This window comes from Cricetulus griseus, chromosome 8 (genome assembly GCF_003668045.3).
Source record: "Cricetulus griseus strain 17A/GY chromosome 8, alternate assembly CriGri-PICRH-1.0, whole genome shotgun sequence".
In the NCBI taxonomy this organism is placed as follows: domain Eukaryota; kingdom Metazoa; phylum Chordata; class Mammalia; order Rodentia; family Cricetidae; genus Cricetulus; species Cricetulus griseus.
The window spans coordinates 21,609,268-21,885,112 of record NC_048601.1 but is presented as its reverse complement, the minus strand read 5'-3'; the positions used below and the strand labels follow the sequence as shown (position 1 = coordinate 21,885,112).

The window sequence follows — 275,845 nt, the reverse complement described above, 5'->3', positions numbered from 1 at the left end:
TTTAATGATTCACCCCCACCATGGAAGGCTTCACGCTCCCTGAGGAGCAGAAGAGGGATGGATGGGGGGTTAGTGTGGGGCATGGGAGGAGGGGAGGGAGAGGGAACTGGAATGTGTAAAATAAGATTGTTTCTCATTTAAATAAAAAAATCTAGAGAGAGGGCTGGAGAGATGGCTCAGCGGTTAAGAGCACTGACTGTTCTTCCAGAGGTCCTGAGTTCAATTCCCAGCAACCACATGGTGGCTCACAACCACCTTGAATGAGATCTAGTGCCCTCTGCTGGCATGCAGGCAGAAGACTGTATACATAATAAATAAATAAAAAAGAATCTAGAGAGAAAAAAAAGTTCCTTTGGAGTTGTTGGTCAGGGGAGTCCAGGTGATTCCCAGAACAATCCAGGATATTGCTGTTGCCCTTGGTTGCCTGTCAGATGCTGAAAGTAAGCCCCTGTTGCTGGAGACAACACACACAGGACACAGGACTTGGAAGATTCAAGTTGATCTGCTGTGAAAGCCCCTTCCTGAGGACTAGCTTGCTGTGCAAGCCACCAGCAGAGGGAAGCAATGAACAGTCCCACCCAGCTGCAATGCCTATGAACGACAATTACAACCAACATATCAGGCGACCCCTAAGGGTCCAATAGTGGCACTCATGTCCTGGTGATAACCAACATCTTTCTAACTGGACTTACGGCCTCCTCAACAGGAGGGAAATCATGCCTGGCACAGGAAACCTGCCTGACTCTCCCGGGCTAATGAAATCATGAACTTAGAGAAGAACCTCCTAGCACCACTCGGCTAAACCTGCCTATTTTCTAACAGTATTCTAAATACCTATCTTTATACCCACAGATAAATGTAGATCTCACCCCTCATCTAAGAAGCTTCTCTTTTAGGCAGATGGAGAGCAGTATAGAAAATCACAACTGGTCAAAGTACAGGGAACAACCAACTGATGGTGTAGCACCGGCCCCAACAGATGCATCTACAGTACAACTCCTGTACCTCAGGCTCAGGAAACATCATGGCAAAGGACACAGAAAGATTCTAAGAGGCAGAGAGCCGAGAAGACAGTCCCTCTGCTGTGAGACTGTGTCTCCGAGAAAAGACAGGGAAGCTACCCCCATAACACCTCAACAGCATGGCTGTCAAATAGGACATGAACAGTGGTAATGCCAATAGATATGCTACCATGAAATCTGGGGGGGGGGAGCTCACTTCTAGACAAGGAACTATAGGCAACAAATGAACACTGAGAGAGTCTTTCACAGGTTATCCAACACCAAGTGATCACCCTGAAATCATATGTACACAAGCAACACTAAATGGACTCAACAGGTCTTATTTGTATATATTTATGTGTATGTTTGTGTATGAATGTGTGTGTGTTTGTGTTGTGTGTGTGTAGAAATAATGATCAAAGAAAAAGAAAGCATCAATTAGAGAAGGAGTGGGGGTCATGGGAATTGTTGGAAGGGGGAAAGTGACCTAGTCCTATTTTAATTAAAATTAAAATTATATATAAGCTTATATATAGCTTAATTTAACTCTAAATTCAGACTTTGAAACTTATTTTCAAATTAATTTCAAGACACCTTGATTTTTTTTCCTTACTGTCTCTATTCTAATAGACTGTTCTATACCTTCTCAGGGTTTTAAGTAATTTGTCCCACTAAGCAGTATAGTTTGACCTTCTCAGGGAGGTTGAAGTCATTCGGTTTAAGAATTAGTTGGGGAGGGAATTGGGAGGCCTGCACACAGTGGCAGAGTGCTACTTGTCCAGCATGTGCAAGACCCTGGGTTTGATCTTTAACACCACAAATAAGTAAAAAAAATAATAGTGTCTGTCATGAGCAAAATGCTGTGTCTACCCATTCCTACACTGAAAACTCCAATCTGATCATACAAGTGGCTGGAGGCCTTGGGGAAGTAATTAGGCCATAGTGTTGAGTCTTGAATGGGACTCAATGCCAACAATGGTCAGAGTTCATCATCAGCTTAGAATCACGTGGGAGACAGGCCTCTAGGCTCATCTGTAGAGAATCATCTTTATTACAGTCACTGATGTGGAAAGACCCATCTCAGTTGTGGGCAGGACCATTCCCTGGTTAGGGGCTTCTGGAATGTATACAGTGGTGCAGTCAAGCTAAGCACTAACACTTGTGCATTAATTCATTGCTCTCTGCTCTTGACTGTGAGAACAAAGGGTCCAGCTCCCACAAGTTCTGGCTGCTGTAACTGACCTGCCATGATGGGCTGTGACTGAAAATTGGAACCAAATAAGCCATTTCTTTCTGGAGTTGACTTTGTCGGGGCATTTCACCACAGCCACAGGAAAAGGAACTAAAAGCTATACAGCTCTGGGAAGTAATAGGAAAGTTTGCCCTAACTCTTACTGCTTCCTTCCATGTGAGAACAGAGGGATGAACTAATCTACAAACCAGGAAGAGAGCCGTCACCAGATACTGGATCTGCTGGTGCCTAGATTTTAGACACCCTACCCTGTGGCAAATAAATGCTTATCGTATAAGTCACTCAGACTCTGGTACTCTGTTATAACAGCCCAAGCCAAGTGTCAAATTTTTAGTGATCTAACAAAATGCCTGAGATAATTATAAGACACTTTTGCTTCCAAAATATGACACCATGGAACAATTGTTTGTAGGCCATTGTTGTCATGCCAGGTGACAATGACAGGGAACACAAGGCTTAGCAAATTGCCCACCTCATGGCCAGGAAACAGGAAAAGGAAAGAGGTCAGGGACCCACAATCCCCTTTGACAGAACAACCCTAGTGACCTAAGAGCCTCTCACCTGGTCTCTCATTAGTTAGGTTCCATGACCTCTCAACAGTGACACTCTGGGACAAAGCTTTCAATCCAGAGGCCATAGAATCATTCAACATCCCAACTACAGTTCAGTGCCAGAAAACTCACTTGTCAGATGGGACAGCAGCACAGGAAAGCTCAGGGCTACACAACGTCAAGGTCATTCTTATTGGTGACCTCTTAGAACTTTCTCCTGGTGGAATGGCCTCCAGTTGAAGTGCATCGTGCATCATGACTCACAGTAGCCGGACATCTTTCACCCGGTGCTATATCTGGTCTCGGGATAGATGGGCTGATCCTGCACTCTGCAGAGCTCAGCAAACTTCCCTCTTATAATAGATTCTGTACACTCTTGGCATTTTGATAATCTACACCAGACTCTATTGTCCTGTCAACAGCCTCTTGTCAACTTCCTATTGCCTTAGCAAATGCCTGAGATAATCTACTGAAGGAGAACAGGTAGGACCGAGGAAGCTTAGTTGGTGAGGGTCAATGGGGTACTCTGGAAGTATAGTCATACTGCTGTCTGAAAGTTGTGTCATTGCTATGCCTTCTTTTGGACTTACTTTCCCTCTCCACAGTGCTATGGAAAAAAGAGAAGATGCTTCACAGTGACCTAGCAACAAATCAAAGGTATTCTCTGATTGGCTATCGTACCTGTTAACAGGCTCTTATCTGAGCCAGCCACATTGCAACCCACACTAAAAAGGAGGAAAATACCAACTGATGAGGGAGGTAGGAGGGGCTGGAGGAACTGGGATCATGTCTTAGAGCCTGGGAATTGAAAGAGAGGCTCCCTCATCCTTGTGGACTAGAAGGCACAGCCTGGAGACACAGGCTCCGTACTCTTTCTCTGACAGAGCCAGCTCCAGTATATCGCAGTCTCCATCCCCCTCATTCTACCCACTGTCTCTAAATTTAGAGCTTTGTCTGTCCTTTTCTTGTAGGATGAGGATATTTTAAGTACTCTCGGGATGATGTCGCAAGAGAGGCGATAACTCTAGCACCAGGGAGGCAGCTACAACAGCTCCTCCCTGCTGCCTGCCAGGGGCTTACCCATCACCCTCACACCTTCCTCCCTTTCTCATACCTTCCTCCCTCTCAGAAGGAAACTGGAGGGAGAGAGCCGTGAGCCTCTACAAGCTGCTGAGTAAAGTCGATGGAGGAAATTGTACCCATGGTGCAACTGTGTGGGCACCGGTCCATCCTCACACGGTATACTTACAGACAACCACAGGAAACACTCAAAGGTTTGAAAGATCTAAAGGATCCTCACACAGCCCAGTGGAACCCCACATTGTGACTGGCTTGGGAGTTTTAGTGAGTCCACTGCAGGGAGTCCCTGAAAAGCTGAAATCTGGAAGGAACTGGAGATCTTCCACAACTCCTCGAAGAACGGGAGCTGACTTGTTCTTGACTCTTCCCAACAAAGCCCCCAAGGTGAGGGCTGGTGGGTTGAGAATCCCTAAGTGTTACTGATCAGCCCCAAAGTGCAAGGTGGATGCATGCACACCTCCACTGAACTTGCACCCTCATGCCCTGTTGACACCAAGGCAGATTTCCAGGTCCCTGGTTTGGTAACATGAAGAAAGAAAGACACAGTTTGCACACCTGCCTCTATGGTGCAGCTTCCCAAGAACTCAGCTCTTCATCACGGATCAAGCTAATTGATCTTTACAATCAAGGGTGGACTTAGGAAGGAAAGAGCCTCCCACTGCAGGAGGGAAAATTGAGTGTGGCCAAGGGAAATGGGCTTGCCATTTCTAATTAAATTGGAAATAGGTGAAGTTGAAATACAGCCAAATCTGAGATCCTGGGGTTTTGCCAGATTCTGTAAGGGAGGCTGGGGAATGCTCCAGGAGATCTTGAGAAAGAAAAGAAAGACCCATTTGGACTCTTGCCTGCTGCCTTTTCCCTGGACCATTGACGTTGGCATCTTGCCTAATTCTATTCTATTCTCTCTCTCTCTCTCTCTCTCTCTCTCTCTCTCTCTCTCTTTCTCGTGTGTGTGTGTGTGTGTGTGTGTGTGTGTGTGTGTGTGTGTGTGTGTGAGAGAGAGAGAGAGAGAGAGAGAGAGAGAGAGAGAGAGAGAGGCCAGGCAAGAAGGCAATCGAGAGATCAGGAACAGGAATCCAGACATGTAATGGTACAGAAGTTACAAAGAATGAACTGAAAGTGAATGATGACTCCAAGGCCTGAGCCTCAGCCACAGCATAAGGGGCTCCAAAGCAAATAAAAATAAACATAATAGTAAGGCCTGGCTTCTGCTCTTCCGCATGGGAAGCCTCTGTCTCTGAGATCCAGGGTGATTGGGACCAGGAGGCTGACAAGAGAGGGAGGCTGGATGCACTACAAGTCATGACCATGGGCTTCAGACTCTCGTACTCTGTGGAGAGGTAAAGCTTTCAGTTCTTTCAGACTCTGGCCTTCACCTTGGGCCGCTGAGAGGTGACAGGAGTATGACAACACCCATGTGGTGTTGTCACAGATACTAACAACACCTTGGGGCATCTTCTGAGCCACCTTCCACCAGCTGGCTTCCCAGGCCAATGGGTCATCAGGGCAGCTCTCCTCTCTTCCCAGCAAGTCTTCTCTGAGTCTGAGGACCACCCGCCACTGCATGCATCATTTTCTGAGCCCTGGTGTGTGCCTGGCCCGACACGAGTTGCAGATGATACAGAGAGTCTATCTGATAGAAATATGTGTTTTAGCCTCCGAGGAACATGCTGTCATGGAGTGTGACCACAGGGCACCTGAACACAGATTTCTTAGAAGAGGCACCATTTGAATGGAGTCTTCTAAAATGAGTAGGGCTGGTAGGCAGCCCCAGGGGTAAAGAAGGACGTGATAGGCAGAAGGAACCAGTCATAGGCAAGAAAGGGCAGGGCTGCTCTAAGAAGTGCTGGGGGGGGGTGGCCTGCATTCGGGTGTGTAGGAGTAGTGGTGGCAAAGAAGCCAGAGAGGGAGAGGGGCTAAGAGGCTGCCAGGGTATCTGGGATTGACTCAACCAGCAACAGAAAGGAACATTCCAAATAAGAGAATGACATAGCTGGAACTGTGTGTTAGAAAGGCCACTAAGGCCCGGAGTTAAAGGTGGGCTGGAGTCGATCAAGACAGGGGAGCTGGGGACAGGTAGGAGGCTCTCAGGACAGGCCAGGTCAAAAGTCAAGAGCACAAATCAACAGCAGCAGCAGCAGCAGCCTGGCACATCTGGGGAAGCTGAAGAAACCAGGACAAGGCTCCGTCACCATTTGGACATAGGGATGGGTGAGAGAAAGGAATCTAGCTCTCTGACAGCTTTCTGGAATGGGCCACTGCATGCGAAGGCTAGGGAGAGGTACCATGACCACAGTTTGGGCAAAGGCTAAGTTTGAGGCAGAAGATGCCAGGCACTCATACCAACAGATAGGTGGAAATACCAGAAAGGAAAAAGGCCTGGGTGAGAGGCAGACATGTGGAGTCACCAACATGAAGCTGAGAGCTGGAACTGTGAGCCAGGCCCAGGGCACCTGGTCAAAGTGGGCAGAGAGGTGAATGGAGAACATCAGTAGATGAGAAAACTCCAGCTCCACCCCTGGATGCTACAAAGGACCAGGCAGAACTAGGGAAAGGCTAATACTCGAGATCACAGGCTCTTCAGAAAGGACCTAAGGTGTGGCTCCCTGGAATTGCTGCGGGCAGGGAGTGTCCACAGCAGCAGGGACAGTGCAGTTCAGTGTGAAGAGAGCTAAGTAAGGCCACTCAGTAGCCTCACTGGGGAATGTGGCAAAGCAGAGGTCCCTAGGGCCTGAGTCACAGATTGGTTGGCAAAAGCCAGAACCTTTTGTTGCAGGGAGCAGGACTGCCAACGCCATCCCTCAGACTCTCCAGCTGGGAGCCAATGTGCGATGAGCTCGGAGTGGGATGTTGAAAGTGATGGGGAGGGGCTGACAGGGTCCCCAGAGAGCACCGGGCATCTGCCCACGCTTCTGTGTCATTCTTATCCAGGACGCAGAGAGAAGAAGACAATGTGAGTTGCCGGCTCTGCATCTTATCTTCTCAGGAACCTGACAACCTCAGGATCCACACAGCCAGGGCACCACATGACAGCCAGTGCCCACAACCTGCCCAGGGACCTCAAGTGGCCCCTGAGATCAGAGAGCCCACAATCACACAGCATTGGCCAGACAGACAGCAGGCTAGAGCTTTTTTCTAGTTGTTTTATTTGAAAACCCTAGGGTGTGTCCCCTCCTTTACCACACCCTTCCCCTACCCTCACCCCAGGACATGACAATGCCACACACACGCACACATACAAGGCTGTGAGCTGCACACAGAAACACGGGAGCTGTGCTCACGACAACATTGAAAAAATATACACTATATATAATACACCCGGGGCCCCTACTCCTCCTCCTTCCCCACAACCTAGGCACAGGCAGGCCATGGAGAAAGGGACAGGGACTGTAGGACCTTGGGACTGCTCAGGCAGGAGAGGAAAGGAGGACAAGAGAGGGAGGAGACTGAGAAGAGGGAGGAGCAGGGATCCCCAGAGTGAAATGGAAATAGAGGTGAGGGGATCCTACGGGAAGCAGGGAGGCCCAACGGACAGGACAGACTCCCACCTCAACCACGGCTGTGATGTCCCCTCCCCACTACAGTGCATGGCTGACAGGCTGTGCCTCCTTAGGTGGGCTATGGGGCAGCCAGAGTCGTCCAGCCATTCTCCCAGCGCAGCCAGCTGGGGCAGATGCCTCAGGAGAATGCCAGGGGAAGAACAGCCCAAGGCCGGGGCAGGCTGGAGGAGGAGGGCAGCCCCTGTGGGGCCTGCTGGGGTTCTGAGATTGAAGGAGCACTCCATGTGAAGGGCTCTTTCTCCCCTTGGTCTCTCTTCCTCCCTGTCTTTCCTGGGTGCCTGTCTCCCCAGGGCAGGCCTCTCTCTAGGCAGGGCTGGAGCCTCAGTAGCGGTGTGGGGGGCTTTCAACGATGCGTCTCTCGTCGCTGCTGGGGAAGTCGGCTGCCTCTGAGTCACTGCTGTCCTCTTCCTCTTGCTGGCCACCAGCAACCCCTGCCACACTGGCCTGCTGGTTCTGGTAGGACTGGAGAGGACAAAAACAGAGAGAGCAAGAGCTCAACAGCCTACCAGAGCCTTGCCTTGAAGACGCGCATGCGCACACCATCATAGTGGGCATTCCCCAACTCCTCCCCAGTGTCACCCTTCCTCCTTCAGCAGCAGTACCCAAGAGCTGTCATCAGGCCCGAACCCTCATCAGGCGTATTTGCTGTAGACGTGCCCCGTCATTCCTCCAGGCCACTCACCTCCATGGGGTTCACGATAATGGTGAGAGCAGAGTCATCCCAGAAGAGGTCAGGGTCTTTCGGGTCAGTGGAAGCCCCTGAGGGTCCGCCAGTTCCTGAGACGCGGCGGTGAAGGGAGTGGATTCGCACTAGGCCCAGGATGACCATAAGCACCAGGAAGCCCACACACACCACAATGATGAGAGTCGCAGCACTGGGGACCACTGCAGGGACAGCAAGGAGTCAGCGGGGACACTGCACACATGGGAGATTTCGGCACAGGGGCTGTCGGGTGCTAAGGGAAGAGGTCCTGGAAAGAGAAGACCATCCGCCCTCACGGAGGTCTTGAGAAGTGACTAACTTGAGAAACTGGAAGAAAAACAGACCTCATCAGGAAGGGTCAACAGGAAGGAAGTGGGGAAAGGCTGCTCCAAAGGCCAAAGACACACAGACAGGAAGGGAGGTGTGCAAACAGAGGTGGGTGGTGTGGAGAAAGCCCCCAGCCCAGTGCTTCCTTGAGCAGCCATAATGTCCCTGAATAAATGACAAAGACTAGAAGCTGCCTATGTCTTTCTGCCTGGACCTTCCACCAGAACCGCCTATTTCCCAGAGGGAAAGAGAAGGGCAGCTGCAGGGGATGAGAAGAGAAACAGCTCTAGGCCTAGCCTGCTGACCAGAGGCGTTGCTGTCACCAAAGCTGGGGGCAGGTTCCAGTGACAAGGAATGGCCCCTTCACTTACCCACCTGGTCTGAGCTCACTCCTGCTCCGTGACACCTCCCTTCTCCTTGTAGGCTTGGGGTTCCTGGTCCTGCGGGGCTTCTGTTCCTCCCTATTCTCCCCGTGAGGCGTTCCTACTTCCACCCCTGTGCCCCCAACCCTGCTGCCCTGAAGCCTCATTCTGATGCCCAGGTTCAGGGGTGCGTGGACTCTCACCGGCAGTGAGAAGCACAAGGGCACGTGCACTCTCACATGGACCTTGGAGCTGATGGTGGAAAAGCAGGCATGCACGAACAGACACATGCCAATGAAGAGCAAGTGGGCCCACAGCTGGACAAACATCGCCATGCCCCACACCCGAGCCAGGCCTCTAGTTGCCCACACACCTGCCTGTACCATCCACCTAGCAGCCTGCTCACACAGCAGGGTTAATGGGATATGCATTAGTGCCTCTAGCACGGCACCAAAGAGCCTCATAGGCAGGGCCACCCAACTCCCTACCAGCTGGGCAAACCAAGCAACCCCCTGCAGGAAGACATAAGCACTACAGGCATGGGCTCCGAGGGCCACAGAACAAGCAGCTGTAACCACAGCCTGGGCCCCCTTCTGCACACACACAGAGAGCAGCCGGAGAAGCATAAGGAACCAAAGCAGGGGGACCACAACCCCCCGAGACAGCAAGTGGAGGAAGAGACCCCACAGACACACTCCCAAGCCCACAGCCCTCTTGGGCAGCTGGGTCACTGCCTGCCACATGGGTTCACACTTCTCTTCACACCCCAGACAGTCCTACTGCTGAGAATTTGTGTGTGTGTGTGTGTGTGTGTGTGTGTGTGTGTGTGTGTGTGTGTGTCCCAGACACTCCGAGACTAGCAGTCACACAAGCAAGCTGAACATATAAAGATCACATTGCAGCCCAGCCTCAAATTTACCTACATCCTAAAACTCACGCATTAAGAAACAAAACAACATAGAGGAGGCAGCATAAAAACCCCATACACCCAGATGCAGACCCCTCTTGCCAGCAGCCAAGCCTGTAAACAGCCACCACTCCAGGACCAACCAGGTAAATGGAGAATGCCTGCTCGGGCTGTCCTAGCCGCCACACACCTCCCTGAGGCCGCCCTGATGGCTCTCTGACAAGCTGGTTCACATCCTGACCTGACCCATGGCCCATTTGGGACCACTTGCCAAACAGAGCTAACTCTGCGGGGGTGGTGCCGGCAGGCTCACTAGGCACTGGCTCCAAGGCAAAGATGGGCCTGGTTGAATCAGCATTTCTCAATGCCTGGGCATGCGGAAGGAAGGGAAAAGGGGACAGAGCTTCTCTTTCTGTGCAAGTGCCCAAAAAATAGCCCCTCTCAGGTCACCAGGTCACTGGACAAGTCCAAGGAGTAATGACCCTGCTGGCAGATGGACCCTGTGGCCAAGCCCAGGCAATCCTACTTTCAGAGTGCAAGCCACAACAGGTGACCTAACACTAATGGGGAGCATATTAATGAACCCAAATCAGATGCATTGGTACCCCTGAGGCCCTGACATAATGAAGGAAATGACATTCCTTCATGTTGATCACCATGAACATGAAGTGACTTCAAAAAAGACAAAAATGCAAACACTCCAGCTGTAGGCCAGCAACTCTTTAGGATAAGGATTCATTAGGATAAGCCAGTAGGTTGGGAGAATTTTTAAATTAGCTACAGACTTCAAATCGCCCATTAGATCTTCGCATTAGATCTACACAGAGAACCCTGGCCTCGAGTGACCACTGCAGCCAACATTAAGGGGTGTTTAGCAAATGGGTTATGTGATCGGAGAGACACTGTTGAAAGCATTGTCTATAGCCCAGCATAACACACCCCCTTGGTGAAGAAAGGACCTCAGAAGAGATGTCCTTCTGTGCCCAGTCCCCACCCCGTGATTGCACGCTTCTTCAGTCTCCTTTTTCTGTTAGCTGCCTGCTCAGAGTTTTGACTGTGGCGCAGCTCTGCAACCCCACAGCAGCTCACAGTACACACTTTGCATGAACTGACATCAGTCCCTGGCTTCATCCATCGCATTCTCCTCCCTCCATTGTCCCTTCTTCCTTGCTTCCTTATTCTTTTCTCTTTAAAGTATTTTTGTTTGTTTTGTTCTATTTTTAGTTTCATGAGATGCCATATCACTTTCTTGCCCGGGCTGGACTTGAACTCCTGGGCTCAAGTACTCCTCCTGTCTCCACCCCAAGTAGCTGGAAATATAAGTACACAATGCTGTGCCAGGCTCATCTTATCCCTTCCGTCTTTTCTTTCTTTCAATCATTGACCCTGAGAGAATTAGTCATCTTTTTAGAAGGAATTCTCTTTTATTTTGCTTTTCTTTGTTGGTATTTCATTATACAGTATTCCACAAGGCTGTTTTCATGCAAGTCAACCCAATACCCCAATACTCTTTCCATTCCATCCCATCACTCAAATTCATCCCTTTGTTCCCTCGGACAACTTTAATTCTTCTCCCGTGTCATCATCATTTTCTTTTTAACACTATTTCTTTGCATGTTTCTCTGTGGTGTTTCGGGTACTTATAAAAATCTAAGAAGAGAAATGGTCCCCAAAGTTTTGCTGAGCAATGGAGTTACATGGGGATCTTTAAAGTTAAACACTAATACAGCTGACGAGATGGCTCAGCGGGTAAAGGCATTTGCCTTGCAAGTCTTGTGGCCTGAGTTCAATCCCTGGAAAGCACGTGAAGACAGAAGATGATACCTGGCTCCACAAAGTTGTCCTCTGACCTCTGACACATGTGCCCACATATACACTCCACACACACCCAAATACACAATAATAATTAATTAATTAGGATTAAGTAAAATTAAAAAAAATACTGATACCTGTCTTGAATCAATTTGGGGTGCCAATCACCAAGAGATTTTAGAGTTCCTCATACAACAGATGTGAGTCAGCGTTTGGGACAACAGCATCGTGTCTTCATCACCTTGTCTCACTCCTTAACTGCTCGAAAATGCTCACTGTATCATGCTTCTTCTGCCTGCCTGGGACCTCTTACTCTCCAGGATACAAGTACAAATTCCATATAAGTCTTGACCATTCTTATTCACCAGGTTTATGTGATCGGAGAGACGGTGTTGAAAGCATTATCTATAGCTTATAGACCATTCTTATTCACCAGCATCTCTTTTGTCCGATGCATTAGCCTCTGTCTGTGGAGGAGATGACAGAGCTACTCCTAGTGTCACCTACATGTACCTCTACTCTACAGCTCCTCCACCTCTGAGATGACAGAGCTACTTCTACCGCAGCTTTAGAGTAGTTCTGTTTCACGAAACCCTAATTCTGCAAAGCAGTGCTTGGACTTAGGAGGTGAAGGGGAGGGAACACCTTGGTGTCAGAATCGGTGTATGGAACAGGTTTGCTAAGTGTGGATGAAGTGTGTCACCGGGTGAACTCAAGCTATGTCACTCACAAATGGCCTCAGAAAAATGGTGAACTCTGTGTCCACTAGGGCCAAAATAAGGGAAGAGGCACAGGGTTGGTGGCCGCTGTCTATTGAAATCTCAGCAGGAAATGTGGCTGACCTGGATGCAAGTCACAAAAGGACATAGCACACAGGTATCAGAGCGAGCAGACCCTGGCAAAGCAGAGGGATGAGGGATGACAAACACTTCTGTGAAGCTAGCCAGGACAAGGAAGCTGGGCGCTCTGGGCAGAAGCCCTGGGCAGTTAGAACAAGGGCATCCCTCCTGGGACCTCAAACCAAAGACAGAAAGGACTGAGATCAGGGCTTGAGCCTACCCATGGGAGCAGAACCCAGTGTCCGGCCCAGTGAAAGGCTCATGAGGTGACCCAGTCAATGGAGCTCCTCGGGGAATTGCCTAAAGAGCCTGTGACCTTTTGTTGCTTTTCAAAATGACAGTCTGTGGCCTTTGGGGGTGATATTAATGCTTAAAACATTGACATGATCTCCAGCGTCAACCCTGATAAAAACATATAGTTAAGTTGGGTGACTTCACTGGGCCAAAAGCAAGGTATGTCTCAAAAGTGACAAGAATAAACAAATGCACCTCCAAAAAAACTCTGAAAATCATTTGAAAAGGGTTCCCAAAAGTCACTGTCAGCGATGTACCACCATGGTTCAGATTTTATAATCTGAAGAGTAAGTATCAGGTTACAAGATGGTGCGATTGTAGTTACTAAGATCTGAGAATGGAAGGTCTAAGATGGTTATGTAAGGTCTGAGGATAAAGGGCTTAAGTGATGATAAAGTGAGTTGAGACATTAAAAAGAATGAAATATGTTCCTGATTCCTCTATTTCTCATGCTACTGTTCATAGTCAGTTTGACAATATCACAGTACGGTCATAACTACTAGGTCAAGATTAAGATGCTTTTCATTGTCCTAAAAAAATATCTGTCAATTTTAAAATGTTAATGCTTTCAGCCAAGTTGCTTCTAACAAAATATGCTGCTAATGTGTCTAATACTTATGTTTCCACAAACTCTAAGGATTCTTGTAAGTTCCAGGGACCTGAATTGGATCCAAACAAACAGGTCTAAGAGGTGCCAGAGAGTTCCATACAGCCTGGGCTGCAATGAAACAAGCAGCTACCACAGGATGTGGCAGCACCCCAACCTTCTCAGGTCCCCCAAAGATGGTCAACGCCCCCCACGTCAGCAGGAAGCAGTCTTGAGAATTCGACGCCCTTATTCCTTAACCTGCCATGTCTAACTCCCCACCTTTTTAAATAATAAGTAGAGGTGGGAATGAAAGGTTCAGGCTTTAATACTGATTGGCAATATCTCTTTAAGAGACAGACCCTGCCCCCTGACAACAGTCAGGGCACGCACAGGAAAACGTGCTACGTCATCACCACGTCACCCGCCATGCATCACCGCCTGCCAAGGACTCTGGGCATGTGTGGACCCTCAGTGCGCAGGGCAGTCTTCCCTTTAAAAGTCCCAACTTCCCTGCTGCTCACTCTCTCTTTATCTTTACTCTCTCTCTCTGCTTCTGCTTTGCTCTCTCTTCTCCCACCTATGTGCTCTCTCTGCCTCTCTATGGTGACCGGCCATGGCGGTCAGCCATTACCCCTGTTCCTCTTCTCTCTTAGTCTCCCTACTCTGCAGGGCCTTATAATAAACTAGTCAACATGTCTCATCCGCCTCTTTTTCTCTTTTTCTTTATATCTAACTTAACAAAAACATAACGATGATGTCAACTCTATAAAATATAGACAGATAGAAGATACATACATAGATAGACAGACAGACAGACAGATGCATGAAACACAGTAGAAACATAACATGCCCTAGCAGGAGGTAGCCTCAATCTGACAGAGCAAGGTTGATTTTTCTTCTTTATACTCTGTTGTCTCCTTTCTTCTTTTATTTTTAATTTTGTAACTAAGCAACTCTTGGTATTAGAAAACAAAGGCTGAGCTGGGCATTGGTGGCGCATGCCTTTAATCCCAGAACTCGGGAGGCAGAGGCAGGCAGATCTCTGTGAGTTCGAGGCCAGCCTGGTCTCCAGAGCGAGTGCCAGGATAGGCTCCAAAGCTACACAGAGAAACCCTGTCTCGAAAAAACAAAAAAAAAAAAAAAAGAAAGAAAAGAAAAGAAAGAAAGAAAAAAAGAAAGAAAGAAAGGAAACAAACATTGACCATAACCAGTGAGCAAGTCTGCCCCAGCCAGACATTTGGCATGTGTTGATTTAGAAATATTCTTAGGATTTTACAGAGAACATACAATTACATGTTTAATAGTGCCTACTCTTTCCCACAGGATGGGGGTGGCTATTCTGTAATTCTTTCTTTGTATTGTATTCTTTTTATTTGTGTGTGTGTGTGTGTGTGTGTGTGTGTGTGTGTGTGTGTGTGTGTTAATGCATATCCACATATCCCAAGGTACATGTATGGAGGTCAGAGCCCAACTTGCAGGAATCAGTCTCTCTTTCTACTTTGTAGGTCCTAGGGATCAAACTCAAGCTATTAGGTTTGAGAGCAAGTGTCTTTACCCAATGAGCCATTTTGCCACCTCCCTCATTCTTGTGCTTTCTCTCTCTCTCTCCCTTTCTCTCTCTTTCTAATAGACAGATCTCACCACACAGCCTAGGCAGGCTTCCCTCCGGTCCGTCCCAGCCTCTTAAGTGCTGGCAAGGGAGGTGGGGGGACTGCACAGGTTATCCCACTGGCATCACTAAGGCAGGTACCACAGAGAGCAGAATCTACTGTCTCATCCTCCTCCCCTCCCAAGGATATAAAAATGGGGGTCATGTCACACTGTCATGCCCACTCAGCTTACTTACTGGAGTTCCGGTGGGAGCTGGCCAGGCTGTGTCCAGCCATCTCAGGAGGAGGCTGGTGACCTCGGTGCAAGAACTGCTGTGAGCTGAGCACATGGCTGGGGTGGGCCACCCGGTTCATGCTATGAAGGACGTTGACCTAGGGACAGGGAGGACTCTGTAGGTACAGCTGCTTCTCCCCAGGGCCCTTTCCACCACACTCCAAGCTCACTCAGTACAGCCCTCTCTAATGTGGGGTAGGGTTCATACCACACAATGTGTGTGGAGCTCAGAGGACAACTTGCAGGAGACAGTTCTCTCTGTCTGCCATGCAGTTTCTGAGGATCGCATTCAAACAGGCCTTTGGGCTTAGCAGTGAGCCATATCATCCATTCCCTATCACTGTGACTATCACCTCCTCCTCCTCCTCCTCCTCCTCCTCCTCCCCCTCCTCTTCCCCCTCCTCTTCCTCCTCCTCCATCTGTCATGGGTCTAGGAGTCTTGAGTGCAACAAAGTCCCTGTCCATCAAACAGCTATCTGAGGCCAATACATCCTGGCTGCTTGCCAGGAGCAGGTGACCTGGAAAGGAAAGGGATTCTCTGGATACCTCCACAATGAATTCGTTGCTGGAGTAGCGGCCATTCATCTCCGAACAGGAAAGCCTGAATTTCCTAGCATACAGGGCAGCTCCATGCCGGAGCTGATAACGAGCGTGCCTCAGGATCTCTTCATACACAGTGATGGTTTCCACCCCTGAGGAATAAGGAGACAAGCTCAGTGGAGAGGTCAGTGGAGGGAGGTTTAGGGCAGCATCCTGACTCAAGCTCCAACCAGCTGACAACACAATGGTTAGCTCCATTCCCTCAACAAAGGTATAAGCTGATGTCTAGGAGAAGAAACAAACTGATCTACAGGGTAGAGTAAGCAAAGCCACATCTGCTTCTCAGCCCTTCTTGTCTAGTCTTGTGGCTTCTGGGGCTCCCCAGGGATGAAAGAATCTAGATAGTTATAGAGGAAAAAGGCAAAGACGCCAGGTGGTAGTGGTGCACACCTTTAATCCCAGTGCTCAGGAGGCAGAGACAGGTGGATCTCTGTGAGTTCAAGGCCAGCTTGGTCTACAGAGGGAGTTCCAGGACAGGCTACAGAAAACCCCTGTCTTGAAAAAAAAAAAGGAAAAAGGCAAAGACATCATCCAAGGGAAGGAAGATAACAGACAGAAGGGACACAGCTTTGGTGAGGCCTAGAATGGAAAGGGACTTGTCCATTCCGCCTCCCAGACGCAGCTGCTCCCCACCGTTCACTGAGTCAGCGCTTAAAGCCGTGGTGGATGCAGGAAAGGACAGACACACACACCAAAGAGCTACAAGACTCCAAAGCTGCCTGGGGAAGACAGAGGCAGGAGAGAGAGACGGCAAAGACCTGAAGGGACATGGAAATAGGACCAGGAGAGGAGGGGAGCCAGGCTCTGGAGACAGAGAGAAGAGAGATGGGTTCAGAGACAGGTTTAGACCAAAGGGTCTTCCAGCTAAGAAGGAACAAAATGGCATTTGACCAGCATTCTGCGAAGGAGAAGCCATCTCACACACACACACACACACACACACACACACACACACACACACGCACGCACGCAGGCACACAAGCACAAGCACACATGCATGCATGCACACACACACACATACACACGCACGCACACACACAAGCACAAGCACATATGCATGCACGCACACACACACACACACACACACACACACACACACGCACACGCACACGCACACGCACACGCACACACACACACACACACACACACAGCAGACCCGAGGCCTCACTGACCAGCAATGGTGAGGTAGGCAGATGTGTTGGTGAGTTCCAGGCCTCGCTGCTGCAAGGATGCCATGTCCAAGAGCAGGCTTTCTCGCTCAGGGTCTAGGTCATCTCCCACCAGAGAAATTTCACAGCCGTCCAGGTTGTGTACAATCTCATCTGACATGCGTGTGTCTGTCACTGTGGGGAAGAGTCACGGTCTAGGTCAGAGCTGTGCCCACTGAGGTTCTAAGACCCAGCCACTGTCATTTCATTATGGTTACGCCTCCTCCCCACCCAGGGCCATTCCTTAAGGAAGTAAACATTGTTTCGAACACCAACATGCAACATTTCCTCATGCTTGTGGCTTCCCACAGGCTCTGGTTTTTAAGGGTGAGTTGTTCCCAGTCACACTGACACAAGAGAACGCCTTCCCATTCCATCCCCACAGTCACTCTAGTTACAGACATCCTTGTCCTCTGGACCATATCAGTCCTTGGGGCCGTCCCTACCTGTGCCCTGCCAGCTCTCATCTGCTTTGGCCTCCACCTGGTGAGAAATGGAGCAGGTGATCTGAAGGTCAGGGAACAAAGGGACCCCGTCGGGTCCCTCAAAGTCCACCGCTGGGCGGGCAAAATGAGCTGTGCCACTCAGAAGGATCTGGGGGGCATCAGGCTGAAGGACCACCACATAGCCTTCCACTTCAGGGATGGAGACGCAGGACTCTTCACTGAAGCACCTGTAAGAAGAGAGACAGCTTGTCACTCCCTTTAAAAGCATGATGGTGCACACCTCTGATCCCAGCACTTGGGAGACAGTCAGGTGGATCTCTGTGAGGCCAAGACCAGCCTGGTCTACAAGTTCTAGGTCAGCCAGAGCTACACAATGAGACTGTGTCTCAAGAAGAAGTCTAGAGCCTTTTAATACCTCTGAACCCCCACCCCTACATCAGAGACCAAGGGGAGGAGAGAAGGCAACGCCAACCTCCCTATGCCCAACCCCCCACAGCAAAGTCCTTCCTTGTATGGCATTGCTGTAGGAAAAGCGGAGAGTAAGACAGCTTCAGCCTGCAGGGTAATCATGTCATCAAGACTGTAAGCCACGGAATGTCTGCCACATTCTATCTTTTTTTTTTTTTAAAGATTTTATTTATTATGTATACAACATTCTGCTTCCATGTATATCTGCACACCAGAAGAGGGCACCAGATCTCATAACAGATGGTTGTGAGCCACCACGTGGTTGCTGGGAATTGAACTCAGGGCCTCTAGAAGAGCAGTCGGTGCTCTTAACCTCTGAGCCATCTCTCCAGCCCCTGCCACATTCTATCTTAACAAATAAAAATAAATGAAACGAACCTAACAAAAATGTGCAGACATTGAGATAGAGGCTTGCTATTTTGCAGCCTCTTTCTGCCTTGCTACCAAGCATGGTAACACAAGCCTGTAGTCCCAGCATTCAAGGAGCTGAGACAGGCAAGTACAAGGCCAACCTGGGCTAAGACTCTGTCTCAAAAAATAAAAATTTTAAAAAAATTAAGCATATACACATAGTTCTTTACCCAGTGAAAGTTACATGGGTTCAGTAAAATATGTGTCCCAAAATATCCAACACTAAGAGTGTTGGGGTATTTATCAATAATGTCTGTGTGTGTGTGTGTGTGTGTGTGTGTGTGTGTGTGTGTGTGTGTGTTCTATCTCCTTTAGTGGACATGTGCACAGAAGACTTGCTCAGCCAACCAACCGGCTATGCTCCCAGGCACTCTCCAGACCCAGCCCTTGCATAGCACCCTGACCCTCACAATCTCAAGCTCTGGCTAGCTAATGAAGCATTCTGTCATGTTACTTCCTTACAGCAGTGTTTCTGATAAGGATAAGATATCAAAGCTTGGAGCCATGAATGATAGTACCATCTCTAATTCAACACCAGCATTCAAGAGGCTGAGATAGGAGGATTGCTGAGTTCAAGGCTACACATTGGCATACCAAGACAGCCTTGGCTAGATAGAAAGACCCTGCATCTCCCCCCGCCCAAAAAGTATACGACACATATAGCTAGACACTAATTACCAAATAGAAGAATGCTACAATGGTGTAGTGTCATGCATTACATGTTTAGAACAACACTATACATCATGAACTTTTTAAAGATTCTTCAGTTTTGAGAATAGAAGTATCTTCTGTCTACTATATTGTTACTTAAAATAGATTAATATAGTAAATCAATAATCAATATTTTGTATCTCTGTAATTAATGGCTGTGATCACAGCATATTTATTCTCTACTCCAAACATATGATTCAATGTATTTTTAAAAAATCCTTGGTGTGGTAATATTTTGTTTGTGCTCTAACAAATACAGCTTGCCTGAAGATCAGAGGGCAGAGCTAGCCACTATCTAACTGTAGAGATCTGGAATTTTGTACAGACAGACAGGAAGCGAGATGGCTGGGTGGAGAGAGGTACCCCCTTATCTGACTCCAGGCTTTTATTATTAAGACCTACTAGAACTTGTGCTACACCTTGGCTCTTCCAGGATACTGTAGTTCAGTCCCAGTATGTCATGTTGGGTAACTCCACCTCCAGGGACACTGATGCCCCCTTCTGGTCTCCAACAGCACTTGCACACAGGAGCACATATACACATAACTAAAAGAGTTGAAAAAGTAGAATTTGAGGAACTTGGTAGTCTCTCAGTAAAAGAATAACATTCTATGTTTGTCATGATTGTGCACAGCTGTAATCCCAGCACTCAGGAGACAGAGGCTGGTAAGTCCCTGTGATTTCTTGGCCAACCTAGTCTACAAATCAAGATCCAAGCCAGCCGGTGCTACATGGTGAGTGAGGCTCTACATAAATGCCAAAATAAAATAAACAAATGTCAGGAAAGAGAAAAGGAAGGAAGAAAATACTGGGCCACAAACAAGCAGTATTTGCTATAGAGTCAAGTCTTCAACCAGAATCCAACTGCAGCCCATGTTTGAAGACCTGATTTGTACCAGGGAAATTTTCCCTCCCTGTCTCTCACCCTCTTCCTGTACCTTCCACCATGGGACAACAAAACAAGACAGCCTTTGACCAAACACCAGTGCCTCAGTCTTGGGCATCCCAGCTTCCAGAACTATGAAAAATAATTTTCACCATAGTACAATATAATAAGACAACCCTCACCAGACACCAGTCCCTCAGTCTTGGCATCCCAGCCTCCTGAACTAGGAGAAATAAACCTGTTTTCAAAAATCCCCCATTTTAGCTACTCCATTATACAACAAAGTAAGTCAGGAAACTGGGACCAGAGAAGCAGGGTGTTGCAATAACAACCATCAAAACTGTGAAAGCAGCTTTGGAACCAGGAAATGGGTTAGAGACTGAACAGTTTTGAAGGGAACTGGGAGGGGGCTGTGTTGCCATAATGGAGGATTAAGAAGATCCTATTGAGGACTCAGAAGAAACTACTTTGTTTTGTTTTGACGAGTTTCTCTCTGAGCCCATCGGTTGGTTCTACTGGATGGTCAGAGAGCTCGGAGGATCCACTGTCTCCCCCACTGCACCTCCCCCAACCATCTCATCACTGGGGTTACAGATGCACACCTGGCTGCTTCTTGTGAGTGCTGGGCATCTGAAATCAGGTCTCATGCTTGAGGGGTAGGCACCTGACCTACTGAGCCATCTCCCCAGTATGGAACTTCTCAGAGATGACTGAAGATGTCATAATCGGGATTTTGCTAGAGATATGGTCCATAAAGGCCATTCTGTTGAGGTCTAATGAGGAGAAGAAAGTGCAGAGTCTTTTGTGGAAACCAGAGTAAGGGCCATCCTTGTGCATACCGACAAGGGACTGAGCTGTGCTCTGTCCAAGTCTGACCATTTTTGGAAGCAGAACTTTCGATGAACAAGAAGAGCTGTCAGGGGCTGGAAAGCTGGTTTAGAGGTGAAAAGTGCTCCCAGCTCTGCCAAAGGATGCTAATTCGGTTCCCAGCGTGCACTTCAGCAGTGCATAACTGCCAGGGTCTCCAGCCCCAGGGGATCTGATGCCCTCTTCTGGACTCCACGGGCTCTCACAAGCACGGGCACAGACACGTGTGCACACATGCAGATACAAGACACTTTTTTAAAAGGATAGTTAGCAAAGAGACTCTAAGGCAAATATTGAAGGAGTTGCATGAGTACCTTTAGCTATAGGGTTATGATGAAAAGAAAACTAATTTAAGGATGGAATTAATAATTCAAAAGCAGACGACTTGTGGATTTGAAGGATTCCCAGCCTCCCAAGTAAGGAATGAACAAGCAGACAAGAACGCAGCTCAATGATCCTTTGACTAAGGGATCAGTGTGGACAGGAGGTGCTGTCTATCAATACATGGAAAAATAAAGGTGTTTCGGAGATCTTCAAGGCAGCCAGCCCCAGGGTGTGGAGAGAGATCAACGTTACTGGCCTGGGTCACTTTAGGTCTCTGCTCCCTGCATTCTGATACAGAGTCCCACCCGCACTCCTCCCCTCACCCCGCCCATAGTCCTGGTTCAGTCATCCCACGCTCTCGGATCACCTACAAGAGCACACGCAGGCTTTGGTAGTATCCATGTGGCGGATGGCAGAGAAGAGGGCATGGTTCATTTCACCTTGGTTTCAAACCATGTCACAGAAAGCCTCAAGAGTCATGAGGGCAGACAGTGTCAGGGCAATACTGAATGGAACAGTCAGTCCTCTAGAGCAATGAAGGCAAAGTCACCAGAGACCCCAGAGCTGCAGAGCGCCCAGCCCAGCAGGGGTCACCAATCTGGCAAAGCTACTGTAAGAGCTGTTACATAACTGATCCCAGCAAGTCATGGAAGGAGGGCTGTCCGATGCCTTCTGGCTGACCCTCATCCAGGGTCTAGGAGCAGCACATGGAGCGGGGGTTATTTGAAAGCTTTTGCTTTGTTTTGTTTTGTGACAGGAGCCTCACTGTAGCCCAGGGTGGCTTCAAACTCAGTGTGGCCAAGCATAACCTTAAACTCCTGACCCTCCTATCTCCACCTTCTGAGTGCTGGGACTGTATGTAAGTCATGCGACAGTTTGTGTTGTGCTGAGACTCAAATCCAGGACCAGCAAGTCTACCATCTAAGCTACATCTCTAACTCATTACTCTGAAATGTTAAGATTTGAAATTAGCACGGCTAGGGAGACAGTTCCACCAGCAAAGTATTCACCACGCAAGCATGAATCCCTGAGTTCAGATCTCCAGCACCCCATAAAAGCAGGCATGGTGACGCATGCCTGTACCCAAAGTACTGGGATGGCAGGGACAGGAGGATCCTTGAACTTACTAGCTAGCCAATCTAGACCAATCGGCACACTCCAGATTCAGTGAGACCTGTCCCGAAGGATAAGGTAGAAAGTGACGGAGAAGGACACCTGGTGTTCATCTCTGGCCTCCACTCAGGTGCACACACACGGTCACATAAAAGCAAGTGCGTGTACGCATACACAAAAGAGAAAATAAGACATAATGTTAGGTAAGTGTGGTGAGGCACACTTAAAACCCCAGCACTCAGGAGGCTGAAGCAGGAGGGACACAGGTTCAAGGCCAGCTTGAGCTGCATGATGAGGAGCTGTCAGTCCTGACCACTTGGAGTGTGCTTGGAGGCAGCTTTCTCTTTTCCCTTCATTCCTCTCCCTTTGGAATGGGCGTGTCTAAGCTTGGGTGCTCTTTTCATTGTTCTGGGCAAATGGCTAATCCACTCAGTCATGCTCAGGCAAAGAAGAGTCGCCCCAGGGTGTATCAGCCCTGGCATGGCACCTGGATCTCATCTGATAACTCTCAAGACTTTGGGTTTTTTGAACTGATACTGGGATGAGACAATACTGTCGGGGTGGAATAGACATGGTTAGGTCCAGCGGATTGCAGCCTCATAAATGGGATAGCACTGCCTAACAGACCCTTCCCTCTCCTGTTCATGTTCTTTCTCTGGATCCCTTCCTCTTCCTCCCTCCTCCCTTCCCCCCTTCCCAGTCTGCAAGGAGTCCCTAGCCAGATGCTGGCCACCAATCTTAGATTTCCCGGCCTCTAGAACTGTAAGAAAAACTAAATCTCTGTTCTTTCTAAACTACCCAGTTTCAGGCATTCTATTATAGTAACACAAAATAGACTAAAGCCAGGCATGGTGGTTGATGCCTGCGATCCCAGCCTGACTCGGGAAGCTGAGGCGGAAAGAGTGCTTGGGTTTAAGAACAGCTTGGGCAACGGAATAAGACTCTGTCTCAAAAACAACAACAAAAAGGATAAAAGGCTGATTCACCCTTCTCGAAAAAACAGTCTTGGCAAAGGGGTTGTGGTTCTGCAGGGCTAGGGACTCTGGTTTCTATGACTGTACTAGATGAAAGGATTTGGAGACAGGACTAAAGTCATCCGTGTTACCCAGCACACCTGGGTTGACTGCTGGAACTAACAGAAACAGCTGTGCCCTCAGCAGGTGTGATGGGCTCTGGAAAGTCATGACCTGCAAATGGCCCCAGCTGCCTAGGAACAGAGGCAGCAGACCTGAGCTGCACTCATGCTCCAGGGATCCGAACAGGAAGAGAAGGCTATACCAGCTTCAAAAGCCAAATGATTGATCTGGCATCATAAACATTCTGCGTGCACACAAACTTCACACTGCCAGCAAATATTGTCACCCCAGAATGAGTTGGAAAAAAATGGAGAAATAAAAGTGAAGATTCAGAAGAAGGAGAAATTCTTTTGGGGCAGGATAGTAATAGAGTATTTAAAAAAAAAATAGGAAGGTAGGAAGAATCAGGAAAATTAGCAATTGGGGTAGCTTTGAAAGGGTGAAGGACTTTGCACAGGTGGGAGTTAGAGCGAAGATGAAGAGCACACTTCAAGGAGTTACAGAGTGAGAGGCAATAAAGCCAGCTGCACCTGAGGCCTTGAATCAGTGATTAGATTAGCGTTTGGTCTGCAGTTTTATGGCACAGACCTCATGGTGTCTTTTTCATTAGAAAATGCTCTGGTTTGAGCTAGGCATGGTAGTGTATGCCTATAATTCCAGCCTGACATTGGAGGCTGAAACAGGAGGGTCTCAAGTTCAAAGCCAGGCTGCATTAAATGGCAGGATCGTGTATTTAAAAGAAGGAGGAAGAGAAGGCAAAGCAAAAACAAAAAGTCTGATTTAAGATCACTGGCCTGGTCTGCAGTAGGGGCAAAGTAGAATGAAATCAACTGATTAGGAAGGTAAGACAATAGAGCAGGGTAGAGTAAGGAGGGATTGGAGTTAAAGAGTTAAGTTACAGATGCCCAAGTTCAGGGACAGGTCCTGTGTGACTTGATAATTGATGGGGGGAGGGAGGTAATAAAGGACAAAGACAGAGATGAGTCAAAGATGACTCAGGGAACTCGAGCCTGAGTGACTTCAGGTCAGAGTTGCCATTAGAAAAGAAGTTAGAAGCACTGGCCCCTTTGGGCATGGGTTATTTAAAGCTAGTTATTTCAACATTGGCTCATCTAGGTTGAGGCTACAGCAAACAGGTATAAAGTCAAGAGCCACAGAGGGGACGAAGCTAGAGAAAAAAGATAGTGGCCATCTATCCAGGGGCTAATGTCAAGTAAGCAGCTCTCCAAGAAATACGTCTTTCTAAAGTTTAAATCATTTAATTCTGCCAATCCTGATGGTACAGGCCTATAATTTCAGCTACTAGAGAGGTTGTGCCAGGAAGACCACAAAGTCAAGGCCTGTATGAGCTGCAGAACAAGTTCACAGACATCCTTGTCAATTTAATAAGAACCTGTGTCTCAAAATAAAATGTGAAAACAGAGCCGGGGATCTATCTCAGTGATCGGGTGCTTGCCTATTATGCACAAGGCAAACAGGATGGGGCAACTTGCATTTAAGCACTGACCAAATAGTCGCATAAATCAGACTTTAAAGATCAGAAATCCAAACACTGGAAACAGGAAGCTGGGAAAAGCATACAGACAAAGAGAAGGATGTATCTCAAAGGACAGGGCTGATGGGCAGCTCTGTTTCTGCTGTGAGATGGACACACACACACACACTCACACACTCTCTCTCTCTCTCTCACACACACACACACACACAGACACACACACCTACCTCCAAATTTTTTCCTATGACTTCAGGGAAGTGAGGAGGACCAGCTACATAGTAGCCCAGAGGAGTATTAGCTTGAGTTGGAAAGACACTTGCCTACCATGCACAACAGCTAGGGCTTGGTCCCCAAATTCCACATAAGCTCATGTGGTGGCATGTGCCTACAACTACAGAACTTGAGAAGTACAAGCTGGAAGACAGAGAGACCAAGGCCATCCTCAGTTATACAGTGACTACACGAGACCCTAGAGAGACAGAACTAAAGGCAAGAAAGGAAGAAATCTCATTTTAAAAATGTCAAGGCCTCTTCCCTCTTCTGAAAAGGCCAAAATCAATTTCCAAGTCTAGGTCTGAATGAGGCAGCAAAGACATTGAGGCAAGCCCTTCTCGGATGCCCCTGCTAGAGTTCCACCCTTGGCCAAAACACAGCTCTCCCCTCTGACGTAGCTCCTGGGTACATGGACGGACTGAGGCAGCTTCTTGGTTCCTGAGAGATGAAAGTCCCTTAAGGATTATGACTAGAGGGATGGAGAGATGGCTCAGCGGTTAAGAGCATTGGCTGTGCTTCCAGAGGCCCCAGGTTCGAGTCACGGCAACCACATGGCACCTCAATACAGGTTGTTAACGCCAACTCTAAGGGATCTATCGATGCCCCCTTGTGGCCTCTGCCAGAACTGCACAAATGTAGTATGCAGACATACATGCAGGCAAAATACCCATACACATAAAAATAGATAATCCTTTACAAAAGAAATTCTGACTAGTACATAGTGAGAGTTCATACAGCTCTGATCCACAAGATATTCCATAGTCTGCAATCTTCAACTCCACGGTGTAACCTCAGGATGGCCCAGCAACCCCCTCCACAGGTCTAACTGGATCCTGGTAATTGTGCCCGGTTCCTACAGGCCTCAGGTCCCCCTCTCTCAAGATATCTGAAGTCAGATGCTTCGGGAAATGTATGGAGAAACTGAGGCAGAGAAGGGAGAACACATGAAACCTGACACTCCTAAATTGTGTGGTCCGCCCACTAGATGGCAGTAGCTCCTAAAACTGCCCTACAGACTACCACTAGGGACTGGTAACCCCTACAGAACAGGCATTCTGGCAAGCGATTGCTCCGGATTGTAGTATTTCGTTCATAACAATTCCACTGGCCAGGTTCTATTATCCCTCGAGCTGTATTTTAAAATACTTAATAAATACTTAAACCTTGAAATCCACATTTTTTCTGGTAAGGAATTCAAAAATCATGCCATTAGAATGCAAAGTCCAGCAAACTTTTCCTGTAAAAGAACCATAATCTCTCTCTTTTGGAGATATGCAATCCCTGTCCCAGCTGTCCCAGTGTCCTGGTGACCAGGACACTGTAAAAGCAGCCATGAACAGTAGGCAAACAAGCAGGGCTGTGTTCCACTAAAACTTCTCAGACTAGAGAGGGGCCAGATTTGGCTTGGGACCACTCGTAGCCTGGGTTCATCAGATTCATTTTGCAAGAACTTGGTGAAGTAAGATTAAAAATAGGCAAAAGCAAGGCAAAAGTGACCATTTGCCCAAGGTCATCCAAAGAATTAGTACCGAGTCAGAATTAATGCCAGGTGCCCCAGCTTCCAACCTCTCCGTCCCATTTTATAGATCAGCATAGAGAAGATCAGAAGCTCCCAAACCCTGGCAACACAGTTTCGCAGAGAGGAACAGATTGAGAAACCTGATTCTGGCCCTAGCTCTTCTATCAGCATGACCTTCAACAGGTCAGCTCTCTTCTCTCAGTGCTCAGAGAGGGCCATGAAACGAGGAAGGTGTGGCTAGATCTAGTGATGTCTTAAGACAAAGAGTGAGACTGACGCTGCCCTATGATTGGACCTCCCACCGGAAACTCACTTGACAGCGGTGGTGAGGCGCAGCGGCCTGACGCCGGGTGTGGCAAAGCGCAGAGTGTTCATGTAAGCCACATGCTGCAGGGCATGGTTGAAGGTCTCCACATCATCCCCCTCCAGGGTGAGCAGGGACTGCGAGGGGTTCACGTGGACCTGGGTCCCAGACACAGACATAGCTGAGAGCAACACCAGGAGGCCGGAGAGGAAAGGTGCAGAAGTGTGGGGGGGTCAAGGGGAGGGGCAAGGGCATGCCGGGAAAGAGAGGGAGTGGAAGGGTCTATACCTTCATGCCTTTGCCCAGGCTCTCGAAATCCCTATAGTCCAGCCCCTCCCGGCATGCATAGAGGCACTCGATGACCTCACGGCTCTCCAGGCGACCTGAGCGCACGCTGAAACCAGCCAGGTAGCCGTGGAAGTAGTGGTGGATCAGCAAGGGGTCTCCTAGGGCAGGAACACAGGAGCAGGCCAGGTGGTGAGAGGAGAAAAGAGGACAGGGGACAGGTGGGACGGAGGGTAGGGTGATAGAAAGGGGAAAGGAAGAACACACAGAGAGCTTGAGAAAGAAAATGAAAATATGGAAATAAAAGAGATGAGAGGTGAGAAGGAAGGGGGGCTGGGATGGACGACGAGGATAGAGAAGACCCGTGAGGCAAAAGGCAGGACGGAATTTTCGCCCAGCATGTGTGAGGCTCGGCGTTCCATCCCCTAGCAAGGAAGAAGAAAACTGAGAAGGGGAGGAGGAAAAATACCATGAGGAGGAAGGGGAGAGAGGGAGAGAAGGGGGAAACCACAGTCAAGAGGAACATTAGAAACCAACAGGAAATAAGGAGACTGAGAGAGGAAGTCTTTCCAGGGACATGCAGGGGCACCAGGATGAATGTGTGTGATCTCCACAGATGCCTGGACTGTCCCCTGCTGCTACCTGCTTTCTGTCATGTGGAAAGTCAGCAAGAGAAACCTTACTACATTCCATGAGCAGGGAAAAAAACAACACCCAGAATCCAGACAAGCTATGCCCGGTCTTCCTGCTCCAAGAACACCCTGCTTGACCCGGTTTAGAAACTCTACCATGGTGGCAAGTCAAGTTGAACCTAGAAAGGCTGGATTAGAACTCTGGTCTCCAGTTCTCATACGCGATGTACCTGGGGTTGTGTCTGTACTGTTGTCTCCTCCTTTTTCCTTTTCTCTGTTCTTCTCTTCTGGGAACCGAGAAGAAGAAAAAAAGTGGCAGTGAGCTGAGGGCTGTGACAAGAAGTTCTGTAAGTCCCCTCAGACCTCATAGGGTTTGCAGGCTCTCAGCAGAGTCCCAACCCCTCTTATGCCATGCTCCACTCTTGCAGGCCTCTGTTACAGATGACTCTATTGCTGAGGAGACAGGAATGTTCTGGTAAGATAAGTCCACAAATGGAAGACTAGCAGTCCTCTGAGAGATTCCTGTCCTCCTGCGAGGGAGAGGCTGTGGAAATTGTCATCTCTCTGAGGGAACGAAGTGAGAACTGGCTGGAGTTACACTGTAGAGTTATGGATGGAAATTCCACCAAGTTTACGTTACTGACCCACACCATGGGGGTGGGGGGTGGTACCAGAAGCAGAGGTCCCCTCTAGCTGAGATTATTCGGTGTAGTCTCCCTGCTCAGCTGTACAGACATGTAGGAGATGGCCTCTGCAGAGGGACAGGCCACCCTCGTCCTCACCTGCCCACCTCGCCCCAGCCCTAAGCCACTGAGACTTTACTGAGGAGGTCAGGGGACCCACCAGTCCAGCAGGCCCCAATCATGAGTGCAGGCTCCCTCCTGGGTGGGTGGATGAGACCATTGTCATGGATGAGAGCAGGGTCAAAGGAGATGCCATCAGTGTAGAGTGTGACCGTGGGGAACTCGAGGTTCAGGGCATAGTGGTGCCACTCGTCGTCACATACCTGGTGGTGCAAAGTGAGGGCAAGAACCCCTCAGTTACTTGCTTTCCAAGGAACTAGCCCCAGCCCTGATCCATGTCCTGGAGGCAAGACAGTCCTACACATCCCCAGTTTTACCAGCAGGGCTGCCTGCACACCCAGCTCAAGGAACAGCATCACTGTCCAAAGTCTGCAAGGCAGGCACCCTCATATAGAAAACTCCGTGAGTTAGGGGAACCTGTAAGACTACTACGGACAGAGCTAGACACTGGAGTACACCCTAAAGTCCAGCAACTCAGGAGGGCCAGACAGGAGGATCACTTGAGTCCAGGAATGAGAAGGCCAGCTGGGCAACACAACGAGCTCTTGTCTCAAAAAAGAAAATAATAACATCAACAAAACACCCACTATGCTGCAAATGAATTTTTCCAAAGATATTTGTGAATGTGATTTCAGGGTGGTTTCTAGCCCAGCAGGAACCTCCGGGACATCTATTGCTTCACTCTGCCATTTCTCCTAGAGTTGTCGAGAGGAGGGAATGGGCAGAGGAAGGGGTGGAGGTCTCTTCCATAGCTACTTCCCAGTGTTGGGATCCCGCAAGGCTCAGGCACAGGCTCTCTCCTCTCCTGCCCTGCATCCCCTTCCTAGGAGTATCCTAGTCTATTCAAAGGGCTGTTCCTCAGTCCACATTCACACTGGTAATACTGCCATGTCCATCTCCAGCCCAGAGCTCTCCCCGAATTCTGGGCTTTCCACTCAGATGCCTCAATGCCATCAAAAATTTAACACGAATGAGATGGAAGCCATTATGCTTCCCAGCTCCCCTCACATCCCATCCTCCACTCAAAGGGGCTTTCAGCTCAGGGCCAAGCAAAATGAACAGCTGTGGGTTTCTACTTAGGACTCGCCATCTCCACGGTCACACATCAGTGAGTTCCCAGGCCCTTTTGTGTGAAGTCACAGTAGTTCCATCTCTCAACTCACCTCCTCTTTTCTTCTTTGTACTGGACACAGAACCTAGGGCTTTGAGCTTCTGAGGCAAGCACTCTACCTCCAAGCATATCCCTGGTCTGGTCTTTTTCTTACTTTTTATTTCTTCTTCTTCTTCGGTTGGTTGGTTGGTTTGGGGTTTGTTTTTGTTTGTTTGTTTGAGATAGGGTCTCTAGGTAGCCTTGGCTGTTCTGGAACTCACTTTTTAGACCCGGATGTCCTCAAACTCATTGATAGCCACCTGCCTCTGCCTCTGGAGTGTTAGGATTAAAGGTGTGAGCCATGAGCCATCATGCCTGATGGTTTGGGTTTTTTGAATCAAAGTCTATTGTTGCCTGGGCTAGCCTCAACCTCACCAGAGCCTTGAACTTCTGACCCCCCTTGCAGGCACCATGACACATGGTTATATGTGGTGCTGGAGAATGAACCCAGAGCTGTTCCCAGTTCCCCTCACATCCCATTCTCCACACCCAAACCAACAGATGCTTTCCTCTCAGGGCCAAACAAAACTAACAGCTGTGGGTTTCTATGTAGGGCTCGCCATCTCTGGACTGCCATCATTAGTAGACAGGCACTCTCGGCCAACTGAGCTGTACCCGCAACAAACGATGGTGATGATGATGACAATGACGATGACGACAATGATGATAATATTTGAAAAACAAAAACAAAGTCTCACTAAATTGCCAGGGGAGTCTTGAACTTTCAATCCTCCTGCCTCAACCTCTGAGGTAGCTGGGATCTCTGACCTGTGCCACTAGGCCTGGCTTACTTCCACTCTTCTTCCTCATTAGCATAGTCCTCCCACAACTGCCCAAGTGACCATCTTGGAATATAACTCTGACCATGTCATAGACCTGCTTTAAGGCCTTCAGACAACAGCTTCCTAAAGCCACTGCCCATCTCTCCAAGCCCATCCTTCAGCCTTTCTTTTTACCTGTGTGCCCCAACCCCACTCGTCTCTTCCTTGCCTTAGATTTTGTAAAACTCCACCTCCACTAGAGGCTGGCTTAGGGGTCAAGGATAGACTTGGCACACACTGGGCTAGATCCCCAACTCTGCCAAAAAGAGGAGATGGGGAGAGAAACAGAAGGCAAGGGAGGGAAAAAGAAAAAGATAAAATAGCTTACCTACTCAACTAAAATATAAGCTAACTGAAATTGAGTATTTTAATTCCTATTATATTCATATTATTTAACTCCATTGTACCCCTAGAATCCATCTGTTGAAAAGGCAGTCACTTAATTGGTGTTCAATAGATGTTTTAAATAAATGAGGATAAAGAAAATTTTAAAGAGAAGGACTAGGGAGGCAACTCAGTGATAGAGCACTGCCCAAGCCTGGTATTCAGTCCCCAGCAACTCACTCTATCTATCTTTCTCTCCTGGCATGGTGAATAGGCCTATAATCCCAGCTCCTTGGGGGGCTGGGACAAAAGGATCACAAGTTCAAGGACCAGCCTTGAGTAAGTAAAAGGCCAACATGAGCAACTTAGTGAAACCTTGTCTCAGAATAAAAAGTTAAAAAGTGGGCGGAGGACATAGCAGCAAATGGCAAATCTCTGTTCAAATGTGCTACAAACAGCAAAAGCTTTTATAAACTGACCTCACTTATCTAGCTTGTAAGTTTTCCAGGCTCTTCCTTCTCTCCTATTTCCTGTGCTTTTTTCCCATTTGTCAATTACTCTTACGGGGTGTATAGGAAAGGTAGAAGACGGGAACTCAAATTGGTCCTCACTGGCCCTTGTAGCCAACTTGGAGAATGAATATAGGATATTCATATATGATATGTTGGCACAAACCTATAGTCCCAGCACCCAGGAGGTAGAGGCAGGAGGGTTGAAAGTTCAAGGCTAGCCTGAACTATAGGGTAAAGACCATCTCAAAAACCAGACTGCAACTTGGAAGTGTTGACTTAAGAAAGGATCTTAGTTCCCTTGTCTATTTTTAGTCATTCTTCCTTAGCATAGGCAAAAGACTGAAGATTAACATGTATAGAGTGGTTTTAAGTCTATACAGGTCTATTGTATAATTTGATAATACAACAACCTCAGGATGTGGGATTCTTTTTACCTTGTGAAAACTCTAAAGTTTAGCTTGGCATGGTGGCACACATCTGTAATCCAGGTACTTGGGAAGTGGATCCAGGAAGATCAGGAGTTCAAGGCCATTCTCTGCTATTTAGCAAATTCAAGATCAACATAGTCTACAAAGAGACTCTGTCTCAATAATAATAATAATAATAATAATAATAATAATAATAATAAAATACCATAAAGTGAAAAGTTACAAATTTTAAAAATATTAGCCAGGCCATGGTGGTGCATGCCTTTAAGCCCACCCAGCATGTGGGAGGCAGAGGCAGGAGGATCTCTGTGACTCTGAGGCCAGCCTAGTCTACAGACCTAGTTCTAGGACAGCCAAGGCTACACAAAGAAACCCTGTCTTGAAAAAATAAATTAACTAGTACTGAAAACCAACAGGCTTGCCAATCAACACTGAACCATAAGCTCTGAACTTGACCCCAGCATTGCTTGGTTTCCTGGTTACAACTAAGAATCAAGGACAGATACTGTTATACAGGTTATATGTGAGAAGAAAATAAAATAAAACAAGGGCCCAGATGGATGGCCAGGTTTAGTAGAGTTGCCCCTCCTTCCCTTCAATCCATGAATGCTTTTCTAGGCAGCAAACCTTGAGAAGACCAGACAACCTGGGGTAGACTAATCAGGTTGGAAGAGAGCCATTCAAAACAACCCCAGGAGTTCAGAAACCCCCTCCCTAAAAGTTAGCTCCACCCACCCAGCCCTCTCAGAGGCAGACAGGCCCCTGTCTCACCTGCTCCAGCTTCCAGAGGAACTTGACCGGACGGGCACTCTCAAGCAGTGGCCAGTAGAGGAAGGAGATTCTGCAGCCATGTACAGTCAGTGAGTAGTGAGAGAAGCCGTCCTCTAAGAGGGCAGAAAAGGGGACAGGGGTCAAACACAGGCCTGAGGCAAGAAAAGGTTCCAGGTGACAGCTGGGGAGGATGTCTCTTGTGAGGGCGTGTGGAGACAAAGCCAGTCAGCTCCTAGAGAAAGGATGGGTAAACCATTACCATGTGCAGTGGTGGGCCTTCGTGGGTGAAAAGACAGAACGGGGTGTATGGAGACTAACTTGGCAACTGCCAATGAAGATAATGTGGTCTGGGAGTCAGTCCCCCTGCACCTAGAGCAGGAACATCTCAACGTATCAACTCAGCAAGTCACAGAATTACAGGGGTGACAAATCCTGCCCATGAACTGGGCATGGTGGCATTTGCCATAGTCACAGTGAGGCAAGAGGACCTCTTGAGCCCAGGAGTTCTCAGTCAGCCTAAGCAACATGGCAAGACTCCATCTCTTTTTCTTAAGGTGGTGTGGGAAGTATAACGAGGCATTCCTGGAATCTCAGCACTCAGAAGCCTGATGCAGGAGGGCTGTGTTCAAGCTGAAGGCCAACCTGGGCTACGTAGCAAAACTGTCTATTTCAAAATACAAAGCAAAACGAGCATCGGCAACTTACAAATGAAAAGAAGGGCAATTTGTAAGTTTGAAGGACATTTGTCACAAAGGGGGACAAATGCAGGACAAGGAGCCAGTGTCCAACCTCAGGTTAGGGCCCCAAGGGGGGCTCACCATTCTGGACTGTGTTACACACGATGGTCTCTTCCTCCTTCTTCCCCTTGTTGGGAGTCACGCCATGTTTCATCCAGAAGGACAGGGTAAAGTGGTCACTAAGGCCATCCTGCGGCCCAGAGCCCAGCCCTGCTGGGCCACCCAGGGGAACTTGCACAGCTTGGGTGCCATTGAACCAGTAGATGAGGCTGCTGTCCTGGCTGTAGTGCACTGAGAGTCCCGCTGTCCAGTTGGCATTGGGGCCAGGCATGGGCAACAGGTCTACCTCCCCAGTAGCAGCGCCTGCAGAGGTGCCAACAGACACAAGTATCAGAGCTGAGACGCAGCAGGTGAGGAAATGGGAAGGAAGTAGAAAAAGGGGGGGGGGGACTGACAACCATTCACCACCTCTTGTAGCCTTTCAAAGACAAGAGGCTAGTTGTCTTTCTTCTAGAAATGTCTCTCATTAACTCAGCCCATTCACCAACTCTTCCTTGCTCCCAAATATTGTTCTGTGATGTCTCTAGTGTTGGGTCCAACAATGATGCATCTTTACCATCTTTCATCACCATCTACCTGCCCTTTGGGCCACCAAAGCTATCCCCAGGCCTCAACTCCCATATAAATACCTGTGAGGGCTTGAGGAGTCAACTTTCAGAAAGGGTACAGAGAAAATGAGGGATGCCTGGGAAGGGTCCTGGGCGAGTGGGGACACACGCACCACAGAGCTTCCGCAGTGCCCTTTCGGAGTAGTTGTCTCGGTCACAGCCCTTGGCCACATGGCTGGTCTGCAGCTCTATGGTGGCCTGGATGTTCCACAATGGTTCATCACAGGTCTCCAGGCGGATGCCAGGGAACAAAGCCAAACTCCCGGCGCCTGGGGCGTACTCAATCCTTTTGTTCCAGCCTGCACAGGTGAGACAGGAGGATAGAAGGCAGATGGTAAGGCAGGCCCTCCTGCCATGTGCACTGACTGTCTGCAGCTCCTAGGAAAATGGCCTGCCTGGAAATGCGCTTCCAGCACCAAGCCTACCTTCCACGGTCATCAGACGAGGTAAGGAAAAAAAAAAATGGGGAAAAAAAAGTGACAGGTGATTTTTTCAAGCAGGTCCCTGCCAAGCAAACTCACCTTGCCAGCTGGGCTTGCAGGTGGGCTTCACCTGTATCTCCACCTCCGCGTCATCCGCAGCCCGCTTCTTCCCACAGTCGTACGCTGTCACCGTGAACTTGTAGAGTTTCTCACCACTGTACTGCAGCTTCTCTGTGTTCTCAATGTTGCCTGAAGTATGAAACGGGAAGACAGACAGACAGGTCAGGTGCACTAGAGGAAGCCCAGGGAGGCACAGGAAGACCAAGAGAGGCAAGCATGAACTGGTGCACTGATCAGCAGAAGGTGGGAAGGAGATAGCTGGGAAGGAAAGGGCCCTCACTCACACAGGGCAAAGACGTTGGAACTGAAGGTCTGTGGGGAGAGGCAGGAGCAGAGAGCAATGCTCTGGGCCAGACATCAGGAGAGCAGAGGGTGCTGGGTAGCTAGAGACAGAAGACTCACCGTCATTGTCGATGAGGAAAGGAATGTTGGGTGTAAGAATCTCATAGTAGCAGATCTGGCTGTACTGAGGGGAGCAGTCGCCATCGATGGCTTCCACGCGTAAGATGCGGTCATACAGCTTCCCCTCTGTCACTGCAGCACGGTACAGACGCTCCACAAAGACCGGGGCAAACTCATTCACATCGTTGACGCGGACATGCACGGTTGCCCTGCACCCATAGGAACAGAATGGACACGCATGCGTTAGGCGGCTGCAAACGCTGAGCAAAATGCAATCAGGAATCCAGATGGGGACCGAGAGGAGGAGGGAGCCAGTCTACCCTTGAGACTGCTCGTGCCCACTCCAGCGGGCACAGTTAAACTGTGCTAAAGTCATAACCATTATAAAACCACACAGGGGAGAGGGCCCGACATGAGGAAGAAGGAACAAGCCCTAGAGAACTCCAGAATTGGTGATTTCTGTCCAAAGGCTGTATAGAATGAGGAAGAGGAGAATAAATAGGTTCTGCACACATCTGATCCCTTTCAGCTGTCCGTCCCTGCCTATCCACACATTTCATAACTTACACAGCTCTGAGTGTGGTTGGGGAACCCTCATTAGGATGTCAAGGTGAAGGGAATGGCAGAAAAATAGAAACTACATAAACCCGGCTGGTCCCTGACTTAATAAAGGTCAAATCTTACAGAAGAAATGAGAAAGATATAGACAAAAAAAAAAAAAAAAAAAAGTTAAAACCAGCCATCAAGGAAGTGGCATTTGACTGGAAGTCGTAAGTTGTCTGATAGATCTGAGTAGTTCATCTGCCTACATTGTATCTCAGCCATGAACCTTCCTGACTCACACACCTTCCCAAGCAAACAGAGCTACGTCTAGGATGATCACTCTGTGCCCTGCCACTAACCAAGAGCCAGGCCCCCAGACTCAGAGGCAAAGGTCTTGTCTCTTAAGTGGGAAGAAACTAAGTCACAAAGACCCTTCTAACCTCTGATGCCTCTCAGGAGCCTAGGATTCCTTATTACTGATCTGTCTCCCATGGCCAAGTGAGAAATGAGCTGGTGACAGATGGAGGTGTCTGAGAGCCAATCCTCTTCCATGCTATGTGACCATCCTTACCCTCCCTGGTCCCTCCCAGCTGTGTGTATACCACAAGCCTGATGTATGCTGTGTGCTGCAAATAGACCAGAGGGGGCGCTTGGAAGGGGTCTGGCTGTGTGTGGAATGTGCTTGTCTCTTCCTCATTGTCTTGCGGTCACCACAATGCCCCTGTGCTGTGCAGTAGATACAAAGGGACACGTTTTTTTATACAAACCACCTCTGGTAAGCTTCCTAGTAACACTCTGTCTCACAGACAAGGAGAAGCAAGACCATAAAGTCTGAGCACATTGTCCAACTAGCCTCCTGTATGCTTGTGATGTTGACCAGAGATCCCTAAACTCTATGAAGAGCAGGGGTGACATTCAGTCAGTATGACCAGGGACTAAGAGGGCCTTACTCTTACTATGCTAGAACAGACAATCATCAGTTGACACAGGAACAAAGGGGACATTATTACTCATTTTTGGTAGTAACTTTGCAATAGTAAATTTGGGTGTGGAGACATAGCCCTTTGGTAGAGGGCTTCCTCGGCACAAGTAAGGTTGTGGGTTCCATCCCCGGGTTCAGGTTGGTCTATCCTCTGCTAACCAGAGACTGAAGGGACTGAACTTGCCGGACTAAGCATCACAGTCTCTGAGAGACCATTGTTGAAGGAGGGAGAAGGGCTCCATAACAAACAGGCATGAGATAGGCTTCCCTCACTTGTGAGACTTCTTGGTGTTGGTGCCATCGGGCCCCTCGCCACAGTCATAAGCCTGGATGGTAAAGGTGTGTTCCTTCTGGGCCTCACAGTCCACCGGCTCCTTGGCCCGGATCAGCCCTTCACCTGTTGCCTTGTCCAGGATCACAGCCTCAAAGGGTACCCCAGACCCATGCAGCCGGAAGCCACAGATCTCACCTGGCAAGGCAGGAAGAGAAGACATGAGACTCCACGTGACCCAGAGCGTCTCCTTCCAGCCCTCAGCCTCCTCGCGTAGGCCACTGAGAGCCACATGCCCAGCTGCATGTCTCCTCCCAAACTCCAGCCCCTTGTATTGATGGCATGAAGCATCCTTGATCCCCAGCTAGCAGGTCTGAGGTCTGCAAAATCTACTGTGTTTGCTCCTGGATGCTCAACTCTGACATCCCTCGCTCCGTCTTCATTTTTCAGGGCAGCCCGTTGCCTTCTTGCACCTCCCTTTCTCCGATGTCTTCCCAGACCTGGGCCCCACTTTCCCCTTGCTCCCACTACCAGGACCTCCCATCCGTCTCTTGCCTTCCACTTTCCCACCCACTTTTCTCAACCCCCTCACCGTAGCCCCAGTTACCTGCATAGCGCAGCGGGGCATCTTTATCCAAGGCAAAGAGTGGTGGATTCAACAGGACAGTGTTGTCATTCTCCATGACAATGCCCTGGTACTCTGCCTCGATCCAGGGCTTGTGCTTGTTGGCTGGCCCCACCCCCAAAGAGAAGAGAGAAAGTACTTAGGAGCTGAACCTCCGCTCCCAGGATGCAGCTCTTGTTAAGCCTACACCCTAGATCAACACCCTTTCCCCGCCTTTGCCACCTTGCAAGGAGAAGTATGAGCCACAGAAGGTCTCAGAGGCTCTGTGGGAGATTATATAGCCTTCTGTATAACTGGATAGGCAGTTTCCATGGCAACGACCCTCCTTTGGGGAAGGGACCACTATCTCCCCCCTGGGGATCATGACTAGGGGTAGAGAATCTCATATAAGGTCTTTTTGTCTTGGCAAATGGGACTCAAGAAACAGTGGTGGCCCTTAGAAGGTCCTGAGAGGGGACAGGGATGAGTGAAGGGAGAGTTAAGACAGGGAAGAATATTGACCAGTTTCCTAGGGTCTCAGTGGTTTACCCTCCCCCCCCCCACACACACACACACCCCTACTGAATTTCAACCCTAATCCCTTCAGTCTATACTTCTCCAAGTCCGGCCCAGACTTCAGGCCACTCACCCAGAAAAGGAGAAAGGAAAGAAGAGAAGTATATAGGACAGTAGCAGGAGGGGGGGAGGGGGGAGGGGGCAGAGGAGCAAGGGTAGAGCAGAGAAATCAATGCCAAGTGACTGGACCCAGCAGAGCCAACATCCTCGGGGATTATGGAGCTGGCCTAGAAACACAGCAAATCCCTGCCTTACTTCCCATCCCCACACCCAAGAGAACGCAGTCATAACCAGCACATTTCTAGGTCCTCTCAAGACCTCCACACCCCACACTTCCTGAACCCTTTTACAGACCTGTGGCTGCATCCTAATTTTCACCTACCAGACTCTGTCAAATAGGATCTCTTCCCCAAGACCAACTCCTCTCAAGCTCTCGAGAGGCTACAGGGAAGGCACATATGTCTCTGCTACCTCATCCTAGAACCAACCTCCACCACTTGGTCTACCCATCCATGCCCCCAAAGCCGGACACAGAGAGGGGAGGATATGTCATCAGAGGGAAACTGAGTCACCAGAGTCCTCTCACTCCAGTATCTCATGACAAGCAAGAAATTCTGATTTCCATTCTTCACTCCTCTAACCACAGCCCAGCAAATGTCCTGGAAACCGCAGGCCTCACCATTTCATGATGGTCACCGCCATAGCACCCTTCCTTAATGGCCAAAGAGAAAGCCTCAGGATGGTACATGGAAAGCTAAGTAGGAAGGGACAGGAGGCTGGAGAGCCAGGAGGACCATTAAGGTAGGAGCTCCAGCCGGACATAGAAGACAACAGACAGAAGGGCCGCCAAGTACAGAGCCAGGCACCCTGCAACATTGTGTCTGAGCCCTCTCCCTGGCCCTCTTCTATGGCTGCCGCCTGTCCTGTGTCCATTCTTCTTCTCCCCTTCTTGGCTCACTGGCTCTTCCTTGGCTCCCTCCTCCCCTGCTTTTCACCGTTGCTGCTGATTTTCCTCCTTCCTTCCTTGCCTCTGCCTTTCTCCTTTCCCCGTCCCTTCTTCCCTTCCCACTCCTCAGCTCCCTTCGCACCTATTTCCTGGAGCACCCCACACCCCTTTCCAGCCTTTCTCCCTCCCCTCTGCCTACCTGAACCCTCTGCCCGTGACCCCACCCTCGCCCTCCCCCTGACAGTCTCACCCAGCTGAATTTATCTGCTGTCTGCCAGAGAGGGCAGCTGTGGTCACCCACCACCCAGCGGATGGATGCAGCGAGAAGGGTACGGATGCAGAGGAACACGAAGAAACATACGTGCTCAGAATTGCCGAGCTGCGGTACACAGTTTCTCCCCAGGAAGGGACGGAGACAACCAGATGGATCTGCCACACACCCTTGGTGTGCACACCCAGTGAAAACGAAGCTGAGGGAACGTCACCCTTGGGGCGCAAGTTCCTTTGAGACAGGAGGTGTCTACCAGCATGGAGGAGTTGGGGGAGGGGGGCAGAGAGACCCCAGGTGGGAATGGAGACCAAATACAAGCAGGATGCCGGGCAAACGCATGTAGAGACGGATCAGAGAGGAGGTGGTCCTTGGAAGTGAGATGGGTGAAGGGAACAGGTCTGAGAAGGATGGAAAGAGGTAACCAGAAAGGAAAGGACACCTGTCATGCGCCAGAGAGTCTCAACGTCTCCTTCCCTCCATGCCCCACGCTGCTCAGCCCGACGCCCCAGGTCAGAAGGCCCCCCATCCCTGTCTATCTCACCTTTGTTGCCAGAGCTGAGCTGGAGCAGGGAGGCCAGCAAGAGGGACAGCAGCAGGAGAGTCATGGTGTGGTGTGAAGCACGCCAGGCCAGCGTTCCTGTCCCCTGGGAGCCTCAAGCCTGCTAATGCCACCTTGGGGGTGGGGGGATGCGGAGATTCTGCAAGGAGAGGAGGACAGAATCAGAAAGGAGCCTGCTGACCACGCTGGTCCATACGGCGGAGGCGTGCAGACCCGCTGGGTGGCTGAGATGGGGGACTTGCGGCAGCTTCTCTTCGCTCTCAGCGTCCTCACTCTGGCTCTCTCTCGCTCGCTCTCACTCACTCCCACCCCATCCCCGCTACTGCAGGATGACATCAGCACAGCCAGGCAAGGATTGATGGGGCCGCTGGCCAATTGGAAGACTGGGGGCGCCAGGTGCTGCAAGGGGGGGTAGGGAACCAATGCGACTGGGGAGCAGGGGCGGGAGAATGTGTTAGGGCTTTTTCCCCTGGCTGCAGTTTGGAGAAGCAGAGAACTGTGGGGGCTAGAGAGGAAGCTTGAAAGCCATGGAGGGGGGGGGGGGGGGAGAAGATAAGGGGGACATCGGAAGACCTAGCCGAAAGCCCGGAGGTGGGGTGAGGACAGGAGACGTCAACAGACTTGAGGGTGGCCAAGAGAGGCAGTGCTCACGTCACCCCCCCACCCCCAATTCTGCATTAACCTCTTTTCACAGCCCGTTCCATCAGCTAGTCCCTGCTGCGTGCTTTCTGGGAACCAGGAGGCAAAACCTTCAGCATGAACACGAGAAATTTTAGCATTTCAGTTTCAGCCCAGGGCCCCCGTGGGAGCCAGAGGAGGGGCGACGAGATGAGGACGAGGGAGTACCTCCTGAACCCCTTTCTGCATAGTTCACCAGTATCTGGGATGTTAAGCTCTCTTTTTCCTACTGCTTACAGTCCCAGACTTCCCGAGCTTAAACCATGATGGAGCCGCCCTACAGCTTGTGAATCCAAAGACGGGGGTGCTGGCCAGTTTGGGAAACTAGTGGGCAGCTGGGGCCAGGCTGTACAATGATTTCAATAGCCCCCCAAGCTATTAGGATGGTGTGTCTTGATAAAGATTGACAGGTGATGGTATCCAGGACTCAGAATTGAGAGGGAAACCCAGGGTTTTACCACAGAGTGTAAAATCCTGAGCCCTCCCTTGCCTTCTCTTGAACTCACCACTCATGAGCTTCAGCTCCTCTCTTCCTCCCTCTCACAAGCCCTTGAAGACCAAGAACACGGGTTTAGGGACCACACTCAGCCAACTGTGAGGGGGCTGTGGTGGCCCTGGGTCCTGGCCTTTCTTAAATGCAGCTCCTCACCTCCTTCCCTCACACCTCTGAATAGCCTGAAATATCCCCTCACACCCTTACTCAAAGGCTAAAGGTAGAACTCCTAACTACTCCCCACACCACAGGGAGCCTCCAGAGGAAGCCCTCCCTCGGGGTTCCCAAACCTGGCAAAAATGGCGTGAAGGCCAAGACTGACACTCCAGAAGAAAGTTCAGGTTTTGAATGACTGACAGCTCCAAGGTCATTGCACAGAAGGGCATGACTTTGTCAGATCCCTGCCTCTCCTCAGGCTGCAGACACCAGACCAGAACTCATCACTTGGTGTATGTGGCAGGCGGGGGTGGGATGGGGGGGTGCCAGGGAAACCTCTCACTGCATGGAGGGCCAGCCCTGTTAAAGCCGGGTTAACGGAACCTTCCCACACCGTATGGAGGCTGATCTGGGGTCTGTAAGCCTCTCCTTCCAAACAGCACCCAGCCTGACCCTCAGTCTCTTCCCATCTACACTGAAAATAATGCCTCCCAACCTGTTCCAGAAGAACCTGAGGGTCCTCAGTAATGACCTCATCCTTTCAGACCCTTTGTACTCCCCTTCCTCCGGCCCCCTTCCTCCTCTATGTCCTGCTGAAAAGCCAGCACTGCCCCTTCATAGCCTTGTCATAGCCTTGACAGAGCTGTTGCAGGCAGCAAGCACCTAGCTAGCCAGCAGAGCCCTCAGTAAGACTCAACCCACACACACATCAGTGTGGCTCTGAGGAAGGCAGTATGGCTGAGGCCAGATAAGATCAAACACCAGCATAACCACATAGTGGGGAAGCCTCTTAGCTCCGTCTGGGCAGACAATATGAAATTCGAGAGTTTGAGGTCATGGGTGGATGAAAATGCCAGGTCCTGGAGGGCCTTCTGGAGTTTTGCCTGCTGTGGTGCGACCGGCTGCTGGGAGCTTTGAGGTGAGCTCAGATTCCACACCATGCCTCAGGACATGGAGGAAAATGGTGAAGGCAAGGAAGTCACTAGAATTATAGCACCCCTTCAGCTGGAGCACAAAGGGAGACATCAGCCATATCAGCTGAACTCAACTTGACCCAACAGGGACCAAGGGAGAGATTGTTGCAGAAGCCTTCATTGTCTCATTCACAATTATGGAATTGTCGAGCCATCCACACCACTGTAAGAGATGCTTCCTTGTCCATAACAGCCAGTGGCTGCATAGACCGTGAGCTTTCCACTGGGTTTGTAGTGGCTGCATGGAGCACGGACATCCTCAGGGTCTCCAGCAGCAGCATGGGCCATGGACCACAGATGTCAACCTGGCCTTAGGTAACAGCACAGGCCACACACATCAAGATGGCCTCTGGTGGCTGCATGGACCACAGATAAGAACATGGCTGTCAGCAGCATGATGGAGCACAGACCTCCACATGGCCTCTTGTGGGAGCATGGACAACAGACATCAACATGGCCTCTCATGGGAGCATGGACCTCTAACATTTCCTTCTGTTCTCCCATATCTACCAGTCACTAAGAACCTTTTTGATTTTTCACAAATGGTTATTATTTATCTATTTGCTTTTAGAGCAAAATGTCACGCAGCTATCTTAGTTGCATTTTCTGTTGCTTTGATGAAACACAATTCTCGTGAGGGAATAGTTTATTTGACTTACACTTCCATGTCCCTGTTCATTACTGAAGGTCAGAACAGGAAAGCCACAAGGCATGCACCTAGAGGCAGGAGCTGCTGATGCAGAGACCACAGAGAGATGATGTTTACTGTGTTGCTCCCATGCTCTGCCAGCCTGCCTCACCGAACCCAGGAAAACTGGTCCCACTCTCAATGGGCTGGGCCCTACCCCTTCAATCAGTAGTTAAGAAAATGCCTTCCAGGCCTGATGTGCGATGGCCTGTGTGCTGTGAATATGTTGCTTTTATTGGTTGATGAATAAAGCTGCTTTGGCCTATGGCAAGGCAGAATATAGCTAGGCAGGAAATCCAAGGAGAAATACAGGGAGAAGATGCCAGCAACTGCTGAGGAAGCAAGACATGTAGAAAATGAGGTAACACCATGGCCAGGAAGCAATATATAGATTAATGGAAATGTGTTCATTTAAATGTAAGAGCTAGCTAGTAATAAGCCCAAGCCATGGGCCAAGCAATTGTAATTAATATTAAGCCTCGGAGTGATTATAAGTGGCTGTGGTACTGACAGGCAGAACAGAAAGGCTCTAGCTACAAATAGTGTCCAAAGTGAGGCTCTTGAATTTCTATAAGGCCTATGTAAAGCTTTAAAAAAAAGGGGGGGGGGCTTCTAGACACACAATAATGGAGCCAAAAACAGTTGGTAGTTCATGTCTCTTATTGTGGGCCACGGTGCAGAACTGCATCCCCTGGCCGCAGCATGGCAGACTCCTGAAGTCTCTCACAGCCACAGTATAGAGGCTCCTCCCAGCCACTGCCTACAGGCTTGAGAGCTCAACTGAGGGTTGAAGAAGAGTCCAGCCACATGCTGTGTGGTGGCTTCCTGCAGCCTGTTCCATAAGCCACTGTCAAGAGGCTTCTCCTAGCTGCTATCTACAGGAAGTAAGCGTTGCCAACTTTGGCATGTCGGGAAGCCTAGTGGGGTGGAGCCAGCAGCCATCGATGCTTCTTTAGTCCTTAGCAGTTTAAAGCAATGATCAGAAAAAGATTACAGATACAAAATAAAGAGAGATCCAGACAAAAAGAAACCTCTAAACATGTCACAGTGTGTTTAAAAAAATGTGCAAAGGCTTGAGAGAGGAAAAAGGATAGAGACAGTCATAGATTAGAAAGAACAATCTAGCCGGGGCGTTGGTGGCGCACGCCTTTAATCCCAGCACTCGGGAGGCAGGGGCAGGCGGATCTCTGTGAGTTGGAGGCCAGCCTGGTCTCCAGAGTGAGTGCCAGGATAGGCTCCAAAGAAACCCTATCTCAAAAAGCAAAAAAAAAAAAAAAAAAAAAAAAAAAAAAAAAAAAAAAAAAAAATCTAGAAATAGAGTAATAAAAATTATAATAAGCCACATAAAGATGAAAAATACACAGAGTCTGGATTTTGTATGTTTTCTTTGAATTTATTGACTTAAGGAGCTAACTGATGAGAGACATTTGATTATTGGACTACTAAGTCAAACCAACATATATATTTTAAAGGTATCTTGACTTCTAAATTTAAGTCTAAAGATATGTTGCTTTGGAATGGATATGTTCTGCTTTTGTTTCCACAGACGATTAGAAGCTATGGTTTCCTTCCCAGGTTAATATGGTTTGGTTGAACAAGACCCCCTGAAAGGTCTCCAATGGGAACAATGGCACAGGTAATCCAACATCCACAGCAGTTTCAAGGATACTGGCTGAGATGGGCCTACCATACAAAATGCCCCAAACAGGACTTGGCTATTATCTCAAATTTTCTCAGGGATCCTAAAGACACTTCATCCACAGACAGCAGGAATCAGTTTGGAGAAAATGACGTCCACATTCCCAAGAGTTGGGAGATTATCGATGGTATTTGGGTATTTGGTAGGTTATGGATGTTTGCATATTTAGGAGAACATAGGAATATAAAATAAAAAGACAACTATTATTCTCATATATTTTGCACTGGCATGGATTTTGGTATAGTGCTACAAATTTAAAGTTAATTTTGTTATACTATATACATGTTTTTATTCTTGTTTAAAGAACTTTTATATTGATACAAATTTAAGGTCAATTTTGTTACACTATATGTATGTTTCTACTCTTGTTTAAGGTACTGTTTATGCAGCTCATATAAAATGTAATGTATAGCTAAGAAATATAAAATAATAGTCATCTATAATAGTCAAACTTACAGTCATGTTCATTTGATTTTCTAGATATGCAGAGATATATTTCAAATGGATAGATAATATTCAAACACTTTAAAGACCTACAGAATATAACATTTAAAATGTTTTAAGAACTTAGACTTTTCTGGACAGTGCGGCACACCTGCTCCTGACAGCACCAATTACTTCAAGAGGCTGATGGGCAGTGAAGAAGCTCCTTATGGAATTTGCTTTCAATGCGGCAAGACTAGCCATTTGGGCAAGAAACTGCTCTTGCCTGGACTGCTTGACTGTATGCTGTATAAACTGGACATGCAAGACCCACAGAAAAATGACTGCTGAACTTGCCAAAACAAGATGGGACAGTACTTCAGGGTTCCTGATTCATAGAAGAGTTTGTCAGACATTCTGCAGGACATAGAGAAAAATGACTGACAAACCACCAATATAAGTGGGACAGTTTCAAATTTTCTGCTTCACTGAGAAGTCTGCCAGACACTCTAAGCCTGTAGGCTGAAGATGGATACCCCAACATTACAGAAGAACTTTGGGTGGCTGTCCAGGCAGCCAGATATCTCTGTCATTTCTAGAGTTTTGGAAGTTGCTTCCAATGTACTTCCTGTTTACTTAGGTAATGTTATATCCTTCTGGGGTCTTTGATGGAGTTGAAGACTAGACAGTTATAATTAAAGTTTTCCTTAGTTATGATAAAAGATAAATTAGATATAAAACTTTAGGCTCACAAAGATAGGATAGATGATAGAGTGTTTTCTTTAATTTTGCCAAATATAAATAGACTAAATATTATAACTGTAATTCTTGCTTGATACCTGTTTTGTTATATGTAATTTTACAATGTTAAAGTTGAAACCTTCCTTTTTAATTAGAAAAGGAGAAATGATGTGGAATGTCTTTCTGTGTTCTGTGAATGTGTTGCTTTTATTAGTTGATATATAAAGCTGCTTTGGCCTACGGCAGGGTAGAAAATAGCTAGGTGGAAAATTCAAGCAGAGATACAGGAAGAAAGAAGGCAGAGTTGAGAGAAGACACCAGCAGCCGCTGAGGAAGCAAGACATGTAGAAAATGAGGTAACTCCATGGCCACATGGCAATACATAGATTAATAGAAATAGGTTAGTTTAAATGTAAGAGATCGCTAGTAATAAGCCTAAGCCATGGGCAAAACAATTATAATTTTAAAAGGAAGGAAGGGAAGGAGGGAGGGAGGGAGGGAGGGAGGGAGAGAGGGAGGAAGGAGGAGGGAGGGAGGGAGGGAGAGAGGAGGGAGGGAGGGAGAAGGGAGGAAGGAGGAAGGAAGGAAGGAAGGAAGGAAGGAAGGAAGGAAGAAAGAATAAAAGAAAGAAAGAGAAAATGCCAGGTACTTTCCCTTGGGGACAGGGTAGGTGAGCAGGTACCTTCTAACAACATGAGCTAGAACAGCAGCCCCTCCAGCCCAAGCCAGGGACAATGACCACCAAAGCAGGCCATGGGATCCACAAATAGCACTCTCTGGGACCAATAAGCTCCTGTGCTCCCCAACGCCTTCCTACTTCTTCCTTACCCCTCTTACTTTTTTTAATAGAAGAGTTCATTTAGTTTATCTTTTAATTTTTTAAATTTCTCCTTTTGATTATTTTTAATGTCGATGGATGTTTTACCTGCACATATCTGTGTACTGCATGACACCTGGTGCCTGAGGTCAGAAGGGGGTATCGGGTTCCCCCGGCACTGGAGTTACAGACAGTTATGAGCTGTCATGTGGGTGCTGGGAATTGAACTCGTGTCCTCTGGATGAGCAGAGTGCTCTTGACCTCTGAGCCATCTTTTCAGGCTCTTCCTTGCCCCTTCTCAACATCAGTCACAAGAACCAAAAGTACAGGCCAATGAGCAAACATCTGTTCATCCTGGAGCCTGTGACTCTAGGTCTCTGAGTCTGTCTTTGCCTCCTTAGCCACAGTTTCCTGCATTTTTCCCTTCCAAGTCTCCTTTGCAGACAGAGTCCCCTAGCAATCCTGACACCAGGGTCCCAGCTGGATGTTGCTCTTGGCTTCTTTCCTCTTGCCTGTACACTCTGGGCTAAGTCAACTGCACCCATGCGTCCCTCTGCCATCTGTAAACTGCCCTTGACATTTGTTCTCCAGCCACAGCCATCGCCAGAGCCCCAGAGTGATGTTTGCAATTGTCTGTAAAACGTTTCCATTTGTGTGCCCAAAGTCAAGTCAGAATTCATTGTCTCCCGGGGCCCAAAGCTCCTCCACTTCTATATTTACTGTGTCTACAGATGGCAGTCACCAGCCAGACCTTAGCCACACAGCTGTCCCTTGTCCCCTTACTGCCACGTCCCCTCCCCTCCCTACACCACATCCAGAGTAACTGGACTAACCAGCATGGTAGCTATTTGGCACGCAGTTAGCCCAAACGGAAATGTGCTAAGTGTAAAATACACACCACATTGTAAAATAGTATCAAAAGCATGCCCAGTTTTCTTATTGTCGAAAATTACAGTATTTTGAATAGTTTATATGAAACAAAACATATTCCTAAAATTAAATGTGCTTGTTTCTCTTCGGTCTTCTAATGGTTCTTCCTAGGATGTTTTACATGCGTGGCTTGCATTTATGACTCTCTACTTACCTCTATCGTATGGCACTCTGCTAAGTGTCTGCTGCTGTTTCTTCCTAACTGAGGCCCTTGTTTCTCACCTGCCCCAAACTGGTCCCCAGTCTTAATCCTCCCTTAGCCAGGCTGCTCAACCTGGAGCTGCAGGGCCTATCTAAAGAGTAAAAGTGGCCTGGCGTTGGTGGCACCCGCCTTTAATCCCAGCACTCGGGAGGCAGAGGCAGGCAGATCTCTGTGAGTTGGAGGCCAGCCTGGTCTCCAGAGCGAGTGCCAGGATAGGCTCCAAAGCTACACAGAGAAACCCTGTCTCAAAAAAACAAAAACAAAAAACAAACAAACAAAAAACAACAACAACAACAAAGAGTAAAAGTGACCATGTCCCTCCCTGCTTAAAGCACCCAGCGATGACTCCAGATCAAGGCCACTGAGTTAAGAGGGCACACCAGCTTCTCAATGTATCCCTATGACCTCCCAGGAGCATCTGCCTTCCTTCCTTCCTTCCGGCTTCTGTGCTTTTTTCTATCCTTGCTTGAAATTCCCCATTATGAGCCATGCCTAGTGACACGGACTTGTAATATCTGCAGGCTGGGGAAGGAGAATGGATCGCAAGTTCAAGGCCTGGCTAGGCTACAGAGTTCAGGGCCAGTCTGAACAACTTCGGCTGTTTCACAAAAACAAGAGAGCTGCAGTGGCTAGGAGGGTGTCTACTGGGGCTAGAAGGATGTCTCAGTTGGTAAAGCACTCACCTCAATAGCACAGGTTCTAAGTTTGAGTCCCAGGACCCACAGCAAAATGCTGACACGGTGGTATGTGCTTGCAATCTCAACATGGGAAAAGGTGGGACACGAGGATTCTTAAGGATCCCTAGGCAGCGGCTGGAGAGATGGCTCAGGGGTTAAGAGCACCGGCTGCTCTTCTAGAGGTCATGAGTTCAATTCCCAGCAACCACATTGGTGGCTCACAACCATCTGTTATGAGATCTGGTGCCCTCTTCTGGTGCACAGGCATACATGGAGGCAGAATGTTGTATAAATAATAAATAAATAAATAAATAGGATCCCTAGCCAGCCAGCCTATTTGTTATATAATTGGTAAGTTTCTTTGAGACAGTCTCAAAAAAGGTGAACAGCAACCGTGCACATGCGTGCACACACTCACATTTTAAAGAAGGGAAGGGATGTGGGTGTGCCTCAGTGTAGAGCACTCCCCTAGCGTGCACAGTGTTCTAGGTCCAAACTCTTATGCAAAACAGAAAAAGAAAAGAAGGAAGGGAGGGAGGGAGGGAGGGAGGGAGGGAGGGAGGGAGGGAGGGAGGGGCCCAACTTCTCCTCTCTCTAACTGAACTCCTGACTCTCTTGATCTGGCTCCTCCCTCCCTACTGCCATTCCCAGACTCTTGTAGGTATCAGATGCCTAAACACTGACCCTCCACAAGTTCAAGACTGAGCAAGCCTGTTCTCTGGGAGGCATCCACTAAGGTCTACTAGAATTGCAGGCTGGGAGGTAGGAGGATTGCTCTTTCATTTCCAAGGACTTGTCAACTGGCATTGAAACTCAGAAGGAGGGAGGAAAGACCAACATCTTTGACTCCCAGCTAACCTCTCTGTGCTTTGCAAAAGTCCCTCCAAAGCACCCAGCAATGTCTGCAGGACGTTGTCCCCAGCTTCACCCTCAATTACCCTGCTCCTCCTCTGCTCTCCCCAGGGTCGCTGTAGATAACTCAGCCCCCAAGTCTCAGGTCTTTAGGATTGGGGGAGGGGAGTCCTGTATCGGAGCATCTCTCAGAAGAAATGGGCTGAAGAAGTCACAGTGGCTTGGTGTCCTGGCTCCAATTTCTCCTTTATCCTGCCTTTCACTATAGATCCTAGTAACCTGGTGTTAGACCCCCGGAAAACTCAAGTATCCAGGGTCCCAGGCCACGTTCGCGGTCACCCCAATCACCAGGCGGATTCGAGAGCTTGCTGCAAACTGCACGAGGCTTTATTGTAATTTAACGAGCTAACCCCATGTTAGCTCGGGTCTTTCACCCACCCGCCATGGTGGATGGCTAGCAAAAAGACAGTTCGAAGCCGCTGCGTACAGATCTTTATAGGGCAGCATAAGGGGAGTGTCTAGGGGTACGCACAGGCTCACGATTGGTGTGCCTCCAGGCTTGGAGGGCTTGCCCTGTGTTGATTGGTCAACTGGTTGTTATGGCCCATAGGCCCTCCCAGGGTGGTTGCTACGCTTTGTGGGTCATTGCTGTGTGCTTGTCCGTAAAGCACACCCAGGGTCGTAAAGCATAGTGCCACCAGCTAACTTCTGATTGGTTCCTTGTCACGAGACAGGCATCTGACCTCTAAGTGACCAAGGCAAGTTTATGGCAAGCATGTGTTCGGCTGTTATGGCTGCCGAAAGGGGAGCAGGTCCCTTCAGTGTAGGTCAAGGCGCCTTCTGATTGGTTTAATGAAGAGCTGAATGGCCTTCACTATATGCAGGATTTCCAGGGAGATAAAGGAAGAGGAGATGTGTTGGGCCTAGTGGAACTTCCTGAGCCTGGCTAGAGTTTGGTGACCTGTCTCAGCAAAACTACCTCTGCCCAGCTACTGCTAACGTGGTGAAATATTATTTTCCCTTACACCTCACCCCATCCTGAGGTCCCCACCCACATTCTCAACCTTATATAAGAGCATGCCTGATGCAATAAAGAGAGACTCTGCTTCAACAAGTCTCCCAACTCAGTGTGGTTGTTCTCTCCAGTGACTAGGAGGGGAGTCTGAGTTGTCAACACTCACCATCCTGCTCAGTCCCAGGAAGAGACGGGCTGAACCAGCCCTTCCCCAGCCCTACCTGCCAGAGGACCCAGCAGAGATGAATCTAGGAACATGGAGACACCAACCAGACACGGACCAAGTTGAACAGACAGAAGGAATAAGAAGTTTTTAAAAAGCCACATGGCAGAGTATAGAGTAATAGAAGCAGTTTAATTTAAGTTATAAGAGCTAGTTGGGGACAAGCCTAAGCTGAAGGCCAAGCTTTCTCAGTTAAGGTCTCCATGTCATTGTTTGCAGGCCGGTGGTCCCACAAAGAAAAGTCCTCTACAGCCCTCATTTTCCAGGGAAACAGGAAGATTTGCAATATTGGTACAATCACCCACACTTCAAATGCCCCAGCAGCCATTTCCTGGAGAGTTAAATGGAAGTCAAGGACTTTGAAAAGGAGTGAACTACCACTGACCAGAACCTTTTCTCTCTCTATTTCCCCCTCATCTCTCATGTGTCTGTCACAGGAACTGACTGTGAGGGATGCAGTGTCCAAGCTGGCCTTCAAGAAGGTCTCCTAGCCAAGGACCCCTCAATGCAGATCTAGATTCAGCCCAGACCCTGCCAGGTCAGCATCTTACCTTGGACCACTGACTCTTTCTCAGTCCCTCCTCACCCCTCCCATGTTTAATCTGTAGCCTGTAGTCCCCAGACAGATACCTTTTTTATGTTTCACTGACCAACAGTGACCACCACCCCACTTCCAGGACAAGTTCTGATCCCAGGTGACAGAAGTAGACAGGGAAAAAATGATCACTCTCTGTTCTTTGCAGTGCATTTGGCCCCTGGCTCTCCTTCTAAGAAAGAACTGAGGTCTTGGGGGTCCATCGGTAGTGAAAATGCTATTGTGAGGGCCCTCTGGGAATCTGCGGCTGGGTTCAGGAGTTCAGTCAAAAGCATCTGGTACAATACCTTTTAGGTTTTTGATTTGTTTTGGGGTGCACAAGTGTGTGTGTGTGTGTGTGTCCATGAGGTCAGAGGGCAACTTTCAGGATTCAACTCTTTGTCTCTACCATGTGAGTCTGTGAGTCTCAGAGGGATCCAACTTGGTCCTCAGGCTTCTCCACTGAGCAGCAGTCTCACTGGGGCCCTGGCAGAGTCTGCTCATTTGTCTTCATTGCTCAGAAAATCTTATGTGCTCACCAGAACGAGATTCAAAGCCATGCTCACAGAGAACCACAAACTCACCTCATCCATAGCTGAGGACATGCATTCCCCACATGCTAGAACAGAGCACAGGGCTGGGCAAGACTTATACAGCCCTGGTGGAAGCCACAAGCCTCCTTGACCTCCACGCCTGTGTGGGAACCCATGGAGAAGCAAGGGGGCCTGAGAATAAGAGGAGGAGATGGCAGACACAGGGTTGGGGGACAGAGGCTGTGGAGGTGACAGTATGGAAAGGACCAGCAGGGACAACTGTAGAGACCCTCTGCTTACAAGCCAAGAAGGCTGGGGGTGGAGGCCAAGAGGGAGAGCTGCAGGCAAGGAAGCCTTGAGTTCCAGAGTCACCATCCTGGAAAGCAGCCAGAAAGGTGGAGCTGGTTCAGGAGCAGCCTCAGCCTCCTCTCTCCCTCCCTGAGAGGCCTTAGTTCTTTCAGAATAAGAGTCTGTGGATCAAGTGTCAGACAGAGAGGGGCTCAGTGTAAGAGTGAGACCAAGTAAGGTAGAGGGGCAAGGAGAGGGTGTTGGAAAGACCCTGGAAGCCAGGTATGGAAGTACACATCTCTGGCAAGAATTTTCTCCCTGCACGTAGGGGGAAGAATAGGCAACTTCTACCCACCTCCTCCTGAAGTCTCAACAGCAAGCCAAAGGATTGTCCACCAAAGGTCCCCCAAGGGAACTGATGAGTTGATTTGGCTTGCTTACTGGGGCATGAATGACTCCAGAGCACACACACTAGATGTCTACATCCAGCACGAATGATGCCTTTCCCAGAGCTGCATCCGTAGAGCTTTCTCCCACGAGTCCCTCCCAGCCGGTATACCCTAGCCGATCCTGAGACCTAGAAGGTCACATGTGATTGGGGCAAAATTGCACCCAGGTGGCTGGAAGGAGTGGTTGGATAATCTGGCGAGGGTCCACTGACTGTCTCCATGCATCCTTCTATGAAGGAATGTCTACAGTCAACAAGTCTAGTCATGGTGACCTGGTGCAAGCAGACACGACTGATCATATGAAGATGGCTGCTGTTTGCCTCAGAGGATAGCGCTGCATGATGATATCCAAAAATCTCAGCTTTGGGAAGACTGAGGGAAGAGGGAGACAAGTCTGGGGCCCTGTTAGGCTATATAGTTATATAGTGAGATCCAATCTTTGCTAGGGGTGGGGGGAATCCCTGTTGTCACCCAGTGAACACTCCTGCTTTGTCTTCCTCCAATAGTTAGGTGCCTCACTCATAAAAGAAAATTGTGTGTGGTGGGGGGAGCTCTGCCCAAGAATGAGACTTGGTCCTTCATTGATCCCAGAATGAATTTGGAAAAGAACTCAGAGTTGGACTGGACACCTTATCCAGACACCCTAAATGTCCTCAGCACAGTGGAAAGTGGAGTCCTCTTCTCAGAAACAGCTCTGTGAACCACTGGATCCCACCATGCCCCACCCCCGCTCACAGTACATAAGATGTTCCCTGTGTAGTCATCCATTGTCGAAGGAGCTGGAAGGCTCCATGGTGGCTGTCAGACCCAAGCCAAAGTGAGCTTAGTCCCTCAGAGAGCACCGTGACTCGGGGGTCCAGACCACCCACCCTGTAAGTCTGCACCCTCCTCTCAGTCATACCCCACCAAGACCCAGAATTCTCTAGCTCACCCAAAGAAGCTCAAACTCCCAGAGCGAGACTGAGCAGCTCCAGAAGCAACTTCAAGGAGTTAGGAGCCTCAAACCACCCAGATGCTGAAGGTGGAGTGCTATTCCAGTTGTGGGCAGCAGAGGGCGCAACTCTGCAACTCTAGTCCCCACACCTAGGATATACCACAGCCCACATATACACACACTCCCCCTTTCCAAACCCGCATACAGCCTCACAAGACAATGTCCCTCCTTCAAATCGACCCCCATTCATCCTTACAAGGAAGAGACAGTTGTCAGGGGGAATCAACATTCCAGTAAAGAAGAGGCAAGGGAAGGGCAAGGGCCAGATAGGGTGAGTCCCATCCCTGACGCTTCCTCAGCATGGAAACTGTGGAGTTCGCTTTGCTTGCTAGGTCTCAAAGCCAGTGATACCATCGGGAATCCTGGATGCTTACCTCCATAATCTATGGAGTGGCTACACTGATAAGCTGGGCCTCTGTCGCCAGACCTTGAGGCCAGGTTGTCTGACCAGGAGCTGAAATAGCAGCTATTGTCCTCCCCATCCTTGGGTCTCAGTCACCAGGACTGGCCAGGACCAGCTATGTGGGCATCTGTGTGTAGCTAGAGTTGCTTTTGTTTTTTTGTTTTTTGTTTTTTGTTTTTTCTCACCAGATCCTGCCACTGCTTTGCCCCAAATAAGCACACAAAGAGTTACATTAATTATAAAACAGTTGGTCGATGGCTAGGGCTTCTTATTGGCTAGCTCTGTATTTCTACACGGCCTTATCTTACCAGAGAACACCTGGCACATCCTATCCTCCCCTTCTCTCCATGGCGTCTCTCCTCAATCTCCCTCTGCCTGCCTCTCCCAGAATTCTCCTCGTCTCCTAGCCCCACCTATCTTCCTGCCTCTATTGGTCAAACAGTGTTTTATTCATCAACCAATAAGAGAAACATATATACAGAAGGATTTGCCCATCACCTGTGCAACAAATACTGTCCCCCTCACCAGGGACTACCTAGATCCCAAGGGGACAAAGTGGACTGGCGTTCCACACCAACCCTACAGTAAGAACAAGGGGCCTTCAGCAGATAATTGTGTGTGCCAGTCACTGGAGGATATACCCAGAATACTTCTTCTCCTAGAAGTCTGTGACTTTTCCTTGTACCATCAGTCAGCAATGTACTGGGAAGAGAATGTACATGAGAAAACGGTAGCTATTACTATTTGAATTTGCAATCACTAGAGCTCTCCAGAGTGGAAGCAAAGCATTGTATTCTACAGATAAGGACAAGGCATTAATCCCCAATTCTGCTGAGGTGTCACAGAGCACATAATCACGTCACTGTATAAATGACTGGTAAGTGGAGTTAGTCACCAGAGCTCCCTACCTGGGCTGTTCAGACAGGGAGCTTATCTAGGGTGAACTGGATGAAGGACCATTGTTGCTCCCTAGCCTGAGCCCCAAAGCCATAATCCCCACTACAGTCCACCCATGTGCCCAAGAAAGGCACTATGGAGTGGGGCGTGTACACTACTGAATGCCTTCTCCGCCCATTCTCGCCTTCCTGACAACTAAAGGGCCAGAGTCAGGGAGAGGAGCTGGCCTGCCCATGTGCTGCTCGCACAAAATCATCAGGCTTCAGCCCATACTCCACAGTAGACATGGGACAAAATCACATCTGCAGCCAAAGCCACAACTGGGCCCTGAGCCTCTGCAATCACCAGGTGCAGATTCAGCCCTTGTCCACGCTTTCTGTTCCCTGTCTCTTACCTTGGGGTACAGATCCAGAACAGTTGTTCTGCCCTAGAGTTCTCACATTTTTTCTCTTCACTGAGGACTCCTCTGCATCTACAGAACCACCCCCATCATCTTTCCACACTAGCCAGCTTCCAGCCCTCCCTCCCTCTATCCTTCTTGGTCTCTAAGCTTTGATGCCCTCCTATAATGGCAGGCAGAAGGTCCACACGAGTGGGTGCTGAACACTCTTCTTCTACAAAAATTCACACAGGCTGCACCATTCTCTCTGTCACACCTGTTTTCTCTGTGGGGAGTAGGGAACGCCTGAGTGAATGTGGATTGTTTACACGGACATGGCCAAATCAAGGACCCCATGGGAAATGGCAAAGCCTTCCTTCCTGGTCCTAGTGCAAATGCTGACATTGTGTGCAGAAAATGCTCACCATAGCTTTAATGTTTTCTTTCTAAGAGTTGCCATGGTCATGGTGTCTGTTCACAGCAACAAAAAAACCCTAACTAAGACAGAAGTTGGTACTAGGTACTGGGATATTGCTGTGATAGGCCTGACCATGCTTGTGTTTGGAGAAAGGTGGGCTTTGGTACTTTGGGTTAGGAAAGCAGTGGGATGCTTTAAGCATTGCTTAGTGGGTCACACTAGCAGGAGCATGGAAGACAATGGTGCTGACAAATGTCAAGAGGTTGGCTCAAGAGGTTTAAGAGAAGAATTTTAGTATGCTGCTTAGAAATCATTATTGTGGTATTTTGGTAAAGATGGTGGCTGTCTTTTGTCCAAAGAGTCTGTCTGAAGCTAAAGTGAAGAGTTTTGTATTAATTCCATTGGCAGAAGGAATCTCAAAACAGCCTAGTATAGACTCTGTCGTGTGGATATTAGTGGAAGCTCTAGTGAAGACGTATAATGAAAAAGAGCAAGCTGAGCAGGGTCAATTCCAAAATGTAAACTTTGAGGAGAAAATGAGCAACAGGAAGTGGAATGGAGCTAAGGTCTGTGTTCAAGGGGAGAAACAGATTGAGAAACGGAACATAGGGAGTGGTGACCTCAGAGAAAGACCCCACCCAGCTAAGTTTCCAACTTGTGGAAAGGGACTAAAGGAAAGCTTAGAGCCAGTATGGTGGGGCACACCTTTAATCCCAGCACTGGCGAGGCAGAGGCTGGTGGATCTCTGACTTTGAGGCCAGCCTGGTCTAGAAATCCAGTTTCAGGACCAACCAAGCTTAGGCAGTGAAGACCAGAAATCTGATGAAGATGTAATTGAATGAGGGGGCCATGTTCCAGCCCCAGTAAGCAGCAGAACTTAGCACCTTCAGCCACTTGGTTCTTGATTTAGAGCTAATGATGGAAAAAATGAGTTATGGGAGAAAGCCAGGCATGTGTCAGGGGTGTCCATGAATGGAGGCTTAGTAGAGAGGACATTGCATGAAGCTGTGAAGTTGAAGCCTGGATTGCCTTAGAAAACCCAAGCTGTGAGCGATGCCAGAGTTGTGGGTTACCTGCTGAGGAGAGCTGCTAACGGGGAGTGGAACCAACCCAAGAGAAAGAAGCGTATTGCAGTCAACAAAGCTGAATGAGTTTGGGGTCCTGAAGAGCATTTCAACATCAGACATGAAGATGCAGAGTTTGGAGTTTGCCTGGCTGGTTTTTGGTCTTGTTTTTGCTTCAGTATTTCTCCTCTACGCTCCCTTTCCTGTGTTTGGAATGGTAATGCATAGCCTGTGCCATCATGCGTTGGAAGTATGTGATCTGCTTTGGGATTTTAATTCTTGAAGAGGTCTAACTTAACATCAATGCAGCCATGACAGGCTGCAGACTAACAATACTAGGACCAGGCCTCACCCTTACAATAACCAGGAAAAACCACAGACTGTACCCTAGATGTTCCAGACCATTAAGAATAGCTTACCTAACTTGTAGATAGGTTGCCAATTTCCTTGCAGCAACACCAGTATCAATCAATGTTTGATAAGACTTCTGTTACCCCCCATTCCTGCCCAATCAGAAGTCCAACCCCCATCTGAATCCAGAATTCCTCTTCCCTCTCCCATCCTTTACTCCTTAAAAACCCTTCCATAGCTAAGCTAAATGCTCTCCCTGATCCAACCACTGTGTGGAAGCCGACAGAGAGCCCAAGCTCGAGCTTGCAATAAAGGCTCTTTGCCTTGACATACGAACTTAGACTCCTGGTGGTCTCTGGGGGCTCATGAAGTGGGCATAACAATTTTCCAGGGGATTACAGTTAAGAGAGTGCCTGAGTCTCAGAAGAGACTCCGGACTTTGAAACAAGTTTGAGACTGTGATAGACTATGGGGACTTTTGACGTTGGACTGAATGAGTTTTTGATATGGCTACAAGTCTTTGGGGGCCAGAGAGTAGAACGTGCTGGTTTGAAAGAAAATGCCCCCAAAAGGGAGTGCCACTATTAGGAGGTGTGGCCTTGTTAGAGGAAGTGTGTCACTGTGGGGGCGGGCTCTGAGGTCTTTTTCTCAAGCTTCACTCAGGGTGACAGTCAGTAGACTTCCTGCTGCCTTCTGATCAAGATGTAGTCAGCACCATGTCTGTCTGCATGCCGCCTTGCTCCTTATAATGATGACAATGGACTGAGCCTCTGAAACTGTGAGCCGACACCTCAATTAAATGTTTTCCTTCTAAGACCTGCCATGGTCAGGGTGTCTCTTCACAGCAATAAAAAACCCTAACTAAGACACCCTATCCCCTTAATTCAGCTATGTGCAATGACCTCACCTCCTGTTCGCCTGTGTAAAATAAACACACTGAGCTTCCCTGAAGTTGAGGCTTCCCCATCAGAAAGCCCAGTTCAGCCAGCCCCAGCTTTGTCTGTGTGTCTGTCCGTTCCCCCACTGCACCAGCCAGGTCAAGTCCTTGGAGCTGTGCTAGGACTGTGGCACCTCTGTTTGTGACATGTGTGGGTATGTCTGTGTCGTAGTATCCCAAAGGCTTGCTGCCAGCCAGCCTCTTTTCTCTCTCCTTTGTGTCCGTAACAATAACTATGGCTTCTTCAAGTGGCCCAGGCAGAGCTAAAAACATCCTTGGACAGGTCACTGTTGAGACCCCACCAGATGATCCTAGGCTAATCATGCCACTTCCCCATTTTGTCCTCTTCCGTTCTGCTGCCCACGACCGATCTGCTCCCTTGCCTTCTGCCTTCTGTTCCAGCCCCTCCCCTTGGGTTCCTCTCTCTCTCTTCCCAGCTATTTTAGGAAAATGCTTGCTCCATCCCCTTGACACAGCTGCAAGAAAGCTATCATCATCTTTAATGCAACAAAAACTTACCCTGTGGGTCTCCAGTGCAGAGAGAGCACACATGGGAGGGGCAGCTAGATGGCAAAGCCCCCCTCCGTGAAGTTGCACCCCCCCCACCACTGCACCCCACTCATTCCACGGAAGCACTTCTGAACAGCTCAAATGGGCATCGGGGACGGTCTGAAGGGTTTGCCAAAGTCATAAAGGTGGAAGGGGTAGAACAGAGAACTCTACAGCTCAATGGCTGAGGCCCAAACACAGCCTCACCCATGAGCTGGTATTTGTGAGGAAGGGAAGCCCCTCCGGGTGAGGAGCTACCCACATAGGCAATGTGTTTCAGAGCTTTGACTGAAGATCATTGCCGCAAGATGAAGGTCCACACAGAGTTGGATGTGGAAGGCTCGGGTTTAGGCTCTTCAGCAAGGAAACACGCTCCTTCAGACAGTCTTTTCACAAAGCTTCGGGACACATACTGTGGTTAGCCTCCACTAGGCTAGAAGGGCATTCTGCCCAAGGCTCCTCTAGCCTGCCCTGCCTCTTGCCTCTTCAGCAGCTCCTTGAGTCTTTTTACTCCCTTGCTATCCTCTCTAAACCCCACCCCCTCTTGTGTTTGATCTCCCGTGGGTCGTTTTGATCTTTCCAATGCTACTACTATGGAGGGAGAGGTGGAGAGCCCCTCCAAGGGCTAGAAATGATTCCTGACGTGTTCCCTTTGAAGGTCCCTTCACGCACCATCTCTTCCCACAATGCATCGGGCATGGTCTGGGTGAGAAATAAAACATAAAAGAAGTGAAATTGCGTCACTTCTGCAGCTAGGTTACTCTGGAAGTTCCCCCATCAGCTCCGGTTTTGGGGGCTTGCTCCCCTGGCTTGTGGCCTCCTCATGCTCTCACCACCATAGGCTAAACCACACTTCTGCACTTCCCCCACAGTAATGGACTGAATCCCTCTGAACCTTAAGAGCCAAAGTCAAGTTTTCCTCTGCTAAGTTGTTTTGGTCAAGCATTTTATCACCATGGTGATAAGAGTAAAAAGAACTCTGGCCTCTGACCTTGCTTTTATTCTATCTTCGGTCATTAATAATGACTCTCAAGTGTCTGTGGAGAGGGCTGTGCGGCAAGGAGCAGAGGCCTCATCCCACCCTGGCAGCAGACCTCCTGCCCAGTCAAGCTTTCAAGTACCCAGTGCCCTGACCATAGCTGAAGCCTCGAGAGACCCTGAGGCTAGACCGCCCCCTAACTGTCCTGACTCCAGACTCCAGCAACTGTACAAAATGATGCATGTTGTTTGTTTTAAACCAAGGGAAGGGACAATTTGTTACACCACAGACAGCTGATACTTGAATTCCATCACAAGTGACTCATTCTTAGCCTCAGTATTTACCAAATCGGCAAAAGAATGGGGTGGGGTGACTTGGGATGGTTAAAAACATGTCCAAACACAAAGGTTGTAGCCCTCTCTCTTCTCACAGCCCTCTCTTCCTCAATAGAATCGCAGACACCATCTTCTTTACAAGTCTAAGGAGACTTCACCCTCTCTAGGCACATGCTGCTGGCTAGAGCACTCACTTAGAATCTCATATGGAGCATGGCTACACCCGCATCACCGGCCTCCACCACCACCCTCAGATCCTGGGACCTCTACCCACCTACCATCTGCTCTGCCTCCCTCCACAGCAAGGTCAATGCTTGGTACGTCCGTCCCTGTTCTGGCTCACACCCACCCAAAGACACGGGTGGTACCTACATTCCAGGCCCTGCACTGGGTCCTGAGGATGCTGAAACCTACAGGACAAAGTCCTTCCCTCAAGGAGCTCCTTATAGGGAAAGACAGATGGGTGGACAGGTGGATGTCATACACTAGGGCATACTAGGATACATATATATATATATATATATATATATATATATATATATATATCCAATAAATACAGAGACAGTAATGTCACCCAGGTTTAGGAAGGCCTCCTAGAGGAGGCAACAAGGACAGAGGTAATAATAATGGTGGCTGAATGCTACTTGTCAAGTATTCTCCTTAAGAGCCCTGTCACGGGAGTTAGAAAGGTGGCTCTGCAGTTAAGGGCGCTCACTGTTCCTGCTGCTTTCAGAGGACCTGGGTTCGATTCCCAGTGCTCACATCAGATGATTTACAAGTGTCTGTAACTGCAGCTCCAGGAGACCCTGTGCTGTCACCCGCCCCCACACAAATACATAAATAAAAATAAAATAAATAAATATATGTAAAAGAGCCCAGTGCTGCACACCTGAGAGGTAGAGGCAGGAGTTCAATGAATTGCCTTTCTTTGTCTCCATTTTACAGTTAAGGAAACTAAGGAGCATGTTTCAATCGTTTACTGAGGTTATGTTTAAAATAAAAAGGAAATTTGGAATTTGAACCTAGGCAGGTTGGAGCTGACCACCTAAGCCTGGGTTTCTGTCTTACCATGTTGGGGGGGGGGTACAAATGTGGGGCGCATCACTGATCTCTACCCACTAGGTGGCAGTAGTACTCCCCCACTTTTTATTTATTTATTTATTTATTTATTTATTTATTTATCGCTAGAAATTGTCAAATATTCCCTAGGGAGCAATACTGTTCCAGACTGGGAACCACTGAGCTAACCATTTTTCTCTCTTACCTCCAGAAACTCGTAATGAAGCTTATTGCTCACCAAGGACCAGGCACCCTTCTAAACAACAGAAGTCATTAACTCATTTAATCTTCACAACAGCTCTCGAGAGCAAGCTTCTCTGCTCTGTGTTCTACAGAGGACATCCGTGGTGCGCGGAAACTGAACACATCGGAGACAGCCACAGAGCTCCTAAGTAGCGGTGCCTGGGTTTGAACCTGTTGAATGTGGCTTGCAGCCACCGTTTCAGGGCAGCGCGGTGCTGTTTCTGATCTCCTGTGCCGTGCATGCAATGGTCGGGTGAGGGGTGTCCGGCAAATGCGAGAAATAAAAAAATCCAGAGATTGATAGTGAGACTGTAACACATGAGCACAGCCAAACAGAGCAGAGCGAGGCTTGGGGAAAAAATGCGAAGAACCTGGTAGGGCAGGCAGATAGCTCAGAGAAAGGGCTCAGTCCTCGGAAAGAAAGCTCAGATGGGGAGGGTGTGATTTAGCTGCAGATAGGCCATGGCGGTGGGGAGGGTGGGCTTGAGAACTGAGACTCCTGGGACGGGATTTGGGGGTTTATTTGGACACTGTCGTGAGCATCCCTGACTTAAGTCGGTGACAGGAGGGTGGGACAGCATGCAGAACAAAACAAGTCGTCCGAGCCCCCCGTCTCTGATTCCCACACCTCTAATGTCGGTTCAGAAAAGAAACCCAGAATCACCGCCCGACCGACTCAGGCCTCCTCAGCCCCGATGCTGTCCTGGATTCCTCCTTCAACCCAGAAGCCCCAGAGTGTCCTGGCCCGGGGCAAGGCTTGGAAAGGAAAAGGCAAGCTGAGCTGGCTCAGTCGAATAAGGGCACTTGCTGCCAAACCTGATGACTTGGGTTTGATGTCAGAATCCACAGGATGGAAGGAGAGAGGCAACTCTCTCACCATGTCTTCTGACTTACACACACACACACACACACACACACACACACACACACACACACACACACACTGTTTCCCAAAAAGCAGGCTTGTGGGAAGGGCGAGCAGCCAGTACTGTCCCAGGCCCCTCCACCTAGGGTGTTCTGTGACCCCTTGCACTGGGCAGAGCTAGTAACCCCTTTCCCAAGGAAATCCACAGAAAACCGGGACCAGGAAAATCCAGGCCCTTTCTCCTGCCCATCCTCTCACAGAACGGCAGGTGGCAGCACCAACATGCTCTTCAAACTAAAGCCAACGATAAAAGCCAAAACTAACAAGTGTTGATGCCCTGCCTGCATTTACGCCCACGTGTGTCCTCTCTGCTTTCCCTTCATGCCCATGACCTTTGCCCGCCTCGGTTAATGAGAAACAGAAGCCAATGGACTTGGAAACAAAGTTAGAAGGTGAGAGGGACCATTGGGGCGAGGATATCAATTTGTTTTTAGACATATTCCTGGTCTCTGGAGCACACTGTCTTGACTCGCCCAGCTCTCCAAGGTTACACCTAAGGTTGAAAAGTCCCTCCGGACCAGAGCGATGGCTTAGACTTTGTCAAGAGCACTGGCTGCTTTTGCAGAGGAACGGGTTTGATCCCCAGCACCTACATGGTGGTTCACAACTCCAGTTCCATGGTGTCTGCCACCCTCTTCTGAGCTCTCTAGGTATCAGGCACACACGTGGTGCACACACACACATGTAGGCAAAACATCCATGCATATAAAGTAAATTTTTTAAAATCTTATTTCAAATTCTTTTTAAAAGTCCCTCCTTAGTGACAAGTATTGAAGATACCCAAGAGCCAGTGTGTCATGTCATCTTCAAGTTTCTTTACTTAGGAGACCACTGTGATGCCTCCCACCTGTGATCCCAGCACCTGAGTACTGAGGCAGGAGGATTACCATGAGTTTGAAGCTAGCCTGAACTCATCTAGTTTATAGACAGGACCGTTAATCACAGAAGTGCGTATTTTTCTGTTGGGGGGTGAAATATACTCATATATTTGGGGGTGGGGTGCACATATACCACAGAGCGAGTAGAGTGTGGCGGTCATGGATAACTCTCCACGGCCAGTTCTCACCTCCCCCCTTGTGGAAGCAGGGTCTCCCTTGCTGCTTTGGCTGCTGTGTGAGTGGGTGCTCCAGGCTAGCTGGCCCACCTCTTATCTCACTGTACAGACGCTGGGGTTACAGAGGGGTGCCGTGTGGATTCTGGATTGAACTTGGGTCAGCAGGCTTGTGCGGATAGTGCCTTTACTTGTGTAACCATCTCCCCACCCTCCTTTGGCTTTTTGAGCTCGAGTCTCCCTATGTAGCCCAGGCTGGCCTCAAACCCTCAAGCCTCCTGCCATGGCCTCCCGTGTACCGGGATTATAGATGTTTGTCACCACACCTTGTTCACAGTTGTAACTTTAAATACACTGGCTTTTCTGAAGTAAGTCAACATTGCAGAAATTTCACTTAAAAGGTTTTCTTTGTGCATAAGCTCTTACCCTGGTGCAGTTACTTTAATTTGTCTCCTGAGTGTTTACTGCATTTGTGAACATTTACCGTTTTATACTGTACAGGCATGAGCCCCCTGCCTGGCTTGCTTCCTCTATGCCAAGGATCTCAGAGTCATCTGTGCACAGGTCAGGTGTATCTTATGGTGTATCTTAGTGGCTGACTTTTGGATGAGGGAAAGGGCAGCAGAATAATGAGTTGGAATGAGATGATCAGCTGTCCCTCCCAGTTTTCCTGAAGCTGAGCCAACTGGAAGGCTTGTGTCCTGGGAGACCTGTCGGTCCCCAGCAAATCCTGGTGGTCCAATGGGTCATTGTGACAGTTCATCTTCGCTGTGAACTTGACTGGATTTAAGATGGTAGAAGGCTGTCTCCATTTGTTTTCCTGTTGCTGTGACAAATTTCCAAACAAAAGCAACTAAAAGGGAATGTATTCTGTCTCACAATTCCAGCGCACAGTCCGCCATGGTGAGGAAGTCAAGGCATCAGGGGCTTGAGGCAGCTGTGCCCATTACACCCACAATCAGGAGGCAGAACGAAGAAGTGCCATGATCCTTTCAAGCATTTCTCCTTTTTACACAGCCCAGAACCCAAGCCCAGGGAACAGTCCTGCCCACAGTCAAGATGGGCGACACACGCCTTTAATCCCAACACCCAGAAAGCAGAGGCAGGTGGATCTCTGTGAGTTCAAGGCCAGCCTGGTCTACACAGTGAGTTCGAGGACAGCCGGGGACATACAGTGAGACCCTATCTCAAAGTAAATAAAATAAATAAGTAGAGCTAAAAGATGGGTCTTCCCAGGTGAATTAATGCAATCAAGAAAATTCCTCATGGGGTGTTTCTTTCACGGGAAAGAAGTCTGATGTAATTCACACAAGCTGAGAGGGAGCGTAATTCATTGGACATGGTGAACAGCTCAAAGGAAAGCTGGCCAATACACTAACCTGGGAGTTCTCTCAGCATCCCTGGGATTGAACGGTTATATATATAATGTATATAATATAATACATATAATGACGTATCATAGACTTACCAGAAACATTCGGTAGTTCTTCCATGGGCTGGAAGGGCAAGAATCCCCTTGAGTTGAAGATGTCTGCCCCTCGCGGGCATTATTAAACAGCCTGGATCTACATAATCCCTTACAGGTGTGCCCAGGGGTTTGTCTCCTAGGTGATGCCCACAGAGATCTGCCTCTGGGAGCAAAGAAGAGGGAAGACCCACCCTGGATGTGGATGGCAGGACTGGGGGCCTGGACAGACGGGTAAAGTCCTTGCATTTCCCTGTCATCATTCTGGTTGGTACTACAGACCAGCCACTCCTGCCAGCAGGTCTGCCCTGCTCTTCCTGTAAACCGAACCCTTCCTACCACTAATTCATTGGTATCAGTCGTTAGTCGCAGTGCTGGAAGAGTCACTAATATGTTCCCTCTGCCAGAAACAAGCTCCTTGACTAACAAAGTTTGGGGCTCAGAAGTCCTCTTTAACTTGTATGTCATCACCCTTTTAGCTTTACGTCCGTCCCCACCCCAGACCCTGTCCCCTGCTGTTGTTAGGCAGCTCGTCTAAAACTTTATACCTTAAAAATTAGTGAGAATCCCAAAGAGTTTTTGCTTATGTAAGTTCTGTCCAGCTGGAAATTCCAGCGGAAGATTTTAAGACAAAAAAATATGCAACGTGCATTCCCTCGGATATCAGAGGATGAGTCACCTCTGTGCTCCACTGTGTGACCATGAGAAAATGAGAGAAAAGCAGAGAACATCTTGAGGTTTTGTGGAAACTATTTTGACCCAGAAAAAGGTTCTAAAGGTGAAAGACCCCTAAGGCTTCCCTGACAACACATGGAGAACACATGGTTCTCTCTTTGGAGAACCACTGAACAGCGATCTCATTGTACATCCTCAACCCCCAGTCTTCAAAGGTTACATCCATTTGGTCATTAACCACACAATACCGAGGTATGGTTTTGCCCTGGATGCTTATATGCATTTTAAAGATATTAAGAAGAAAAACTTGGGGCTGGAGAGATAGTTAAGAGTGCGGCTCCTAAGAGCATCCTCCATATCCCAGGAACCTCCAGCATCAGGGATCTGCTGCCCTCTTCTGGCCTCCACAGACATCTGCACACACACACACACACACACACACACACACACACACACACACACACCTATCTCTTTTTTTTAGGTGCACTTTACATTTACTTACAAAGTCACCATTTCTCTCTGTTCTTCCACTGGCTCATTGCCCTTCACCCTGAAGACACCCCTTCAGTTCCTCATGGTGCAGGTCTGCTGGTGACATTGTCTCCGTTCATCTGAGTCCTGGAAGATTCTGCTTGTCCTTTTTAGATGGAGTCTCAGTATCAACCGAGGCTGGCCTCGCACTCATGGTCCACCTGCCTCAGCCTCCTGAGGGTGTGGCTTACAGGCACCTATTACATCCCTTGCTCTTTCTGTGGCATCTTAAAGGTGTTGGTTCTGCTCTGTATTATTTCCGGGAAGAAAATCCTGACATAATAAAAAATTTCCTCCCTATGCAAAGGGTCCTTTTCCTTAGGCTACTTTCAGGGGACTTCATTCACTCATTCATTCATTCATTCATTTTTGGTCTTGAGGCTTGAACCCAGGGCGTGCACATATGAGGCAAGCTCTCTTCCCTACTCCTCCCTGGCTGCCTTCTGGATCTTTCCTTTATCTTTGCAGTTGACTCTTTTTAATTTTCAATTCTGCTTTGGGTTTACCGAACTTTTTGGATCTGAAAACACATCTCTCACTCAAGCTAGGAAAAGTTCAACCACAGTTTTTTTTTTTTTCTAGTTAACACATAAAACAATGGATTTCATTTATATCACTGACTTCGTTCATATTCACACCCCTCATTCCCACCTCTGCAGGCTCCCTTCGCTCCCTTCTGTTTTCATGCCCCCAGCTACTACTTCTTTAAGCTAAAGTCCTTCTTCCTGCGTCTGATTTATTTTGCTTAACATGATGGATGATCTCTAGCTCTGTTAATTTCCTAAAAATAGCATCTCCTCCTCTTCCTCCTCCTCCTTTCTGAATAAAATACCACTATGTGAGTATGTATGTCACATTTTCTTTATTGACCTGATTCCATGTCTTGGCTGATGTGTATAAAGCCTTGGTAAACATGCATGTGCCTGAGTCAATGGACATGCCAGAATTTCTTCCAATGACTCTTTTGCACGATTCTCTCCATCTCTGTTTGAAATTACAGGAACAGATACATCCAGAAGCCTTACGTTTCCAATGTTTTTCTGCTCATTTTAAGGAATGTTTCCTCTGTTCTTCAGGTAGGATTGTTGTTATTTCTGTTTTCAAGTCCACCGGCTTCTCCCTCTGCCTCTGTGTTGTTCTTTGATGCACCCACAGCTATTCTTTCATCTCCTTTCCTTTCCTTTCTTTTGTTTTGTTTTGCTTTGTTAAGATGGGTAGCTTTGGCTGATAGAACTCATTCATATGTAGGACAGGTTATCCTCAGATGCACAGAGATCTGCCTGCTTCTGCCTCGAAAGACTTAGGACTAAATGCATGCACTACCATTCGGCTTGCTTGCTTTTTGTTGTTTTTTGTTTGTTTGTTTGTTTGTTTGTTTTTTGGGGGTTGGGGTTTTATTGTTGTTGTTATTTTGGTTTGGTTTGGTTTCTTGAGACAGGGTCTTAAGCCTTTGTGTAACTGGGGGTGCTCTTGAATTCTTGAACTTCCTGCTTCTACCTCCCAAGTCTTGGGATTATTGTTATGTGCCACCATGACCATTTTTGTTGTTTTGTTTGTTTGTTTGTTTGTTTTTTGAAACAATGTCTCACTGTGTAACTCATGATCCTCCTGCCTGAGTTCCCTAAACTCTGGGATCACAAGCATACATCGGCACACGGGTCCGATTCTTACACTTCTTAAATGTCATTCTTTGGTACTAACATTTAAATGTAGCTATGGGGCTTTCTTTTGGGTGGTGTAAACGCACATTTCACAGCACAGCTTTACACAGAACACTAACGGCATGTTTCTTCATATTAAAGAAGGGTTTAAAACATACAGACTTTATATTAATATTCATACCGTATTCGGCCACTCCTAAATAGATACATTGCAGTTTGTTTAGAATTTGAAGGTTTCATAGAAAAAAATCAGAGGAGAAGTAAGCTTATATTACATAACTGGTGGAAAATAAATTCAAGAGACCATTAATATGGTCTCACGTGGCCTGAAGGATATGATTTATTTTCTGTGTCAAAAAAAAATCATCTGTTTGGAACTCCTGTGACTGCCAGGTCATAGAATCAGAGTTCTTCCTGACAGGGAGTTGCCAATCTCCTTATCTTGACAGGCAGGTCTATAGATAACAACTGTGCCTCGGCATTGTGGTCTGTGCCCGTAATTGCAGCACTTGGTGAGTCTGCCTTCATGTCCCCATGCTTCCCTCCATGATGATAATCTAGTAAAACTCTTAACTGTAAGCCAGCCCCAACTAAATGTTTTCCTTTATAAGAGTTAAGAGTTGTCATGGTCATGGCTAGAGAGATGGCTCAGCAGTTAAGAGCACTGGCTGCTTCTTCCAGAGGACCTGGGTTCAATTCTCAGCACCCACATGGCAGCTAACAACTGTCTGTAACTTCAGTTATAGGGAATCCAACACCCGCACACAGACATACAAGTAGGCAACACACCAATGTACACAAAATAAATTAATTAATTTTTAAAATTGTTGTTTAAAAATTGGTCATAGTGTCTCTTCACAGCAATTGAAACCCTAACTAAAACAGTCCCCACTTGGTGGAACTGTTCGGGAAGGACTGGGAGGTATGGTCTTGGTGAAGACTGCCATTGTTGTGGGCTATTTCATCACACTGTGACACTACAAGACTGTTAACGAAGTTAACCTTGAATCAGGGAGCAAGTCAACAACTATCTGACTGTAACTAGCCATAGAGATTTTTGGAGGACCCAGGTTATGACAGAGAGGCATAGGAAGGAGTAGGAAAGGGCTACAAAGATTCACAGGCTCTTTCAATCTGGAAAGTGTGGAGAGAGGGTCAACTGGTCCATTCTCCCTCACTGTCTTCACTGTCATTCTTTTGGTTTTGCTTTATTTGTTTTTTGAGGCAGGGTTTCTCTGGGTAGCTTTGTAGACCAGGCTGACCTTGAACTCACAGAGATCCACTTGCCTCTGCCTCCTGAGGCTTCCCCACTGTCTTGGTCTATTGGGGTTTTACCCCAATATCTGACTCCTGAGTTTTGTTGATAATAGAACAGTTTAGATTAAACACTTCCTGTCCCTGGTGGCAGGCTTTGAAATTTCAAAAGCTCATGCCATTCTCAGTTACCTCTCTCTGCCTTGAGGCTATGGCTCAAGACGTGAGCTCTCAGCTACTGCTCCACCACCAGACCTGCCTAACTGCCGCCACACTCCCCGCCATGAAGGTTATGGACTCAAACACTCTGAAACTGTAAGCTCCAACTTTCTTGGAGTTGCCTTCCCTATAGAAATATCAATAGAAAATTGATTCTGCATTAGAGAATCAATTAGGACAGACCCACACTAAAAATGGAGTTGGGACTTAGACTGTATGAAAAGGAGAAAGTTATCAGACACAAGCATTTGATGTTCTTTGCTTCCTGGTTATGGATACAATGTGATCCACTGCTTGGAGTCATTGCTGCCTTGACTTCCTTTTCATGAGGGACTGTTTCCTTGATCTATGAGCCTGTAAACCCTTTCCTCCTAAGTTGCTTTTGTTGGGGAATTTTAAAACAGGAAAATTAACTAAAATGGTTATATACCCAGCTCAAGGCCATCCTGGGTTGTATGACACCCTGTCCCAAAAAGGAAAAAATAAATAAACAAATAAGAACAATAGCAAAATCAAACTGTGTGCCATTCTTTCTAGTATCTGGGAAGACTTGATTTACCAAATGAGTCATTTATTCTAGGTCAGGTATATCCGAGTGTCATTGGTTGGTGGGTTTCCTCTGGAGAAACTGCTCATTTGGTTGTGGTGATGTTTATTGGTGGTGGAGACCCAGAACAATAGTAGGTGTGTCTTCTGTATAATTCTGGCTACTGTCAAAGTTTCAATGTCCTTATATATTGTCCCCACCTTTTCTCCTTATTGTAGGAGTATTTTCCTTTATATGTTCACTGTTTCCAACATCTGTGTCATTTTGAAAGATTGTCTCTGTGTCTTAATTCCTTCCTTCCTTCCTTTCCCCCTCCTCCTCCTCCTCCTCCTCCTTCTTCTCCTCCTCCTTCTTCTTCTCCTTCTTCTTCTTCTTCTTCTTCTTCTTCTTCTTCTTCTTCTTCTTCTTCTTCTTCTTCTTCTTCTTCTTCTTCTTCTTCTTCTTTTTTGAGACCAAGTTTCATTGTGTAGCCCTAGTAGTCTTGGATCTCACTTTGTAGACCAGGCTGGCCTCAAACTCACATAGATCCACCTACCTCTGCCTCCCAAATTCTGGCATTAAAGATGTGTGCCACCACTGCCTAGCTAATTTGGGCTTCTATTGCTGTGATGAAACACCATGACCATAAGCCACTTGGAGAAGAAAGGGTTCATTTTACTTAGACTTAGACTTAGACTTAGACTTAGACTTAGACTTAGACTTAGACTTAGACTTAGACTTACTTAGACTCCCACATCACAGTCCACCATCGAAGGAAGTCAGCACAGGAACTGATGCAGAGGCCATGGAGGAGCTGGGAGAGCCCACACCAGTCATCAGTCAAGGAAATATACCACAGACTTACCCACAGGCAGACCTTGTGAGGCATTTTTCCAGTTGAAGTTCTCTCTTCCAGAATGACTCTAGCTGCTGTCAAGTTGACACAGAACTAGCCAGCACGTTCTGTAAATTAACTTTTCTCACAAGCATGGTTTGTGTTTTTCTTTCCTGACATTTTGGGTAACTTTGGGTTATGTATTAGTTATTTCCTCATTGTTGTGCTAAAATGGCTGACGAAAGCAACTTAAAGAAATGTTAGTTTTGCTTGAAATAAAATAGTTTGCATTCCATCATGGTAGCGTGGTGAGGGAAAAGCCTCGGTGAGCGAGGGATGTAGTCTGGTTGATGAAGAACTTACTTGGCATGCACAAGGCTCTGAGTTCAGTCCCCAACACCACATACACTGAGCATGGTGGTGCACGCTTGTTAATTCTGGCACTTGGAAGGTGGAAATATAATAATCACAAGTTCAAGGTTGTCCTCAGCTTCCTAGAGTTTGAGGCCACCCTGGGCTCCGTGAGATCCTGCATACAAAAGTCAGTGAAGAGGCTCTGATGAAGTAATGTAGAATTCAGGGGAGACACAGCTCCCTTCCCCACAGCTCCAGAGCCCACATTGACCTATCTTTCCCACTTGGCCAAGTGTCACCATCCCACAGTGTCAGCTGTGAAAAGACTGTGCCTGAGTTGGTGCCACAATTACTCAGGCAGATCCCTCTGCTTCTCTTGGCCCTGCTAGAAAGTAATCTCCACATTCCTGTCTCGGCTGGCTGGAGAGGAGGCTCCAGAGCAGGGGAAGTGGTGACGAAAGCAGGATAGGAACCTGGCTGCTTGTCCCATACCACAGGGGCCTGTGGCCACCAGCTACACACACAGCCATCAGTCTCAAGTCCCTGGGGGTGTCCTCCCCTTTACCCAGATACAAACATTAGCCATAACATTGGGTGGGAGCAAATGGACCCTCATATTCAAAGGCAGATTCCCCACCCTAGGGACCAGCACATGGTGACCCTGAACCCCCATCTCTTTCCCCTCTTGGCTCCCTGTGTCTTTCCAACCAGCCTCCTCCCATCCTTCAAGTCCTGGCCGTGTAGAATGAGCATCCGTTCCAATGTCTCCCAGAATTCCTTCTGTTTTAAAAGTGAAAGTTCCCTATCCCAGGAAACCCCTCACTCCCTTTTAAATCATAACAGTGCATCCTGAAGTACCCCTGAGTCCCAGGCGGGACAGACTGTGGCCCTGACACCTGACCTGGAGTCTCCTTTTAAAGCCTTTTTTGCTTTTCCAGAAGATCTCCTGGGACATCCGGTCTGAGGGGCTAGCAGGGGCATTCAGGTCCCTCTATTAATGAATAACCGGAAGCTCAGGAGTAGAGTGCAGAGTGGCCTCAGAAGACTGTCAAGGACAGAAGGACAAGGCAAGCCATTGAAGAATTCCTCACCTTAACCAAGCTGTTTTCTTCCTGATAGATTGGTCATGGGCCAATGCCCTCCCTGTGATAGGAGCCACCTCTGGCTTCCCAGGAACTTTGCGACCCTAATAGAAGAGGAAACAGGTTTCAGTAGTCCCTGGGTTTTTCTCTGTGTAGCCCAGTCCCACTGGACCAGTTTCTCTCTGCCTACCAGGTTCTCTCAGCCACATATAACATAACTATTCAGAGACTTCATATATATTTGTAATTGTTTGGCTAATGGCTTAGGCTTATTACTGGCTAGCTCTCTCTCTCTCTTACAAATTAACCTTTTTCTACTAATCTGTGTAGCACCATGTGACTGTGACTTACTGGCGATACCCCGATATCTTGCCTCCCCAGAGGCTACATGGTATCTTCCTGACTCTGCCTTCCCTCTCTCTGCATCTTTGTTTGGAATTCCCACCTAGCTATATTTTACCTATCCATTGGCCAAAACAGCTTTATTCATCAACCAATAAAAGCAACACATATTTACAGCATACAAAAGGATATCCCATATCAGTTCAAGGCCATGATCTACATGGTGAGTTCCAGGCTAGCTAGGGCTACTTAGTGAGGTTTTATGGTTGTTGTTGTTTTGTTTTGGTTTGGTTTGGTTTTGTAGTCGGAGTATCTTTTAATGAAGCTCAGAGTAGCCCACTCCCCCATTATCCAGAACTCTGCAGTACTCAAACCCTACCATGGGATGGGTGAGTTCCTATCTTAGAAATAGGTTTCAATAGTCCCTGGGAGCCCAGCTGGAGAAGCCCACTCCTCGAAAGATGGCTACAGACCAGGTACGTGCCTATAATCACAGCACCTGTGAGACTAAGAGGTTAAAGCTAGCCTGGGCTACAAATTGAGACTCTGTCTCAAAACAAACAAGCAGAAATAGTTTGGTCGTGTAGCTCTGTAGTAAGGTACTTGCTTAGCATTGCAAAGCCCTGGATTCTATCCCAGCCAGGAACAAACGGTGAGTGGGATCATCTCCAGGTGTGTATGTGGTTGGGACATGGCACAAGGGGTAGATTGCTTCTCAATATTGAGTCTGGGAAACTGAGTGCCCTGATCCTCACTCCCTGCCTGTTCCCTCAAAGGCATGGACCTTCTTAAGTCTGCAGAAACCAAAGACCCTCAACATACTTGTCTTGGATACTGTTCTATTACTGTGAAGAGACACCACAGACAAGGCAACCTGCAGAAGAAAGCATTTAATTGGGGACTCACTGACAGTTTCAAAGGGTTAGTCCCTTATCGTTGTGGAGGGAAGCAAGGTGACAGGCAGGCAGGCATGGTGCAGAAGTACCTGAGATTTCACAACTGATCCACAAGTTGCAGGCAGAGAGAAATCAAGACTAGGCCTGGTGTGGGGTATGGAGTGGGGGAGTAAGAATTCAAATATATGAGCCTATAGGGACCATCCCCAGCCTACAGGGACCATCCCCAGCCTACAGGGACCATCCCCAGCCTACAGGGACCATCCCCAGCCTACAGGGACCATCCCCAGCCTACAGAGACCATCCCCAGCCCACAGGGACCATCCCCAGCCTACAGGCACCATCCCCAGCCCACAGGGACCATCCCCAGCTTACAGGCACCATCCCCAGCCTACAGAGACCATCCCCAGCCTACAGAGACCATCCCCAGCCCACAGGGACCATCCCCAGCCTACAGGCACCATCCCCAGCCTACAGGCACCATCCCCAGCCCACAGGGACCATCCCCAGACTACAGGCACCATCCCCAGCCTACAGGGACCATCCCCAGTCTACAGAGACCATCCCCAGCCTACAGGCACCATCCCCATTCAAACCACCACAATACCTCCCCTGTTTGTAATGTGTTGCTTTTGTGAGAAGTCGAATAACCACATGCCAAATGGAAGAAGCAACTAATGCTAGAGTGCAAACCTTTATGCACACCCGCTCCTCCCAGGACAGGAACACCCACCTCCGCCTGTGCTTTCCAACCTTCTCACACTCACCAAGCCAGGAGTGAGTTGTCTTCCTTGGTGGGTGCAGGGAGAGATGCTCCGATTCAAGCTGTGTGCCTACTGGTATTGGCTCAAAGCTTGAGTTACCGACTGAGTTGAGTCCCTAGGGATTCCAAGATACCCAGGCTGGGCCACAGCCCTGATTTTGCTAGACAAGGAGCCTCCAGATGTTGTGGTTGGGATTCAATTGACTAAGTGCATGAATTCACCCTTCTTGACAGAGGAAAAGAAAGCTCAAGTTCATGGGTCACAGACTTCACGTTCTCCAGGTAATGTAAGTGAGGGGGGAGGTCAGATTAGTCCGTGAAAGGCTGCAGCCAAGCCATAAGAAACCTCGTACCACCCACGATACACACGTGTGGTAAAATACCACTGAAGAGCTGCGTCCAGAGGCTTCAGCAGCAGGATCGCCATGAGTTTGGGGGTCAGTCTGGACAGCATAATGAGTTCCACACCATCCTGGGCTACAAAGTGACAGAAACCCTGTTTCAAAAACACAAACGGGATCTGTGTATGGTGGCACACACCTGTAATTCTAGCGCTGGAGAGGAGGCAGAAGGAACAGGAGTTCAAGACCAGCCTCCACTATATAGCAAGTTTGATGCCAGTCTGGGTTAAATAAAACTCTATCTCAAAAAAATAAATAAATAAATAAATAAAATAAATAAAACTCTATCTCAACACTGCCCTCTCTCCCCCGCAAAAAGCACAAGGGTCAAGGGTCAATTCTCTCCACTCTGCTCTGTCCCCAGGGGTGGTTTTGAAAAAGTTTTCCTTTCAATTCCGGTAAGAGCTATTCCTCAGTCTGACAGCAGGTGGCACTGAACCCAGAGTATCTTAACTCATTTCCAGTAACTTCTGCCTTCTCCCCAAAGGGCCTCCTTTAGCCCCACCTCCTCCTATTCCCTGGCCTGGGCCAAGCACTCTAGTTGGTTCCAGATGTCAGGTTCCAGAGGCCGGGTCCCAGAGCTGGAAACCACCTGTGGAGCTCTCCCTCCACAAGCTGCCTGCCTGGGCAAGATGTGAGTTTGCCCATAGAGGGCACTGAAGGAGGAAAGGGGCAGGGAGAGAGGAGGCAGGACACAGGGTTTCATATGTACACACACACACACACACACACACACACACACACACACACACACACACACACGGTGGGGAGGGTGTGTGGGAACGCCCCAGAGGGAACTGAATTTATCTAAAAGTGGTCTGTTCAATGCATTGAGCCAGGAGTCATGTTTAAATGCCCCCTAACTTGTACTCCAGGATGGGATTAGGCCTAGCTGAGGCAGGGGGCCACCTGGCTTAGATGAGACTGGCCATAGCAATGTCTTCACAGGTTAGAAACCCTGCAGTCCTGGAGGTCAGACTGTAGAGGAACCTAGATAGGAATCTCCTCAGACTCGGGTGAGGAAAGTGACATCAGGATGGGCACACGCTCTGGGGCTAAGGACACAGCTACTGGCCCCCAAGCCTCTCGGTCCCTTACCATCCCTTGGCTACAACCGAATATATCCATAGGCCTCTGGTAGAGCTATATGACCTCACCTTGTCTCCCCCACTCCCTCACAGGTGTTGGCTGTTGTTCCTTTGGGGAACCCTCCATACTTGCCCTACTCAGGCCTCTGTGCTCTTGGCCCAGCAGCTACCACAGCAAGTGACGTCCCCTGGATACCCAGAGCCATATCTCAAAGGCCAGGAGAGCCACACTGATATTGAGGCTCCAGAAGGGTTTGTCGTGAGACTGGTCTTCCAGGACTTTGATATAGAGCCGTCCCCAGGCTGTGAAGGGGACTCTGTCACAGTGAGCTGGGCAAGGGGGTCTGGGGAGGGAGTCTCCCATGGGCAGTGGGACTTAGCTCTGCCCTGAATCACCCATCTAAAGAAGGGATTAAGTGTCTGAGTCAGAGGTCCCGGGACCTAACTAACCTGGGAAGCAACAGCCTGTCCACCCAGTACACAGCCTCCCACCACCATCTCCATCCCTGGCAACCCACTGAGATCCACCAAGCAAGAGAGAGGGCTGCAGGGTAGGCCCTGGGTTTTGAGGACTTACAAAGAGACACATAAAAATGGCTGGTCTACTGTCTAGTCAAAGGTCTGGGGCCACATGATCTCTAGGTATTGTTGAATGCCTGCTCTATTGGATAGGAGACTGCACATAATTAGTGACGAATGATTGAACTGTCAAGCAAAGACCAAGTTCACCTGGGAGGAGATGTCATAAAATTACAGCAAGGGCACTGTTCAAAATAAGAGTATTTTGAAATCATAGTGTTATTTATCTTTCGGGTTAAATTTTATTTATGTCAAAATAAGACATACATACAATTTTTAAGTCAAACATCACAGCCAGATTTGGTGGTTTGAGCCTGTTATCCCAGAACTTAAAAGGCTGGGGCAGAAAGATCAAAAGTTCAAGAACTGCCTGGTCTACAGAGCAAGCTCAAGGCCAGCCTGGGCTATATAGGGAGACCCTGTCTCAAAAACAAAAAAAAATAACTTACTCAGGCTAGCTTTGAACTCACAATCCTCCTTCCTCAGCCTTCTGAGTGCTTTGGTTATAATTTGATTAAAACACTTTTTTTTTATAGTTAGGAATACAGCTCATTGGTAGAGGCCTGCCAAGATCTTAGATCCAATTCCCTGTATAGAGAAAGGAGGAGGGGGAGGAAGGAGGAAATGAAAGCCAGAGTCCTTTAAGGATTATAATGAGAAAGAATAGTCTCAGCCTACCCCAGGGACAATCATTTTTGACCTAGCTGTCTCCACTGGTGTCTTCCTTCATATGTGCAAATGATATGCTTGTACATGTGCTGGTAGGTACCAGTGGAGCACAAAAGAGAACACCAGATGCCCTGGAGCTGGAGTTACAGGTGGTTGTGAGCCACCAGTTTTCCCTGTGCTTCAGCTATCATTCCTTGTGGACCGATTCCCTAGTTTAGTTCCCTGTTCCATTCTGTCTTTAACTCTTTGTCTTTTGCCTGTTGACAAACACCCTGCCACTGAACTTTTAGTCCCAATGTCTTCATCTTTATATGCAAACCGTTTAGTTGATGGTTTCTTCATAAGGACTCGTTCTTTCTAAATATGTGGTTCTTATCGTAAGTGTGCAGTATTTGCTTGTTCCCCTCTCGTAGGGATTAGTTTTAAATGCTTCTCGTTTTCTAACTATCACTGTTTTATCCAATGTCTCTTTCCACTGCTTGCTTGTCTCCACCTCTGCTCCTTGTCTGAGAGACTTTCTTGTAACATCTAATAATATTTACCTGACCATTTTCATTTAAGATTGAAACTCGAAGCTGCTGATTTAAAGGTCTATGTGAATAGCTAAAAGCTGTCAAATGATGGCTTTGAAAACGATATCTCAGTTCATTCTCTGCTGCTGTAACAAATGCCATAGGCTGGGTAATTTATAAACAATAGGAGTTTATTTTGTTCATGGTCTGGAGACAGGGGAAGTCCAAGAGCAAAGTACTGGTGAGGAGAGGGCTTCGGGCTGTCATATCATGGTGGAATGGCAAGCAAGCACCATGAGGCAAGGAGAAATAGGGCCCAATTCATCCTTTTCACTGGGAACACACGTCCGCAATAACTAACCCACTCCCCATAATAAAGGCACAAATATTAATTACCTCTTACGTGACCCACCCCCTAGCACATTCACTTTCAAATAGCCAGATCATAGTAGACAGCTGTGACAGGGTGACAGAGGTGTCTTGGGAGCCTCCTGGAATTCAGTATGTAGATGTCTTCTGTTTGGGACAGTACCTTTCCCCAGAAAGGTCCCTTCCAGTCTCCTACTCAGGGCTCCCATCATTTTGCAAACAAGCTGGGACCAGGGATCGAGGAATAGATGCCTCTCGGTGGCTGGTCGGCCTTCGTTTTATTCCTCTGCCTTGGGTACTGGGCTTTACCTCCTCTGTCAAGTGTACCTGGGACCTCAACCCAGGGTTTCTGGTTTAATTCACATCTACTACCAAGGTCATAGGGTGGGGACCAGGATATAGTATCCTGAGGTCTTCCCACGCAGACTTCTAGTCTGTTGGCCTCTCATCAGCCTTCCCTCATCTTTTTCCTGAAAGATTCTCGGTTCTGCTGAACCCTGAAAGTGACAGTTCAGTGTCGAGAACCTGCTGGCTTTGTGTTGGTCTCCACCTTTTCAGATTCGGTTCTCCACTTTGCCATCTCCACCCTAGCTTTCACCTGTTATTAGCCGTCATCTCCTCTTACTCTTTCTGTCCTTGGCTGTGCATGCCATTGTGATGGGCGATGTCCTTCTGTATATATGTTTCTGTTACTGGTTGATGAATAAAACACTGATTGGCCAGTAGAAGCAGGAAGATACACGGGGCTAGGAGATGAGAGGATGCTGGGGATAGAGGCAGAGAAGAGCCAGGAGATGTCTGTCATGTAGCTGCCAATGGAGTAGCAGGTCCAGGCATTCTCCAGTAAGCCAAGACCACAAGAAAATACATAGATTTATAAAAATGGGTTAATAATTAAGACAGAGCTAGCCAATAAGAAGCCATAGCCACTGGTCAACATTTTAATAATTAATATAAGTCTTTGTGTACTTATTTGGGGCAAATCACCTGTGGGACCAAGCTGGAAAGAAAAACCAGCAACACCATTGTAGGTCTTTGGTGTCATCTTGGTGGGACTTGGAGTAGGAAAGAGACAAATGTGTAGGTGGAGTTTTCCCATCCTGGCATTCACTTCCCAAATAACCATTCAGAGTCTTAATATTAATTATAAATGCTCACCCAATAGCTCAGGCTTATTACTAGCTAACTCTTACTTTTTAAATTAACCCATGTTCCTTATCTACCCTCTGCCATGTGGCTCATGGCTTGTTGCCTCCTTTTCTAAACATCCTGCTTCTTCTGCATCTGATGGTGTCTCCTCTGACTCCGCCCCTCTTTCTCCCAGTCCTTAGTTTGGTTGTCCAGCCTATACTACCTGCCTGGATACCGGCCAATCTAGCTTTTTACTAACAATGAGAACAACACATTTTCACAGTGTACAGTATTATTCTGAAGCATAAATGCATGGCAAGCCCTGAGCCCAGTGCTAAATTCTTGGGGCAACAGCAGCACTGGGGCTCTGATCCAGGGCTTCCCACTTGCTGGGTAAGAGCTCTGCCACTCAGCAAAATCCTCAGCCCTTAAATGCATGTACTTACAGCTTCTGAATTAACTGGCCATGGCGATATTCATTTCAGCCTGTGTCTCTTGGGCACCTCCTGTGAGCCCAGTTCCTCTTTAATCATGGACAGTTTTAATCCTAGACTAACTCTTCCCTTTTCATTGAGGAGTTCAAGGTCAAGGAGATGATTTCTCTCTCCTTTCTGCTTCCAGAGAAAGTCACACAAAAGAAAAGAAAGTTTCATATCCCACAGTGAGTTGATAAAGAGCAAAATCTAGATTTAAGAAGAATCTCAGTCATATGTTGACTCTGCATTACTAGTTAGAAGCCTGAGTAATTTAATTAACAGACAGTGCACGGTAAGAAGTGAAAAAGAAACTGGAGGGCTAACCAGGCATGATGGTGCATGCCTATACTCCCAGTCCTTAGGACATAGAGGCAAGAGGATCAAGAATTCATGGCCACCCTCAGCTATACAGCTAGTTGGAGGCTAGCATGAGCTACATGAAATGCTGACTCAAAACTAACAAAGAAAAAGTAAAAATGGCTGGGAGAGGCTCAGAGGGTAAAGGGCTTGCTGCGTAAGCAAAGAGTTTAGATCCCCACCACTCACACAAAAGGTAGACATGACAGGACACCGCTGCAGCCCCAGTGCTAGACAGGGTGTGGCTGCGACCGGTGCATCCCAGGGCTCACTGGCCGGCCAGCCTAGCTGGAATGGCTGGCCCTACATTCAGCGAAATAAGGTAGAGACCAATAAAGGAGGCCATCCAGCTTTGACCTCTGACCTCTACACCTGTACTCATGGATGTATGCACCTCCCGGCTCACTTCCTCCCCTCTTCCCTCACACACAGAGCACACATACATGCAGAGAGAGAACACAGACAATAGGGATGGAGGGGGAGAGTAAATAGGAAGGGAAGACAAGGAACAGAGTGAGGGGGAGAAGACGGGAGAGGGTTGACACTCAAGTCAATCAGGGAAGATGTTTTCTAGACCAAGTGTTTTCTGTCTCCTAAATGTGAGGAGTTCCGTTCGTTGATGTTGAAGGATCAGTCGTGGGCACATCTGAGCAAGACATTGGTGGTGATGGAGAAACGCTTTCCTGCCAACTTCTCGGTGACGTGACCGTGAGAATCAGGCTGGACAAGTCGTTGTTGAGAATGGGAGAATGGAGAGCTAGCAAGATGCCAGTGTGGTAGGTGTTCAGCTGAGGCAGAAATTGTCACAAATTCAGTGTAAGCCTGGGCTACATACTGAGTTCCAGGCCAACCTGGACTACATCATGGAAATCTGCCTAAAACAAAACCACCAAGAATAAATCAGATGTGGCAGTACACATCTGTAATCCCAGCACTCAGAGGGCTGAGACAGGGGGATCACACATTTGAGGCCAATCTTACAGTGTCAAAGAAGAAAATGGGGAGGGGAGAGACAGGAGGAGCTGGCGGGGGCAGGAGCATCATCCAAGAAATGTGAGTTAATACAGAGTTGGGGGTCACCGCAGACCGTGTAGGGAGACCCTGTCTCCAAAAACCAGGGGCTGGAGTTTAACACTTGCCTGGGATACACAAGGCCCTGGATCCCATCACAAGCAAGATCATCCAGTCCCCAGAACGCCCACATCGTGTATTTTTTATGACCTTGGGTTCCCACACACTCTAAGGATTTTGTGTAGAGTGAATAGAACAAGAGGAAGGGTACCCAAGAAGAAACTAGAAAGGGCATGAAGCCTAGGCTGTCTTCACAGAGACTCTATTGCTTCACAGATGTTGGCTGTAGAAAGTTACTCAGGAAAGTGGAAGGTGACAGGTTGGGACTTAGTGTGTGTACACTCTAATCCAAAGCGGTGGCGCTAGAGGCACCATGGTGAGCACTGTTGTGGGGCATCCACCGGAGAAGACTGCTCAGAAAGTTTATTGGCCGGCAGGAGACTACACGGGGTATTCAGAGTCTCAGTGTACCCCCACGCCTTTCTCAGGGTGAGAAAAAGCACAAACAAACAAACATGTCCTGGGTTGACATACTTCAGTTAACAAGAATGGTTAGCCAGAAGTAGAACTCCAGAAGTCAAAAAGCAAGGTTACTACATAACAGACTTTCTCACAACTATGGACTTTGTTGGATTAGGTCTTTGTTTTCATTCTGGCAAGTGGTGCTGTCTCCGTGCTAAGTTTTACAGCTTGGATGGTACTTTCACCATGGAGTCCGTTGTGCTAACATCTGGGGCTTACTAAGGTCTGGGGCCTGTTCATTCCCGGATGGTCTTTGTGAACGAGTCAAATATTGGCTGATCCTGCTCTAAAGACGTGTAGTTGGTCCCAATGACCATTAATTTTACTGAATTGATACATAATTGGTCATATAGTTTAAGACGTCAGTCCAATCAGAATAAGAATCAAAGACCCAGCTAGTGTTGATAGCAGAGTAGCTAGCCAGCAGGTCCAAGAGAACAGACAACTGGTATCAACTATTTGATTATATCTTTGAAAATTTTGAGGCTTTTGGCCAACCATAGCAAGATTGTTTTAATTACTCCTGATTAGCATAGAAACAATAGGTTTCTCCTAAAGTCATACACAGTACCCCCCACCCCACCACCCCTGCCTCTTAGCTCATGAGAAGAAAGCCTAAACCTCTCCAATTCTGTAGGACTACTTCTGCAAAGGAATCCAACTGTTGCTTTATTCAGAAATAGGTCCTGGCCTATTAAGGGGCCATCTAAATCTATCCCTGAGGTCCCTTCCTGTAGCAAAAAGTCTGATTTCCCAAGTTTTCCCTGTCTCCCACAGACCAGTTTCATTTTAAAGGAATTTTCCAAGAAGCCTATGTTTCACAACCCCAGTTTTTGCAATGGAAACTCCCTTGTTCTTGGCAACTAGGGGTCCCAGCTGTAGGGCAGGCATAGAGTTATAAACTCTGGGTTCCTGTCTCAAAATGGAAACACCCGAATTGTTTCTTTCTTTCTTTTATTTTCCAATGAATCAAACATTTAAAATGGGCATCAGTGAGCAAAGGTCAAATGAATACAGACAGGTTGCTGGTCTGTGGTCACGTCTAATGCCTTTCCTGTATCTGTGTTCCTCAGTTCCCAGGTCCAGACCTGAGGGCAGTGAGCATTGGACCATGACCTAGTAGTATTCATACCAAAATAAGACTCAGAAGGAAGTGAAGGGGCAGAGAGTGGAAGGGCCTGGGACCTGGTGTAACTTTAATTTTAATGGATCCATAGTCTGGGGACAGTTCATTTGGCAGTTGTGGCAGCAGCCATGGCTGTAGCTTCCACTTTCTTGACCTGGGTGTGATGGATCCATACTGTAATGACAGCTACCTTTGAAGCAATTGGAGCAGAAAAAGTCATCGTGAAGCATCCTTTCTAAGTGGGCTCCAGCATCCCTTTGGCTACCTGCTTGACCCAGACAGTATCACTAGATTGAAACAAGAAACTGATGGTAGACTCAGAGGTTGGCTGGGTCTTTTGGATAGTCCAATGAATAGCATTTGTGGAGGACTGAAGGGCCTGTAGTTAGAGAGTTGAGCCAACTGCTGGTCTCTGAGCCTGGGAAGCTCAGTGGGGGAGGTCTTCCACACATAATCTCACAGTGGGGAAATCCCTCCCTATGTGGGATGCAGCAGGCCCAAAGCAAAGCAAAGCAAAGCGAAGGAGGTCTATCCCACCTTCATTGGACTCTAATGAAGGTTTTGTTGGTGTTTCTTTTAATATCCTGTTTATTCTTTTGATCTGCCCAGAACTCTGAGGTCTATATATACAATCAAGTTCCCAATCCATACTTAAAGCCTTTGCTATTAATTGAGATGTTTGGGCTATGAAAGCTAGGCTGTTGTTGGACCCCATTTCTAGGTGGGAGTCCGAATCGGGGAACCAGTTCCTGGAGGGGCTTTTAAGCTGCTATCTGAGTAGTTTCAGTTTGGGTGGGGACTGTTTCTGCCCACCTGGAAAAAGTATCTATAAAAGCTAGCAAGTGCTTGCATCCTTCTGTGGCAGGCAGGATCTCGGTGAAGCCAGCTTTCCCAGAGTTCACCGGGGTGTTGGCCTCTCATTCAGAACCTTTCCTGCATAGGGCACTCTGGTTTGGTTTGGTTTGTTTTTGGTTTTGGTTTTGGTTTTGGTTTGGTTTTTTACCTGAGCACAAACCTGGCATCTGGCTGAGACATCCCATGCCAGGCTGTCCAATCTATGTATAATATATCTTGGTCTGAGCAACTCAGAAAGTGTGGACCCCAGATGAGTAGCCTGGTGAAGGTCAGTCACCAGAGTCCTCCCAGTTGTTTCTGGGAGAATGAGCTTTCCCTCTGGTGTCCTCCATCAACCTGTGGGTTCTAACTGTTTTTGCATTCTCTATCTCCTCTTGGTTGTACCATGGACTCACAGGCAGCACTGAATCGGGGTATGTCATGAAAATATCGGTAGACCTCACTGGCCTTACAGCCACTTGTCGGGCAGTTAGGTCAACAGCCCGGTTCTCTTGCCTCAGAGGAGTCATCTTTATACGTCATCTCAGTGGAGGATATCAACTTATAGAGGAAGCCAACTAGCCTCTAGGAGGGCCAAGATTTTCTCTATTTTTCATGTCATTTTCCCCAATGCTGAGAAGCCCTCTTTCTCTGCTGATCATACTGTGGGTGTACACAGTAGGAAAAGCATCAAAAACTGTCCCTGTATACAGTGATGAACTCCCCCCCCCATCTGAGAGCCTGGGTCAGAAAGATCGGTTCTGCTCTCTGGGCTGAGGGACCCTGTTTAGGCCCAGATTATTTCAGTTAAAGTAACTACTGCAGCTCCCACATACCTGGTTTCATCATCACAGTCAAGGATGAGCATCTAAAGGCCATCATCAGGAAAGAGAGGGTAGAGAGATTTGATGGTGGTGGGTTTCTCAAACTGGACTGGAGAGTGGTCCAGGAGCAGGGCCTGGTTCAGGGCCACACAGGCATTAGACAGCCAGTGTTGTGGCACTCCTCATAGGGTGAATGTCACAAACATCATGCCTCAACAGCATGGTGTGCTGTGAGTTATAAGAGCCTGGCCCAGAGTTAACTTGCTTGTCTGTTTTAATTAGACTAGCGGTAGCTGCCACAGCTCTCAGACAGGTGGGCCATTATGTAACTATAGGGTCCATTTTTTGGACAGGTATGACACAGGGCAGTTCCATGGCCCCAGAGTTTGGGTTACAACCCCTTTTGTAACATCTTTTGTTTCATGGACAAGCAGATGAAAAGGTTTGGGGACACCTGAAGTGTTAGGGCTGGAGCAGAAGTTGGAGTTGTTTTTAGTCTCAAGTGCCTTTTGCTTAGTCTCAGTCTGGATTAAGGAGCCAGAGCCTCACTTTGTGCTGGTGTAGAGAGGCCTTGCTATTTCCACAAACTCTGGTATCCAGAGGTGGCAATACCTAGCTACACCTAGGAAATGTCTGTTAGTCTTTGGAGTTGAGATCTGAAGGGTGATGGCAGCCTCTGAGACAGGCAGGTTCCTTTTGCCTCCCCTCAGCTGGTAGCCAAGATAGGTAGCCTCTGATAAGCAAAGTTGGGCTTTCTTAGCTGACATTCTGTAATCCAGGGTCTGTAACTCCTTGTTGTTGTAGAATATTATTTTAAAGTGTTACTTTTGTTTATGCTCTGGAACATTTATTTAATGATGTAAAGCTGTGTTTGATTAAATAAAATTCACCTGAGGTCAGGAAGCTGGCTGGGTCAGCAACGAGCTGACAGGAAGTTGTAGGGAGAAGCCCAAGCAGAGAAGTGTTTATAAGGAAGGGAGAGAAAAAGCACAAGGACTTGTGCTTGCTGCTCAGCCTCTCTGGAAAGCAGGATTCTACCTCAGCCTTTGAATCTTGAGTTCTTTAGAAGGACAGAGATTTAAATAAGTTTCCTTAGTAACTTTGAAAGAGTCGGTGCCTTTGGGAACAGAATTCCCTCAGGCTTCGGTTCTTGTGGCCTAGCTGCTGCTGAGAGCAGCAGAGTGGAAGTTGTTCAATAGGTAGCTGTAGCTTAAAAGGCTGCAACAATTTACAAAGAAAAACAACAAATTGGTGTCCAATGTTATTTTACACTCTTTTGGCTTTTTTGTACTCTTTGGGGGGTTCCTCCACTCAGCTCCCAAATAAATCACACACAGAGGCTTATTCTTAGGTATGAATGTCTGGCCTTAGCTTGTTTCTAGCCAACTTTTCTTACCTTAAATTAACCTGTCCACCTTTTCCTCTGGGCTTTTATCCCTCTCTTATGTAAACCTTACTTTCATTCTTACTCTGTGAGTGGTTGGCTGGCCCCTGACAGCCTCCTCTCCTCATTCTCTCGGACTCTTCTTCTTCTTTGTTTCTCCTCCTATTTATACTCTGCCTGCCAGCCCCGCCTATCCTTGCTCCTGCCTCGCTATTGAGTGTTCAGCTCTTTATTAGGTGCTTTACACAGGCACAGTAACACAGTGTCACAGAGCTAAACAAATGCAGCATGAACAAAAGTCACACACCTTAAAATAATATTCTATCACACACAATAATATAAATCACACACAATAATTCTAGTTTTAGAGGATAGGATGAGTCATTTACATATTCTAAGAATATGGCCCTAAGAAACCTCTGACAGCAGGGCAGGAGGTTAGGATTTAGTGTCTCATCAAACAGGTTTGGAGAATTTTTGTATCCCTGATGCAACCTGGCCCAGGTAAGTTGCCCTCTGTAACCTCCCTCTGGGTCTGTCTATTTAAAAGCAATAATGGTTAACCCACCTCTGCCAGTGGGAGGCTGAAGAAAGCATCTTTCAGGTCTAAGACAGTGGATACCTGTTTCTCTGGAAGAATCGGACTCATGAGAACCAGAGGTCCCGGGTTTCTTCATAGGCAGGAAAGGTGTATCCCAGGGTGACTGGCAGGGCACCAGGATGCCTGTCTCTCCAAGTCAGGCAGTATGGACTGCAATGTCACTTTTTGTTTCCAGGGTCGTTGAGTGTTGTTTAATTGGAACAAGGGTAGCTGAACTGGTTAGTTCAACTATTATAGGAATTTGGTGTTGGGCCAGTTTTGAGGAGTTGGTTTCTGCCCATACCCCTGGGAATCTTTATTGTAAATCTGAGAGATAGTCCAACTGTATCTTTTGATGAGTGGCAACACTTTCAGCTAGGAGATATTCTTCTGACAGAGGGCAAGACAACAAAATGCTTCGGGGTATCTGTAAGTAATTGTGTCTCATCACAAGAGACGTGATAGTCGCTTTCAGTGTATGAGAAAGGTCTCATCTCTCAGTCAATTTTTTTAAACACCTTTTGAGTTAACTCCAGCAATTGGGACCTATTTATACATTTAGACTTTTTTAACTTTAAAGTTTTTTTTTTTCTAATATCTGGGGACGACTAGGTGACAAAGGAAATCTCTTTAGCAGCTGTCTTTAATACTTCTAAAAAGAACCCAGTGAGAGTTGTTTAAAGTCTGTGTTGAACAGAAGGGAAAATCCATTCCACATAGGCTGCGTTGTCTAGCAGGGTTCTGCTTACCAGGCCCAGGGGCAGTTGCTTTTAGTTTTCCAATTATGCAGATCATTGGTTGAGAAGAACGCACAAACCATGAAAGAGGGAAGAGTAGAACTTACTTTTCCCTTTCCTAGGGCTGCTTGGAGCAGGCAGAGGAACTGAGGAAATGCTCACCTTGGGGGAACTATTCCTCCCTCCCTGTGTGCATCCTGCTTAGATGACAGGGAACTCTGAATGAGCGAGGCCTGGCCCGTCCCCACCTCCACAGAGTCCAGACCTACTCAGACCATAAGGGGAGCCAAGTAGCCAAACAAGCAAGCACTCCAGGAGTGGGACAGGTGAAAGACTTTTTGATGCCTCTGGGTGACCTGGCAGAGCCAAAAGGATTCAGATCCTTAAGAGGCATGGCTCTTAAGCCCTCCCTGGTCGAGAGGGGTCATACCAGGCAAAGCCACTGGTCAATACAGGAAAACAATTGCTAGAAATGTATAGAAAAACAGAGAGAGAGAGTAAAAGCAATGGGGGGGGGGTGGCCACTTCACACTCATACACCTGAACAGACAGGGGATCCAGTGACATCTCACCTGAATCCCAGACCCTGGGTGGGGCCATGTCCAACCTTACCTATGTATGCAAACAGAAGACACCTTACCCAGATTGCCTCTGGAAGTGGCAAACCAGGCAACTTTCTAATTTGCTTCCTTTTGGGGCGGAAGTGTCAGACTCCTCTGAAGCATCATTAGATAGGCATTGATCAAACGGGGTCCTGGGGACCTGGGACATCACCAGTTTCATATCCCTAAGAGCCCCTTGACCATCTGTTCCGAGGGCATCTGAGAACCCCTGCGTCTTTATCGGTAGAACTTCCAGAAATGTTGTGGGTTATTCACCAGAGAAGACTACTCAGACATGGGCTTAAGCCAATAGAGTGCACGCCTTTAATCCTAGCACTTGGGAGGCAGAGGCAGGCAGATCTCTGAGTTCAAGGCCAGCCTGGTCTACTGAGTAAGTCCCAAGACAGCCAGGGCTACATAGAGAAATAATGAGAAAGAAAGAAAGAGAGAGAGAGGGGGGGGAAGGAAAGAAAGAAAGGAAGGAAGGAAGGAAGGAAGGAAGGAAGGAAGAAAGAAAGAAAGAAAGAAAGAAAGAAAGAAAGAAAGAGGAAAGGAAGATACAAAGTCTTTTTTAGCCAGTCATGGCTACACTGGGGTTCCAGTGTAGCCCCAAGCCTTTCTCAGGGTGAGCTTTAAAACATAAAACCCACATTCTGGGTTGACATACTTCAGTTAACAAGAACAGTTAGCCAGAAGCAGAACTACAGAAACAAAAAAAACAAGGTTAGTACATTAGAGACTTTCCCAGAGCTGTGGATTTTGATGGATTAGGTCTTTGTTCTCATTTTAGCAGGTGATACTGTCTACGTGCTGAGTTTTATGGCCTGAGTAGCACTTCCATCATGGAGTCAGTTGTGCTAAGGTCTGGGGGCCTGTTAGTTACAAGCATCAGGGACTCAATTTTGCACAAAGCAGATGTAGTCTTTCCTTGGAATTCACAATCCAGTGAGAAGTGCAGAAAGCCCAGGATTCCCAAGGAATCTTCTGGAAGAAGGAAAGCTGAATGAGTTTTACAAGGTAATTAGAGTAGATGCAAGACAGAATTAAATACAAGGTCACTCTGGGAAACTTGGGAGTCGATAACAAGACAGAAGGCTCATTCAGCCAGACCTGAGCCTCTGAGTTCCACGGGGGTGCTTCTAGGCAGAGCTGGAGTGAGGGCAGACATGGCTGCATCCTGTGGCCAGTGGTACAGGCTTGCCCCATGCTTCCTGTCCTCTCTTTCCTCTTTCAGATTTCAACCAGAGGAACAGATGCCATCTGGCTGTGCGGGCAGCATGCTTCCTCTCTGGAGAGCACTCCTGGGCACAGGGAGTTTGTGTCCTCTGGGAGGAGTTTGCGGCTGACCTTCCGGGCACACTCTCCTTCCCAGAACAAGATCACACACAGCCACAAAGGTTTCCTGGCTCTCTACCAAGCTGTAGGTGAGGTTCCCTCCTGGAGCCTAGGCAGAGCCCATCCCTGGCCCCTGGCCCCTTGAAGGGCCAAGTGGAAGCGTGAGTGACAGGGGAGGCTCAGGGATTGGGGTTACCTGACCTGACTCCAACCTTGTCCGGTGCTGACCTTGATAGTGAGCAGCCTAGCTAGGAGGCAGTCATTGCTTGGCTGCAGCCATTAATTCCAGGGAAGTGCACCGACCCTGTCTGCAGATCAAAGGGAATCAGAAAGCCAGGGTAGTGAGTGAAATTCTAGATTTTCAAACAGTGACTCACTTTTTTTTGGAAGATAATATTTACACATAATAAATACTTTTTCAATTAAGGTGTGAAAAGTAAGACTTCCTTGGATCTCAGGCCATTGTCTCTGTCACACTTTCCAGAAATGGCCCTGCTTTCATCTGCTGGATGTTCTTCCACATTCCACATCCTTGAAGATACATTGCACCTGTTTGCTGTATAGTGCACAGAATGTCCTGGGGCTACCACTCTTTACGTTCAATGTGCCCTTTTGTGAAGACCTATTTGCTTTTTTTTTTTTTTTAGATTTATTTATTTTTACTATAGAGTATGAGTGTTTTGCTTGCATGTATATCTGTGCACCATGAAGCTACAGAAGCCAACACAGGACGAAAGATCACCTAGAGCTAGAGTCATAAGCTGCCATGTGGGTGCTGGGAACTGAACCTGGATCCTCTGGGATAACGGTAAATGGTCTTTACTGCTGAGCCATCTCTCCAGCCCCAAATTCGGTGCATCTTAAAGGCCATCTCTTGTGAATGTGGTGAGCATTAACCCTTTGTGTTTTTAGTAACATGTAATCTTCTCTTATGGATAGATACTTTCTTGCCACCAACAATGAGGCTGTGTATATCCTTGTATGCACATCTTTGAGCACAGGTGTGAGAATTTCTTTATGGTAAATTCTTAGAAATTTATATGCTAGGCTACAATACATTTGCATTTTTTAAATTTGAAGTTATTTAACTTCCTTCCAGAGAAGTTTTGCTAATTAATACACCCACCATCTACATTTGGAAAGACCAGTTTCTCTACAACTAGCTGTAGTTGGAATTTTCTTTGGGTCACCAACCAGTTCCCAAATAAAGACACGGGGACTTATTAATAAGAATGCTCGACCTTTAGCTTAGGCTTGTCCCACGAGCTCTTTTAGCTTAATTTAACTGGTTTCTACTCATCTATGTTTCACCTAGAGCTTTTTACCTTCCTTTCATTCTGTATGCCCTACTTTCCTACTTCCTCTCTGTCTGTCTGTCTGGTCCCTGTCGTCGCTTTTTCTTTCTTCCCTGAGCCTAAATTCCTCCTCCTATTTACTCTCCCTGCCTGGAAGTCCTGCCTATACCTTCTTCCTCACTATTGGCCATTTAGCTTTTTATTAGACCAATCAGGTACCTTAGACAGGTGATGCAAAACAAGCAATACATCTTTACCTAATTAAACAGATGCAACACATCTTTATTATTAAGCAAATATTCCACAATGTAAACAATACAATGTCCATTTACATAGTTAAAGAAATGCAACACATCTTTGCACAGTTAAACAAATATTCTGCAACAACTTACTTTTCACAGTTGCTTTCAAGCTGTTGGAGTATTAAAAACCTGGTCAGTGGAAACCAGCATGGATTTTGTTGAGTCAATCTTGTGCAGTGACCATACAGTCATGGCTGAGCTTTGCATTGACCATACAGACATAACTGAGCTGTGCACTAACCATACAGACACAACTGAGCTGTGCACTGACCATACAGACACAACTGAGCTGTGCACTGACCATACAGACATGGCTGAGCTGTGCACTGACCATACAGACATAGCCAGAATCATCCCCCAAGTTGCCAGTTTGCAAGTCTCTGTGAGACCCTAAGAGCCGCTGATCCTCTACAGCTGTGAACCAGCCCAATGGAGACTCTGAGGCTGTCACTACACCTGGAGCTGACTGTCCCAGGATTCAGAACCACTGTCAAGATCCCTACTATGAGGCCAAACAAACTGGTGAGTCCCTACCTGCTGAGGAAGTAGTTCCCATCTGTCTTGCTCCAACAAAAAGGTCCGAGGCCTTCTGAGTGCCCATTCTATTAGCTGGACATTCCAAATTCTTGGCTTACTTCTTTGCTGTCCCTCATTCTGCTCCACAGGGACATTCAACTGCCCATCTTTGGGGACTTGGAAGGACAGACAGGATAAGGAACAGGTTCCTCAATGTGTGCCAGGTGAGTAGCTACCTGCCTAGCACTGTTGCAGTGGCCAGATGCCAGCAGGGCTGGGAGGGCTGGGACATAGAAAGCATTGGGATAGAAATGGAGGAGAAGGCAGAAGGCTTCACCTTGTAAGAAAAGGATTTAAAGAGGCCCTAGAAAAGAAAAGGCAAGGAGCGTGTCCCTCATTCTCCAGAGGTCAAGATATGGCTCAGAGAGATGGGGGGCGGGGGATAGCTCTGTGGTAGACCACCTGCCTGAGATACATGAGGTCTTATAGATACATAAGGCCTTGAGTTAAATCCCCAGCAAAACACACACACACACACACACACACACACACACACACACACACACCATGCCCTGTTAATCACTAGTCTACTTTCTACCTCTATGGATTTGTCCATTCTGAACCTTTCATACAAATGGAACCACAATTTATGAGACTGGTTTCTCTTCTTAGCCCAGTGCTTTCAAGGTCATCCACATTACAACAGCCCATCATTCTTTTGGTGTTTTGTTTTGTTGTGGTGGTGGATGTTGCTGCTGCTGCTGGTGGTGGTAGTGTTTTTGTATTTTGCTTTGTTTTGTTTTGTTTTAGACAATCTCATAAAGCCCAGAATGGTCTTAAACTCCCCAGGATATGTAGCCTGTTTCCCAAATTCTGGGATGACAAGCCTATACCCACATGCCTGGTGAAATCCATATTTTCAAATGAAAGCACTGTCCCCCTAACCAAATGTGACCCACAGAACACTCTAAGGGCAGCCTGGGTTGGGGAAGGATGGCATGGGAGATGTTATAGAGGAGGGAGTGACACAGAAAACAGGCGAAAAGCACTAAAAACAAACTTGGAACCAGAGATAGTCCCATCAGAGCTAAGGAATGGCTCAAAGATGTCTGCGGCAGCAGACGGGAAGGCACTACTGTCCTGCTGTGTCAAGGATTTGTACCCCATGTTGTAAGATTGATTCACTGCTCACATCAGTACTCTGCAGAGTCACACTTGGAGGCCTTCTGGTACCTGGAGCCTCCTCACACCTGAAGCCTCCTGACACCTGGAGCCTTCTGGCACCTGGAGCCTCCTCACACCTGGAGCCTCCTCACACCTGAAGCCTCCTGGCACCTGTAGCCTCCTTATACCTGGTGGCCTCCTCCCACCTGGGAGCCTCCTTGTACCCACCACAGCACCTCACAGGTCTCTAATCTCCTGCAGCTTCTGATTGCTCTTTTCCCTCTCCTCTCTTGCAGTCTGTGGAAGACCAGTCATCCCCATTGCCCAGAACCCAAAGACTTCTGGTTCTTCCCCAGCTAAGCTGGGCAACTTCCCTTGGCAAGCCTTCACCAGTATCTACGGTCGTGGGGGCGGAGCCCTGCTGGGTGACAGATGGATCCTGACGGCTGCCCATACCATCTACCCCAAAGACAGCGTCTATCTCAGAAAGAACAAGAGTGTGGAAGTGTTTCTCGGTCACACAGACGTAGACGAGCTGCTGAAACTGGGGAACCACCCTGTCCGCAGGGTCGTGGTTCACCCAGACTACCGCCAGCACGAGTCCCACAATTTCAACGGGGACATCGCCCTCCTTGAGCTTCAACACAGTGTCCCTCTGGGCCCCAACCTCCTCCCAGTCTGCCTGCCCGACAATGAGACACTCTACCACAGCGGCCTGTGGGGCTATGTCAGCGGGTTTGGTGTGGAGATGGGCTGGTTAACGACAAAGTTGAAATACTCACAGCTGCCTGTAGCTCCCCGGGAGGCCTGTGAGGCCTGGCTCCACCAGAAGCAGAGGACTGAGGTGTTTTCTGACAACATGTTCTGTGCTGGGGACGAGAATCAGGTGAATAGCGTCTGCCAGGGGGACAGTGGCAGCGTCTACGTGGTATGGGACAATCGTACTCTCCACTGGGTGGCCACAGGCATTGTATCCTGGGGCATCGGGTGTGGCAAGGGATACGGCTTCTACACCAAAGTACTCAGCTACGTGGACTGGATCAAGAGGGTGATGGACGGTAAAGACTGACCCCAGGGTCCTGAGCGGTGGACCAGCACTGTGGAGGTCCCAGCCAAGGACGAGCAGAAGTGAGGGTCGGTCCACTTGGGGTCAGGGAACCCTATTTAAGTCACTGATTCATCAACCCACTGCCCAGGAGAAAGCCTCCTCCCCTGAACCTACACCATCCCAAATCAGAAGCCGCACCCGCTGCCTGCTTCTCGCCTTCAGCTTTCCAGGGTTTTGTACCAGGGAAGCCCTGGACATCTAAGCAACCCTTGCTTAGAACATCTTTTTTTCTTGTTCAAGGCAGGATCTCACTCTGTAGCCCAGGCTGGCCTCAAACTCATGGCAATGATCCTGTTTCAGCCACCCAAACACTGGGATTATAAACATCTGCACAGTTAAACTTGGCAGTGTCACCGTGGGCATCTTTTTGAATCCCCGACCTCATCTATTGACAGTTTTGTTTTGTTTTGTTTTGTTTTTCTGCATTTACTTGTGGAACGGCTATCACCTCATTCAGATGGAGTGTGGAGGAAGGGGTTTTAACTGCATTGTATCTCTAAAACATTCCAGAGACCCTTCTGTCGACCTTCAAATGTGCGAAGCAGTTGGCTTCACCACCTATCACAGCTCCTGCATGCAATTACAGTAAAGCTTCCTGCATCTCCTGTGAGCCAAGACTATTGCCTGTTATCTCGACAGATTCTGGCACCGTGCTGGCAAAGGGCGTGTGAGCCTCCATCCGTGTCTCACAATGAGGAAACAGAAGCTCGGAAAGATACAGATGGTAGTTTGTGGAAGTCCACGGCAGGTTCTTGATTGAGGCTGCATTCCTCCCCGCACGCTCTCAGGGATACCTCTCAGCTGCCCTCAAGACCTACCTCATCATCGCCTCCTTCTCCATTGCCAGACTCTGCCCCAGGGAAGGAGCCTTCTCTCACGTTCCTGCTGGCCCTCATCACCAAGGGCACCGCCAGCCTGAGGAGACAGTGAAAAGAAAAAAAATGAAACACAACAGAATAGAGGATGGATACCATGAAAGAGAAGGAACGAAGTGTTGAGAGTAAAGGTGTTCTGTGGTCCAGGGTTAAGTTTATCTTTGAAAAACAGCAGGATCCAAGCTGAGCAAGTAACGCACACCTAAAGTCCCAGGCACTCAGGAGGCTGAGGAAGAAGGATCAGAGCAGCCTGATCTCATCTTAAAAGTTTAAAAAAAAAAAAAAAAATAGCCAGTAGGTGGTGCCATGCCGTTCTAGACCAGCCTGGGCGACAGAGTGAGTTCCAGGGCACCCAGGGCTGCACAGAGAAACCCTGTCTTGAAAATAAATAAATAAGAAAATAAATAAATAAATAAATAGGTGGCAGGATCTAAATATGGTTGATACTGCTTTTTAAACCCTATGCACAGTTCAAAAGACTGTTAAAAAAATGATCTAGGTGCTTGAGAGATGGCTCAGAGGTTAAGAGCACTGGCTGCTCTTCCAGAGGACCCAGGTTCAGAACCAAACCACCAAAAAATGGAAGCTCACAACTGTCTGAGACTCTGGTTCTGGGGTACCCTGCACCTTCTTCAGCCTTCACAGGCATCAGATACACATGGCACACATACATACATGCAGGCAAAACATTCATACACATAAAATACAAACAAATAACAACTTTAAATTTTTGTTTGTTTGTTTGTTTTTGAGGCAGGGTTTCTCTGTGGCTTTGAGGCTGACTTGGAACTAGCTCTTTGTAGACCAGGCTGGTCTCGAACTCACAGAGATCCGCCTGCCTCAGCCTCCTAAGTGCTGGGATAAAAGGCATGTGCCACCAACGCCCGGCTTAAAAATAAATAGGTTTAAAGTAAAAGTATTCTAAAAATACTAAAGAGAAAGTTGCTTTAGGTGGAGAGGTTTTGACTAATTTTCTCTTGTTTTCTACTGGCTAAGTTTCATGTAATAAGCATATACCATCCTTATGATTGAAATTTTTATAAAAATTATATATTTTCTTATTGACAAAGCAAAATATTTACATATATTTGTCTAGATATGTGTAATTGTTTTTAGCTCTATATGCAGACACAGATTTCAATTTTATTTGAAACTTTGAACAGAGTTGAAGTGATTTGGACCTGAAATGGTAAGGTCCAGATTTGGCGATTTTTGGTCGTGTCCACCTGGCATCTTGACAAAATTCAGAATCCCTATGATGGGATTGCTTCAGCTAAATTGCTTTACTGGGGGGCCACCTCCTCTCTACCTGTTGCCTCTGCCTCCACACACACACACACACACACACAGTTCTTAGGATGCCAACAGGCAATTCTCTAGACAAGATTCCCTCTTCCTTGTCTTCTGATCTAGTCACTTTCCTTCTCCCTCTCATTTGTCTTTCCTGACCTGGCAAGACCGTGACTCTTATCATGCTAAACTCATGGACCAACCCTGCCACTGCCATCATGCCTCGGCTCCAACATGCAGATCTGCTGGGGAAACATTCCAGACCTTGGTAGTTCTTATATCTTGTGTGTGCCTGCTCTCCAGCTACATTACAAGATGACTGGTCACTGTCCATTGGGAGACTGGCTCCATCTATGTGAGTCCTTGAAATCCACAGTCTGACCCTTAACATAATCAATCCCATAAGCAAACTAGTAGGGGAGAGTGGCTGGGAGGCCTTTTCTGAGCCCAAGCCTCCACAGAACAAAATGACATAAGGTATATGCTGTAGACATAGGAGTGAGTTTTTTTAATGGGACACTATGTCCTTGTGGACAGTACAGCTGTCTCTGGAACCTGGTTTCCCTTTTCCATCTGAAGCCACACCCTTTGCTTGAAGTGCTGAGCAATTGTATCCCTAAGGACTCAAATTGACCAGATGCCCAGGAAAAGATTTTTTTCCCCTATGTGTTTCCCTTGTCTTCAAGATCTAAGCTCACTGGCAAGCCGGAGTTCCGTGATGGGGGCTGGGGGTGTGAGTAGGGGGAGACTCAAAGTCTAGTGTTGATAGAGTCCTGAGACATAGCAATTCCCCATCGAGGGCTAAATGTCATTCGTGAGCAATGCAGGCCAGGGCCCGGTGGCAACTAAACTCTTCCTCCCCCTCCAGCTAGCCATTCCTGCTCCACAACTCCTAGGCTGAGTAGGAACATGGGATCAACGGGAAAGCATACCCTGATAGCATAGCCTCCATGGCCTGTGATGCCTTTGACGAGGAACCTCGAATAAACCCCAGCTAGCCGCCTCCAGGAAAGTCTCGGAGAAAATGCTAATCAGATTTAGAAACTCCGGAGTCTGGACCTCCAACCAAATGTTTCCTGTCCCTAAAAATTCCGATCCCGTTTCCTCCGCCCTTCCCCGTGTGGGCCACCAGGTGGCACCAGCAACAGGGATTTCAAAATCAAAACTAAAGTGGGAACTCACAATTTTTTTTTGTTTATGCAAATGGTTCATTCCCTACAACATTCCTCCGGGAATGGTCACCCCCCCCCCCGCTGCCACAGTCCTTCCCTCCCCCTTCTCTCCTCTGCATGCCCAATCCCTATTTCAACTTACAGTGCCTGAAGACTGTCAGGAGAGCTGAGGACCCCAAAACAAACTGGCTTTGAGACATGTGAGTACCAAGGGAGGAGCTGGGCATAGGAGGCAAGCATGCTCCCACATTATTAAAAGACTAAGAAAAGGGCAGGACACAGCACTCTCCCTCCCGTAGTTCCCTTCTGCAGGGCACATACACATACAGGGACACGCTACACTCCTCAGCCCCCCTCCCAGGGACCAGACTCTGAGACATGTGCCGCAAAGGCCTCTCTTTCCTTGACTCTGGGCTCATAGCAGGGTAACAGCGAGGGGAGGGAACCCTCTGAATGAGGAGAGAATCCCCTATGTGTGCTTCTCAGACTTCATGAAGGGTTTCTCCCAGACGCCTTTGTTGGAGCCTTAGGAGCCCTAGCAGGGCTGTCTTCACCCTCAGTGAGCTGGTCTGGAGCCAGTCCAATTCCAGGAAGAAAAGAAGATGAAAGAGGAGGGCAGAGGAGTCAGCTTAGGGGTGGGGGGGGGCATGATGGGAGCACAGTGACCTCTGGACTGGACACTGGCCTGGGAGGACACTGATGCAGCAGCTGCAAAGGCTTGCTGCCCTGTTCACAGACCTCTATGTAGTCTAGATGGGCAGTGAGGAATGATGGGCAGTTCAGGCATCCCATCTTTGCCCACAGCAGCCCAAACGGCCAGGGTGCTGCACCCTTACAGACTCACAAACACCCTGCCTCTCTTTAACAGGCAACTCTTCGCCCTCCTTCTGGTGACCCTGTTCTACAGGGTGGGGGGCTCCACCTACACCCCTCAGAAGCTCTACGGAGAGGTGACCTCTCCTCTATATCCCAAGCCTTACCCCAATGACTTTGAGACAACCACTGTGATCATGGTCCCCAGGGGGTACAGGGTGAAGCTCGTCTTCTGGCAGTTTGACGTGGAACCCTCTGAAGGCTGTCTTTATGACTATGTCAAGGTAGGAGTCAAGCGGGAAGGAAGGGAGAGAAGGCTGGGCCACGAGAGACGATGGAAGTCCGTGCTCTAAGCACCCTGGACAATACGCCTGCACCCCATCATTGTGCAGCTCTGTAGAAATGATGGCCTTGAGTCTTTGGTGCCATAAATGGGGTACTTGTGGGTTTTGTGGCCCTCGGTGAGAATCATGGTTGGAGGGAAGGAGGGCTTTGGGGGTTTTGTTTTGTTTTGTTTCCAGGAGATCTCACTATGTATAGAAGTCAGGAGACGGTTAGCTGTAAGACCTTGGGAAATAGCTCTGCCTCAGTTTCCCTGTATGGCTACCTACCTCATCAGTAACGTGAAGGAATTAAACATGTGGCAGGTGGCACTCGGCCTTCCAGGAGGACGAGGATCTCAGTGCCCTCTGCTCTGCACACTTCAAAGGGTTTCTTTCTCGGCCTCGTCTTTCTGTGTCCAGAAAAGACAAAAGGCGGGATTCAAGCAGAAAGAACCTTCGTCCTGCCACACACTGTCATTCTCAGGCATCAGCTCAGAGCTGAGAGAATAATGTGAAGGCTGCACATCTTTCCAGCAAAGAGGATGAAAAGTCCTCAGTGTGGGGGTTGGGGGTGGGGGGCGGCATTGGTGAAGTTAGTGGGAAGACATCTTCTGTGTTTGAGAGACTGACGAGTCTGAGAAGAAAAGCAGTCGAGATGCCAGGCAACGCTGGCCAGTGCCGAGGCTGCCGGGCACCAAGCATACCATCATGTTCAGTTGGGTACATCAGGAGGCAGGGCTGAGTGTGGTTTTTAAACGATGGAGTGGAAAGCAAAACAAAACCCTGGGCGTGGATCGTACTCCGGTGATCCCGATACTAGGGAGACTTGGAATGTTTTAGACCACCTGGGCTACACAAGTTCAAGGCTAGCCACTCTCTCAAAAACACCAAGGAGGGAAAGGAAGGTGAGAAGAGGTGGGGCGGAGAGGAAGAGGAGGAGAAGGACAATGACCAACCCAAGCTCTAGGGGTGAAGGAGTGATAAAGGTACCTAGAGACAAGGATTCCTGGGGGAGGAGGGGACTGGAAGTGGCGGGAATGAGTGAGGTCAGAGCCTTGGGGTGGGGACAGAAAAACGGGATAGATGGCCAAGCCCAGAATAACAGGTGAAGAGCTAGTCAATGGTCGGAATGGGAAGGCAGAAGAATTGCAAGTTCAATCGCAGTCTAGGGCTGGCAAGATGGCTCAGTGGGTAAAGGCACCTGACTCCCAGCGTGACAACCCTGAGTTCAATCCCAAATGCACATAAGGAAGGAAAGAACTGACTCCTACAAGCTGACCTCTGTGCTCCACATGTATGCCCCAACACGAATAGACACACACACACACACACACACACACACACACAGAGAGAGAGAGAGAGAGAGAGAGAGAGAGAGAGATATTAATAAATATCATCAAAGCCAGTCTAGGCTATGTAGTAAGATCCTACTCAAAAAAAAAAAAAAATTAGAGCATGACTGAGATGGACAGGGAAGCATCACCTGGAGATGTCCATAGCACCCAGATCTGACAGATAGTAACATTAGATCACGATTCAATCAGAGGTAAGAGAGAGAGGACCTTGGCTGGCCTGCCACATGGGACCAGGCTCCTCAGCAGGGCTCTCTCTTGTCCTTCCTCCACCAGATTTCTGCTGATAAGAAAACTCTAGGGCGGTTCTGTGGGCAGCTGGACTCTCCCCTGGGGAACCCCCCGGGAGAGAAGGAATTCGTGTCCCAGGGGAACAAGATGCTGTTGACCTTTCACACAGACTTCTCCAATGAAGAGAATGGAACCGTCATGTTCTACAAGGGCTTCAAGGCCTACTACCAGGCTGTGGGTGAGCCGTCCCTGCAGCCAGTGCTTCTTTTGGGCCTCAGTCTCAGGAGTGGGTAGGGGACAAGCTTGAACCCAAAGATGTCAGAAGCGTGGCTCTCCTTAATTCTCTCAGCAATATGGGGTCTGACAACCTGGGCTCTGCTGCCAGCGAGCAGTTCCTAGAGAGTGTTAGGGAGGTATGGAGGCCAGAAGTGGACATTGTCTCCTGGCCTCTGGCACATGACTCTTTGGGAAAGAACCACACAGCAGTCTCTGGAAAGAGGCCCCCATGCCATGCACAACAGTAATGCATCTGATCCCAGAAGTCTCTGGGTAGGAACTTAACCCTTCCCTCTGGAATCCCTTCCAGACATTGACGAATGTGCGCCCCAGTCCAACTCAATGGAAGGTGACTACCAGCCCCAGTGCCAACACCTGTGTCACAACTATGTTGGAGGCTACTTCTGTTCCTGCCGTCCAGGCTATGAGCTTCAGAAAAATGGACAGTCCTGTCAGGGTGAGCCAGAGTGGGGGTGAGGGTGTGGCAAGGACTGAGCAGAGGCTTGCTGGGCCAACCTGAGAGCCCTAATGACCTGTCTGGTTCCTCTCTCATAGCTGAATGCAGCAGTGCGCTGTACACAGAGCCCTCAGGGTATATCTCTAGCCTCGAATACCCACAGCCCTACCCACCGGATCTGCGCTGCAACTCCAGCATCCGGGTAGAGCGGGGCCTCACTCTGCATCTCAAGTTCCTGGATCCTTTTGAAATTGATGACCACCAGCAAGTACACTGTCCCTATGACCAGCTCCAGGTACAGCCATCCTTTACACTCTCCTTCACGTATCCATAGGGCTCCTCGGGTCCCTGCTTCTTCCTGGGTCCTCTGACTGAATGGGATCACACATTGCTGACCAGCATCACAGCTCCCACACAACAGTCAGTGGGTCCTGGGGACGGGGGTGTCCTCATTTACCTGTCCCTGAAAACATACACCGGGTAGGATTCCATCTCTACCACCACCGTTGGCCATGAGGCTGATACCCCAGAGGCCATGTGTAAAAAAGGCACCCTCTGGAGATATAACATCAGTCCTCCCCTCCTCCCATCAGATTTATGCTAATGGGAAGAACTTGGGTGAATTCTGTGGAAGTCAAAAGCCTCCAGACCTTGACACCCGCAGCAATGCAGTGGATCTGGTGTTCTTCACAGATGAGTCAGGGGACAGTCGAGGCTGGAAGCTGCATTACACCACTGAGAGTAAGAGGTTCAGGGTGGAGTGTGGCTTACTGGTAAAGCTCCTGTTTAACACGTGTGAGACCTTGGGTCCAATCTCCAGCACCCCCAAACTAAAATAAGATACCTAAGCACCTCCCTTGCCTGCCAATTAGGAGGGAAAGTGGGGAGAAGGAATGACAAATGGCTCTAATCTGAACATTCCCTCTGGCCTCACCCACAGTCATTAAGTGCCCCCAGCCCAAGACCCTAGATGAGTTCACCATCATCCAGGAACCACAGCCGCAGTACCAGTTCCGGGATTACTTCATTGCCACCTGCAAACAAGGCTACCAGCTCGTGGAGGTAAGAGGCTGGGGCTGACAGGAGAGATGCTCTTGTCGCCCCAGGGGGAACTGAGATAGTCTGATAGACAGTACTGTAGACTCAAATGGGGCTGTTGAGGGTGGAGCTGAAAAGTACCAGTCTGCCTGCTGTCCAATAAATGGAACTGAGGTTCAGGGCCAGCCTGGGTGACTCGATGAGACCTTATCTCAAAGACAAAAGTGAAAAAGAGGGCTGGAGATACAGCTCAATAGTAGAGTTGCCTAGCATGCAGGCGGCCCTAGTTCAGTGCCTGGTGTACCATAGAGAGGAAAAGAATCGACTTTGCCTGCACACTGGAAACACTCAGAAGATTTTTAAGAAACCAATGTCTGGGTTCCCTGCTTGAGAACCTAATTCCATCAAGCTGTAGGGCAGCCTGAGCACTATTTAAAACGACCGCCTGGGGTTCGGATGCACAGCCAAGTTTAAACACTACAGGACCACTTTAGTTACTCACTGTAGGAACAAGAACTCAAAAGTCAGGGTGGACTCCAGCATCACACGGTGGCTGCCGTGTGGCAGGGACAAGTACCCTACCCTCTGGGGCTCTTTAATACACACTGGTAGTCTCACCACAGGCCCACTGCCCTGTCCCTACGCTCCATGTGCCGCATGGAAGGGGGAGCTGTGTGCTGACGGCTGGCCTAATTTCCACTCTAACAGGGAAACCAGGTGCTGCACTCCTTCACAGCTGTTTGCCAGGATGATGGCACATGGCATCGTGCCATGCCCAGGTGCAAGAGTAAGTCACAAATGGGATGTCTCTGCCCTAGGGACCTGCCATCTTTTAGTCTTGAGTGTTGAGCTGGGAGGGAGAAAGAATCCAGACTCTCATCTGTAGGGTCCTGACTCTCGGCTTGTCTTTTGAAGTTCACAGCCCACCTCAGAAAGTTAAGTCCTCATCTCAGGCCTGATGGGCTCTCACAGAACTGAACTTCCCTCCATCCATTGCAAGGGTCCCCCCTACTGGCCACACTTCTCTGAGGTTCTCTGAGACAGCTCACACTCCCGCCAAAGTCTCCATGCAGATGGTCTCCACTCCCTTAAAACCTTGTGTTCTCTCTCTAAGTCAAGGACTGTGGGCAGCCCCGAAGCCTGTCTAATGGGTACCTCCACTACATCACCACAAAAGGCGTGAACACCTATGAAGCCAGGATCCAATACTACTGCCATGACCCGTATTACAAGATGAAGACCAGAGCTGGCAGCAGCGAGTCTGTGCGAGGTAGGAACTGATGCCCATTTCAGTCTTCAGTGCTCTTTACAGCTGTGAGGGACACCTGAAACAGCTTCAATAGAGTCCTGGGCACTGGCTGAAGGATCCTAAGTTACAATGCCAAAAAAGTCTAGTAGGTTTGAAGAAATGGACACCCAAGCTGAGGGAAAATAAAGACTCTCATAAGCCATCAACTCCTTCTCACCACCACAACCATTACCAATACAACCTCTACCAGTAACAATGCCATCATCCACCAAGAGCACCACCATAGCCACCATTGACACATCACCAATACCACCATCACCATTGTCACTTCCAACACCAACGGTCACCACCATCATATCAACACCAGCACCACCAACACCATAGGCAACACCAACATCACCACCACACTGATATTACCAACACCAACAATCTCTACCACCACCACCACCACCATTACCAAAACTAATACACCATCATTGCCATCACTATTATCATCACCATATCAGCAGCCTCCACCATATCATTTCATTAGCAATACCAATAAAGTCATTGCCACCAACTCTACCATTAATAATAACACTATCACCATGACAGCCATCACCGCTACCACCATCACACTTACAGTGCAACGCCCTCTCTGGTCTCCCTCTCTCAGGCTTCTGTGTTGTGATCTTTTGCATTTAGGTTTACTTAGTGCTTCTCAAACTCGTTTGTGGGTTGGTTGGCTTATTGTAGTCATAGAAATTGAACCTAGGGCATCTCTTATGCACACTAACCACTGAGCTATGTCTCAGTCTGCCCTATTGATTACTATTCTCTCTTCTCTCCTCTTTTCTCCCCACCCCTTCTCAAACTCACCATGTAGCCAAGGATGATTTTAAACACCTAATCTTCCTCCTTTTATATCCCAAGAGCTAGGATTATAGGTATATGCCACCCTACCTAGCCAAAATTTCTCTTTAAATTTAAAAGAAAAAAATCCAAGGTGAGTATATTGCTCAGGGGTAATGCACTTGCCAACCATGTGAGAGTCCCTGAGTTACATCTTCAACACTGGGAAGGAAGGAAGGGGGGAAGGAAGGAAGGGAGGGAGGGAGGGAGGGAAGGAAGGAAGGACGGAGGAAGGGAGGGAGGGAAGGAAGAAGGGAGGGAGGGAGGGAGGGAAGGAAGGAAGAAGGGAAGGAAGGAAGAAGGGAAGGAAGGAAGGAAGGAAGGAAGGAGGGAAGGAAGGAAGAAGGGAAGGAAGGAAGGAAGGAGAGAAGGAGGGAGGGAAGGAGGAAGGAGGGAAGGGAGGAAGGAGGGAGGGAAGGAAGGAGGGAGGGAGGGAAGGAAGGAATGAGGGAAGGAAGGAGGAAGGGAAGGAAGGAAGGAAGGAGGGAAGGAGAGAAGGAAGGAAGGAAGGAAGGATGGAAGGAAGGATGGAAGGAAGGAAGGAAGGAAGGAAGGAGAGAAGGAAGGAGGAAGGGAAGGAAGGAGGGAAGGAAGGAAGGAGGAAGGGAAGGGAAGGAAGGAAGGAGGGAAGGAAGGACAGAAGGAAAGAAGGAGGGAGGGAAGGAAGGGAAGGAGGGAGGGAAGGAGGAAATAGGGAGGGAAGGAAGGAAGGGAGGGACTTAATCTTAGTTTCCTCATTTTAACATGAAGATAATACATACTTGAAAGTGTCACTACGGTAAAAAGGGATAATGCAGAAAAATACTCAGTAACAACATGGCCGAGTATCAGCAATCAGAAGATGTAGCTACTGCTGGGTGTGGCACTGCACTCCTGGAATGCTGGCACTGGGGTGATATATGGCAGAAGGATGGAGAGTTCGAGGCCAGCTTGAGTTCATAGCAAATTCAAGGCCAGCCTGTGCTAAACAATGAAATCTGAAGAGAGAGATACAGGAAGGGGCATTATTATCTATAGCCCTGCTTCCCAGGTGCTTCACTGGTAAGCTTTGCCTAGCTTCCTTCCAGTGTGTAGGTCGACTTTTACAAATGGGTGTCACCCCAGATACATATAGTTAAGTATTCTGACTTTTTTTTCACTCAACAATAAGACAAAATATGTGTGTGGAGTCTCTTAACACATTTATATGTCCATATAGATTTGAACCTGTTAACTTTGATCCATGATGTGGTGGCTCTTATCTCCAACTCCCTATACAACACCCTTAGTGTTCAATGACCTCTGACCTCTGCTGCCTGCTTTCTAGGCCACCACCTCCAGCCTTTATTCTAACTCCTTTTATCTGCAGGGTTATATACCTGCACAGCCCAGGGCATTTGGAAGAATGAAGAGGAAGGGGAGAAGATGCCCCGGTGTCTGCCAGGTAAATACTGGGTCATCCCAGGTGGCTTGCAGTATTGGTGGGGCCTTAGGAGAAGCGTGGTACAGAGAAAGGAAGTCAAGTGATTCGATGCCTTAGCCCAACGTGAAAACCTGGTGAGGAGGAAGGAAAAAGGAGTCAGAATGAGGGTCCCAGGAGAGAGGCAGAAAATCTAAACTAGTGCTCAAACAAACAAGGAATCGGAGAGTAAAGTCAGAGAAATTCCAGGAAGGAATATGTAAGAACAAGGGGAATTAGCCAAGAATGGGCTATAGGAGGAGCTATGGGGGCAGGAAGATAAAGGAAAGAAAAAAGAAAGGAAAAGAAAAGAAGATAAGAGAAAAAAAGGAAAGGAAAGGAAAAAGAAAAGGAAAGGAAAGGAGAGGAAAAAGGAAAGGAAAGGAAAAAGGGAAAGAAAGGAAAGGAAAAAGGAAAGGAAAAGGAAAAGGAAAGGAAAAGGAAAAGGAAAGGAAAAAGGAAAGGAAAGGAAAGGAAAGGAAAAAGGAAAGGAAAGGAAAGGAAAGGAAAGGAAAGGAAAGGAAAGGAAAGGAAAGGAAAGGAAAGGAAAGGAAAGGAAAGGAAAGGGAAAGGAAAGGAAAGGAAAGGAAAGGAAAGGAAAGGAAAGAGTCAAGAGCAACAAAGAGCAAAACTGAACCAAAGAAGGAAGGAGGGAGGGCGAGACCAGGAAGGGCGGGACCTGGGGCTGACTGGTCCTTATCCCTTGTCTCTTCAGTGTGTGGGAAGCCTGTCAACCCTGTGAAGCAGAAGCAACGTATCATCGGAGGGGAGGAAGCCAAACCCGGCAACTTCCCCTGGCAGGCATTCACCAACATCCATGGGCGAGGAGGCGGGGCCCTGCTCGGAGACCGTTGGATCCTCACCGCAGCCCACACCATCTACCCCAAGGGACACAACAAAGAAAGCAACCCTAGTAATGATATTTTCCTGGGCCACACAAATATTGAAGAGATCGAAAAATTGGGACATCACCCAGTCCGTAGGGTCATCATCCATCCCGACTACCGCCAAGATGAACCTAACAATTTTGAAGGAGACATTGCCCTGTTGGAACTGGAAAACAGTGTCACACTGGGTCCCAACCTCCTCCCCATCTGTCTCCCTGACAATGAGACCTTCTATGACAAAAGCCTCATGGGTTACGTCAGTGGCTTTGGGATAACAGAAGATAAACTTGCTTTTAGCCTCAGGTTTGTCCGTCTGCCTGTAGCTGATCGAGAAGCATGCCGGAGATGGCTCCAGACGAAAAAGAGTAATGATGTCTTTTCTCAAAATATGTTCTGTTCCGGGGACCCGACTCTAAAGCAGGATGCCTGCCAGGGGGACAGTGGAAGTGCGTTTGCAGTCTGGGACAGAGACCGTGATGTCTGGATTGCCACCGGCATCGTGTCCTGGGGCATTGGGTGTGGTAAGGGATACGGCTTTTACACCAAGTTACTTAATTATGTTGACTGGATCAAGAAAGAGATGGGAGAGGAAGACTGACCCCAGAGTTCACTAGGTCAGAACCCAGTATGTAGTTTACAAAATAATTATCTGACCGATTGTTGATAACCGCCGTGATTCCCTATTAAAATCACAGACAGTACGTAGACTAAACTCTCTTTTCTATAATCCCATCAACATTCTGGTGTTTTGTTTTCAACATAGTTTGACTAGGTATCCCAGGCTGGCCTAAAATTTACAATCCTAATGTTGGGCTGGAGAGAGATGGACTGTTCTTGCAGACAACATAGTTTGATTTCCAGAACCCAAGTCACATGGCTCACAACTGCCTCGAACTCGCGCTCCATGGAGGCCCAAGGCCTTAGGCCTCTTCAGACACCTGCACATACCCACACACACATATACATAATAAGTACCATGTGTAGACTATATTTTGTCTTGATTGTATGATGTGAAGAAAGCCCTGGTTTTTCTTGTGCAAGCTTGAAAATTAAAAGCTTTTTAAACACATTGCCTTCTTGTCACTACATTTTGCTTGAGGAAGGAAGAGTGTGAACTTGTGTCTCCGAGTTCAGTCACTAACCATCTGAGACACATTCTTACTCTATTGTCCAGGCTGCTCTCAAATTCAGAAGCCCAGAAGTTCTCCATTCTCAGCGTCCCCAGAGCTGAGGCTACAGTTGTGTGCCACCATGCCCAGTTTACTAGAAACATTATGAAATAAACAGTGTTCTTTCTTTTCAATTTTTATTTTTATTTATCACATGTGGGTGTTTTGCCTATGCACCACACGCATGTAGTTCCCCCAGAAACCAGAAGAGGGCACTTGATCCCTTGAGGCTAGAGTTACACATGATGGTGAGCTCTGTGTGGGTGCTGGGAACCGACCCTGAACCCTCAGGGAGAGTAGCCAGTGCTCATAACCACTGGACCATCTCTCTAGCCCCATCTTTCCTTTTTTTTTTTTTACGGCAATTGTTTCTTGTATTTTGTTACAATAATGAGAAGCTGACTAATGTGATTATTCACTGGAATAAGAAAATAGTTTCCTCTGACTAAAGAAAATTGATGATTCACCAGGTGTGGTGCAAGTCTGTAATGCCAGCATTCAACAAGTAGAGGCAGTAACAGGTTTTCTGTAACTCGATGATAATAGGGTTCTCTGAAGATGGTGTAAGCCAGATCAAGCCGAATTGAAAAAGTAAAAGAACAGGTTTACTTGAGCAAAGCAACTCCAGAGTGAGCCCCTCAGCCCCAGAGATTGGGGCCAGAGAAGTCACACAGTCGAACTAAAGCAGGGAGCTTATATACCCTGTAGGTGAGAGGTGATGACGAGGGGTGATGATGTGTCTCTCCACAAACTAGGTTTGGGCCCAAGTATGCCCAAGTATGCTGACTGCTTTAGGCCAGGGTCTTGGGCTACTGGCAACTTCAGGGGAGGAGCCGCTGCAGCCGCCAAAAAGTCAGAACTAGGCTTTTTGGTGCCTTTTCTTTGTTGGAGATTCTCTGACAGGGCAGGGTTTAGAGAGAGGGGAATGGGGTTTTCCTGATCCAGCAGGAGTGAGCTGCAGGTTCCAGCTGAACTGTTAGGGTCCATGAGAAGTCCCATGAACTACTACCAGTCACGTGTGCAATCAGCAAGAGCATTTTTTTAAATATTTTATTTATTTATTATGTATACAACATTCTGCTTCCATGTATATCTGCACACCAGAAGAGGGCACAAGATCTCATAACGGATGGTTGTGAGCCACCATGTGGTTTCTGGGAATTGAACTCAGGACCTCTGGAAGAGCAGTCAGTGCTCTTAACCTCTGAGCCATCTCTCCAGCCCGAGCATTTATTAGTATTAACAACATGTTGGGGCCCAACCATCTGACAAAGTGGCAAATGGCAACCCCAGAGAAGCTCACACGCTCCCTTTAATCAGGGATAGGGGAATTCCAGGGAAGAGAGATTAGTCTGGGAACTGATTGGTGGGTTTAAACAAAAAGTTCATAGGGTTGGTAGGTGGCCCTAGTGGTTAGGGACTTTTCAGGGGCAGGGTAGAGAAAACTATCTTAAGCTAGCAGATGGCTGTGGGGCCTACTGATTGGTTGCCCCTGAGTTATGGTTTTTCTGAGAACTGCTTGCTCAGCTCCAGTCACCTCCAGTAAAGTGAAACTAAGTCCTTGTCCCTGGCAAGGGCTATTAGAAACCTATCATGGCTCTGGTCTGGCTCCCAGACCCTCTCAAACAGGCGGGAGGAGCACAAATCCAAGGTTATTCTTGGCTGCATGGCTAGTTTGCGGCCAGGTAAGCCACATAAAACCTGTTTCAAGGAAGGGGGGAAAGAAAAGGAAAGGGAAAAGTTCTAAAGGGAGGCTCTTTAAAAATTCAGGAAGTAAGCAGCTCAAAAGCCTCAGGAAGTCCCTGAAACTGGCCAGATGAACCAACCTTTTCCCTTCCCTGGTTATACAAGCAATGGGGACAGCGGAGGCCACTCAGACCAGCCAAGCTGCCTGGAAGAGGCTCAGCAGAGCAGAGTTGCCTGCAAGTCCTGCAGTGATTTCCAGGGCTCCAGCTTTCATGAACTGTCACTCATGCTGGGGTAAATTTTCAGCAATGTGGTTGCTTTTAAGTCATTCTTACTCTTGTAAGCAACCCCGGACCTATACTCCTATAAGTAACCCCACTAAACTCATTAGTTCACAATTAAACTTGGAGGATATCCTGACTTTTGTCTGTCATTAATTCCCTATCTAGGGAGAGTAAATGTTAGTACCACACAAGTTCCTTCCTTCCCAAACCTCTCCCCACTTAGAAGGACCCCAACCTCATACTTAAGAACAAACAGTACAAAAGGGGACTGGAGAGATGGTTCAGGGGTAAAGAGCACTTGTTGCTCTTGCAGAGGACCTGGGTTCAGTTCTCAGCACCCATATGGCAGCTCACAACCATCTGTAACTCCAGTTCTAGGAGATCTAATGCCCTCTTCTGGCCTCTGCAGGCACCAGGCATGCATGTGGTACACAGACACACACTCAAATGCTCATAACATAAAACAAAAATACATCTTCTTCAAAAATAATTTTAAAAAGGACAATATACAGGTGGCTTGGACTTATTTTTTCTTTTTACAATTATTTATTCTCTCTCTCTCTCTCTCTCTCTCTCTCTCTCTCTCTCTCTGTGTGTGTGTGTGTGTGTGTGTGTGTGTGTGTGTGTGTGTGTGTGTGTTCACCATGGCACATGTGTAGAAGTCAGAGCACAACTTGTAGGAGTTAGCTCTCTCCTTCCATTGTGTGACTTCCAGGATTTGAACTCTGGTCTTCAGGCTTGGCAACAGGCTCTTTTTACCTACTAGCCTATCTTACTGGACCCATCATATGTGTGCTTAGTGCTGGAAGAAACCAGAAGAGATCATCAGATCCCCTGGAGCAGGAATTACAGACAGTTGTGAGCTGCCATGTAGATGCTGGGAATTGAACCCTGATCCTTTGAAGAGCAGCCAGTGCTCTTAACCTCTGAGTCATCTCTCCAGCCCTGTTTCTCATGGATTTGTTATTGCTGTTCTCTGTTTGTTTGTTTGTTTGTTTGTTTGTTTGTGGTCTGTTTTACTTTGTGAGACAAGGTCTGGAGCCTAACTCTGTAGCACAAGCTAGCTTTGAGCTCATTCTGTAAGGCCACCTGGACAGGTGCTCAAAGTCCTCTTGCTCTTGCTCTCCGAGTAGCTGGGGTTGACAGGCCACTAGGCCCAGCAAGATGTTTTGCAGTTCTGGTTAACTGGTGATATGTTTACCCTTGAGGAGAAGTGAACTTTTGAACTTTCACTATTTTTCCTCTCTGCAAGATCAGAGTCCTTTGTTGATAAGCTCCACACTCCTGCTCACTCTGGCAAACTGTTCCAAAAGCTGCCTCTCACAGCAGACAGGCAGAGCCCTGCCCCCACCCCCAGGTTCTGTTTCTTTTTGTTTGTTTTGTTTTCATTTTTGTGGGGCTAGGGATTGAACTCAGAGCCTTGTTCATCCTGGGGCAAGCACTATACTGCTGAGGCAAACTCGGTCCATAGTATCATTTTAGTGTGTGTGTGTGTGTGTGTGTGTGTGTGTGTGTGTGTGTGTGTGTGTGTGTGTGCCTTCCTGCATGTACACACCAGGGTTCTCATGTGGAAGTCAGAGGACAGCTTTGGGGAAGTTAGTCCTCTCTTTCCACCGTGTGGGTTTTGGGGGGGGGCTGTCAGGCTTGGCAAGTGCCTTTACCCTCCTAGCCATCTCACAGACCCTTCTTTTAAATTTTATTATTATTATTATTATTATTTATTTCTATTTTGTTTTGAGACAGGGTCCCATTAGGTAGTTCTGGCTGGCCTGGAATTTGCTATGTGGACCAGGCTGGCCTCAAACTCTCAGATATACACCTGCCTCTGCCTCCCCAAGTGCTGAGACATAAGGCACACAATGCCATATCCAGTTCATCCCCCCCATTTATTGTTATTTATGTGTGCATATGAGAGAGGGAGAGAGAGAGAGAGAGAGAGAGAGAGAGAGAGAGAGAGAGAGAGAGAGAGGGAGGGAGAGAGAGAGAAAGAGAGAGAGAGAGAGAGAGAGAGAGAGAGTAATTGGCCACATATATGCACACTGTGTGTGGAGGTCGGAGTACAATGTTGAGAAATCAGCTCTTGCCTTCCACAGATCTGGGGCTGGAACTCAGAGCTTCAGTCTCCAGCCCTGGACTCTCCTTCTCAATCCTTAACCCTTGTGAAAACAGGTCAGACTCCATGTTTTCATCTTTTAAACTGCTGTATCTCTGCTAGGGATGTAGCTCAGTGGGCAGAGTTTGCCTAGCATTCATGATGCCTTGAGTTCGATCCTCGACACGGCATAAACCAGGCCTGGTAGTGTACGTACACTGGCAATCCAATGCTCAGAAAGTGGAGGCAGGAGGACCAGAAGTTCAAGGTCATCCTTTGCTACAGAGTTCATCTGAGGCCAACCAACCTGGGTTATGTAAGATCCTATCACAGCCCTTCCTAACCTGTCTTAGGAACTGAGACACCACTCAGCAGCAAAATTACAGTTATGAATGCAATGAAATGACAATAAATTTGAATAAAACTAAATGAAATTAATGGATAAGGGTTCCTAACACCACCAGAAATGTGTTTTCCCATGGTGGCAACTCAGGTTGAGAACGGCTGCCCTACCTTTTTGTTGTTGCTGTGTTTCAGGGCTGGAACAGATCTTATATCTCAGTGGTATTGCACTTACTTAGAACATGAGACCTTTGGATCCAATGCTCAACACAGCAAGTCAACACATACATACTAGCTGTGTTGGCACAGACCTGTAATCCTAGCACTAGGGCAAACTAAGGCAAGGGAACAATAAACTCCAGCCACATAGTGAGTCAAGCAGTGTAGATGACATAATGAGATCTCATCACACACAAAATCCTTATTCAATGGTCCTTTTTCATGATGACATTCTTGCAGAAGAGATTTCATTTTGTTGCCAGCTTTCTTCCATAGATTCAGGGAAGCTCTCTCAGAACTTTTGGCTGTCACATTTTGTCACAGAGCTCAATGACTGACAAATTGGCCAAAACTATGCTCCCCCTGCAAAAAGCAGGCCAAGAATGTTCGATTTTTTTTTAACTGTCATCATATTGCATGGTACAAAGGAATGCAAATCATAAGAAAATTAATTTTTAGGAGACAGATTGAGACAACTCACAAAGGAAACTAAAACAGTCCATCCTAACCTCATGGTATTCAGTAAGTCTCAGGAAGAAGAAAGACTGAATTTCCTGTTTACATGATGGTTAAAGAGGAGCTGCTGATGCCTGAGTTCCATCCATGACAAGGTGCCCTGTCATTTCCCTCCCCTGAGGTCAGCCAGATTAGAAATACGCTTTATTGTAAGCATAAGGGACTCCAAGGGTTACAAATGGAATCCCAAGCAGGTAAAAGGGGGGGAGTTAAGAAACCCCTGTAGAATGGTGTAAGACAGAAGAGCCTCTGCCATGTTGTTACCAGTAACAGGCAGGAATTCACACCTGGATAATCAACACACCTGGATCAGACCCTCCTTCCATCCAGGTGTCTTGGCAATCAAGTTCCGTGTTAATCGTACTCCTGCATCTTCTCTCCATCATTGTGAGATAATGGGACTATCATAAGGGTCTGAGAGCATGCACTGGTGGGAGGGTCTGGCCGTATGTATGGGTTAGTCCTTACTGGGGACACTATTCTCCTGCATCGTCTTCACGATCCAATCCATGTAGTTCTTTACCTTTGTGTAGATTCCATAGGTCCCACACTTTTTCCCCCAGGACACTAGGCCTGCCACATAGAATTTGGGGTCCTTTACATTGGGGACCTGCAAAGCAAAAGCCCCACCACTGTCCCCCTGACAGCTATCAACACCTTTCTCTCCAGCACAGATCATGTTGCTGGTGAAAACGTAGTCATCCGCCCTCACTTTGGAGTTCTCCCCTTTCACCTGTTGGCACTTCTCTAAAGAGGTCACAGGTAACTTTGCCCCTTTGAGTTGGGGAACAATATTTCTCTTCTCTGTTCGGCCCCACCCTGAGATCAGTCCCAGGTCATTCTTTGAGGGGTTGTACTCTGAGGAGGTACCTGGCAGGCAGATGGGGGAGACAGTGGGCCCCATTTTCACGGGGTCTTTCAGCTGCACCAGTGCAATGTCATTGTCAAAATTTGTCCGTGTTTCTAGGTCATCCGCTGGCTTCCAGCCTGGATGAATAATCACACGTTCAGCGGTGAGCCTCTGGGCATTCGCCAGATGTTCCATTCTCACAAATGTGGTCCCCACATACATAGATGGGTCAGAGTTTCCCTCCACAACATGAGCGGCTGTCAACACCCAGTACTCGTCAATAAGAGCCCCACCGGCCCGTGGGGACTCAAAGAAGACTTGCCAAGGAAAACTCTGGATCTTTGCAGGGAATCCTCCAAATATCCTCTGCTGTAATGCAATGGGCTCAGTGGGTACCCCACAGACTAGAAAGGAACAAGAACAAGATAGGGAGATGCAGGAATCAATGCTGGCCTCTGGAAAACACAGCCACTCAAATACGGTACCCAGTGGGTGGCTCCAGAATGTCTTAATCAATGTCATTTGGTCAACTACCTCCACAACTACCTCCACTGACTTATCCTAGAGTGGGAGTTTGAATGTCATTGGCCCCCATAAACTCAGGGAGTGGCACTATTAGGAGGTGTGGCCTCGTTGAAGTAGGTGTGGCCTTGTTGGAAGGAATGTGTCACTATAGGGGTGGGCTTTGAGGTCTCCTATGCTCAAGTTATTCCTTTTGGTTTGGATCAAGATGTAGAACTCTCAGCTTCTTCTCCAGCACTATGTCTGCCTACATGTCACCATGTCCCACCATGATGATAAAAACCTCTGAACTATAAGCCACCCCAATTAAATGTTTTCCTTTATAAGAGTTGCTGTGGGCTGGGCATTGGTGGCACACACCTTTAATCCCAGCACTCGGGAGGCAGAGGCAGGCAGATCTCTGTGAGTTGGAGGCCAGCCTGGTCTCCAGAGCGAGTGCCAGGATAGGCTCCAAAGCTACACAGAGAAACCTGTCTCAAAAAAACAAAGAGGGGGGGAAGGGAGTTGCCATGGCCACGGTGTCTCTTCACAGCAATAGAAAGCCTAAGACACCATGCCTCACTTAACACTTCTCCTTTGCCAGCGTCAAGCAGGCTTAGGGTCAAGATTGACAGGAGGCTTATGTGAACAACTGAACCCAGATGAACTAGTGTTTTACACTGTCCACAGCTTGACTCACAGTCTCTGAGGCACATGAGGCCAGAGACCCAACAAGAAGCTCATGCTGGGAAACTTTTAACCTCACACAAACTGTGGAAGCAAGCTTTCTACCTCCAAATGATATTCAGATGAAGCCCTTATCTAGAGGATGTGGGGAGTGTCTCACTGTGTAGTTCACATTGGTCTCACGATCCTATCAGCATCCAGAGTGCTGGGATTACAGGTGCACACCACCAGGCCCAGATCTGCTAGTGTGGTTTGTTCTGGATTCCCCTAATGCCTAATGTGGCGCCAACTGTTGATGTTGGCAGACTTTCCTATTTCCCTTCAAGTCAGCCTGAGCTGATACAGTTGAAGGAATTCCACAGCCCAGGGTTACTGCCACTCCACTGTGCTGAACTCTGGGATGCCAGGATTAAGTCCTTTCCTGGGAGGGTTATAGCTATTTTATGTGATACCTGCTCCCAGTATGTACAGCTATGGTTTCCACCCACACCACAGCCCAGATTACCTGGAACACATTTTGGGAGCTCTATGCCCAGTTCGTCATTCACCCAGCTCCCATTAGCAGCGCAGCGATACTCCCCTGGAAGAACACAAGGGACACATGTCACACTCAACACACCTCTCTTCCGTTCTCAAGTTTATGCAAAACTTCAGCTCCTCTGGACTTTGAAGAGGGAACCATATCAAACCAGCTAGAAAAGAAACTTCACCCAGGAACGATGGCACTGGCCTGAAATCCTGGCATTTAGGAGGTAGAAGCAGGAAGATAGATCTAGGCCAGCCTTTGCTACATAGAAAAGGCAAAGCCACCCTGGGCTATGGGAAACTCTATTTCAAATAAAAAATTAAGGAAATGGGGAGGAAGAGGAGGAAGGAGGAAGGAGAGGGGAATAGGCCAGGCTCACTTGAACAACTCCGACCTTTCAAATGCTAAGATTACAAACCTCCATCACCATGCCTGCCCTCCTGTGGATTTCATATGAAACAACTGGTCCAAAGTCAGATAACCACATGAAGAAGGAATTCCTGCTGCAGCTGTGATATTAAGCAAGTGACCTCTATGATCCCCATGAATGATCCCTGAGAACATAGCCCACCCCGCATGCCGACGGTGTCGTTAGACTAAGTGAAAAGGATGACAATGTGTGCTCTTAGTCACTTGTGCACAAACTCTCCAACCAGAGAGATAGTGGTAATCACTCTCCAACTCGTTCACACCCCTCCCTCTCTCTTCTTCTAGTAGAAGAAACCTACCGCCGTGTTCTTCATGTTCCATGTAGTAATATGGCTCCTCGCACGAGTACTGGATGACAGAGCCAAACACAGTGTTTTCTGGATCGTCAACTTTACCATTCTGAATGGGTTCCGGAATACCACAGTCCACAGCTACAAGAGGCAGCAGGGAAATGGATAGTCAGGACAGTCAGTTCCCCCCAGAAAGAGTTAGGGATCCATTTGATCCTTACTCTTCCTTAGCCACATCCATGACCATGCCCATGATGAGTCTTCCAATACCAACTCTTTTGTGGCATCTTCTCTAACCCAGCTCTCCAGCTAACTGAGACCTGACAATCTAGATGGCCCTTGAAAGCGGCCATCTTTCAAGGAGGAACCTAGTTCTCTGGTTGGCAGAGGCTCCTGTGTGAGCCCAGAATACCTCCCTTAGAGCAGTCCACCACATACTCCATTGCCCCCCTTTTTAGAAGAAACACGTCAGTCTAACTGGCCTAGGACTAGACAAGGGCTAGACAGTGCTCCATAGCAGGCTTTCCTTTAAAAACCACAAGTCATTCATTCTCTCTCAAGTCTAAAAGGAAACCATGCATGTGAATTCTGACGTGTCTATTATCCAGTTCCCTTTGGGAGGGGAAAGAGACACCTACGCTGACATTGTAGTCTGGAATTACTCCACTGTCCATTGCTTTGACAAGTAGAATAGAAGAATGCTGAGCCAACATTTCCCTGAAGAAAACAGATGTCAACATTAATTTATAAAAGCATATGGCAAATCAAATCCAATAATGAAATTGATCTCTGGCCTTGGATCAATGAAAAGTCCTCATCAAAAGAGGCTAGAGCATCTTCAGAAGAGTAACCCTGAGCACCCAGGAGCTGAGGCTGGAAGACTGCTTTTGTTATGTAAAGCGTGAAGGGACCTTGGCCGAATCCATGGATGACCAGATTGACAGGGGGCAGGGGAATGTAAAGAGACACATAAACACTGAAAGGACAGAAGAGAAGAGGGAGACAGGAAAAGTCCTGTCTGCCCCAGGGGAACAGCAGGATAGATAAGTAGGCAGGGGTCTTTCTTTTAAAGGGGTCCTTTGCACCTGCATGCAGACTATGCAATCATAGAACCCTGGGCTGACCAGGGTACTGCCTGAGTGCATTCTGCCAGGTGACAGGCAGACCAGCATAATGCCTGAATCATTACAGCTCTACCCCAACCTTTCAGCGCCCTTCCCCAGGAAAACTGAGGGTGGAGAGAGCAAGATGGCCCAGGAGCTCCAGACCTCACAGGATGGACAACCTTGAGCCACTCCATCTATGGTTGAGGTGTTAATGTCTTGGTCAGGCAGCAACAACCTCACAGGCTCAGGTATCTGATCTGGAACCAGAGACTAGGGAGAAGTCCAAACAGTACTTTACCTCTACAACTTCAAATCCGTCCACACAGGATATCTTCACCACATCTTTAAACACATATTTTGCCTTTTCAGGCACCCAAACAGAATTGGCAGTGATTTCCTTGGGACAAGGGATTGCTTGGGGGGTGGGGGGGGAAGAAATGAGATTTTACTAAACAGTTGGAAACCGTGCTAGTTTACATAATTCCCACATTTTTTTTTTGAGCCTAGGCTAGACTGGAACTTGCTACGTAGCCCAGGCTGGTCTCAGACTTGCAGTAATTCTCCTGCCTCTCCTTCTCCAGTGCTGGAATTATAGCTGCATAATACCATCCCCAGACATTCTCACACTTTCTGTGAATGGGGAGAGGGTCTGACATACCAATGCAGAGGCTGGTGGAGGAACCCTGGTGCCTGCTCTGTCAATCACTTTCTGCCTTACCCTCTTGAGATGGGTATCTCACCATACCTGGAGCTTACCATTTCTGCCTAGGCTAACTGACCACCAAGACTTGGTGATTCCCCTTTCTCTGCCCATCCACTCCCAAACACGGAGTTACAAATGCACCTGGTTATGCTTAGATTCTGATGTGATACAAGGACCCAAACTCAGAGCCTCGTGATTGCCCAGCAAATGCTCTTGCACACTGACCTGTCTCCCCTGCCCCATTCTCGTGCTTCCTACAATCTTCCCTTGTCCTCAGTTCTAATGTCTACTGTTTTAATGAGGCAGATGTGTAAATGAATGAGATGCCACTAATTAGCTGTCCTCTCCCTGGTGTCTGCATTTAAAAGAGTAGTTAAAAGATTACTAACCAAACAACAGTCTATTTGTTTTGATTCTGTACGTCCAAAGAATTTAGTAACACCAATCAAAAAGGCACTTTTAGTTACTCACGGTCTCCATGGTAACGAAGCTTCCAGCCTTTTCTTTGCTCTGTTAGGTCCGTTTGAAAGACAATGTCAAGAGTGTTACTGTGGGTTTCAATAGTTAGTGGCCCAGGGAACCCATTGCCACAGTAAGGACCAAATAGTTGATTTTTTGCAGCAAACTGAAAAGAAACATATATAAAATCAGGAGAAAAATCTAAAGGACAGAATCAAATGGGAGCTATGAAAATAAGATTGGCGCAATATAAAATAAGAAACAAGCAAACAAAAGGATAGGTGGAGGGGAGATAATTTTAATTTCAAAAACTGAACCTGATGTTATCACAGCTACCGGGAAGACTGGGACAGGAGGATTACAAGTTAAGGTCAGACTGAGCAATGTAATGAGAATCTGTGCCAAAATTTTTTTGAAAAGGAAAAAATATAGAAAAGGGCTATAAATGTAAGTCAGTAGTAGAGCACTTGTCTAGCATGCATGAGGCCGAAGGTTCAGTCCCCAGTTCAGGAAGGAATAAGAGGGAGAGGAGGAAAGAAAAATGAAAAGAAGGAGGAGAAACCTCTCACTGGTGTGGTAGCTAACATCTGCAATCCTAGCACTCAAGAGGCTGAGGTAGAAGGGTTTTTTGAAGCCAGCCTGGGCTACATAAAACCCTGCCTTAAACTGGGAGGTGGTGGCACTTACCTTTGATCCTAGTGCTTGGGAGACAGATGTGGGTGAATCTCTGGGTTCAAGGCTAGCCTGATCTACAGAGTGAGATCCAGGGCAGCAGGGCTACACAGAGAAACCCTGTCTCAAAAATCCAAAACCAAAAACCAAAACAAACTTGCCTTGGGGAAGGAGCAGGATAAGGATGAAGATGAGAGAGAGAGAGAGAGAGAGAGAGAGAGAGAGAGAGAGAGAGAGAGAGAAGAGGTGAACTAAGAAGATTTAGGTCTGTGGTAGGGCGTTTGCCTAACGTGTGAAGGCCCCAGATTCATGCCCAGAACCATGGAGAAGGAGGCTGCAAGAGAAGTCTCAGCAATCTAAATGAGTTGGGGCGGGAGCCAAATTCATCATCTACGCACGAGTAAACTGTCCTGGCAGTTCCCCTCCGAGTCAGCTGGTTCCACATCAAAATCTTCTCTCCGGATAGTCACCACCACTTGGAACCCCTCCTCCAGCAAAATCTGGTATTCACACCTTGAGTTCTCGGGGTATGGACTGGGATAATTGGGGCTTGAAATCTCCCCAATCAGGGCAGTGAATACATTCCCACTACAATTGACTATAGGAGAAAAAGGAGAAAGGACCAGTCAAATATAGGGACAAACAAGAAGTCCCTGCCCTCTTCTATTTCTCTTGCCATAAGCTCAGAGTCCTCTGTTTGGATTAGCCAGAGATCTGTTCCCTGAATGAAGCCTCCAAGGGACAATTAGCCAAAGTGCTTATGAGTAGAGCTAGTCAGTGGCTATGCAGTGTCTCTCTGCTTGTCATGGAACTTTCCATAGTTGTGAATAGCCTCAGGCAGTCTCTCTTTTCCATTTAGCTAACTTTACCCTGAAGCCTTGTGTTGTGTTTTGGATCTTAAATATCTCCCAGAGCAATACATCCTAAGGCTCAGTCACTGGCCTGTGACACTATTGTGAGATGATGGATTCTTCAGAAGGTAGGGCCTAACAGGAGAAAGTTAGGTCACTGGGATACCACTTTGGAAAGGAAACTGGTACCCTTGCCCCTTCCTCTTGGCTTCCCAGATGCCTTGAGGTGAGCCGCTTTGCTCTACCACATGGCGCCCTTATATGATGCTCTGCCATACCACAGACCCCAGAACAATGGATCCAACTGACCAGGGACTGAAACTTCTCAAACCGTGAACCAAAATGTTTACCTTCCATCATTTGGTTTATCTCACCTTTCATAGCAATGTAAAGCTAATGCACCTTATCTTCCCACCCCACCCAGTTTATGGATAGAGAAAATCAGGAGCCGTTTGAAGGGAACGCCCGTTCGTAACTGGAAGGATGGACTAAGCCTGCAATCCATTCCAGATCCTAGGGACCATGAAGACCTCTTGATGCCAGGCTCACCTCCGCAGTTCCTCATGTCATCGTGGAGGAAGTATTCTGGGGGACAGGAGCAGAAGTAACCACCAATGAAATTATTGCAGAAGTGGCTGCAAGGGACATCTGTAAAATCTGTGCATTCATTTATATCTGCAAAAAAAGGAGAGAAAATACAAGGTCAAAGACAAAGACCTAGAAGGAAGAATGACGTTAAGGCCAAACCTATAAGGATGAGGAAAAGGCTCGTTACTTAAATACTCTCAAAGCTAGGCATGTTTGCTCAGGCATGTAATGCCAGTATTCAGGTGGCTGAAGCAGAGGACTGACATGAGGTTCAAGGTCAGCCTGGGCTACAGTGTAAAGAGAGAGAGAGAAGAAAGAAGGAAAGGAGGGAGGGAGGAAGAGAGGGAAGGAGGGAAGGAAGGAAGGAAGGAAGGAAGGAAGGAAGGAAGGAAGGAAGGAAGGAAGGAAGGAAGGAAGACTCTACTGCTCAGAGAACATCGGGGAATAGGGGGCAGAAAGAATGTAAGAGCCAGAGGAAGGGATGGAAGTGTTGTTAGACGCTGTCCGGCAGGCATGACAGGGCCATTGCACTTAGACTCACCGAAGCTATTATTACCTGCACAAGACCATGCCTGTGAATACCCTGTCATGGAGTGGGGAGGGACTCATGAGGCCCCACCCCTCCCTGACAATCTGTAGGCAACTAATTCATTGCTGGAGGAAAGAGACATATCATATCCTAAGAGTGATGTCTTACCTACGGCAGCGTAATATGCAGCAAAGCCAGTAAACCGCTCTTCGTTGGAGAAGTCTGACCTAAAGATCACCTGGAGTTTATTGTATGGCATTTGAAACTCTTCCACAATGGGGGAGTTGGCATTCTTGCTGGTCCTCTGCCCACAGAGTCTCCCTTCCTCGACGCCTCCTGAGATTATCTAAGAGAAGAGTCAAATTTAGAAGTAAAAAATAGACAGAGAGAATAGAATCTTTACTTCCGATCTCTGTGTCAACCCCCCCACCCCACCCCCAGTTCTGTGTATCAGACCCAGGAACTTGTACATACAAGAGAAGTGCTCTCCCACTGAGCCATGCCCCCAACCCATAGGACAGCTTGACACCACACTGTTCCCCAACATCCTCCTCATCCCTCCCGACCTGTCTACCCTCCCATCTCTCTTCCTCATATGCTTGCAATATACCTGCACCGAGTCATATTCGCAGTTCTCTGACAGCTCCATGTCCAGATGGGTGAAGTAGAGGCGAATCCCAAACCCTTCTGGGACTTCTATGTCCCACGTTTTCTCGATCTCATTGGGGTACGCCTGAGGATAGTTAGGGGACAGGATCTCCCCATGCATGGTAGGCTCGGCAGAAAATGATGCCAAAACAGAAAACAAGACAATGCACCTGGAAGGGCGGGGGAAGCACAGAGAAAAGTGGGGAATTCGGGCACCAATGGCTTCATGCACAACTCTGGCATCTGTCAGCAGGAAGCCAACGGGGAAAGGAAAAGGCAGCTGATGCGACATGGTATAGACTAATCTCGGAATAAATATATAAAAGTTATCACTCAGGCTTCAGATCTGAGCCCTCCCTTGAGAAAACGGGAAGGCACACGCGGTAACCGTGTGTGTAAGGCCCACACTCTGGGGGCAGAGGAAGGATGGCGAGTCCCATAGTAGCCTGAGCTATCAAGTAAGACCCTGCCTCAAAAATATGGAAGAGCGAAAGCAAGTGGGGTTGGCGTTCATGCACATTTCTGTAGGTACCTGACCACTTACCATGCCTCTGGTGATTTGCCCATGGCTCTCTGGTTCTCTGGACCTCTGACCTTGAAACTGAAGGGCGCGTGGCCTGGCTGTCTTTATCCAGCAAATACAGGCACCTGCTTTGGTGGTGAGGGGCCACCCAGGACTCAGTGTCACCTTTGGAAGAATACCAGACAGATGAGTTCCTGTCAGTAACCATCACTACCTGGCCTGTCACACCCTCCCAGGTCAGGCGATTTCAACTGACTTCCTAGACCAGCTCGTCTTAGCCCTCTTCCTCTTTGCTGCCCAGAGCCATCTACCAGTTGTTCTGCAAATGAATGAAGAGCCTGTCCCATCCTTTGTGTTGCCCTCCACCTTGCATCAGTGATTCTGTATTTCCACTCAGGTCTGTCCATCCTGCACACCCACCTGGGACAGTTCCCAGCCTCTTTCAGAACACCCCCCACCACCACCACCGTTCAAGCCAGCCTCTGTGACATGCTCATTGCAGGTGCTTCTGCGGTGGCCACTGAGGGAGGAAAGAGCTGCTTTCCAAAGGGACAGGAAGGGACCTTGGGAGGAAGCCTAATCAGAAGGAAAGTGTTGCCCCTGCTATGACAGGGTGGCACCAGTAAGGGAGAAAAGGACAGCTGACTGAGAAACGTTGGGACAAGAGAATATGGCTTATTTTAATTCTCTGAAGTTGGTTTGTTTCGTCCTTTTTAAAAGGCAAAGTGTCTTCCCCTAGTTCCCAGAAAAGTCTCTCACAAATTGCCTTTACCCGTGAAAACACTGCTGTGTGGGAAGACGAAGCTGGGATGGGGTTCAGCATATGAGAACCCAGCTACATTCTGAGATCCTTCCAGCCCTCCATCTTTGCCCCCATGCTCCAAGCCTTGCTCTACACGGCGGTTCCCTGTCCTTCCCTGCTCCTCCATCAAAGCTTTGCTCTCCAAGGTTTGCTTTTTAAAGTTGTTACCTTCAGGAGCTGATGGGAACAAGTAGGTCAGTCTCCTCTCCTGCCACTGGCCATGCTGGGAAGACCCTGCCGCTCCAGAGGAGTCAGCCTCTGCAGGAACCTCCGCCTAACCTCCCTGTCCTGACTGCTCCTAAGATTCCCTACCCGAGTGTGCATGTCCAAAATTCCCTGTTCCAAAACAGAGGGGGCTGGGAGACCACAACATAGGACAGGGCGACTCAGCCTCGATCTTAGAGCTCCCTCTGCTTTTCAAACAAGAACTGTGTCGGCCTCCCTGGACTGAGAGATCCCGCTATGCAGAGCTCTCCTGAGAAAAGAGCAGTGGGGAATTCTGAGATTGCCTAATTCTCTCTTTCAGCCAAAGGGTGTGTTTCAGAGCTTTCGGCGAAGTCAGGTGGTTTATTTTAAAAGCGGGGAGGGGTTGATAGGAGGGGGAAAGCTAAACTCACAAAGTCCAGCCCCAGGGTTGATAGGAGGGGGAAAGCTAAACTCACAAAGTCCAGCCCTCTATCTGTGTGAGTCACAAATATAGAGAGTCATCCCAAGTAAGGGGAAGTCGTTGTCTAAAGGCAATGGGAAGCAAGATGGCTCAGCTTGGGAAGTTGGCTATATAGTAAGACCTTGTCTAAAAAGAAAATTAGCCAGGTGGCTCTCGCCTTTAATCCCAGCACTCGGGAGGCAGAGGCAGGCGCATCTCTGTGAGTTCAAGGCCAGCCTGGTCTCCAGAGCGAGGTTCCAGGACAGGCTTTAAAGCTACACAGAGAAACCCTGTCTCAAAACATAAATAAATAAATGTTTTAAGTAGTCCCATCCTGGCCCCTTATCTGAACCTGGCAGGAATCTCTTCATATTTAAACAGAAATGGGTCCCCCATTAGTACACTGTCCTTTGGCTACTGGACATCATCCCAGGAAGAATATTCCTGTGAAGAAATAGCAGGGCACTATATCTCTAAGCCTGCTGCCAAGCCTGAAGTACGGACCACTCCAGACAAGTCCAAAGCTGAGCCCACTGTACCACAGAACCCCACGAAAGCCCAGAAGTCCCCTGTCCATCTCTCCAACAGCTGCAGCCCATTAAGCTGTTAGTGCCCCCTCGGTGATGACGAGATCCTGTACAGCCAGTGTGGGGAGGGATGGCGGGCCTGGGTCTGCTGGTGCTTAGGTGCTCAAAGTTCAGGGAAAGCCCAGAAGTGAAGAGCGGGAATATTCCTGCCCACGTTCCAGGCAGCGGCCAAGAACTGAGACCAAGCCGCATACAAGAACCACTTGAAGGGTCTTCACATGGGAAAGAGAGGAATGGCGAAGTCCCAGGCACAGAGCTCCCACGGGGAGGACCACCCCGGGCCAACAATGGCTGTTTCAAAATGTGAGGCCTTCCTAGGCCTCTGAGCTCCACGGGTAAGCACTGCAGCCACCCCCTCTCCACCCCACCCACTTGAGAGGCAAGGGTTCTCTTACTCTGAGAGCGAGGACAACAGGGAAATATGTCCCTGTCCCTTTGCAGTGAAAGTGCCAGGGTTTGTTCATTTTCATTTCCCCACCCACAGATCCTGAAGCTCCCAGTACTTGCCCCACCTCCCCTAGCGTATTCCTGCCCCTAGGTAGCCATCTAGTGTTGAAAATGAAAACATGTTTTTAAAAAAATTTAAAGAACATCTTAGCTGCTGCTTGCAGCCCTTGTGACCGGGGGTTTTACTGAAGGAACCAGCTTCCCTTTTGGCAGCCATAACGGCCGAACACGTGCTTCTATGACCTTGTCCTAGACACTAGAAAGTCAGATGCCTGCCTCATGACAAGGAACCAATCAGAAGTTAGCTGGTGGCGCTATGCTTTACGACCCTGGGTGTGCTTTACGGACAAGCGCACAGCAATGACACAGAGAGCATAGCAACCACCCTGGGAGGGCCTATGGGCCATAACAACCAGTTGACCAATCAACACAGGGCAAGCCCTCCAAGCCTGGAGGCACACCAATCGTAAGCCTGTGCGTACCCCTAGACACTCCCCTTACGCTGTCCTATAAGATCTCTTGGGAGGCCCTAGGAGCCGTCTTTTGCGAGCCATCCGCCATGGCGGGTGGGTGAAAGACCCGAGCTAACATGGGGTTAGCTCGTTAAATTACAATAAAGCCTCGTGCAGTTTGCATCAAGCTCTCGAATCTGCCTGGTGATTGGGGTGACCGCAGTCGTGGCCTGGGACCCGGATACTTGAGTTTTCGGGGGGGGGTCCTAACATTTGGGGGCTCGTCTGGGATTTGCGACCACCCCTCACCTGAGTGGATTCGATCTTGGAGGTAAGATGATTCGAGCTCGCAACTTGCATGTTCAATGTAGATGTTTGCTTGTTATGTCTCTTGCTCTTTTGTTGGTTTGGTGCCATGACTTGAATTTGTACTGGTATTTGGAATTTGTATTCGGACCTCAGGGGGAAATAGACGTGTTTCGAGACCCTGAAGTCCTGCCCTGGACGAAAGTACGAGGGTTGTTTGAATTGAACCATAGGGTAAGCAGACTTGCGGGCCCAGAAATAGACGTATTTCTGGAACCCTTGGTTCCTGGACGAAAGTCCAAGGGTTGTTTGTAATTTTGGTTTGGGGCACCATTTCTTTGCCGCGGTTTGTGCTGTCTAATGTCTGTCCACGTTTCATATTTGTGTTTTGTGTTTGTTAAGCATCTCTTTCTGTCCCTACTGCCCACGCACATGGCATGCATGGGTCAGGGGGTCTTTTCTTGATGCTCTGAGCACGTGGCGCCACCTCAACTGTGATCGGCAGATGCCTGGAGGACAGACTGCTTCTCTGAGGACACCCAGGAGGTACGAACGGAGGCCAAGGACTTGGATCCTCCTCAGTTGGCGGTGATTTAGCCACCGCGTTCTGCCGCCCGTCTTCCCGGCGCCATTGCCTTATAAGCGGTGCCAGCAGATTGGGTTGGCGTCTGTTCTTTCCTGTCTATTCTGTGTTGTCATCATTGGTTTTCAATTCAGGATCCACCACACCACCCCCTTTCTATCCCCACCTTCGGGTCTGTGAGGCATGCCAAGTGGGGCTGTTTCTGCCCCAGCTGCCGTCACGGGTGTTTCCCTGCTCTAAGGGAACATGGCTGCAAGGCCGCCATCTGCCTGGCTACCCATCTTTCTGTGCTCCACACACATGGTATGCAGGAGGGCCTCGGGGGTCTTTTTCCCACCCCTGCATTGGCCGAGGGTCTGGGGTTACCAGCAGCACCCCCACTTCAGGTCTCTCTGCCTTGAGCACATGGAGCTAGGATGTATGAACTTATCTGGTCTGATCCGGACTTCTTAAAAAAAAAAAAAAAAGAAAAGAAAAGAAAAAAGAAAAAAGGCCTTAAAGTTATTAAGAACTGTAAAAGGGACTTTGATAAAATTTTTATGTTGACTAAAAAATGAAAAAAAAAATGTAAGAGAGAAAGGAAAAGGGAAATTTGCCTAAGAATGTCTAAGAAAGTCAGAGGAATGAACTAAAAGGTTATAGAGAGCTAAAGCAAGTCGTAGAAGGTCAGAGAAAAGGTTGTTACAAGTCAGAGAAAAATATAAACTGTAAACTGTTATGGTTTCTCATGTCTACAAATAGTAAATTTTAAAAATGGTAATATAAGTTAAAATTTTAACCTTATTAAGCTAATTCTGTTTTTAAAAGTCCTGTTTATTTCTCATATAATTTATGTATACTTGTTTTAAAATGTTCTGTTTCCTGGTAGCCAACCACATGGCAAACTGGTCACATGGCTGACTGGTAGCCATTTTGCTAAAGTTAAAAAAGGATACTTAAACCGCCATCTTGACTAAAAGTGACCGCATGGGAATTAGAGGTACCATCTTAGAAACAAGTTTTTCAGTTAAGATTTAAAATGTTAATGCTTCTATATATTACAGAAGACATTAAGGGAATTTAAATTTCTTTTTAAAACCAGTTTTTTTAAATGTTTGTTTTTATTAATGTTTGTACTTAAAGAGCTTCAATTTAGAATTATTTTTAAGCAAAGCCTGACAATGTAAAGTTCTTGTTTTGTGAAAGATGCTAATCTATTATAAGATGTTACAGTTCATGTTTTTAGAAGTTAAGTTTAGGATGTTGGTAGCACACACCTTTAAGCTCAGGGTGTAGGTGGCACACGCCTTTAATCCCAGCACTCTGGAGGAAGAGGCAGATGGATCTTTATGAGTTCAAGGCCTGCCCGGTCCGGCAGATCGAATTCCAGGACAAGCTCCAAATATGTACATGTAGCTACTGTTTAAGGAATATAAGGTAGCTCTATGCATTTTTAAATTCAGCTGTGCTAAGTTTCAAATATTTTACTAAGTTAAAACCAGCTACAGTCAGGCTAAAAATTAATTACAGAAATAAGACCTTACCTAGCCAACTGTATGCTTCTTGTGTGCTTAAGGCAAGTGACAAAAACAGACAAACAGACCTCTAATGTTTCAGAGATCTTCAGAATATGGCATTTAAATTGTTATCTTTAAAGTTTATAATGTCAGACAGACTGCCAGATCCTGACAGTGACCCAAAGTCTCCAAAGAAGATTACGAGGCACCCCAGTTCCTGCAGCTGGACAGTGAGCGTGATGCTCAGATGTGATACCTGCCGCCTGCCAGAACCTGGCCAAGACTGTGGACAAAGCTGCTGGACACTGGAAAATTGATTGTACCCCCTTTGTATACACAAAACAAGATCAGTCTTTTCCATGTCCCTCTTCCACAGAGAGGAAAAAAAAAACCTCTCACCTTATAGGCCTGGCGAAGATTGCTGTTCTTTGAGACAGCTGCCTCCAGAGGTAATGGAGAAACTTGGGTATGGCTAACTGTATATGGACTGGCTTCTAACTGGCTTCTATCACTTTTTAGTAGATTCGGATAAAATATACCCTTCTCAGATCTCTGAAATATTACTGGTTGTCAGCTTGACAGCATCAGGCAGTCAGATCCACTATAGACTAGTCAGTATGTTAGATGATAAAATAGTGACTATCTACTGTTCAGGCACAAGCTCAAAGTTTTTAAGTTTATTTTGGTTGTCATCTAAATACAAACTTAAAGGGCTTTTCATCAGGCCAAAGGCACCTCTGTCCAGTCCATACCTGGCTCTCTGGACAGAAGAAAAATGTACATGCTTATAGCCCAAATCTGTAGTTTTTGCTAGGACTCAAAGTTATAAATATGTTTCTGCTGTTTGAACAGATATCCAGATATCTGTTTTTTCTGCACTATGGGCTTCAATAAATAAGTTTTAACCTCTGTTCCTAGTTTAAACATGTCTTAAACAGGTTTCTGCTTCTGGCAGACATCTGAGTATCAGTTGCTGACTACAGGCTGTTCTAAGTAGACTGCGAGCCCTGGACTTGCTGTGGATATGAACCAGTCCAGCTGATGTGGACACCCCCTGTCTCTGCAACAGAGTCTGCCAAAAGCCCCTGATGGATTCCCCATTGCCTAAATTCCTTTTTGCTTTTGACTAGCATTTCAACCTTCTGGGGTCCCTAACTTCGTCCCAAAGTCAGCAGGAAGCAGTTTGGAAAAGAATTTCACTGCCCATTTTCCCTGGTTCAAATGCTAAGTCAGGAGGGACTCGACTCCCTTGCATGGGGATGCCAATATCTATCACTCCCTGATGGGGATGCTAGAGAGACAGCAATTCAATGATTGGAATTTCCAAAAAAGAAAATGGGGGAATGAAGGGACCAGCTTCCCTTTTGGCAGCCATAATGGCCGAACACGTGCTTCTATGACCTTGTCCTAGACACTAGAAAGTCAGATGCCTGCCTCGTGACAAGGAACCAATCAGAAGTTAGCTGGTGGCACTATGCTTTACGACTCTGAGTGTGCTTTATGGTCAAGTGCACAGCAATGACACAGAGAGCATAGCAACCACCCTGGGAGGGCCTATGGGCCATAACAACCAGTTGACCATTCAACACAGGGCAAGCCCTCCAAGCCTGGAAGCACACCAATAATGAGCCTGTGTGTACCACTAGACACTCCCCTTACGCTGCCCTACAAGATCAGTATGCAGCAGCGAGTTCAAGCTGTCTTTTGGGAGCCATCCGCCTTGGCGGGTGGGTGAAAGACCCAAGCTAACATGAGGTTAGCTCATTAAATTACAATAAAGCCTCATGCAGTTTGCATCAAGCTCTCAAATCTGCCTGGTGATTGGGGTGACCGAGGTCGTGGCCTGGGACCCGGGATACCTTAGTTTCCGGGGGGTCTAACACCAGAGCTGGAGTTATAGGCAGTTGTGAGCTGCCTGACCTGAGTGCTGGGAACTGAATTCAGGGCCTCTGCAAGAATAGAGAGTGCCCCTAACTGCAGAGTCATCTCTTCAGCCCCCTACCCCCACCTCAGCAGCTTTGTTGTTTTTTGGACAGATTTTCTTGAAGTTGTCAGGCTGGCCTTGAACTCGCAGCTCTCATACTTTGGTCTCCTGAGCTCCAGCAGATGGATAAGCACACACTGCATGTTTACTCCATAGTGAGGATCCAAACACAAATAAGAGTCCCCACACTCTGGAGAAACTCACCTTCTAAGCCAGGTGTAACAGCATGCCGGTAATTCCAAAATTGTGGAGGCAAGAAAGAGCATGGACCCAGCATGAACTACACAGGGAGATCCAGTCTCAAAAAAACTAAATAAATTTTTAAGAAGAAAAGAAACTTGCTTTCTAGTGGATAAAAAAGGGCAAGAAAACTATGAAAGTTCAATGATAACACACTGGTTTTTATTTCTCTGTCTATATGAGATTAGTTTTTCAATTTATCTTCTGGAGAAGTAACCATTTGGCTTACTTCCAAAATTGAGCAAATTGCTATGTCTTTTTTTGCTGGCAACTTTTTTCTTTCGAGTGCACAAAGGAAGATCACATATGTAGCTACTATTTAGTTAGTTAGTTATTTTGGCTGGGGGGTTGATTTCTGTTGGAGGATTTGTTGTTGTTTTGAGACAGGATCCCACTTTGTAGGCCACGTTAGCTTCAAATTCTCCCATCTCAGCCTCTTGAATGTTGGGATACAGGTGTGTGCCACCACACCCAGCAGTTTTTTATTCCTTTTCTTGAGACTCTGTAGCAGAAGATGTCCTGAAACTCACTATGTAGCCCAAGCTGGCCTTGAATTCACATACTCAGGTTTTGGTTGTTTTTTTGTTGTAGTTGTTTTTTGGGGGGTTGTTTGTTTTGTTTTGTTTTGGGGAGAGTTGTACTGTGGGTTGAACCTACAGGGTTTTGTTATTGTTATTGTTGTTTTGTTTCTTTGGTTTTTGGTTTAGTTTTTCGAGACAGGGTTTCTTTGTATAGCTTTGGCTGTACTGGAATTCACTTAGTAGACCAGGCTGGACTGGAACTCACAAACATACATCTGCCTCTGCCTCCTAAGTGCTGGGATTAAAGGTGTGCACCACCACCTTTAATGATCTGAGTTCAGATGAACTCAGAATTTTAAACATGTTAGATAAGTGCTGTCCCACTGAGCTATTTCCCTAGTGCATTTTTTAACACTTTAGTGTGTGTGTGTGTGTGTGTGTGTGTGTGTGTGTGTGTGTGTGTGTGTGTGTGTACAATTGACAGGCCATACCTGTGCCACAGTGTTTATGTGTAGGTCTGAAGACAACTCTGTTGTGTCAGCTTTCTCCTTCCATGTTTAATGGTTTCTGGGAATTAAATTCCGATTCAAAGTCTTGTAGGACAAGCGCTTTACCCACTGGTAAAGCTGTCCTTACTTCCCCTAGGCCTCTTTTATTTGAGACAGTGCCACACTAAGGTTCTTGGGTAGGCCTTAAATTTGCAATCCACCTGCCTCAGCCTCAACTGAGATTATAGGTCTATGCTTGAGAAAGAGATTGTGTTTGTGGCACAGTGCCCAGATGATGGTCTTTCAGAGCTAGGCCATGAAGCTTGTGAAGCAAGCGCCTTTATCCACTGAACCCACTCACCGGCCTTGAGGTGACTTTTAAACATGCCCTGAAACTCTTCCTTTGAGACATGGGCTTTCTGTTGTCTCTTCCCTTGAATATGGCTTGGACTCTGGTCCCCACAGCCAGTGTAGCATACAGTGGACTCCTTGTGACTTCCAAAGCCAGGTGGGAAAGGTGGGTCCTGCACTCACCCACCCTGAACTCCATAAGTAACCTGAAAATGTCTGTGTGTGCCGTAAAGGGAATCGGGCCCAGTGTTGTTTAAATCTAGCTTCAGTCTGTAATTGACTGAGTTAACACATTGAACTTCCGGTGTCCTGATGTCTGTTCTGAAACTGAAGAGCTTGGCTGGGAAATAACAGGATCCCATTCTCTATAATGGGAATAATGGTGACATGTTAGACCTCAATGAAGCAGAGACAACAAACCCCTAAATTCTGATGAAGCTTCTTCACCTATGAAAGAGACACACCCATCTTTAGGGGAGATAGAACCACCCTCTTCGTTTTAAATTACACTCCTGTGTGTGCATGTGTGCATGGGTGCATGCATGCAGGGAGCTCAGAGCACAACATGCAGGAGTTGGTTCTAGAAAGAACCACACCTTACACTGAACCTTTCTGCAAGTCTGATCAACCTCAGTGATTGTGGGGAGATGGGAATTGAAACTAGGAGAGACTAGTTACAGTTTTTCTTGGACAATCTTCAGACCCCTCCATAGCCGTTCTTTGCTTACCTCTATGTCTGACCTAACATCCTTGTAGCTGCCAGGAGAATGCTTTAGGAATGTATTAACAGACCCCTCACTTCCCCCAGCCCAAAGGCTAAGCGTGTCAACAGAGTACCCGAGGCCTACAGCCAAGAGTTCCATGCTCTGCTGTGACCCATCTATCTGATGTTCCCACCACTGTATTTGAGAAGTGCCTTCATTTATGGAAATCTTTGTTCTGTTACTATGAACACTTTGTGAAACTGTGATCACACTGGAACATGGCATAATCTCATAGGCACTATTATTAAAGGTATGGCCTTGTTTGCCCCGGCCTTCGGGGCTCCGGGTGGGTCCGAGGTGGACTAAGCCTGAAAATAATGGGCGAGAAAGAGAAGCCAGACCAAGCAGTTTTTCCTTGTCAAGGTCTCTTTATTGATTATAACAAGGGGTTTTTAAAGAGAAAGGAGGAAGCAGAGAAAGAGGAAGTGGGGGAGGAATGGGTGTTAATTGCTCTCAGGCCAGGGCAGGTGTCCGGAACCTCCTGTGGTTATCTTGAACACTAACCTAAAGGGTGGGGTGCTTGACTAAATTGGCGGTTTAGCATGGAGGTCGCCAAGCCTCTTGTAAAGGAGACTTTTTTATATCTGACCAGAGCTGGCTCCTGACACTTGTTGGAGGAAGTGTGTCACTGTGGGGGCAGGCTTTGAGGTTTCCTATGCTCAGGATACAGTGTCTCAGTCAACTTCCTGTTGCCTGCACAATGTGGGACTCTCAGTTATTCCTCCAGCATGTCTGCCCGCACGCCACCATGTCCCCCCATGATGATAATGGACCGAATCTCTGAACTGTAAGTGAGCCACCCCAATTAGATGTCCTTTTTTAAGAGTTGTCATGGTCCTGGTGTGTCTTCACAGCAATAAAAAGACTAAGCATTTGTGGATCCCTGAATCTGTGTTCCTGATCTATGCTCATTCATATTTGCCTCCAGAATGAACTATCTCTTACTCCATGTTAGGAGTTGTGTTTTGTGTGTCAGTAGTTATATAGTGCCAGGACAGAGACCCCAGGAATGAACCACTGCTCCCTGGGGCAGTCACCACGTTTGGAGCAGGGTGCCAGCATAGGTCCTTTGTGTCCCAACCTGGCAGCATTACTCCTTTGGGTAGATTTTGGTGAGTCCTTTCTGGAGCTCAGACTTCCCTTAGTTGGGTCAACAGTCGTTTGTTGTTAATTCTGAGTTTCTTGTTTCCCACCCTACTTGTTGGATATCTTTTTTGAGAGTGTGTGCCTTTAAATCATTTGTTTAAGGTCTCTATTCTGTTTGATTTGAAAGCATTTTGGTTTCCAACTAATCAGATTGTTTGTTTGTTTGTTTCCAGGCCTCTGAAGTCATTTTTGTTTCTGAAAGTTTAGTTTGTTAATTTGCTTGTATTTGATCAGCTTCGTCTTGGACACTCCTCCCTGATTTAAGGAAGGGAGGACATATTTAAAAAAAAAAGATGATTTGGTTTAATGCTTGATGAGTGTGTTAATCCAACCTGCATGTGTTAAAGGAGGGAACTCTAACTTTAAACAATGCCTGGCTATGCTGCCCCAATGGGGAGCGGTTACTGTCTCTAAATTGCTTTATTCTTTTGCACCTAACTAGAAGTCCGTGTGTGTGTGTGTGTGTGTGTGTGTGTGTGTGTGTGTGTGTGTGTGTGTTTATTAATTATTATTATTATTATTATTATTATTATTATTTATTATTATTATATATTTATTATAGATATATGGTTTGGTTTTTTCCAAGACAGGGTTTCCCTCTGTAGCCCTGGAACTTGTTCTGTAGACCAGGCTGGCCTCAAACTTGGAGATCTACCTGTCTCAGCCTCCCAAGTACTGGGATTAAAAGAGTGCACCACCACCACCAGACAGCAATAAATATGTTTTTTAATCATAAATGGGTAGCTTCCCACAACCACCTTGAATGAGATCTTGTGCCCTCTGCTGGCATGCAGGCAGGAGACTGTATACAAAATAAATAAATAAAATCTTTAAAAAAAAAAAAAGATTTGCTTTAAAAAAAAATAAATTCGTAGCCTCCTTTAATTGGTTTAATTTCAAATCACTAGAAATATATATTATAGCTGGGTGGTGATGGTACATGCCTTTAATCCCAGCACTGGGGAGACAGAGGCAAGTGGATCTCTCTGAGTTCAATGTCAGCCTAATCTACAAAGCAATTTCTGGAATAGCCAGAGCAGTTACACAGAGAAACCCTATCTTGAGAAACAAAAATAGAGAAGAGATTCTGATATTAGTCCACACATACACAGCTACCAGCTTCCTATCTGATACCAAAACATACACTGAAGAAGACAGGACCTTCAACAGACGGTGCAGGGAAAATGAAACTGGCCCCTTACCTCTCAACCTGCACAAAACTCAACTCCAAATAGACCAAGGGCTGCAACATAAGATCTAAAACTGCTGGAGGGTAAAGTGGAGAGTGTGCTCCAACCCATAGACACAGATACGGGCTTTTGTTTTGTTTTTTGTTTTTCAAGACAGGGTTTCTCTGTGCAGCCCTGGCTGTCCTGGAACTCACTCTGTAGATCAGGCTGGCCTCCAACTCACAGATTTGCCCAGGACTCCAGAGTCACAGGAAAACCAACAATGCACAGATAAATAAGGAAGCTTCTGTATGGCCAAGAAAACTGTCAATCGAGTAAAGAGGCAGCAAAGAGAATGGAAGAAAATCTCCTCCAGCAGTACATCTGACAGTTTTGGTGTCTAGAATACACAATGAACTTTAAAAGCTAAATATCAAGAAAACAAATAGTATAGTTTTAAAAAATCGACTGTGGGCATGGGAAGATGGTTCAGAAGCTAAAAGAGAGGACCAGAGTTTAGTTCCCTGCACAGAGAACCAGAGCTGCTCCCCAAGACCCACACCAAGCTCCAGGGCGTCTGATGCCTTCTTCTGGCCTCCTTGGGCACCTGACACATGTGGCATACACATAGATAAAAATAATTCTTGAAAAGTAAAACATAGGGGCTGGAGAGATGACTCAGTGGCTAAGTGCACTGACTGTTCTTCCAAAGGACCCGGGTTCACTTCCCAGCACCCACATGGTGACTCACAACTGTCTGTAACTTCAGGATCCACACCCTCACACACACATACAGGCAAAACACCAATGTACATAAAATAAAAGATAAATTTAAAAAATAAAAATAAAAAAGGAGCCAGGCGTTGGTGACACACGACTTTAATCTCAGCACTCGGGAGGCAGAGGCAGGTGGATCTCTGTGAGTTCAAGGCCAGACTGGTCTACAGAGCAAGTTCCAGGACAGGCTCCAAAGCTACACAGAGAAACCCTGTCTTGAAAAGCCAAAATAAATAAATAAATGAGTAAATATTAAAAAGGAATGGCTGCTTTCGTACTTACAGTCTGAAATTTTTAAAATGTTTCTATTTATACTTATATACTTATATACTTATGTATATGAGTGCTCTGTATTCATGCACACAAGAAGAGGGAATCAGATCCCATTACAAATGGTTGTGAGCCACCATGTGATCGCTGGAATTGAACTCAGGACCTCTGGAAAACAGTCAGTGCCCTTAACTACTGATCAATTTCTTCAGCCCCCTCAGTCTGAAAGTTTCTGTTTTTTTTTTTTCCTTTCCTTCCTGTCTCCCCTGAGAAAATGCCACCATCAGATTGGCCTGTAAGTAAGTCTATGGGGCACTATCTTAATTAAAGAATGAGTGAGAGCTTGCTCACTATGAGTGGTGCCACCCTTGGACAGGTGAACCTGGGTGCTATAAGAAAGCAGGCTGAGCTGGGCATTGGTGGCGCACGCCTTTACTCCCAGAGGTAGAGGCATGCAGATCACTGTGAGTTCGAGACCAGCCTGGTCTACAAGAGCTAGTTCCAGGACATCCTCCAAAGCCACAGAGATACCCTGTCTCGAAAAACCAAAAAAGAAAAAAAAGAAAAAAAAGAAAAGAAAAAAAGAAAGCAGGCTGAGCAAGTCATAAAGGGCAAGCCAGTATGCAGCACCCCTCTGTGGCCTCTGCTTCTGCTCCTGCCCTGACTCCCTTTGTGATGGACTGTGACCAGGACACGGGAACTGAAATAAGAACTTCCCTTCCCACATTGCTTTTGGTCATGGTGGTTTTTGTTTTACTTTGCTTTTGGTTTTGTTGAATTTTGTTTTTTATCATAGCAATAGGAACCCTAACACACCGGCCTCCTGTAAATTCATAGCTTAGACAAGCAGAACTCTGCTGGCTCCTCCCCAGGGTGCTCTGATAAAGCATCTTGCTCTATTAACTTTAAAAGCCAAAATAGGTGAATTTAGACTGGATGCATTTTCATTCCATAAGAGGTTAAAAACCCAGCTGCTGTCGGCACCTATATCTACACCTCTCAAGTTTACACTGCACACGATTAGCACTGAGCAGGGTCACTAATTTCCCATCAGAAATTTATCCTATGAAGAAATTTATAGGGGCTTCAAGTAAAGGTGCTTGCTGGCAGGCCTAACAACCCAAATTCGATCCCTGGAACCCTCATGGTGGAAAGGAGAGAACTGCCACCTTCAAATTGTTCTCTGACCTCCCATTTGTGAGTTCAGGCGCGCACACGCATGCCAGCATATATGCAAATTTATGAATAATAATTTTAACACACTGAGACATCACTTAGGGTACAGCCCATCCATATAGTATGTATAAGGATCTAGATCCCATCTCTAGACACACACACACACACACACACTTCTTATGAAGATAGAGTGGTGGATAGCCAAGTACAGTGCTGCATGCCTATATTCTCATCAAAACTCTGTCTTGAAAAATATTTGGGGGGGGGCTTCCAGACAGGGTTTCTCTGTAGATTTGGAGCCTGTCCTGGAACTCGCTCTGTGGACCAGGCTGGCCTTGAACTCATAGTGATCCACCTGTCTCTGCCTCCCGAGTGCTGGGATTAAAGGCGGGCACCACCAACGCCCGGCTCCAAAAAAAAAAAAAATTTTTTTTTAATGACAGGAGTGGTATCTCTGACTTGTGATGCCAGCATTTGGGAGGCAGATGCAGGAGTTCATGGCCATCCTGGGCTACATAGTAAGTTTGAGGCCAGCCTGAACTACATGAGACCCTGCCCCCAAAACAAAAAGAAAGAGTTGTTGAGTATGAGGAAATTTAAGCTGTAACCTTGAACTCTAGGCTTTAACAGCATAAAGGTGTGTTGTTCGAGGTAAGTCTGGTGCCAGCTTCATGCTTTCTCCCTCTTACAGCTATGCCACACAGAACAGGTGGCTTCTGTAAGGTGAGAGGAGACAGAAATTGGAAAGCACGCTGACCCTTTAGCACAACCTTGACTTAGAAACAATACACGTCAGTCTTGCTTACAGCCATTGGCCAGAACTAGTTACCTGGCCTGACCACAAGGAAGTGGAGCAGTTCTAAGGGCACAAACAGAAACAAGAGAACAGCTGTCCGGGAGATTATGTTTCAGAAGTATGATAGGGGGGGAAAGGAGGAGACGGTAACTTGAGAAGTGGGGGAGGGTCTTCCAGGACGGACGGCCCTGCAGATGACAATGGACAGAGATCAAAGCGCCAGTTGAGATGACTTTCTGTGGCTTAAATGTGTTCCCCAAGACTCGTATGTTGAAACTTAATGATCCAGTGTGTTCAGGTTAAGAGGGTGGAGGCTGAAGATGTGGTTCACTTGATAGGGTGCTGGCCTGGCCTGCAGGAAGGCTGGGGCTCGATCTTCGTCAACCAGTCATGGTACTGCAAGCCTGTATTCCTAGCACTGCATGGAGGCATGGGGACTACAGAAGTTCAAGGTCATCCTGGGCCACTGTATATTGAGTTCTAGGGCCAGTTACAGGAGACCCTCAACAGGTTGGGCCTGTTGGAGATTGCAAGCCCAGAATTGTAGCTCAGTTTGTAGGGTGCTTGCACAGTATACACGAAAGTCTTGCATTTGGTCCCCAGCACCACATAGGCCTGGTATGGTGGGACATACCTGTAATCCCAGCACTGAGGAGATGGACACAGGGGGATCGGAAGTCCGAAGTCAGCCTTTGCTACATATCAAGTTCAAGGTCAGGCTATGTTACATAGAACATGTCTCAAGGCTGGGTGTTGGTGGTGAATGCCTTTAGTCCCAGCACTCAGGAGGCAGAGGAGGCAGGTGGATCTCTGTGAGTTCGAGGCCAGCCTGCTCTACAGAGGGAGTGCCAGGATAGGCTCCAAAGCTACACAGAGAAACCCTGTCTTGAGAAACAAAACTAAACAAAAAACAAAAACAAAAACAAAAAAAAGGCATTTCTCAATAAAATAAAAATTTTAAAAATAGGGTTAGGAGCAGAGTTCAGTTGGTGGAGCGTTTGCCCAGGATGTAAAACCCTGGATTCCATTTCCAGCACCACATAAAACCAGGCATGGTGACACAATCGCTTTCTGTCCTTTATCCTTTCTTCTTCTTTGCTGTGCTTAGATGAAACCCATGACCTTGCACACGCTAGGCAAAGAATCTACTGCCCTAGCTTTACATTTCTGTGTCTTTGTAAAGAGAAATGTCAGAAAGGTAGTAGAGGTCAGAAGACAACTTTTAGGAGTTGGTTCTCACCTTCCACCAGTGGGTCCTGGGGATTGAACTTCAAAGTCTCAGCAATCCTCCTGCCTCAGCCTACCAAATGCTACAATAATAGATGTGTATCAACACATCTAACATCAAACACCGTCTTTGTATTCTGAGAGTCGAAATCTGACTTAGTGAGTTCTCAGTGACTGTGTTTATTATAAGGTAAAAGGCCATATAACCAGTCTCTCTCTCTCTCTCTGTCTCTCTCTAGATTTCTCTCTTAAAAAAGGAAGAGAAAGAACATAAACTGAGTGTCATGAATTACTAATACTGTAACTAGGTTATTGTGTCTTGGCCAGCAATTTTTTAAAAAATGAATGTAAATAGAAATGATCAGAGAACACGTGGTAGTTTGTATTGAATACATATATAAATAGTACACATATTTATTGTTTCAATATATTTTTAAAGTAGATCCCAGTTAACTTTATGAAAATATTTTTATTTTATGTATATGGATATTTTGCTTACGTGTATGTCTATATACTACTCATGTGCCTGATCACCCTGGAACTGGAGTTATGTGTGCTGAAAATCAAACCAAGCCAGTGTTCCTAACTGAGCTACCTCTCCAGCCTCCTAGTTAACTTTTTTTTTTTTTTTTAAAGTTTGGAAGCTGAAGTCCTAGAAAAAAAAAAAAATCAGGAAACCTTGTCTCAAAAGAAAAACCAACAAAAAAAAAAAGATAGTGCCTGCTTCCACTTCCGTCTTCCACGGCCATTGAAATCCACTGAGCTCTACCACCATGCAGAGGCAGGCAAGTGAAAGCTGGCCAGACCCTGGGTGATTCCATCCCTCCCTAAATAAAAAGGCTAAACACTGACAAAGGAGATGCTAAGAAGCCAAGATGCCATCCTATGCATTCTTCATGCAAACCCACGAGTCAGGCTCAAGAAGCAGCAGTCAGACGCTTCAGTCAGCTCCTCAGAGTCTTCCAAAAAGTCTTGGAGAAGTGGGAGACCAGGCAGGTCTGCCAAAGAAAAATGAACATGAGGGTACGGCAAAAGAGGACCAAACTGTTATGTTCTGAATATTGCAAATTACATCCCTGCTTATCGATGTGACGTGAGGACCTGGGAGAGGTGGCTTACCCCTGCAAGCCAGCAGCTTTAGGAAAATAGGATATTACCGTCTGCAGAGGGAAAGGACATTCTGGTGAATCAAAAAAAAAAAAAAAAAAAAAAAAAAGGAACTGCCAAGGCTGAAAAGACTAAGAAAAAGAGGAAAGACCAGGAGGAGGAGGTGGTGGAGATGGTGGCAGCCACTCTCAGTTCTAACAGTTATTTCTTCTTTTCTACAGAGTGTATAATTCCTCTGCACATGACTCACTAGTTTTCTTGTTTGTTTGTTTTTTGGGGTTTTGGTTTTTTTTGGTTTCTCGAGACAGGATTTCTCTGTGGCTTTGGAGGCTGTCCTGGAACTAGCTCTTGTAGACCAGGCTGGCCTCAAACTCAGAGATCCGCCTGCCTCTGGCTCCCGAGTGCTGGGATTAAAGGCGTGCACCACCAACGCCCGGCTACAACTCACTAGTTTTAAGGAAAAGAAGATTGGAATCAAAGGCTTTTTAAAATAGGCGTCTTAGTTAGGTTTCCTACTGCTGTGATAAAACAGCAACAACAACAAAAATATATCAAAAAAACACCATGAGCAAAAGCAGCTGGAGGAAGAAAGGGTTTATTTGTCTTAAATTTCTGCGTCACAGAAGGAAGGAACTCAAGTTAGGGCCGGAACTCAAGGCAGGAACTTAAGGCAGGAACAGAAGCAGAAGCAGAGGCAGGACACTGCTTACTGCCTCCACCCCATTGCTTACTCAACCGGCCTTCTTATACAACCCAGGACTACCCTCCCAAGCCTGAGCCTCCCAGAACTGGGAGGCAGAAACAGGCAGATCTATTGAGTGCAAGGCCAACCTGGTCTACATAGGGAGTTCCAGACCAACCAGGGCTACACGGTGAGACCCTGTCTTGAAAAGAAATAATAATAAAATTAAAAGCCAGATGTGGTGGCTCACATCTGTAGTCCTAGCATTCCTATGTCAAAATGGGAAGAATTGGCCAGAAGCTCAGATATGCAGTCCCTGGGTGTCTCCATCAGGAGAATCAAAGTTCAAAGCCAGCATGAGCTGGAGAGCTCCAAAGTCCCAAGTCATCCTAAACCATAATAAGCAAACTAATAAATAAAAATAAAAACAACACAACAAAACCAAAACAAGTGGAGATAGGGCAGAGAAATGTCTCAGTGGTCAAGAGCACTTGCTGTTCTTGCAGAAGACCCAGGTTTGGTTCTGAGCACCCACAAACCATCTGTAACTGCAGTTCCAGGGGGTCAAACATTCTTTTCTGACCTCCTTGGGCACTGCATGCATACGGTATACCCACAGACAAGCGGGCACAAACACATTCAAACAAATAGAATATTTTAAATGAATCACTGGGTAGATGTATTTATTTGTAAATGATACATTCATTGCAATTTCACTAATATAAAATCTAAAAGCAACCTGGAGGTGGTGGTCCATGCCTTTAATCTCAGCATTTGGGAGGCAGAAGCAGGCAGATCTCTGAGTTCCAGGTCAGCCTAGTCTACAGAGAGAGTTCCAGGACAACCAGAGCTACACAGAAAAACCCTGTCTCAAAAAGAAAGAAAAAAAAGCATATAGAGCTGGTCATGGTAACAAACTCCTTTAACCCCAGAACTCAGGAGATAGAAGCAGATGGAGCTCTGTGGATTTAAGACCAGCCTGGTCTACAAAGCAAGTTCTGGGACAGCCAGGACTACATAACAGAAAAAAATAAAATAAAAGCTTATAAAATAATACACATTGTTTCTAGATATACACAAAATATAAAGTATAAAAATAGATAAAGAATTGTTAAATACTCAGGGTCATAGCTGAGGATACAGCTCAGTGATAGAGACTTGCCTAGCATCTGCAAGGCCCTGGGTTCAATCCCTAGTACCACACTTTTTAAAATTATTTATTTATTTATTTATTTTCAAGACAGGATTTCTCTTTGTAGTCCTGGCTGTCCTGGAAGTCCTTCTGTAGACCAGGCTGGCCTCAAACTCAAAGATCCACCTGCCTCAGCCTCCCAAGTGCTCCCAAGTACTGAGATCAAAGACATGTGCCCCACATCTGGTTCACTTTTAAAGTGTGTGTGTGTGTGTGTGTGTGTGTGTGTGTGTGTGTGTGTGTGTTGTGTGTGTGTGTGTGTGTGTATGCCTGCGTGCAAATGTACGTGATATGTGTCTGTGTGAGTACAGGTACATGAATGCATGGAACATGTGTAGAAACCAAAGTACAACTTTTGGTTTTCTCTTTTGACTTTGAGTTCCAGGAATCAAACTGAGGAAGTTAGTCGGGTTTTTGTCAGCAAGTGCTGAGCCACCCCACAGACCTAGCATCACCTAAAGCTAAAAATACTTGATGATGGATATTACATCAGTCAAGTGATTGACTAAAACCTTCAGTCTCAGATTAAGAAGGGAAGGGAAGCCGGGTGGTGTGGCGCAAACCTTTAATCCCAGCACTCGGGAGGCAGAGGCAGGCGGATCTCTGTGAGTTCGAGACCAGCCTGGTCTACAAGAGCTAGTTCCAGGACAGCCTCCCAAAGCCACAGAGAAACCCTGTCTCGAAAAACGAAAGAAAAAAAAAAGGGGGGGGGATAACTCTTCGACTGATGGTTTTTTGTCTTAATCCAGGGAGGTTATAGACTCTACTTCTTAGGAGGGCTGGAGAGATAGCCCAGTGGTTAAGGAAGTGTATGGCTCTTACAAAGGACCTGAGTTCAATTCCCAGCGCCCCCATCAGTTAGCTCACACCTGCCTGTAACTCCAGACCCTGGGGAAAGGAAACCTGCCTCTACACACCACAAGCACATACCGTATAATTCAAAACAAATCTTTTTAAATTAACTAATTAAAATAATTGTGGGCCAGAGAGACTACTCAGCAGGTAAGAGCACTTGCCACCAAGCCTGACAGCCTGTTTGATCCCCTGAATCCACATGGTGACAAGACAGAAGGAACTCCAGCAAATTGTCCTCTGACCTCCGAATGTGTTCTGTGGCAAAAGCTAGTTCTGCCTCAAACACACACATAAATAAATGTAAAAAAAAAAAGAAAAAAAAGTTTTTAAGCAAAAATCAAAGTGGAACATACAAAAAAGACAGGAGACTTAGCTCAGTGGCACAGTCTTTCTTCTAAGGTTCAATTTCTCAGTTTAGGGGCGGGGGTAGAAAAAAAATGTACCAAGTGCTATGGAAGTGCAAGTCATAGCTGAACTCATGGTGACTCCCTTTGTTACATACTCCCATAGAGTGTCACTTTCCCTGAGGTCACCGGTGAGAAGTGAGACTGGAAAACCTCCCGGGAAGAAAAGACTCAATAGTTTCTGCGAGTCAGTGGCCGTTACCGTTTGAACTTTCATCAGGAACATGCATTACTTAAGCGGTGGCAAAAGTAATCTAATTGTTAATTAAAACAGCAAGTGTTTAAATAGGCTCTTTTTTTTTAATATAAATAGGCACATCCTAATTTCATTGCCTCCAGAGAGAAGGTCGCATTTTACTATAGGAAGGGAACTGCTAAGGACTAGGGTTATAGCTCAGGCGGGAAAGCATGACCGTGGGCCGGGTTCGATCCCCAGTACAGGAACAACCGAAAAGCACCCGCACGAGAAGAGCCACGTAGAATAAAAGGGTCGGACAGCGTTCTTGGGCCCCGGGGCTCCCCCAGACCCCTCGGGAAAGGCTTGGCGACTGCAGGACCCTCCCCAGGAGGCGCCGTTAGGGGGCGCTCGCGAGGCGGTAGCCGACATTCGCGCCTCTCCGTTACATGCCCCAGTAACCCCAGCGCCGGCGACCGAGAGTAACCTCGCGGTCTGGTGACGCCCCCGCACCCCCCCCCGCCCCGACTCTCGCCTGCTCCTGTCTCAACCAATGGGAAGGCAGCGAGCGAGCGGGCCGGACACCCGGCCGACCCACTCCCTCCCGGAGCCGTCCGGACCGAGTTGCTCGGTCACCTCGCCTCGCGCTCCCGGGCTGCTCCAATCGCAGCAGGGTCGCGATCGCAGGCCCCGCCCTGCCGCCCCGGCCCGTTTCCCTTCCCCACGGGAGTCACCTTTGCCTTACAAACGCTCGGCCCCGCCTTCTTCCTACCTTGCCGCGCTAGGCCCCGCCCCTGGCTGGCTCGACCAATAACTGGGTGGGTCTAGAGGCACTGGGCGGGCCCGCAGCCAATGCGCACGCCGTGGGCGGGCCCCCGGCCGGAATAGGGGGTGAAGCCGCCGCGTTCTGCCCACATTCGGGGCGCGGAGCTGGGGGTCCCCGGGGGGCGCCCGCACTTAAGATGGCGTCTGCAGCGGACGGGGACGTGGGAGAGGCTCTGGAGCAGATGCGGGGGCTGTGGCCCGGTGTCGAGGATCTGAGCCTTCACAAGTTGGCGACGTCCCTGGGCGCGTCGGAACAGGCGCTGCGGCTCATCATCTCCATCTTCCTGGGTAAGGACCCTCCTGCCTGCCTCTGCCCCCTCGTGGAGTCCCCGGGAAATAGGCGGAATGGGGACCGGACCTGCCTGTCTGCCCCGAACCACCCGGGAGGGCTTTGGGGTGCGGGTGTCGGTCCCCAGGCACACCAGCCAGCTATCGAGGGGAAGACACAAGTCTTGTCTCGAGTCTGGGGGCGCCGTACCTCTTGCCATTCTCTTTGGCCCGTGTTGTGTCCTTTGGCCCCTCAGTCATCTCCCGCCTTGTCATACATATGCCGGACCGTGGCCCGGCGACCTGTGTCTATCTGTGGCTCTCTAGAGTTCGACTCTGGCCGTGAGTACTGCTTATCTGTTATTTACAGCCCCCTTGGTGCGCGCTTCTTACGGCAGACATGTGCCCTCGAACTTAATGCTTTAGCCCCACGGGCCTCCTCAGCCCCCTGTTCCACACTTAGGTCGTCTCAGTCTATGTGCATTGCCAGCGTGTGTTGTACTTTAATCTCTTTTTCTGTCCTGTTTCGAGTATTTTCTCACACCGCGCTGTCTTTCCCCCCTTAGCCACCCGCCTGTCATTTATTCTGGAATATCTTCTTGTACTGGGCTTGGGAAACAGGACTATAACACCCTTAGAAACTCCATGCTTGTTCCAAGTGACTATTATTCGTAGGGTTCAAAGGATATGATGCGTCTGAGTTTATGTCACAGCAAGCTCCATCATAACTATTTTATAGGCTTTCTTTAAAGCCACATTCCTCGATGTTTTTAGTGCACAGAGGTAGCATGGCATGATGAAAAAGCATCGGCCTTGAAGTCAAAGGAATCTGACCCACCCACTGCTCACAAATGACAGGACCCCAGGCCAAGCCATGTAATCTCTACATCTAGTTTCTTGTGTGTGAAATGAGAACAGCTAGCTGTGCCTAGCATGGGATCGCTGTAAAGTCTGTAACAATTCGTAAGTCAAGATCAGAGATGACAGACTCGATTCGGTAGATTTTCAAGTAGTTGGAACTTTTGGGGGAGGCTGTACAACTTTAACTGGAGATAACATTAAGTGAAAGCTCTGGGAAAGATGGCTGGGGCAAAAGCAGAGGGTAACATCTGAACTGTAGTAAGTTTGTGATAAACTGGGTGTGGCGGCCTCTGTCTCTACGCCCCAGCACTCCGGTGCTGAGGCAAGAGAATTGTGAGTTTGAGCCTAGGCTAATGGTGTGAGGCCCTATTTAAAAAGAAGTTTGAGGTGAAATTGTGCTAGTGTGGAACGTTTTAAATTCCAGAAAGAAGTTTGGGATTTATCCAGGGTCAGTAGAGACATTGACATTCAATATCACCAGAGGGTGGGAACCCAATCTAGATAATGGCAGGAGCTTTAATTCATATTTAAACAACCACAGCCATTACCATTGTCATTTGCCTATTACATATCATACCAAGATGGTCTTTCTTTCTTCCGATAAAGGCTATCCCCTTCCTTGGTAGGATCCTAAGATTAGAGGTGGGCAGGATCTTAAGTTGCACAGTTTGCTAATACCCAAATTTATCAGCATCCCACATCTCTGGCTTTATGTACCACAGCCTGGTGACACTTTGAACCTTGCTTCCGACCTAGTTTGTTGGAGCTAAGATTGGCAATTAAGAATGCTTACACTCATTAGGTAGGAGGTCCTTTGCTGCTTTCTTGACTGTGTATTGAAAGACTAAGACAAGTAGCAACCAATCATCGGGTCAGCCTGTTAAGTGGAACGAAGAACTTAGGACTGGAAATCCATCTTTTGTGTGCTGACATCAAATACTGCCCAGTGCTGCTATGTACTGTCACAAAAATATGCTGACTGGGAAAGCATCTCTGTATCCTACCCCACTTCTTTCATCTTCTGTCATTATGACACATAACCAAAGTAATAAGTACCTGGGGCATGAGACACATTTCCAAGCCTTGTCTGTTCCGTCTGCCATTCCCAGGGCCTCCCTTCCCAACGCCCATATACTGTTTCCTTTGGTAATTTGTAGGGTTTCTCATTTTCATATCAACTCTGGGCTGGTTTTTTTCTTTGCAGTACCAGGGCCTAATGCATGCTAGGCAAGCACTGTACCACTGCACTGCATTTCCAGCCAAATTATATATGTGTCTACATAGGACGGTATTTCTAAGCTAAATGTATACGTGTAAATACAAGTTGATACGGTTGGCCTGGACATGAAGAGTATGTTTTGCCTGTAAATACATTTTCTTTATAGAGGTGTTTTTGTTTGGTTGCTTGATTGGTTGGTTTTTTGTTTGTTTGTTTGTTTGGTTTTTGTTTTTTGGAAACAGGGTTTCTTTGTGTAGCCCTAGCTATCCTGGAACTCCAGGCTGGCCTTGAACTCACAGAAGTCCTCCTGCTTCTGCCTCTCAAGTGCAGGGATTAAAGGCGTGCACCATCACCGCCAGGCCCTTGGAGAGGTATTAACCTGGAATTCCAACACTTGGGAGTAGAGGCCAGGGGTATTAGGAGTTCGTGGTCATCATTTTCTGCACAGAAAATTTGAGCCAGCCTGGGCTGCATGGGACTCTGCCTGAAAGAACTGAATGAAAACATACACAATTGGGGCTAGAGAGGTAGCTCAGAGGTTAGGAGTGCTTGCTGATCTAGAGGACTCAAGTTCAGTTCCCAGCGCCCACATCATGGGGCTCACAACTGCCTGTAACTCCAGCTCTATGGGATCTTGCACCTCTGGCCTCTGCCAGCACCTGCACTCACCTATACATACCCACACACAAGAATTCAGAATTAAAAGTAATAAAAATTAGTCTTAAACAGTGGTAAGGCTGGAGAGACAGATGGCTCAGCAGTTAAGAGCACTGGCTGCTCTTCCAGAGGACCAGGGTACAGTTCCCAGGACCAACGCGGCAGCTCACAACTGTCTGTAGCTCCAATTCCAGGGGATCCTAACCCCTACAAAGCCACAAATGCAGGCAAAATGCCAATGAATATAAAATAATGGGAAAGAATAAAAAAGCAGTGATGAGGTGCTGGGAGCAGAATTCCAGCCCAGTTTTCTTTCTCTACCTAAGCTCTGTGGTTTGAAGAGTTTTAAAACACTGGCTTTCTCATCTCCTTGCTAAAGACCTATGACGAGAAATAATACTTCCCATAGTGTGTAAATGTATTGGAAACAAGTTTCAGGAAACGGTGTTGGCCCTTACTGTCTTATTGTTCATATCATTTATGCCCCCTACATTGAACTCTGTTGATGACTTACAGAGAGCAATCTGAAAGGTCCTAATTCAGAGAAATAATTTGAGAGAGGAAGGTAGGGTGTGTTGGGAATTGAACCCAGGGCTTCACACATGCTAAGCAAGCACTCTTTCACAGGGCTGCATCCCCCAGCTTGGTTTGTTGTTGCTTTAATTTTTGCTTTTGAAACAGGGTCTTTGACTCATCTGAAGTTCACTATTCGTACCAGGCAGATCCAAACTCACTGAGACCTGCTTTCGTCTGACTAGAGTGCTGGGATTAACTATACCTGGCTCACCACTTTATAATTTTAATATTCAGTACATAAGGCAAGAGTAAGGCTGTGTGGAGTGCTGTCTTGGAGTACTTTGAACAGCGAGAAGACTACTAATACGGACATTTGTGGTTCAAGGATGCTAAAGATGAGTTTTGCCATGAGCCCTGATGCTGACAAATGCTGCTGGGAAACACCCCTCTTTGACAGATTAGGTTTCATCATTCCTTAATATAACTTACAGCATAAATTCTTCAATAAGTTCAACAAGATGTACCTACTATGGACAAATAGTGTTCTTGATGCCACAAGGGCAAGAGCAATGGGTGCCATGCGAGTAATAAAGCCATGCACGCAGACATTATGGTCTGTCAGCATAGGGAATAGGCGTGAGATCCGTGTGCTGACCCCAGTACAAGGCGGAAACCTAAGTGCTATAGGAAGTACAAAGCATTGTGAAATTTAGAGATGTAGTGTTTTATAAATAATGAGCTTTGGGTATTGAGTTAGGTTTCTTCTTTAGGCTCAGATGGTAAAATTTAGGAAGTGCAAGAGCACTTAAGAGCCTGATGCAGGATCACCACTAATTTAAGGCCAGCCTGGGCTACTGGCTGAGACTGTCTCACCAAAACAATGAAGTTGTTGCTGTTTGAATTTTGAATGGGAATACTGTGCCTGGGGCTGTAACTGGGAAGATAATGTACAAAGGTGATTTTAAAAGACAGGAGTGATAAGTGGGACTGGTGATCTGGGCCCAGATGACTTGGCAAGGTGGATCCATTGAGAGTAGAAACGAAACCTCTGAAATTTGGGGAATGCAGAACTGTTTGAAAGGTGGGTTCTGAAAGTACTTTTATCTACTTAGCTGGTGTTGCCAGAAACCAAAGACTCCACCTTGTCACCTCCCTGTCCACACCCCAGTCGCCAGTTCCTATCAGTTCGATCAATAAATTGTATCTCCAGTTCATCTTCTTCTCTCGATCACCACCCACCTGTCCTCAGAAACCGCCCACCCCCACCCAGAGCAGCCTCCCAACTACCCTCTAATTCTCTTCTCTCCAATGGCAGCCAGAGTCATCCGATCCTGTGTATCTCCTGCCCCACCCGGAACCACCATTCAGGGGCTTTCATGCCCGTGAGCCCCTGCCTGCTGCTCCAGCCTTGTTTCAAACAAGTGCACAACCTTTAGCCACGTGGCCTCTCTTCAGGTCCTCAGAGAAGGCAGTAAACCCTTCCTGCCCCTGAGCCTTTGTACACACTCTGTGCACACTGACTCTATGCCCAGGAAGCTCTTTGCACAGTTGCTCAACTTGACACACCTGTCCACCTTTCAGGTCTCACATCAAATTGTTGCTTCCTCTGAGCGTTCTTTCCCGACTGGCATTTGAAGTCATGTCCCTTTTTACATTTTCTTAAGCCGAATGAAATATCCTTCTAATCATCTATTACACTAGCTCACCACAGGGTACCCAGAGTTTATAGTGTAAGACCCGAGGAAAGCTCGGGCTTCCAGGATCTTAGCCCAGGACCTCGGCCACTCCAATCACCAGGCTGAGTCAAAAGCTTGCTGCAAACTGCATGAGGCTTTATTGTTGTTTAAGGAGCTAACCCCATGTTAGCTCGGGTCTTTCATTCACCCGCCATGGCAGATGGCTCGCAAAGACGGCTCGAAGTGGCTGCATGGAGATCTTATAGGGCAGCGTAAGGGGAGTGTCTAGGGGTACGCACAGGCTCAGGATTGGTGTGCCTCCAGGCTTGGAGGGTTTACTCTGTGTTGATTGGTCAACTGGTTGTGGCCCATAGGCCCTCCCAGGGTGGTTGCTATGCTCTGCACGTCATTGCTGTGCACTTGTCCGTAAAGCACACCCAGAGCTGTAAAGCATAGCACCACCAGCTAGCTAACTTCTGATTGGTTCCTTGCCACGAGGCAGACACCTAACCTCTAGTGACCAAGGCAAGGTCATGGCAAGCTCGTGTTACTGTCATGGCTGCTGAAAGGGGCAGGCATCTGACCTTAGTGACTAAGACAAGATCAGACAAACACGTGTTCGGCTGTTATGGCTGCCGAAATGGGGAGCTGGTCCCTTTAATAATGTAGCACTTGGCCCCATAAATAGTTGTTGCTTTAGTGAATGTATGAATGAATGATTTAGAAGAAGATGAACTAGAAAAAAGCAATCCCCCCTCAAAAAAGACTGGGTGTGGTGATGCACACCTGTAATTCCAGCATTCAAAAGCATTATGAGTTCAAGGCCAGCCTGGGATTCTAAACCAAGGACTACGTTTGTAGCTCAGTGGGAGAGCAACCGTACCGCCTAAGATGCACAAGGTCTTCAGTTCCTTCCTTGACATTGAAGAGAGGTGGCAGACAGGACCTAGCTTTCATCTTCTGCCTAGACAGCCAGGCACAGAGAAGAAAAAGAAAGTCAGGTGCCGTTCAGTACCAGGATGCAATCTAGTATGATACTTAATTTAAATTCCAAAGAAATTGTAAAACCTGAGCATGGGAAGGAAGTTAAGCAGGTTCAGTCAGGGCCAGGATTGTGGCTGTGTTTTTGAGGCCTGGGTTTGATCTCAAGGCCTACATAAACCAAATGTGGTGGTCCACACTATAAACCCAGCACCCAGGAGGAGGAAAGGAGGCCCAGGATCAGCCTCAGCTACCAAGCAGGTTTGAGTCCAGCCTGTGCTACAGGTGGGCTCAGGAGTAATTTGGTTTCATAACTGAATCAGCTGGGAAATGAAATGCTGCAGGAAAGCTTATAGGAGGGAATCTGATATCCCTTATCAACAACAGAAGAAACTACCATTATCTTTGTGAGATGGCATCCCAAGTAGCCCAGGCTGGCCTTGATCCTTCTACCTCCATCTCCCAAGACTGCAAGTGAACACTACCACCTGGGCTTTGTAGCTGCCAATTATTAAGGCTTCGCTGTGTACCAACATTGTCCTTGAGTGATCCTCAGGCAGCACTGTGAAACCTGCCAGTTCTCAAAAGATAACTACAGCAGTGCCGTGATTTCCCTTGACCATATTGGGATTGGTGGAGCCCATGCTCCATAACCTTTCTGTTGGCTCTGTGGATAACTAAGGTGTAATTGGCACATGGAATACCTCAGCATCCAAAGCTGAAGCTGGCCAAATGGAACAGATGGCCACTGCCTGTGGGCGTGGCCATGGCCATAGCTTTCTTGACTGACAGCTCAAAATTGCAGTTAGGAATAGGAATTCTTTCCTTGGAGGTTCAGGATTCGTATCACTAATATAGTTACCTTTAAAATAAAACCAAACGAGGTCCCCATGTTTGCTCCCCATGGACCAGAGTCACAGCTAGTCCTTCAGGGAAAAACTCCCTTGTTCAGTGCAGTCTTTCTGGGGGTAGCATTGAGATCACAACACAAAGACATCAAAGTTAACAAGGTGGAACTTAAAATTGAGTCACATTAGCTAAACAACTGGGATTTCTGACTATGCCACATAGTACTATAAAATAGGGCCATGTCCTGAATGACTTTCACGTGCCCTGCCAATTCTAAACGTCTAGGTATAGCATATTACTTGTGTGTTCCTGAACGTCATACGATTTCATAGCCACAGATTTTCTCAGCAGCTGAAGCTTCTGGCTTGAGATTTGTTTGTGAGTGGGCCAAGGATGACCTTGAACTCCTGGTCCTCCAGCCTCCACCTTCCAGTTGCAGGGAAGGACCAGTGTGAGCTACTCCACCTGACTCTGGACTGCTTGATGGTTATGAGCTGGTTAGATGTCCCATTGTGCCTCAGGCTGGCATCAAACTCACAGGAACCCTCCCCCCTAAGCTACCTGTCACACCTAGCTTGACTCTTGCTTTCTGTTTTATTTGATACCAGCCTTGCTTAATAGGCTCTAGACTACACTCACATCATTAGGAAGGCTTTGAATTTGTTCCACTCTTGCCTCAGCCTCAGAGTATCTGCTCTCACAAGCCTGCACCAGCAGGCCCCAGGTGAATAATCTGGGACCGTTGTTTGAGACTGGGTCTTGTCTTCAGCCCAAGATGGCTACGGACTCAAAAAGTCCGCTTGCCTTCACCTCAGGGTCCTGGGATCACCACACCCACCATGATCTGCCTGTTCACAAGCCTTCAGGGCATACTTGCTGCCCTAGAGCTTAAAGGTGACTGTTGAGAGTATTTCATCATCTCTTTTGTAATACTTGATGTCTGGATTGTCTCCAGCCTTTGAAATGTCAGTGTATACTAAGATCTTTGGCCAAGCAACTCTCTTGGATTCTTTATGACTTAGTGTTCCCCACTGGCTAGCACGCCTTGCCATTCTCCAAATCCTCATTATGAATCATTTTGTTAAAAGATCATGAGCATCAGTGTTGTAAACATTATCGTTACAGGAACTTCAAACAAGAGGGCCAGTTACAAACTTCCTCATAGCAGGACAGGACCACTGTTGCCATTTTTGCTCCTTGCATCAAATCAGCCACCTTGAGCAGTATAGCATTTCTGCTTTGTTGTTTGCATGCTTGTTTTTCTAAGACAGGGTCTCTTTAGCCCAAGATAGCCTGTAGGCTTGCCTTGAACTCAAAGCAACGCCTTATCGTTCTTCAAATCCTGGATTATTGAACCATGTCTCAACTCATAACTTGACTGATGTTACATTTATTAAATGCAGTTATGAAATTGACTTGTGGCCTTAACAGAAATTAGATCCCAGTTGCACCTGCCAGGGAAAGCTATCTGTTCTCATGCTTAAGGGGTTTAAAGTACAAGTGTGTAGGTGTGTCTTTGTGTGTCTGTGTCTGTGTGTGTGTCTGTGTGTGTGTGTGTGTGTGTGTGTGTGTGTGTGTGTGTGTGTGTCTGTGTGTGTGTGTGTGTCTGTGTGTGTGTGTGTGCTGGGATAACAAGCATAAGACATTACACCTTGTCTGTAACTTGTTTATTCAGAAAGTGTCACATGTGTCATTTTTCTCTCCCCGTTTTCAAAAACATGAAAGGGATGGTGAACAAAACACTAGAAAAAAAAAAGTGATTTCTGGTGACAGTGTTCTTTTGGCTTGAAATACACTGTTTTTAAGATCTCATTTCCTTTCTATTCAAGTCACAGCTTTGAAGATCAGTTAGAAGAATGAGCTCTGGGCACCTTGAATGAACTGTCTGTGTAAGAATCACAAATACAGTAATTGTTAATAATAAAGTCCTCGGGCGTGTGTGTCATTGCATCATAACTAGAGGGATGCTTTGTCAGAGGTGGGCAACTAAGCTGAGGTAATTATACCCAAGTTTTAATTTGGACTCTACACAGTCTTTTTTGAAACACAAAGTAGCCTTGGCTGGTCTGGAATTCATAAAGATCCACCTGCCTCTAGCTCCAGAATGCTGGGATTAAAGGCCTGTGTCGCCACACCTAGAAAATAAAGATAGTCTTATCACAGTTTCCCGAGGCAAACCCCCACCCCCAGGCCAGAGCTCTGCTCTCTTGAAGAACCTAATGGATCTCTATGGATATTGTTCACACACACACACACACACACACACACACACACACACACACACACACTCTCTTAAGAGGTAACCCTAAAATCATGTAGGAGTCAGACTATGGATCAGAGTTCCCAAATCCATTTCTGGCCTCTGGCAAAGAAGAAACTGCCAAGAGGCCGAAGGATGTTTCATTCTCCCTTCCTCTGAAAAAGTCACCCTAACTGCCAGGGGAAGTTTTTGTGAGTGTGTGCATGCATGTGAGTACATGTGTGTGTCTGTGTCAGCCAAAGGGGTGTGTGTATGTGTTCTTGCAAATACCCACAGAGGTCCTGGGATCCTTTAGAGCTGGAGTTACAGGTGCTTGTGAGCTTCTGTGTGGATGCTGGAAACTGAACGTGGATCCTCTGCAAGAGCAGCCAAGGGTTCACGGCCACTTCTCCATCTCTTCAGCCCTGACAGGAAAAGGTTGCTGTTGCTTTTGTTTTTGCATGGTTTGGTTGGTTTTTTTTTTTTTTTTTTTTTTTTTTTTTTTTTTTTTGAGACAGGGTTTCTCCGTGTAGCCCTGGCTGTCCTGTAACTTACTCTGTAGACCAGGCTGGCCTGGAACTCAGATTCACCGTACTTTGCACTACCACACCCTGATTGAAAAGTCTTAAGTACACTATTTAAATGTCTCAGTCTAACTTCATGCTAAATTTAAATTAAGAATAAAAAATCTATGCCAGGCTGGTCCATGCCTTTAATCCCAGCACTTGGGAGGCAGAGGCTAGCCTGGTTTACATAGGGAGTTCCAAGACACACAGAGCTATATAATGAGACTCTGTCTCAAAAAAATAAAAATAAAAAGCTTTTATTAACTAAAGATGTTTTCATTACCAGAAGCTCATATTGGTGTGACATTTCTGTAAGGAAACCATAAAATAGGAGGAGGGTAGAGATGTAACCCACACCTTGGGAGTCATTGGCAAGCAGGATCAGTGTGAATTTGAGGCTAAACTTATATATTGAGTCCCAGGCTAGCCAGGGCTACACAGTGAGACCCTGTCTCAAAACAAACCCATATGTGGTCCTATCTGCTACATAAAATTTATATAAAGTGAGGCAGTCATTTTTGAAAGTAATAAAGAATTCACTATGAAAATAAAGGATCTGTACACATATGAAAATCTTGGTGTTGTGTTGGATCTCTGTTTGCATGCTATACTGAGAAATGGCACTCTTGTAGCTGTGGTGAATGCCTTCTAGCTCTTGAGGTTTTCACTTTGCTGTGGTAGCAGTTCTAAACTCAGATCAACTGGACACCACTCTAGATTACACTCCATAAATAGGATACTAGGGTTTCCAAAACAAGCAGAAGCCAGCTGGAATAGTGCCCCTTAAGGCTCCTGGCATATACCTTGGACAAAGTCAGAAACGACTGGAATATGGACCCAGGACCTAACCAAAACCACTGAACCATGAAGGCCACTAGAAATGTTCCTTCTTATTTCTAATCTACATTCTTTACTGAAAGGAAAGTCGGTCTCACTTTGTTTTTATTTTATTTATTGTTTTTGGGTTTTTTGAGACAGGGTTTCTCTGTGTAGCCCTGGCTGTCCTGGAACTCACTCTGTAGACCAGGCTGGCCTCTAACTCCAAGATCCACCTGCCTCTGCCTCCTGAGTGCTGAGATTAAAGTCGTGTGTCACCACCACTGGCCAGTGATCTTGGGTTTTCTTTTAAGACAGTATTTGTAAGTTACCCAGGCTGACCTGGAACTTAACTGTCTTGCCTAGTCTAACCTCAAACATACAGTGATCCCCTGCATCAATCTTCCAAGTAGGTGGGATTACAGGTTGGCATCACCAAACCCGACTAACTCCAATTTTAAATTCTTTAAATTCATTGATTGCCCAACTGAAAAACTAGAAAAAAATAAAAGCAAACAGGAACTCCTGGGTAGCTAATGATGTTTAACTTGGGTTTTGTGACCTGAGGAATAGGACCCAGGACCTCATACTGGACAGGCTCTGTCCACTACTTCTGAGCCACATCCCCAGTCCACATTTTTGTTGTTGTTGTTGTTGTTGTTGTTTTGAGACAGCTTTGTTGTATAGCCCAGGCTGACCTTGCACTCCCTGCTTGTCTCTGACCTCCTGCATGCTGGGAAGGCAAGCACCATACTCCCAGCCATAAGCATTTATTTTTAAAATATATACAGCCAGAGTCACATATATGTCCTTCATTTGTTTCTGCTGTCACACAGCAGAAGTGCTATCTCTCCAGCCCATCGAAAAAGGTTTTTAAAAAATGTCCAAAGTGCTGGGCGTTGGTGGCGCACACCTTTAGTCCCAGGACTCAGGAGGCAGAGGCAGGCGGATCTCTGAGTTCGAGGCCAGCCTGGTGGTCTACAGAGAGTTCCAGGACAGGCTCCAAAAGTTCAGATCAGTGCTAACTGCTGCATGAGCTGTTATGCCCCTGTACCCTGTAATTCCACACTGGGAACCCAAGGCAGAAGGACGAGGAGACTGAAACTAACCTGGCCCATACAGCAAGACTGTCTAAAACAAAACAAGCAAACAACCAACTTGAGCTATATAACTTGTTTCAAAGGAACTAACAGAACACATGATGTCAAGCACTTGGAGAAATTGGACCAGTTTACACTGCTAGTAAGAATGTAAAATGCTATAGTCTGGAGAGTTCGGCAGTTTCTCAGAAAGTTAAACAGCTAATGTACAATCTGCAAAAAAGAAGTTCTGGAAGTAATTCTTATCTGTGCTGCAGGTTGAGAACCAATTCAGTGTGTCTAGGGGTAGACCTAAGAGTACACAAAGCATCTCTTCACATAAACCAAAACAAGTTATAATAGCTAAAAAGAGGAAACAATCCATCGGTCTACCAACTGATGAATTAATCTTACTCTTATAATGGCATCAGATTCAACCACAAGGAAGAATAAGAAAGAAGTAGATAGGATCCTGGATATGGATATGATCAAAGTATTATCTCATGCGTGTGCGCATGCGCACATTTGCACATGTACACATTCATTACTCCGGTATAATTGTAAAAGAATAAATAACTTTTTAAAGAGAAGGAATGAGAGGCTAGAGATTGCTCAGTGGGTAAGAGCACTGGCTGCTCTTCCACAAGACCTGGGTTCAATTCCAGCACCCAACACGGTGGCTCGCCCCTGTCTGTAACTCCAGTCGCAGGGGACCCAGGACACTCTTCTGGCCTCCACCAGCCCCAGACATGCACAGAGTACATAGACATTCTTGCAGGCAAATCGCCCATGCATATAAAGTAAAATTTAAAACATTACAATAATAGTAAAAGGGTTCAGTTGTATTTAACTTACCATATGAGGTGTGAGAAAATTAAAAACCAGTTAATAATGATAGAATGTGTTCATGTGGTAAGAATGAAACAGTATTTGTGCTTAATAGAATTAGATGAAACATCTAATCTCTCTGTACTCCATAAAAGCCATGGGTAATGAAGGAAGAGCATTTTAGAATCTTGTTTTAAAGCTGGAGGGTGGTAGAGATTCTCCCCTGAGGAGCCTGAACCCATGCCTGTGTAAGTCTGGCCTTCTTGCAATTGCTATTGTCCTAACCCTTGTCTTAAATCTGTATTTAAAATCGTTAGTAAGATTTCCAGCTCTGTTTCACTAAACAGAAATATTTGATGAAAATATTAAATCGGGAGGGTACTGCTGGTATGTGCTAGGTGGTTTTTAATTAGGCCAGTTTCAAGTTTTTTGTTTTGTTTAGTTTTGCTTTTTGGTTTTTTGAGACAGGTTTCTCTATGTAATCCTGGCTGTCCTAGAACTCACTGTGTAGCCCAGGCTGCTCTGGAGCTCACTGTGTAGGCCACGTTGGCCTTGAGCTTCTTTTCTTACTGTCTCCGTCTTAGGCAGTGCCAGGGATTGAACTCAGGGCTTTATGCATGGTAGACGAACAAACAGTGTAACTAACACACACACACACACACACACACACACACACACACACACACACACACACACACATGCATTTGGGCCCCTGCCTGGAAGATACGTGTATAGAACTCAAGCTCCAGGGTTTATACTAGAAATCCTCCTGCCTCCGCCTCCCTAGTGCTAAGATCACAGGCCTGTACTGCCACACCCATCCAGCTCCTCTTTTTATTTATTTATTCATTTATTTATTTATTTGTTTGTTTAGTTTTGGATTTTTGAGGTAGGGTTTCTCTATATAGCCCTGGCTGTCCTGGAACTCACTCTATGGACCAGGCTGGCCTCGAACTCACAGAGATCCACCTGTCTCAGCCTCCCGAGTGCTGTAATTAAGGTGTGGGCACCACCACAAGCTCTTTTTGTTTTCTATTAAAGACATACAGAAGAGAGCAAGAGTCCAACAATTGGACAGACAGTTAAGGGTACTCTTTCTCCTGGCAGCATCATAACTAGGCAGCAGGGAGTTATTATTTATTAGCTGAGACACCTATTGAACAAAGGCATCTCACCTATCTTGTTTATGTTTGCAGAAGTTAGGGTTGGCCCCAATAAGAACAAGGAGGCATTGTTAGGGAAGGTTGTTAAGAAGCCAGGTGATAAATCCCAGGGCAGGGAGACAGATCAAGCATGCCTTGAGCAGTCCTTGCTCGGAGCAGAGCAGAGAGACTGGAATGGACTTTCTCTCCCCTGGAAACCGGGGCTGTAAATAAAGGGAGCAAAGCCTCCATTAGATGTCTTTGAGTGAGAACAATAGCCCTACAATCCAGTAAGCAAAAACTGGGTACAAAAGCCAGGCGGGGGGGGCTGGTGAACACCTTTAATCCCGGCACTTGGGAGGCAGAGGCAGGTGGATCTCAGTGAGTTAGAGGCGACTCTGATCTACAGAGTAAGTTCCAGAACAGCCAAGGCGAGAGAGAGAGAGAGAGAGAGAGAGAGAGAGAGAGAGAGAGAGAGAGAGAGAGAGAGAGACCCTGTCTCAAAAAAAAAAAAAAAAAAAAAAAGGGACAAGGGCCAGAGATGGCTCAGACAGCCACTAAGAGTGCTTCTTGTTCTTCCAGAGAACCCTAGTTCAGTTCCCAGCACCCACATCAGGCAGCTTACTTCCTGTAACTCCAGCTCCAGGAGGATCTGGTCTCCTTGGGCTCATGCACTCATGTGAACATTCCCAAACACAAACACACACAATTGAAAATAATAGAAGCAAATCTTTTTAAAATAGGGTAAAGCAATTCCAAGAGAAAGCAAAGGTGGGAGCAATAAGATACTAGAGCAATGAGCAAGAAGAAGTAGACTTGCTCCTCTCAGTGCCACTGACTTGAGTTCTACAAGTAAACATGTTAATGACCAAGGAAGAGGTTCCCTGTGCTGTGAAACTTTCCAATTCTGAGCCCCATGAACTAGAAGTAACTGTTTATCCCAAAGTCCAGAGGACTCATCCTGCTGCCTCTCGCTTCAGATTGTCTTAGGAGGTGCCACCCACATCCCAGCTGGCTTCCCTGGACTCACAGCCCTGGCAGCCTTCTCAGCCTGGCCTCTCCTAGGGCCTGATGCTGGCACAGGCAGCCAGGATCCTTCCCTGCCTGACGATACAGATTTATTGTGTGGTAGTCGACTTTTTTTTTTTTTTTTTAATGCAGGATTTTTGGTATCCGAAGATAAAAGTAACAGTCTTGGGTTTTGTTTTTTCTTTCTTTGCTTTTTGTTTTGTTTTCTTTTCTTTTCTTTTGGGTTTTTTTGTTTTGGGGGGCCAGGCGGTGAGACAGGATTTCTCTGTTTAACAGTCCTGGCTGTCCTAGAATTCGCTTTGTAGACCAGAATGGCCTCAAACTCACTGAGATCCACCTGTCTCTGCCTCCCAAGTGCTGGGATTAAAGGCGTGCGCCACCACAGACAGGCTTGTTTTTTGTTTTTTAAGAAAAAGTGACACATGTCACTTCCAGTTGCCTGCGCAAGATGTAGAACTCTTAGCTACCTCTCCAGCACCATGTCTGTCTGCATGCCACCATGTCCCACCATGACGACAGTGGACTAAACCTCTGAACTGTCACAATCCATCATCAAGGGAAGTGAGAACTCCAGGCAGAAGCATGAAGACAAGACTGCTTGCTATTCCATTCAGTACACCCTCCAATCAGGGAACTCACTCTCAGCCAAGGAAATAGACCTGAAGAAATAGAGGATTGGTGCTTGGTCATTTGCTCTGACTCATGCTCCGATAGCTTCTTTACACTGCTCAAGACCATCTGCCCCCGGAATGTTTCCACCCACAGTGGGATGTGCCTTCCTGTATCAACTAGCAATAAAGACAGTCCCTCACAGACATGCCCACAGGCCAGTCTGATCTAAGCAATCCTTAAAAAATAAAAGAAAGAAAGAAAGAAAGAAAAAAGAAAAAGTGACACCTGGACATGGGTGCACACACTAAAAGCCCAGCACTCAAGAGACAGAAGTTTGAGAGAAATGGCTCAGTGGTTAAGAGCACATACTGTTTTTGCAGAGGACCCAAATTGGATTCCCAGCACCCACACCAGACATCTCATAACTGCCTGAAACTCCAGCTCCAGGGGATCTGACACCCCTTTGACCTCCTCCTACACAGGCAGACAGACAGATACATACACTCACACAAATAAGTAATAAACATTTAAAAAAGAAATGGCTTTTTATAAAGAAGAGGCTGAAGCCTGGCCTACAGAGCAAGCTCCAGGACAGCCAAGGCTGCAGAGAGAAATCCTTTCTCAAAAAACTGACCAACAAACAAAAGCCAGGCATGAAACAAAAAAATCAAAATTTAAAAAACACAAAATCCACCGGCATTGGTGACTCACACCTTTAATCTCAGCGCTCAGGAGGCAGAGGCAGGCCTGGTATATAGAGTGAATTCCAGGACAGCCAGAGCTCTTACACAGAGAAACCCTGTCAAAAAAAAAAAAAAAAAAACAAAACACAAAATCCAAGGCAAGTGTGGTTGTGAATGCCTGCAATCCAGCCATTCTGCAGACTGAGCAGGGGAGCCACTAGGAGTTTAAAAAACGTTTCAGAGACTACCTGGTTTTTAAGAAGTTGGGTATCAATATGCTTATATGAAATATTTGAATATTTATGAGTATGGATCTTCAAGTTATTTAAAGTATATTATTCTCTCACTAATTCATAGGGCTGCAGTCTAAGACTGAGTGAATCCTACCAAACCTTGTGTTTCTATATATACATACACACTGGTGATGAAGCTTAATTGTTAAATTTGGTACAGTAAGGATCAGTAATAATTAATAATAAGATTGTACTATGCCTTAGTTAGGGTTCTATTGCTGTAAAGAGACACCATGACTGAGGCAACTCCTATAAAGTAAAGCATTTAATTGAGGTGGCTCGTTTACAGTCTCAGTAGTTCTGTCCATTAGCATCATGGCAGGAAGCTTGGTGGCGAGCAGGCAGACTGGTCCTGGAGAGGGAGCTGAGACACCTTCATCTTGTAGGCAACAGGAAGTTGGCCGAGACACTGGTCAATATCCTGAGCATAGGAAACCTCAAAGCCCGCCCCACAGTGACACACTTCCTCCAACAAAGCCACACCTCCTAATAATGCCACTCCCTATGAGATCATGGGGGCCAATTACATTCAAACTGTCACATACTATAATAAAAATTATGTTATGCATGTAGATACATAGAAAGGATACACACACACACACACACACACACACACACACACACCTTACTGTAGGTAACTCTTCAGCCACCCATAGTGGTTCACACCTGTAATCCAGCACTTGGAAGACTGGGTCAGGAGGACTGCCATAAGTTTGAGGCAGCCTTGGCTACATAGTGAATTCCAGACCAGTCAGAGCCACAGCATGAGACCCAGCCTCGATAGATAGATAGATAGACAGATAGATAGATAGATAGATAGATAGATAGATAGATAGATAGATAGATAACAAAACAAACTTCAGCCTTTTCACCTAAAGGGAGCGGTTTATGGCTTCTCTGGCATGTCTCAGTTGGCAGCATCATAGCTCTCTCTCACTTTGGAGTCATGGTTAGGTAAGATGTGGGTTACTCTTGTATACGGACACTAATGGGAATCTGCCTGTCTGATGGCCTAGTGTTGCATAGCTAATAACTGGGTGTCATGGACACCCTAGGTAAAAGGCTGAAGGGGTGGTGTCAGTGTAAGGTTTAGTCACACTCCTCAGAGTGGTGTATATGATTTGGGGATTTGTTTATTCTTGAAACTTTCCATTCATCCAAATGTTGTGTAGCAACTGAAACTAAGGAGGGGAAAAAAAGGCTGAGATAAAGGGCTTTCTGTAAGTGTATGATGCTCTTGCAAACTTTTTCCTTGATTATTAGTGTAGGGGGTGTGCATGGCACTCATTTGGAGGTCAGAGAACAACTCTGTGGTGTCTGTTCTCCTGCCACCTTTATGTGGATTCTGGGAATCAAACTTAGGTCGTCAGGTCAAACTTAAGTCATGCCACAAGGGTCTTTACATCCCACCCACCCCCACCATCTCTGTAGTTCAGATATCGTCTTTTAATCTGCATAATGGCCCGCAAGATGGCTGGTCCTTCCGTAGTTCAGAAATGAATATGGTCAGGTACAAAGAATGTGAGTGACTTTCTCAGACTGCAGATCTGAATCTTGACTGGACCACTACAATTCTAGAGCCCAGATAATCTGGCTAGAAGCTACTACCACATGATATAGTAATTTGCAAAGAATTAAAATGTGATTCAATGCCCAGATTAGTAGCAACAGGAGGGTCATTTACCTTTTCTAGGCAGACAGGGTCTCTGAGTGTCTCAGTGGAAAGATGACATTGCATCAATCTTTGTATGTTACTGTTGTAGGAAAACACTGCAGTCTAGGTGGTAGGCACGAGGACGCAGCTCCTGATACTGCTTTTGCCATCTGATCAGCCTGGAAGTACTCCTGAGAGCAGCCACTTCGGATGACTTACTGAACGAATAAGCTGGGGATGGAGAGCCTGATTCCTGTGTCAGCGTAGCTTTCTCATTCAGCTTTTGTTGATACTGGTTAAGCTACCACGTTTTATAGATCAGCCATTAGCATTGACGTGGAAAAGCTGGCTTCCTAAGAGCACTTGGCTTGGATGGAAAAACTAAATACTTTGGGGGAGTTAGGGTTAGATTGTTTTGATGGGTTGAGGAACCAAAAAAAAAAAAAAAAAAGTACTTTTTGTATTTGTTTTTGTTCTTGTTTGAAACTGGGTCTCATGTAGCCCAGGCTGGACCTACTCCTGTGTTGCCAAGGCTGCCCTGAAATCTGCTCCTCTGCCTCAGTCTCCCAAGTGCTGGGATTTACAGGTGTACATTACCCATCCTTGGTTTTAAAAACGTATTTCTTAACATTCACAAAAAAGCTTTTGCTTTTTCACCATTAGTTCATCTTCAAAATATCACTCTTCAACCCTGGGTGTGGTAGGGCACACCAGGAATCCCAACAATCCCAGCACTAGAGAGGCAGGAAGATCAGGAATTAAAAGTTTAGGAGTAGCTTTGGCTACCTTGTAAATTCCAAGCCAGCGTGGGCTACATAATGCCAACATCCTGTCTCTAAAACAGGTAAATCAAAATCATCACTAAATCCCCCAGCCCAGAGCTGTAGCTCAGTGGAAGAGCTAGATGTTGGCCTAGCTATGAGACCCAAGTTTCAATCTCCAGTCCTGCAAAATAGCAGTAATATCTCCTGCTCCTCTTCATTCCCAGGCCGCTTGGCCACTTGTCCTAGTTTCCTCAGTCCCTTGTCATGGTTATCAAAATGCTGGAGATACTCAGCCCCGGGTATTGTTATATAGCAGAGAAGGAATTGAGAACCCATAAGTAGACTAACAAAGGACATGAAACACTTACATATTGCATTAAAATGAAGCGACTTTGTTTTGAGACTGTGTGTCACTGTCTGTGTTGCCCAAGCTGGCCTTGAATTCCTGGGCTCAAACCATTCAGCTTCCCAACCAGCTCCGACTGCAGGCACATGCCACCAGCACTGTACCCACCGTAATGTTTTAAAGCCGGGAGTTAGGCAAGCATAAAAGACTAGAGACTATATAGCTGCAGTTTTAAAGGGGAACAGTTAGTTATATTAACAACACCGCTCCTAGGTCACTGCCAAGTTCCAAGGCATGTGGCAAGAGTTTTAGAATAAAGTCAGGTGCAGCAGATTCTAATTTGAGCCCTGCTCTATTAACTTCAGCACACTAGTTATCCCCTTTGGGGCTCAGTTTCTTATCTGTCTAATGAAGGGTTTGAGCATATGATTTCCAAGGTTTCTTCAGTTCTAGGAATTTGTGACTCAGCTCAAGATTTGCAAGGTTGCTGGAGAGCGAAGGTACAGTGGCAGCCTGCCCAGACTACCAGGCAGGCTTAATCTGGTGATCACAAAGAAACTTTCTGAGCATCTCCAGAGCTGAGCTACAATAACCAAAAGGAAACCAAAGAGCCAGGCTTCATGCCCCACTTTTCTTTTTGAGACAGACATCTCTCTACATTGTCCTGGCTGTCCTTGAACTCACTTTGTAGACCAGGCTAGCCTGGAACTCGGAGAGATCCACCTACTGCTGGGATTAAAGGCATGCTCCAGTTTGCCCAGCTTGGTGCCTCACATTTGTAATCCCCTACATTCAGGAGTTAGAGGCAGGAGGATTAGGAGCTAAAAGCCTGACACAGCTTGGGCTTCATGAGACCCTGCCTCAAAACAAAAACATCAATAAAAAGTCATAAATTTCCAGCTCTGGCCTCCATGGGTGGCTACACTTACATGCACATGTTCCTAGTTTCTGTAATTTCATTATGTCTTCTTTATTCATTTCTTTATTGTGTACATGAATGTATGTGAGCATCCAAGTGGCATGGCACTTGGTTCTCTCCTTCCACAATGTGGGTCCCAGGAATTCCACTCAGGCCATTAGGTTACTGACTGAATCATCTGAATGGCACCTGTAACATTTGATGTGAATAAAGTAGGGGGTGGGGAGTGAGACAGGGTTTCTCCCTGTTCTGTCCTGGAACTCACTCTGTAGACCAGGCTGGCCTCTAACTCAGAGATCCACCTGCCTCTGCCTCCCGAGTGCTGGGATTAAAGTACCGCCACTCCCCAAATGAATAAACTTTTTCCCATCCGAAATGGCCTTCTCCTCACATATGTGGGAGCCTGGTTTGTCTGTATTTTCTTTCTCAGACTCTTTGGCCACCGATCTCTTAAATATAGGCACTTACAAGCATTCAGCCTTTGGTCTGCTTTTTTATGGTCTGACTTTGTGTTTATCTTTCTTCCTGGTTTTATCTATTACCAACAATACCATGGTAGCCAGCCAATCTGTGTCACTTTGAGTGGTACCACCTTCTTCCTAACCACCAACCAAGTCATGTGACATGGGACCTTGAGATAAGGAACTGAATTCAAGTCAAGGTACAAATGAGTATACTGAGACCTGCAGGGCAATTGATTCCATATCTTTAGCATCCATCTGTGCCTTTTCTCTAAAACTGGTTCACCTATGTCTGCACTGTGAGTTTATCCTTTCCCATTTCTCTCCTGATCACACCCTTTAAAAGAAAAAGGGCCGAGCGTCAGGTGGCGAGTGGCTTGAATATCAGCACTCGGGAGGCAGAGGCAAACAGATCTCTATGAGTTCGAGGCCCAGACTGGTTTACAAAGATAGTTCCAAGACAACCAGGTCTACACAGTGAAACCCTGTTTTAAAAAAAGAAAAACAAAAAATGAGGAGGCTGGGGAATGTGCACAAGGCCATGGCTTCAATCGCAAGCGCCACAGAAAGAAAAGGGGTGTGGATTGCCTGGGCCGAAAAGTACCCCAGGACACCACAGAAGTAAAGCAAACAGGAAGAGTACCGTGTGTGTGTGTGTGTGTGTGTGTGTGTGTGTGTGTGTGTGTGTGTGTGTGTGTGTGTGAGAGAGAGAGAGAGAGAGAGAGAGAGAGAGAGGTGGGAGAGGAGAAAGTCTCCAAGTGACAAGCTCATGGGAGCCCTCTGCCTCACCTAGGATTCAGAGGGGAGAATATCATGAGTTACATTGCAGTGTTCGTTAGAACTGAAAAATAAGACAGGGCATACCTGTAATCCTGGCACTTGGGAGGCTGGGGCAGGAGGATTACAAGTTTGAGTTCTATAGAGTTCCAGGAAAGCCTGAGCTAAACAGCAAGACTCTGTCTCAAAAAAATCCAGATCTTTTTTGACATTTGGTTAAGGTGATTGGTTTGCCATGCAGTCTGTCAAGCAAAATTACAGCAGTTTAGTTTGTTAATTGGCTTTACTTTTGACTCAAAGAGCAGGGAACTCACACAGTAAAATAAAGGTTAATTTATAAAATGGCTGGCTGGCAAGATGTCTCAACAGATAAAATCACTTGGGACTCAAGCCTGAAAACCTAGTACAGGTAAAAGCAGGGAACTTTTCTCTGAGCACCACACAAGTGTGCACACCACCACACAAACACTGAAAACCACAGAGTGTGCACACCGCCACATAGACCACAAAGCACACAGGTATAGACACCACCACACAAACACTAAACCAGATTTTTTTTTTTTAATGTAGATTGCCTGGTTTATTTAAACTGGCTATCCAAGGCCCCTCTGCAAAAGGAGGTTGGGAGGCTAAGCCAGTCAGAAAGCTCCAGATGTCAGAAGGTAAAGGAACAGGCTGAATACCCAGAGCAGCCCTACTAGGGACAGCTTCACACTAGTATCCAGGCCCCGTGAAGCCCCGCTCCACAAATAGCCTGAGCATCGTGTTGCCCTGGGCTGGGTTGAACCACGTGTTATTGGTTGCCCTGGGCTGCAGCTGCTGACCCTTTAGGACTCCAGAGTTCTTTGCACAAAGGAGCAGGGATGCCAAGGTGGGAAGGAGGCAGGTGGCTCCTGGGGGAAGTGGCTCTGCCCTGAGATCCTGTTCCAGCCCTTGCTTGTGCCACAATGGCTCTCGTTCCCTAACAAGGTCTGTTTTGAGATTTATTTTTATGTTGGGGAGTCTGGGAGACACTTCCTATGTCCTTGTCTTGGCCTCTTCCTCCCTGGAAGTGCCTTTCTCACCCCTACTCTGGCCACGATTGGTCTCGTCTCTAAAGCCTGCAGTATTGACATGTCCATACCATTAGCACTTGCCATAGAACATATTTGACAGTTCTCTTATCTCTATAAAGACAAGCTGCAAGCTCCTTAAGAGTCAAAAGTGCAGGGGATGGGGTGCACACACCTTTAATCCCAGCACTCATGAGGCAGAGGCAGGTGGATCTCTTGAGTTAGAGGCCAGCCTGGTCTACAGAGCAAGTTCCAGGACAGCCAGGACTACACAGAGAAACCCTGTCTCTTGAAGGGAAAAGAGAAAAGAAAAGAAAGCTGTTTCTAACAGTCTGCCATATTCCTATTAATGCTTGATGTGATGCTAGCCACATGATGGCTCTTAATGATTGTCTGCAACATGCTGAGACCAGTATGCGCTAAGGAGGGAACAAAGTAGGCAACAGTCTCTGCCTTCGAAGACTGGTAACTAAATAAAATACACAGTGTGTGAAACAGCAGTGAGTGCCAAGGGGAAAGTTAGACAGCAGAGCACGGGAAGAATAGTGTGTGTTGCTGGGATGGCTGCGAGCATGGAGAGTGCGCGAGACCTCACTGTTAAAGTGACATTTTACCAAATATCTGACGTGCTGTGGAAAGATCATTCCATGAAGGGAACTCTTCATATGAAGACTCTACGGTTGGCCCTATTGGAATATTCCAGGAAGAGTGAGTGTATGTCCAGGGCAGGCAGACGAGTGACGACCAGGGGAAGAGATGAGTCAGAGAAAAATGGGGCAGAGAGGGGGACTGGACACCGCATGTTCTGGTTGGACAAAAGCCTTTGCTCTGAGATTGGCCTTGAGAGGGTATCAAGCATTCGAGTGTACTGTCTGACTCAGAATTGAATCTTCCGGGTGGCTGCAATAGCATAAGGAGTCGAACCCAGGGAGACAGGTCAGGAGGCCACTGTAATTATAGCGGTGGCTTGACCAGGGGAAGCAGAAGAGGTGAAAAGAAGTGAACAAAAGCTTCATTTATTTTGAAGGTAGGACCTACAGAATGTGCTGATTGTTAACACAAGGGAAGGGAGCTAAAAATGATGGCAGGGTTTTTGTTCTGAGTAAAGAGAAGAGTGAGTTGCAGTCTGAAGTGTGGAAGGAGCTTGGCACAGAGGTGATGCACGCCAAACTTGAATCCCAGCACTTGGGAGGCAGAGGCAGGTGGATGTCTGCGTTTGAGGCCAGCCAAGGCTACATAGTGAGACCCTGTTAATAAAAATAAGATAAATAAATAAACAAATAAACAAATGCTAAAATGCAATGGGAAAAACCCCAAGGGGGGGCAGGTTTTGCTGTGCAGTAGCTCAGCTTGCACCTGGTGGGTCCAAGCTATCCCCAGGCAGGCACCCACGAAAGATGACAAGCAGGTACCAAATGTGAAAATCAAGAGCGGGGCCTAAGTCAGAGAAGACTTCTGATGGGGTAAACAGCATATGGATGAGACAAGACTGTGTAACTGGTTGAGACCACTGGACACGCCACTGGGCAGAGGTAACAGAACTATAGTAGATGCTCATCTCACTAATGAGATCACACCTCGAAAAGACTGGCTCCATAAAGCCTGAAGTGACAGGGAAGCAGCAGGACAAGGGCTCAGATCAGTCTGTCTCCCTCTAGTGTCCCCATATCATCTACCAATGCAGTGCCTTAACTTAGTAGCATGCTGTTATATGGGCAGGACACACAGCTGCAATCCAGAAACTCCGAGACTGAAGCAACAGGATCCTAAGTCCAAGGCCAGCCTTGGCAGCATAGTGAGTGGACCGTGTCTCCAAAATAAAACAGGGCTGTTGGGTGCTAGATGGCTCAGGGTAAAAGGACTCGGTTCACAAGGCTGACGACCTGAGTTCAGTCCTCAAAACCCATGTAAAGGTGGAAGGAGGGAACTGATACCACAAAATTGTCCTTTGACCTCTGCACGAGCACTGTGGCGCACAAGTGCCCACAGGCACACCCAACACAGTCATGATAAGAGCTGTGTTAGAATGCTTGCCCAGCGCCGGACGGTGGTGGCCTTTAATCCCAGCGCTCGGGAGGCAGAGGTAGGTGGATCTTTGTGAGTCCGAGGCCAGCCTGGTCTACAGAGCGAGTTCCAGGACAGACCCCAAAGCCACAGGGAAATCCTGTCTCAAAAAAAAAAAAAAAAAAAAAAAAAAAAAAAAAAAAAACAAGAATGTTTGCCTAGCATCTGTGAGGCCCCAGGCCCAGGGTCAAACTCTGGAACCAAGGAAGAGGGAAAGGAATATGATGATGGACAGAAAGGAGCTGGGGGATGACTCTGAAGGTAAAGCAGTTGCTGTGCAACCCTGACAGCCTGAGTCCCATCCCTGGAACCTATGTAAAGGCCACCTGATGGAGCTAGTGGACATCCGGTTCTGTTAGTACCCCAGTGTGTGTAGGGAACTGGTACAGCATAGGAAACAGCTGCTGAGGGTCAGGATCCATGGAGCGGGAGAGCTGACTCACAGTTCAGTGTACTTGTTGCTCTTCCGTCCCTAACGCTAGTTCCAGGAGATCCCGCACTGCCTTCTCAACTCTGCACATACATGGTGCACATACATACATTCAGGCAAAAGACTCTTATACGTGAAATAAATCTTTAAAATTTTTATTTATATAAAGTACAGAGGAGAGCATGTTGTCAGATACCCAAAGGCATAAAATAAAATAAAAGCTGTATTGCCGGGCATTGGTGGCGCACGCCTTTAATCCCAGCACTCGGGAGGCAGAGGCAGGCGGATCTCTGTGAGTTTGAGGTCTACAAAGCTAGTTCCAGGATGGGCTCCAAAACAATACAGAGAAACCCTGTCTCGAAAAAAAAAAAAAATGCAGTAGTATGTAGTGACTTTCCAAATGAAAGTCTTACTCTATATGCCAGACAATTAAGTCCTAAGTCCAAAATACATTAAGATGTGAATTCACTACAGTCTGAAGGAGATATTTAACTGAGTTTTGAAAAATGGCCAGGATTTTGCTTTGTAGAGGTTCTTAGAGGAGCTATTCCACACACAGGAAATGACAAGGGCCAGTGTGTACAGCCACAAAAGACCAAGAACCTGTTGGGTAAAACCAGACAGATCTGTTTTGTTTGTTTGTTTGTTTTCTTAAACATTTTATTATGTATACAACATTCTGCTTCCATGTATATCTGCACACCAGAAGAGGGCACCAGATTTCATAACGGATGGTTGTGAGCCACCATGTGGTTGCTGGGAACTGAACTCAGGACCCCTGGAAGAACAGTCAGTGCTCTTAACCTCTGAGCCATCTCTCCAGCCCCCAGACAGATCTGTTTGAACTAAAGCAAAAAGAGTGGGTGGATGGGGAGGGGAGGTGGATGTAGTTTAGAAAATAGCCCTTAAAGGGCTAAGAGCACTGACTGTTCTTCCAGAGGACTAGGGATCGATTCCCAGCACCCATATGCTGCTCCAAAAGGATACAAGTAGACAAAACACCAATGCACGATAGATAGATAGATAGATAGATAGATAGATAGATAGATAGATAGATAGATAGATAAAGAAAAGAAAACAACCCTTAAACCCGAGATTTCAGAGCCAGTGTGGTAGCTCAATGGGTAGGGCACTTGCCACCACCTGAGCTGGGTCCTCAGGACCCACATAGTAGAAGGAGAGTACAACTTCACAAGTTGTTCTCTGACCGTAGTCTACATACACAGCACAAGTGCAGCCGCACACATCCATAAATAAGTGTGTCCTACTCAGGTTGTCATTGCTGTGATGGAACACACAAAGCAACCTGGGAAGGGAGGGTCTATTGGCTTACATTTCCACAGCACTGTTCATCATTGAAGAAAGTCAGGACAGGAACTAAGACAAGGCAGGAACCTGGAGGCAGGGGCTGACGCATAGGCCACATTGGAGTGCTTGCTATTTACTGGCTTGCTTCCAGTGGCTTGCTCAGCCTGCTTTCTTTCTTTCTTTCTTTCTTTTTTTTTTTTTTTTTTGGTTTCTCGAGACAGGGTTTCTCTGTGTATCTTTGGAGCCTATCCTGGCACTCGCCCTGGAGACCAGGCTGGCCTTGAACTCACAGAGATCTGCCTGCCTCTGCCTCCCGAGTGCTGGGATTAAAGGCATGTGCCACCAACGCCTGGCGATAATAAACTTTTAAAAATAATAATAATAAATTTTAAGTCAAACAAGAGGCCAGAGATAGTGCTCAGTGGTAGGGCACTTGCCGGGTATTCAGGAAGAAGCCCTACACCCCACACTCCACATATAAACACTGAAGCCTAGGAATTGAGGTGCTAGCCAGTAGGTGGCTGGGAGTCATTGGCATCCTGAAGGTTTGGATGGTTTGTTTTGGGGGTTTTTGTTTTGTTGCTGCTGCTGGGGGTTTTTATTTATTTATTTATTTTTGGTTTTGTTTTGTTTAAGACAGGGTCACTCACTGTGTGCCTGCTCCTGCTTCTCAAGTGCTGGGATTAAAGGTGTATGCCACCATGCTCAGCTTCTCTGAGATTTTGAAGGAGTTTTTTTTCTGTGGTGTGGTATTACTGGGGTATGTGGCTGCAAGCAGTTACCAGTAGGAGGCCATAGCCAGGGCTTAAGGATGAGATATAGGAGGACCTTAACTGAAAATACAGTTCGCGCTCACGCGCGCACACACACACACACACACACACACACACACACACACACACACACACCCAAAAAACAACAAAACAAAAAATGGGCCTAGAGAGATGAATCAGCAGTTCAGAGCACTTTTTGCTCTTGCAGAGGACCCAGGTTCAGTTCCCAGCACCACCACACCACCACCCTTCCAAAAAGCAGTGTATTGTAAGCCTTTAATCCTAGCACTCAGGAGGCAGAGGTAGGCGAATCTGAGTTCAAGGCCAGCCTGATCTACAGAACCAGTTTCAAGACAGCCACGACTACACAGAGAAAACCCTGGAGGGGGGAGGGGGGAGTTCCCAGCACCCACATGGAATTTATGACTGTCTGCAACTCCAGCTCCAGGGGACCTGACATTCCTCTTCCAGCCTCCACAAGCACCACACACATACATGGCCACATATGTACATGCAAAAGACTCACTGTATAAAATAAAAATAAATCATTTTTTAAAAAGGCGGTTATAATAATAGAGAGACTCCTTGGAAAGCAATCAATAGAATCTGATGACCAGATATAAGAAGCCAAAGAAAGTCAAGAGTCAGAAACTAGTCCAGGCGTTGGTTGAATGTGGGCATGCAACTATTTATTAATTAACAAAGAGGATCAGAGAGGCTGCTTTAGGTAGAAAATCAGCTTTAGTTATATGACATTTGAGACAGTATGAAACATCATACTAAAAATATCCAGGGAGGAGCCAGGGGATATGGGGCTAAAATAGGAAAAGTTAGGGCTGGCTTGGTTTGGCATGAAGATCATATTAAGTTGTGTGAGAATAGACGAGTTTCCACAGAGGGAATATAGCAAAAATAGGTAAGTTTGGGGGTTTTAGGAGCCAGGGAAAAAGTCTTCAGTGGGTGTGGGACAATTCAGCACTTGCTTAGCATGCTTGAGGCCCTGGGTTCCATCTCACCTGGCGGTGCGGGGTTGTGTGGAACTGATATCAACAGCTGGCCCAGCAGCACACAGCACTTGGAATCCTACCTTCTTCCTCTCACTCGACAAACAATAACTTCTTTGACCTGGGTCATGGGATCTACTGACTGACCAAATGGGGCCATATCATATTCCTGCAGAGTTCATAAATGGAGGACAAAACGTATCAGATTTTAATGACAACAGTTCATGCCTGTTTTCTTCAAATGGAGCCTCACATTAATGAGTAGCTGTACAAGTGCTACACAGGAAATACTAACATTGGCAGTGTGACATCCCTAGTCCCAAACACATAGACCACACTGACTAGGGACCCAGCCTCTCTGTGCTGCACATGCCTAGCTGCAGCCCCAGAAGGAACCGCTGAGCCTGTCCCAGCAGCCTCCCGTGCAATACACAGCAGGTCCTGGACTCCAATCTTGTTAGAGGCTTCACGTCCAACCATCTTTGACCTAGGGTGTACATTAGGCCCTCAGGCTTCACTTCTGAAGGCCCTCCTTAGCAATCAGAAAGGAGAAAGTCTAGTGCTCCAAACCCTCTGGGCTAGCATCATTAAAGCCAGTTTGGCGAGATGAGAGGAAAGACAGTGTGTGGCCTGTCAAACTGAGAATTTTGTGCTTGGGGCCATCTTTAGGATTTTAACACAGTGGTGCTCATGGAGTTGCCTGCAGCTCATTTTCAAGTCACACCCTTCCCAGTTAGACTCTGACGGACAAGCAGGTGTGGGGGGGGGGCGCTCCACAGTATCAAGCATTAGTTCCCACAAAGAAGGAATTGAGATTCAGAAACAGCTTGTAGGACACCGCTCTTCCTAAAAACAGCACCTCCCTGAAGGGATGACCCAGCCGCCAGGCCAAAGCCTCTTGGGTTGGGAGGCAGCCAAGAGCAAGGTTTGGTGTTTACACACCCACCATGGGGTGGGGTTGTCACAGCAACTCACCCAGCACAGTTCAATCCCCCCCACCAGCTTTGCCCTTCTCTCTTGTGGCTTCAAGGTTCTTGGTGACACCACTTGTTCTTTTTATTTTCTTGCCAGTTCCTCAACTTCTTACATGTTTGCGAATCTGCGGCAGTACTTGACATGTGTGGGACTGAACAACCTTCACTCTTCCGAACTTCCCAGACCAGGAGATAGCAAACAGGTCCCTTAAGCTGCCAGAACCAAAGCTACCAGGCCTGTATGCTAAGTCTACAAGCGCACACCCAAGACCATGGTTCTTGTCATGTTTGTTTTCTTGGTCTCATAAAATTATGCTTTCTAAAGCCCATGGGAAGTTAGAAATAGGGAAAGGAACTATTCTTGGCAGGCCTGCTGAAAGCTCAAGAAGTGACTATTGATCCCAGAATAGCAAGGGGAAGGACAAAAAGACTGTAAGAGGGAGATACAAGAACTTGGAATTCAGGACAGTGTAAGTTCTCTAGAGTTGAAGCAGCTTCCCACACCCCGGGGAGTAAAAGTCATCAAGACTCTGCTCTGAAAAGTGACACCACAACTGCCTGGCTAGGGTTGAAGAGAATTTAGTATTTTCTTCTTTTTAAAAAATAGGGTCTTAGGCCAGGCGTTGGTGGTGCACGCCTTTAGTCCCAGCACTTGGGAGGCAGAGGCAGGCGGATCTCTGTGAGTTCGAGGCCAGCCTGGTCTACAAGAGCTAGTTCCAGGATAGCCTTCAAAGCTACACAGAGAAACCCTGTCTTGGAAAACCGCAAAAGAAAAAAAAGCTGAATGGCCAATACCTAAGCAGGAGGTATAGGCGGGATTTCCTGGGAGAGGAAGGAAGAGGAGGAGAAATGTAGGCATGCAGGAGATGAGGAGATGCCAGGAGACGTGGAGAGGAAACAGGAGGTACAAGATGGAAGAGAGGTCATGCCACGTGGTAGAACGTAGATAATAAAAATATGGGTTAATTTGAGTTGTAAGAGCTAGTTAGGAACAAACCTAGGTTATAGGCTAAGCTTTCATAATTAATAAGAAGTCTCTGTCATTATTTGGGACCTGGCTGTCCAGACAGAAAAACACTTGTTACAGTGGGGGCCATTTTCATTCAAAGCACCACATTCAACTCTCTGCCCCCCATAGGCTTGTAGCCATACCATAATACAAAATGCATTTAGTTCTTCAAAAGCCCTCATAGTCCATCACAGTATTAGCACTGTTTAAAAGTTCAAGTTTAAGGTCTCCTTTAATCCTCTATAAAATCGAAAGGCAGGTCACATACCTCCAACATACACTGGCACAGCATATACATTACATTACCATTCCAAAAGGGAGGAAAGGGAGCAGAGTGAGGGCACACTGGACCAAAGCAAGACTGAAAACCAGCTGGGCAAACTCCAAACTCTGCATCTTTATATCTGATGTCAAAACATTCCACATCTCCAACCCTGTTCAGCTTTGTTGACTACAACACACTTCTTTCTCTTGGGCTGGTTCATCTCACTGTTAGCAGCTTTCCTTGGCAAGTATTCCATGGCTCTGGCATTTCCAACATCGTGGGGTCTCCAAGGAAATCCAGGCTTCACCTTTACAGCTTCACAGAATGGCCTCTCTGGGTGTCCAAACAGGGACATCCCTGGCACATGCCTGGCCTCAGTGGCTTTCCTTTGTTACAGAAGCAAATTTCATAGCTCCTTTCTTGTATCCTTGATTCTAAATTCAGAACCACTTGGCTGAAGCTGCCAAGTTCTCCTGCTTGCTGGGACTGGAACATGACCTCATTCAAATGTTCACCAGCTCTTTGTTTTCAGTGGTCTCCTTCACCACCTAAGCTTAGCTGTCCTGGAACTGAAATCCACCTGCCTCTCTCTGCCTTCTGAGTGCTAGGATTAAAGGCGCACTACCACATCCAGCTCTAAGCTTTTCTCTAATTGCTTTTCACAAATTGGAAGCTTAGCTTGGTGGGGTCTTGCCCCAAGATCACCATTCCATTTATTCTATCTAGAATCAGGCTTTTTAAAAATCTTTTTATCTCCTTGAACACTGGATTTAGCTCCATTAAATTCCCTTTTCTCCTCAAACTATGCATTTATATTTTTCCTTGCTTAGCTTTCTCCTTTTCATTATACATCTGCATAAGACTTGCCAGGAAGCCTGGCATTGGTGATGTACGCCTTTAATCCCAGCACTGGGGAGACAGAGGAAGGCGGATCTCTGTGAGCGCGAGGTCAGCCTGGTCTACAGAGTGAGTTCCAGGACAGCTTCCAAAGCTACAGAGAAACCCTGTCTCGAAACCCGACTCCCCTCCCCCCCAAAAAAGACTGGCCACTAATAGCCACATGACACAGTCAATGTTAGGCTGTTTTGAAATCCTTTTACCAAAGCTTTTAATCCACATCTCTTCAATTTAGCCTCAGGCAGATCTTTTTGGACCAGAGCAGAAAGCAGCCACATTCTATGCCAAGCTATCACAAGAACAGTCCACGCCACTTACTAATATTCTCCTCTGAAAACTCTTGAACCAGGCCCCCACAGTTAAATCACCCTCAGCACCACTGTCTTCCATGCTCCTACTAGGATGGCCCATTAAGCCCCACTTAAAATGTCCAATTGTTTTCCTGGTCCAAAGTCCCAAAGTGTTCTATGTTCCTCCAAGCAAAAGCACGGTCTGGCCTATCACAGCAATGCCCACTCCTGGTACCAACTTCTGTCTCAGGGTTTTATTGCTGTGAAGAGGTACCATGACCTTTGGGGACATTTTCTTTCTTTTTTGGTTTTTTGAGACAGGGTTTCTTTGTGTAGCCCTGGCTATCCTGGAACTTGCTCTGTAGACCGGGCTGGCCTCAAACTTAGAGATCCACCTGCTTCTGCCTCCTGAGTGCTGGGATAAAAGGTGTGTGCCACCGCACAGTTTATGGGGGCCATTTTCATTTAAACCACCACACTAGGCAAGCACTTTACCAGCTGAGGGAGATCCCTAGCTCTTGTTAGACTTTTTGAAACAGAATTTGCTGTGGAGCCCAGGCCCCTGCCAGGTACTCAACTGTGTAGCCCAGGCTGGCCTCAGACTTTAAGATTCTCCTGCCTCGGCATCTTGAGTGCTTATTGTTGGCCACTATAGTTTCCTCAGTAGTTGTGGGTATAAATGGGTTCAGTTTTATATTGCCTCACTTAAAAATACTTGCAGTTTGATAGACAGTGGTGGTGCAATCCTTTAATCCCAGTACTAGGGGGACAAAGGCAAATAGATCTCTGAGTTCAAGGCCAGCCTGTCTGATAGTGAGTTCCAGGACAGCCAGGACTATACAGAGAAACCCTGTCTCAAACAAAGCAAAACTTGTAGTTCTAAATTGTATTTACAAAAGAAAGAAAGAAAAATTGGTCTGTGGGAGTACTCTTTTGTCTTCTCTGTTAGCATCCATACAATGTATTTCTTTTGAGGACCAGTGAGATGATTCAGTTGGTAAAGAACACTTGTCAAGTAAGCCTGAAGACCCGAGTGTGATCCCTGAATCCCACTTAGTGGAAGGAGAGCGCAAACTCCACAACCATGGTCTGACACGGCATACAGGGCAGCATGAATGTACTCATACACACACACACACACACACACACACACACACACACACACACACACACACACAAATAACAGTTTCCTTAATCCTGTATTTTTTCCCCTCTCTGACACCAGGCACAAGTAACCATTTTCCTATTTTTCTCCCATCTAGGCTACCCATTGGCTCTGTTTTACCGACATTACCTTTTCTACAAGGACAGCTACCTCATCCATCTCTTCCATGCTTTGACAGGCCTCTCAATTGCTTATTTCAACTTTGGTAAGTGAGTGGACTGAGCAGGGACACTGCTATAAGGAGAGAGCTGGAAAGGAATGGGCCAGAACAAAACCCCTCTGAGAGAAACTCCTAAGATTAGGAAGTTCTGGTTCTTAAAACATTTTCTTCTTTACAAAGGGAAGATTGAATCCATAGGAACACAGCTTTGTCATTTTTTCTTTTTCATTCCCCTACTATATATATAACTCCAGTTCCAGGGGACCTGTTGTCGTCCTCTGACTACATGGGCACACATGCACGCACTCACATAAATAAAAATTAAGATTTTCAAACATTTTGAAAAACAGCCTATTAAATAATTCAAATAAGGTACACTAATATCTTCTCTGAAAACTCTTGAGCCAGGCCCCACAGTTCTCATCACCTTCCGCACCATATATATCAAAGCCTCATTTGGTCCGCATAAGTGTGTACATTTTTATGTACCAGTTAAGAAGTAAATTTAGGCCGGGCATTGGTGGCGCACGTCTTTAATCCCAGCACTCGGGAGGCAGAGGCAGGCGGATCTCTGTGAGTTCGAGGCCAGCCTGGTCTCCAGAGTGAGTGCCAGGATAGGCTCCAAAGCTACACAGAGAAACTGTGAAGTACATTTAGTGTTAGGCATTGTGGCGCACACCTTTAATCCCAGCACTCAGGAGAGGACCAGCTTGATCTACGTAGTGAGTTCCAGGCCAATCGGGGCTACCTAGTGAGACCCTGTCTCAAAAGTAATAATGATATTAATATTCACCATATTTAGGGGCTGGTGAGATGGCTCAGCAGGTAAAAGCACGTGGTGACCTTCTCACATGGTAGAGGAAGATCACCAACGCCCTCTAGTTGCCCTTTGATCCCCCATGCTTACCATGGCATTCCCACACATAACGTTTGCTTTGAGAAAGCCTCCTATAGCCCAGGCTGCCCTCAGACGAGACAGAAGATGATGGTCTTATCCTCCTGTCTCTACTTCCCAAATTCCAGGCTTGGAACACCGTGTCTGCTCCTTTGAAGCTGGGGGTCGAACCCAGGGCTTCCTGAGTGCTAGGCAGGCACTCTGCCAACTGAACCACATCCCCACCCTCCAGCATTGCTTTCTGTGTTCTTTCTTTGTGGTTGGGCCTCTGAGGAGGATGAGTGGGCACAAAGATCCTGACTGCTGCTCTCTTCTCCGCACCCAGGCCACCAGATCTACCACTCCTTGCTATGTATCGTGCTACAGTTCCTCATCCTGCGAATGATGGGCCGCACCATCACTGCCATTTTCACCACCCTTTGCTTCCAGATGGTAAATGGTTCTCATAGCAGCTCAGGTCACAGCTGACAGGTGTGGGGAGGGGCAAGGCAAGGCAGGGTGGTAGCATGATGACCTAGGAGATCTGGCTTGTAATCCCTCCTCCCAACACACGGCAATCCGGCTGTGGGCAGGTCGCAACAGTAACTCATTCCTGGCCTCAGGATGGTGCCATCAGGGTTCCTTGGTTTTCACCAGGTTTAGTCCAGCTGATCATGAGGGCAGTCACTCAAAGGCAAGACAGAAAACTAATTTAGAAGGAGCTAAGCATGTAAGGTCCATCTGTCACCCTAAGCAAGTCCATCCTCACTGAGATGTTAAAAATATGTGTAGGGTTTGTTTGTTTATTGAGGTGGGTCTCACTATGTATCCGAGGCCAGATTCAAACCTTAGCTCAAACTGGCTTGGGTCTCTCTCAAGTGGCAGGATTCTAGGTCTGCACCAGCAGGTCTGGCTCATAGGAACTTCTTAATGTTCTAAATGATGGGACCAGAAGAAAGGAAAATGAAGAAATCCAGGGGATTCCGAGCAAGGAGAAAATTAAGAAGTCAGGAGTGGTGACATAGACTTGGAAGGCTAAGACAGGAGAACTATGAGCTGGAGGTCAAAGACCACCACCAAAAAAGAAAAGAAAGAAAAACACAGTGGGGAGGAGGAGGAAAAGGAAGAAAAGTAAAGACTTCTCCTCTCCTAGGCCTACCTTCTTGCTGGATACTACTACACAGCCACTGGTGACTATGATATCAAGTGGACAATGCCACATTGTGTCCTGACATTGAAGTTAATTGGTAAGTGGAAGGGTACTGCCTTCCTCCTCTACCGCTGGACCCCTCCCCCACAGAGCCAAAATAAACCATACTGTGCTGGGCTACAGTCTGTGCACAGACCACACCCTCATGTTTACTCTCCCTCCCCTTCCTTCTCTCTCTGCTCAGGTCTGTGTATTGACTACTATGACGGAGGCAAAGACAGGGTGAGTGTCCACTCTGGCAGAGAGGCTAAGGATTAACCCGAGGTTAGGAGAAATGCCATTGTTAGCAACAGACTGGACCTGCCACCAGGGTGGAGCCTCTGCCTCACTCCCTAGCCTGTGAGCGATCTTCCAGACAGCAACTGGGCAAGGGCCAACCAAGGCAACTTGTGCAAAATCCAGGTTTTGCACAAAGTCCAGAGATCAATGCCAGCAAGGCGTTTGTCACAGCAACCACAGGCAGCCATTGACTAAGCTACCCCACACATTTCCACATGAAGAAACTTTTTCCCGCCCCCACCCCACTAAAGAGCTCCAGGCAGTGGGGCACAGGTTGGGAATGCTCAGACTGGCTCTTGGGTAAGATTCAAGGCTCTCCTGAACCGTGCGGTCTCTTCTCGGCATAGGATTCCCTGACCGCTGAGCAACAGAAATATGCCATTCGGGGTGTCCCTTCCCTGCTGGAAGTTGCTGGCTTCTCCTACTTCTATGGAGCCTTCTTGGTAGGGCCCCAGTTCTCAATGAACCACTACATGAAGCTGGTGCAGGGACAGCTGACTGACATGCCAGGGAAGATACCAAACAGGTAACTGCCCCTCCTGGTCAAGTCCTCTGTGTGGGTGTCACACCCATAGTCACTTCTGAAGTGACTCATTTCTTAAAGGGCAACCCTAGCACATTGGCCCCTTGACACAGTGTCACGTGGGCAATGTTTGCACACTCCTCAGCTTAGACTGTGCGCCAGCCATGCTTGCTGACAGAAGTACATATAGAAATGCCTCAGGGTTTCACCCCTCCCTTTAAACCCCTCCTCTTAAATAGGGAGACCCTGTTCAATATACAAAAGTATATACTTAATAAAAGGTAATGCAAAAAAGCCACTAGAATTCCTTCAGTTCCCCTTGAGTTTCAAGAGGAGTTGAAATTGCGAGTTGTTCTGTACATGGGCTTTTTAGTGTTACCACCCAGTGAGAATCCCAGTGCTCTGAGGGTTAATGCAAGCTCCCACACACTGCCCCCTCCTGCTCTCAGGCCTGGAACTAGGATTGCAGTTAGCAAGCACACAGAGCTCTTCTCTGGAAACAGCTTTGGGCACAGGGACCCTGCCCTGCACACCCTGAAACGCTCCTTTCCGTGACTGCAGGTCAGAGGGTGAAGGGCGAGGCTCTGCTGTGTGTGACCCCACTTGTTCCTTTCCAGCACCATACCTGCTCTCAAGCGCCTGAGTCTGGGCCTTGTCTACCTGGTGGGCTACACCCTGCTGAGCCCCCACATCACAGAAGACTATCTTCTCACCGAAGACTATGATGTGAGTGGCTCTCAGCATGCCAATGTGACTGCTGCCTCACAGAAAGGGAGAAAGAAGCAGAGAGACCCCTACAGATGAGAGAAGTAGGCCATGCCACCTACAGATGAGTGTTGGGTTTTGTTCTGGGTATCAGGGCCACCCAGGCCTTCAGCAGCACAAACATTCGTAGGTCCAAGGCAGTGCAGGTGCATGTTAGCACTCTCGCTACAGCCTTTGCCTTGCTTTATGCCAGGTGACTTCTTGGAGTGCAGCAGCTGGTGGCTCTGCAGCCTATTTTAACTGACAGACTTAGGGACTTGCTCCAAGAGGGATGGGAAAAGTGGCTTTTGCTCCAGTCCCAATGAAAAGCTCTGTCGTAGCAGCCAGCAGCAGGCCCGGTGAGGAAACCTGAGGATTAAATAAAGACAAGACAGCCGGTCACTCTTGCAAGGAGAGTGCTGGAGAATGCCATTTATTTTCAGAGGGGGATTGACTTAAATACCAATAGCAGCCACAGTGGGAGTTTACTCAGATCCAAGTCCATGCTCTCACACCCCCGCCGGACACACACCTGCCCTGCAATGGGCAGATAATTTGCATCCTTGCATACAGGCCTAGTCAGAAGGAGGGAACTAGGAAGTAACACCTAGCCACAATACAGCCAATGGCCCCTAAGGGCACTGAGGATCATCCTTAGATAAGAGGAGAATAGCAGACCCCATAGGGATCCCCAACAAAGCTCCATATCCATTCTGGGTAGCTAACTCTGAAAATTAACAGACTGTGGATATACAAGGTCCATCTGTACAGGCAGTATAAATGCCTAGACTCTGCCAAGTACAAGGTAGATGGATTTTGGTGCCTTTTGGCTGTTACAGACAGGTAGGGCTATGTTGTCATAGCACGTGTGGCATCAGGAACTGACTGGAGTAAAGAAGCCAGCCACAGGTTTGAAAATATCTGGGGGGCTGTGCCGTCCTTCCTTAACGCTCCTACGCTCTCTCCTCAAGCGCCGCCCTCTCTGGTTCCGCTGCACGTACATGCTAGTCTGGGGCAAGTTTGTGCTGTACAAATACGTCACCTGCTGGCTGGTCACAGTAAGTAGGAAATAAGTCATATTTAGACAAGGTGGGCGGGCTGGGAGGGTAGAGTGACAAGAACCGTAAGCTGTCCCTCCCCTCAGGAAGGAGTGTGCATTTTGTCGGGGCTGGGCTTTAATGGCTTTGAAGAAAATGGGAAGGCAAAATGGGACGCGTGTGCCAACATGAAAGTGTGGCTCTTTGAAACAACTCCTCGATTCAACGGCACCATCGCCTCCTTCAACATCAACACCAATGCCTGGGTAGCCCGGTAAGCATTGGGAACACTGCGCCCAGGCTCCTCCTCCCTGATGAGAGGGCAACGATCTTTTGTCACCTCTGTTTCCTACTTAGCATTCTGCTAAGCTTTTGTTCTCAGAGGCACCCCCCCCCCCAAAAAAATAAGTCTGTAGACGTGCCTCAAGACTTGGCTACAAATCCTGGTCTTGCCATTGCTTATGTCCTCCCTTGTAGTGCCATCTATATACAGTGTCATGGTGACAGTCCCATCACTGGCATAACCCTGCACCACTACACCTTTGGTGTCAGGCACTCAGCAGGTCCTCGATTCTGCCTGCTGAAGCAGGTGGCTTGTTCACACTTACCCATCTAAGCCTGGAGTCTCTGATGACCACTCTCCCCCATCTCAAGCCGGCCGTTAGCACTGCTTCCAGTACCCTCAGTGGCCACAAGTGGGAGCCCGTCGGCACTCCACTCAGGGCACTGAGCCGCAGGAGCAGGAGTCTAGTCTGAGGTTCATCTTTACCCACCCTCCTCTCTAGTTACATCTTCAAACGCCTCAAGTTTCTTGGAAATAAAGAACTCTCACAAGGCCTCTCCTTACTGTTCTTGGCCCTCTGGCACGGCCTACACTCAGGATACCTGATTTGCTTCCAGATGGAATTCCTCATTGTTATTGTGGAAAAGCAGGTATGACTCAAGGGTGGTAGGAAACAGACGTGAATAAGGACAGGACTGATGACTTCTCTCCTCCCACCCCAGGTCACCAGCCTAATCCAGGAGAGCCCCACCCTGAGCAGCCTGGCCTCCGTCACTGCCCTGCAGCCCTTCTACTACTTGGTGCAGCAGACCATCCACTGGCTTTTCATGGGTTACTCCATGACTGCCTTCTGTCTCTTCACATGGGACAAATGGCTTAAGGTAATGAAGACCTGATTGCAGGGCTGCCAGAGTCACCAAAACCTCCAGTAGTGAGAGACAACTGGCTCACCACATTTCTGCGGCCTGTCTCCACAGGTATACATGTCTGTCTACTTCCTTGGACATGTCTTCTTCTTGAGCCTACTATTCATATTGCCTTACATTCACAAAGCAATGGTGCCAAGAAAAGAGAAGTTAAAAAAAAGGGAATAATAGATTTCCCTGGTAAGTAAATAGTCTACAGATGAAGGGCAGTGTGGGGAGGGTGACACCGGAGATTCCGGTGGATGGACATAGCTTGCCCACTAGAGAGTGCTCTGTGGGACATTGCTTTCTTGTTAGGAAGGGACAGGGTGACATTCTGGCCAACCTTCTTACTACTGTCTTGCCCTCTAGGTGGCCGCAAGCTGGACTGGTGCAGAAACTACTTGTCTCCCTTCTCACAGCACTCCTCACCCGAGAGCAGACGCCAGGAGCTGGAAGTCACCACAGCACTCCCAGCTGTGCCGATGCTACAGCCAAGTCTTCACCGGGCCAAAGGGGAAGCTCTTGTGGGAGGAGCAGAGGGGCTTCAACCCCTTTGGACTCCCCCATGCACGTTGCCTTATCTCTTCCCTCTAGCCAGGAACTTGTGTCTCTCTTCTGCCAATCTACTACGATTGTATACGTGCCGATACCGCCACCCCCCCATGGGGGGAGGGAAGGGTACGAGGCCCTGCCTGCTCCACTTTTTCTATCTTGGAACTATACCAGATAAAATCACTTCTGTTTGTTCAGTTTTTTCACTGCTAGCACCCCTGACTGCTTTCTTTCATACGTGTTCTCTGTGCTTGCTGAAGCTGAGCTCATCAGGGTCTCTCCTTGAAGGCACAAGAATCTAGGAAATGAGGAACTCCTACCTTCAAAGTCCGGAAACCAGAACCCAAGGGGGACAGTTTACACTACCATGTGCTGCTAAGTTTAAGAACCCTCAAAACAGTCAGGTTTGCAAAAAAGAAAAGCACAGTCTTTATAGGAAAAACAAAAAACTAATATAGTGTTGGCTCCTACTCTACCATCTTGGTACAGAAGATTTTCTTCCAGCAGACATATCGTAGGAGTCAACAGACCAAAAGCCAAGAGTCCTGTCTGAGAACTAGGCTCTGCCGTTCTCACACGACACCCCACACCTCTTCAAAGGCTGTGGTAAGTTTGGCACAGGTAAGGGCAGCGGAAAGTGGATAGTTGCTGATGGACACCATCTTCTCTGTGTACTCCACACTGACCTGATGAGGAGAGAAGGGTCTGGTCAGGCAACTCTTACCCTGTAGCAAGTTCCAACTTTGAGCGCAGAGCTCCTGTCTCAAAAGCAGTGTCCTTCAATATCAAACTTCTACAGAAACTGGAGATTTTAGCTCAATCTGTTAGAGACATGCCAGAGTCGATGAAGAACCCATGCTGGGGCAGGAATGCAACTGCCACTTGTTTCCCAGTACTTCCTGATTTGTGAGACCAGGGATTTGTAATGCTCATGGTATCCTGCACTGAGTTTCAGCTCCATGAAGAACCTAAGAACTGTACCTTGCCATGGGCAAAGGCCCCGACCACGAAAACAATTGGGTCGCTGCTGGGCACCATGTCTCGCACGTCACTGACGTCTGCCATGGAAAAGGAAGTGCCAATTTTCATACAGCCAACTGGGAAGTGGTCGGACACTGGATTCTTAATCACCTAAAGAGAAACGGCAAAGTCAGCCCCAGAAACAGCCCCAAAACCTACCCATAGGTTTCCCCAGCTCACCTTCAAAAGCTTCTGAGGGCCATCAGCTGCCCGGACACTGAGTTTGTGTAAAAGCTGGACTAGGAATTAGAAAAACAACAGTTCAGAAGTGGGAAGAAACCATATTCTTCTGCCCAGTGATCTGCACAGAACCCCCGGGAAAACCAGGCCGGCCGTATGTCCTCTATATCCTCACTCTATTATCTAAGATGTTACAAACACTGTCAAGCTTGTCAAGCTCAGATGGCTTTAATCCTCACACAGATCCCAGGGGCCTGTCGTGGCAGTAGCTGGCCACAGCTGAAGGACTGAGCATGTGACTCTCCCCCTCCCCCCCTTTCTCTCTTCACTTGACCGAGTTTATTCTCACCCATGAGGCCACAAAAGCGGTCAAAAGTTCTAGGAATTCGAGTCTGGGGGTTCACTTCAATCAGCACATTCTTCTGTGTGTGGATATAAACCTGTAGCAAGCCAGCTCGGTTCAGGGGGCTATCCATCAGCATCAGTAAGCTCTGAGGAAGGGAGAGAGCAAGGCACAGTGAAGCCTGAAACCAGAAGCTTCGCTGCCTTCTGTAGGGGCTCAGGGGGTCTACCGCCACAGTTACCTGGTGGGTAATGTCTGGTCTGACTTCCCCTGGGTCCCGTCCATTCTTCAACAACATGGATTTGTGCTTGTCACAGTTGAGCAGTTCGTAAGTTTTCCCTACCTGAAGAACAGAGAACATGATGAAAGCAACGGAAATTCTATTATCTAGTGCAGTAGTTCTCCAAGTTTGGTTCCTGAACAGTCAGCATCACAACGAATTCATGCCTGCTCTAGAACTACACCAGAAACACTGAGTAGGGGCCAGAAAGCTTCTCAGGGGATCACCATATGGCCACATTGAGCTTTATCTGTTAGAGACAGACACTGAACCAAGCACCTTACAGCCAAAAAGGAGGGGCACATGTCATACCACATTTGAGTTTTTGAGGCCTGTGGGTGTCAGGAATCAGACAGGAGCTAGACTCATCCCAAGAGCAGTAATGTATGTGCTGAGGAAAATGCCAGCTTGCCTCAAACAAACCATTGAGAAACAGCAGGTGGACTGTAGCTCAGTGGCAGAGGGCTCAGCAGGGCCCCGATTTCCTCCCCAGCACTGCAAAATAAAAACCTGGGAAAAGGTTGGACTAGAAATGGGAAAGGTGCTGGAGGACCAGGACTGTAAATGAAATTGCCTTGTAACCCAAGAATCCTCTTGAGCAAAGAGCCAAAAATTCTCGTGTCAAAACACGACACTGAGTAGTCTCCTGACAAGTTTATGCAGACCATAAAAGGGGCAAGTGAGGGCTGCTCACTTTCAATTTCAAATCTCAAGGGACCTAAGGATGATCAGTAAGAGCAAGACTGGAGAGAAAGCTCAAGGACACGGGTACTTGCCACTAAGCCCCAAGACCCAAGTTCAGTTCCTATAAATCACATGGTGAAGGAGGGAACCAATGAGTTGTTGTTTGACCCCCACACATGCCCAAGTACACACATACATGCCACATGCAAAAAGAAGTTATCAACGTGGCCTTTGACATGAGTCACCAGGCTAGGGTACTTGCCACCAAGCCTGACCTGCACTCCCCAGAACCAACATAGTAGGGGAGAACCTACCACCTCAGGTGTCAGTGAATGAACACACACATGCTGGGAGATTTTTTTGAGACAAACAAAAAAATACCATTACGTACAAACACGGGTTTTGAAAGGCTGTGTATCACTAGAGCTTTTTTTTTATGTCTAGAGACAAAATTTAATACACTTAGAAATATTTGTGGGGCCAGGCATAGATGGCACACTTCCTCAATCCCAGCACTCGGGAGGCAGAGGCAGGTGGATCTCTGTGAGTTCAAGGCCAGCCTGGTCTCTAGAGCGAGTGCCAGGATAGGCTCCAAAGATACACAGAGAAACCCTGTCTCGAAAAAAAAAAAAAAAAAAAAAAAAAAAAAAAAAAAAAAATTGTGCGGATTTAAGTTTTGAGATTAACTGAATAGTATGAGATGACTTCAGTTGGTTGGTTAAGAGATAGGACCCAAATTTGATTTCCTAGCACCCATGGCAGGTGGGCTATAGAACTCCATCTCCAGGGGATCTGAAAACTCTGGCCTGCAAGAGCAACCAAACACATGCAGCACACACACACGTACACAGTTACAAATAAATACTGTTTGTTTCTATGTAATTATATGTACATGTGTGCCTGCATAAATGCATGCAGCACACACACATGCAGTTACAAATACCGTCTGTTTCTATGTAATTGCATGTATATGTGCGTCTGTGCACCATATGCACGCAGTGCCAGTGGAAGCCAAAAGGTCACTGGATCCCCTGGAACTGGAGTTAATATGTGAGCCACCATATAACCCACCAGCCTGGGAATTGAACCTGGACTTTCAGAAGAGCAGCCAGTGCTCTTAACTGCTGAGCCATCCATTTCTCCAGCCCCACCACATGAATATTAAAAAAAAAAAGAAAAAGAATAGGGGCTTGGTCGGGCGTTGGTGGTGCATGCCTTTAACGGGAGGCAGAGGCAGGCAGATCTCTGTGAGTTCAAGGACAGGCTCCAAAGCTACACGGAGAAACCCTGTCTGGGGGGGGGGGGGGAATAGGGGCTTGGTGCTAAAAGGCACCTACTGGCTATAACTCCTGCTCCAGGAGGTCTGAATGACTCACCTGCTCAGGCACCTGAGCACGTGAGCACGTAGTACACACAGTACACAGTATACACATTAATATAAAGGAACCTTAAAAAGAACGTCAGAATAGAACAAATGATCAAGAACTAAGTCCTTAGCACACTCTTAATTGTAAAAGAAAATGAACCTTTTGTATGATCCAATTTTAGTCCATTAGTATGGTAAAATTGGAGATTTTGTTTTAAGATTTACTTAATTTTACATGTATGAGTGTTTGGCCTGCATGCCTGGTGCTTAGAGAGGTCAAAGGAAGACATCAGATCCCTTGGAACTGGAGTTACAGATGTTTGTGAGCTATCAAGTGGGTGCTGGGAACTGAACCTGGATCCTCTGCACAAAACAAGTGCCCAGGCCCAGGTTTTCTTTTAATGAACCAAAATAGAAAACATCAAAATACTTCACTTACAGTAAATTGTGATAATGGTTTATGAAACGAGTATGTACTGATCTAAAAACAACAAACTAGAGTGATCAGAATGAAAACCATTGCTAAGTTATGAGAAGTTATTAAAGATATAAGAGAAATTTTGACATCTTACAGTCTGCCCTCAAAGAAACACACTAAAGAATCACATGACTCTACAGGCTGATGAGCAGAAATGGTTCATAAATGGATCAACAGGAAGTATATAGGAGGCATCATTCCACTGTCATTTCTCACATGTCCACATCAACTTTGTGCGTGTGTGACATTGACAGGCTGATGTCTGGTGGGGGGGGGGAAGGATATGTGTACATGGGAGGGGGAGAGAGTGTGTGTGTGTGTGTAGGATATGTGTACGTGTGAAGGGCAGAGATTGATGTCTGGCATCTTCCTCCATCACTCTTCTTTTCTAAGAGTTCCTTGCCGAACCTGAGCTCACCAATTCAGCGAGGCTGGCAGGCTATCGAGCTCTAGGGATTCACCTGTCTCTCCAATGTTGGCATTGCAAATTGAGCTGGTTCTTTTTCTTTCCTTTGTTGTTTATTTCACCTTTTTTACTTTTTGAGGTAGGGTCTCTCTCTATAGCCTTGGCTGGCCTGGAACTTGCTTTTTGTAGGCCAAGCTGTTCTCAAACTCAAAGATCTGCCTCCCTGTCTAAGAGTGCTGGGATTAAAAGCATGCAATAGCATGCTTATTACATAGGTGCTGGGGTTGGCAAGTACTCCACTAACTAAGCCATCTCCCCAGCCCATGATGGAGCAGTTCCTTGGTCTAACCACTAATAAGAGGAAGCAGCATCACAAATTGGATGTGGGAGCTCACATCTGTAATCCCAGCATTCAAGAGGCCATCAAGAGCCAGGCCAGCATAGGTATAGGGTGAGACCCAGTCTCAAAAAGTAAAATAGAACAGCAACAGATACTCAATAGTTAGTTGGACATGGTGGCCTTGGCTTACAATTCTAGCAACCAGAAGGCTAAGGGAAAAGCAGAAGGATGGCAAATTCTACATCAGTCTAGGTTATATGAGAAGACCCTGTGTTAAAACAATAATGAAGTAAGTAGTAGTAATACAAAAACCACCATAAGGAGAGTTTGCCGTGCCTAACATACAATGGCCTTAAGGCATAAGAGAACTTAATGCTTTCAAAACACTTACAGGGGGCTGGAGAGATGGCTCAGCAGTTAGGAGCACTGGCTGCTCTTCCAGAGGACCCTGGTTCATTCCCAGATCCCACAGTGTCTCCTAACTATCTGTAACTCCAATCCAAGGGATCCAACAACTTCCAGCCTCCCTGGGTATCCGGCATATACATAGTACACTGACACACATGCAGGCAAACACCCACACATAAAATAGTTTTTAAATTTTAAAAGAACTTAAAGGAGGCTAGACTGTAAGAATAAATGGAAAGAGTGGACTGGACAAAAACAAGAGGTGCTAAGACAAAGACAAAAGAACAGTATAGCTGGGCCTGGTGAGGCAGGCCTGTAATCCCAACTGCCCAGGAGGCTGAGGCAGGAGGGTCACAAATTCAAGGTTAACCTGAGCTAGAGAGTCAAGACCAGCCTTGGCAACAAAGTGAGACCCTATACATGAAAATTTAAATTAAATAGAGGCTGAGGATGTAGCTCAGTGATAGGATACGTCTTTTGTATATTCAAAGCCCTGAGTTCAATCCCCAGTACTGAAGGGGAGAAAAAAAGATAATATAGTCTAATGAAAATCTCAACCAGCTATCTATCACCTTTGAAATACTACTGATGATAACCTGGCCTGAAATTCTTCTAAAATATACTCTAGGAATATTTTTAATACATTACTTTTTTTTTTTTTGAGACAGGGTCTCTATATAGCCCTGACCGTCCTGGAACTCACAGAGATCCACCTACCTCTGCCTCCCAAGTACTGTGATTACAGGCGTGTACTACCATGCCCAGCTATATGTTTGGGTTTTTTTGTTTTTGTTTTAGATTTTATTTATTTATTATATATACAACATTCTGCTTCCATGTATATCTGCACACCAGAAGAAGGCACCAGATCTCATTACCGATGGTTGTGGAGCCACCATGTGGTTGCTGGGAATTGAACTCAGGACCTCTGGAAGAGCAGTCAGTGCTCTTAACCTCTGAGCCATCTCGCCAACCCTTGTTTTTGTTTCTATGTGTATGGGTTTTTTACCTGTTTGCCTACATGTATGTTTGGGTCACATGGGTGTAGTGCTTGTGGAGGCCAAAAGAGGTCATCAGATCTCCTGGAGTTACAGACAACTGGGAGCCACAATGTGGGTGTTGGAAATCAAACCTTGGTCCTCTATGAGAGCAAGTGCTCTGCTGGGAGTTGGTGGCGCATGCCTTTAATACCAGCCCTTGGGAGGCAGAGGCAGGCCTGGTCTCCAGAGCGAGTGCCAGGACAGCCTCCAAAGCTACAGAGAAACCCTGTGGGGGGGAGGGGGGGGACACAACAACAAAAATGATGATGATAGGCAGTTACTTAGGGAGGAATATATAAATGCCTGTCATTGGGCTGGAAATAGCAATTACTGAAGAAAACAAAAACTCTATCCATTTAATGAAAAAGCTTCAGGTTTTCAGCGGGTGTGATGGTGCACACCTTTAATCCCAGCTCTTGGAGGCAAAAGCAGGCATAGCTCTGTGAATTCAAGGCCAGCCTGGTCTACAAAGCTAGTTTCAGGGCAGCCAGGACTGTTACACAGAGAAACCCTATCTTGAAAAACAAGCCAACAAAAAACAAAACAGGTTTTATAACTACAAGTTTAATAAAGTGCTAATGACAAACAGATGGGAAAAACTCTCACCTCGGGTTATCAGAAACACTACTTTAATAGGACTGTCAATAGAGTTCCTGTGTGGTTTAGTACACAACACTTTACAAAGTGATGGCAAGCTTGTTTTCTTATAATTACTAAGTAGGGGTTAAGGACCAAAATTAAAATACAGGTCAGATCTGGAATGATGAAATTCACCTATAAATATTCCTAATATTTAAGAGGCTGAGAATAGAGAGTTCCAGGCCAACCTGGACTCCATATCAAGACCCTGACCAAAAACCAACTGAGATGTGTGTATGTTTGTATGTGTGTAAGTTTCTAGGCCTGAAAGGTAAGACACAAGAAAGACAGAATGAAGGGGCTGAAGAGATTGGGGGTGGGGGTGTTAAGAATGAGTCCTCTTGCAGAGAACCCAAGGTAAGTTCCTAGCACCTCACAGCCAAATGCAGACTTGCACACCTAAGTAAAAGTAAAATAAAACTTTAAAGGGTGTGTGTGAAAACATTGCACAAGGTTTAAGACAAGGCACCGCTCGTTTTACTACACCCAGGGAAATGAATGCTTGGTTAAAAAAATAAAGACGAAAGTTTATTAAATAAGTCATCCAGACATGTTTCAATTAAGCAGAAATATAGAATGAGCTGAGAGTAGAAACCCTTTTAACAAAATAAAATATCGAATCCTTAGAATAAAAGGCTGGGGAAGTAACTGGCCTTTGGGATGTGGGAGACCTCAATAGACAATGCCTCTCACTTAACAAGTTCTATCACAGACTCCCTGATGCATTAACTAGACGCGCGGAGATGAGGGCTGGAAGGAGAGTCAAGAAGAGCAAAATAAAGTATTTTCAACCCAGGACAAAAACAATCTTCAAAACTAGGTCATCCTTCAAAAGCCAATGTCACTGCTCAGTTTTTTCCCATCCACTCCGTGTCGCTGGCCCCACAGCATCTAACCAGCCAATCTACTCCTCCCACACCCTGTCCCAAACTACCTTGACTGTCTCCAGACTGGCCCCTTCCAGCACCACAATGAGCCGACGGCCTCCGCTCTTGCTTCCTGCCCCAAGCCGGGGCCTCTTAGGCGGCGCATGGTCCCAGTCCGGCTCCTGCACTGCAAAACGCCGTGCACGAGGCTGGAAACCAACACTGGGCGCAGCCATCTTGCAAGCAGACCGGAAGTTGCGCTGACGTCCTTAAGTTAGACCACCGCGCTCGTCCTCCTCGCAAACTTCCTTCGGGCTGCCATTTTGAAAGAGGGCGCTTGGAAATGGCGACAGCTGTCGGTCCTGAACTAGCAAAGCCTCTCTAGGAGGGCGTGGCCCCCCCAGAAGAGGCGGGACTTCCGGATGCTCTTTTACTGTGCGCGACGTCGGGGTCCGCCTCGGCCAAGGGGGCGGGTTCGGGAGGAAGCGCACTTCCGGTGCCCTTTCTGCCGCCGCCGGCTCCGCGGGCCCCCCATCCTCGTGTGCAGGGCGGAGGTCTGTAAACTGGAGCGGGGACGAAGCTGGCGGGCAGCACCTCCTGACCGCCGGTGCCGCCGCCTTCCGGAGGATCAGACATGGCCCAGAACTTGAAGGACTTAGCGGGACGCCTGCCCGCCGGGCCCCGGGGCATGGGCACGGCGTTGAAGCTGCTGCTGGGGGCCGGGGCCGTGGCCTACGGCGTCCGCGAGTCCGTGTTCACCGGTGAGCAGCCCCCTCCCGCTGGCCGGCCCCGGCGGCCCGCACCCCGCTCGCCTGCGCGCCCCCCCTGCCCCTCACCCCCGTGCGGCCCGCGGCAGCCTGCCCTGACCCCCACCCCTCTCTCCACAGTGGAAGGTGGTCACAGAGCCATCTTCTTCAACCGCATCGGCGGCGTGCAGCAGGACACGATCCTGGCCGAAGGCCTCCACTTTAGGTAATGGCGGGCAGAGCGCACCGGGCCCTGACCCTTCACCCTTGACGGCTGTAGCGGGACTGAACAACAGGATCCGGTGCTGCTGCTGCTGCTTCCCTTCCTCAGCCCCGCTCCTAGGACGATAGGTGCTCCGAAACTCCAGCAATGCGTAAAGGGCTGTTCTCCACGGGGAAAAGAGAAAGCTCCTTGTCTGTGGTCATGGGGAGGAGCAGGCCCAAAGACGAGAGTGGTGAGGGGTCAGAGTCAGTGAAACTGCAGTTTCCCAATTCCTGTCCCTGACCTCTCCTCTCCAGGATCCCCTGGTTCCAGTACCCCATCATCTATGACATTCGGGCCAGACCCCGAAAAATCTCCTCCCCCACAGGTTCCAAAGGTAAGTGTGGGCAGTTGGGAGCAGCGTGGCAGGTGGGGACACAAGTAAACATAAAACGAGCCTGGCAAGGCCACCAGAAACGGTAGTGTTTCTGAGGTCTTGGTTTCCACATCTTCAAAAGATCATGCCTCATGGCTTCACACAGCACACTCCAGCACTTGGTATGCTTGCACGTTTTAGCGTTACTCTCTGCCTAACATAAACTGACCTGAGAGTTGCCTCTCTTCACGGTCTTCCTTGCTCCCTACATCCAAGCCTTTTTTAAGGCCTTTTTCTGTCTACCTGTTGATTACATCTGCAGTATACCTTGCTCTGGAGAGACTGTCGCACTCTTCACTAGCTATTTCTCTGCCTCATTCACGTGTACACAAGGAGGCAGGGAGCCCACTGTTTGGTGGGCTGTTTTTGGTGTGTGACGTTTATTAGTTCGCTAAGCCCTAGGCCTTGGAAATAAAAAAAATTGGGAATTCTTGTTCTCAAGTCCTTAGAGTCTAGGGAAGACCCACAGTTGTGGTGCCCACACTGCAGGTTGCACCAAGCCCAGTAGCAAAAAAATAGGAGTCAGCTGTCCGAGTAGAAGTCTGTAGAGAAGGCTCACAGCAAACAAGGAGCTGTTTCACCTGTGTCTCACTCCTTCCTTGTTGGCGGATCCTCTCTTCTCCCCAGAGGAGCGTTAGGCCAGGCATGGGGGGAAGCACTTGTGAGAGAAAATGCTTGGAGAGGGGGCATTTGGCTCTAACCAGTCACTACTGGCCTCACCCCCAGACCTGCAGATGGTGAACATTTCCCTGAGAGTGCTGTCCCGACCCAATGCCCAGGAGCTCCCCAGCATGTACCAGCGCCTAGGGCTGGACTATGAGGAGCGAGTGCTGCCGTCCATTGTCAACGAGGTGCTCAAGAGTGTGGTGGCCAAGTTCAATGCCTCGCAGCTGATTACCCAGCGGGCTCAGGTCTGATTCCTATCGCTGTCTGCATGGTGGCAGCATGTCTCGCCTTGGTCCAGGGTACTAACGGGGCATTTTATATAACAGAAGCATGGGGGGGGGGCATAGTTCAGTTGGTGTTTGCCTAACAGGCACAAAGCCCTGGATTTAATCCCAAGCATTATTTAAACCAGGTGTGGCACATGCCTGTTAACATAGCACTCCAGAAGTATCGGCAAGAGGATCAGACGTTTAATGTTCTCCTGGCTGCCCAGCCAGTTTAACGTGGGAAAGCTGCACTGGTCTTTCACTCTGGGAAATAAGGAGAAACAACAGTAGAACCTGATACCAGTCAGTGTTAAGAAGGAAGCATAGAAGAAAACAATGGTGACACGCTCTTAGCCACCTCTCTAAAGGAGTTCTTCCCTCGACTGGCAGGAAGCTAGGCTGTGATAGGCACGTATAGATATGTAGGTATACTGCATGGAATAAAGGGAAGACTTGGGGTCAGTGTGACACAGGGCGGTCATGGTGCTGCCTCACCTGTCACGTGAAGACATTGAACTGGGTTTTTTCTAGCGAATGTTTGAGGACTTAAGAAGTGGTGGGTTTGCTGCCCATACTCAGGAGCTCTGGTATTCAGATGGTTACAGCAATACCACCTTCCTTCCAGTTCTCTGATCCCCTCAAGCCACCCCTCCCTTCCCCTCTCCACCCTTGCTCCCAGGTGTCCCTGTTGATCCGAAGAGAGCTGACAGAGCGCGCCAAGGACTTCAGCCTCATCCTGGACGATGTAGCTATCACTGAGCTGAGCTTTAGCCGAGAGTACACAGCAGCTGTAGAAGCCAAACAAGTGGGTAAGTCCCCGGAGGAGTGGATCAGTGGGCTCCTGGGGGTGAGAGGAGGGGCTTCACGTGGTTGGGTTCTTACCACCCCACAGCCGTAACAACATTCACTTGCCATCACAGCCCAGCAAGAAGCCCAGCGGGCCCAGTTTTTGGTGGAAAAAGCAAAGCAGGAACAGCGACAGAAGATCGTGCAGGCTGAAGGGGAGGCTGAGGCTGCCAAGATGATATCCTTCTGTTGCAGACAGCTTGGCCCGACCCCTGGGACGCCCCACACCCCATCCTCCCCAATGGGCCGGCTGATGAGACTAAGGCGAATGCGACTGCCTACTGACCCTTGGCGTCTGGGGGTGGGATCTGAAATCTTGGTGGGGGTACCTGAGGCCTGACTCCCCACTGTAAGGCCAGATCAACAGCACTTCTGGCCTTGCCTTCATGTCTGCTGCCACCACAGTTCTTGGCAGCATCCTGCAGGGAGGCCCACAGCAGGTGGCCAAAGTGTGAGTAGCCATGTGAGCGCAACCTTGAATCTGACAGCCCAAGAGGATGGGCATTGTGGCAAATGTAACCCTGGCCTAGAATGAATCCTTAACCCTGTCTGCTTACCTTGGAGAAGCACTGAGCAAGAATCCTGGCTATATCAAGCTCCGAAAGATCCGGGCTGCCCAGAACATCTCTAAGACGGTGAGAGAAAGGCCTCATTCTCCCAGGGCTGCCCGTGGAGAGGGAAAGTATTCAGTTACACAGTCACACAATGGGATTAGAACCTTGAGTCTCAGCTTGAACAACTTTCTTGGGCACCCTTCCTTCCCAGAGTCAGAGGCTTTGTGTTTATGGCTGTTACGGAACACCAAGGCTTCTCAGTACTTGGATCTTTGTACTAGACCATTAGCTTCCGTTACTGTGTCTTCTACTGGGTGGGCCACTAAGTGACGGAGGCCACACTTGAGGCCTCTGCTAACACAGGCATCCATTCCTCTCCTGTAGATCGCCACGTCCCAGAACCGCATCTATCTCACAGCTGACAACCTTGTGCTGAATCTACAAGACGAAAGCTTTACTCGGTAAGAGATGCCACTGTGCAGAGAACAGAGCACCTACATCTAGTCCCTTGGGCTCTGGAGTCCGTTACAGTAGTCATGGGGCCCTTGACAGTTTCTCTGAACATCAAAGTCAGAAAAGTAGGTGTGTCTGGCAGCTTGGCAGTTCCTGTGTTACAGTCTCTAGGACTGACTTGGTGAAACAAGATAGGATTTCTTGTGTAAAAGGCACTTTATTATTATTAATAGTTAAATGGGAAGTGATGGCCGACAGTGTTCCGCATCCTTGCTTGGGAGACCTGAATGTTGCTTGGCTGGTAAAGAAAGTCAGGACCCCACAGAAACAGTGACCAAAAGAGCCGCTGCCGTGGGGGGAGGGGACACAAGGATCTAGAGCTGCTGGGCCCTGAACTGACTAATGATATATATATCTTTTTGTTTCCTGTTCACTCATGGTGTGCTGACTGTAGGGGAAGGTAAGTGATCTGCGTCCCTGCTGTGGGGTCCTGGGGCACCTGCCTCTGCACCTCCCTCCCCTCCCCAGTCAGACCTTCATTTGGGAAGAGGCATAGTTTGGCGTGTTCTGCGTCTCACATCAGAAATGTTTTCCCTTTGTTGTACAGTGACAGCCTCATCAAGAAGAAGTGAGTTGTGGCCATCAAGAACTCCACCAGCAGAGGAGCAGTCTCATCTCTCATCCAGCCAGCTAGGGAGGCCACGCACACCCCACCCTGACCCGAGCATCATGCAATGGAGTCCTCTGTACTTGCCCTCTTGGATTAAGGAGACTGAAATCCAACCCTTTCAGAGGGCTTTTCCCCCTCCCTGGATTGACCTGGGAAATGGGAGGCACAGTGTGATTTCGCAGTGATTTCCTACAGTGTTGTCCCTCCCCCAGAGTGGGGGGAGATTTAACCACCATCCCAGAAATTCTCAATAAAATTTTTATTACTTAAACTGAAGTCAAGGTTTTGCCTCTGAGTGGGTTAGATAGGGTGCACTCTGGGTCTCTGCCAGCAGAGGGCACAAGCAGTCTGGCCTGTAGAGTTCCGGCTCTGTTTGCTAAGTCCTCAGAGCCCACTGGCTCCAAAACAGGACCTAAGCTGGGAGCAGCAGACCTCAGCCAAAGGCCCAGCTACACCCCTTCCTCCACCGCACCCTCCGTGTCTACCAAACGAACCCGCTGACTTAATAACATCTTGTTGAAAGCTGGAGCAGCTGTGGCTTTGCTGAGCCTAACTAAAAATCTGATGACCCCAACGGGAGCTGCTTCCTTGGTAACAAGCTTCTGGGGAGCTATGAGGAGATCGTGTGTGTTCCTCCCAAGGGCTTCCGGGCTCCAAAGCCCCACTGGGTTACCTGCACTGTTACTTAGTCACCAGGTAGATGAGCTATTTGCATGTAGGGTTATCCCTAGGGAGGTGGGCTTCCCACCCCCACAGCCCAGGAGCTCAACTAAACAACCTATTTTTTTCCGCAGATGATCTCATTCTGAAGACACTACATCTCGAGTACTGGAAAATTAAGCCATTACTCATTCCTATAGCTCACTAGAAGCTTTGCCATCTTTTCCCCTTCTGGGTAGATAAATAGTGAAGCCATAAAACAATGCAATAGGAGAAGAGGTGAGCCTTGAGTGGGCTAGAGGGTGCGGTACAGCTTCAGCTCCCTGGGGTCTTGAAGGAAGCAGATGGATCTCTCCTGAGGTCTAGGAAGCCTAAGACAGGCAGGCCAATATCCACTGACATTCATGTTGCCAGGTGAAAAGACAGTGGTAGTGCCTAGAGACCAAATGTGTTTCCAAATCTTGCTGCTCTTCTGAAGGCAGCCATTTTGTCTCTTTCCCATTGTTCCCCTTTGTCAAGTGATTCGCACATACACACCCCATCCAGAAGGTTAAAGGTCAGACGTCGTTGTTCTGGTGGCCTCCACGGTCTTCAAGGCTCCAAGAATGTCACTGCTGAGAGAACTGACCCGGGGGCCATCTTTACCAGACAGTGTTAGGAGCTTCATACTTCAACCATCCAACACTGCACTGGAAGATGGACCCAAAGCCAGTCAACATAAAACCAGACTAGCTGAGCGAGAGCGAGCGAGCGAGCCGCCGCTGGCTGGCTGAGACCTCGAGTGCCTGCGTGCGTAGACAATCCCAAGGCCAAGGTCGGCTTCAGGTAGTTTCTGGATCGACCAGATGACAAATCACACTGGGTTGGAGGAGGGGCTGGGGCCATTGTGTTCCTCCAGTGGGCGAGCGGCCAACCCGAGAACCGCTTCTGCAGCACCCTTACCTCAGGAGAAGGGGCTTTCAAGCGTAGGTGGCGGAGGAGGGAGTTTGCTACCAGACTGGGGCCTGGGGCCTGAAGCAATGGACGACGCTGACACAGGGACAGGGGCCTCCATCATTACCCGGCAGTATTAGAGACTCCCAACCAGCACCCAAACACTGCTGGGTAAGACGAGGGCCCCTACCCAACCAGTCCACCTCCAAGATGAGCCCTACTAAACCCGAGCACCCTGGGAGAAGCCGGAGATCTCTGGCCCCCATCCCCCACCTCCGCGTCATTTGGGACACTTCCGGGTGAGCCTTGCTGCTCAGCACCAGGCGTACCCTGAGTTGCCCATCACTGAGGCCAAAATCAGCCGTAGCCGCCCTTCCTCAGCCCTCTGCTGTCCGCCTGAGAGCCGGTCCCCTGGCCCTCCACAGCCCGTCCCTGCCCCCAGCACACAGCAGTTCTCCGCGCCCTACAGTTCAAGCGCAGCCCCAGGACCGGTGATCGGTGGCCTTTACCTGGCACCAGACCCGCCTGACCCTCAGAGTGGTGCAGAAGAAAGGAAGGGGTATCGAGGCCCCGGATCTAACCGCCTAGAGCCAGCCTGGCCGCCACTCTTCCTCTTCCTTCTTCACCTGCCGGGTAGCACTGGCGCCTCACCTGGGCCCCGCCCGCCTGCTGCCCTGCGCACAGGTGTGTCCTCCTGCCATAGGCTGCCCCCTCTCCGCCTTAACTCCTTCCCTCCCAGCACCAGCCCTGGGCACCTCCTCTTGAGGCCTGGCCACCCCGCCAGGCCTCCCTCCCGCCCTTTCTGGCGGCCTTTCTTCTCCTGCCTAGTCTTTCCCTGTTTCTAAAGGAATAAAGGGAGAGGCCATCTTTGGATCCCCTTCCAGTGGCTCCTTCTCCAAGCTAAAAGTCCTCTCCTCTGAGGTCTCCAACCCTGCCCTCGGGCCGAGTCAGAGGAGCCTCCCTGAGGTCAGTGTGGGGTCAGCTGGGCAGGCATTGGTCTGTGTCCCTCTCCAGTGCTCAGCCTGAGTTGGACAAACCCTTGGGAACTGAGAAAGACGGAAGGCCCACCAGACCTGAGCCTAGGATCCCCTAGCCTCTGCCGCAGGCCTCCGGATCTTTGGTTTTACCTTGAAGTTGAAGTATCTGTCCCGGCCAAAAAGCCCCAGCCCCCACCTAGTGAGGAAAGCTGGAACCTGCTCTAGCCTTGCATTTGCTACACTCCCACCCCCACCAACCCCCACCCCTCCAAAGAACCCACCTCTCTGCAGAGCCCTCTTCTCAGTTGGCCCAGGGCAACTGAGAATTAGCCCAGGGCAGGCAGTTAGAGGAACAGGACGGGCCTTTCTTCTGTGTGGTTCTGTGTTGCTGGGAGAGGGGCCCTGCGGCACACAGGTGATGGCCCCACCCATGCACCCCCTGGAGGGCCATAGCTCCAGGGAGCTATCATGTTGCTCACGCCCAGAGCGGTCCCTTTCTCTCCTCTTTGTTCTCCGCACTTTTCCGTTGTAATTATTTTTGTGGACTAATTCTGGCTTTGGTCTCCCAGACATCTACTGAGTCCCCGTAGGATAAGCTAACTTGTCACCCTCAACTGCTCCCAGCACTACCCTAGGACCCATGACACAGCAGGCCTTCAGGCCAGTGTGCTGCCCTTGCTTTTCCCGTGGTGGGAGCCAGCTTTTCCCAAGGTATGGCTGGCACACTCAATGGGACAGGAGATTCAAGTTATATATAAAGAACCCAGCTCTAGACAAAAGGAAAGGAAGGGGGACAAAATAGTAAAATGATCTTCAGGGACCAGATGAGGGCCTCAGCAGGGGGATGCCCTGCCCCCCTCCCCCCAAAAAAACATCGTGTGCTTCGGGAACTGTAGATCTGGGGAGGCTGGGCTAGATCAGTCCCTCCTAAAAAATCTTCCTAGTTGTTGGATCTAGCAACCAACAGCAGGTTGTATGGCAAATCTTTCTGGGGTGGACCCTGCTGAGTCTGGACGATAATGAGAACATGGACTCTGAAGGCCAGTGGTCCTGGAATGTTGAACAAGTTAATTTGATCTCCCTGTGTCTCAGTTTTCTCCACTGTAAAAGCAGGAAAATAAAGAGTACCCAGACTGAGAGCCAGGAGTATAGCTCAGGGAGAGAGCTGTTCACTACCTGGCATGAGGGAGGGCCTGAGCGTTGTCCCCAGTACCACAAAAAAATAAATAAAACAGAAACTAAAGTACCTAGGATTAATTAATTCTATAGTCTTTTAAATAGTGCCTGGGCCCATTGCCAGTGTGGAATGTAGCAGTGGCCATTGTTATTGGCACTCGCCGTATTGCCGTATCTTCACTCATGAGCTAACGAGGGCAGATGAATCCAGACCACCCTCTGCTGTAGAGACTGGAGAACTTGCCAAGCACATAGGAGGCCTAGGTTCTATCCCCAGCATGAGTGAGAGAGGGAGAACACAGAGCAGTCTAACTAAGCCTTAGGAATGCCACAGGCTGCTGTGTGAAGCAGCATCCAGAACCAGGTCTCTCTGAGCCACAAAGTTGAGCTTCTATGCAATCACACATAACATCCCGGTCCCACCCTGCCCAGAGTCCCAGGATACATGGGACACACAGAGTTGGAGGCAACACACAGTGGTCCAGGGGCTTTATTTACAAGAATAGAAGTCTGGCTTTGCCTGAAGACTTGCTGGGCTATATACAGGTTCAGAGGACCACAGCCATTTAAATACATGAGGATGGGGTGGTCCTAAGGTCTGGTGTGTGGGGGCCACAGGTCTTGATCTGCCCAGTGGAGGCCTCTGCAGGGATTGAGGCTGATGCTGATGCTGCAGATAAAAGAGAAAAAGTGGGTCAGAGGGTATCTGGGGCCTGGAGAGAGGGCACGAGAAGATCTGGGGACATCCTGGCAGGGTAGCATTAGATTGTGACCTCCCCACAGCATGTCAGAACTGCTGTGGGAGCAACTGGGGCAGGGAGAGAGAAGACTACGCAGAAGGGGCCTCACCATGGCCACCTGCAGTCGAAGGCCCAGCTCACTTCCTCTTGAGGGACCCTTTGCTCTTCTCCTTATCTGCTGACCGCTGCTTCTTCACTTTCTCTTCCTTCTTGTTCTTGCTGTGCACGTTTTCATACACCTCCTCCTTGTGTCTGGGAGGTGAGGGAGGAGGGGAGAAGACATTCAGAGACTCTGCAGACCCTCCACACTCCCTCTCACTCAGTGAAGCCAGGAAAGCTTAGATAACCTGCTCACTGTCCATTCACTAGACCCAAAGCTCCCAGGACACAGACTACACTCACGCATGTGTCCACAGCTGGGCCATAGCATGGGCCCACACAGAGTAACAACGCACACTTCAGAAAATACTTAAGAGGGCTGGAGAGATGGCTCAGAGGTTAAGAGCACTGGCTGCTCTTCCAGAGGTCCTGAGTTCAATTCCCAGCAACCACATGGTGGCTCACTACCATCTGTAATGGGGTCTGATGCCCTCTTCTGGCCTGCAGATAGAGCACTAATATACATAAAATAAATAATTAAAAAAAAAAAAAGAAAATACTTAAGAACAGAGGTACTAGGAAGAAGGTTGACCTCGAACCAGGGTCTCTCCAACTTCCACACTGGTCCACTCCAGAAAGGACAGTTAAGGCTAGGCAGGAGAAGGGAGAAGATGTTGTGAGGGCAAGCAGGACCACTCACTTGGAAGAGGTACGGGAGGCCTTGGCGTGGGCACTCTTCATAGCGGGAGGGTAGGTGATATTCCCATACTCCGACTCCTGGCCCTTCCGGGACTGTGGGCAAAGGTGTGGTGGGAGGATGGTAGTACCAGCACGACTGGGTGATGCCCACTCTCCCCTACCACCCATCAGCCCCACTCTGCACACACTTGTATGATCTCCAGTTTCTTCTTGGTCGTTTCAATGAACTGGGCAATGGCCACATAAATGAACTTGTACTGTGCCTCTGTCTGCACCATGCCAGAGCGCTGTGCCCGTACCATCTGGATGGTCTTCTGGATGTCAATGTCACAGTCTAGCCCTGGACAAGGGTGGCAGTGGGACTTCAGGGTAGGCGAAGGTCAAGGGACTGCTTGCCCCTCCCCCACACCCACTCTCGTTCCCCAGGATCCTCACCCTTGGTGGAAATACTCTCCATGAGCATGTCAATGACAATGATGGTGCCTGTTCGGCCAATGCCAGCACTGCAGAGAGAAGGCACCGCCATCAGAGGCCCAGCTCTGCCCAGGAAATGGGGAGGCCAGGGGTTAACCCCAGCACTAGGTAAGGTGTGAAGAATCCAAAGCTCCAGCCACAAGGGTCGGTAATGTACCCAGGTCATTAGGCCAGCGAAGCAGGTGTATGCCCGTCTCTGCTCCCATTCCTCTGCCCCAGTCACAGGATGGACAAGCAGGTGCCAGTTTCCGGGCTAGAGATATCATTTCCCTCCTTCGCAGCATTTGTCCCCAACTTTCTGTTCCCACCCTTCACTCTTCCTAACTGACGGCTATCCTCATCCCTTGGAAAAACAGAACTCCACACCATGCCATTGTCCTGCCTGCTCCTCAGGGCATTCCAACCTTCAAGAGTTACATTCGGAGTGGGGCATTGGTGGTGCACACCTTTAATCCCAGCACTCGGGAGGCAGAAGCAGGTGGATCCACCGAGTTTGAGACCAACCTGGTCTACAGGGTGAGTTCCAGAACAGCCAAGGCTACAACAACACAGTGAAATCCTGTCTCAAAAAACAAAAAAAAGAGTTCCATTTGGAACTAGGCATGGTGGCATATGATTTTAATTCCTGCACTCAGGAGGCCAGCCCAGTCTACACAGAAAGACACAAACAAATTACATTTTGGATGAGTGTGGTGGCTCGGTGGCCATCATGCAAGCAAGCCTGAGAACCTGGTATCAGATCCCCAGTGTACACAAAAAGGCCAGGCACAGTGGCCATATAATCCCATTACTAGGAGGTTAGGTTAGCTCATTGGCCAGCCAGCCAAACTGAAGTGATAAGCTCCAGGTTCAGTGAGAGACCCTATCTCAAAAAATAATGTGGAGAGCCTGGTGTGTTAATGCCAGTACTGAGGATGCAGACAGAAGTTGACTGTGAGTTTGAGGCCTACTTGGTCTACCTAGCAAGCTCTAGGCCACTGAGCCACATAGAATGAGAGACACATACACTATAGACAGACAGACAGACAGACAGATACAAGTATAGATATATAGATAGGAGAGACCATATAAAAACACTAGGACCTCTGGCCTCCACAGAAATGCCCACACATGTACACACACCACACACAGACACACACACACATAGTTACATTTTACTTAGGGTATGCCTCGGTGGTAAAGCATGTGTTTCACATGCTTAAGAACCTGGGGTCCTATCCCTAGAAACACACACACACACACACACACACACACACACACACACACACACTATACACGGGGTGGGGGGGCATTTGTCCTTTCTTTTTTTTTTTTTTTTTTTTTTTGGTTTTTCGAGACAGGGTTTCTCTGGCTTTGGAGCCTATCCTGGCAGTCGCTCTGGAGACCAGGCTGGCCTCGAACTCACAGAGATCCTCTGTGAGTTCTCTGCCTCCCGAGTGCTGGGATTAAAGGCATGCGCCACCAACGCCCAGCTGTCCTTTCTCTCTGTGGAACTTCCTTTCTCTTTTCTTCGACATGGCAAAACTGTAGGGGCTGGCCCAGGACACGTGCAGCAGAGAAAGTGCAGTAGCATGCCTCCCTTTTCCAATGCCCTCTACCCCCACCCCCCACCTCCCACACCCTGAGGAAACAGATGATGCAGACCCCGGACCTGCCTACAGTCCAGTCCATGAGGCTGGTATCGAAAGTTGAGCTGTCTAATTTCAAACCCAGATTGTCAAAAATAAACCCCATACCACTTCCTTCCTGTAATTTCTAAATAAAGGCCATGGGGATTTCAAGAACTGTGTGAATGGGGGAGGGGTAGGAGAAAGGTAGTTCTTGGGGATGAGCTGTCCCTGAGATGGTAGAGTGCAGAGCTTGGCCCCCAAGACAGTATGGGGGTACTCCCAGCCTAGCTGCAGGACAGTTGTTAGTGGGGGAAGGAGGAAGTCTGAAGCTTCCACAGGCCTCGGGTTACAGGGACAGAGGAGGAAGGGGACAAAATTGGTTCCTGTTTCTCCAGATCGTACATAAGAAGCCATCAATGGTGTACACACAGAAACACATACACACACTACTGACATACATACATACATAAACACACATGGACACACACACACAGATATACGCGTACATATATCCATACATACCCAGACACAGAGATAATACACATATGCATAGAGACATACGCACAGGCAAGCACAAAGACACAGATATACACACAGATGCACAGAAACTTTTTTTTTTAAGACAGGTCTTTTTTTTTTTTTTTTTTTCTGGCTTTTCAAGACAGGGTTTCTCTGTGTAGCTTTGGAGCCTATCCTGGCACTCGCTCTGGAGACCATGCTGGTCTTGAACTCACAGAGATCCGCCTGCCTCTGCCTCCCAAGGTCTTATGCCTGGTGTAGCAGCACAGGCCTTTAATCCCAGCACTGGGGAGTCAGGGCCAGACAGATTCCTGTGAGTTCGAGGCCAACCTGGTTTACAAAGTGAGTTTAGGAGAGCCAGGGCTGTTACACAAAGAAGTCCTGTCAAGAAAAGGAAGGAAGGAAGGAAGGAAGGAAGGAAGGAAGGAAGGAAGGAAGGAAGGAAGGAAAGAAGAAAAGATCTTACTTATATGGCCTGGATCTCACGACACTCCTGTCTCAGCTTCCCAAACGCTAGACTACAAGTTTAGCCACCATGCCCAGCAATGGCAGTGACAAGGACCCACAACCGGGTCCACCCACAGGCCTGGAGTAGTGAAGGAGCCCGGAAGACATTGAGGGTAAGGGAAGGCATTCAGTGAGTCCCTATCTGTGTTGCTGACCGCTTGTCAGCTGCTGTTTTGGGCGGGGAGTGGGGGGCAGGTGGGGGGTGTGGCCTGCATGAATGTCTGTCCGCCATGTGCATGAGTGCCCTTGTAGGTTATAGGGGTGTTGAATCCCCTGGCACTGAAGTAATAGAAGGTTATATACATCACTGTGTAGGTGCTGGGCACCTCTGTAGCCCCAGCTGCTGTGTTTTTACACCGCACCCATGTTAGATCTCTTACCTGCAATGCACAATGATAGGCCCTGCGTGAGGCAAGCGTTCCTGTCGCTGGTTGATCTGGTCCAGGAAGCTGAGAACACCCCCAGGCTCACTGGGGACCCCATGGTCAGGCCAGCTCAGGTACTGGTAGTGCCATATCTCCCGAACCAGGTCCCCCTAGGCCAAGGACAGAGTCAGTACTTGCTGCTTCCACACAATATCCCTGTCCCACCCACCCAAACTAGAGCACAGATTTGAGGCGAGGCCCCCTGGAGTGTGCAGGGACTGGGGACACTCACATTGTCCAGTGGGGAGATCTGTAAAGTGCGAAGTTTGTATTCTGCGGTGTCATGCTCTCCACAGTTGGTCACAGAGTAGAGCCCATAGACTCGCTGAGTGCCCACCTCTGGCCAGTATGGAACACATTTGTTCTGAAAAGAGAGATGGGAAGGGATAAAGCACAGAGCTTTCCGGGGCTTTCTGGGCCCCAAGGCCTAGTGAGGTTTTTGGGTTTTTTGGCACAGGTGTATAGGCACAAACGTGGGGGCAGGGTGAGATGTGGAGGCAGAAGACCGATGCTGGGAGTCACCCTCCATCACTCTTCCACCGTATTCACTGAGGCAGGATGTCTCAGTCAAACCCAGAGCTCGCTAATATGGCAAGTCTTGCCAGCCAGCTTCTCTGGGGATCCCCTGTATCCTCCTTCCAAAGCTGGAATTGTGAGTAAGCCCCTCTGCCCACCCAGAATGTACAATAGTTCCTGAGGACCCGAACTCCAGCCCTCACGCTTTCATGCAAATGCTCCCCAACTGAGGCTTCTCCCCACCCCTCACCGGACGTTTTTTAAAGATGGATGAGCCCACTCAAAATCAGACCTGGGATCTGGCCTCAGGCTAACCACCTCTAGATAAGACCTGATCAGACATCTAACCGTATAATCTATCCAGTGACCACTGACGCTGTACCTACCGAGCTGTGGTTCAGACTCAAGTAAGAGACAGAGACAGTGGGCACAGTTCAGCAAGAGCGCATGTGCTTAGCGTGTACAAAGCTAGGAGTTCCATCCCTAGCACTACAAAACCCAGAAGACCAAGTCAGACAGTGTCCGTGTCCTAGGACAAGGGGCGATGCAGGTAACACAGACAGACAGAGCATGTCTGAGGAGCAGGGGGCTAGGGAAGGAGCCAGTTCTCCCGCAGGGCTATGGAGGCAATGCAGGATAGTCTGGGAGGCATGGCGGTCCAGGAGAGCCATTTCCTAGCAAAAACCGCCTCGTGCCTTCAGAAGCTGACACACTCAGACCAGCAGAGGAGATGTGCTTTACAGAGAAGCATGAGGATTGGAAGGAAGCCACCAGGCTTGCAGGGACAGTTCTTCATCCCAGAAGCAACTGGGAGCCACAGAAGGATTTTCAAAGAAAGCAGCTGGACGCTGTGTGCTTCTGGTAGGAAAACCTCCCACTGCACAAAGGGGCTGACATTTAAAGCTTCTGTGGTGCTGAGGATAGAACCCAGGGTTCCTGTACCGGGCAAGTGCAATGCCACTGGGCTATATCATCACTTCGGAGCATCCGGAGCTCAGGAGACCTGGGGTGCCCAGGAGTCACAGTGTATAGTGGAGACTTTATGTCAGGCCTCCATTTCCTAAGAGGTACTGGGCCTTTGCCACTGAGGTGTGTATGTGTAAGTTAGATTTCTGTGTGAGTGTACATGTATAGGGACACATTGACTACACACCATGCATGCAGCAGTCAGAGGACAGTTTGCAGAAGTCAGTTCTCTCCTACCTGGGTCCCAGGGATTGAACTCATGATGCCAGGCTTGGCCACAAGCACATGGTTTGTGAGCCATCTCACAAGCCCCTGATCTTACTTGTGTGTGGTGGTGAACAAGGACTGAGGAGGAAAATGTAGGGGTCAGGAAGGTGAGGTTTGCCCTACCCGGCCTTTCTCCACCTCTCGGGTGGTCATGACGATGATTCGGGTGTTCTCCTGCCAGACCATCTGCCAGAAGTCATTGACTGTGGCCTCCAGACAGCCCTGGCTGGCGATGTAGGTCTTAGAGTTCTCATCTGGACCTAGCAGCTGGTTCTAGATGCAAGCACAGAGAGACCCAGCCCGGGACTGTGAATTGCTGGGCATAAGATGTGCCCGTACCACAGTCACCCCTACCAAGGTACCAGCTCGTTTTCCCCAGAGGCACTGTACCCGGGGACCCTAACACACCTGGAGCTCTCAGGGACATGTCTGTCCCACACGGCTCACCCCACTCACCCTGACATAGTTAGCATTGATGTAGTCGGACCCAGGGATGTTACTGTCACGTCCCTGCAGAATCACTCGGCTATGGTCAACTGGCATGGGGAGAGAAGAAACAGCTTGGGCCACACCCTTGGGAAGGGGCAGACCCTTCCCAAGCTCTCAACTGTTCTTGTCTCCAAAGTCATAAACTCATAGAGGATAGGACAGCAGGTAGGGACAAATGCCTCTGGAGTGGGGGGGTGGGGGAGACAGAGGCTTTGTGAGCAGAGGTTGGCAGGGCAAGCATTATTGCCCGATGGCTGCGGAGAGGCTCTTGGAAAGTGAGGAGGCTTCCTGGGAAAGGAGAGCTCTGCTGGGCAGTGAGAGGCAGAGCTTCTGAGGAGAGGATGGGATACGTAGTGGGGGGACAGTGAGGGGCAGAGCTTCTGAGAGGATGGGATGGGTAGGGGTCTGCGGGGGCATGAGGGGCGGAGCCATAGTGCTCACAGGGAAGGATGTTCTTGTAGCGGTTCTTGCTCTTGTTTTCTGGCCGCTGCCCTTCCAGGCGCTGGTGCAAGTTCTTTACCTCCTGCTTTTGCAGACTCTGAAATGTGAGAGAAATGAGCCCCCGCCCCGGGGCACATCCACAGGTGGAGAAGTCATAGGTCAGAGCCACGTCAGAGGCACACAAAGAGGGCAAGGTGACCCAGCCTCACTGTCCCCAGAACACACCTCAAACTCTTCCCAGAAGCCGGCCTTGGCTGTGTCCTCTGACTCCTGCTTCTTGTTCAGTTCCAAGACCCGGTTTTCGATGTCAGCAGCATTTACCCGAGTGGCATAGTAAGGCTAGGATGACAAAGGGCAGGAAGTCATCGGCTAAGAGACCTCAGAAGCCCACATCTTCGATGGCTCAGGGGAAAGCAAGAGGCAAGATGCTGGCCCCTCACCTGCCGCAGGTAGACAAAGGCACCTGAAGCCTCCTCAATCCCAGTCTTCCTGAAGTGCTCCACCAGGTCTGTGAGGCTGTCAAATGTCTCTGAGCCACCCACAGTATAGCGTCCACCCTGAAGGACACCAAGTAGGGCCACCCGTCAGGGCCGAGTCCCCCTTCTGGCACTCCCAGTCTTAAATCCAACCCAAGAAGACCCTCCCACTGAAGGTCCGGCATGAGGCCTTCCCCACAGCCCAGCTGACTTACCTCACACATCACCTTGATGTGCGTGACCTTGAGTGGAGAGCCTGGGCCAGCTTTGGGCTGGTCATTGAGCACGGACAGCACGAAGTCACCAGGCTGGCTGAGACTCTCACGCACAAGAAATGTCCAGGGCTCACCCTTGGCCTGCAGCAGTGTCTCTGCCTGCCCTCCAGACATGTGGCCATGGTACCACCTAGGGACGTTGAAAAGATGGTGGGCAGGTCCCACAGTGAGCACTGACACCCGCTACCTTCCAGGCCTGAGCTACAAGCTTTCAAATCCACCACGACGTTTAGATCCATTACATCTCACAAAAATGCTGTGAGGAAAAAGCCAGGCTTGGAGCTAGAATCCCAGCTCCTCAGGAAACATGAGAATAGTAGTAAATTTGAGGCCAGCATGATCTACGTTGGGACACACACCTTTAATCCCAGCCCTCAGAGGCAGAAGCAGGTGGATCTACAGAGTGAGTTCCAGGATAGCCACAGAGAAATCCTGTCTCAAAAAACAAATAAACAAACAAACAAAAAACCTGCCTGCTTCTATTTCTATAAATAAATAAGTGGGTTATGATGGCTTGCTTTTATTTTGTTTGTTTTTTTGGAGATAGTGTTTCTCTATGTAGCCCTAGCTCACATTTATAATCCCAGCATTCAAGAGGCTGAATGGCCTCAATGAGGCCAGCCTGCTCTACATGGTAACTTTCAGGCCAACTTGAGCTACAGAGTAAGTAAGACCCTATCTCTGGGACCTGGAGAGATGGCTCAGAGGTTAAGAGCACCGAATGCTCTTCCAGAGGTCCTGAGTTCAGTTCCCAGCAACCACATGGTGGCTCACAACCATCCGTTATGAGATCTGGTGCCCTCTTCTGGTGTGCAGATATACATGGAAACAGAATGTTGTATACATAATAAATAAATAAAATCTTTAAAAAAAAAAAAAAGATCCTATCTCCAAAACAAACAGCCAGGCGTGGTGACACATAACCTGTAACTCCAGCCCTGGGTTGGCAGAGATAAGAGGATAACTGTAAGTTTGAGGCTAGCCTGGTCTACATAATGAGTTAGTTCCAAGCTAACCTGAGCTACAGAGTAAAATTCTGTCTCAAAAAAAGAAACAGCAGAGCTGGGCAGTGGTGGCTCACGCCTTTAGTCCCAGCACTTGGCAGGCAGATCTCTGTGAGTTTGAGGCCAGCCTGGTCTGCAAAGTGAGTTGGAAGGAAGGAAGGAAGAAAGGGAGGGAGGGAGGGAGAGAGGGAGGGAAAAAGAAAGAAAAGATGTGAGAAAGAAAAAAGTGAGATGGCTGAGGGTAAGAATTTTTGCTATCAAGCCCACAACCCAAGTTCGATCCCCAGGACCCACATGGTAGAGGGAGAGAACCAACTCTGATAGGTTGTCTTCTGATCTCTCTGCACACACTAAGACACATAAGTTCTATAACAAAAATCTTTTAAACAATGAAACAAAACAAAAGCTGAGAGATTGCCATTTCCCCAACTTTACAATAAGAAAATGGAGGTCAAGCACTTGCACACTGGTCCTAGGTCCTAAACTGATAAGCGAAAAGGCTCCACAGAGTTCACACCATGGAGACTGGGGCTATAGCTCAGTGGGAATGGAAGACCCTGGGTTCCATCCCCAGCACTGAAATCAAGGGAGAAGGGAGGGAAGGGGGATGTTCTAACAAAAATCCAGAGCCTCTTCTGAGTGTTTACAATGAACAGGCAAGTAAAACCCAGAACATTTGGAGGGACAAAAAGACTCATCCCCATGAAATGCAGACTTGGACTGGGTTAAAGGAGGGACAGTAAAATGTAGATGGACCCAAAGCACAGAAGGCAGTGGTTGAGGTGACAGAAGTCGGGAAGGACCAATGGTAAACTCCGGAGTGATGTGGGGACACAAACACTTGACTGAGAGGGTAGTCTCAGGGTTCCGGGGAGCCCAGGATGGTGTGAGTGAAGGGCTCAGAGGGGCTGTAGGGCAGAAAGCAGAACTAAGGACCTTTCCGTGAAGCGCCCCTTCCCAGGAGGAAACTGTAGCCCCACAATGCCTAGCCTCACAGGAAACCACGTGATGGAAAAAATACAAAACTCCTTCTGGGGAGAGAGTGAGAAGTGAGGTGGTGAGGTTTCTTCAGCTTAGGGACAGAGGGGGGGGCAGCATTTTCCAACCGCAAGGATTGGGGTGGGGAGAGTGGGGCTCAGTCCTGATCCTTCTCAACTCTGCCCAGAGGACACCATAGCTCAGGGCCCTTCAGAGGCTCCTACCCCAACCCAGATGTCCTGGGCTACCCCAGCCTATCTCGGAGACAGCCCAGGGCCCCCAAGCAATGTGAGGGGGCTCAGCTCCTTCCCTCAGGGACAGGATGAGGAAGTCTCCATGCAAATGTGAACTGACCACAGGCAGAGTTCACCACTGAGGGGACAAATGCAAATTTCCCAGAAGAGGCAGGGCAAGGACACAAGGAGTATTGGGCCATGGCTTCCGCACACCCTAGAGTTAGGGATGAAACTGAGCTTCTGGGTCATCCAAAGTGCCTCTTGGAGTCATCCAAACCCCTCAGTGGTCTGTCACCCATGTAGTGTTGCATGCTTCCCCTGTCTGTCCTACCCTGCTTCCCTGACACCCGTCAGCTCCCCCCTCCTCCCCTATCACAGTGAACATACCAGCTACAATTCTGCTATGCCTCCACAGTCCGTGTCCTCTAACACAGCAGATCCTGGCTTGACAGCAACAAGGGGAGACAAGGAGGTAAAAGAGCATCCAAGAGGCCAAACCACCTTAAGTGTTGCAGGTAGGAGGGGGAAGGAGAGAGCATGAGGCATGCCCTTCCTTTCCATCCACCACCAGAGGAGAAAAGCCTTCAAGGAAGTGTAGACCAGCCTCTTCGTGTTGGCTGGAAAGGGATCTCCAGAGGTGAACCACAGGGGCTTTTACCCCAATCATTCAAGTTCTACCTTTGTTTGTTTGTTTGTTTCAGTTTTTTAAGTCAAGGGTTTCGTAGCCCAGGCTAGCCTCAAAAGTGCTATGTAGTTGAGGACGAATTTGAACTTGTGGTCTTCCTGCCTCCTCCTGGGATTGCAGACATATGTCACCACTCAAGGTTTATGCAATACAGAGAATCAAACCCAGGGCTTAATGCAAGCACTTTGCCAACTGATCCACAGACCTTAGGCCTCCAGTTCCAAGTTTTAATAGGTGACTTGAACAAAAATATTGAGCTAAGTCTGTAGGCACAAATCTCAAAAAAGACTACAAACCACTGGGAAGTGGCTCAGTGGCAAAGCACATACCCGATAAGCACAAGGTCCAGAGTTCAGGCCCCAGCAGAGGGTCTGGAGTCGGGGGTGGGGGTCAAGGTTCAGAATCATTTCAACAGTAAATACACAAACCCAGAACAAGTTGGTATGCGTGGCCCCAGAAGTCCATGAGAAAGAACCCCCTAGTGTTATTCCATGCCCTTTACCTCAATAGGAGCTGTGTCAGTCACTATGCTGTACAGCTAAGATGAGTTACTGTGTAATGAAGGACATCTATTTATATGCCTCTCCTTGCAAGTGCTCTGGGGAGACCACCCAAGAACAGCCAGCCAAGTTATGGGGGCCATGTCCTTGCAGCTCTGGTGAGGGATATCCCAAGTGTTTCCTGGAGCCGGGTAAGCCTGGGTCCTTACCCCTCTATACCTGTGACCATATCAATGACCTTGCTTCACCCAAGCTCTGCAACCCCATCCTCACTGTGTTGTTGAGATAAAGCCCTAAGTATCCCAATAACAGGGATCCCTAAGACCTTCCTAACATGGGGACCTAAAAGGCCCAGACTGTGGAGAGCTGAGGGAAGGCAACAGAGTTCCATAGAAGGAAGAGCTTTCTAGCAATAGGGCCAACCTGATGGGAAACACCAGCCACAAGGAGTGGCCTCACTGTCACTCTCTGGACTAGGTTGCTAGACAGCAGGAACCCTACAGAAAGGCAAGGGGAGCCCTTCTCTTGCTTCCTCAGGGGACAGGGGATGGGTTAGTTAAGGGACTCATCAGGTAGAGAGGAAAGCGGCTAGGGCTCTGAGATAGAACAGGGGTGGCAGAGTAGGCATGAGGAACGGACTGAGCAGGTCACTTGGGCTGGGTGCTCCTCTCCTTTACACTGATCTCAAGGGAGCGGGCCAGCCTGCAATGCGCGCGGCTCACCTCTCGCTGGTGGGGTCCGAGCAGTTCAGTGGGTACTTGAGGTGGATGATCGTGCCATCTCGGTCCTGAAGGATGCCCTGCTGCTGAGTGTAATACTCCACCAGCTCCGTCAATGTTGCAAACTTCTCCCCTCCGTACAGGTCATAGAAGTCCCCCGAGTTCTGAATCCGAATATGGGTCACCTGGTCATCTACCCTGCAAGGCACCAGGGAGTGAGGCCCCAGGTACAGGAGCAGAAGTGGAGTGGGGGACAGGCCAAGGGGCCCGAATGCAAAAGCACACAGGACTGGGGTAGACGCAGACGGTTATGGGGACACACTAGGGCTGCAGGCAGGGACACCGCTGCAAGACAACATGAGAAGGCAATGCAACCCAGGGAACAGAAGAATGCTCAGGACCCAAGCCATGAGCTGCCAAATCGCCGGGAGGGCCACTCACCTGACTGAGAGGGAGAAGTCACCCTGGTTCTTGCGACTGGGCCGAGCCAGGAAGCTCCCAGGGACTCCCCGGCCCTTGAGCAGGGTCTCGGCATCAGGCCCACTGAGGTCCCGATGAAACCACCTGAAGGTGTACAGGGTGGTGAGGTAACGTGCCCCGGGCGCCAGGCCACCCTTCCTTTCTACCTCCCATGGGCCCCAGGCCCTTACCTCACCATCCTGGGGCTCTTGCTGAATTGGCTGCGGAGAAGGTGGAGGGAACAGCCTGTCTGGGCAGGTGGGAAAACTCTAGGGTTGAGCCTCAAGCAAGGCTCTCGGAGCCTAAGCCTCCTACAACCCCAACCTGCTGTCCTGCTACCAGGCTACCACTCTACTGGCCTGGGGCAGCCAGCAGGGCGGAGACAGGAAGGGGCGCGGCCGACCCCTTGGGGGAACTCACTTGTACTTCTCTTTTCAGAGCAAGGGAAGAGAAGCAGAAGGGTGGCAGGGTGGGGGAGGGCCCACTTCCCACAGTCTGCCATCAAAGGCCCAGGAGTATGGCACTCTACATAGCAAGAGGTAAGGACCGCGCTTATGCCCCGCAGCCCCTCCAGGCCAAGATCCACACATGTGACTCCTCATGGCCATTAGGTCACCTCTTCCTCCTCCACCAGCTGCTTCTACTCAGCATTCCTTGGCACAATCTAATAATGATGGTGTGCAGTGACACTGTCATTTAATGGAGTGTTGCCACATGCCAGACTCATTGCTACAATGTTATTTGCAGGCCTCCCATGAGTTACTCCTCACCACAGCCTCATTACACAGGCACTATCTTTATACCCACTTTACAGACAAGGAAATGGAGGCTAAGGGAGTTTGAGGAATTGCCCGCAGGCCTTACACTTAGTAAATTACCCGATTCAGACCTAAATAGTTCAGTTTCAAAGCCAATGATTTGTAAATACTGCCTGCCAGCCCTCAGGACCTAAATTTAGAACGGTAGTCAATAGATGTCTTGTCCAAAGGAGATATTATCACAGCAGAGAGCCCCCACAAAAAGACCTCAGGCAGCATTGCCAATTATGGGCCTCTTCTATTTTCAGAGACTGTTTACAGGCCTCTTTTCTCTACCCTGAGTCTGAGCGAGCAGGTGTGTGTGTGTGTGTGTGTGTGTGTGTGTGTGTCCTGGAAGCTAGGGTTGGTGACCAAGCTCCTAACAACAGCAGATACAGCAGATGCTCACAGGGATAGTAACTTTTAAGAGCTCTGAGCCCAGCCGGGCATTGGTAGCGCACGCCTTTAATCCCAGCACTCAGGAGACAGAGGCAAAGGATCTCTGTGAGTTCAAGACCAGCCTGGTCTACAAGAGCTAGTTCCAGGACAACAGCCTCCAAAGCCACAGAGAAACCCTGTCTCAAAAAACAAACAAACAAAAAAAGAGCTCTGGGCCCAAAGTCTTATGACGGCCTGTGTATGTAATCCTCAGTATAAATTAAAACAAAAAAAAAAAAATCAAACACTACCAAGCCAAGAGCAGAGGAAAAACAACCTGCCCAACAGAAGAGTCAAGAAACTCCTATTGGTGTCTTCCTTTGGGAGAGCCATAGGCTGCTGGGGAACAGAGCTGGGACAGGGCCCCCTATATCCTTTAGGGGGGTATTTGTTTGTGATACTTTGGTTGGTTAGTTTTGGTATTTTTTGCCATATTGGAATTAGAACCTCAGGCCCTAGCCATGCATGGTGGTGCACGCCTTTAATTCCAGCACTTGGGAGGCAGAGGCAGGTAGATGTCTGAGTTTGAGGCCAGCCTGGTCTACAGGGGTGATTTCCAAGACATTTGGTGCTATAGAATGAGACCCTCCCTGTTTTAAAAAAGAAGAAGAAGGAGAAGACGACGGAGAAGCCTGTCCCTTCACTATGCCAGCAGCAGCCCTGAGGCAAATCCTCCACACTATTTCTTTTTCTTACTCATTTAATTCACTTTACATTTCCGAAGTCCCAGTGATCGAACCTAGGACCTCAAACATGCTAGACAAATGCTTGCTTAGAAGGTAGGAAGCCCTGGGTTTCATAGTCTTGCTAAGTGCAATGACTCACACCTGTAATTCCAGCACTTGGAAGACAGAGGCAAGAGGATAAGTACAAGTTTGAAGCCAGCCTGGGCTTCATCAAGAGATCCAGGCCAGCCAGGGCTACATAGCAAGACCCTGTTTAGAAAGAAAAAAAATAAAGCTAACCCTCTATGACAAGTCTTTTATCATTCTTGGCGACATCAAGTATCCCTTGACCTTGGTTTCCCTCCCTTTCTCTTCTTGCTAACAGCTTTGGGAATTTACATGCTGGGACACATACTATGAAAGATCTGGAATCGTCATGGACTAAGCTCACCCCAAGGGTCAGGAAGACCACATGAAAAGTTGGTTCCAGCACAGGGGGATCCACCAGCAACCTGGCTTTGTCCCCATTCCAACCTTCAGAGTCCAACCCAAAGAAGTATCCAGTGAGAAAACACATGAATACACATGGTTACATGTATGTTTCTGGTCTGCTCCCACATGCAGATGAGCAAGCATTTACACAGATATCTGCAAGCATATGTATAGAAACACAACTCACATGCACCCATCATGTGTCCATTTATATACATACCTCGCTGGGGGCAGGTCCCCAACATGACAGGGACACAGGAAGTTCCAGAGTTAAGCCTACTTGGTTCAAAGAAGCTTACTAGGCCCCTAATGCTTCTGGCCCTTTAAGTGTATCTAAAAAGTGTCAAGCTGGAAAAGGAGACACTCCCGGTAAGATGGATCACCCCTGCTATTCTCTGGCAGGAAAATAATCGCAGTCCCCCAGAAGCAAGGCACAGGGCCCTGGAGTTGGAGGAACATTAGGCAGCATACCACAGTCATCCTATTTGAACCCTTGGCCACCTAGGACATAGGGATTTTGCCTTTGCTTTAAGTAGGCTCAAGGAGGCTGACAGTCCTAAATGCAAGTGCCTGGTATCTAGAAGAGACAGAAATTCCCTTGAGAAGCAGGGGATAAATGAAGACATCAAGATCAATGGTGATGCGAGGAAGACAGACAGGCCCTGCGTACCAAAGACAAGATACAACAATCTTACATAGTTATTGGACTTCTCTGAGCTTTGATATCACCACCTAATAAATGAGCTCAATAAAAAGGGAACAAAGCAACCAGGTGTGATCGCTCATACCTATAACCCCACTATTCAGGAGGCTGAAGCCTGGGACAAAAGGCCAAGTGTGATGGCACATGCCAGCACTTGGGAGGTCATCCTTGCTTGTGTAACTAACTGCTAAGTGGTCTGGTTTCATGTCATCAGCTGTAACATTTTACGATGGATTTTGCCTTCTGCTTTTGCCTCTGTGGAGTTGGCCAAGTGCAGACAAAAAAGTATGCTTCTCCTGGACAGGTACAGACCTTTCTCCCTTGTCATAATTTCCTCAATAGTACAGTAAAATAGTTTGCATAGCATTTACATTGTATTAGGTAAATACTCAGAGAGGAATTAAAATATGCATTAGTACATGTGTAGGTTCCATGCAAATACATCTGTACAGTTTGGTATCTTCTGGTTGCCCTGTAATTAATCCCCCATGGACACCAGCAGATGACTACTTTATTTTATTCTACTCTATTTTATTCTTTTTTTTTTTTTACTTATTGTGAAATGGATCAAACTTGGGTTTTTATGCTGGGCAAGTATTCTACCACTGACCATAACCCTATTCTTTGTTTTTATCATTTACTTATTTAGACAGGATCTTACTATGAGGTTCAGGCTAGCCTCAAACTCAAGATCCTCCTACCTCAGCCTCCTTCGTGTTGTCATACACTGCTACACCCGGCCAAGACAACTGTATTATTGTTAACGTTCATGACAATATTGTTTACTTGTTACTATCCCAATTTTAGAACAAAAACTGAAAACTCAGACATGTTAAGTCACTTGCCCAGAGTCACAAGCTTTGAGTGAGTCGTGAGTGGGAAGGTGAAAAAAACCAAAGCTGTCTGCGGCCAGAGATTTGTCTGCCATAGCACTGCCATAGCAAGCTTAAAGCAGATGACTGGTACAGCAAAGCATGCTGGGAGATGAAGGAGCAGGTAATCCCCACAGGCAGCTGGACCAGGACACAGAGGTGGCATGCATAATAACATGCACTTGGGTTGCTCAGTGTAAGCCAATCAATGCAGCCAAGCCTAAGCTAAGCATTCAAGGGGCTGGACCCCAGCGACAGAGTTCTTCCAGGCTGAAGAATCAAGCAAAGGTTCTGTACTGGGAGAAGCCTTGCCAAGTCAGGGCTGGTGGTGACCAGGTATACACTGGAGAAAGAGGGCAAACAGAAAAGGTTCACATGAGCATGAAAAGCAAAAATTGGTAGGACTCTGGCACAAGCAATCCAGAAAGTCACCAGCACTCTCTGAGTGGGTTTTCACTTAGGATATCCAAATTCCACCGAGTAGGCTGCCCATGGGTTCCCTCCCGAGTGAACACTTGCTATTCTGGCTTCACACTTGCTATTTCTGCTGATAAGAGTATGGCTGTCTCTATCTCATCACTAGGTCTCAAATGTCACCTCATCAGGAAGCCCTCCCTGTCGCCTTCAGGCCGTTGTATCTCCAGCATACATCACCTGCTAGCACCTTACACATTTCTTTTCTTGGGTGTTAGTTAGAACTTCAGCCTTCTGAAGCAATCCTGGGTATGGCCTGTTTCTTCATTCTGTCATCTCTGGCTGGAATGCCAGCTCTCTAAACAGAGATCACGTCTGCCTCGTGCAGGCACAAGTACCATTATCTGCCTCGTACAGGTGCATGAAGCAGGTGTCGGAAGCAGGGCCTGCCCGCCATGATAGCCACCATTTATTATCTTGATTTACTCCCTTTGGGGAGCATTGAAGGGACACAACAGGACCAAGGGTCAGAAGTAAGAAAGCTCTCTCCTAGGAGTGGGAGAGCTTTCTCCAGTGTGCCTCCAGGCTGTCGTGTCTGAGGTGGTGTGAACTATCCAGAGGGGACAGACAGGTCCTAGGCAGGAGGCAGAAGCAAAGGTTAAAAATGAGAAAAGGCAGATACACACCTGGGGTTGGGGGTGGAGAAAGACAAGAAGGCAGAGGGATATGAATGAGCCTGGGGGGGGCTTGAGTCTTGTGAGAAGGGAAGTTCACAGGGAAAGGAAGCTGACCCAGGGCAGGGGTGACGGTGGTGACAGACTGTTTGTGGCGGCATACTTGTTGAGGGTGTGAATAATGCCTGTCTGCCCAGACTAACAGAGTCTGTAAGAACACAGGTGGCACAGGGGACTTACCCTCGGGACAGCATCTCCCTGGAGGAGTGGGGGAAGTCACAGGCAAAGGGCGACGGGGGCGGGGCCAATCGAGTGGCACAGCTGTTCAGGGATCCAGACAAGACCTTCAGGAAGAATATTCTGGTTCGCAGCCACTTCCTCCTCCAGTCTGTCAAACCTATGACACTATGAGGACGAGCCCCTGGCCTGCAAGTCTCCGAAGGAAGGACAGGTGGGGCGGGGCTGGCCCGAGACCGCCCACCACAGTCAAATTCTCCAGAGACCCAAGGCTGTTCAGCAGGCTTCAGGCCTGCCAGGGCCTACTTCTCTTGGAAGGGGAGGAGCCACCTGCTGTTCCACCTGGAGCTCAATCTGACAGAGCAGCAGGAGGGCGGGTAGGGGCAAAGACCAGGAAGTAACTCTAGCCAAGGGACCGCCCCAGCAGAGTACCTCTCAGACTCTGGAAAGCGGAGGCTGAAGGGAAAAGCCTTGAAGCCCAATGCTCATAGGAGCTTTGTGAACGCGTCTCCCAGAATGCCAAGAAGCCCATTTAGCCTCCTGCCTGGGAGGAAAGGGGCTCTCAAGAGTAGGGCTGGTCCCACCCAGCGAAGAGTATAGGAAGGACCTAAGGGAGGGCAAAGGCCAGACGCAGTCCGGTAGCAGCTAGTGGGGATAGCCAGGACGACAAATGACTGACAGGAAATAAAGTTTAGTCACAAGCACATTTATTATCCTCTGGAACACAGGGTCTTCTTCCCTAGCAGTGGTACACAGACAAGAACAAATCTCAGGAGGCGGCCACACTGCTTCCGGAAGCTGGCCCATGGGGTGGCAGTGTCATGGGTGGCAGGAACAGGGCCTTTAGCTTGCCGGACAGGCTGGCGATCTCAGGATCCTGGGCTTCGTAAGACTTGACTAGGCGGGCAAACTTAAGGACACCTGCAAGAGAGAGCAAGGACACCTGCTGGAGAGCAGTGTGCCAAGGCAGGGAAGGGGTTCCCTATAGTAGGAGACTCCATACAGCCAGGCAGCCATCTTCAAATAGGACAATTCACACTGCTGTCCCACACGGCTCCAATCAACCCCCACCCCAGTTTTCACTAGGCACAACTGGATACAATATGGAAAAATGTCCTAAAGCATCCAGGCATGGTGCTTTAATCCCAGCACTTGAAAGGCAGAGGCAGGTGTCTCTCTGAATTCAAGGCCAACTTGGTCTACAAAGCAACTTCTAGGTCAGCCAGGGCTACACAAAGAAACCCTGTCTCAAAAAAACAAAAATGAAAACGAAAAATTCCTAAAGCAGAGTGTTTTTTCACTCCCAAGTGAACCATGTTAGGTGCTTTGTCTCAAGCAGCCTAAATATGAATGAGATCCCAGGTCTACAAGCAGTCCCTGACCAAATCAGTCAATGAACACATGTCCTTGGGAAGAGAGCGCTCAAACCTATTAACCAAAACGCCTGGCAGGAACTGCAGAAGCCTGTTGCCAGGTAGACAAGAGTTCAGGTGACTCGAGCCTACTCAGAAGGCTGATAAACGAGGGTCTCAGGTCCAAGGCCAGTCTGGGACCTTAGGGGGACCCTGATTCAAAGAGCTGAGTAGAAATAGCTCAGTGGTGGGGAGCTTGCCGAACATAAGGCCTTGGGTGATTCAAAGGCCGGTACTTTAAAGAGAGAGGGGGCCAAAAAAAGAAAAGCAAAGCTCAGGATAGGCCCTGAGCTCTGAGTGCCAATGTTTGATTTGACTGCCGCCCTGTGGCGAGAAAGAGGTCGACGACTGGGGGGGGGGGGCACTGATCATGAGCCCTACCCCCAATGCATCCCATACGCCATTCCATGTGGGACCCACCTTCCCCGTCGCAACTAAAGCCATAGGCTTTAATAACCTCCTGCTGGATCTGTGTGGCTACTGGAAGCACGAACTGCAGCATCTTCCCCATATCGTTGCACGCATTGTCTCTAGCCTCGTCCATGCGCACCGCATTCTCTGGGGCCGAGAACGCTTGAATCACCTCCGCTAAGACCACTGAAACACGGAAGCATCCCAGCGAGGTCCGTGGAGCGTGGCGGGCGAGCCCAGAGGAGGGAAGAGGCAGAGAGTTAGTGGACCGAGGCGGCCGATGAGCAACCCGACGAGCTGGTCCTCCCAACCCTTCTCCCTAATGGGCACGGGTCCCACTTGGAGACGGACCGGGCGGTACAGCGCCCTCCCCAACCCTCCAAGGCGCCCCACGCCCACAGGAGGCTCCTCACCCTTGGCCTGCTCTGCGCTCAGGGCCGCGGGCTGGGCCGAGGCGGACGCCATAGAACGCCAGTCGCTACTTTAGCAGAAACACAGGACAGATTGGAGAAGCCGGGCTCGCGCGGGCGGAAGGAAGGGAAGCTGTATCGCACGAGGCGGAAGTCCCTGAGCGTGGATGCAGGGCTCACGCACTTCCTAGAGGACCACGGCGAGGACAAACTGCCCCAGCCACGAGAATGCTACTGTAGCTATTTTATAAACCGTTTAGATTGGGAGGGGTTTTCCAGCAATTAGCCAGAAAACCTGCTAGACAAATTCTAAAAGAGCTGTAACACTGTAGAGCGCCGTTTGCAGCGAGCCCGGGAAGGACACGAACTCCACTTTCGATGAGGGTGAGACCAGCGTGATATTTTTTTCCCCACCACCCACTAATATGTGAATAGAAAAACACACTTTTCTCATTCAATCCGGTAAATAATATTCTGAAGGACTACTAAAATGCGTCGTTTCTAGAGTTTCTGACCGTTTGATAGAGGGTTATGCAAATAACCCAATGCTGATTGGCTGGAAGCAGCCAATCACAGCCCCCCTCGTTGTTATGAGTAAAAACAGGGCTTCGCAATAATAAAAAGCTTGGCGTGAAAACGGATGTGGCCCAATGCTTGTATTTTCATCCTTTTAGGCTCTTGTCACCCATCCCCTTCTCAAACTGCAAGGGTAATCCAGAGAGTCATGCCCTGTGGGGGGCATAGTACTGTATTTTTGTGACACTAGCACAAAAGCTGAGAGGCTGGAGAACCACAAGTTCAAGGCCAGCCTAGGCTCCATGACCCTGACTCATTAAAAATAGAGCGACTGCAAAGATGGCTCACCCTGCCTGGCAATTCTCGACTGCCTGTAACTCAAGCTACAGGGGATCCCACACCCTCTTCTGGCTTCTGTTGGGCCCTTGCATTCATGGGCACAGACATGAACACATATTCATAAAAAAAAAAAAGTCAGCGCTGGGCGTTGGTGCTGCACGTCTTTAATCCCAACACTGGAGAGGCAGAGGCAGAGGCAGGCGGATCTCTGTGAGTTCGAGGCCAGCCTGGTCTCCAGAGCGAGTGACAGGATAGGCTCCAAAGCTACACAGAGAAACCCTATCTTGAAAAACAAAACAAAACAAAAAACAAAATAAACATCAACAAAAATCCCCAGCAATTCTAATTTTATCAGTCTGCTGAAGTTATGCAATCCAACTGTTTCAAAACCATTTATCAAACCATGCTGTGGAAAGGGAGTCAGATCTTCAAAACTGTTTCTGGAGCATGTTGATGGCACCTTAGATGAGAGATACAAGTGCTTCCAGAGTCTGGAATCTTTTCTAGATTTGGTCTTGCTCACTGTGGACCTGCCCCTGCTCTCAAAGACCTCTGCTTCCTTACCTTCCCAATCCTGGGAGAAATCAGAGGACTCCCATAAGCATAGCTGAGGATCCACAATCAGGAAAAGCCCCGCCCAACTCTTCAGTTTCCATAAGAAAACCCCATCACTTCCCACCTCCACCCAAGACAATCAGGCCCCCTGCCCTACCCACCCCATCAGACCCACAGCCCCCCAAAAACAAGCCACAGACATATTCCTGGGGAACTGTGAGGATGTTTTTGTTTGGTTGGTTTTGGTCAGGATGTTTTTTAAAGAGCATCATATAGATATTTATATATATAAATTATTAATGTGGGACGGGCAAGGGGCGCACATTGCCGAGGGGGGTGCACACACGGGGATGGGGCGGGGGCAGCACACAATGCTACGCAAACAGCCACATCTACCAGATGAAATAATCACACCAATGGGTTAGGGGAGGGGCAGTGGCCACCAAGGATTGGGCATAGAGGAGAAGAAAAGCAGGGGGTAAGGAAGAGGGACCTGGTCCATGATACTGTGCACTTTCTTTCTGTCCCCACCCTTGCCACTTCCCACCTCCGCACACAACCCCGGGCCTTGACCTCATCTGTCCCTTCTTCCCTCCCTCCCTCTGCCCAGCTGCAGAAGTTCTGCAAGTAGGCAGCACCCTCTCCTCGGCTGGGGGGGGGATCTAAAGGTTGGGGGGAGTCCTCCAAGGTCTGGATGAAGGAGCAGTGGGTGCTCTCTGGATAGCAGGTTCTACAGCGGCTTGTCGCTTTCCTTCTTCAGGTGACTGGATAAGAGGCAAGGCATCAGAGAGAGAAGACTGAGAAAGGAAGGTTCCCCTCCAAAGGGCTCAGTACCCTGCTGTGTCATACCCACATCCCACCTCCCCCCCAAAGGGCCCGGTACCCTGCTGTGTCATACCCACATCCCACCTCCCCCCAAAGGGCCCGGTACCCTGCTGTGTCATACCCACATCCCACCTCCCCCCCAAAGGGCCCGGTACCCTGCTGTGTCATACCCATAACCCACCTCCCCCCAAAGGACCCAGTACCCTGCTGTGTCACACCCACAACCCACCTCCCCCCAAAGGGCCCGGTACCCTGCTGTGTCATACCCACATCCCACCTCCCCGAAAAGGGCCCGGTACCCTGCTGTGTCACACCCACATCCCACCTCCCCGAGCTGGGGGCAGCCTGTAGCACCTGTAGTAGTCTTCCTGTGCAGGGAGTGGCACGCTGTGCAGTGGGTGATGGGCATGCAGCCACTGTTGCTGTTCCAGCGCCAAGCGCTGCAGCTCAGCGGACTGTGCGTGCATGGCCTGCAGCTGATGAGCTGCTGACATTGGAGCAGAGAGGGAGGCTGGCAGGTCCCGGTAAGGGGCAGCTATGAGAAGAAAGGACAGGAGGCATGATGGATGGATAGGAACGGTCAGCCACTTTACAGAGGACACTAAGGCTACAATGTGAAGTCGCACCACCTACCCTACAGTCTGCCGGGGGTAGAATGGAACCGAAGCCCAACCTCTTTGCCTGGCCCTAGAACTTGAGCCTCTGCTCGAAGGACCTCAGCCTCTCTCTATTGCAGCTCCTCACCTCGCTCTCTCCAGACTCCACCCTCTACACCCTAATTCCTCTGCTCTTGCCTTCCTTCACTTGAGCATCTCCATCCTTACCAAAGAGCTGGTGACGAAGGACTTCGTTCTCGTGCAGAGGGTGAGGAAGAAGGGGGTTAGGGAGGGTCCCGGCTGGGTAGGGGATCCGGGTGAGGTGAGACCCTGAGGCCAGCGGGTCAATGAGAGGGTGCACCGAGGCGGAGGCTGGAGGGCAGAGAAAGGAACATCACCAGGAGGCGGGGGTAGGGACAACCCCCAGGGTGCACTGGGGTGGAGGGATTTAGCCTGTGAAGACAGACAAGGGCTCCAACGCAGGAGAAAGGCAGGATGCAAGAGCTAGAGACGCCCTTTGATGAGATGGAAACAAGAACTCGCTGGAGAGAGACACGGATGACTGAAGACAGATCACAGTTAGCAGAGATGTCTGAGGGGGAAAGGAGAGGATGGATTACTCCGAAGAGATGAAGGATAGGTTTAGAAAACAATTTACTTTTTTTTTTTTTTTTTTTTCCAGACAGGGTTTCTCTGTATTGTTGTGGAGCCTATCCTGGAATTCGCTCTGTAGACCATACTGGCCTCGAACTCACAGAGATCCGCCTGCCTCTGCTTCCCGAGTGCTGGGATTAAAGGCGTGCACCACCAACTCCCGGCACTATTTACTTTTTAAGTTTAAGAAATGAGACAGGAGAAAAATATAAAGAGGCGGGGTGAATATGAGCAGAATTCAGTGTATGAAAAGGCGAAAAGCCTGTTGCATACTTACTAAATAAATAAATAAATAAATGTTCTAACTAGGGAGGAGGGCAAGAAAAAAACAAGGAACTCATCAAAATGAATGGTTCTAAGGCCAACCAGGCAGTGTTCTGAGCTATAAACGCTACAGTAAAATAGTGAGTAAAGCTCATTATTGCCTATGGCACCAAAACCAAACTTACATGGTTTTTTCTAAAAGGTTCTAAATCTACATATGGGCAGAAACACAGACGACTCCTAGATGTAAGGAAAGCAGATGCTGACAACAAAGGGACAAGAACATTGATGTGTGAGGGGCTTAGAGAACGAGGATGAAGGTAGAGAAGGAGGCGGTCCTCCACCAGGCTCCAGCTTGGTCCATTATCGCAGGTGGAAGGTTGGGCTATGACGAGCGTATGAGACAGTGTGGAAGGAAAGCCCAGGAAGCAAAAACGGGAACAGTAATCTCAGAAGGTGACTGATGCCGGACTGGAAAGGAGGTTCTGGCCAGAGGAACGGAAGGACAGTACGGGATAGGGCAAAGCAAGGAAAGAGGGTGTCTCACCTGCGTGGATGGCATCCTGTTGGTGCAGGTGAAGGTGGGAGTGGATATGGGAGTGCTGGTGGTGATGGGGAGTCACGTTGAGCATCTGCAGCCTGGCCAGGGGGTCATTGCCCAGGGCCGCCACCCTTTCTGCATGCTGCCTTTCGGCTGCCAGCCGCTCCGCGTAAGACATGTCAGGGCGCAGGGCTGGCCCCGCTGCCAGCGCCAGCCGTTCTCGCTCCAGGGGCCCCAGGCTCGGATGAAAAGGGAAAGGATGCAGGCCAGGTGGCCCGGGCTGTAGAGCCAGGCCCCCGTGTCGGGGGAAGGGATCCAGGCCTGGCCCGGGGACCCCATGCAGGGGTTCTAGCTCACTAGGCTTCACCTCAAAGCCAGGCTTGAGCCGGTCACGGAGGTCACGTTCACGGGCTTCCCGCTCCCTTTCTCGGGCAGCTGGGTCGCTGCTGTACAGGGCTGGGACATTGTAACCCAGAAGCCCCGGGTCCACTGCCCCCAAGGGCACATAGAAGGGGTGGTTGCGATTGCCAGGAGACATGACGTGAGGTCGGGCGTATTCGCTGAGAGTGCGCAGGGCTGGAGTGTCAGGACCCAGGTAAGGGGGCACTGTAGCCACGGCGCTGCCAGGCTCAAAGGGAGGCCGATGGGGTACTGGACCCAGAGATGGGCACTCCACCGGCGCACGGCCCTCCTGGGCCAGCTTCTGCAGAACACGGAAGGGAGCGGAGTCAGAACTGCAGTTTCGGAAAGTCACCGACCCCAGGCCGCCCGGCACGGGGCTCGGCGGTGGAAAGCCAAAATGCCTCACCCCACTCCCAGCTTTCTTTTCCTCCTGCCTGGAAGCCCGAGCTTTCTGGGCTGCAGTGGCTCCTCCCCTCCGCCAGGTGGCGAAGCGACCGGAGCGGCGAAGCCCGGGGCCGGGAGAGGCGCGCGGCGCACCTTGTGACGCACTCACCACACTGCGCTCCAGCTCGCGCTCTTTCTCGCGCTCGCGCTCCTTCTCGCGCTCCCGCTCGCGCTCGCGCTCCTTCTCCTCGCGCGCGCGCTGCTCGGCCTCGCGCCGCACCTTCTCCACCAGGTCGGCGCGCTTCTTGGCCAGCTTGGAGCCCTCCAGCGGCACGAAGTACAGGTCGCTGCGCGCGCACGAGTTGAAGCCGCGGTCCAGGTGCTTGTTGAACCTGCCGGGCGCGGAGGTGTGAGCCCCAGCCCCGCAGGCGGCCCCCACCAGCTGCTGTCCCCAATCCTAACAGCACGGTGACCGAGGGGCGCGGGGCCCCCGCCTGTCGCCCTGCGGCGTCCGCTCCCAGGCCCACCCGCTCCCAAGCCCTCGGCCGCTCACCGGGCTGACTGACTGGCGTGGCTGGGCACGTCCACCACCTTGGGAGGAGGAGAGGGGCTTCGGGCCGGGGGCACCGGACTCTCCGGGGTCTCATAGTCTTCAGCCGGCTCCTGTTTGATCTGCGTGGCAGTCAGGGGCGGCCCTGGAGCTGGGGCCGCGGGCGGTGGAGGCAGGGATGGCAAAGTGGAGGGCCCCGCAGGTGGCAGGGCCCCTGGCCCCACGGTGGGTGAGCCTGGCTTGAAGGTCCCAGGGCCGGCTGGCGGAGAGGCGCCCCGAAAGCCAGGTGGGGTCCCTGTTCTGAAGGAGGGCGGTGACCCCGGTTTGTATCCAGGCGGGGTGGTGGTCTTGTAGGACCCCGGGGATGGGGCTCTCTTGCTGTACTGCGGGGGCCCCGGTGGCGAGGCCGTCTTGTAGCCTGCTGGCGAGGAAGCCACGGTGGCGATGACAGTAGAGAGAGTAGCTGAGGAGGTGGTGACTGGAGGAACTGGTGGGAAGGGGTAGTTTGCCCCTTGGGGACCCTGGGATGAGGAGGGGTGTGAACATGAGTAGGAGGCTTGAGAGGAAGAGCCCGAAGAAGAGTTGGAAGAGGAGGAAACCGGGGGGCCATTGGGACCTGCTTGGCTATAGGACACCTGGCCATGAGGTGGAGGCAGGTGCGCTGGCCCTGGTGGGTAGGGCCTCAAAGACCCCAGGGAGGGTGACATGTTATAAGGGTGTGCGTGATGGGAGCTACCGCTCTCTAGGGGGTGAGGATACGCTCCAGGTGGTGGGGGCCCAGAGTTTCCATGATGGTGTTGTTGCTGCTGCTGCTGCTGCTGCTGCTGCTGCTGGTGATGGTGATGTGTGGGGGCTGGTGGGTGGCCTGTGGATTGGCCCCCAGTAGGAGGGTAAGGGCCTGGATGGGTGTTGTTGTTGGCCAAGAGGCGGCCATAGGGAGGAGGTGGTGGAGGACCCTGGCTCCACACGGCCTGGGATGGGAGAGAAGGCTGGGTATACTTGGGTGGCTGATTAGAGACAGACATACTTGTTGGTGGAGGGAAGGAATGAGGGTAACCGGGCAGAGCCTGGGACGCTGGGTACTGGGAGGCAGACGAGGAGGAGGAACTAGAAGCTGCTGCAGAGCCACTGGAGGATGAATATGGGTACCGCATTGGGGGTCCAGGGGCAGAGGAAGAAGAAGCGGGGGGCAAAGGGTGGGGTGAGGGAACCAGAGTTGGACCCTTCTCTGGGCCAGGAGGAAGTCCACTCATGCCCTGACCCATGGCATGGGGAGAGGGCAGATGCCCAGGGATTGGCTGAGCCCCCACGCCAGGAGGAGAGGCTGAGGCATTGTTGAGGGGTCTCAGGGCGGGTGGAGGAGGCAGGTTTGGTGTCACGTGGGGGAAAGTGGCCGGGGGTGGAGCAGAAGGTAAGTTCCCCCCACCCACTGGAGCATTAGGTGTTTTTGTGGGAGGGACACCACTGGCCCCAGAGCTTGATATTGGAATTGGGGTAGTGGGTGGCGGATGCTGCTTGCCTCCACTAGGGGCACCCACTGAAGAGGCAGCTGCTCCCCCTTTGGGACCCATAGGGGGTCCAGTTAAAACTCCTCCACCAGCATTCCCAGGGTAGAGCTGTGGGTGTGGGGGAGGTGCTCCAGGAGGTGGCCCCTGGAATAATCGAGATGCCGGTGGCTCCATTGGAGCATGATATCCAGTAGGTGTCACAGAAGGATGGGGTTCAAAGCCAGGCTCTGGCTGTCGGGGAGTGCTGTCTGGCGGTGTAGGGGAAGGAGGAAAGAGTGGAGGTGGGTAGTAGGGACGAGCTGGGCCCTGGGACAGGCCGGAAGATGAATCGGAGTCATTCTCCACACTTCCAGGACTGTAGATGCTGGGGGATGTGCTTCGGTTATCCTGATCTATGTCCCTAGGGTCACTGCTGCCATCATCATTAATGCTGCGCCCATCCAAGCTGTCCAGATCCGAGGGAGACTGTGGTCGAGGGAGCTCCTGCTGTCAGGGAAGAGGGCTCAGTTTTCCTCTTTTCCTCTCCCTTTTTCCAGGGATCCAAACCTATCTCCCACAGTCATTTCCTCCTCACAGCACTGCTGTGTGATGGGGATGCTTGCTCAGGGCCACCTTCTGTCATCTAGCATCTCCCTCACCCACATCTCAGCTGCTTCCTAATACTCAGATTATTCCCTTCCTTGTCAAACTCCAGTCCTTCTCTAGGGCCCATCTCAAACACTGTCCCTTCTTGCCGCAGACCCTTCTTGCCATCTCATGTGTACCCTACTCTCATCTCTGGTCTCCTTTAGCTATCCCCAAATGATTGGTTTCTTTTCTTCCTTGCTTGTGTTTTTAAAGACAGGGTTTCATACAGCCTAGGCTGACCTCCATCTTCCTCCAACTCACCATGTAGCACAGGATGACCTTGAGGATTTTGTTTGTTTTGTTTTATTTTTTGGACAGGGTTTCTCTGTGTAGCCCTGGCTGTCCTGGAACTAGCTCTATAGACCAGACTGTCCTGGAACTCATAGAGATCTGCTTGCCTCTGCATCCCAAGTGCTGGGATTAAAGGCGTGCGCCACCACTACCTGGCTGACCTTGAATTTTTTTTTTTTATCTTATTGTCTTCACCTTCTGAATGCTAGGATAAGAGATATGTACCATCATGGCCCGCTTTTATATTTTATTAAGTGCTTGGACTCCGCACTAGGTACCAGCCAAGCACTCTACCTAGTGAGCTCCATTACCAGCCCCTTTTCTGCATCCTCCTTGTAACTGACTTGCCCCTTCCACAAAGGAGGCTATAATACCCTTCCCGATCCTTCCAGTACCCTTTGGCCCTGCCTCGTCACTTACTGTTCAACTAAAGTCTCACGAGCTGTCTGTCTACCATATTATAGACAAGACCACTCCAAATAAGCACCAAAGAGGACTTTTATATCTAAGCAGAGACCAAAGTCGGAATGGTGCACCAAAGAAGTTTAGAAAAAGAACAGTCAGAAACAGGTCACAGTAGCCACAAGATCTCTCACCTCAGTTTTGGTCTTTTTGGGTGCACTGGTCTCCTCGCTTTCACTCTCTGAGACCTCCTCACTGCGGCCTTGCTTGCTGGCCTTTGGAGTAGAGGTTTCCTCTACTCGGGCCTTCTGTTAGGGAGAAAGAAAACATGCTTATCTTCCGACTTGAAGCCCACCACCCCTCAAATACCCGTTCAGCTGCAGTGCTGTGGCATTCTGTGGGGTCAGGGGAGGAATACCTTGGCTGTCTGCCTGGACTTCTCAGCTTTGCCATCACTGCTGGATGTGCTGACCCCTCCAGGGGAGGCCCGGCCCCTTGATCTCAGCTCTTCCCGGGGCCCGGGGGCCTCTTTCTTCCGTCCACTCCTCATTGACATCTGAGAGCAGGATGCAGGTGGACAGTGCTTCACTTTACACCTACCTTTAGGCTATCCTCTGTTTCAGTTCTCCACTTTAGTCCCTTCCTCCCAGCTGCCCTGCCCCTGCCCCTGCCCTTGACCTGCCATACTGCTTACTATAGCTTCTACTCACTGAGTCTTTATTCTGTCGTGTCTTCATTCTTCAGGCTGTGGAGACCCCATTCTCCTCTGCCTGGGCAGCTGAATACAGAATCTTGTTAGCTGTACCCCAAGCTCCCCACAGCTGTGGTTTAGGAAGCTGGAAGCAGTGTAGGCACGTGGTACTCAAAGGGTGTTCTCAGTGAAATCTGCTAGGAAAAACCATCATATTGTAGCAGAAACAGCAGGGGCCTGAGTAAGAAGCACAGTTGGGTCAAGAGGCACAGACACAAGAGCCTGTGGCTTGCTCCATAAGCTGCATCAGCTAAGTGATAGACTCTCACAATATAATCTCCTTCATCTCTAGGGAAGGCAGAAAACTCGATGTACCTATGAACCCCAACTTAACATACAGCAGGATTTTACCCTTTACAAGCCCTAAAGAGTATCTGTGGCCTGGTGTGGTGGTGGATGCCTGTAGTACTAGCATTCAGAAGGCTATCACGTGTTCAAAGTCAGCCTGAAATAGATAGCAAACTCCTGCCCCCCCCAAAAAAAAAAACAACAGCAAAAAATTCACACACTCATTAATTTCAGAGCCTTCGAAATTCAAAAGAAGCACAAAGAAAGGAGGCTGAAGTGTTAGTTTACTGACTTTCTTCTTTGTGTTAAGCCCTTCACATACAATTTCCTGTAACATCTCCCAGCACACTCTAATGTGGGATTATAAGCAAGGGAACTGAGGCTCAAAGATTGTGGCTGTGACCTGCCCCCACCTTCCATGGGGAAGAACCAACAATGACGTCAGAACCAAGCCCTGTGCAATCTGACTTCAAAGGCCATGCTCACACGCACACTCTTCTAAACACTCCTCAGAAGTTGGAGAGAATTCTCAGAAGCCTAGATCAGGCACAGATAACAACCTTGTTTGACATCAGACAATAGAAGAATGTCCCATTCTACAATACTGAGCAGCATGGCCTCACCAGCTACAACCCCAAATCCAGGTGTCTTCAAGCCTGCAGAACATTCTAGACAGCCTCATAAGGGTCGTTGGCCTCTAGTCGTTGGCCTTTTCCACTTGCAGGGTTTTTGTTCAGAGATTCAGCCACCCTGCACTGACAATATCTGGGAGGAAAACTTCCACAAAGTTCCAAACAAAATTTGGATCTGTTACATTGTCACCCCCTGGTTCAATCTACAAGGATGACAGGTGGACACAACCTGCTGTAGCATCCCACCTTTTCACAAGCCCTAGGTCCCTCTCTAGCTTTCACTGTTCACCTTCTCTTGTGTGGCATGTAACCTCGGCTTTAAATAGGGAGATCTTATCAAATATTTACATAGAATTGGTTGCTGCACGTGATCTACAGGTGTAAAAACATGGAAGAGTGTGTGCAGATGTAAACAGCACCATTCTATACAAGGGACTTGAGTATGGGTTAATTTTGGTGTCTATGGAGGGCACTAGAACAAGTCCCCAGATGTCAAGCAATGGCTGTATTGGTGCTTCCTGTGCTTAAAAGAAAAGTCAAAGTTTTCACAGACACCAGACTCAAAATACACGGCTGACTGATTGAGGGAAGGGTATGCATGGGCTATGATGTTCTCGTGGAGGTCAGAGGATAACCTGTGAGTCAGTCCTTCCCTCTCACTCTGTGGGACCCAGGGATCAAATCCAGTTGTCAGGCTTTGTGGTAAATGCCTCTACTCATCTCACCAGCCCAACTCAAATTGTTTTTTCTTTTTTCTGCTTTTTGAGACAGGGTTTCTCTGTGGCTTTGGAGGCTGTCCTGAAACTAGCTCTGATAGACCAGGCTGGTCTTGAACTCTCAGAGATCCACCTGCCTCTGCCTCCCAAGTGCTGGGATTAAAGGCGTGCGCCACCAATGCCCAGCTTCAAAATATTTTTTAGATTTTATTTTATATACATTGATGTTCTGTCTGCATTCATGTCTGTGTGAGGGCGTCAGATCTCCTGGAACCGTAATTACAGCCTATCTACCTGTATCTAGCAGTACAAACATGGATATCGTCATCTACCCATGCATCCATAGCCAGACATTTTCATCTGTACTTCAACTTGTGATCTCCAGCCTTCATACACTTCACACTCCAGGGTGCTAGGATTATAAGCTTCCTTGGTGCTCTGCACTGAACCCAGGGTCTCAAGCATGACAGTCAAGTACACTGGATTGTATTTCTAGCCCTGTACTTGTTTATGTTTCTTGCTAAGAGTCAAACCACTCCATAATACTACCCATAATTTTTTTTTAATTTAATTTTCTACATATAAATGTTCTGCCTGAATATACATTCAGTATCATGTGTCTGGTCCCTGTGGAGGTCAGAAGAGGACAACAGATACCCTGGAACTAGGGTTAATGTGGGTGCTGACAATAAAACCTGGGTCTTCTGCATGAGACTCAAGTACTCTGAACCACTGAGCCACCTCTCCAGCCCTTTTCTCTTGTCTGTGTCTCTATCTCTCTGTCTCAGATAGGGTTTCGCCATGTAGACCAGGCTGGCCTTGAACTCACAAAGATCTGCTTGCCTCTGCCTGAAAAGTGTATGTCACTATGCCCAGCCTGTAAGATACTTAAAGAGCAAAAAAAATGCTATTGTTATAGTTTTCCTTTTTATATTTTCTACTGATGTTATGCACACACATATGGGGTCTGTTGTTGTCCTTATTTGAGACAGAGTCACACTATGCACCCTATACCAGCCTTAAACTAAACTCAGGAGCCTTCTGTCTCAGCTTCCTGGCACTGAGTGAGTGAGCACCTCACCCAGCCAAGTGTACTGTTGACAATGACCTTTAAACCAAGTGAATGTCACTGGTCCATCTAGCTATTGTTTCGTTTCGTTTTGCGGTGGGTCTCAAGCGCTGGAATTTCAGGCAAACCCCAGGCTCGGCAGGGACTTTGATTAACTGAACTTAACCCTGGTAAGAACAGACTAACCTTACCCACCCATGCTGAGTTGGGAGGTGCAGGGAAATAACATTTCTACATGTATTTTCTCCAAAGAATACAGAGTACTGACTTTTTGCCCAATCCCACTGACCTATTCTGAGGCAGGCAATGAGGAATGAGTCTAACATTTCCAGGAAACTTAGTAACTTATACTTAAGGGACACAAAATAGATGGGACAGAGCCCCAAGTCTAAACTTTCAACTGATGTTTTTGCCCAGTAAACCAGTTTACTACAACTACAGCTAAAACCACATTTTTTAAAAGTTGTTTTGTGGATTGGTTTTAAAATACTATGTATTACTAGGCATGGTGACAAACATCTGTAATTCCATCACTTGGGAGGTAAAGGCAGGAGGACCAGCCACTCTCCACAAATAGCAAGTTCAAGACCAGCCAGTTTCATGAAATCCTGTCTCCAAAAATAAAACTACAAATGGAAAAAAGGGGGGGGGATACACAAAATGTCCAAAGAACAATACCAAACAGAAGAAAAGGAGAAAATAATGCTAACAACAATGACAACAGAGAATACTACCTGTGGCTGGTATCTGTCAGCCCTCCAAGAACAGGGTGCCCATTTCCTCCCATCACAGAACTTGTTTACCAAGTCAGTTTGGATCCTAAAGGATCCAAAAGGTCAAAAAATACACCAAAGTTCCTTGGAGAAAAGAGCAATCACTATGTGCCCTCCTTACCTTTTAAAATCAGCTGAAATCTGATAGAATTTGCAATGAGTAGCTTTGAAAGAGAAAACCAGCATCAACAGGGCAGTAATTCCTGGGATAAGGAGTGGCAGAGGTAGGGATGGATTGAGACTGAGGTGGGATCATAGGTTAAGTCTGAACTTGGGTGGTACTCTAACATCAGACTGACCAAGTGGTACTCCATCCTGCCTAGAAGGCTGTTGCTAATTAATTCTTACTCAGCATCTACCATGTACAACAGCACACGGTTGCCTCCATTACATTATTGCAAAAGCAAAGCAAGGAAGACAGAACTCAGAAGGCAAGGAAACAAGAAATCGTTAGAGTCCCTAAGTAAGCAGAGGAACGCAGATCAGTGGTTAGATCAGCCGGCTTAACATGAATGAAGCCCTGGGTTAGATCCCAGCACCCCTTAAAACAGGGTGTGGCCCATGCCTGCAATCTCAGGACTTCAGAGGTAGAGGCAAGGAGATCTCAAGTTCAAGGTCATCTTGTGTAGTGAGTTCAAGCCAAGCCAGCCTGGGCTATAGAAGACCATCTCAAAGACCAAAAAATAAAAACAGAGATTACTACCAAACCAATGACCTGAGTCAAACCATGGGACCCACATAATGGAAGAAGAGAACCTGAAACTCAACACCAAGTTACCTTCTGACCTCCACATGTGCACCAGGGCACATGCCCAAAATAAATAAATGTAATTAAATTGTTTTCAAAGAAAGAAATTAAGGAACAAATATGACAAGAATGTCAGAAAATGACCACGTCACAGGCTTCCTGGCAAGAGCTTACAGAGTATATTTATTTCAGGGTCACTGACTAGCCTCCATCGTTCCAGACCTGCCTGCCAACTAACAATCAGTTGAAAATGACTGAGCTATCTATGAAGCACAGACAGTAGATAATGCAGTTACTTAAGTCTTGTTAGAACCCAGGACTACTGAGGGAGCCACAGAGGCCATTTCACCACACAATGAAGGTGAAGCTCAAAGACAAGAGAAGTGACTCGCCCAAGGTCACAGAGGTACAGCTGGAGTACACCCTGGTCTCCCGACTCCCGTTCCTGAGAATCCTGTTCTGCTCAAGGCTGTTCCATAGCTCTCTCCCCTGGGCCACCCTCACCTGAGACAGGCATGGAGAACCATGCTGTTTCTATAAGTTCAGGAAAGTAAAAGGCCAAAGGTTAGTTGAATGAAGGGGTCACTCTGGGAATGGACAGGAGAAGAGAGATCCAAAGAGGACTTCAAGAAAATAAAGCAGTGCAAAGAACCAACATTTACAAAACATAAGGGTGGTAGAGGCCAAAAGAAACTTCCCAGGATGATACAATTTTGATTTTTTATTTTGTTTCTTCCTGGAGCTCAAGAACCCAGAACCTATGTATGTATATTAGGAAATAACACTACCACTGAGCCACCCCCCCAGCCCAAGACCATATACTTTGAATAACAGTATTTTCATCTGCCCACCATACCCAGGTAAAGGCTTGCAAGAATGACCTGCAAGCAACAGGGCTACCTGTTCCAACAGACTAAGAAACCCCTACTTGGGCAACACCAGAAACATCTCCCAGAACCCCTAGGACATAGCTACAGGCTGAGACCCAATCTACATACTGAACCCCCACCTGTAAGACTTCCCACTGGATCACTGTCATGGCAACAAAATGGGTGAAAAAAGGTGCCCCTCAAGAGACCATCCCAGGGGTCCAGCTGGCAGCCACTATTACCACCTCAGTTGCCAAAGCAACTCCGATCTTCTTACAGTACCCTCAGGGAAGGAGCGTTAGGGTAACCTGCCCCAGGCACAAAGGGAGATCTCTGAGATCAAAGCAGTAATGAAGGCCTCCCAGATAGAGCCCAGCTGCGGGGCAGCCAATGCTTTGGGGATGAGGGTGGAGGTCACGATTCCTTGGAATGCTTACAGGATTGCCCAATTCTCTCTTCTTTCCCAACCTCCCAACCTTTCCAATTCTCCCTTCTAGTGTTCCTGCCCTTCTTCTCAGTGTTAGGAGGACCCGCACTGCCGAACCCCAGTGCCCCCTTCACGAAGTGACGAGGACTGGGATTAGGAAAACAGGGTCAGAGGTGACCTGGACTGGGGAAAAGAAAACTGAGTCACAAAAGATACGGCCTTCCCCTTTGCAGCCCAGGCTTCTCGAGGATGGGCCTTTCCTGGTCCTTCTCCATCCCCCCAGGTTCAATCCCCCCTCTCGGCAGCTACAATCCTGTTCTGACCGTCTACCACACCCCTTTCCCGGTTCTCACTTCCCTTCTGTTGCGGTTCCCTTCTGTTGCGAATACCCGCAAGCCTGGGTTTTGGAACCCGGGTTCTGGGCCTGTGGGGCTTCTGGAGCCTTCACGCCCCACCTCGCTGCCATCTCTCCGATGCGCCCTGCCTTCTCCGCGAACCGCCCGCACAGCATCCCCCGTTTTACCTCCGCCAAGTCTCCACCTCGGCGTTCCTCCCCTTTAGGCTCTGGTCCTGGCGACGCTCGGCCCCGTCAGCCCTCCTCCCGGGACCCTCCTCCCCCACCTCCCGAGCTCGCGACTCCCGGGCCCGCGTCCCTCCTCCGGGCGGCCCCACCCCCTGAGCCCCCAGGCTCGGGCCCGGCCGTGCCCGCAGTGAGGGAACGCGACCGGGAAAATAACAAATGGAGGCGGCGGCGGCGGCGGCGGCGGCGGCGGCGGGGGGAGCGGGAGGGGTGGGGGCAGGAGCCGAGGGCCGAAACGGGGCGGCCCGGGAGGGCGGCAGCCCGACCTTACCCTGCGAGGCTCGGGACGGCTGGCTGGCTGGCTGCGAGTGCAGTCGGGCTCCGGCGCCTCCCGGGGACGGCGGCGGCCACTCCCCGCCCTCCTCTCTGCGCGGATTCAGTCGCCGCCGCGGCGGCGGCGACGGCGGCCCCGCCCCCCGGAGGGCGGCCCCATGCCTCGCTCCCCGCGCAGCCCCGATCGGCTTCTCGCACTCCCTGCCCGCCCGCTCGCTCCGCTCGCTCGCCGCCGCCCCCGAACGCGCCGCCCGCCCGCCCCGCCGCGCCGCGCCTCGCCCGCCTCCGCCCGCACTCGCGGCCGGCGAGGCCCGCGACCCCCGGCCCTCCAGCCGCTCGTGCCGCGCGCCCCTAGCCCGCCCCGAGGCCAGCCGCCCAGAATCGCGTCCTGGCCGAGGCGCGGCCCCCGGCGCGGGGCTGCGGGCGGGAGGGCGGGCGAGCGAGCGGGCAGGCGGACGGGCTGGGCGGCGCGTCCGGCGACTCGCACAGGAAAGCGGACGGCGGAGGGAGGGCGCTCGGGAGAGGGGGATGGGAGCAGGGAGGAAGAGGGAGAAGGAGGGAGCGCGGAGGAACGGAGGAGAGAGGGGCCCGGAGGAGCCGCGAGGGAGGGAGGGAAGGAGCGCGCGGCAGTCGGGGGGCGGAGGATCGGGGAAGGGGAGGCGCCGGGCGGGCGAGTTTGGCCGAAGCCGGCCGGGGCGCGAAGGGAGAGGGCCTCGCGGCGCAGAGCGTGGGGAGCTCGCGGGCCCGGCGCGAGAGAGGGCCGGCTGGGAGGGGCTGTGGGCTGTGAGGGCAGACGTGGGGAGGCTGGAGAAGTTTGGGGGCGAGGGGCTGTGGCAGGGGTGGAGTGGGAGGAGTTTGAGGGGGCACTGAAGTAGAGACTGGGATAATGGGGCTGAATTGGGAAGATGGAGAGGAAGGGCCAGAGCCTTAGACTGGAGGTGTGTAGGGGCGTTTCGGGGAGAATACGATGGAAGTTTGGAGACCTGGACGGAAAAGGATAAAAAGATGAAGACATACTAATAGACCGATGTTTCTGGAAGAGATAAGCGTTTAAGGGGTGATTGGTGTTGAAAAGAATGCAAACCACAAGAATTTGGGAGTGATGAAGGGAAGCTGGTGGTGGGAGGGGTAGTCCAGATACCTCCGTGGGAGCGAAGGCATGAGAGATCTCAGGAGAGATTTTAAAAGGCGGGACCAGATGCCTATTTAGAGGGAGACTGGGGTTTGGGGTGGGTTGGTAAAACCGAGGGTGGAGACTTTCAATAGAACTAAGAACTGTTTCCTTTGGCAAATAAATTGGAGGAAAATGAATTAGAGCGGACTGGGAAGAAAGTACAAAATAAATAGGGTCTTCGTGGCATCATGGAGGGAGGGTTGGTGATGGGAAAAGAGAAGAGCTAAAGATGGAAAAGGAAAACACTACGGGGACGTGACAGAATGGGGGCGGCAGGCCCTGGCTTGTAAGAGGTAACTGAGGAATGGCACTTCGTATTTGGACCCTTCCATTGGCGTATCCGTTTTCCTCCTCAAGTCTGCTTGAAGTCATTACTACTAAGCATCTTCGGCCATGGTCACAGAAGGGATGGAGTGGAAAGGACCTGTATGCACCCTGAGGTGCCCCTGGTTGCCTATAACAATTGTTGGAATATGGAGTCAGTCCTCACCACAGACCACAGCATGGTGTTCCTAACTCTCCTCCTGTCAATGTGTCAGTCATGTCCGGTCTACAGCCATGGAGTCAGCACCCCCACTGGTCCACCAGTGCCTTCTTCTGGCTCCCCGTCTGGCCCCACACCAAGCAGCAACATCTCTTAGGACAAAGGACACTAGAGACAGGGTGATTTTTGGCTGCTGAAATTGGGAAGGCTCGAGAAAGGGAGGGAGGCAGGCTGGGAGACGGGAAGAACTGGAGCTGGAGTCTGGATTGGGAGCCCTCAGTAGTTCACCAGATTTGGGGTGGGGGTAGGGCGTTTGTGGGGCTAGTCTAGCTGCAAACCAAGCGGGTGGCGAAGGGGGCACTGGATGGGCAGACTGCCTTTCGGGAAGGAAGGGGGAAGGCTGTCCTGCGTCAACTCAGTAGATTTTGTGTCACCATTCCTTAGGCCAGATTCAGCCAAGTTCTTGAACTTACCCCAAAGCTCTCAACAGATTCCCAAGCACTGGGGAAACAGTGAGAATCCTCCCACCATCACCCCACTCTGCGGGGACTCACTTTACCCGAATGCCCAGCTTCTTGCCCCCTTCCGGGGCCTCCCAGAGACCAGGTCAGCTCTCTGCCCTCCTGTGCACCACGCTTCTTTTCCTCTTTGCACCAGGACAGCCTCTCTCCTCTCCACCAACTAATTTTGCTCTGAGACTCCTCCTCCCTCCTCCCTCCTCCCTCCTCCCTCCTCCCTCCTCCCCATTGCATTTCCTCTTTTTCCTTTAGTTTCCCACTGGGCCTGGCCCAGGCCCTTTCCAAATCTTTTCTAGACTGAGCAGTTTTTCTCCTTGTTTAACCACCAAGGCAAACGCCAACATGGTAACTTATCTAAGCCTAAAAAAAAAAAAAAAAATCATTTAGGCCTTAGATAAGGACAGGGGATGAGACAGGGAAAAGAAACCAGCACTACCCCTTCTGGTTCCTCTGGTACCCAAGGCCAGGCTCATAACTTGGCTGCTGGGAGCATCACATATACACCCCACCCCCATCCTTCACCCCAGCTCCTTCTCTGGCCCCAGCCCCCCACAACCCACTGGTCTCCAGGCAACGGCACAAAAGGAAAGTAGAGAGGGGCCTTGGAGGCCCAAGCAGAACTAGCTGTAACCCAATCCAACCCAGTACCTGGAGGGGGTGGGAGTGCTGTCAGAGAGACACCTAGCCGGGAAGGAGGAAAGAAAAGGCAGGGTTAGCAAAGGTGGCTGCAGCTACAATAGCTCTGGCCAGTCTGGGAGTTTCTGAGAACGTGATCGCAGGGAAAAGTGTTGTGAGCCCCATGGGAGACATACTGGGGTGCTAGGAGAGAAAGGAAAGACGAGATTGAGAGGTACCGGGAAGGAGAGAGAGCAAGTTCTTGGAACTGAAAATAGCTGAAGGATACAGGAAGGAGGGCAAAAAGAAATGTGGCCCCCGCCCATTCACCAGCCCTAGAATGGGAAGGAAGGCTGGGGGAACCTGGGACCAGTACTCTAGAATATGAGAGGCTGGCAGAGGGTGCAACCTTGAAATTCTTCCCACCCCTACCTCACCTTGGCATCTAGTAATGGTATCCTGAATAACTTGGGCTCCCTCTAGTGGCCACAGCTACCCGTGGGCAGATGCTGCCTGAAAATGTGAGCCTTTGTACCCAAAGTATAGTCATCAAATAAGAGGGTTTGATCCCCAGGGTGGTCCCTAGCCTGGGTGGTCAACACCACAGTCCCACCAGAGCTGAGAAGTTAGAGGGCCTCTAGCCACACACTGTTATCCTCATGACAGTTTGGCCATCCGGGGAGGCTGTTGAACCCTTCAGGTGTTGCACCCAGTTACTGAAGCACTCAGACTCCTCAGGCCCCACCCTGATACCATTCTTCCCTCCCCCTCCTCCTCCGTTCCATAGTCCAAAGAAAGAAGGTCCTGTCTCATTCAAAGCCATCCAACATTCTGTTAAGGAAGCCGCACAGGAATTTCTAGTTTTTAGTCTACCATTTTGTTCTTTCTTTAGTCAAAAATGTTGGGAACCAGAAACACCTTACTTCTTACACACACTAACCCTGACATTTGAGGGAGTCCTGACCGAACATTAAAAATCCTTAGTTCATGAAAGAAAGAAAGAAAGAAAGAAAGAAAGAAAGAAAGAAAGAAAGAAAGGAAAAAAAGCAGATAAAATCAGATCTCGGAGTCTTAGGTTACCCTGACCAACAGAGCGAGTTCCAGGACAGCCAGGGCTACACAGAAACCCTATCTCAAACAAACAAAAAAACAAAAGAAGGCAGAATCAACATGAACCCCCCCCACCTAGTCAGCAATGCCACAGACTTGGTCATATGTTCAGTGGCTTTCCTATTTTTGTGTCCTCCCCGGCTCTGCTATCTACTTTCACCAGTATCCAGTCCTTTGTCTCCCCTTTTCTCCTATGGAGCAGAGAGTAAAACTCCTCAGACACAGGGTGGTGCACTGTGATTCAGATTTTAATGGCGGTGCTCATTTCAAAGCCACAAAGATGATGGTAACTTTGGAACGTGGCATGGGAGGGGGTGAGGCAGTGCTCTGGTGCAGCTGGAGAAAGACCTAGGGCTGGGGAGAGAGTCGTGGGGAAAAGCCCTCCAGGCACACAGCGACATTCTGTGAAGTACAAGCTTCAGTTAGTGCACTGGGTGAAATCATCGCTAAGGCTCTTTTCTGTTACCCTTCCCATGCTAGCAAAATTGCCCATCCCAGGCCTTGGGATGCAGACACATGAAATACAGATGCCGAGTCCTGTCAAGTTATGTCAGTTTCAGACTATAGTTATGGGGATCTGACTGACTGACAAGCTGAACAATAAATAAATAAATAAATAAATAAATAAATAAATAAATGTGTGCACGCATGCACACACACACACACACACACACACACACACACACACACACACACACTAAAGCCTTACCAAACATGATCACACATCCAGCACTCCCCAAACACCAGCTCTATGCATAGGTCATGGCTTATACACAACATGAAAAACAACATGAAAGCATGTGTGCCGCCAGCCACATGGCCCCATTCTAAATACATCAGCACACCAGCCCTGAAGCTCCTGTCACACAACGATGGCTCTTCTGTAGACCACCTCCTAATCTTCATTCCCACTTCCAGCATCTTCTTCTTTTTTTTTTTTCTTTTTAGAAGAGAGAATAGACAGGAAAGTGGGAAGAATGGAATCCCAAAAACGGGTCCAGAGAGGAGGAAGAGCAGAGACAGCAAGGGGTTGTGGCAACCATGAGCAGCCAGAGCAGGTAAGTTGAGGTGTTCTGGGTGACTTTGGGCTCAAGGTATCAGTGTGAACTATGGCAGGTCAGGACAGCAAGAAGGAGGCTTCAGGAGGGTGAGATGGAGGGTCCAGTCTTCAGGCAAGCAGAGGGCTCACAGCACGCTGGGATTTCGGAAATTATGTCCGGCGAATCGAGCTTCGTCCCCCAGCTCTTCTTCAATTCTGAGAGATGATCCAGAAGGATTGCAGTCAGGGGAGCAGGAGGGACCTGCTTTTCTCTCTGGGTCCCTCCAGTCTCCTTTGAAGACTACCCCGGGGTGAACATTCCCTGGCTTTAGTGTGACCTTAGCAATCTGTCAATCGGACCATCCCTAAACCCACTAAGCAAAAGTATTTTCTTGGCATCAACTCCTATCCTGGTCCTGAACCATAGAGATGGAATGATGGCCTAATGGGGTGTTTAGTCCCGGGTCTCGGGTTCTTGTCCTTCAGGGACCCTCCTCACCTCATGAGCTGGTTGTACTTCGCCAGGCGTTCAGACCTGCATGGGGCCCCAGTCTTGATCTGAAACATTCCAGGGGATATGCAACTTAAAGATTTCCTTCACCTGCTCAAACAACCCTAACTCCCTCCAGTTCCATTTTTAAAATTTTGAGACAGTTTCATGAATGTTGGCCTCAAAAGTGACAGGCTAGCCTTGAATTCCTGAGCCTCCCGCCTCTACTTCCCAAGGCATGTGCCACCAAGTCCAGGTTGTCTGTTTATTTATTTTGGTTTTTCAAGACAGGTGTCTCTGTGTAGCCCTGACTGTCCTGGAATTCATCCTACACACCAGGCTGGTCTTGAACTTATAGAGATCCTCCTGCCTCTGCCTCCTGAGCGCTGGGATTAAAGGCGTGCACCCATCATACACTACTTTTTGTTTTTTTAATAGAACCCAGGACCTTGCACTCTGCAACTGAGCTAAACCTCCAGCCCTGAAACTTCTACTCTGCATTTGTGTTAATTAATTGAATTGTAAATGAATTGTAAAAGTCAATACCCTATTCATTTTGTGTCTGTTTATATGTCTCAGAGTCTGCTCATGCAACGGAGTGCATGAAGAGGTCAGAGGGCAACTGGTGGGAGTTGGTTGTTTCCTTCTAATGTGGGAATCCCAGGAACCAAACTCAGCGTTGTCAGCCAGGCCCGGCACTGGGCTCCTTACCACTGAGTTATCTCACCAGCTCACAACTTCTACCCTGTTAACTCTTGTTTGTAAGACAGGATCTCTCTGTGTAGTCTTGGCTGTTCTAGAACTCACTATAAGACCAGGCTGGCCTCCAACTCACAGAGATCCACCTGCCTCCCCAGTGCTAAGATTAAAGGTGTATGATGCCAATGACTGGCAAAACTTCTACTCTTGAAGTTTCTCTGACTCTCGATCTTCCGTCAGAAGAGTAACTACCTGGGCCTAGAACCCATCAGCCCTATAAATAGCTCTCCTAATACCTCAGACTAGCTCTACTCACCTGGCCTGTGCACAGTCCCACTACCAGGTCAGCAATGAATGTGTCCTCTGTTTCTCCAGAGCGATGACTCACCATAACCCCCCAGCCATTCTCCTGGGCCAGCTTGCACCTGTAGTATACACCGGCACTGACCTTCTGCCCCAAGGCACAGGTATTCCCTGCCGGCCCCAGGCTTGGTCTATGTTAAGAAACACCTGGAGGAAAGTGACTAAACGGGAAATGGGGATGGAGCATGGATTATAGAGAATAAAAGTGAGAGGGTTTCATCAACATTCCAGGGCAGAATCGGGCTAGGAAGACTTGGAAGAGGAACCCTGAAGGAACAAGGGCCAGGTGGGAGAAGGCCGGAAGCCACTCACGCTTGGATGGCTTCTGTGACTGAGCCAATCTGATTGACCTTGAGCAGCAAACAGTTGCAGGCCTTTTCCTCCACGGCCCGCTCGATACGCTTTGGGTTGGTCACCGTGAGGTCATCACCCACTATCTGGATGCCGACATTGGCTGTGAACTTGGACCAAGCTGCCCAATCATCCTGGTCAAAGGGGTCTTCAATGGAGACCACTGGGGAGGGAGTGGACAGGGACTGTTGATGCTTCTTGAGCTCTGGAGGGACACCCTCCTTTGACTTGCCACCCAGCAAAGCCTCCTCATGCTTGTCCCCGCTCCTTCCCAAGCAAGCCTGCCCGGATTCCTATCATTTCATACAAGTTTCAGTGACCAGGGAGCTGACATTCTTCATACCCTCTCTTAGTTCTGGTCTTACTGCCTGGAAGTCCTTCCTCATTGCTAGTCTAACTCTTTCCTTCTCAACTGGTATCTATTTAACTCTGTCTCAGGAAGATGGGGACAGTGGCCTCCACAGAGTGGGGTAGAAGCCCTTGGTAGACATGGAGACTCTAACTCAGTGATCCTTCCCAGGCAGCAGTGCCAACTTCTTTCAGGATCTACCTTCGTCAAAGATACCCAAGCCTGCCACTTTTCTCTTCCATCCATCCAGGTCTTCCCATCCCTGCTCCCTCCAGAGTCCTCCCTAGGACCCAGTAGCTCTTAGAACCCAGGTTCCGAAACAGACGGAGGAGAGCCATGACACTCAAAGCACAGCTCTGCAGGAACCTCCTTCCCCTTCTCCCTACTTCTCAGGCTCCGCGGGACATCACCTAGCACCTGACTGCACCCCATAAAGTTCACGGTTGTCCTACAGGGACCCTGACTACTTATCTTCTCCCCCTTTTCTATCTCCCACAGCCCTAGCTCTCACCAGGATAGTTCCGAACAAAGTCCTGGTACAGTGCCCCCAGCTGGTCCCCACTGATGTATCGGGAAGGGTCAGCGGGAGACTTGAAGTCCAAGTCGTATTTGCCATCACGATAAAACTCAGAGGCAGCGACATCCATGCCAATCACCATCTTTTCCGTGTAGCCAGCCTTGTCGATGGCTTCCTTCACCAGCTCCAAGGCTAGGGACAAACACAGTGAAGTTATAAGTAGGAGAAATAGGTAGGAAGGAAAAAAATGAACAGTGTAAGGAGGGGACTGCTGTAGGGGAGGTGTGGCTAACTAAGGTCTGGGGAGAGACTATCTGGGGAGACAGAGGAGAGGGATTCTGTTACTAGTAGTGTTGGTCCCCCTCCTCCCAACCGTCCCCTACACTCCCACTCCACCACACCACATCCTGGTGCTGGGCCCTGAACCTAAGGCCTCATTCATTTAGGCAAGTTCTCTGCCCCTGAGCCACATTCCCACCCCCTTTTCGTTTTCATTTTGAGAAAGGGTCTAAGTTATGCAGGCTGGCCTTGAACTCACTCTGTAGCTTAGACATGCCTTGAACTTTCAATTCTCCTTCCTCAGCCTCTAAGTAGTTGGGGATGACAGGTTTGCACCACCAGGCCTGGCAAGCAGTGTGTGTGTGTGTGTGTGTGTGTGTGTGTGCACTTTAAGATTATCTAAAATTCATTTTTGTTTTATGTGTATTAAGTATTTTGCCTACATATATGTATCTGCTCCATGTCCATACTGGTGCCCACAGATGCCAGAAGAGTGTTAGGTCCCCTGAAATCACATGGGTGTGGAGAACCAAAAGCAGCCAGTGTCCTTAACCGCTGAGCCATCTCTCCAGCTCCTAGTGGTTTTCTTTGGTACGGTATCAGCATTTTACATATATTATCTCACTTAGTCCTCAAAGAAATTTATAGAAGTTGCATTATTCCTGAGTTTAAGGTCAACCTGGTCTGCCCAGAGAGTCTCAGGGATGTACCTTCCTCTATCTGGAATTAAGGGTGAGCACCTCCATGCCCTGCTCAAATGCTTGGATCTTTTATTTTATTTTGTTTTCCTTCCTGTTTGTTTGTTTGTTTTTGTTTTTTGAGACAGGGTTTCTCTATGTAGCCCTGGCTGTCCTGGAACTCATTCTGTAGACCAGGCTGGCCTTGAACTCACAGAGATCTGCCTGCCTCTGCCCCCCCTTCCCCCCCCAGTGCTGGGATTAAAGTTGTTTGCTACCACTGCCTGGCAAATGTGTGGCTCTTAAACAGACCACTTCTGCATCTTTATTGTTGTTATTATTATTATTCTCTTTTCTTTCTTTTTAGACATGGTTTTATGTAGCCCAGGTTGGCTTCAAGCTCGTAGCAACCCATACGCCTTAGCCTCACAAGTGTTGGGGATTCCAGCCAATAACTTTGCAATGTTCAAATAAATGCAAGAAATCTGATTCCAGAGCAGTCTGTGCACGACTGTGTGTCAACATGCATGCGTGTGTGTGTGTGTGTGTGTGTGTGTGTGTGTGTGTGTGTGTGTGTGTGTGTGTGTGTGTGTGAGTGTGTGTGTGTGTGCGGGTGTGTGCCCACAAGCATGCGCATATATGTACATTTGTGTGGGGGGTGGTGGCCACAGCCAGGCTGAGCAGGTGTTCTGCCTCTGAGCCATACTTCCTGCTAGTACCTTCACTGTTAACCTTTACAGTCCCCCTTCTGCAGCACAGAGAATGTAGTGATCCTAGACACCTTCTAAGAGGCTGGGACGGGATGGCACTGAAGGGTAATTACCTCCCTCCAGCATGGTATATGTCATCTAAGTCTGTGGCATTACAGGAGGAAATGGACCTTACCCAGACCACTTCCCAATATTCTCACCAGTTCCATTGAGGACCTATGCTAACAGACTCGGCTGGGCAGGTAAGAGACTGATAACCACATGCACATGTGAAATCAGAAGGCTTCCTGGAGTCCACCCTAAGGGCTGGTACCTCTTGAGATTTTCAGAAGTTCAAGGACCTTCCTCTACCAGTACCCCTCAGGGCCCACGTGTGCCACCTTTCCCGGTGTGGGACTCAGAGCTGGAGTAAGGGCTCCCGGCCTCACCTTCACTGTTCTCCAGGATATTGGGAGCAAAGCCACCTTCATCCCCCACATTAGTGGCATCCTTGCCATACTTGTCCTTGATGACCCCCTTGAGTGTGTGGTACACCTCTGCCCCAAGTCGCATGGCATCCCGGAAGCTCTCAGCACCCACTGGGAGGATCATGAACTCCTGCATGGCCAACTTGTTCCCAGCATGAGAGCCACCATTGATCACATTAAAAGCCTGGGGAGCCACAGATGGTCAGAGTCACAGAGTCACAGGAGAGCCAAAGAGCCTTTCCCTTCTGCCCAAAGCCCCCCCAGTGCCAGGCTCACATCCCCATCCTCTCTTCCCCTCATCCCTCACCAGACTGCATGCTCCCTCCTCCTTTGGAAGAGGCCAGGCTCACCGGCACAGGCAGGATGAGGTCCGAGTTCCCAGCCAGTTGAGCAATGTGGCGATATAGGGGCAGGTCCCTCTCAGCTGCCCCAGCCTTACACACAGCCAGAGACACACCCAGGATGGCATTGGCCCCAAACTTGGCTGGGAGATTACAGGGGAAGACACTGAGCAAAAATGTCTCTCTCTCTCCCTTTCCCCACCTAGTACTCCCTAGAAAAGCTAGCAAATGAGATTTCCCAACCCCCACCCCGCCCCCAACCTCCAGCAGCAACTCATTCATTTTCTACTACAAATAGTGGGGTTGGGGGAGGAGGTGACAAGAAAGAGAAGGCCTCACCTCTCCCTAAACATCCCCCGGACTACCTCATACCAACTCCTGTCTTTATGTCTCTCCCTGTCTAATGTCACACCCACCCTCCGCAGCGGCTTTGGGGGAGGGAGGAGGAGGCCCTCTGACACTGCGTCCACAGCCCAGCCCCTTCAGCTCTCTGTGCTGTCCTGGTCCAGCCCAGCGCCTGCTTACATTTGTTCTCAGTGCCATCTAACTCCAGCATCAGGTTGTCCAGTTTCTCTTGCTCCACCACGGAAAGACCCTGTGGGCAGAGCCCCCATTACCCAGAGTCTACATGGAGGCCGGGCCCTAAGACAGAGGGCCCCCTCATTCACACACAGTCTTCCATGTGAGTAGGGTCCCACCAGATTCCTGTGACAGTGGCGTGCCCTGCCAGTTTTAGGGACCGTGAGTTCCTGCAGGGGCAGCAAGCAGTGTTTTTCCCAGCTCCCCTTTGTAACCACAATTCCTAAAGTGTGGACTTTTCTGCATCCCCTTGTCCCTCCCTGGATCCAAGATTTCTTCTAGGACTCTGGTCTAGTAGCCACCCCCAGGAAAGAGCGGGCCTCACTGAGCTGACGAGGGCTGGTGCAATGGTGGTGTTGATGTGGTCTACTGCCTTCAGGACACCTAGAAAGAGGAAGAAGACCTGGTCAGTCCAGGAGGGGGTGGAGAGGAAAGGAAGAGATGGGGCCCGCTAGGAGAGGGATGTGGTCACCTTTGCCTAAGTAACGCTGTTTGTCTCCATCCCTTAGCTCCAGGGCCTCATAGATGCCAGTGGAGGCTCCACTGGGGACTGCAGCCCGGAAAAGACCTGGAAGAAGACACAATGAGGAGGAAGGAGGGAGGAAGCTCTGGGCCAAGGCTTCTTTGAGCCTTCCAGCCTCAACTCCTACGTGCTACGTCCAGACTTCGCCCCATACTGTTCCCTGACACCCCTGGCAGATTCACACACACTCACACTGTGTCAGCTGCACAAGCAGGGCCCCCTCATCCGCCCATCTGAGGCCTCACAGGCACGTGTGGGAGGCCACAGAAACAAAGCTATGCTAGGCAGAGCATGCGTGCTCCTGGGCTCGCACAGGCACACAGACAGACAGAGGCCCCAGGGCCTTTCTCATTCTGAACTAGAACACAGACCCATCTAGCTTAGCTCCGCAAGTCAAGGAAATTCAGACTCCACAATCCAGCCTGTGGGACCTGGCCTAGCACCCCCTGGCCCTGGGTATGAAGGAAAACCTCTGAAACCTGCCAGACGCAGCATTGGGGAAGTGGGGGCTGTGGAAAGCGCATGCCCCGCCCATCACCTTTGGCAGTATAGAGATCCACCTCCACGGTGGGATTCCCACGGGAGTCCAAGATCTCTCGGGCCCAGATCTTCTCTATAGACATGATGATGGTTGGGATCTGCTTGGGTGGAAGTGGAGGAAGGAGAAAGATCAGAGGCTTAGAAGGGTGGAGCTTGAGGCCGGTGGGAGGGGCCAGAGGCTGGGAGGGCCGGGAAAGAGGTTACTGCAGTGGGTAGGGGGTGGGGAGGAGCAGGCTGCAGTCAGCCACTGTAGAAGGGGTTTCCCTCCCCCATGGAGAGAGGAAAGGTCAATGCAGTGAGGAAGGGGAGGTCACTGCAGTAGGGGCGGGGTACGTCTCGTGACCAGATGGGAGAACACCGCAGTGACGAGGGGAGGGGCACGGGCAGCCCCTCAGCCTTCGCCCCTCAGCAGCTTCACCGACAGTGGGGTTCCCCTAGACTTCCCCAAGCCGGATGGCTGCCAGGCTGGCATTTCTTCCTTGGATGTTGGAACAGGAAGAAGCGGGGTTGTCTGAACAAGCGGAGCCCCAACTTGACAGTCCCCATACAGAGGGTCTATAAAACACTCCGGGGTCGCCACCTCTCTCCCAAATATGAGTTCCTCCTCTTTTCAAGAGGAGTCTGGGGACAGCATCCTGGGGTCAGGCTCCAGTCCCTAGAGGCTGCAGTGGGGAATGGTGAGGTAGTCCAGGCTGGACCCATCGTCTTCCCTACCCCCCAAACTCCCCACTCTTCTCATCCCTCCCCCATGCATCAGAGAATAGGAAATGTCAAAGGAGAGAGGCAAAGAGAAGGAGGCACCGAAGGACGACGAGTCTGGAGCCAGTCTGAGGCAGCCAAGGAAGGGTGAGAGAAGGTATCTCCCCAGACACCGAGCAAAAAGGACGTGCCAGGAAAGCACGCGCCGCCCGCCGAGACGTGGAACTTAAGAAACAAACTGGCCGGACCCCAGGCGAAGACCGGCGTGGGGAGAGGGGCAGGCGAGGGTGGAACCGTGCGGTTAGAGAAGCGGGTGCCGAGGGCTGGTACCTAAACCTGGAGGAGGTGAGAGCCGGGAAGCCGGGAGCTGTCCGGGGAGGCCGCGGATGGAGGGTGCTGGGGAAGGCAGGTGACAGGCAGGTGGGCAGCGTCACCCGCCCTGCGCGCCGAGCCCACGACAGCGGGGAGTGAACGCGGCAAGAAGGGAAGAGTAAGGGGGATGCGGCCCGATGCGGGCCTCACCTCGAGGACTGCAGACTCAGCCGGTGGCGGTGGCGGTGGCGGTGGCGGTGGCGGTGGCGGTGATGACGGTGGAGGCGCAGAGAGAGCAGGAGTGGTGGCGGCTGCGGCTCCCGGCGCAGGCGGGGGGGGGGAGAGGGGGGGGGAGGGGAAGGGGGCGGGCAGGGGGCGGTGCCTGTAGAGGCGGGCGCATGTGACCCGGGGCCCCGATGAGTCAAGAGCTGCAGGCGGAGACGCACGTACGAGCCAGCGGGCGAGCGAGCGAGCGCGGGTGGTGGCGTGGAGCCGAATGGGAGGGGGAGGGGCCGGGGCGATCCAGGACCAGGATGGCCACCCGGTCCGCGCACTGGCACTCGCTCATAACCCGTGTCCAGCCAAGGCGAGTGAAGCAGGCGCCGGCCTCGCTCCAGTACTGCGGCCGGCACTGACCCAGGCTGGTGGAGAAGCCCACCTAAGGGGCTCATCAACTCCGTCAGACACAATAATACCAAAATGCCTTTTTATTTGAAACCCGAATTGTCCCATCACAGCCCGCCTCATCAGCTCCTTTCTCCAGACAACCCCTACTAGCATCCTGGTTGCCCCGGACCTGCTTCTGGGCTGTCCTCAATCTAAGTCTCCAGACAGAACCTAGGAGTTTAGGCCCATAGAACAAGCCACAAAAAGATGACCACCAAAGAGCCTGAGCCTTGGGATATGATGGATTTCCAGTTCTGGAACAAAACGCAGCATGCCCGGATTCCTAGCACAGGACTATGAACGTGGTGGTCCCCCGCCGGAGTCTCATCAATTCTTGAGGCAATGGTCAATGAGGTCTTGGTTAATGGTCTCCTGGAAGAAGAGGACAGAAGTGAAGCTGGTGCCCCACTCGAAATGCCCACGTCCCTAGGCTTCTCGGTCTCTGCTTCACCATGCCCTCCTTTCGCCTCCCCACCAGTGTCCTGTTATTTTTAGGTTCAGATTTTTAGTGCAGGATCCTTTCCCTGGCCCAGCTGCATCCTCTAGACACCACCAGCCACCCCTCCCCCTGGGCTCCCCCATGCCCCCAGACCTATCTCCCTGCCGCATATGGCTGCACACCAGCCCTTCCGTCTGCCACTCCAATTCTCACTTTTCTGGGTTCTTTTATCTTTTTATCAGCTCTTCCTGGCCTCTTATCTTTCCTTTATACCTAAGATACCTCCAACTCCCAAGTCTGGTCTCTGCTGAGGGTTCTCCTGGCCTCTTCTGTGCGTTCAGCCTTTGGCCTCCGCTAGCTGCCTTCCCGCCCCCTCCCTAACGGTCCGTCCGTCCGTCCGTCCGTCCGTCCGTCCGCCCGCGTAGGCTGGAGGAGCGGCTAACTTGGAGGCGAGTATGGCTCCATGTCATGCTCTCCCTCCAGTTCCTGTTCCTGTTCCTCCTTCAGCCTCTGGCGGATCTCCTCCGCCTCAGCCCGGTCCTCATCCTCAAAGAACTCTTTGTCCAGACGCTCCAGGTGTGTCATCTGCACCAGGGCCTCCTGGCGGTAGTCGGTCTCATCTGCGCACGGGTTGTCCAACAACACCAAGGCTCGCAGCTTGGGCAGGTCCCGCAGTTTGGCCAGCTCCCCCAGGTCACTAATCATGTTACTCCTGTGGATGAAGTCACGAGGGCTTAAGTCAGGAACATGGGCTTTGATTGCTAGCAAGGAATTGGGCTTCCTCTGTAAGAACATCAGGCTGAGCCCTAAAAGCAATGACTGTCGAGGACTGTTCTGCCAAGCAAGTGTGGCCAGCCTTGGCCGGATGCAATTCCCCAGTCCCGCCTCTACCCTTCAAGGAATCCCTAGTTGCCACTAGGGATTCCTTGCTCTGTGATGTGTCTGTCACCTAAAATTTTGGAGCTGCATGCCGGGCGTTGGTGGCACACGCCTTTAATCCCAACACTCGGGTGGCAGAGGCAGGCGGATCTCTGTGAGTTCGAGGCCAGCCTGGTCTCCAGAGCGAGTGCCAGGATAGGCTTTAAGGCTACACAGAGAAACCCTGTCTCGAAAAACAAAAAGCAAACAAACAAACAAACAAAAAATTGGAGTAGCAGCTTTAGGCCTCATCCTGCCTTGTATTTGGAGAGGAAGGGCAAAACGTTCTTTATAGGAGCAGATATCTTCTGTGTCAGCCATATCACACCAGAGGTTAGAAGGGTCAGATCAGCAGGGAAGGAGCTCGTGCCTAAGTATGAGGTGCTGTGGAGTTGGAGTGCTGTGTGGATGCTTCCCTCAGTAAGGAGCTAGGGATGTACTGGGTCTCCCAGACTGAATAAAAAGGCCAGTCCTCTGACGCCGACTTCTGAGACTCTGTATGGAATGGCATATTCCTGGCTTTCAAACATTTATGAAATCATTCTTAAGTATGCCACTCTAAGCTCAATATATATTGTGGGCCTCCAGGAACATTTCCTACTTTGAGCTCTATTGGCATTTTATTGGGCTCTGTACATATTACACATGTGCGAGGCCTTGGGTTTGATTGATAGAACCACAAAAAAAAAAAAAATCAAAGAATTGTCCATCAGAAAAGAGGTGCTAAGAGAAAAATCCCTCTGACCCTGTGTGTGTCCAGTCATCTCTTTCCTTCCTCTTCCTCCCCTCCTTGTGTATATGTGGGAGGCGTGAAACAGAGCCTGGCTATGCAGCCCAGGATGTCCTTGAATTCTCTGAAATCCTCTTGCCTCAGCTTCCTAGGTGCTGGAATTATAGACAGGAGCCACCATGTCCCTTTGTTTTTGTTGCTGTCATTGTTTTGGTTTGATTTTGTTGTTGTTTATTTTTGGGGGGGTGTTTTGTTTGTCTTGCTATGTACCCTGGCTGGCACAGAAATACTATTTAGACCTGGCTACCACCTGAAGCTTGTAGTAGTCCTCCCCTCCTGCCTCTGACCTCTTGAGTGTTAGGGTTATGGGCGTGTGCTGCCACAGCCGGCCTTGAGTTTTTCTTTTCTTTCTTCTTTTTTGGTTTTTCAAGACAGACAGGCGTTTGCTGTATAGCCCTAGCTGTCCTGAAACTCGCTCTGTAGACCAGGGTGGCCTCGAACTCAGAGATCTTACCTGCCTCTGCCTCCCGACTGCTGGGGTTAAAGGCGTGGGCTACCACCGCCCTGCTACATCTTATGTTTACCATCAGTTAAGGACTGTCATCTCCAGGTAGTGTTCAGTTCAGGAAGAAAGAGACAAGAATGGAAAGGGTGACTGGGGCCTCGGAGACAAAAGGGCGTTTGTGTAAGATATAGACAGGAAAAGGCACTGGAGTCAGTCTGTGAATTGCTTAAAAAACAAGGACTAGCAGCATAGTGGTGAATGCCTATCTCAGCTACCCGGGAAACTGGGTAGAGATTGGGGCCAGCCTGGGTAACGTAGCAAGACCCCCATGTTTAAAAATGAAAAAGAAGCTAAAGTGGGACCAAGATCAAACTATAATGCACAAACTGACTTTGTGGAGTCCATTCTCTATGGAGAGATACCTTGCTCAGCCTAGACACGGGGCAGGGGGGCTGCCTTGGTCCTACCTCAGCAAGGTGTGGGACAGACTTAGTTGACATCCTAGGAGAGGCCTTACTCTGAGGAGTGAATGAGAGGTGGGATGGGGGAAGGAGGGGAGAACAGGAGGAGAGTAGGGAGGGGGAACTGGAATTGGAAAGTAAAAAATAAATTTAAAACCCCCTCCAAAACAAAACAAAAAAGAAAAGAAAAGAAAAAGAAGCCAAGCACTGTGTGGCACACACCTTTAACCCCAGCCCTCCTAGGAAGGTAGAGTCAGGAGAAACTTTGAGTTCAAGGCCAGAGAAACCCTGTACAAACCAAAAAAAGGGGGGGGGGAGAAAAAGAAGGAAAAAACAGGGACCATTTCTGATTCTTTTAGATGTTTCTAAAACACAGAGTAGGCCTCACTAAATACAGTATGTTCTTATTCATTATGGATTAAATTAACATAAGGACTCAGGGCTCCCAAGAAGATTGTGTTGCTCTCTGAAGTAAATGCCGAAGAAAGAGAGGAAAGCAGAGGGCAGGACTCGGAGAACAAGGTAAGGACCCAGCCGTGGGTTGCTGGGAGAGGACCACTGACTCAGAAGCTGCTCTTGGTGATGGGCAGATGCAAGGTGGGCCTTGGAGAGGACAAATCCCACACCTCAAGTTCAGGTACTGTAGTGACTTCATCTCCTTGGAGAAGCCGTCCAGAGTCTCGATCTGGTTGTCTCGGAGATGCAAGGTGGTCAGGTTGCTGAGGTTCTCCAGGCCTTCGATCTTCTTCAGCATGTTCTGAGCCTGCACCCAGCACACAATACATTGACTCAGAGGGGGAGCACAAAGAGGGACGTGGGAAAGGGTGATGAAGCAAAGAAGAAATCCAGGTAGAGAGGGGGGCATGGAGAAGGAGAGTAGGGGTACATAAGAGAGTGTGGTCGAGAGGATAAAGAAGTCCCAAACTAGGTATGGTGGCCCACCCCCCAAATCCTAGTATTCTGGAGGCAGAGGCAGGGAGATTGTAGCCTGGGCTACTTAGTGGGTCTCCAGGCATGCCTGGACTATAGTGTGACACCCTATTTCAAATACCACCCCCAAAAAACAGACAAAGAAGGAATCAGTAGGATTGCTGCATCAACCAAGCCTGACAACCTGATTCATTTGCCAGCACCCACCCAGTGGGAAGAGAACTAACGCCTGCAAGTCATCTTGGACTCCATCTGCATCTCCCTCATAAAGAAGTCACTGTAAAGTGATTTTTTTTTTCTGAGGCAGGGTTTCTCTGTGCTTTGGAGGCTATCCTGGAACTAGCTCTTGTAGACTAGTTCGAGTGGTCTTGAACTCAGACTGTAAATTAATTTTTAATTTAAAAAGAGAAAGAAATTTAAAGACTAGATTTCCCAGAATTACAAAAAATAGGATGATGATAAAAATAATATAAAAAATATGCTACTGGAAACTAGAAATGTATACTAGTTTCTGGGCTAGTTAGGCAGTTTGGTGGTAGCACACTCCTATAGTGTGTACAAAGGCACTGGTTTCAATCCCCAATACCAACAAAACAAAACAAAACAAAAACACACACAAAAAATAAAAGGAAAGGAAGGAAAGAAAAAAAGGTAGACATAGGAAAAGGAAAAGAAGAAAGAAGCTGCTACTACAACAAACGCTCAGCTGTGCTCTCTTGCAGCCCATCCCGCCAAGGCCATCTCTGATTACAGAAGGGCCGCTTGAACCTGCCCTTGGCCCAGGAGGCCCATTAGCTCATCGAGGAGTGGCTGTAGTACCAGTCCAGAAAGCAGCATGCCCAGCCTAAAGGGACAGACCCTTAGAGGCTGACACAACAGTGCACAGCTGTGACCCCAGCTACATAAGGAGTTCAGACCAGTGTAGACTATACAAGGAGACCCTGTCTCAAAAGTAAAGCAAACCTGGGGCCAAGGCAATGGCTCAGCAGTTAAGACCACCTGCTGCTGTTTCCGAAGACCCAGGTTCAGTTCCCAGCACCCACATGGCAGCTCACAACCACCTGTGACTCCAGTTCCAGGGACCTCACCTCCCTCCTGATCTCCAGTGACACCAGGCACACACATGCCACTACACAGACATGCATGCATACATACATACATATATACATACATAATATGGACAAAACACTCATAGACATAAAAGTAAATATTCTTTAAAAGTAAAGTAATAAGCCGGGTGTTGGTGGCGCATGCCTTTAATCCCAGCACTTGGGAGGCAGAGGCAGGCGGATCTCTGTGAGCTCGAGACCAGGCTGGTCTACAGAGAAAGTTCCAGGACAGCCAGAGCTACACAAAGAAACCCTGTGTCAAAAACAAAAACAAAACAAAACAAAACCAAAAGTATAGTTGATTATAATGGTCCATACTGGAATCCTGGCACTTAGGAGGTAGAGGCAGGAAGACCAGGAGGAGTTCAAGGTACTCCTCAACTACATAGTGATTTCAGGGCTATATAAGACCCTGTCTCTGGCCAGGTGGTGGTGGCACACGCCTTTAATCCCAGCACTCGGGAGACTGAGGAAGGTGGATCTCTGAGTTCCAGGCCAGCCTGGTCTATAGAGCAAGTTCCAGAACAGCTAAGACTACACAGAGAAACCCTGTCTTGACCCCAGCAACCTCCAAAGACTCTGTCTCAATAAATAAATAAATAAATAAATAAATAAATAAATAAATACTAAATAAACATTTAAGTGGCCTCCTTAGCCTGCTTTCCATACCTGAATAGCTCATTTTGCAACAGCCTGTATCAAAACATTTTCTCTGCATTTTCCACACAATGTAAATTGTAGTCCTGCTAGATTGGAAGCCTACCTTTCTTGCTCCCTCTCCCTTATTCCCTCCCTTTCACTCTAAGAGACAGAGTCTTATTCTGTAGTCTAGGCTGGTCTCTAACTCTCCGCCTCCCAAGTACTGGGAATATAAGCATAAGCCTGTGTTGTCTTAACATTTCCAGGGTATCAGACGCCGTGCAAGCACTCATCACCCTCATGGTGGTGAAGCTAGCGGCTGAGCCTGCTGGAAGCCAGGGCTGTGCTCCCTTTCTCTGCACCACCCTAGGGCCCAGTGTGCTACCAGGAAGAGATTCTTCAGCTTAGGAAGGTTGAGTCCCAGAGTGCTTTCTATCTGGTTCCCTCGAAGTTCCAGGGTGTGCAGGCTAGTCAGTCTTTCGGGATCCAGTCCAGTCACTTGGTGGATGCGGTTCCCTGCAGAAGAGGAGGGTATCAGACACTCAAAGGTCCAGTGGCAATGTTCAACGTTAGAAATCTTGCCCAACCCTCCATCCTCTCTCCCTCTAATGCAGGGTAGAAGGGGGGGGAGGAACAACCCCAGAATAGTCTCTTTGGAGCCCCAAGGCAAGTGGGCAGGAAGGTTTGTCTGTCTGTACTTTGAGAATGAATTAGTGATGCCTAAGCAACGCACCCTTCCCTCCTGAACGATGACTTCCTCCCCTCCAGCACATTTTCCGTCAAATGATGTTTTCCCTAAACAACCAGTTTGAAATTGTCATCTGTGCTGGACCTAGTGGTTCAGTCCTACAGTTCCACTTACCTAAGAACCTGAAGTGGCAGACTCATAAATCTAAGGCCTTCCTGGGCTACTATGGGGTGAGTGAGTTCAAGGCAAACTTGGGAAACTTATGAGACCCTATCTCAAAATTAAAAGTAAGTCGAGGCTGGAGAGATGGTTCAGTGACTCAAACTACTGACTGCTCTTCCAGAGGTTCTGAGTTCCATTCCTAGCAACCAAATAATGACTTACAACTATTTATAACAGGATCCAATGCTGTCTTCTGGAGTGTAGGTGTACATGCAGACAAAGCACTCATACATAAAATGCATAAATAAACCTTTAAAAATCTTACTAAATAATAATATTAAAAGGTTATAATTGAGTGGGCCAGTGGTGGCACACACCTTTAGTCCCAGCACTCGGGAGGCAGAGGCAGGTGGATCTCTGTGAGTTCGAGACCAGCCTGGTCTACAAGAGCTAGTTCCAGGACAGCTTCCAAAGCCACAGAGAAACCCTGCCTCGAAAAACAAAAACAAGTTGTAATTGAACTGGGGATATGGTTTAGTGGGAGAGTGCTTGCCTGGCATGCACAAGGCCCTAGTTCAATCCTTTGTAACACACACACACACACACACACACACACACAGAGAGAGAGAGAGAGAGAGAGAGAGAGAGAGAGAGAGAGAGAGAGATTGTTACCTGTGCCTTTCACAATGGCATTTCCCCCAATCTATTTTTCAATAGAATTTATATCCTTTTTGAGTTATGTTTTTCTGTTTTATTTTTTTAGACAGGGTCCCACTCTGTAGGCCAAACTGACCGGTAACTCCCTATGAAGCCCAGACTGGCCTTGAACTCTAGCAATCTTGCTTTGGCCTCCAGCATGTAGGAATTAGAGTTGCCAGCCACCAAGCCTGGCTTATAATTACTTATTATGATCATTGTTAATTGTCCATCACCCTAAACCAGAATGGACTCTACATAAGAATAGAGATTTTTGGTTTTGCTCATTGCTGTATCTCTAGCATGAAGAATTGGCATAAAAATAAGGAGAGGCTGGAGAGACGGTTCAGTGGTTAAGAGCACTGGTTGGTCTTCCAGAGGACCTGGGTTCAGTTCCCAGCAACCAGATCAGGCAGATCACAGGAGACCTGACACTTTCTTCAGGTTTCTGAAGACACCTGTACATATTCATACCCATGTAATTAAAAATAAAATTAAAAAATAATATTGTAGTGAACTATAATAAGTCCAGTCCTCATATAAGTATAGGCAAGGCTTTTTTTTTTTTTTTTTTTTTTTTTTTTTTTTTTTTTTTTTGGTTTTTCGAGACAGGGTTTCTCTGTATTGCTTTGGAGGTTGTCCTGGAACTCTCTCTGTAGACCAGGCTGGCCTGGAACTCACAGAGATCCACCTGCCTCTGCCCCCTGAGTGCTGGGATTAAAGGTGTGAGCCACCAACAGCCAGCATAGGCAAGGCATTAATACTGAATTATATCCCCAGTACTGCGCATATCCTAACAAATAAATGAATGAATCCATAGATAGCTATGTGGCTCAGCCAGGAGTCCTATACTGTGGTGATATTTTAGACAAAAAAAAGAGGAAATGTGGTGATATTCTGTTTATGATCTAACAAATAAAGCTTGCCCAAAGATCACAGAAGCAGAGCAGCCAGCCACTAGAGAGTTCTCACCTCTACCAATGCTCAGATCAAAGGGGCGTTCCTGTCCTCAGACTGCATCTGTCTCCACCAAACCCCAGGCTACACTGAGCTCCTGTCTCCTCCCACCATACTGCCTACTTCTGTCAGCCCCATGCTCAGAAGGAAAGTTCTGTGTATCTCTTCCCAAGGACCCACCTTTGAGATCCAGGCTTCCTAGACGGGGATGAAAGATGCCTTCAGTGTCCGTGATCTGGTTGTAGGAAAAACTGGCAATCTGCAGGTAGGGCAGTTCGTTCAGCCGAGCACTCCGAAACTGGTTCCCATCAGCCTTGAGCCACAGGAGGTGGGTGAGAGAGTTGAGCGGCGACAGGTCTGTAAGGTGATTCTCAGAAATGTCCACATAGCGAAGGTGAATGTAGGAGCGCAACAGGTAGATGTCTGTGAGGTCCCTAGGAGACAGCAAGGGGCGGCGCCACCAGAAAGGATAAGAACCCAGCAAGATCTGGAAAAGGTGCTCTCCAGAGGGCAACAGAGACAGCTTATCAACGGGATGACGGAGTGGGAGGGGGGAAAAGGAGGCAGGTGGAGTTTTGTTCTTGTTTTTCAGTGCAGAGATGAAAACCAGGGCCTTGTACAATGCTAGACAAACCCTCATTGCGGAGTCTCTGCCTAGCTTGGAGACATAGCTTAGTGTGTGTGGTGGGGAATGCTTGTCTAGCATGTACAAGGAGCAACAAGATCATGGACACTGAGGGCATCTTTTCATCCTTCTCTTCCCATGAGATCAGATCGGAGAGACAAGCTCTGGTCAAAACATTCAGGAACGAGAGAAGGGAGGCTCGTGGTGCTCCAGTTTCTCCGTCCTCACCTGTCTTTAACCTCCAGCTTAATATAAGCGTGAGCCAGTCCATTGCCAGTCTTGCAGAGTAAAGACAGCCCTTCCTTCATCATGGCCTCCGTGAGGGGTGTGGGCATCCACTGCAAGAGGCGGGCAGTAAAGGCGTCACTTTACAACTCCCCTCGAGCCCCAGAGCCCCAGGGCCCCTCCTCCAGGCTCTCACTTCCTCGGAAACTTCCTCCCCCTCCTTTTTGTAGTCATCCCACTCCTCCGTCTCCTTGTCATCATCCTCTTTTTCCAGGTCATCCTGGTCTGGCTCAATGTCATCCAGATCATCTTCATCCGACATCTTTCTCCCCTCTGCCCTCTTGAGTCAGATGAAATTCAGTCCTGGTGCTGAGAAAGGAGACGTTAAGTTCCCACGCCACCAAATCCTCCTGTACAGCCTCGTGACTGCTGACCCCCGGCCTGTGCATCGTCCCTCGTCCCGGAGAACATCTCTGGACTCCCAACCTCTGCTTGGAGGACCCCACTCCCTACAGGACACCTTCCCATACCCCTGGCCCTTTCCTGCCTTCACAGTGGCTCCAACTCTGTCCCAGCAACCCAGTGTCCCTGCTTCCTGAATTCCCTCTGATAGAGTTCTACACGTCTTCCTAAAATCTCCCCACCTACACCTCACCTCCAGGTTCCCTTCCACCCCCAACCCCTGCTCCACTCATTGCTTCTGATGCGATAGATCGCTCTGTTTAACACCATTGCGCAGACGCACAGTCTCCAACCCAATTCGCCTTTGGAGGGAGGCGCAGACCCTGGTTCTCTTCCTCTAGAGTAGTTATGGAGAGGATCTTGGTGCTGAGAGGCCAGGACTGCTTTTTGGAAGACGCATCGGGGGCGGAGTGGGGGTGGGGTACTCCGGGCTGTATACTGTTGTTATGGCAACGGGGCGGGGACGCTTGGCTTTGCAGCCAGCTACCGTTAAGAACTCAGAGTAACCCAACCGTAAAGCACAAACCCCAACGCCCCCTACAGTCACCTTCGGCGGGTAGTTCAGTGGTTGCCAAGTTACGAGGCCAAATTCCCAATCCCACGAACCTGGAGGAGGCAAGAAGAGTGTCACGCGGTTAATTGTCCGAGGACATAAAACAATGGTCCACTTATAACAGCCTTGCAGAAAAGTGGGAGGGAGGCGGGGCTGGCCATTATGTCCTTAAAGGGACCAGATGTCCGGCGCAAAGGTATTGTGCTTTAAGACTATCCATCCCTAAGAAGCAAAGGGGGTTTGTTTGGTTGAGTGGTGAGTGGGATCTATCGCTGCTCAGGTTCGGCTCATTGGTTATTTTCTGGTAGGCCTTGGAAGGTGGGTGGCCTGACTGAACAGAAGCTCAGGCTTAAGACAGGCTTGTAGGTACCGGAGAGATGGCTCAGCAGTGTCTGCCCTTTGAGGGTTCTCAGCACCCACGTCATTCCCACACCATCTGTAACGCCTTCTCCGGGGAGATCTGATGCCCTCTTCTGATTTCCAAGTGCACCAGGCACTCACGTGGTGCACAGACATATATGCAGGCAAATGCTCATACACATACAATAATAAATCTAAAAAAATAAAATTAAAGGCCCAGCTTGGAGTTTCGGCAGATTCACAGCTTGCTAGCATTTGCGTATGAATCTGTAGAATAAACTATCCTTAACAATTGGTGGGAGTCTACTGATTCCTCTGGGGTTTTGCTGTTGCTCTGTTTTGTTTTGTTTTGTTTTGTTTTGTTTTGTTGAGACTGTCTCTCTACGTAGGCCAGGCTGTTTTGAAGTCACTCCTCTTTTCTCAGCCTCTCAAGTGCCTGGATTACAGGTGTGTGTTACCATGCCCAGATAATATTATCTTGTGGAATCTAAGGAAAATAGAACAATTAGGTAATACAAGAAGATATGGGACTATTTATCTTGTTAACATGTTTTAGATAAAATGCAAATCAGAGGCTAGAGAGAGGGCTGGGTGGTTAAGAGCAGTTCTGCTGGTGCAGGAAACCCAGGGTTGATTTTCAGCACCCACAAAAGGTGGCTCACTGTCCTCTGTCACTCCATCTCCAGGGGATCCAATGTCTCTGGCCTCCATGTCCATGCTCCTCCCCCCAACACACATACAATTAGTTAAATCTTTTTAAAGATTGCAGAGAGGTCTAACGCTTTGTGGGCTGAAAGTCAGGAAGTGACCCTTTGGATCAGTCTAGATTGGAGAACAAAGTAGACAAATCTGTCCATCGGGTGTCAATGAACTAACTGGGGCTGCAGGGACCCCAGGAACTTCAAAGTATAAACACTTGTTTCCACACAGCGCTATCTCATGGTTGTGTGTTCTTCGGGTTATGTCACCCAAGCCCATATTATCTAAAAATATATTGCTGAATTATGTATGAGGACATGAAGCTGTAAACAGTAGCTCGCTGGAAGTTGAAGCAGGCAGGTGTTCCAGGCTAGCTTGCATTGCCTCAAAATGGAACCGCATACACCTCAAAGGAACAGAGAATTTTCAAAAAACAATATAAATGGTTCTTTACTTGGTTAACCATAGGTAAGGAACTCCTGCTCCTGACCCTCTCCTCAGTATTCCCAGCACTGAGTGCTGAAGAAATAAATTGAAAAATGGTGTTGTGAGATAGGATTGTCGCTCTCTAGGTCAGGATGGCCTGGAATTTACTGTGTAGCCCAGGCTGGCCTCAAACTCACAGCAATCCTGAGATGTACCAGGCCTTTGAATGTTCTGCCCACCTTCGGTTTGTTTCTGGCTAGCTCTTTTAGCTTAAATTAACCTGTTTCTCTTTATCTACCTTTTGCCTCAGGGCTTTTCACAGTTCTTCTTGTTATCTTACTTTCACTGATTCTAGTGGCCCCAGACTGACAGCTGCCTGGCTTTTTGCCCCAGGCATGTCCCTGTTTCTCCTCTTCTCTGTTCCTCCCCTCTGGTGGCTAGAGTCCTCTTCCTTTTTATTCTCTCTGCCCACCTGTCTCACTTATCCTTTCTTTGCCTAGTTATTGGCCATTCAGCTCTTTATTAGACCAATCAGGTTCCTTAGGTAAGCGAGGTGAAACAAATGTTTTTGTTTGTTTATTTGTTTTGTTTTTTTGTTTTTCGAGACAGGGTTTATCTGTGTAGCTTTGACCAGGCTGGCCTGGAACTCACAGAGATCCACCTGCCTCTGCCTCCCAAGTGCTGGGATTAAAGGTGAGCACCGCCACCAAGGCCTGGCTGAGGTGAAACAAATGTAACACATCTTTACATCATTAAACAAACGTAGCATAAACAAAAGTAACACATCTTTACGTGTTAACAAAGGCAGCAGAAACAAGTGAAACACACTTTCACATAGTTCAAGTAGTATTCCCCAGCAAAAACAAACATAACACATCTTTGCCTAGTTAAAATATTTTTCCACAACACTAAGGCAGGAGGATTGCTATAAATTCAAAGCAAGCCGAGGCTACCCAGTCAAGTCAAGGTTAGCCTTGTCAAGAATACAAGAAAGGAGAGACAGTTCCATTCTGCCGCCCTCAACAGTCTGAGGAATTCCCTTAATCCCTAGGGACACAGGGACCACAAGTCAACCCTGGATTAATGGCTGCAACAGGGAAAGCAACCTCAGACTATTCCATGAAATCTCAACCGTATGGCTGCTTAAATTAAACAAGAATCAAACAATGGCAACACAGTCGATATGCCAAGGTGGATGAGGGACATTTCACACATCCCCACCCCTAGATGAAGACCTGAGAGAGAACTAGTCTACCCCCTACACACATGAGTCTCTTAAAAGGTGGTCACCAAGTGCTCAGCCCTATACCAGGAACATTAAACAGACCCAGCAGGCTGCATTTATATATTTATTTGCATATATGTATATATAACGTAATGCTTAGAAAAAGAGGCCATAGGAGAGATGGAAGAAGGTGAAGGTGGTAGAAATTGTATAATTAGGTTTTAATAAAATAAAAATTAATTTAAAAAGAATTTCAGAGTTAGCTAGTATGAAGCAGAGTTGGATTTATTATTATTATTATTATTATTATTGAAAGATTATGATTTGGAGGTGGGGAATAGTTGGAAAGATGGCTCAGCAATTAACCACAATGGATATTCTTCTGGAGGACCCAGGTTTAACTCCCAGCATCTACATGGCAGCTCACAACCATCTGTAACTCCAGTTCCAAGAGATCCAATTCCTTCCTCTTACCTCCTTGGGTACCAGGCACACATATGGAACACATACAAACATATATGCAGGTAAAGTGCCCATACACATAAGACAAAAAACCCAAAAAGATATTTGGGGGCTGAAAAGATGGTTCAGTGAGTAAAGCACTTGTCAGATTCCTAACACCCATGTTAAAAAACAAAAGTCCATCTGTAACCCCAGTACTGGGGACATGGGGACAGGAGGTTCACTGACTAACCAGTTCTATCAATTCATGAGTTCTGTGTTCAGTGAGAGACCCTGTCTGAAAAGATAAGGTAGAGAAAACACAGAAAGTCACCTGAAGTTAACCTCTGGCTGGCCTCCCATGAGCACACACAGAAACACACACACACACACACACACACACCACACACACACACACACACACACACAGAGAGACAGAGAGAGAGAGAGAGAGAGAGAGAGAGAGAGAGAGAGAGCTTTTTATTTAATTTTATTTTTAATTTTTATTTTTTTTGGGGGGGGACAGGGTTTCTCTGTGTTATCCCTGGCTGTCCTGAAACTCACTCTGTAGAACAGGCTGGCCTCAAACTCACAGAGCTCTACCTGCCTCGGCCTCCCAAGTGGTAGTCTTAAAGGCATGCACCACTCCTGCCTGGCTGACCTGTTTAATATAGACTCTAAGCGTGCCAGTTAAGAAAGGGAGAAGGGTGTTTGAAAAGAAAGTTCAATTCAGGTACCTGAGAGCCCCAGTGATTCACCATCTTTACCATAGTCATATATAAGATGCTGGTGATTGCCGGGCGGTGGAGGCACACACCTTTAATCCCAGCACTCGGGAGGCAGAGGCAGGCAGATATCTATGAGTTCGAGACCAGCCTGGTCTACAAGAGCTAGTTCCAGGACAGCCTCCAAAGCCACAGAGAAACCCTGTCTCAAAAACAAAAACAAAAAACAAAACAAAACAAAAAGATGCTGGTGACTTAAAGATGTTGGTGATTTGAAGCTATTTTCTTCAGAGCGTCAGCAAGGAAGCTAAGCAGGGGGTTCCTGGAACACCCAAGGACATCACAGTAGATGAGATCTCACAGGGATGCAGGAAGGCAGAATATCTCTACTACAAACCAGGTTATTGTCATTGTCTGAGATTCCCAGAAATTGTTATCTCTGTGCCAGCAATCTCCACAGAGAATGTTGTCAATTGTGCTGGCCTGGACTAAGGATACTTCTCTGCAGGTGAGAGAGCCTTCAGATTCTAGGGAGGGGAGCTTTTGCCCCGTATATGTGGTAGTTTGAATGTAATTGCCCCCCATAAACGCATAGGGAGTGGCAATATTAAGAGGTTTGGCTTTGTTGGAGTGGGTTTGGCCTTGTTGGAGGAAGTGTGTCACTGGGGGGTGGGTTCTGGAGGGGTCTCATAGATGCTTAGGCCACTCCCAGTGTTTTAGTTCACTTCCTGCTGCCTGTGAATCAGAGATGTAGAATTCTCAGCTCCTTCTCCAGCACCATGTTTGCCTGCGTGCCACCATGTCCGACCATGATGATAACAGACTGAACCTCTGAACTGTAAGCCACCCAATTAAGTGTTTTCTTTTATAAGAGTTGCTGTGATCATGGTGTCTCTTCACAGCAATAGAAACCTTAACTAAGGGGCTAGAGAGATGGCTCAAAGGTTAAGAGCACTGACTGCTTTTCCAGAGACCCTGAGTTCAATTCCCAGCAACCACATGGTGGCTCACAACCACCTTGAATGAGATACGGTACCCTCTGCTGGTGTGCAGACAGAAGACTGTATCCATAATAAGTAAACAAAATCTTTAAAAAAAAAATCTTAAAAAAAAAAGAAACCTTAACTAAGACACCATGTCTCCATAATTTCCCCATTTCTCTACCCTGCTCAGACTGGGCTGCATAGCAAGACCCTGTCTCAAAACATCAGCAAAGAGATTAATTTACTGGAGAAGGCAAAGACCCATGTGGTAAAATGCAATCAATGGGAAAGGGTATGGATTTTTATCTGAGATGAAATAGGTAGACATATTAGATGCATTTCAGTGCATTTTTGTTAGACTCTTACTCTGGACCAGGTTTCTAGAGTGAAGGCCCCAGGGACAAGTCTAGTACAGTCTCTGCCTTTTCAAGGGCTTTACAGTGTTGGGGTTAAACACACATGTAATCCAGTACAATGAAACAGGTGCTGTCATAACACTGACCAGCAGAATTCAGCTCTTGCTGAGTGGCAGGAGAGTTTTGCTATTGTTTCTTTTTTTCCATGCTAGAGAAAGACCCCAGGGCCCTAAGCATGCTAAGCAAGCATTCTACTACTGAGCCACATCCTAAGCCCAAGGAGATGATTTTACAGTATTTGTGTATATACAATATTGTATATTTGGAGCAGATTCCAGACTGAGGATGTATCTCAGGCAGAAAGAAGGAGCTCAATGCCTGCTCAAGGAAAGCAGGTGGTTCTCCTGGCTGGAACAGTGGGTGTAGTGCGGGGGCGCATGCAATGGGAGGGAAAACAGAGCTAGATCCCAGCGAGGAACCTGGAATTTATCCTGGAAGCTGTGGGAAGCCACCAAAGGTTTCGTTTTGTGTTTAGTTGGCAAGGGCTATATCTACACTATGCAACCAGAGCTAGATTCTCTAACATGCCTTCCCCCAGTGGCTGGTCTAGTCAGAATATACTTCAATTACAACGGCTTTCATTTATAATCCTAGAACTTGGAAGATTGAGGCAGGAGGATTGCTTCAAGTTCCAGGTCATTTGGTTTGGGCAACATATTGAGATCATATCTCAAAAAACAGACCAAATGGGGCCGGAGAGATGCTCAGCAGTTAAAAAAGAACTGACTGCTTTTCCATAGGACCTGGGTTCAATTCCCAGGACCCACATGACTGCTCACAACTATCTGTAACACCAAGATCTGACACTCTTACAGAGACGTACATGCAGGCAAAACACCAATGTATATAAAATAAAAATTTTTAAAAGAAAAAGAAAATTGAGCAGGGCGTTGGTGGCGCATGCCTTTAATCCCAGCACTCGGGAGTCAGAGGCAAGTAGATCTCTATGAGTTCGAGACCAGCCTGGTCTACAAGAGCTAGTTCCAAGACAGCCTCCAAAGCCACAGAGAAACCCTGTCTAGAAACGTCACCCCCCCAAAAAAAAAAGAAAATTGATTAGAAAAACAAAAACAACAGAGCCAGGCAGTGGTGGTGCATACCTTTAATCCCAGCTCTTGGGAGGCAGAGGCAAATGGATCTCTGTTAGTTCAAGGCCATCCTGTTCTACAAAGCTAGTTCCAGGACAGCCAGGCCTGTTACACAGAGAAACCCTGTCTCAAAAAAGCAAAACAAACAAACAAACCAGACTGAACAACAAAAAGTAATATGTTTGCAACCACATTTACTAGCTCATATATTTTGAGAACAAATACATCTATTTTCCTTTTCAGTATCCTTAGCACAATGTGTAAGTGTTAATGAACAAACTGCTGTAACTATCTAAAAGAGGAAAACAAAATTGAAAATATGAAAAGGCTGGGGGGCGGAGACGGGAGAGGTGGTTCAGCACTTCAGGGCACTTGCAGAGTATCCAGGGTACCTCCCCATTGTCTGGAACTCCAGTTCTGGGGGCTCTTATGCCCTTTCGACCTCTTCAGGCACCAGACATACCATGGTGCATAGCGCTGTGACACTTGAGGAGGGCAGAGGGTCTCTCCCTCCACTCCGTAGGTCCTGGAGATTGGAATCAGGTTGTCAGTGCCTTTACCCACTGACCCATCTCACCAGCCCACGCACATCCGTTATCTTTTAAATGACGCTTCTGCACAGCTTGGGGAACTTCTAGTGAGAGTTAGAGTATGCATGGTCTGCTTCATTTGTTTGTTTGAGACAGGGTAGCTCCTGGCTACCTTAGAATTCAATATGTAGTCCAGGCTGGCCTCCAGCTCACAAAAATCCCCCTGCCTCTGCCTCCCAAATGTTAGGATTAAAGGTGTGCACCACTCCATCCAGTCTTAAAACAGTAAATTTTATTTATTGTGTGCGTGCATGTGTGTATGTGTGGGCATGTACATGCCACAGGGCAAGTGTTGAAGACAACTTACAGGAATCTATTCTCCGCTTCCACCATGTGGGAGACTGAAGTCCGGTAGATGTGGTCAGCCTTGGCGTCACACATCTTTCTTTACTGCTGCGCCGTTTCACTGGTTCCACATTTTATTTACTTCAACATTGTCCTGCTAGGCAAGGCTAGATACACACCTTTAATCCTAGCACTCAGGAGGCAGAGGCAGAGGCAGGCAGTTCTCTGTGAGTTCAAGGCCAGCCTGGTCTACAGAGCGAGTTCTAGGACAGCCAGGACTACACAGAGAAACCCTGTCTCAGAAACACAAAAACAAACAAACAAAAAACACGATCTCTGTTTCTGTGTGTCACAATGTCACAATCTGAGAGTGGCTTTGTGTGGCTTAATAATAAAAACTCAGAGTCAGCTGTCAGGAGTGAAAGCTGAAAGATCAGAGAAGCAAAGCGGCCAGCCACTAGAGACTTCTCACCTCTACCAATGCTCAGACCAAAGGGGTGTTCTGTCCTCAGACTCCATCCTCAGACTGACTGCCTCAGATTTCACTGCTCCTCAGACTGTTGCCTCAGACTGACTCCCCTGAGCTCCTGTCTCCTCCCACCTTATATTCCTCTCTCTGCCCAGCCATATCCCTTCCTGTCTCCACTTCCTTAGTGGTTTAAAGGTGTGTCACTCCAAGTGCTGGGATCACCTTTGTGTGAGCTGTTTCTTTTTTAGATTGGATCAATTTTGTGTAACCCTCTGTTTGAACTCACAGAGATCTGTCTGCCTCTGTCTCCCGAGTGCTGGGATTAAAGGTGTGTGCCACCACTGCCTGGCCTCTATGGCTGACTAGTGTGGCTAGCTCTGCACTTTGATCTTCAGTCAAGCTTTATTTGTTATATCATAAACAAAATATCACCACAGCTTTGTTGGGTTGCAGTCAGACTGTCAGCTGGGGCTGGAGTTTTCTGGATGCAGGATTGGAACTGTGAGACTTACTTCCAAGATAAGGCACTCACACAGCTTTTTTCAAGACTTTTGTCATTACTTCTGGCCTTCTCTCTAGAAGCTGAGTATCCTCAGACTATAACAGCCGGTTCACACAGACCCAGTGACCCAAGAAAGAGAAGAAGATGAGCAGTCATTCTGCTTTTTATAACTTCATCTTCAGGGTTGGGATGTAACTCGACAGATGAGTGCTTACCTAGAAGGTATAAAGTTTGATGCTAACACCCCTAAACTTGGCATGGTACACCTCTGTAATCCCAGCACTTATGAAATGGAGGCAGGGTCATCAGAAGTTCCATCCTTGACTACATAGATTCTGAGGCCAGACTGTGACACATGAGACCCTGTCTCAACAAAACAAAACAAAACAAAACCAACAAACAGGCTGTCTGGAAGTGCAGGTCTGTAATCCTTGGAGGATGAGAAGGGGAAAAGAAGGTGAGCCTGGGATAGAGTCTGGACCTTAGTGAGACCCTGTCCACAAATAAGGTAGGAGGCTAGGTGGTGGTGGCACAGACCTTTAATTCCAGCACTTGGGAGACAGAAGCAGGTTCGAGGCCAGTCTGTTCCACAAAGCCATACAGAGAAATCCTGTTTCAATACCCCACACACACACCAAAAAAAAAAAAAAAAAAAAAAAAAAAAAGGAAGACGATAGGGCCCAGTGTGATGGTGCACACATTTAATCCCCACACTCAGAAGGCAAAAACAGGCAGATCTTTGTTAGTCTGAGGTCAGCCTGGTCTACACAATGAGCTCCAGGCCAGACAGCACTACATAGAGAAACCCTGTCTAAATATCAAAATACACATACACACATAAACCAAACCAAACCAGAAAGCCTGGAGTGGCGCCGCATGCCTTTAATGGAAGCAGAGGTGGACAGATCTCTGAGAGTTCAAGGCCAGCCTGGTCTACAAATTGAGTTCCAGGACAGCCAGTGCTGTTACATGGAGAAACCCTGTCTGGAAAAACCAAAAATAAATAAATAAATAAAATAGAAAAGTAAAGCTTTTAAGTCACTCACTCACCTTTGGGCTGGGGAGATAACTGAAACGAAGTGCTTGCAGCAGGAAGCCCAGAGTTCAGGTCCCAGGACCCATATGCAATGCACAGTGTGGCGGTACAGGCTTGTAATTCAGTGCCAGGGAGGCAGAAATAGGATGATCCCTGGGCCAACGATGCTAGCCTGATTGGTGAGCCCAGTACACACAGACATACGCGCATAAAAAAACACATGTTATCATTTCTGCTTTATTTTTGCAAGTGTCGCACTAAGTCTTGCCTCTATTCAAGAGAAAGGGAGTTAGGCTTTCTTTTCTTTAAGAGGTAGGATTCATTACTGAATGTGATTAAGGAATCAGCAACACAGAGAAGGTCCTCAGAGCTGCACAAAGGACCCATCGAGTGTCCGGGAGAATATATTTGATTCATTTTCTCGAGACCTGTGGGTTTGGCCATGTGTAGGGCTTTTTTGTTTGTTGGTGCTGGGACTAAAGGTATGCGCCACCATCGCCTGGGCTGCTTTGTTTGTTTGTTTGTTTGTTTGTTTTCAAGACAGGATTTCTCTGTGTAGCTTTGGAGCCTATCCTGGCACTGGAGACCAGGCTGGCCTTGAACTCACAGAGATCCGCCTGCCTCTGCCTCCCGAGTGTTGGGATTAAATGGGTGCTCCACCAACGCCCGGCATTTTTTTTTAAGGGTCTCATGTACCTGAAGTTTTGCTTTGGTTACTTACTTTTATGTGTATTATTGTTTGCTTGCATAGATACACGTGCACCACAGGTGTGCCTGGTGCCGGAGGAGGTCATAAGAGGGCATTGGATCACCTGGAAATGAAGTTACTGGTGGTTATGAGCCACCATATAGGTCTTGGAAACCAAACCCTGGTCCTCCAAAAGAGCAAGAAGTGCTCTTAACCACTGAGCCATCTCTCTAGCCCTAATCTTGAACTTGTTTTTGTTTTCTGGTTTGTTTTTGTTTTTTGAGATGGTTTTTCTGTGTAGCCCTGACTGTCCTGGAGCTTGCTCTGTAGACCAGGCTGGCCTCGAACTCACAGAGATCCACCTGCCTCTACCTCTCAAGTACTGGGACCAAAGGTGTGTGCCACCAGCACCTGGCTAACCTTGAACTTTTGATCTTCTCGCTTCCATCTGGCATTATAAGCATTAGTCACCAGGCCCAGTTGCCTGTCTAGGGCTTCAGTCACACCCTCTTCAATCCTGTGGACTTGACCTGGCCAATGTGAACTCCGGCCAGTGCCCTGGGGATTCCCAAAGGTACTCTTTATCTGGCTACTTTTTGGTGTTGGTGCTAGGGGCTCATAAGCCAAAGCTGACCTCATACAGCAGGTCCTCCACCTCACATACACTGGGATTACAGATACACAGCGCCACACCCAGCAGCCTGCCTACATTCTGTAGACTGGGAACAGCATGAGATTAAAGTCTCGTTGGAAAGTACCTTGCTGTACCTGTCAACAAACCATGGATTCTCAGAGACCTTTGTATTTCTACCAGCCACAGAGCTTTCAGTACTCAACAACAAAGGTGTGTGTGTGTGTGTTTCTCACTTTTTATTAAAAACTTATTATAAATACGGCGTTCTGCCTGCATGTATGCCTGCAGGCCAACAGCAGGTACCAAATTTCATCATAGATGGTTGTGAGCCACCGTGTTGCTGCTGGGAATTGAACTCAGGACCTCTGGAAGAGTAGCCAGTGCTTTTTTTTTTTTCCTGGTTTTTTCGAGACAGGGTTTCTCTGTGACTTTGGAGGCTGTCCTGGAACTAGCTCTTGTAGACCAGGCTGGTCTTGAACTCCCAGAGATCTGCCTGCCTCTGCTTCCTAAGTGCTGGGAATAAAGGCGTGCGCCACCACCACCTGGCCACAGCCAGTGCGTTTAACCACTGAGCCATCTCTCCAGCTCCATATTTCTCTTTTTAAAATGTTTTATTGTATTTTATATGCATCTTTTGCCTGCATGTAGGTCTGTGGTCTGCGTATATATGCCTGCTGTCTGTGGTGGCCAGAAGTGGGGTTGGATTCCCTGGAACTGGAGTTACAGATAGTTGTGAACCATCTTGTGGTACCGGGCATTGAACTAGGGTCCCCTAGAAGAGCAGCCAGTTCTCTTAACCACTGAGCTATAGCTCCAACCTCCATATTTCTTTTCATGTTCAGACTGTATGCTACAGGAGGTGGCATACACTTGTGGGTTCTTTTGTTTTGTTTGAGACAGTGTCTCATTAGCTCCGGCAGTCTTGGAACTCACTATGTAGACCAGGCTGACCTTAAATTTACAGAGATCCACCTGCCTCTGCCTCCCAAGTGCTAGAAGGTTTTCGACACCACTGCCTGGCACGTGGTGATACATATTTGTAATCCCAGGATTTTGGAGGCAGAGGCAAGACTACTATACAATGTAGGTCAGACTGGACTATATATAGTATTTGGTCAGACAGAGCTACACAGCAAGGCCCTGTCTCAAATTTATGAGTTTATGGGCTGGAAGCATGGCCCAGAGATTAAGAGCATGTAACTGCTCTTCAGAACCAAGTTTGATCCCCAGCACCCATGTCAGGTGACTCACAACTTCTTGTAACTCCAGCTTCAGGGATCCATGCCTCTGGCCTGAAGAGCACTTGCAAACACACACATACATGTAATGAAAAACAATAAATCAGCCGGGCGTTGGTGGCGCACTCCTTTAATCCCAGCACTCAGGAAGCAGAGGCAGGCGGATCTCTGTGAGTTCGAGGCCAGCCTGGTCTCCAGAGCGAGTGCCAGGATAGGCTCCAGAGCTACACAGAGAAACCCTGTCTCGAAAAAACCACACACACACACACACACACACAAAAAAAACCCTGTCTCAAAAAAACAAAAAACAAAAACAAAAACAAAACAAAAAACAATAAATCTTTAAAAATGTTTTGTTTAAATATATACATATATTAACTATTTCTTTTATGTGCATTTTGCCTATAGTATGCCTGTGTGCTTGGTGCCTGAGGAGGTCAGAAGAGGGTGTCAGATCCCCTGGAACTGCAGTTATAGATGGTTGTGAGCCGTCACATGGATGCTGGGAATGGTACCCCAAGCACTTTGACAAGAGCAACAAGTACTCTTCACTGTCAAGTCATTCTCTTTCAACCCCCTTACAAAAATAATTTAAGAGAGCTGGGCATGGTGGCACACACCTTTGATCCCAGCATCTGAGAGGCAGAGGCAGGCAGATCTCTCTGAGTTCAAGGATGGCCTGGTCTATATAGTGAAGTTCTAGGACATCCAGGGCTATGTAGAAAGACTCTATCTCAAAATCCCCAAACTTAATTAATTAATTAAATAGTCTGAAGCTACTCTACACTGGTCAAAAATCTCCAAATTTAATTAACAAATTAATTAATAGTTTTAGGCTAGTCTGTACTATGCAGTCAGAACCTGTTTATAAGTAGATAAACAAAGGCTGTGAAGGGCTGAATGAGACTGGCCCCCATAGGCTTATGCACTGTGAATGCTTGGTCCTAGTTGGTGGAATTGTTTGACAAGTAGGAGGTGTGGTTTGTTGGAGGAGATACATCATTGGGGTGGACTTTTGAGGTTTAAAAGTTTATATTATTCCCAGTTACCTCTTTCTGTCCTGCCTGCTGTGGACTTGTACTTGAGGATCAAGATGTAAACTCTCTAGTTTCTGCTTCAGTGCCTGCCTGCCTGCTGCCATGTTCACAGCCCTCTGGAAGCCTGAGTCCACAGTTAAATGCTTTCTTCTGCAAGTTGCTTCGGTCATGGCATCTGCGCGGCAATAGAACAGTAACTAAGACAAAGTCTAACATCAGATTCCACAAAAAGAACAGAAGCCTGTTTTTAAGCACTTTCCAGTTTGTGTGTGTGGTGTAAAATGGCTAGTTCAAAACTGTAACTGAACATGGAGAGGGGAGAATATCCAATAACACACTGTGACCGCATTTCCACTATATAGAAACAATCAAATCACCTCAAAAAACACAGACGATAAGCTGGGAGGTGGTGGCGCACGCCTCTAATCCCAGCACTTAGGAGGCAGAGGTAGTGGATCTCTGTGAGTTCAAGGCCAGCCTGGTCTACAGAGCGAGTTCCAGGACAGCCAGGGCTACACAGAGAAACCCTGTCTCAACAAAATGGAGATTATAGTAAAGTTATTATTGCTAGTTGGGGCCCTGGTTGCTCTAGCAGGCTGGACTCTTACCACCCATCCTCAGTAATAATGAAGAAAGAGCAGAGAAAGCTTTATTTCAATGTTGCCACATTGGGAAGAGTAATACAGAGGTCCAGGTTAATCTTTGCGGTCCTGACAAGAGGATTAAAGAGAGAACACTAAGTATTCATGGTCAAAATAATGTCTTTGCTCAGATGCTCCTGCAAGGTGATGTGGCAACTTGGCAGAAAGGCTGACATCTCCCTGGGAAACAATTCCTCCACTGGTTGGTGCCAGGCTTCATCCTTTTCTCCCTTTTCATTGAAAGAAATAAGGACACAGACTGATACTAGGGACAGGAGTAAACAATGTCCGGGGCCTCTGAGGCCTCGAGTGTGGACACAGTGAGGTGGTGGCACTTCACAAGCCCAGAAGCAGAAGCCCTTAGAAGAAGCATGTCAATTTCTTGTGTGTATTTTTGTAAGGGTATCAAGTATGCGAGCAGGTGCACTGGCTGCTCTTCCAGAGGTCCTGAGTTCAATTCCCAGCATCCACATGGTAACCCACAGCCGTCTGTAATGAGATCTGGCGCCCTCTTCTGGCCTGCAGGCATACATGCAGACAGAACACCGTATGCGGAATAATTTATTTTTTTAAAGTAATCATTGCAAACCCTCCCTTCGATTTGGTTGTGCTCTTTCTAACAAGCCGCTCCTACCTCTTCTTGGAGAAACACTGATGAACGGTGATGAAATGGCAAGCCTACAATGTATTCTAGTCGGAAGGAAATCGAGGCCCTGAAGAACTGTCCGGTAGAAGAAAAGTGTAATCACTTCACTCATCCCTGGTTTGAGACCGGCTACCCCAGGCTCAATCTTGGTTCCCTTGCCTACGACTCTTCAGTGCTAAGATTACAAAGCATTTTATTGGATAAATTAAGGTTTTTGGTGACTAATCTTGGTAGAGTTGGCAGAGCTTAAGCGGGTACGGCTATTGTAATAGGTGTGTTTCTTTATGCTTCACAACTATTTTTCCTTAGGGTTACATATAGGAGTATGTGTGTGGGATTCTTAAAGGGGCATTGGCAATTTATAAGGTCTACACCATAGAAGACACCTTTCTCCCTTTCCCAGCATTAACTGCCTATAAATTCTCAAGGAAGGTGGGGGTCTCCTGAGACCTTCTCCTGGGGAGTTTTTTTTTTATTCATTTATTTAGCTAAATAAAGTCATGCACAATTATGATACATAATACAGTATGTTCACAATGGCATGGCTAAATTAAACCAATTAACATGTTATATCACACATATTCATCATTTTTGTTTTGAGAACACTTAAAGTATACTATCTCACAACTTTTAAAATATAGCATATTGTTATCAACCATATTTATCATGCTTTCAGTAGACCTCAAGACATCACAGAGTCCATGCCTCTTGTCCAACTGCGGTTTTATATCCTTAAACCAATCGTTTCCCCATTGTTACTCCTGGGGAGTTTTTTCCCCCCAGTTCCAGGAATCAAATCCAGGGTCTAGAATATGCTAGGCAAGCCCCTCCCACTGTTCTACCCCACCAACTGTACTGAGAATCTAACACAAACGGAGCAGTTTCCTACTAAAGACCGGTGGACAAAAAAGATGATTTTTGTCTTTGGAGAGTCCTTACAGCAGGAAGGTCAGCAGATGAAAAACCAGGAAACATTTTATCCCGGCTGCCACAGCACTCTTCAAAACAAACTTGGGGTAAGGAAGCCTCAGTGAAGGCCTTCTAAATGTCCCTTCCTTTTACCGCCCTGGGTCCTCTCCCTACATCCAAGCTTTCTCCAGCTTGCAGTTAAAATTCTTCTGTATGATTCTGTTTGAATTTACATTTTGTTTTTTCAAGATAAGGTTTCTCTGTGCAGCCCTGGCCGTCCTGGAACTGGCCCTGGTCTCGAACTCACAGAAATTCACCTGCCTCTCCAGTGCTGGGACTAAAGATGTGTGCCACCTTGAATGGCTCTGTTTTGTTTTTAGCTAAGGTCTAGGTATATATCCCAGGCTGGCTTCAAGCTCTCCATCACCCTTCTGATCATCCAAACAGCGAAGATTACAGGCTTGCGGCACCACACCAGGCTTATTCTTAACCCTTGCTCATCTCTCTGGCTTTCTTTGGTCAGCTCTCCTCCAAAATGCCTTCCCTAGCTTTCAACCCCTCCCCACCCAGGTTTCCTCCGGTGGAACATTCCAGACCTGAGTGTTAACGCCCTATGCGTGAGCTGCAGTGAAAGGGAGGGATGGAGGCAGCAGACTACTGGAGCTGGCTCAGACCCCCAGGCCGCCTGAGCGCACACTATGCGCCCACGCACGTGACCATCAGCCCGAGTGAGTCAGCTTTCCCACCCCCATCCTGCCAGTGCGTTGCCCTGGTTACCGGACTAGCACCAGGGGCCGGGGCGGGGCCAGACCCGGAGGCGGAGCCTGAGGGCGGCCAGTAATCTAGGTTTCTCAACCTCAGCCCAGTTGCTATTTCATCCTCATTGGTGAGTTTGGAAAATAGGCTTCCCTTTCAGGTTTGAGCCTTTCTGTTTTGTTTTACATGTTACGTAATACTATTTGTTTTTAATTGTTGATATATATAAACACATAAATACAACCTGCTGAGTTCATTTAGTGTTACTCGTATGTATTGTTTTTAGAACTGACCACTTGGTATTGGATAACCAAGTAGAGGGGCTCATTCCTGGGGAAGACCGATTCTCTTTCAGCAGCCATTAATTGCCTTTAGCTCTTCATCCAGGGGTGGGGTCCTGGAAGATTTTTCCTCTTCCTCCTTGGCATGTCAGGTAGTGTTGTCATTGTTCAGGCCTTGCTTAGGCAACTGTGTTGTTGAGATTTCATTGTTGCCGATTCCCTGTCCTGTGTAGAAGACAGTCTCTCAGCAGATGTCCTGGTCCCCAAGTTAAACGTGTCTAAACCTTCTATATGAGTCTGTGAAAAGTGGAATCATTTGTTGTGAGAATAAAAGAAGGTCCAGTTTTATAACAGACATATTGAACATGAACGAACTCAACAATGGTCTGAATAATTGGGCAGAATTTGACACCAATATACATTAACACACACACACACACACACACACACACACACACACACACACACGATGGTTCACTTGGTAAAGGCCTCTGGGACTCACATGTGGAAGCAGAGAACAGATGCCTGAAAGTCGTCCTGTGACCTCCACACACACTGCCAACTGTGTTACACAGAGTCACATTCACACAAAAATAAATGTAATTTTACAAAGCAAACAACACTGAAACCCAAACCAACCAAAATCCAAAGCCGTTAAGATTTATGGCATCTATTGCTGGAAGACACGAACCAGAAATGCTCAGCAGTGCATACGAGGCTACATAAAAGTCAAGAACGCACTCTGATTCAGGGTGAGCCTGTGGCTCAGTAGTAGAGTATGGGCATGAGGCTATGGATAGATCCCCCAGGACTAACAGAATGAAACAAAACGGGAGGTTTTGTCTTCAGGCTGGAGAGGTGGCTCCAAGATTAAACCATCTGCAAGAGCCCTTGGCATTCTTGCAGAGGCCAGTGTTTGGTTCTAGCACCCACACAGTAGTTCGAAACTGTAACTCCAGTTCCAGAGGCTTATGTGTCCTTCTCTGGCTTCCTTGGACGCCGAGAAAGGGCATGTTACACAGACATACATGCCTGCATGCACTCAGAAAGTGAGTTTTTTTCCCTCTTAAGGTTCTGTCTTAAGTTGCAATTCAAACCTCCTACTAGAGGAGATAGCCTTTTGATGGAAGGAGTTCAAGACTAGCCAAGGATGGACTCACAGTTTTAGAAATGACTTCAACCTGCAAAACATGCAGACTATGAATAAGGCTGTGTCTGGGGGAAGGGGCAACAAATGCACCTAGTTCATTAGTGTCACTGGCAAAAGCACTGTCTTCCAGAATGAGGTATCTTCCAGGGGAAAATGCCCAACTGTGTTTCTGTTTCCCAACTAGAAACTTTAAGCCTTGGTTGGAAAGCAACTAATGACCTTTCATCTTCTTCCAGACCCATTGGCAGTGCGTTCTACAGAGCTACAAATCCTGATTCCCCTTCAAAAAAGATTTTTAAATTATGTTCATGGATGTCATACCCTTTGGAGTATCAGGGAAAGAGTAAGAAAAAGTATTCTGCAATGCCAGCAAAGTTTTTGTTTTTATTTTTACCCTTTTGGTGGTGGTCAAGCAAGTATGTGCACACACACAGAATTCACTGAGTAACACTGGAGGTATATCTCAATGGTAAAGCAATGCTTGCTTAGTATATAGGACTTCAATTTAATTTCTAGCACCCAAAAAGAAACAATCACATATAATAGGGCAACTTAGGGTAGCATATTATTACATCCAAACCTGTTTTTAAAAAGATTATTTTGTTTTGCCTGCTGGCATACACCAGCACTTGGGAAGCAGAGGCAGGCAAATCTCTGAGTTCAAGGCCAGCGTGGTCTACAAAGCAAGTTCCAGGACAGTCAGGGCTACACAGAGAAACCCTTTCTTGAAACAAACAAACAAACAAACAAACAATCCAAACTTTATTTTACATGTATATTATTTGTTTTCCATGAATGTGTCTGTGCCGCATTTGTGCAGAAGTCAGAAGAAAGCATTAAACTCCCTGGAACTAGATGGTCGTGAGCTGCCATATGGGTGCCGGAACATGAACTAAAAGCAACCAGTGCTCTTAACTACTGAGCCATCTCAGCAGGCCCACATCTGAATTTTAAAAAGTTAAAATTAGCCATGATGTGACTCATACCCCTATAATCCTAGTGCGTGAAGCCGAGCTAAGAGGAGCAGGAATTCAAGGCCTGCTCTTGGCTACATAGCCAATTTTGTCCTAGGATGGGCAACACGACACCTTTTCAAACCCAAACAAACAAACAAGAAGTTAGAAACAGGCCGGGCACGGTGGAATACTCCTTTAATTACAAAATTTAGGAGGTAGAGGCAGGCCGACCAATGCCCAGGCCGTTCTAAGCCAGTCAAGGCTACAGAGTGAGCCACCGTCGGGAACAAAAGTTAAAATTACCTGTAGCATTATGGGATATTTGAATTGTTATCAATAGACATTTGAGGAGGTCAAATGTCAACGGCAACCTCCCCCCACGATAATGCAGCTAGTGATCTCCGTTCACTCAAAAGTAACCCTTGAAGCACACCCACTAAGCAGTCTCATTACCGAAGGAGGCTGGGGCAGGAGGATGACCGGCTACCGCTTCAGCAACATAGG

The 275,845-nt window shown here is 48.3% G+C and overlaps 11 protein-coding genes, 3 long non-coding RNA genes and 4 other non-coding genes across 23 annotated transcripts; 6 read left to right on the top strand and 12 right to left on the bottom strand.

The window, feature by feature from the left end:
- Nucleotides 1-7,019: 7,019 nt before the first annotated feature.
- Nucleotides 7,020-39,846, bottom strand: Clstn3 (calsyntenin 3). Its single transcript, XM_027428221.2, has 18 exons — nt 39,672-39,846; nt 37,341-37,463; nt 36,736-36,931; nt 34,938-35,146; nt 34,515-34,664; nt 34,107-34,292; nt 33,407-33,688; nt 32,589-32,701; nt 28,623-28,785; nt 28,010-28,066; nt 27,151-27,308; nt 26,872-27,020; nt 17,416-17,642; nt 16,934-17,104; nt 15,708-15,853; nt 15,124-15,259; nt 8,127-8,329; nt 7,020-7,906 (listed from the first exon to the last, which is right to left on the bottom strand). Exons 1-18 carry the CDS (start codon nt 39,733-39,735, stop codon nt 7,766-7,768), a joined length of 2,874 nt encoding a protein of 957 aa, XP_027284022.1. The 5' UTR covers nt 39,736-39,846; the 3' UTR covers nt 7,020-7,765.
- Nucleotides 39,847-69,576: 29,730 nt separating this feature from the next.
- Nucleotides 69,577-73,830, bottom strand: LOC107978109. Its single transcript, XR_003487440.2, has 3 exons — nt 73,293-73,830; nt 71,297-71,391; nt 69,577-70,380 (listed from the first exon to the last, which is right to left on the bottom strand). It is a non-coding gene; the product is annotated as an uncharacterized LOC107978109 (long non-coding RNA).
- Nucleotides 73,831-74,178: 348 nt separating this feature from the next.
- Nucleotides 74,179-93,449, top strand: C1rl (complement C1r subcomponent like). The gene is made up of 6 exons (XM_027428223.2): nt 74,179-74,323; nt 74,871-75,102; nt 87,785-87,974; nt 89,897-90,004; nt 90,148-90,222; nt 91,459-93,449. The coding sequence occupies exons 1-6, from the start codon at nt 74,241-74,243 to the stop codon at nt 92,229-92,231; spliced, it is 1,461 nt and encodes a 486-aa protein (XP_027284024.1). The 5' UTR covers nt 74,179-74,240; the 3' UTR covers nt 92,232-93,449.
- On the bottom strand, nt 89,439-95,550 carry LOC118239233. Its single transcript, XR_004770931.1, has 2 exons — nt 95,368-95,550; nt 89,439-93,185 (listed from the first exon to the last, which is right to left on the bottom strand). It is a non-coding gene; the product is annotated as an uncharacterized LOC118239233 (long non-coding RNA).
- Nucleotides 95,551-95,648: 98 nt separating this feature from the next.
- Nucleotides 95,649-105,631, top strand: C1r (complement C1r). The gene is made up of 11 exons (XM_027428222.2): nt 95,649-95,807; nt 96,476-96,704; nt 98,372-98,564; nt 98,913-99,059; nt 99,158-99,354; nt 99,653-99,800; nt 100,000-100,121; nt 100,806-100,884; nt 101,212-101,367; nt 103,586-103,660; nt 104,391-105,631. Coding segments are annotated over exons 1-11 (2,118 nt in total). The 5' UTR covers nt 95,649-95,805; the 3' UTR covers nt 105,161-105,631.
- A 4,922-nt stretch (nt 105,632-110,553) lies between these two features.
- C1s (complement C1s) lies at nt 110,554-122,733 on the bottom strand. 2 transcript variants are annotated; one of them, XM_027428225.2, is made up of 12 exons: nt 122,663-122,733; nt 120,254-120,397; nt 119,672-119,879; nt 119,230-119,407; nt 118,494-118,619; nt 117,492-117,691; nt 116,434-116,587; nt 115,558-115,673; nt 114,792-114,870; nt 114,163-114,294; nt 113,414-113,488; nt 110,554-112,124 (listed from the first exon to the last, which is right to left on the bottom strand). In XM_027428225.2, the coding sequence occupies exons 2-12, from the start codon at nt 120,274-120,276 to the stop codon at nt 111,328-111,330; spliced, it is 2,088 nt and encodes a 695-aa protein (XP_027284026.1). In that variant the 5' UTR covers nt 120,277-120,397; nt 122,663-122,733; the 3' UTR covers nt 110,554-111,327. The 2 variants fall into 2 exon arrangements, with proteins under 2 accessions (XP_027284026.1, XP_027284025.1); XM_027428224.2 differs by lacking the exon at nt 122,663-122,733 and adding an exon at nt 121,203-121,503.
- A 716-nt stretch (nt 122,734-123,449) lies between these two features.
- LOC118239256 lies at nt 123,450-137,819 on the top strand. The gene is made up of 2 exons (XR_004771048.1): nt 123,450-123,497; nt 137,097-137,819. It is a non-coding gene; the product is annotated as an uncharacterized LOC118239256 (long non-coding RNA).
- A 3,928-nt stretch (nt 137,820-141,747) lies between these two features.
- On the top strand, nt 141,748-180,941 carry Lpcat3 (lysophosphatidylcholine acyltransferase 3). Its single transcript, XM_027428229.2, has 13 exons — nt 141,748-141,988; nt 174,263-174,370; nt 175,546-175,652; nt 176,353-176,446; nt 176,594-176,631; nt 177,036-177,214; nt 177,829-177,937; nt 178,927-179,013; nt 179,100-179,266; nt 179,778-179,925; nt 179,998-180,156; nt 180,253-180,381; nt 180,553-180,941. The coding sequence occupies exons 1-12, from the start codon at nt 141,838-141,840 to the stop codon at nt 180,367-180,369; spliced, it is 1,464 nt and encodes a 487-aa protein (XP_027284030.1). The 5' UTR covers nt 141,748-141,837; the 3' UTR covers nt 180,370-180,381; nt 180,553-180,941.
- A 199-nt stretch (nt 180,942-181,140) lies between these two features.
- On the bottom strand, nt 181,141-189,157 carry Emg1 (EMG1 N1-specific pseudouridine methyltransferase). Its single transcript, XM_027428231.2, has 6 exons — nt 188,854-189,157; nt 182,520-182,621; nt 182,285-182,426; nt 181,936-181,994; nt 181,717-181,866; nt 181,141-181,421 (listed from the first exon to the last, which is right to left on the bottom strand). Exons 1-6 carry the CDS (start codon nt 189,019-189,021, stop codon nt 181,308-181,310), a joined length of 735 nt encoding a protein of 244 aa, XP_027284032.1. The 5' UTR covers nt 189,022-189,157; the 3' UTR covers nt 181,141-181,307.
- A 110-nt stretch (nt 189,158-189,267) lies between these two features.
- Nucleotides 189,268-193,900, top strand: Phb2 (prohibitin 2). Its single transcript, XM_027428230.2, has 10 exons — nt 189,268-189,546; nt 189,673-189,757; nt 190,051-190,130; nt 190,896-191,080; nt 191,781-191,910; nt 192,022-192,125; nt 192,505-192,582; nt 192,886-192,962; nt 193,409-193,414; nt 193,562-193,900. Exons 1-10 carry the CDS (start codon nt 189,420-189,422, stop codon nt 193,584-193,586), a joined length of 897 nt encoding a protein of 298 aa, XP_027284031.1. The 5' UTR covers nt 189,268-189,419; the 3' UTR covers nt 193,587-193,900.
- LOC113836949 lies at nt 192,194-192,434 on the top strand. Its single transcript, XR_003487474.1, has one exon. It is a non-coding gene; the product is annotated as a small nucleolar RNA U89 (small nucleolar RNA).
- Nucleotides 193,901-194,908: 1,008 nt separating the features above from the next.
- On the bottom strand, nt 194,909-194,998 carry Mir141 (microRNA mir-141). Its single transcript, NR_105120.1, has one exon. It is a non-coding gene; the product is annotated as a microRNA mir-141 (primary transcript).
- Nucleotides 194,999-195,323: 325 nt separating this feature from the next.
- On the bottom strand, nt 195,324-195,413 carry Mir200c (microRNA mir-200c). Its single transcript, NR_105169.1, has one exon. It is a non-coding gene; the product is annotated as a microRNA mir-200c (primary transcript).
- A 2,431-nt stretch (nt 195,414-197,844) lies between these two features.
- Nucleotides 197,845-210,803, bottom strand: Ptpn6 (protein tyrosine phosphatase non-receptor type 6). The gene is made up of 16 exons (XM_027428228.2): nt 210,646-210,803; nt 210,437-210,559; nt 209,999-210,193; nt 205,814-206,003; nt 205,563-205,679; nt 205,348-205,461; nt 205,123-205,219; nt 204,649-204,728; nt 204,316-204,465; nt 202,676-202,807; nt 202,399-202,553; nt 199,344-199,411; nt 199,097-199,248; nt 198,910-199,001; nt 198,220-198,362; nt 197,845-198,040 (listed from the first exon to the last, which is right to left on the bottom strand). Exons 1-15 carry the CDS (start codon nt 210,651-210,653, stop codon nt 198,248-198,250), a joined length of 1,788 nt encoding a protein of 595 aa, XP_027284029.1. The 5' UTR covers nt 210,654-210,803; the 3' UTR covers nt 197,845-198,040; nt 198,220-198,247.
- A 7,442-nt stretch (nt 210,804-218,245) lies between these two features.
- On the bottom strand, nt 218,246-218,308 carry LOC113836945. Its single transcript, XR_003487470.1, has one exon. It is a non-coding gene; the product is annotated as a U7 small nuclear RNA (small nuclear RNA).
- A 1,284-nt stretch (nt 218,309-219,592) lies between these two features.
- Atn1 (atrophin 1) lies at nt 219,593-235,877 on the bottom strand. Of its 4 annotated transcripts, none has more exons than XM_027428236.2 (10): nt 235,777-235,877; nt 227,144-227,318; nt 226,852-226,989; nt 226,628-226,741; nt 223,609-225,599; nt 223,225-223,447; nt 222,276-222,972; nt 221,039-221,182; nt 220,569-220,749; nt 219,593-220,153 (listed from the first exon to the last, which is right to left on the bottom strand). In XM_027428236.2, the coding sequence occupies exons 2-10, from the start codon at nt 227,168-227,170 to the stop codon at nt 220,120-220,122; spliced, it is 3,549 nt and encodes a 1,182-aa protein (XP_027284037.1). In that variant the 5' UTR covers nt 227,171-227,318; nt 235,777-235,877; the 3' UTR covers nt 219,593-220,119. The 4 variants fall into 4 exon arrangements, with proteins under 4 accessions (XP_027284037.1, XP_027284034.1, XP_027284033.1 ...); XM_027428233.2 differs by lacking the exon at nt 235,777-235,877 and adding an exon at nt 233,230-233,353; XM_027428232.1 differs by lacking the exon at nt 235,777-235,877 and having other exon boundaries at nt 227,144-227,326.
- Nucleotides 235,878-237,687: 1,810 nt separating this feature from the next.
- Eno2 (enolase 2) lies at nt 237,688-246,723 on the bottom strand. Of its 2 annotated transcripts, XM_027428238.2 has the most exons (13): nt 246,606-246,716; nt 245,829-246,046; nt 245,383-245,482; nt 244,794-244,889; nt 244,647-244,705; nt 244,268-244,337; nt 243,752-243,885; nt 243,363-243,585; nt 241,263-241,460; nt 240,364-240,565; nt 240,005-240,113; nt 238,999-239,057; nt 237,688-238,715 (listed from the first exon to the last, which is right to left on the bottom strand). In XM_027428238.2, the coding sequence occupies exons 2-13, from the start codon at nt 245,928-245,930 to the stop codon at nt 238,646-238,648; spliced, it is 1,422 nt and encodes a 473-aa protein (XP_027284039.1). In that variant the 5' UTR covers nt 245,931-246,046; nt 246,606-246,716; the 3' UTR covers nt 237,688-238,645. The 2 variants fall into 2 exon arrangements, with proteins under 2 accessions (XP_027284039.1, XP_027284040.1); XM_027428239.2 differs by lacking the exon at nt 245,829-246,046 and having other exon boundaries at nt 246,606-246,723.
- A 1,038-nt stretch (nt 246,724-247,761) lies between these two features.
- On the bottom strand, nt 247,762-256,503 carry Lrrc23 (leucine rich repeat containing 23). The gene is made up of 6 exons (XM_035448725.1): nt 256,342-256,503; nt 256,149-256,258; nt 255,476-255,729; nt 253,178-253,308; nt 250,741-250,877; nt 247,762-248,212 (listed from the first exon to the last, which is right to left on the bottom strand). The coding sequence occupies exons 1-6, from the start codon at nt 256,465-256,467 to the stop codon at nt 247,939-247,941; spliced, it is 1,032 nt and encodes a 343-aa protein (XP_035304616.1). The 5' UTR covers nt 256,468-256,503; the 3' UTR covers nt 247,762-247,938.
- Between the last annotated feature and the right edge of the window lie 19,342 nt (nt 256,504-275,845).

Coding starts and splice junctions, on each gene's coding strand:
- C1rl (XM_027428223.2), top strand. CDS start 74,241: ATGTCAGGTTCCAGAGGCCGGGTCCCAGAGCTGGAAACCACCTGTGGA. Junction 90,005..90,147: donor CTATGAGGCCAAACAAACTG/GTGAGTCCCTAC, acceptor TCTGCTCCACAG/GGACATTCAACTGCCCATCT. Junction 90,223..91,458: donor GGTTCCTCAATGTGTGCCAG/GTGAGTAGCTAC, acceptor CCTCTCTTGCAG/TCTGTGGAAGACCAGTCATC.
- Atn1 (XM_027428236.2), bottom strand. CDS start 227,170: ATGAAGACACGACAGAATAAAGACTCA. Junction 222,973..223,224: donor GCGAGCTGGAGCGCAGTGTG/GTGAGTGCGTCA, acceptor CGTGTTCTGCAG/AAGCTGGCCCAGGAGGGCCG. Junction 220,750..221,038: donor CCTTCGTCACCAGCTCTTTG/GTAAGGATGGAG, acceptor TTCTTCTCATAG/CTGCCCCTTACCGGGACCTG.
- Lpcat3 (XM_027428229.2), top strand. CDS start 141,838: ATGGCGTCTGCAGCGGACGGGGACGTGGGAGAGGCTCTGGAGCAGATG. Junction 175,653..176,352: donor CCACCCTTTGCTTCCAGATG/GTAAATGGTTCT, acceptor CTCCTCTCCTAG/GCCTACCTTCTTGCTGGATA. Junction 179,926..179,997: donor TTGTTATTGTGGAAAAGCAG/GTATGACTCAAG, acceptor CTCCCACCCCAG/GTCACCAGCCTAATCCAGGA.
- Ptpn6 (XM_027428228.2), bottom strand. Junction 199,002..199,096: donor AGAAACTGGAGATCATACAA/GTGTGTGCAGAG, acceptor CTTTGCCCACAG/TCCCGGAAGGGCCAGGAGTC. Junction 198,363..198,909: donor GCCTCCCGTACCTCTTCCAA/GTGAGTGGTCCT, acceptor CTCACCTCCCAG/ACACAAGGAGGAGGTGTATG.
- Emg1 (XM_027428231.2), bottom strand. CDS start 189,021: ATGGCTGCGCCCAGTGTTGGTTTCCAGCCTCGTGCACGGCGTTTTGCA. Junction 182,622..188,853: donor CCAGTCTGGAGACAGTCAAG/GTAGTTTGGGAC, acceptor TCTGTTCTTCAG/GTAGGGAAAACTTACGAACT. Junction 182,427..182,519: donor GACCAGACATTACCCACCAG/GTAACTGTGGCG, acceptor TCCCTTCCTCAG/AGCTTACTGATGCTGATGGA.
- C1s (XM_027428225.2), bottom strand. CDS start 120,276: ATGGGCAAATCACCAGAGGCATG. Junction 119,408..119,671: donor GCGAATATGACTCGGTGCAG/GTATATTGCAAG, acceptor CTCTTCTCTTAG/ATAATCTCAGGAGGCGTCGA. Junction 112,125..113,413: donor GCTCCCAAAATGTGTTCCAG/GTAATCTGGGCT, acceptor GTTCCTTTCTAG/TCTGTGGGGTACCCACTGAG.
- C1r (XM_027428222.2), top strand. Junction 100,885..101,211: donor TGCCATGCCCAGGTGCAAGA/GTAAGTCACAAA, acceptor TCTCTCTCTAAG/TCAAGGACTGTGGGCAGCCC. Junction 103,661..104,390: donor GATGCCCCGGTGTCTGCCAG/GTAAATACTGGG, acceptor TTGTCTCTTCAG/TGTGTGGGAAGCCTGTCAAC.
- Clstn3 (XM_027428221.2), bottom strand. CDS start 39,735: ATGACTCTCCTGCTGCTGTCCCTCTTGCTGGCCTCCCTGCTCCAGCTC. Junction 17,643..26,871: donor CGCCTCACCACCGCTGTCAA/GTGAGTTTCCGG, acceptor CTCTTCTTACAG/GTGCTTCAGTGAAGAGTCCT. Junction 15,854..16,933: donor TGCCTACCTCACCATTGCTG/GTCAGTGAGGCC, acceptor CTTATTCCTCAG/GGGTGGAAACCATCACTGTG.
- Lrrc23 (XM_035448725.1), bottom strand. CDS start 256,467: ATGTCGGATGAAGATGATCTGGATGACATTGAGCCAGACCAGGATGAC. Junction 256,259..256,341: donor GGGAGGAAGTTTCCGAGGAA/GTGAGAGCCTGG, acceptor CGCCTCTTGCAG/TGGATGCCCACACCCCTCAC. Junction 255,730..256,148: donor AAGCTGGAGGTTAAAGACAG/GTGAGGACGGAG, acceptor GCTGTCTCCTAG/GGACCTCACAGACATCTACC.
- Eno2 (XM_027428238.2), bottom strand. CDS start 245,930: ATGGGGACTGTCAAGTTGGGGCTCCGCTTGTTCAGACAACCCCGCTTC. Junction 241,461..243,362: donor TATCCTGGAGAACAGTGAAG/GTGAGGCCGGGA, acceptor GTTTGTCCCTAG/CCTTGGAGCTGGTGAAGGAA. Junction 240,566..241,262: donor CTTTGTTCGGAACTATCCTG/GTGAGAGCTAGG, acceptor CTCCCTCCCCAG/TGGTCTCCATTGAAGACCCC.
- Phb2 (XM_027428230.2), top strand. CDS start 189,420: ATGGCCCAGAACTTGAAGGACTTAGCGGGACGCCTGCCCGCCGGGCCC. Junction 189,758..190,050: donor GCCGAAGGCCTCCACTTTAG/GTAATGGCGGGC, acceptor TCTCCTCTCCAG/GATCCCCTGGTTCCAGTACC. Junction 190,131..190,895: donor CTCCCCCACAGGTTCCAAAG/GTAAGTGTGGGC, acceptor CCTCACCCCCAG/ACCTGCAGATGGTGAACATT.